The sequence below is a fragment of the Miniopterus natalensis genome, chromosome 2 (assembly GCF_054644295.1).
Source record: "Miniopterus natalensis isolate mMinNat1 chromosome 2, mMinNat1.hap1, whole genome shotgun sequence".
In the NCBI taxonomy this organism is placed as follows: domain Eukaryota; kingdom Metazoa; phylum Chordata; class Mammalia; order Chiroptera; family Miniopteridae; genus Miniopterus; species Miniopterus natalensis.
The window spans coordinates 109,850,759-110,139,116 of NC_142082.1; the positions used below are offsets into that span (position 1 = coordinate 109,850,759).

At 38.2% G+C, this 288,358-nt stretch overlaps 2 protein-coding genes and 2 pseudogenes across 3 annotated transcripts; 1 reads left to right on the plus strand and 3 right to left on the minus strand.

The window, feature by feature from the left end:
• Nucleotides 1-33,480: 33,480 nt before the first annotated feature.
• EEA1 (early endosome antigen 1) lies at nt 33,481-165,250 on the plus strand. 2 transcript variants are annotated; one of them, XM_087814497.1, is made up of 30 exons: nt 33,481-33,636; nt 62,106-62,198; nt 68,537-68,662; nt 73,480-73,607; nt 81,161-81,215; nt 81,312-81,377; nt 83,289-83,328; nt 84,211-84,324; nt 84,990-85,111; nt 86,150-86,305; nt 93,968-94,084; nt 106,215-106,553; nt 117,202-117,351; nt 117,804-117,923; nt 124,185-124,388; nt 126,859-127,059; nt 128,053-128,166; nt 134,039-134,194; nt 136,167-136,306; nt 142,273-142,603; nt 143,685-143,786; nt 145,728-145,922; nt 150,768-150,950; nt 156,237-156,422; nt 157,648-157,779; nt 158,939-159,124; nt 160,045-160,283; nt 160,740-160,860; nt 161,943-162,041; nt 162,714-165,250. In XM_087814497.1, the coding sequence occupies exons 1-30, from the start codon at nt 33,613-33,615 to the stop codon at nt 162,834-162,836; spliced, it is 4,362 nt and encodes a 1,453-aa protein (XP_087670623.1). In that variant the 5' UTR covers nt 33,481-33,612; the 3' UTR covers nt 162,837-165,250. The 2 variants fall into 2 exon arrangements, with proteins under 2 accessions (XP_087670623.1, XP_087670624.1); XM_087814498.1 differs by lacking the exon at nt 68,537-68,662.
• LOC107538910 (DNA topoisomerase 3-alpha pseudogene) lies at nt 111,608-113,474 on the minus strand (annotated as a pseudogene).
• Nucleotides 114,200-115,281, minus strand: LOC107538911 (glyceraldehyde-3-phosphate dehydrogenase pseudogene; annotated as a pseudogene).
• A 3,689-nt stretch (nt 165,251-168,939) lies between the features above and the next one.
• Nucleotides 168,940-218,970, minus strand: PLEKHG7 (pleckstrin homology and RhoGEF domain containing G7). The gene is made up of 16 exons (XM_087813865.1): nt 218,257-218,970; nt 217,700-217,722; nt 204,715-204,842; nt 201,894-201,934; nt 197,440-197,538; nt 196,593-196,736; nt 193,061-193,156; nt 192,391-192,492; nt 188,708-188,821; nt 183,586-183,760; nt 181,969-182,084; nt 181,537-181,630; nt 176,225-176,304; nt 173,985-174,138; nt 170,169-170,266; nt 168,940-169,142 (listed from the first exon to the last, which is right to left on the minus strand). Exons 1-16 carry the CDS (start codon nt 218,968-218,970, stop codon nt 169,035-169,037), a joined length of 2,286 nt encoding a protein of 761 aa, XP_087669991.1. The 3' UTR covers nt 168,940-169,034.
• Nucleotides 218,971-288,358: the final 69,388 nt, after the last annotated feature.

Genomic DNA, 288,358 nt, shown 5'->3' on the forward strand with positions numbered 1-288,358 from the left:
CCTTAGCCAGGGAAGGCTGTTTGTTTGTTTTAAGCCAGATCCAAGGCAGTCGCCCTGCACCTTGTGTGTGTGGCACAGTGTCATTTCGTGAATTTTCATGGTGTGTTACCAGATTTTGATCAATATATAAAATTGATTTCCCTGTCCAGCTGAGGATACACATTTGTGCGTGTGAGCTCTGCAGAGTGAGTTGGCAATGTCTCCCACTCTCCATACTTAAGAAATATGCCCTCTCAATGGGAACAGTGAACTGGAACACTTGCCAGGGCTATAACCACTCAAAGGCTACACAGCAATAAACAGTGACTCAGTGAATGGTAGAATAACTCTAGAAGGCTTTTCAATTTTCCAAAACTTTCTTTTTCACGACCATCATTCACGTTTTAATAAAGCTTTTGAGCACACTGTCCAAACTTCTAGAATTCAAAAATGTGCCTAATCTTCCCACTTTAGAATTAAAACCATCAGCCCTAAAGTGTGAAACAGTCATCATAATTCATAGGTTGGAGGCAGCAACCGAATCTCAGGATTCTTGCAGTAAGGGTTGTGCTTTTATGGGAACAAATGCCTCTTATTCATTCCCTCTCTCAAGCAATACAGCATGACTAGTGATTTGCACAGAGTTCTCTCTGAAATGCTCCCTCCTAACATGCAATGCTCTTTTCCCCCCCTCTCTCTAAGATATGTTATGAAACACTTTGTGTTTGTAAATGACAAAAAATAACATTTCCTACAGGAACAGTGCTTTCCTTTCTCAGAATTTTGGGATCTGCCTGATATAGTTCTAGACAAATGGCATCAAACAGTGCAGTCAGGCCATGGGAACGCGGGGGTGGGGAAAGAGGAGCACACGGCAGCAGTTGGGGGTACAGTGAGGAGCACACGGCAGCAGTTGGGGGTACAGTTTCATGCATAGAAACAGAAGAAGGTACAGGGTGAGAGAACTGTTATTACTTCTCCGCCAGTGCAGAACTGGGCCATGTTTGGGTGCCTGGAGAGAGCTTGGCAGAGAATCACTTGCTTCCTCGTGCTGTTTCATTTCACAGGACTTTCTGTCCACATCACTGTCTTAGCGAATGGCCTATTTTGTAAACTAAATGCCACAGTAGTTCTACATATCCAATTTAGAAGAAATCTGCTGACCTAAAATATGTAAATCCATGGAGAGGTCGAACTTCATTCTTTTCTCTTTTAAATTTCAAAAGAGATGCTTGCCTAGCATCCCCAAATGATTTTAAATAAGTATCTAACTTGGATTGAAATGTTTGAATTCCAGACAGGAAAAAAATAAAGGAAGTCATGAGAAGAGAATGGATGGCAGGAATCAAATACCACTTCCTCCCTTAAGAAAGATTTGTGACCACCCCTCACCATTCTCTTGTCTCTAAGAAGGAGCTTTCACAGAAACAAAATAAGTTCTATCTGCTTAAAAGTTCAAATCAATAACAATTATATTTAATTGGAATATTAATAATTGAGGAAAAGGACAGATTGTCATACTCTAGAAGGTCAGCCTCGGGGCATGCAAGACCTCAGTGATTGGTTGTCTCGGAGGAGGTGGAGGCTGGACCCAAGTTCAGGAACATAATATGGCTGTGGCTCTGACCCCAGAAACACTGGCTGATGGTCCAAGTTGATGTTCAGAGGGAGGGATAAATGATGCAGTTTCATCCAAGGCTGATATCTAAGGGGGTACATTTGACACATGGTCCATGTCAGCTAAAGTCTCCGTAGACAGGTGATGCTTGGAGTTAGCAGGGAAATAATACTATGCTTGCAAATGATTCAACTTTATAGTGTAACCCGAGCTAGCAACTTGAAGGTCCGTGGAGAGTCTTCAGTCCCCCAGGAAGAGAAATGGTGAAACTTGCCAGTGCTCCAGCAGAGCAGAGCTGGCTTTATTTCTCAGAGAAATTGATGCAGAAGTTCAGCCACATAAACCAGACCCCCACAGTGAGATATAGAGGAGTGTTTTAGCTCAGTGAACCCACCACAGACATTACAGATACTGGTCTAGAGAAAAACAACTACTTTCAGAACCCACCCACTTGCAAAAAGTGGGCCTCAGTGAAGCCAAATTAAAAGGTAGGAACAGACATGTGTTAGCAAACCAAGCAACTTTACCACGGCAAGTAGGATCAGCAATCCTCATTGAGGGTGTGCTCTGGTGGTAGCCTGTACTACATTTTGTGGAAAGGAAGTGCAAAAGAATTTACAGAATCCCAAATGGCCAAAAAATGAAAGCTGGCCAACCTCGTGGCAATCAGGGAAATGCATAAAGTTAAAATCACAATTGGCACCATTTCACACCCATCAGGTGTACATATGGATGTTACTGTAACATGCTAAAAAAAATTAAAATTATCTATACACTCATCAATAGGATGGATATTTGACTTAGTAACACATATTTATGGTAATTTAAATTTTGTATTATATGTTCATTAGAATGCTATACAGATACTATAAAACAATGAACATGAAATGAGCTAATAGAGACAAAGGCACATTCATGAAATACTTAAATAATGTATTTCTAGAGCAACACAAGCTTAAGTTATAGAGTATATCTAAATAGCTAAGTTAATGCAAAAAAGCATTTTATTCCTACTTCTAACATAACACTCTCTGGCTTATATTGCACATTTTTTAGGTGCCCAGAAACCCGATATAACAGTAAGTTCTTTGAAGGCAGGGACCAAGCAGAATGCCTTCACAGAGTAGGTGCTCAGTTACATTAGTTGAATGAATTACTAAGTGAATGAAGAGTTAAAGACACAATTGTGTCAGTTGCTTAAATGTCCTCATTTGGACCAAGGTCAAGGCCATCGTTGTTAATCCTGGCGCCTGTTTTTCCTCCTGTCTATCCTGGCTTTTTTCCAGAACCCCTTACCTTCCCTCCTTACAGGCTTGTTGGACCAGTCAGGGCAAGTTGGGAGAGAGATGATCTGTCTCCACAGCTCACTCCCTACCCTCGCTTTTCATCTCAGCTTAGACAGCTTGGGACTACCCCCAGGCACAATCAGATGTCTTTGAGGTGAACTTGAGAATACACGGTGTTTGCCTATGATATGTGTTCGTGTGTGTGCGTGTGTTTTCATATGCATGGACATAAAATACCAGCAGGGGCTGAATGTTGAGCTTTCCCTCTACCATATCACCCCTAATCTTAGGGACACTCCGAAGATTCGCACACAGAAAAGTAAATAAAACAAATGAAACATTAACACTGTGGTTGGTCTCAGCGCACTTTGATGGGCCTTCACTATAAGAGGAATTTCAGGGATACACCCAGAATAAATCCAAAGATTAGCATGTGCCAGGAGGAACTGAGACCTTTAAAAATTCTAAAGTAGGTAATAACTAAAATAATGTTCAAACAAGAAAAGAGACAAACCCATTTGCCAAGGGAACATGATGCAGTGTTAACAGATATCACAGAGAAAAAAGGAAAAACCTCAGTATCATTTTGCTTTGATTTTCAAAAACAGCATTTCCCAAAGTGGGTTAGTTCTTGAATAGGTTTTGCAAAAAGAGTTGCATGACCAGATAATTTTAGGAAACATCAGGAAAATACACAGAGTTCTTTACCGCAGGATTTTTCCTTTGCTTTAAGATGCTACAATGTTCTTCGAAACCCGTTCAGACTTATGATTTAATTGACTCTTTTTACCTGGAGGTATCTCATGGGACTGGTGTTCTGTGAAACACACTTCAGAAAACACTCTTTAAAATAAGCAAGGAGAATGGTCTTCTAAGGAATATGTAGAATAAATAGGGCAAAGACAAAACTTCATTAGGAAACTACAATTTGTCTTTGAGAAAAAGAGAGAGGAGAGATGAACTGTTTTCAAGGATCTCAAATGTTTCAGCCCAGAAAGTACATTCCAACTACTATAATCCATTTTAAGAAGTAAAAGAAAATGTTAAAAATTCCATCAGATTGGAAATAAGCAAGTAACATATCCAAAGAAAGGTTTTAAAAACTTGAGACCAAAACATAATAACCATTTAGAGCTAAAATAGATTTCCATTCCATTATGATTCTTCTATTGCAAGTGAGAGAAACCAACACTGACAATTTTAAGGGAAAAGTGGATGCACCGGTGGGACTTTTACTGGGAAGAAAAATGAGAGCCTAGGAACTCAGACTTGAAACCAGGGCAAGAACCAGGGGAGCTTTGGGCACTAGAGCTTGCAATACACGCTATTTTCTCAACTGCCATGGCAGAGGTGAAATCCTTGAAACATTTTTCTCTTCTTTCAATTATCCCGCTGGAGACTCTAAGTCCCAGGAAAGAAAGTCCAGTCAGAAGAGCTTGATTCTCATGCCTGCCTCTTGGCCAAGGGAGAGCTGAGTATCAAGAATGCACACAATGGGGAGATGTATCACCTAAAATAAAAGGGGCATGTTGTAGGCAGAGAAAAGGCACCAGGTATTAGACCCATGGGGTGAGACGGGACCTGGTTCAGTAACTTTGGTTCTTGGGTTCTGGCTAGGAAAGAATTCAGAGCCAAGACCCAAACTATAAGAGAACATTTATTTATAAAATTACAGAGCAGGAAGAAGTAATTCAACAAATGGGTTGAGGAAAGTAATTCAACAAATGAGTTTTAGAGGCAAAGGAAGGTCCCCTGAAGCTTGAGAGTGAGGAAGGTAATGGCAATGGCCTGGGGGCAGGAGGGGGTGGGGAGCAGGGAAAGGGAGAGGGACAGCGGAAGGCTAGGTGGGTCTCATCCTAAGGGTTTTAAGGTGGAGATTTTAGGGGAGGTCCCAGGAGAAATTCTCTATAGAATATTCAGCAGTTTTCCAGGTGTGTCCTTTCAGGATCTAGGTTTCTACCGACTGCTGGTGAGCTACAGGGCAGGGTGTCATTATCCAGTGCCCTCAGGATGAGGGCAGCCTTGGTATCGCTTGTCTGGTTTTGCTGCTTTTCTGGGCTGGAATACAACGGAGGCCTAGATGTTATCTCTAGGGAGGAAAGGTCAGGGAGTCCAAACCACAAGACCATCGATACGCTAGGGGAGGAAAGGTCACCTGGGGGCAAGTTTCCACCCTACAATTGTCCTTTGCTAGGCACCCTGGTCTTTCCGCCCTGGTGACCTTCTGTACCTGCCCCACAGTCCTTGCTCTGCTCCTATCTGTTTAACAGCTTACCACAGTGGGAGTAGGTAGAGAGGGAAAATGAATGGAAAGTGCCTAAATAGCAACAAACTCCCACTATATGTTTTCTAAGAACAAGCTATAAGAAATTAATATAATCGTGTGAATTTGGTAAAACTCTGAACTAGCATGAAAGAACTGTATCATTGATTCATTGTTTATGTTTAACTCATCCGTTTATTTGTAAATCTTCAATATGTAGCAAATAAACATAAGACACCGTGGTATACAAATCACATTAGTCTCTTGCTTAAGACTTTTAGAGGTTTACACTTAGGATGAAATATAAAATCCCTAACGTGGCCTCTAAGGCCCCATAGCATCTAGAGCCCCTGACCAGCCCCTGCTCCCTCTCCTTTGTCCCACCCATTCCAGCCCCAGGGGCCCTGGGCTTCCCACACACTGTGTCTTTGCTGGCACTCTGCTGACTCAAGCCTGAACAGCCTGAATAATTCTTAGTCATCATGGGTGGGCCACAAGTTAAATGTTGGTTCCTCAAAGAACTTATGCTAAATCCTCAGTCCGATTATTTCTGTCCTGTTGCTCTGGCCCTGGAACCCTGGTTTCTTTCTTCATAAAACAATTTACAGTCTCCATTTTTCCTGTTGATTTCTCTCTTCCTCAGAAGACGGCCCACCCCCAAATCCAAGGACCACATCTAGTTTGTTGAATTCTAAATGTAATGTCCGACACAGACCTTGACTAGTGTTGGCACACGAGAAACGCTGTGCAATGAGGATTCAGAAATGAATATGCACTCTCTTTATATGGAGGCTGTCTTCTAGGGACAAGAACTTAGGATGATCACTGTGGTAAGTGCAGTACTAGAGGGCTGGGGAAGGTATCAAAGAAACACCCTGAAAGGAAGGGCCATTTCACAAGGTCTTCCTTCATGTCCCTGTGGTTTTCTCCAAGAGGGCGAAATGAGGGGTGGATGACAACACCGAGGTGGCACATGCACAGAGGGAGGGAGAAGGGAGAGGGAAGTGTGAGGGATGCACCTTCAGGGGAGGGCCACAGGATCAAGGCTGCAACTCCTTCGGCAGCCTCTGTATTCCAGACTTGGATGACGACGTAATAATTATGAAATAGGCACATGACACAGATTTGTATTGTCTAAAATTCTGTTTCATCAGGTTTGCTTTGAACATGCATATTACATTGCATTCCTTAATGGGACATTTGTTTTCTATTAATTAGTAGTGTCTTTGTGTTCAAATATATTTGTAATTTAATTCAAATGACTTGGAAAATTGTTTTTTTAAGAGAACAAACCAATGACTTCATATTCTAGAATGTTAAATATGTTACAAAGTTAACTCAGGATGCCAGAGTTAAAAAACAAAAACATAAAAACCAACCGTTTAACATTCCTTTTTCAAATTCATGTGCTCTCAGCCTTCCAATTATTACCATAACATGATTTTTATTAAACTCTTACTTTTCTTTCATTTGCACAATTAGGCTTAAATTCAATGTTTTACAACACCATGAAAGGATCATTAGCCACTTTATGCTTACTCAGTTGTTGCAATAATAAAACCAATTTTCTTTTCCTCCCTTCCCCTTCCCTTCTTTCTTCCTTTCTCTTCCCTCAAACATTTATTAAGATTCTAGTGCTAGCCTAGAGCTCTGCTAGGCGCACATATTTTGAATATATATAATTCTTGGATTTAGGTTTTATTTAACTAGCAACAAGCAGAGTAAGTTTTACATGACTCAGTTGACCCAATTAGAGTACACATCCAGAAACATCTCATACATTTTTACACTTCTTATTTCAGCCCAATATGATGTAAGAGTTGTCTACCCCCCACACACATACACATTCATCCATAGATACTAATTGACTCATGCAGTTCTATTTATCATTAGTTCCTACTTTGAGAACAAAATAAAAATGTACTCGACTGACTCTTTAGTGAGTCAGTAAGCCTTCTTTTCATTTCATAATTCTAGTTCTAGTTAAGGCTGGAATAAGCAGTTCTCCACCCAGCAATTGTAATTAAATCCATTAATTTAAAAAATAGACATAGACTATAGCACATCAATTAAAAGTTATAGCTTGTATCAAATATAACATGAGGATCAAACAAATGCATAGTTCTATGTATGTCATTTTAAACAAAACTGGGTGCACTTAATTTAGCTGATCACTGTGGACCTGCTTGCTTGTCTTCTGCAATTTTTAGAAATGTTTTCATTTCCTTGTTTTGTTGTTGGGGGTATTTAGAAGACTGCCTAAGTCTTCGTAAGAACAGAGGCAAGAATTTGTTAGCACTATGCATGCTATTCACCAACATCCCACTGATGCATGGAAAAATGTCCTGGAGTGTACCATTTAAATTGAAGTTTCCTTAACTCGTTTATTTTAAAATAAACTAGGGAATTCTGTATGTTTAGCAGAATTACTTTATAAAGTGAAGTCAAGGCTAAATCTAAGAGACTTGTATGGATGTAGACTGGGATTTTCTTGTTGGTAAGAATGTAAGATGGAGCCTCAGCGGTGTAGACAAGGGGCGAGAAGCAGCCCCACATTTTTAAGAAGGGCCCTCAAAACGCGCACAGTCCCTGTCACAAGACAATCATGCAGATCCACCAACCATCACTCTCAACAGCCTCCAGCAGAGAAGCTAGAGATTCATTTGGGCAGGTGCATTTTTAGGGGGAATCCCCAAGAGGAGAGAGCACAGTGGCGTTTCCTCCCTGTTCTGCAGGAGCCCCTCCTTGTTTCCCCATGCAGCCGAGGGGAAGGCAGTGAGGGGCTCCCTTGGGACTGGCAGAGGAGCGGGAGAGGGATGCGGGCCTTGCACTCCCTGGCCAGGGGCTTGCGCAGCTGGAGGCCTGCGTACGTCTGCCCTGTGCTACCGTAGAAGTGGAAGACAATCCGGTTTGGGGGAGAACGTAACAGGAGTCCCTGATGTTTGGGGGGTATAGGGAAATCTGCAGACCAGAGGCTGCCTGGAGTGGCCCTAGAGGCTGGGCAAGGACAGAGGGTTGCGAGTTACACGTCCCCACCCCCACCCCCACCCCCACCCCCACCCCCACCCCCACCCCCACCCCCACCCCCACCCCCACCCCCACCCCCACCCCCACCCCCACCCCCACCCCCACCCCCACCCCCACCCCCACCCCCACCCCTGTCTAGGCATGAACGTGCAAAGCTTCCAGCTGAGCGGAGGGATGCCGCGGAGATCTCTACCCCTTGGAGCTCGGAGAGGCCATGCTTGCAGCTGTCATTAGGGGAGGGGGGCGAGGAGGGAGATTTGGAATGGCTGAGACATTACAATTTAATTTAGACTTTACTGAAAATTTCCACAGCTGAAAATGAGACTCTTTTCTCATCTGAGAGTAACCCCAAAGGTCTGAAATGTCTTGCTTGAAGGTAGTGGTGGGCCAAGCAAAAGCAGTTTTTAAAAAGTATAGTCCCTGCACATTAAATAAATCAGTTTCACAGTTTATTTAAAAAGTAAGCTATTTTACCACCTATGGAGTATTCCTGTCAAAAAATTATTTTTTTGAACCTATATTTGATCAAGTTTCTTGAACTAACCACCAGTTTACAGGAAAGACAGGACGATGGAGGAACTTGTTAATGGCACCAGGAAGATACTGTCAGCCTAACCCCTAATATTAGAAATTTCACAGGAAGAGGCCTCTTTTTTCTTCAACAAACACATGACATAGAGGAAAGAAGGGGGGAACTGTCATAAGTTAAAAGAAACTTAAGAGAATATCTGACATATGTAATGTATGAAGTGTGTTTGAATTTTTATTTGAACAAAAATAGATATTTTTGAGACAATCAGGGAAAGTTATAGATCGAGTATTAAACATATTATTAAAGAATTATTAATTTAGGGAGTATTATGTTATTGTTTTTTTTCTTTGAAGTTCTCATGCACTAAAGAAACACACCGAAGTATCTATAGGTAAGGAGATGAGCTTGAATGCTGAAATTAAACTTAGTTTTGAATGCCAGCTACAGCTGTTATAAGTCATGTGACCTTAGGCAAGACACTTAGCTTTATAAGCTCCATTTTCCCCATATGTAAAGGAGAATAATGCCTATTATTGTTGCTACAAGGATTTAATCAGATAATGTGTAGAATATTAACAAAGCACAGAGTTGCTGCAAGTATTAGAGTAATGAGCATTCTCTTCAAATAAGCACAGAGCAAGTGCAAGGGTTAGCCTAGCCACATTTTATTTTCACTTCTCTGTTTCTGTTTTAAGCTACTATCTTTGATGCTATAGTTGTCTCATTACTTTAAGTCTGAGGACTGTAATGCAAAAGTGAAAATGTGCTTAGGCAGAAATCCTCAGGGGTGGAGAACTGGTTTTGTACCTTCTCATCTTGAAATGCATCCAGACTTGACCTTTGATCAGTTAGAGTTCTATGATTGCAAGTCACACAAACCAATTCTGAGCAACTTAAGGAAAAAAAAAAGAATATATGATAAAGTCCAAGGAAAATCTGGATTTGAGGCAGCAGACTAAGAGCAAACTAAGGAACTAGAAAAATTCTAGACATCTAATGTAGTATGAAGCCATAATGTTTAGTTTTTTCAGGTCGCCACAATCAGGATGAATGAACTTCAACTATTTGAAGTCTCTGTATCACTTTGCGCAATATTTCAGTTTCAGAAAGAGAGCCTGAGAGGCCCAGTTTGGGTCACATGCCCATCCTTCGGTTGGAATGGAGAGGTGAATTGGATTCCTCTAATAATAGTCCTACCTAGACTGTCTCCAAAGTTGGAGAGATTGTTATCTCTGTCAGACTACTAGCTTCCCTTCTTACATAATAATAGGGTTTTAGCAGACCAACTATCTGCCCAGATAAAGACTATATTTCCCAGCCTTCCTATGTGGCCATGGGTTACAAGCAGAAGTAATATGTGACATGTCTAGGTTCTGTCCTTAATAGAATTGTATGTATGCTCCTCCAGTCTCCTTATTCCCTTCCCATGGCTGGGAGAAGGCTAATCTCTCTGTCTCTGTCTCTGTCTCTCTCTGTCTCTGTCTCTCTCTGTCTCTCTCTCTCTCTCACACACACACACACACTCACACAAAGCAGATGCTATTGTTTCTTTCATCTTACAAGGAAAGAAACTAACTCTTAGAAAGGTTAAGTAACTTGCTAACTTTTCTGAATTTGCATAGGTGGCGTATCTGAGATGTAAATGATTCAGAAACCCGTCATTCTTGACCATTGTGCTATACTTCATGCATGCATACAATATTAATTAAACATCAAGCATTAGGCACTAATTTAGAAACTTACTACGTACAGTAGTGAACAGGCTCCTCGTCTTTGGGTAGCTGATAGGCCAGAGGGAAATGGAGATAGTAGGCAATGATAATGTAAGGCCATGTGTTGTGCAAAAGAGACACACTTAAAACCAGCAGGGTACTGGAGCTGCCTTATACTGGTTCTTACCAGCTTGTAGAAGCTTACTGTCACAGCAGCATTATTCATAATAGCCCCAAAGTGGAACAATCCATCAACTGATAAATGGATTAATAAATGTAATCTATCCATATAATAGAATATTAGTCAGTAAGAGAAATAAATGAAAGTATTGATACATGCTACAATATATATGGACCTTGAGAACGTGCTAAGTGAAAGAAGACAGTCACAAAAAACACAAATTATATGATGCCATTTATATGACATGTCTAGAAGAGATAAACCTATACAGAGAAAATAAATTAGTGGTTGCTTATTAGGATTGGGGCAGGGGATGGTTAGAGATTAATGGCTGTTAAGGCGTCCTTTAAGGGTGGTGAAAATGTTTTAAAATTGGTTGTGATGGTGGTTGTACAAATCTTGAATATGTTAAAACTATTGAATTGTACATTTAAGTGAGTGAAAGAATTATTTCTCAATAAAGTTATTTTAAAACTAAAGTGGTGTGAACATCTTCTAACTTTGCATTCAATGACATAATGTTGGTGGGAGTAGGGTTGCCAGATTTAGCAAGTAAAAATACAAGACAACCAGTTTCATTTGAATTTTATATAAACATCAAAAATTTTTAAATGTGTGTGTTCTGTGAAATATTTGGGACATACTTATACTAGAAATTCTCCCTGTTTATATGCAATTTAGATTTAACTGTGGATCCTGTATTTTATCTGGCAATCCCAGGTAGAAGTATTTACACAACGGAAATCAGTAAGTTTTACAAATCAGACTCTGCCTCCTGGGAGCTCCCTAGAGAACTGGTTGTTAAACATTTGCCAGAACACCACTGTATAAGACATTTAAAAACGGGAAAGACTAAAAAGTCAAAGAGTGTAAGAAGATATACTACATAGCAAATACTAACCAAAATACAGGCTGCATGGCTATAGCCATATCAGACAAAATATACTTTAAAACAAAAAAATACAGTAATAAGGATAAAAACATTGATAGAAGATTTACTTCAGCAAGATTTAAAAATTCAAAGTTGGCCCGGCTGGGCGTGGCTCAGCGGTTGAGCGTCGACCTAGGATCCAGGTGATCGGGGTTCAATTCCCGGTCAGGGCACATGCCCGGGTTGTGGGCTCGATCAGTGACTACCTCATCATTGATGTTTCTGTCTCTCTCTCTCTGAAATCAATAAAGATATAAAAAATTATTTAAAAAAAATAATAATAAAAATTCAAAGTTGTATGGGCCTCATAGCACAACTTTAAAATATATAAAATGAAAGTTGCCAGAACTACAAGGACAATCCACAAATCCACCACCATAGTGGGATATTTTGCTGTATATCTATCAATGATTAATAGACCAATCATAAAAGATAACTGTAGGAATATTCATTTCAAAAATACAATTAATAAGCATGATCTAATAGACACATATAGTCCCATATCCCTGATAATTGGATTTCAAACATTCTTGTCAGGTGCCCGTAAAGCATTTATGTGAGAACTGTCCAAGGATATGGCCAAAGAGCAAGTTTGCATAACATGTTTAAGAACAGGCATATGCAAACCATACTCTCTAAATGCAATGCAATTGAATTAGGAATGCGCTTTAAAATATCATATGCTTGGAAAATTTAAAATATACTTACAGAAACACGTCTCAGAGAAGAAATTATAATAAAAAATTTAAAACACTTAAACTTGGATAAAAAAATACATATTAAAAATTCAGGAAAGGAATTCTTAGAGGAAAATGCATAGTTCTCAGTATTTATACTAGAAAAAAAAAAAGTACCTAACACTTAATGAGTCAAGCTTCAAAACTAAGAGATAAGAAGGGAGAAAAAAATAACAAAACCAAAGGTAGCTTAAAAAAAGGGGGGGATAGTGATGGGCAAATGAAAAGGAGAAAATACAGAAATGAACAAATTTAGGAAAAGTTATAAAAAATTGAATTGGTATTTTAAACTCTCCCCATGCATATAAGGAAAGCCCACCAGGTCCAGACAATTTTACAGGGAATTCTAACACACTTTCGAGGAATAGAAAATGGGGAGAATCGCTCCCTGACTCATTTCCTGAAGTTGGGTGTAATGGTGATGTCAAAACCAGACAGCTTCAGTGTAAGAAATGCAACTTACAGATGCCCTTAAAACAAAATATCGGCAAACAGAATACCACGAGGCATAAAAAAAGACCACTCAGCTTTGCAAAACTAAGTTGACTATAAGGATGCAGGATTAGTTCAGCATTAGAAAATCAATAGTGAGGTTCACTATATCAAGATATTAAAGGCAATATTATCACCTCAACAGATATTAAAAAATATAAAATTTTCCCCCCAAAAACTCAGCAGCGATTTATGGTTAAAAAGCATTCTTAACCTGATAATAAGTGCCTGGAGAAAAAAAGGCATAGAACAAAATAACATATTTTAATGATGACATGTTAAAGTCATGCTTTTAAAATCAGGAATAAAACCAGGATGCCTGTTATCACTTCTATAACATGTCTATAGAACATTGCAATAGAGGTCTTCCAAAGCAATCACAGGTAAAGAAATGCTGTCTGAAAATAAAATTTAATTTTAAACACTGTTATTATTTACAAGGGAACTTATTGCTTACAAAGAAAACACAAATGCATATATTGATTTATAATTGGAAATAAAATAGAGTATAACAGGATCATTAGATTTAAGATCAAATATAAAAGAGTAATTAAATATATCTAGGAATAAGTTTAACCAAAGATGTGTAAGATCCTTTTGTAGTAAAGTGTAAGACTTTACTGAATGGGATTAAAGAGGCTTGACATAAATGAAGAGAGAAATCATGTTTATGGATTGGAGGATTCAATAATTTGAAGATTTAGTTCAAATAAATTTCTATTAAAATCTCAACAGGATTTACTTTGAGGAATTTGTTAAAATATTTTAAAAATTTATATTAAGAGCAAAGGGCCAAACAAAGCTGGACTAAAACAACAGGCTGATATCAAGACTTATTACAAAGCTATAGTGATTAAGGCAATGTGTAACTGTCAAGAAATAGACAAATAGACCAATATAACAGAATAGAGAACCACCTACCCAAATGACATATATGTTTAGTTTATGTGAAAACCTGATATCTGATAGAGCTAGAAATACACAGCAGTGGGAGAGAATAGAATCTATTTAATAAATGGTACAGCTACAACTGGTTATCCCTTTGGAAAATAAAAGTGAAAATTGGATTTCTAGTTTATACCTAGAGATTGCATAAAATCAATTTCAGATGAATTAAAGAATTAAATGTGAAAGACAAAGCCTTACAACTTTTAGAAGATCGTATAATATCTTTATGACATCAGCATAGAAAAGGATTTCTCAAGCTCATAAAGGAAAATATTAATACATTTAAATGCATTAAAGTTAAGAAGTTTATTTATTAAAAAATAGAGTGAAATGGCAAGTCACAATCTGAGAGATGATATTTATGAAACACATGACAGACAAAATACCAATATCCAGATTATGGAAGTGGGCAAAAGACATAAATAGCAATTTCACAGAAGAAACTCAAATGTCAAATAAAATATGAAAGAGTGCTCAATCTCCCTAGAAACTGCAAACTAAAACCACTCTGATCCCCCTTTGGCCTGGCTCTGGACACATCATTCAGACTAGGAAGATTCAGACTCTCTGGGACCCCATGGGTCACTGTCACATTAGCAAGCACTGGGAGCACCAGGAGGGCATGGTGACACTGGTGTCATACTTTAACTCAATGAGCTTCGTAACTTATCAGTGAGCAGACAAAGGTAAAATGCTACCAAAATAAGATGGAATTTGCCCCTATCATTGATCTGATGCGATTGGAGAAGGCAAAGCACCTCATGTAGTCAGTCTTGGTGAAGACAAACCCAATTAGCAGAAGAGTTAAGGAGAGTAAGGTATCCTGTGTCCTGATGATGGTGCATGATCACATGGGAAGGTTCATCAATTATTACACATACGCAAAAATACAAACACACATTTAAATTCCACTTCAAAACATCTCATTGGCAAAAATTTAAAACATCTTACAGTATCGCCCGGCTGGGCGTGGCTCAGCGGTTGAGCATCGGCCTAGGATCCAGGCCATCAGGGTTCGATTCCCGGTCAGGGCACATGCCCGGGTTGCGGGCTCAATCCTCAGTCGGGGGAGTGCAGGAGGCAGCCGATCAATGACTCTCTCCTCATTAATGTTTCTCTCTCTCTCTCCCTCCCTCTCCTTTCCTCTCTCTGAAATCAATAAAGATATATTAAAAAATAAAAATAAAACATCTTACAGTATCAAGTGTTGGTAAAGATACAGAAGAGAATTTATTTACACTGCTAGTGGAAATATAAATAGAAACAACTAATAATAATTTGGCATTATTTCATAAAGTTATAGATGTGCATATCTTAAACCCCAGCAATTCCAAGTAGAAATGGAAATTATGAAGGCCATAGAATTATAGGGGGTGAAAGGTTATGAGGATATTTAAAAAATATATAGTGTTGAATGATAAACTGAGGCATATTAAAATTCTAAAGCAAAAATCCATTTGAATCTGTCAATGCCAGGCCAGAAGTGGTTAGCAGTACTCCACCAACAGAAGCTAGGAGAAAGAATTTTGCAGAGAAGGTGCAGAAGCAAAGCAAGGTAATTATTTGATTAACTTAAGCATTTGGCTTATTTGGAAAAGTCAAGTTGACTGTTTGTGATTGGTTTGTCCATCATTCTTAACCTTGAGGCATTTCAGGTTTAAGTTTTGGTTTGCTTAGGTAGACTGCAGAGGCGTTAAAGCTACTTCATAAATGGTCTCCTTGTTTAATTAATTTAACAATAGATAAATAAAACATTTAAACTCCTAGAATAATATTGCCTGCTTTACTGGTGTTTTACACCACTCCACTAGGTGTTCAGGTATTTGAAGTCATTAACAGTACAGGTTCTGGAGTCAGACTGTCTGTCTTCAAATCTTGGCTCAACCACTTTTTGGTTTGGACAAGTTATTTAATCTCTCTAAAACTCTGTACCCTCTATCTCAGGATTATTGTGAGGGGTAAATGAAATAATGTAAGTAAGAAGTTCCAAACAGTGCTAGTAAGTGCACAATACATGTTAACTACAAGGTTTCTGTTTGATTATTTTGTCCTTGCAATGAAAAGTTACAATATACAAGGTAATGTAGAGTGATTTCATATCACAATACTCTATATGTTTGCAATGTTTAATAAAATAACATAGCTCACTACTGAGGAGCTTCGTTCAAGTCAGATGGATTGTTATCCACCAAGACAGTCTTGTATCTTACCTTTATTTTATTGAATAAGAGAACATTTTATAACCACAAGTAAATTTTGCTTTCTAGTCAAACCTAGGTTTCAACAAATAGTAAGTCTTGTATGAAGAAGAAACTTCCTAAACTAACTATTTCTTGAGGAAGCAATTGACTATACAAAAAAAGATCTGGCAAATATTTACTTAGAGGATGTATCAAATTGTTTGTTTTTATAAGTAAATCCATTTCTCCAAAACTTTAGCAGTTAATAATTTTCCAAAGAACAGAAATAAGCCAAACAAACAAACAAACAAAAAACAAAAACAAAACAAACATTAAATGGAACAAAACAAAAATAGATATAATTTTAAAAAAATTGTTGGCCCAGTTATTCAAGCCAACGTCCTAATCAGGGTCAGCAAATACTACACATGCTTAAAAAAATGACTTGGTCTTTCTATATGGTGTAGAGGAGGAAGATTCTTTCTTCTACCCTCCTAGGTTAGGGTTCTTCCTACTGGTCTAATAATCAATTTGACGTGAGATAGATAAACAAGAAAAAAATAACCAAATAGAATTACATATGGATTTATGGGAAGCCCACATACATGAGAGAACCAGAGACCCACAAAAATGAGAGGGTCAGAGACAGAAAGTTAAATGAAGTATAAGGCATTCTGAACTAAGGCTGAAGTAAGGCACATTGGGGTTTCAGGGGGGAGGAAGTTCACACGCAGGATAAGAGCAGATGTGCAGTGATGAGATATTTGCCCTACCCTATAGATAGGTCATAAAATGTTATCTCTGGTAATTAACTCTTATTATGGGCAAAGCCCCAAATTTTAATTAGTGAGAAGTAAAAGTTCTCATGAGCCTGTAGGGTCTCAATTGCTTTCAGTTCAAAATAATTCACATGCCAAAGTGGTACATCTTGAGGAGGCTTGTTCTGAGGTCCTTTAATGGCTTGGTCTTTCCAAGTGTCTTCAACTATCCAAGTCAGAGCAGAAGGCACAACAGATTCCTTTACTCTATACTACCTCACAGTATTTAAAATTTACCAAGATTGTCAAAATTGAGAGACAGAAATATTAATTTACCTAACAATTCCTTTAACTTATCAACTTTATTCCACTAAGTTGGTTATATGATATATTAAAATTTTTTTCAGTGTATAAAAGGATTTAAAGATGATTTTTGTCACTCATTTCTCATCACAAGATTAAATTATTTATTATTAGGTTTAAATTTCATCTCACAATCATATAATTCAATTTTAATATATGTAGAATTTTTTATACTATATTGTTTAGGGAAAAATGACAATAAAAAAGCCTGTACCTCTTCATACACATGCAACCATCACAGGTCTAACCATATAGTACATGCCAGCAACAATGTAACATTTTTTTCTGCATATTTTTTCAGCACAGGTTTGCATGTTTGTTTGTTTTTTCCTTTTCACCCGTCATCCCCCAACCCACTCCCTTTTGGAAACCATGGGCTTGCTCTCAGTATCTATGAATCTATTTCTGTTTCATCTTGCTGTTCATCTGAGGTGTTTTTTTTTAGATTTCACATATGACTGAAATCATATGGTATTTGTCTTTCGCTGTCTGACTTATTTTGCTTAGCATAGTACCCTCTGGGTTCATCCAGGCTGTCGTTAATGGAAAGATTTCATTCTTTTTTTTTTTTTTCTTCTAAATATATTTTTATTGATTTCAGAGAGAGGAAAGGAGAAGGAGAGAGAGAGAGAAACATCAATGATGAGAGAGAGTCATTGATCAGCTGCCTCCTACATGCCCCCTGCTGGGGATGGAGCCTGCAACCCAGGCATATGCCCTGACTGGGAATTGAACCACGATCTCTTGGATCATTGGTCGATGCTCAACTGCTGAGCCACGCCGGCTGGGCAGATTTCATTCTTTTAAACAATTTTTTTAAATAATTTTTTAAAAAATTGATTTTAGAGAGAGAAAGGGAGAGCAAAAGGGAGAAAGAGAGAGAAACATTGATGTGAGAGAGCAACATCGATCCGTTGTCTCCCATACGAGCCCCGAACGGGGATCTAACCTGCAACCTGGGTATGTGCCCTGACCGGGAATTGAACCCACGACTGTTCAGGGCTTCAACCAACTGAGCCACATCTGTCAGGGTTTCATTCTTTTTTATTGCTGACTAATTTTATATTATATGTTTGTGCATGTGTGTATGCATCACATTTTTTAATCCACTCATCTATCGATGTAACACCTAGGTTGCTTTCATATCTTGGCTTTTGTAAATAATGCTGCAATGAACAAAGAGGTGCATATGTCTTTTTGAATTAGTGTTTTTGTTTTCTTCTGATAAATATCCAGAAGTGGTATTGCTGGGTTCTATAGCGGCTCTGTTTTTAATTTTTTAAGGAATTTTCATCTGTTTTCTATAGTGGCCGCATCAATTTACTATCCCTCCAACAGTGCCCAGGGGTCCCCTTTTCTTTACATCTTCACCAACACTTGTTATTAGTTTTTTTATGAAAGCCATTATGACAAGTGTGAGGTAGTATCTCATTGTGGTTTTGATTTGCATGTCCTTGATGTTTAGTGATGTTGAAGATCTTTTTATATGTCTTCCTCTTTGGAGAAATGTCTATTCAGGTCCTCTGCCCATTTTTTAATTAGATTGTTTGTTTTTTGTATATTAAGCTGTATGTATTCCTTATATATTTTGGATATTAACTCCTTATAAGATCTATCGTGAATATCTTCTCTGATTCAAGTAGGTTGCCTTTTCCTTTTGCTGATAGTTTCGTTTGATGTGCGGAAACTCTTTAGTTTGATGTAGTCCCATTTGTTAATTTTTCTAGAGGAAGGTGGGAAAGAGAGAGAGGAGAGAGAGGAGAGAGAGAGAGGACCTTCCTTGTCCATCCAGAATATTTTATACACAATAATAATTTAAGTATTAATAACAGTTATATTAAGTAAGGTACTCTATTATCTCTCATTGCTCAATCACACTACCATCTCTGTGGTGGTAGGACATTTTCAGATTAGTATTTCACAAAGCACTATTTACTTGAGCCTTGACTAAAGTACTCTAGGTTTTCAGACTATTATAAGCAATCTGTAGACTTAAACAATGCAGTTTTTGAATTAGATGTCCTCTGGAATCTTCTACCATTGAATTTCTACCAAATCACAGGGGGAAATGGAAGTGTGCTAGGTCTAAATTCAATACAACTCATCATTCTAATTATGCTGCTTAGGGAGGCCCCTGGGCTAGCTCTCAAGAGAGCTCAAGAAGTTCATTTTCATTGGTAAATCCACTGGGGTACAAGGTCTGAATCTTTTCTTTGCAGGCTCAAAATTTGAATTTTTGTCAGCACATTAAAAGTAGTCTTCTCTTGGCAAACTCATACTGTCCAAGCTTACAGAGACTCAAATGGAATTTTATTAATTTACAATGTGCAATAAAATATTCACGTAGATTGTTATGCTTGCATCAACAAGACCAGTACATTTACTCTTTAAAGGCAAATCTACCCAGGAAGCCAATTATAATTGAAAATGGGGGTGGGGGTAGGGCTGCATACAGAACAAAAGGAGGTAGTTGAATGATGTACCTTAGGGACAAACTTGTCTTGTAGCCCAGAATGTTTTGAGTCCATGAAAGTTTCTCTCCCACAATAGGGTTGAGTACAAATTGGAGGAACACATAGGTCATGTAGCTTACTGCGGGGGAGGGTATGAGAGTTGAGGATAAGTAAGAACTAGACTGACAAAGGGAAGATGAATGTAGGGAATATACATAGCATAGTTAATGGCCCAGAAGTAAGGGAGAGATTGTGATAAACCAGAAACTTGCAATTGTTCGGCATGCCCGAAGTGACAATACAAAGAAAATAATGTAAGGAGTTTAAGGGGGGGGGGGGGGTAGCTAGGCAGGAGCATATGAAAGCCTTGCTAGCCACAGTAATGAGTTTGGAATTTTATCCTCAAACTAATGGGTACTAGTGAGGAATTTTAAGTAGGGGGAGTAATGATGTATTTTAAAAAGATCATCCTGGCTGTGTTGTGGAGAATGAATTGGAGGGATGCAAGACTTAATTCAGATGGGTTGGCAACTCAGGTTAGAATCGAGTGACTTGAAAATGGGGTGATGTGAGCTAGAATTCACAAGACCGAGTGATTAATTGAATATAGACAGAAATAAAAGGGGAACAAAGATAATATTCAGATTCTAGCTTGGGCAAGGTGGTGTCAGCACTATGATACAGGAACCCAGGAGCATATAGGGAAGTGAATGAAGGGTGGGCAGAATAAAAGTAGGTTTAGACATTTTTAATTGAGCTTGAGGGTTTTGTGGGATATCAAAGTGGATTTATTCAATAGGCTGTTAAATATTTGGGTTTTATATTTCTAAGAGAGAGCCAGACTGCAAATTTGGGGATTCCTAGCAAATAAATAATATGCAATAGAAACCTTAAGAGTGTCTGGTAAGCCATTGAGAATGTATGGGAGGCAGGTAATAATGGTTCTGTACCTGAAAATCTAGGAGCAGCCTACCTTGTTTAACCAAATTATTAAAATCAATAAATAATAATACCAGTTACTGTGTACATTCTGGCACATACCTTTCAAAGTTAAGAGTTCTAGTACTGGAAGCCTGAAGTTCAAGTTCATGACATGAGTTTTTTAAACTAGGTAACTTCTTGGAAAGCATATTGAACTAACAATTACGTAATAAAATATCCCACTTGTATTTGCTAAACAGCTTTATGCTAGCCTTAGAAGTCACACAGTGACTATTCATTTGAAGCAAGTCACTGAGTCCAGCCTACCTTCAAGAGAAGGGAAATTTGATTCTAGCTTTTGGTGGAAGGGTGTTAAAGAATTTGCAGGTCAGATTAAAATCACCATAGTTAGGGAAAAAAAAGGCTACATGTTTTGGATGGTTTACCCAATAAGTTTATTATAAACAACTGGTCTGAAATTTATTTATTCCTTCCTTCCTTCCTTCCTTCCTTCCTTCCTTCCTTCCTTCCTTCCTTCCTTCCTTCCTTCCTTCCTTCCTTCCTTCCTTCCTTCCTCCTTCCAAAACTCATTTACAGATATTGGCTGCACACTGTGTCACAATCAATAAACTCCAAATTCAATGCATATATTGCTCATTGAAATTTTGTTTGTTTGTTTTGTTTTATTTTAAAAAGTAACACAAATTTATTATCTTACAGTTCTGGAGGCCAGAAGACTGCAATCAGTTTCACTAATCTTAAGTCAAGGTGTCTTCAGGGGTTGGTTCTTTCTGGAGATTCAGGGGAGAATGTTTTTTCACCTTTTCTAGCTTTTGCAGGCCACCTTCATTCCTTGGTTCATGGTTTCTTGCATCATTCCAATCTCTTGCTTTCTTTGTCACATCTTCCACTTTCTCTTCTGTGTCAAATCTCTATCTCTTTCTTTTAAAAAAATGTGGTAAAATATAATAACTTAAAATTTACCATATTAATCACTTTTAAGTGTACCCTTTAGTGGTATTAAGTACATTCACCTTGTTGTGCAACAATCCTCACCATCCATTTTCAGAACTTTTCAAGTGAAAAGAGTTTTTAAATGCTGGCCGTTATTTTCATGTATTTCCTTTCAGTGTGTTTTATGGAAAGAATCACAGATTTGTAGTCATGGATATGTATCAAACTTCTGATCCTCACTGAACTCATCTATGATGTTTAATATAGCTATAGACATCATATATTACATGTCTAGCATTGGACCACGCTCTTTGTTCTTAATAAATTAGATCTAGTATATATGAACATATAGAATCTAGTTTATTTCCCAGCATTTCTTTGACTCCTGTTTAATTCGAGGCTCAACTGTTGTGCCTCTGGAAGCTGAACTTGATCTACTCACTGCACCTACAGTCTCCCTTGCCCTTTGTCTCCTCTTTGGGTTGGGCCAGTGGATAGTACCATCGAGAAATCTAGAATGGGTTGAGTGGAAGCTACACTGACACTCTCCTGGGACCAAACTGGAATTACAACTAAAATATAGAAAAACCATCCTGAATAATCAACTGCAACTGAAGATAGGCTGGAGAGCATCCTCATAGCCATAGAGATTGGTAGGAAGTGGGGAAGCACAAGAGGGATGGCTTGTCTCCTACAGGCAGCAGCTGAAGATCGTGAGGGATACTTCAGCTGTGGGGGGTTCCCACTGAGGACTCTGGGGCCTAAACCCTGCTGGGCTTTCCAGCCAAGAGTATCAGAGCTGAAAAAGGTGCCCACATAACATCTGGCTGTGAAAAGCAGCTGGGTTTTTGTCTGCCAGGTAGAGACAGCTGGAAATGCAGGCACCCTTTAAAAGAGTCAACACGCAAAATTTTGTGTGCAGACACCTTGGGTTCCAGCAGAGGGAGGGCAGAGTGGACTGGACCTGTGTGAGGAGAATCTAGGTTGTGGAGACAGAGCTTAGAGGGCACCCCTCTGGATTCCTGTGCTGAATAATTCCCCCATACTGCAGAGGACATCTTTCACAGGCAGACATTTACCTTCCAAGCAGCTTTTGCCTGAGGGGGAAGTGATTGCCCCACCCTGCTGGAAAACCTCTCCCCCTAACTGGTGGAGTTTCTACAGCCTGAGGCTCATTAAGAGACTGATAACAATCAGCTGCCACATCCAGTGTTTTTACAGCCTGAGGCTCATTAAGAGAATCAGATTAATCAGCCTGCAGCCAGAGGCAGACCTCAGAGTGCTTTGAGTCTTTGCCTGATCTGCTTCTAGACCTGGGCCTTGGAAAAGCAGACTTTAGTGTTGTGCACCTTGGTCATGTCCAAATGCACCCAGCTCCAACAGAGGTGACCTCAACCTGTGGGTTGTTGATAGCTCCAAACAAGGTACTCAAAGCTAGTCACAAACAGTGTCTGACATTGGCCTGCACCAGAGACCTTCCAAAACGACTGAGAGTCCTTGCAGGTCTACCTAATACATAGAAACAAACCCAAATAGGCAGCCAAAAAGGGGAGGCAAAAAACAAGCCCCAAAGGAAAGAACAAGAGAAGTCTTCAGAAAAAGAGCTAAATGAAATGGGGATAAGCAATCTATCAGATGTCGAGTTCAGATTGCAAACATGCTCAACAGCATGAAAAAAGATACGGAAACTGAAAAATGACCAGTCAGAAATGAAGAATGACATAGCAGAAATAAAGAATACAGTGGAAGGAATAAAGAGCAGATTAGAGGAAACTAAGGATTGGATCAGCAAATTAGAAGACAGGGTAGAAAAAAAATCACTTAATCAGAGATCCAAAAAGAAAAAACAATTTAAAAACAGGACAGTTTAAGGGAGCTGTGGGACAACACAAAACATAACAATATTCACATCATGGGAGTACCAGAAGAGGTTGAAAGTAAGCAAGGGTTGAGAACTTGTTTGAAGAAATAATGGCAGAAAACTTCCCTAACCTGGTCAAGGAAGAAGTCACACAAATTCAGGAGGCACAGAGAGTCTCAAGCAAGAAGAATCCAAGGAGGCCCATGCCCAGGAATATCATAATCAAAATGCCAAGAATTCAAGACAAAGAGAGAATCTTAAAGGCAGGAAGAGAAAAGCAGACTGTTACCTACAAAGGAGCTCCCATAAGGCTGTCAACTCCCTTCTCATCAGAAACTCTATAGGCCAGAAGGGAATGGCATGAAGTATTCAACGTAATGCAAAACAAGGATCTGAAACCAAGAATACTCTATCCAGCAAGGCTATCATTGAAAATAGATGGTGAAATAAATAGCTCCCCAGACAAAAAAAGGCTAAAGGGGTTTATCATCACCAAACCAGCATCGAAGGAAATGTTAAAGGAACTGCTATAATTAGAAGTAGAAATAGAAGCATTGCAAGAAATGTTAAAGGAACTGCTGTAATAATAAGGAAAAATAGAGAGAGAAACATAGGCATAAAGAATTAAAATGGCAATAAATAAGGACCTATCCATAATAACCTTAAGGACTTTAAGGGAGAGATCAACAGCAATACAGTCATGGTTGTGGACTTTAAAACCCCATTGAATTCACTGGATAGATCTTCCAGACAAAAAGACAACACAGAAGCAGTGACTCTAAATGGCACACTAGATCAGATGGATTTAATAGATATTTACAGAATATTTCACCCCAAAGCTGCAGAATATACATTTCTCTCAAGTGCACATGGGTCATGCTCAAAGATAGACCACATGTTAGGACAAGAGCAAGTCTCTACAAGTTCAAGAAGATTAAAATCATATCAAGCATCTCAGATCACAATGGCAAGAATCTAGAAATCAACTACAATAAAAACACTCAAAAACATTCAAAACACATGGAGGTTAAATAGCATGTTATTAAACAATGAACGGGTTACCAAAGAGATCAAAAACTTCCTGGAAACAAATGAAAACAAACACATAACAACCCAAAATCTATGGGACACAATGAAAGCAGTCCTACGAGGGGAGTTCATAGCACTATAGGCCTAACTCAAAAAGCAAGAAAATTTTTTAGTAAACTATCTAACTCTACAACTTAAAGAATTGCAAAGCTCCCCTGTGAAGCAGTCTGGACCAGGGCTTTTGTTTGCTGGGAGTTTTTTAATTACTGCTTCAATTTCATCAGTTGTTATTAGTCTATTTAGGTTTTCTGATTTTTCCTGATTCAGTTTTACATGATCTAACTTATATGTGGACTCTAATAAACAAAATAGACTGAGGAACAAAATAGATCCAGAGACACAGAAGCATGGAACAAATAGATGAATCTCAGAGGGAAGGTGGGGGGAGAGATTAATCAAAGAAATTATATGCATATATGCATAACCCATGGACACAGACAATAGTGTGGTGAAGACCTGGGGAGGGGCAGTGTGCAGATGCAGGGTGGAGGGGATATCAATGGGGGAAAAAGGGGATATATCTATATCCCCTTTCAACAATAAAGATAAATTTAAAAATTTATCTTTCAACAATAAAGATAAATTTAAAAATTTAAAAGAAAGAAAGAAAGAAATCTAGAATGTAGAAAGGGAGTGAGGCCAGGGCATATATTTGCTTAGTACTCTCCCTTCCATGTTCTAAACATTCCTCTACTTAAGATCACAGCTCATGTCCTCCAGGTCTCTCTCATAGTTCTTTGCATTCTAGTTACTGCTCATTCTTCTCGCCCCTTCAGACTCTTGTCCAGATAGATATAGTGACTCCTGCCGTTGCTAACCTATGTGCACTTTACCATTTCTTACTGGTTTTCTTAACTTTTTTAAAAAAATTTTTATTTTTTTAAATATATCTTTATTGATTTCAGAGAGGAAAGGAGAGGGAGAGAGAGAGACAGAAACATCAATGATGATAAAGTCATTGATCGAGCCCGCAACCCGGGCATGTGCCCTGACCGGGAATCGAACCTGGGTCTCCTGGATCCCAGGTCGACGCTCAACCGCTGAGCCATGCCCGGCCGGGCTTAACTTTTGATCATACCTGCTTAATAGTCCCTTCCTTTACAATATCTTCAACTACACTTTCCTTATGGGCCCCTGACTGATACTTTCCTTTTTTACAAAACAAATGTTACTAGAATCCCATTATGTAAAACATAAAAGTGAAGCTACATCAGCTGACACAGCTTCTCCCCATCCACTAAGATGGCCTCTGAGAACTTAGGACTTGGAGGGACACACTTAGAAAAAACACTGGATTTAGGAAATCCAAGAAAATGCCATTCCTGACCAATGCTCATTAAATAACTTTACCTGACCTCATAGATACACTTCAGAAGCATGTGAGGACACAGCTTCAGATATTAATTCTGTAGGGGAAAACTTTTCCTTCTAGGTTTTTTGGCTGGTCTAATAATTACATTGACATAAAACAGATTAACAAGAGAAAAATAAACAAAAGTTTAGTTACGTGTATACCTCCTGTATACATGGGAAAGACTTAGGAAGACTGAGTCACTCTCCAAAATGGCAGAAGCCACCACCTTAAATACCATTTCAGCTAAAGACAAAAGATGTTGGGTATGCAGAGAGCTACCAGAAAAGGCACAGTAAACAAGGGTAAAGTTTTTCTGCAGATTTCAGTCATTGCCTTCTCTATTGATGCTTTCTAGAGATTGAGTCTTGCTTCTCTACTTGCTACGGGAGAGGGAGACACCCTTATCAATGGAGATTTTCCATTTACATGTAAATGCCTCTTACAAAAGGGTAACTTCTATTTAGTTTTCAGAGCTTCTCCAATACCTGCTCTTTCTTAAAAACAACCAGCCTAAAATTAGCTTTATGCCGAAAGGGCATATTTTGGGATGGCAAATTTTGATCCTCTCCACTTTCATTTCTCCATTTCACCCACACTGCCTTTGGTGACTTATTACATTTGGTTGGCTGTTCAGCTAGGGGTCCACAGGTTGGGCTCAGAAGACTGATAAGAATGATGATTTAGATTTGATTTAACATCAATTTCACTTTGATTTACTACTGATTTTTTTTTCCAAACAGGCAATGTAAAGATATTGCAAGTCAAAAGGATGAGTTATACTAGGTCCCCATTGCTTTCCTAGTTCCCAAAACATGTGGTTTTATAAAACCTACACAGAATGAGAAGTCAACCAGGTCAGAAAGTCCCAACCATGAACTTTCTGTATATGACGGGAGGAGCCACATGGGCTTTCAAAAGAGCTACCCAATTGATTCCATAATCTATTTTGCACTCCACCAACTTTTGGTTTAAATGCTATATGGCTTGTCATATATTTTTTATATATCTTAAAACGTAACTATTATTTTGGATTTTCCCTAAACCTGCCTCCAAAGAAATTTGATGGAGACCTGATACTTTTCTTGAAATTAATCACGTCACCTAGAGTATGAAGAAAACCAGTAGGGATTTCTGAAGAATTCCTTATCTCCCCATTCCTTTGAAGTCCTCTACTTTGCCTCCCTCATCCTGCCCTCAAGGACTGAAAGAAGCACAAATTGATACTAGGCTTCAAGTAGTTGGTTCAATAATGCTAATACAATTTCTTAAAAGTGAATAATTTTGTTAAGTTTTAAAAAAACCCACTTGATGCCAAATAGCTGGTTAGTGTATATGCCTTAGAATCTCTAAACTATTTTCGCCTTACCTATACAGACTCGCCATCTGTACTTTGATTCTGTTGCAATTTTTCATAGATTTGCTTCTAATTGCAAATGAATTATCTGGTTGCCACACAAGAAATAAACAAGAGGAAAAATGTTCTAATTTGTAGAAGGTTGGGAATAGGTTGTTTCCAATAAATACCGGGAAATTTTGACCTCAAGAATCATACATACATATTATACCAAAATAAAAAATATCAAGCTGGATCAAAAGACAGTTGGACTGCTCTCAAGATTGTTAGATTTGGACCACATCTTTATAAGTAGGAAGATACTTGTAAAGATAGTTTGAGGAACCCTGTAAGGTAACTCTTATTGGAATGATTATATACTTTCTGTTTTAGTCAGTTTGGGTGGCAATAACAAAATTCCACAGATTGGGTGGCAGAAATTTATTGCTCACAGTTCTGAAGCCAGCATGGCCAGTGAGAGCCTTATTCTGAGTTGCAGACTTCTTGTATTCTCACAGGGAGGAAGGGACTAGAGAGCTCTCTCTGGTCTCTTTTATAAGAACACTAATCCCATTCATGAAGGCCCCACCCTTATGACCTAATCACCTCCCAAAGGCCCCACATACTAATAGTATCACGTTTGGGATTAGGATTTCAACATATGCAATTTGAATAGACGCAAACATTCAAACCACAGCACCTTCCTTCCTTTTTTCTTTCTTTTCTTTATTCATTCCTCAATAAATATTTATTGCTAACTGTGGGTTGAATACTGTTCTAATGATTGGGAATACAGCAGTGAACAAGAGAAAAGGTCCTTGTATGCAGGGAATTTACATTCTTGTTGGGGAGACAGAAATAGACAAAAAAAGTCAGAAGTTATAGTTGTCTCTGCTATGCAGAAAATAAAAATGGGTAATGTGATAGATTGAAGGCCACTTTATTTTTTTATCATTATTTTTTTAAACTACAGTTTACATTCAATATTATTTTGTATTAGTTTCAGGTGTACAGCATAGTGGTTAGACAATCATATACTTTACGAAGTGTTCCCCTTGATATTTCAAGGACCCACCTGGCATTGTACGGAGTTATTACAATATTATTGACTATATTCCATATGCTATACTTTATATCCTCATGACTATTTTGTGACTACCAATTTTTACTTCTGAATTACTTCACCATTGTCACCCAGTCCCCAATCTCTTCCCCTCTGGCAACCATCAGTCTGATCTCTGTATCTATGAGTCTGTTTCTATTTTGTTTATTTTGTGATTGTAGGCCACTTTAGATGAAGTGACTCTTGAAGATATCTCTGAGGATGTGACTTTTCATTTTTTTTCTTTTTAAAATGTTTTTATTGATTTCAGAGAGTGGGAGAGAGAGAGAAACATCAATGATGAGAGTCATTGATCTGCTGCCTTCTGCACGCCCCCTACTGGGGGTTGAGCCCGCAACTGGGGCATGTGCCCTGACCAGGAATCAAACCATGATCTCCTCTTTCGTGGGTTGATGCTCAACCACTGAGCCATGCTGGCTGGGCAAGGAGGTGACTTTTAGATGCAGTATGGATGCCACAAAATGAAACACAAGATCTCAAGGGACAAACACTTCCTACATAGGAACTGGTTAATTCAGAGGCAGGAATGATTTGCGCAATTGTGAAATAAAAGTTCAAGGAGGTTGGGACGTAACTTAGCCAAGGGAAGAGTGTTAAATTGTAAGGCAGAGAAATGGGCAGGGTCAGATAGACAGGATGCATGAGCCAGGCAGGATAAGGTATTTGGATTTTATTGTGATTATGATGGGAAGCTACAATCAAGGAGGACAGTGACATTATTTGATTTGCATATTTGAAAGTTATTCCTAGATGCTATGTAGTGAATGGATTATAGGAAAGCCAAAGTAAAAGCAGAGAGATCAACCAGGAAACTATCATAATAGTCTAGACAGGAGATGAAGGTGCTATGGTTAGGGTGTTAATGAAAAGAAGTAGCAGATTTAGGGTATGTTTTGAGGTAGACCTATCAGGATTTTCTGATAGATTGGCTGGAGGGAGGGGGAGTGATGAGATAAAAAGAGAAATCAAAGATAACTCTAGGATTTTTGGTTTGATCCAACTAAGTACCTAATAGTGTTACATACTGAGACAGGAAAACTGGCAAAGAAGCAGTTTTGAAGACAAAAATGAAAGTTTTGTTTGAGCCATAAGTTTGAGATGCTCATTAGAGATTCAAGAAGAAATATGAAGTAGATGGTTTGTTTTGCAAGTCTGGAAATCTGGGGAGAGGTCAGCATTGAAGATACAGACTTGAAAATCTTGGGTAAACAGATGAAATATAAAGCCAGGAGCCTGGCTGAGATCACCTGTAGGCTGTTTGCAATAGATAAAATGAGGGGTCTTAGAATAGAGTGGGGGTAATTCTAACATTAAGCTACATAGTAGACAACATCAAGTGTATTCTGGGTCAAAGTATATAAAAAATTCATACAACTCAACAACAGACAAACTAATAATCTAATTAAAAAAGGGGCAGAGGACCTGAACAGACACTTCTCCCAAGACACACAAATGTCCCTGGCCAGAGTGGCTCAGTTGGTTGAGCATTGTCTCATGTACCAAAAGGTCACCAGTTCAATTACCAGTCAGGGTACATACCCAGGTTTTGAGTTAGACCCCCCAGTCAGGGTGTGTATGGAGGCAACTGATAGATGATTCTTTCTCACATAAATGTTTTCCCCCTTCCCTCTCCCTTCCTCTCTCTCTAAAATCAATAAAAACATTAAAAAAAGATGTACAAATGGCCAACAGATATATGAAAATATGTTCAACTTCACTAGCTGAGAAATGCAAATCTATAGTGAGATACCATCTTACACCTGTTAGAATGGCTATTATCAACCAGACAAATAAGTATTGGAGAGATCATGGAGGAAAAGGAATCCTCATTCACTGCTGGTGGGAATAAAAACTTGGTACGGCCACTATAGAAAACAATACAGAGGTTCCTCAAAAAATTAAGAATAGTGTTATCATATGACCCAGCAACCTGTCTTCTGGATATCTACCTGAAAAATTTGAAAACATTTATTCACAATATATATGCACCTGTATGTTCAGTGAGAAGGGGGCTTGACTGGAGTGGGTTAAGAAAATGCAAGATAAGAGTGAAACAACTGTAAGTGTGAAAGCCATTTTGGCGATCTAGAGAAAGAGGACAGGAGAGTATAACAGGACTGATGCTGGACTATGCCGAGTTCCTACCTGAAGTCTGTGGCTACAATGTAAAATGAGCCCAATAGCCCCAAATGTATATGTGTATCTCTAGTGATATTCAGCTGTTCCTCTGTAGCACAGAGTAGGTGGATAGTTGGGTTTGGCTTCTACTAGATGAAAACAACAGAGGAAGAGAGAGGGAGAAATTAAATATATATATTTGCAAGGGTGGGGGGATTATGAAGTTGGATCACATAAACAGCTCATTTTTGATGAAAATGAGGACTCTAGGGGAATGGCTCATAGTAAGCAAGTAAGAGGAGCCAGTGGACTAGAGGTCTTGGTAGAGTCAAAGAACTGATGGAGTATCGATATAAGAGAGCTGAATGAATAGGAATTTGTGGCCAGATAGGGTAAGCAGAACAGCTATGTGTGGGAAACTGCTAGATTAGTGAAGGGTATTTTTATACCCACTGCTTATTTTCTTTTGCAGTAATCAAGTTCTCTGTTGCATTGTTCCAGTGATGGAGTTAAACTGCAGGGGACCACACAGATTTCTGAATAACCCATCGAAGCAGCAGATGAGAGTCAGATTCCACAGGAGAATTCTAGTAAAGATGGTCTTAGCATGTGACATTATAAGCAGCTTTAAAATTAAATTTTGAAAAATAAACAAAAAAAAATCACTTTAAATGGAAAAAAAGTGTGTTCTTTTTCTATTTACAACACTTCTGACACCAAATGTAGGTTTTATTCCACACCAAACAACTCTCCAATTTTCTGTACACCAACTGGGTGTCCTACAATTCAGTTCACTTCTGGCACTAACTACCCCGACTTAGTGCAGACCCCACAGGTTAAGGGCTCAGTCCCACAAGAACACCTCCCACTTTAGACACCCATCAAAAGCCCAGGGGTTGTCACCTTTTTTCATACCAACTGGCTATAATTTGGGGGTTCCCACAACACCAACCTCAGGTTCAATAATTTGTTATAACAGCTCAGAGGGCTCACAGAAACACTCCACTTACTATTATCAGTTTATTACAAAGGATAGAACTCAGGGACAGCCCAATGGAAGAGGTGCATAGGGCTAGTTATGAGGGAAGGGGCTTGGGGCTCAGAGCTTCCCTGTTCTCTCCAGGAACATCATTCTTCCAGTACCTTGATGTGTTCACTAACTGGGAAGCTCTCCAAAGCTCACTGTTTTGGGTTCTTTTAAAAATGGAGGTCCCATTACATAGGCATGATTTATTGGCCATTTGGTGATGTGCTCTTTCAGCCCCTCTTCCCTCTTGTAAGTGGAGGGGGCGTGGGTCTGAAAATTCCCACCTTGTAATCATGCCTAGGTCTTTCTGGAGATCAACCCCAATCCTAAAGCTATCTAGGGAGCCCAGCCACCAGTCATCTCATTAGCATCAAAGAAGACACTCATCACTCTGGGAATTTCAAGGATCTTAGAAGCTCTGGTATCAGGGACCAGATCAAATATTAGAACAAAAGATGCTCCGCGGCGTGGTGTGGCGTGGCTCAGTGGCTGAGCATCGACCTCGGATCCAGGAGGTCGGGGTTTGATTCCCGGTCAGGGCACATGCCCGGGTTTCGGTCTCAACCCCAGTCGGGGGCATGCAGGAGGCAGCTGATGGATGACTCTCTCATCATTGATGTTTCTCTCTCTCTCTCCCTCTCCCTTCCTCTCTCTGAAATCAATAAAGATATATTAAAAAAAAAAAAAAAAAGATGCTCCTAGCACCCTAACACTGAGGAAATTTACAAGGGTTTTAGAAACCCTGTGTCAGGAACTTGGGGCAGAGACCAATTACATATTTACTATTTCACATAGTTTTATCACCTTAGTTGATGAAAATATTGCCCATAGTGTATGAAAATAATGCACCTGTGTCTGGAAAGATGGAAGAGTGTGCGCTTTGCTGTGTCTTCCTGGAAGTATTTAAGTGCTCTGTTGTCAATAGTGATGAATAATGTATTAGTTGTAGGCTTGACTCTTTTGTTTGCACTATAGGCACACACAGTAAAGATAGGACATGTTTGGGATAGAAACAACGTTTTCCATCATATAATGCTGTACACTTTACAAAATACTCATTTGAGAATATTTGCTGCATCTTTTCAAAAGAGCTGCAAGTACTTTCCAACAAGCACCCCATTGGCTGCTTTGTGCCTTCCACGGTAAGCTGCATTATTCCCTCCAGCTCCCTGCGAAGTCAAACCTCTTGGACTGTGAATACCAGCAGAACGCGGGGCTCTGGGGCTGTGATTTTTGACTTTAAATAATGACATCGTTCAGGTTCTAAGCCCACGTCCCTGCTCTGGCTCGCCGTTCCCCTGTGACCTCATTATTTTCTCTTAATCTATAAAACAGACACATTAGTGCCGATTCACTTCCTACGTCTATCATCAGAATAGGATTTAAAGTTTCTTAGAATGGACCAAACATGGGCTTTAGAAAGATCAAGTGCAACACGTTAGCGACATCAGCCTATTAAATAATTTGCTATGGCCCCCCAAAGACAACCCCAAACTTCTCTTTGCTGACTACAATTCCAGTTTCTTCCTACGCTTTCCTCTGACTCTGCTTTCTGTTTGGCTGAAACTGGAAGCAGGAAGGAAGTAGGGATACGAAGCCAGGAGTGGGACCAGGGCGCCGAAGCCCCGCAGACCGGTTAATGGAGCCTGCGCGTCTCTCCTCTGCTTCCACCGAGGGCTAAGGCTTCCAGCAGAAACGAGGATGGGGTCCGTTCCCGGTCCAGGCCGAGGTCACGCTGACAGGTTTTACAGAGCAGCCTGCGATGCCACAGCTGGGTACCCGTTCCGGAGCCCCCGCCTGCGGACACGGTCAGGGACCCCCACTCCGCCCCAGGCTTCCTCACCCGCCTCCCGAGCGGGCGCGCGGCGGACTCGCGGGCGCGGCCTCTGACGGGAGCGCAGCGCTGCGCTCCGCCGCCAACGTTTTTCCAGACCGCCGGAAGGAGCGGCGGCCCCACTACCCTGCCTCCTGTCCGTCACGCAGTCGTCCACGCCACGCCGCTCCTGATTGGTGCGGGGCCGGGCCAGGCCCTTTCCAGCCCCGCCCCCCGCGGATGGACAGGCCGGGGGGGCGGGGCGGCTCCGGGCGGGCCCGCCCAGCTGTCAGTGAACGGGGGCGGCCTGGCGGGCGGGCGGGCGTTCGCTCGCCGGCTACCTCGTCGCTCGCTCGCTCGCTCGCGCGCGCTCCCTCTCGCCGCCTGTGGGGAAGTCCGGGCGGCTCCAGCGCCCGCCGCCACCGCCACCGCCTCGTCCCGACCTCCTGCTTGGTCCCCTCCTGGCTAAGTTCCTTCCTCTCGCGCACCGCCGAATAGTCAGTGGCCCGGCGTAGGGGTCCGGAGAGTCACCGCGGCGGCGTCGGGTGGTGGTTAAACCATGTTAAGGAGGATTTTGCAGATGGTAAGAGAGTGAAACCGTCTTTCCGGCAGCACGTGAGCGGGAGCGCCCGAGCCGCGGGCTGCGGCTGCCGCGGCCGCGCTGAGCTGCCGGGCAGGCGCCGCGGGCGCCGCTCCCCGGCGCGGGCTCCTTCCTTCTCTAGGCCCTGCTGCCCGGGAGGCGGTTAGGCCGCGGTCGCCCGCCCCGGGGTCAGGGAGGGCGTCCGGGGCGGCGGCGGGGCGGCAGGCCGGAGCCCCGGCCTGGAGTCCAGTCCTGCGGCCCCGCGCGCCCAGGCCCAGCGCCCCGCTCCGGCGCGGGGCTGTCAGTGCGAGGGGGCGGCGGGGCGGAGGGTGTGGTACCCGCACGTCCCTCCCGGGTCCTAGAACGGCCGGGTAACCGCGAGTTAGCGCCTGCGGGACCGACGGGCCGGCCGCCTGCCCGGCTGCAGGTCGCCCCGGGGGTCGTCGCGGGACGCTCGCGTAGCGTCAGCCGCACTCCCCGCGCCCACGGCGACCCCCACCTTTACACCTCACGCACCTGCCACCAGGGCTCCGGGTTCGCTTGGGGACCGTGTTTAGGCTAATGTGGCGAAACCCGGCCTAGCACGGGCCCAGTCATGGTACCGACACTGGCAAAGTCAGCTGAGAAAGAAGATATTACTCACTGTTGGAAACTTCTGTTTCCCAATTAAAAATGCGTTTCCCCCCCCCAGCCAGGCCCCTTTTTGAGCTGTCCAAGAATAAATCCGCAGTCAGCTTATCCAGTGGTATACATTTACTCTATTTAAAATCTGGAAAAAAACTAAACATATAAGGTTAGAGCATTGGAAAGAGTAGGCGCATTGTTTAGCAGTCAGTCCCTATAATAACATCATAAAATCCATTTTCCTGTAAGAGTTACTGTACTAAATTTTTGTTTTGGATGACTGCTTTTTTTTTTCTTTTCTTTTTTCTTTTTGAGACTAACAGGGTGCAACAAAATGTAAATGATTGCATAGTAGGTGCCAGACGCATTTGTTGGTTATGGAGTGAGTGGGATAACTGATTCAGAGGACAGAAGAAATGAGTGAGTTTGTGGTATTCAGCCACTGTTGAGTCAACTGCTGCATAGAAAGGGAGTGTTCTTGCTTTGGCATAGCTTTTGCGAACTGTTCACGTCATGTGAAACTTGGTAATATATCAGGGGTAGAAGTAGTTCACTTCTGTATCTGCCACCCTTTATTGATATTTGGTTTTTTTTTTGCAGTGGTTTTGTCAGATTTTTTTTTTTTTAATCTTTATTAATAAGCTGGTGATTTTGGTGGTAGCAAGGGCGTGCCCTTTGCTCTTGCCATAGGTTCTTGCATTCAACAGTTAAGACATCTGTGCATGATTTACTTGTAGTACTTAGAGATTTTTCTTTTATCGGGCCTGGAGGAATGAATTACCTCATGCTTCAAATTTTTTTTGTCATAGTTCCATAACTGAAAATTAGTTTTCCTGTGGTTTCTTTTAAAGTTTAGTTTGCAGAAATATGGGATGCTTTCCAGTACTCTTAATGTTGTTAAGCATTACAGTTATATAAAGACAATTTTTAGTGTTGGTGCATACACATCAACTGTTGTATAAGTTTCAGTTGAAACTGCAAAATTGGAATTTGTTCTGGTTATTGCTGAGATGTGATATGGAATCACCACATATGAATAAGTCAATTGACATTTGAGTTTTTTTGACCGTGGCGCTATTGACATTTGTGACTGGATAATTCTTTCTTTTGGGGGCTGTCCTTTACATTGTAAGATATACTACCCAGTAGATGCCAGTAGCACCCCCCAAATCCCCTTCCCCTTATGTGACAACCAAAAATATCTCTAAGACTTTACCAAATCTCCTCTAGGGGCTATATTGCCCATGGTTGACAACCACTGGGTTAAACGTGCATACTCTTTTATAGGAAAGTTTGAATTGTTTCTTACATTGACTAAACTTTTTTTTTTTTCCAGTGTACTTGTATTGAGTGTCCATAAATGCCAGTGATATGCTAAGGGCTGGTAAACAATTGAATAAGATATGGGCCCTCCATTTAGAACTCACAGCCTGTTTATGGAAGTGGACATTTAAAAGTAGTAATTAAAGTGCTATGTAATAGAAGAATGGAGAGTGCCCTGGGAGCTACTTTGTAGGAGGGTATTGGGGCAGTCATGAAAACTTCAGGAAGGAGGACGTATTCGGAGCTCAAAAGAGGGAAGGACGTACCTAGCAGAGGGAACAGCAAATACCAAGACATGAAGTCATAAAAGGGTGGGTGATATTAGGGGAGAAACTGAAAAATTAAGAAGTTAAATGATACCCAGGGATTGGTGGGAGATGAGGCTACAGAGGTGGCTACAGACCAAGGTGAGCAGAGTCCTGGAGTGCCTTCCAAAGTACAGCTTTTATCTTATAGATGGGTCAGTGTTAATGCTCAACATTTAATAGGGGCATTTTGATAAAAGCCTTAAAGAAATCATGTGATTTTATTAATAGTTTAGAACCTAGACTATATATTTTAATTCCACAGGTGATATTTATTAACAAGTATAACTGGAATCTTTAAATTATGCAACATAGTAACAATTTTATTCCTCCCTGATAATCTGACTTCTCAGCAGAGATACTAAGATATAAGAATAAAACTAAAGTTACTGATTTAGAGATTTGTTTGAAATGGTATCCATGCTTTGAAATTATACTGCATTCCTTTAACATTATGTTTTTAGGTCACCTTTCTGTTTCAACTGTTGTAATTTTCTTTTGAATGATGTTTTTTAAATAGAATTTATGAAAGAAGAAACAGACAATGTACGTATAATTAATTATAACTCAGAGTGTTTGAATATCACCAATAAGGTCCTAAGTTACTTGACAGAAAATTTAGTGTCTCATTCCCTTCTTCCTGCTCTTCCTCCTCCACTTTCTAAAGGTCTCTCTCTGAGTCTTGAAAGAGTCTGAAAAAAAACTTGAAGTGGCTCCAGTATGTGTGTATTGATTATTTTGCTTAATAGTCCTTTGAAAAGAAATGTGAATTTAAAGTACTTGATAGCCAGAAAGATGATCAGCATTTAGTACTTTAGGCAGATTATAAACTTTCTTGCATTTTCTTTCTTAAGTAACTTACTGTGATTTAACATTAGTGTATTTGATTTACTTTTACTGCTACTTAACAATAATGTTGCTAAAGAAAAATGGTGTTTCGCTTTTATAATCCTCACCCGAGGATATTTTTTTCATTGCTTTTTTCAGAGAGAGTGGCATATGAGAGAGAGAGAAAGAGAAAGAGAAACACTGATGTGAGAGAGACAATTGATTGGTTGCCTCCTGCACAAGCCCCGACCACGGCCTGGGATGGAGCTTGCAACTGAGGTACGTGCTGTTGGCCGTAATCGAACCCAGGACCTTTCAGTCCGCAGGCCAACACTCCAACCACTGAGCCAAACTGGCTAGGGCAAAAATAGTTTTAATTATTCTAGAATTGTAGAAATAGGAGGCTTTTATGGTCAACAGGTCTATCTCTCTGATTTAAAATATGAGAAAGCAGAAACAGAGATTCAGTGATTTATCTAAGGCAACACAGATAGTAGATGTGAAAACAGACTACAGCCAAATTTTTCCAACTCCCAATCTATTTCTCTTTTCTTGGCATCTTGTCCCTGCACCCCCCCAACTTGGTATGGTTAGCACTATGCTTGTCATTATGGAAGATATAGAAAAAATATGAGGCATAACTTCTCCCGCAAGGAACTTACTAAGTACCAAAGTAAATGATATAGCAAATGAAGGCTATAGTAGTACAGAGGAGGAAAGATCAGAAATTAACCTGTGTGAGTGGGAAGTCTCCTTGGAGAAAATGGGCATGAGAAAATGGGTTTTGAAGAATGTGTGTGATTAGGAGAGAAGAGAAAAGTTTCCTTCTAGGAAGGAGTTACAGTATAAGCAAAGACTCAGAGATGAGAATGCATATATTCTTCCTGCCTACCCTCCTTCCTTTGCGTACTGCCTTTCAATAAACAAATATTTATGACACTTGCTATGTGCTAGATACTGGGATACAACAGTAAGTAAGATACAATCTCTACCCTTAGGTAGCTTAAAACCAAGTGACTTTTAGAGAGAGAGAGAGATGTTTAGAGTAGAAAGAAATCTAGAGAGAAATTTACAAAAATAGCGTGATACCTCATTTTAGAGATTTTTGTTTAGCCCTGTCCAGTGCAGGTGAGTCACATATGTAGTTTCAATTTTCTGGTAGCCACATTTAAAAAAAGCAAAAAAGCCCGGCCGGGCGTGGCTCAGCGGTTGAGCGTTGACCGAGGATCCAGGCGATCAGGGTTCGATTCCCGGTCAAGGCACATGCCCGGGTTGCGGGCTCAATCAATGACTCTCTCATCATTGATGTTTCTGTCTCTCTCTCTCCCTCTCCTTTCCTCTCTCTGAGATCAATAAAGATATATTAAAAAAAAAAAGGGGGGTGAAATTAATTTTAAAAATATGTTCTCTTTGACCTAATATATCTAAAATATTTTAACATGTAATCAGTATAAAAATTACTAATGATATACCTGACATTCTTTTTTGTGCTAAGTCTTTGAAATCTGGTGTATATTTTACACTAATAGCATATCTCAATTTGGACTAATCACATTGCACCTGCTCAACAGCCTCATGTAGCTAATAGCTACTGTATTGGATAGTGCAGGTCTAGTTGAATACAGTACATATATAATTTTAAACTTAAAAAAAAAATATTGATTTCAGAGAGAGGAAAGGAGGGAGAGAGAGAGAGGGAGAGAGAAACATCAATGATGAGAAAGTCATTGATCGGCTGCCTCCTGCACGCCCCCAACTGGGGATCAAGCCTGCAACAGGGGCATGCGCCCTGACCAGGAATTGAACCCCGATCTCCTGGATCCTAGGTCGACACTCAGCCGCTGAGTTTTATTTAGAACTAATTTCAAACTTATAAAGTTTCAAGAATACAGTAATACAAGGAACACTTGTGTACGTTTTATCCAGACTCACCTATTATTTAACATTTTGTCCTGTTTGTTTTAACATTTGCTCAGTTTCTTCTCTTTCTTCTTTGGTTCCATTTCTTTCCGTTTCCCCTTTCCCCCTCCTCTTCCTTTTGCTCCCCCTACTCTTCCTCTGTGGTGTTGACGTTCTTCTTCTTCCTTCTCCTCCTCTCTCTTTGTAATTATATTTTTTTCCTGAATCATTTCAGGATCAATTATGGTCCTTTCCCTCTGAATACTTAAGTGAATATTAGAGATGTTTTCTTACATAATCACAGTACAGTTATCAACTACCTAAATTTAGAGTGATTCACTTGATTATCCGTAATTTCAGTTTTGTCAATTGATCTGATACAGTCCTTTGTCGCATTTTCCCCTTCCAGTATAGGGTCCAGTTAGGGATAGATATTATATTTAGTTGTCATGCTTCAGCCTCTTTTAATATGGAGCACTTCCATAGCATTTCTTTGTAATTTATGACATTTGTGAAGAATACAAATTCCCCCTTGCTTTTTTTTTCTTCTTTTTCCTAGAACGTTCTTCATGTTGTATTTATCTGATGTTTTCTTGTGATTAGATTGTTATTATGCATTCTTGGCCAGAATGTTTCCTAGAAGATGTTGTGTCCTTCTTAGATTATTACATCAGGAGACCCATGATGTCTTTCTGTATTTCTTTCATAGGTGATGTTAATTTTAATTACCTTGTCAAAGGTCAAAGTGTAGCCTAATTTTTTGACTGGTTAATAATTATTTTTTCTTCCTTTGCATCTAATAGGCAGCTACTTATAAGACCATGCAAATGTCCTGCTCCTTATTAAAATTTTCCCTAGATTTAACATCCATTATTTACTCATACCTGATCTAGTTTTCACCACAGTGACAGCAAAATGATGATTTTCCCACTTTAGCATTCTCTCCACATTTACCATTTGATCCTTGGCATTCCCCCTATCCCTCTCTCCTTTGTAGTTCCCTTCCATCCTAGTCCTAGCTACCTTCCTTAGAAGTTCTCTTCCTTCTCAGCTCCATTCCCCTCCCTCCTTTCTTCCCTCCCTATTGGTATGAATTCATAATTTCAATTTTTTTTTATGGTTTATTCTCATCACTGTACTTAATTATTTTGGTGCTCAAATTAGCTCAGATTTACACAGTGGGAGTCCCTTCAGGATGATGCCTGTGTCCTTTGACATGCCCCTGTCATTGTTTTGAGCTCTTCCTTACTTTCTGGCATAACAAGGTATTCCAAGTTCATCCTCTATCTTCCCTTTCCCAGCCCTGAAATTAGCGATTTCTCTGAGGAGCCCTATTCCTTTTTGTGGGGAATTGTAATAGAGACCAAGGTCTGGGATGGCTTTCCTTCTTGTTTCTTTCAACAGACAAATCTAACTGAAAATTTGAACTTTATAGGCATTAGGAAATAGATAAGATTTTATTAAGCAGTGAAATGTATTTAGTACGGAGGGGAGGAAACATCTTTTTTACCTTCTTTGGGTCTTTCACTGGGCCTAAGAATTAAACTGACATAAGACAGATTAACAGGAGAAAAACATACACATTTTATTAAATTTGTGAGAGCCTTCACAAGAGAATGAAGACCCAAGTAAATGACCAGAGCAGAAAGTGTATACACCTTTTAGTCAAAGAAACAATACATTTGTGAAGAATTGACAAGACAAAGGGCTTTGGGCTGAGGTAGTGAATGGTGAAGAAATAACTAGGAAGATAAGGGTGAGTTTAACAAAGTTTGTTTGCACACATTTCTCAGCCCTAAACTCTGTCTCTGATGATAAGGATGCCTTCTACCCTGTTAGTACAGGAGGGTACCTTTCACATGGGAGTTTTACTTCCTGCTTTCAGGAAGAAAAAGGAGGGTCAGAGTGTCCTTTTTGCACATGCTATTTCTTAAGTGCTTTTAATGAAAAATAATCAATATGCCAAAGTGGCCTATTTTGGGGTAACATACTCTGGTTTCCTTCAGACACATAGTAGGAGTTAATAATATTTGTTGAAATGAGTATTAAAAGAAATGTTTTGGGAAGATTAATTTGCCACTGTTGCATGTGATGTATTAAAACCATAGGGTATAGGCAGAGATCAGATGGGAATGATTTTAATATTTTAGGGAATGATTTATATTAGGATGATGGCTATGTGAGCAGAAAAAAAGGTCATCAATAGGGAAGACCATTTGAACATATCTATTCCCCAAACATCTATTATGGGCCTACTATGTGCTATGGACATATTGTTGAGTAAAACAGACATGAACTGCTGAGGAACTTAGTGTCCAGAGGAGGAGAGAGGAACTGTTCAAATACTCACATAACTATGTGCTCACATCCTTGGGTGAGTGTTAGGAAGGAAAAACACAGGGAGCACAGCCCCAAAAGCACACAGCAAGAAGGCCTTGATCTAAACTAGGATGCTATGGGAGGCATCCCAGATTAGTTACACATTTGAGTTTCATTAAATTATTATTTATTGATGTGAATTTTTAAAAGTAGGATTAATTTTCTCTGTATAGATTTATTTTCAGTGTGTTAAGAATAAGGACAAGATTATCAAGGCTAGAATAAGTTTTCTAATCACAGTGGTCTTTTGCTTGAGCTAGAGACAATATTTAGTGGTTAAGAACGAACTGTGGAGCAATACTACCTTGGTGATATTCACACCCCATTTACTAGCTGAGTAGCTTTTTGGCAAGTTACTTGAATCTTCTGTGTCTCATTAAAATGATCAGAATACTAGTACCCTTCTCATAGGGTTGTTGTGAGGACTAAATGAATTAATACATGTGAAGGTCTTAACAGTATCTGGCACACAGTGAGCTCTCTATAAAAGTTAGCTGCTGCTAATATTGGTATTATTATTAGTATTATTATATAGTCTAAATTTCTTCAAGGAACACTTTTCTTATCATTCCCTTGCTTTATCTTTTTTTTAAAAAAATTGTGTGTGTGTAGACGTTTATTCATCATACTGTTGAACATTTATTCTGTGCTAATTGCTGTGCTGGGCTTAGGGATTAAAAAAAACCCTTGAGTTTTAATGGAAGAGACAGATATGGATACTTAAATAATTCCAAAGTAATGTGGTGTTAATAGATACACAGAGGAAATATTTGAATACAAAAGAAAAATTAACTAATTCTGTGGCAGAAGAGTGAGGGAGAATTGGGGCTGAGACAGGGAATGAAGATTGTTGAAGGCCTTGCAGAAGCTGGAAGAGTGACTAACGCAAGGAGGAGCAATGGAGAGAAGGAATTTTAGAAACAGGGACCAGCTAAATGGAAGAGTATTTCTGTATGGGGATAGGGATAATTGTGAAATGAGGCTGGAAAGGGTTTTGGACTTTATACTATAGACAAGAAAAAGCCATGGAGAGTTTTTAAGTCATCAAATTTGTAATGATATTTTCCCTAGGTAATCTTTATAAAAAGTAAATCAGGTCAATGAATCACTCTTCTGTCTAAAGTCTGTTGGTGACTACTCAGTGCCTATAGGAGATGTCCAGATTCTTTACCTTGGTACACATATGCATAATGCTCTGGTCCCATTAACACCATTTCAGGCTCATATCCATGCATCTCTGTACATATACTGACCTTGCTATCCCCACTAATTGCATTTCCCACAACTTACACTGTTCTCTCATCCCATCAAACCTTTGTAGAAGCTCTTTATTCTGCTCAGAATGTCCTACAGTCATTTGTCCACATTGCTCAGTTCAGTGACACTGGAAGTTATTTGCTTACATTTTTTTCTTCTCTCAAAACACCCCATGCTAATTAAGAAACTGGGCTTTTGGAATGAGACTATCATTTAGGGCTCCTCCATTAATGAGGATGAGATCTTATGCAAAATTTCAGGCTCTCTTGAAATTAATTTAGAAGTAAATTGAGGATAATACATACCTTACAGTGTTGTGGAAGGATTAAATGAAATAATGTTCATGAAGTACCACAGTATCTAGCATTCAATAAACATTTAATATATAGTAACTGTTATGTTACATATATCTAGAAAATTTATTACATTGCTTTTGTAATTTGTTTATTTGACTTCTCCCTTACTTGACTGAGCTTCCTTAGGGTGGGGATTTTGTTTTTTTCTTAGTGTGTAGGACCTAACTTAGTGTTTGATGCTTAGTGGTTTTCAGTAATAAGTATATGTTGATGACTTGATGGCTCTGTAGAGAGAATGGTTTCATTGGGGGGGGACCAGCTAGAAAGTAATAATTTTTAGTTCCTAAAATTATTGTACATTAGAATAATTTGGAATCCTTTAAAAAGAAAGAAAAGATTCCCAGCTCCCTCTATTGAATCAGAATTTTCTGGATCTCTGGTTGTCAGTCCAGGGGATGATAAAGGTTTGAATTTAGGCAGTGACTTTAGGGGTAGAGAATAGATTGATTTTTTAAGAAATAGAATTGATAGGAGGTAAATGCAGTACTCACATCCTCCCACAACTGCATCAAATCACAGCTAAACTACAGAACAACCATCATCAGAACTTCCTGAAATCTAGCTGAACAGAAATCCTACAACTAAAGATAAAAGAAGAAGTCACATTGAGTCTGGTAGGAAGGGTGGAGACATGGAATGAGCTGGTCCTCCATCCACGTGTGGCAGATGTAGGAGGAATATCTTGGCTACAGAGGTTCCCTTTGATGAACAGGGGGGTCCCAGCCCCACACCAGGCCCTTAGCCTAGGCTTCCAGTGCCAGGAAGATAGGTCCCCATAACTTCTGGCTGTAAAAACCAGTTGGGATTGTGGCTGAGTGAGATGGAGGGCTGCTGGAGTCTCAGGCAGCTCCTCTTAAAGGGCCCATGCAAGGACTTAACTCAGATTCACTCCCTCTGAGTTCCAGTTCTTGGGCAGCAGCTTGAAAGGCATCAGGAGCATTAGAAGAGGAACTGAATTGTCTGGCATCAGGGTGAGAGCTGGAGGGGCAGCTTTCTCCCAGACAGAAGTGTTGGCAGAGGCTGTTGTTCTTTTCTGAGCCCTTCCCCCACAGAGCCAGCAAGCAGGAGCCATGCCTGAGTCTCCATCTATCTGGCTGTCACTGTTTATCCCACCCTGTTGACTCCCTGAGACCTTGCTCCACCAACTTGTGGGCCCACCCAAGCTTTTTTCAGTGGCTTTCCATACAAATGGCCTGTCTTGGCTCATGCTTCAGACTTTCCTAAAATCTCTGAAGCAAATAGCACCTGGCTTTGGTGTGCCCCATATCCCTTGCTAAGTGGTCCCAGGCCTGACACTAGGGGCAGCTGGCCTTGGTTCGAAGCTTAACCTCTTCTGGGCACCTCCAAGCCTAGCACTAGCAGCAGTCATCCACAGATTACTTTGTAGCTCATTCTGGGTGGCCCTGGGCAGAACACAGGCAGCCGCTGACCTTGGCTTATACCTCCCTGGAGTTAGCATACCCAGTGGACAGCTTCAGACTATGTCCAAGCACTACCTAGCCACCTCCACAAGTGACACACGCAAGGGGTGGACTCCTCGGGTACCAGAGCCCCACTGAAGTAAGTCCTGCTCTGTGGGGTAGACCCTGGCACAGCTGATCCTGCAGTCCTTGCAGCCCATCGGCCTGGGGTAAATCCCTCCCATTGAGGTGCCAAGAGCAATCAAGGCTCAACTACAACAGGAGGGTGCACACAGCCCACAGCAAGACACATCATAATTAAAATGCCAAAGGTTAAAGACAAAGAGAGAATCTTAAAAGCAGCAAGAGAAAAGCAGTTAGTTACCTACAAGGGAGCTTCCATAAAACTGTCAGCTGATTTCTTAGCAGAAACTTTGCAGGCCAGAAGGGAGTGGCAAGAAATATTCAAAGTGATGAAAAGCAAGAACCTACAACCAAGATTATCCAGCAAAGCTATAATTTAGAATCAAAGGACATACAAAGAGCTTCCCAGACAAGAAAAAGCTAAAGGAATTTATTACCACAAACTAGTATCACATGAAATGTTAAAGGGAAGGGTCTTCTTTCAGCAGGAGAAGGAAAAAAAAGGTAAAAATATGAACAATAAAATGGCAATAAATACATATCTATGAATAATTGAATCTAAAAAACAAAATAAATTAACAACAGAACAGGAACAGATTCATAGATAACAGAACATTTTGATGGTTGCCAGATGGGAGGGGTGTTGGGGAGGTGGATGAAAAGGTCAAAGGATTAAGAAGTACAAATTGGTAGTTACAGAAGTCATGGGGATGTAAAGTACAGCGTAGAAAATATAGTCAATAATATTCCAATAACTACGTATGGTGTCAGATGAGTATGAGATTTATTGGAGTGATCACTTAGTAAGTTATGTAATATCTAATCACTGGGGTGTACATCAGAAACTAATACAATATTGTATGCCAAGCGTAACTGAAAAAACTGATTTAAATTGTAAAAAAATGAGAATTGGTAGGATTTGTTGGTTTGTGAGTAGTTTGGGTAGCTGAGAGGATGGTGGAATGAAGTAAGGTAAAGAATAGAGGAGGAAGAACAGGTTTAAGGAGAAAGGTGAGTATGGAGCTAGAGAGATAGACATTCCAAGAGATGTTCACTAGGCAAGTGGAAATATAGGTCCAGTACTCAGGTAACAAGTGGAGACAGGTATGTATGAATGTTGGAGAGAATTCAAATCAGATAAAGACTGAGAAGTGTCCACTGACTGGTACAATTAGAGCATACCTAGTTCAATTTCAGAAGAGTCATAGGGAGAAATGATTGGGAAGTAAGGAAATAAATTTAAAAATACTTAAAAAATATTAAAATAAGTAAAAAGTAGCACAGACTACTCAACTAAGCAATATGGAAGAGTGCCTGGCCGGGTGTGGCTCAACAGTTGAGATGGAGGTTTGATTCCTGGTCAGAGCATATGCCCAGGTTGCAGGCTTGATCCCCAGTTGGGGGAGTGTGGGAGGCAGCCGATCAATGATGACTCTCTCATCATTGATGTTTCTCTCTGTCTCTCTCTCCTTTCCCTTCCTTTCTCTGAAATCAATAAAGATATACTTAAAAAAATATATGGAGGGGAGGAAACAGAAAGTAATTAAATATTAAATGCATGAATGTAATCTGCCATCCTTGGACAACATTCTAATAAATGCTTTTCATTTTCAAGGATCACAAATTTTATCAAATCAGTTTAAGTAGAAAGGGGAATTTACTGTGAGTTTTCAAGATGACCAAAGAATAAGATTTGCTGTACTCTTGGGTCTCTAGAGAGTAGGACCTAGAATGGTGTTAGAGGCAGCTCTTCCCTCTATCTCACACTCTCTCATGGAACACTGGTATCTTGTGTCTGCATCTCTGCATCCATCCTCTTTGCTGCTGCTTACTCAGTATCTCAAGACCTCAAATTGCCACCTGTCCACATGGTTCTACTTGCTTGCCACCTACCTTTACATAACCAAATGGCCCAATGTCTCAATTCCTAAATTCTAAGAGAAGAATCTGAAATGTCCTCTTCATCTTTTCTTGTTGGGTCATGCATTGGTCTCCAGCTGGCCAACAGAGTTGCTTCCTCTGGGTCAGGTGTTCATTGCTGGTTTAGTTATCTGAGGTTAGGAGTGGAGTGGGATCATATGAATACTTAATATTCCTCTTTCTTGGAGTTGTGGCACCATGAAACCCATCTTTTACAGATCATTCTAGAAATAAGCTTTGTCATGGCTCTGAAATTATGAGTAGGTTTATTAGGTTCTAGGAATAAAAGGTTCATCAAGTTAGCTCAAAAATAGGATGATGCTGGATTAGAAATACGGAATTTCAAAACCAAAAATTTAATACGGAGCTGAGCCTCAGAGACATTTTTATTGAAAGGCTTCGAAGGATCCAAGGCATTGCTGTTCAGGACCTCCATGACAGGGCTTTATAGGTTTTTTGTTTGTTTGTTTGTTTGTTTGTTTTTTAAAGACAGATAAATTTCTATTTTGCATTATAGAACATTAATTTTAAACCTATTTTAAAATTTTAAACTTTTAACAAATATTGTGAACCATGTAAACAAATTATTCAAACTTTCCTGAAATCCATTGTACCATTTAACAACCCCAAAGACTGACATTCTGTGTAAAGACATGAAAACAAAGTGAATTTCAAATAAATCCCAACATAGAATAAATATTTTAAATATTATTTCTTTCATTCAAGAATTCATTATTAGATGCAGTGTACTATACTTACAAATTTATATAGGATTTTACCATAAAATACAGATTGCATTATTGTTCTACGGCAAAAACAATCAAGCAACCAACCAAACAAAATAGTATTAACATAATTCTAGTTTATCACACTGGCTTTCACTTGCTTTGTTTGGAAAAATTGCCTGGCTTTATTTAAAAGATTTATAATTTCTCTAAAATAAGGTTGAGGAATATGTATCTCGAACTTGGTGAAATATTTTTGAAACATGACCAAAAAATCAAATGTATAAATTTTAAAAAGAAATAACTATTTGTTTATGCATGTTATTTAGAAATATGGAGGTAAATACCAAAAGAAACACCATAAAGTGGAAGCATTCCAGGAGGATTAGGGTCTGCTATTATACTTTTAGAACACTTACCGTATGAATTTTACTTTTAAAACGATATATGTATTATTTTGATAAAAATAATACTTAAATTTTTAAAAAGTCCTTCAGAATTAAACCCATTATAGAAAAGATTGGCTTTGATAATCTTTTCAGACTTAATCTCTTTGGACTTCACATCTTACAGCAGTGTCCCAGCAAAACTAAATTATATAGTTTCCCAAAACCTGCCCTCTTGTGTCTCTCTGGCTTTTCCCAGGCCATTCCTCCCTCCCTCCCTCCCTCCCTCCCTCCCTCCCTCCCTCCCTCCCTCCCTCCCTCCCTTCCTTCCTTCCTTCCTTTTTGACTGTAGAGTTCTGCTGTTCAAGGTCTCAGTGATTCTTCACATATTTATTATGTCCCTTGTATACTTTTGTTTCTGCTATCAGCTAATTTTCTTACCATCTATTTTAGTTTTTTTCTTCATAACTTCTGCATACTCAGAGGCTGTGGTCTTTGAAACTCTGGCTGGTTGATTTGCTCAAAGTCCCTCGTGTACTCTTACTTTACCTCATGACTGCACTGTGTATCTGTTTAGTGCCAGTTTGTGCAGCTTAATCATTTCTCTTCATAGGGTGCAATTCAAAGGCCTAAGCATAAGACTTGGTGATAGTTGTTGGCATTTTTTGCCCCTATTGAATCCTTTTATTGGCTGCTAGCTAGTTTATGAATTGGCTGCTATTGGGCCAGGTGAACACATCTGGTCAATTGGCAGTAGACATGGGGTCATATAACCTGGCTGTTTTGAACTGTGTTCTCAACATGGCCTATGGTAGAGTAACTTACTTTAGGATGGATCCATGCCTATTACGTGCACTGTGATTGATTGACATATTTGTTACAATAACATGAATAATTTAGTTGCATAGCCATCTGTTTAAGTGTTGCGTGGGCTGTAGCAGTAGATGTAATGTAAGAAAACCACATTTTCCCCCTCATCTCAGTTTTTAATATCAGTTTTTAAGTTTTACATCAGTATGCTAATATAAAAGTTTTTCCAGAGTATCAGTGATACTTTTTTTTGGACTTTATTAAATAATCTTTGGAAAATGATTTAAGAATTCCTATTTTTGTATGGTGCTATGCCAAAATGCATTATTGTGTGAGATGGATTAAGTGGTAAATCATATTGAGTTAGATCCTTGATGAGGAAGTATGACTTTATGTTGTTCTTTAAGATATTTATTTTTCTGATATAACCTTATATCTGTTTTCAACTTCTAAATATTTTAGGCAGTGGTTTAGTTTTTAAAATAAAAATATTTAAATATAATAAAATAATATATTTCTGGTTCTAAAAATAAATCATATGCATCATGAAAATTTGAAAAGTTCAGAAAAGGAAAATTGAGAAGCATAGGGGTATAGTTTAGTGGATTGTTTAACATTAAGAGCACAGTTTTGAAGTCAGGTGGAATTCTAGCTCTATGCATTATTATATTTTTTATCTTAGCTAACAACTTGTTTAGCTTCTTTAACCTTATTATTTTTTCCTTTTGGCTAAATGGGAATAATCCCTTTGACTTTATTCAAAAGACTGTTGTGAGGATTAAATGACATATGTAAATAAAGTGCTTGGTGGTATGCCTGTCATAGAGGTTATATGTTACCTATTATTACTGTTAATAAAAAAATAGAGTATTTCATTTAGCAAGCTACCAATTGATGTTTCCTTAACTGAAGTTTCTTATGTGCATGATTTTGAAAATGTAAATGATGTAGGGGAAGTTTATATTCTGAGCTTTTCAATAAGATTTATGCCTCAGAGTTATTTTGGTTTTACGTGTTTGAGTATAAAGGTACCACAGCAAGTAGAGAAATTACTAAATTTGGAATCAAAATACCTGAGTTCAGGTTCTACCTCTGCTACTAGTGTGATCTTAGACAAATAATTGAGCTTCCTCTTGGCTTGACTTCCTTTCTGTCCAATGAGGGCATCACTTAGTGATTTCTAAAGCGCTCTTCAGGGTAGAAGCGTTAGTTGAAAACTAAGGAAGTACCAGAATTTTGACTCTGCAGATCAAAGTGCAACCCCTAAGTGGCATTTTAGATGTGTTATGTAACAAATCCTGATACCTTTTACCCTATTTTCTAGCACCTTTGCTGAGAAAAAAGTGTCTTCAGGAAGCAAGCATTTAGTGCTAAAATTTGATAACTCATGCCCAGTGACTAGGATAGCACCTGGCACATACAAGGCTTCAGAGGATAGTAGGTCTTCTTTTCTACTGAGATTTCTCCCCACCCAGTGTGTAGCCCTCTATAGGCAACTCAAATGCAAGTAAGGTACATTCATTGTAGCGGATGCTTTGGTGTGCACCTATATCCCCCTTTAGAGTGGAGAAACATTCCCTTAGCTGCCTGGAATCATGGCTGCCAAAGGCTCATAAGGGTATCCTTCTCTGGAAGTTGCCCTTACAGAAGGAAGCTGCCTCACCCAAGATTATGTCCCCATTCTAGAAGCAGTCCGTCCTTAATTACTGGTTGATGTGGGAGATACAAAGAATCATCATCCCCTTTCTTTGATTAGGGACTTCTGTGAAGGGCCATTCTAGCTTAGTAGGATTAGCTGAGGCTGCTGTTGCAACTGTATTACTGATCAATACTGTTCTGTTTCTCCCTGGGCCCAGTTATACTGCCCCTCTGTTCGCACAGGTGTTCTTGAGAGCACTTCTGCTTACAGATTTCAGAGTCTCAGAGTTTGTTTCCTTGGGAACCTGAATTACAAGTCATCTCCTATTTGAATAGTTTTTCTTAGGGATTTTTCATCATAAAAGAATTATATTCAAGATGGATTTTAATTTTATGAATGTTGTGTTCCGCTTCTTTGAAACTGGTATTCAACATATCTTTTATAGCAGGAATCAATGGCTAGTAGATAAGAATTTCTGTTAGATTCTAAAATGCTGAGTAAGATGTCTTCAAGCATATTTTGCTAGGATTTTGAACATGGTCCACAGATGCTCTGCTTAGGAAATTTTATTATCAGCACTTTTCCCAGTTCCCTCAAATGACTTTAAGACTTAAAAAAGTGAAAAATAGCTTCTCAAACCTAAACTGGGAACCCTTATTTTGGTATAGTGTCTATCCATACTTGTTGAATCAAAATATCCAGTACTCTAAACTTGTTTAAAATGTGTAAATCAATTTTAATTATATGTTAGATATTTTAAAATGTTGGATATTTAAAAACTTTCATTCTTTTACTTATTATTGAGTTAATTGTATGATGTCTATAAACCCAATGTAGTTACTGATAGCTTATCGATAATTAGTTTCCATAGCCTCGGTGTCTTAATGACTTGGTTGCCTTTTTTTTTTTTTACTTGGTTGCTTTTGAGAGGTAAATTACTTTAGTGTAACTATTAATTACCAAGTAAGTTTTAGAATTTTGAAAGTGCCGGTAAGAAAGCTAAGCATATATAGAGATTGGAAATATGTTTAGGGCCCAAAGGAATCACAGAATGAGCATTTTAGGGCTTCAAGGACCATGATCTTATCAATGAAGAAGTTGAGATTAGAGAAATTAAGTGTCTTGATGGGTATCAGAGAGATGACCTAGCAACATTTTTAGATAGTAGTATTCCCTCTAGATTATTGAATTGGGACTTGGGAGACCTAAGTTTTAATTGCAACTCTACCATTCTATAGCAGAGTGATGTTAGATAAGCCAATTATATTTTCTAGAGGTTAGTTTCTCCACCTCTGAAGTTATACAGTTGTAACATTATTTCTGAGATGCTTGATTTCTGATTTACTTTCTGAGATGCTTCCCAGCTTTAAATTTTTATTCTAGGTCTTTTGGGAGAGAAGTGCACTTAATAAATGTCTACTATTTATATCTACCAAATGTCAGGCACTGATTTAAACCTTTTATATATTATTTCATTTAATCTTCACAACAATTCTGTGAGGCTGACATTATTAGTTCTACTTTACAAAGTGGGGATTAGGGGCTTAGAGAGGTTAAGTAAATTTACAAAGCTTCTAAGTGGGTAAACTGAAAGTTGAATTCAGGTCTTTGTGACTCCAATTTCTAAATTCTGAATCACTGTTTCTAGATTTAGGTGTACTTTTGTTTTTGGAATACTCGACTGGTCCTGCTGAAAAGAAGAGCCAATTGCATTTAGATAGGTAAATGCTTCTAACCTCCCTGCTCTAGCATTAGTGTAGTATGGTGTATCAATAAGTTTGGCAGGAAAGACTTAGGATGCAGAAGTATATTGTGTGCAGGTGCTTGAGAAATTTTGTAGAGAGCTGGAATCAGATGCAACAGGGGGGGATACCTTTTTTAGCAGCTACTTTGAAAGACAAATTGAATAAGGATTACACTCAATTTAGCATTAATAATTTAACAACATAGGCAACTGTATTTTCTTGCTCATTGAAATTGTAAATGATTCTAGGTTAGGCAGAATTGCTCACATTTCAGAAAATAGGAATTGTTCTCAGCTGAAAGCTGATATAAATGAATTAGCGTTAAATGTATATTTGTGTGTTTTGTTTTTTTTTAATATATCTTTATTGATTTCAGAGAGAGGAAAGGAGAGGGAGAGAGAGAGATAGAAATATCAATGATGAGAGAGTCATTGATCGGCTGCCTCCTGCACGCCCCTGACTGGGGATCGAACCCACAATCGGGGCGTGTGCCCTGACCGGGAATCGAACCCCGATCGCTTGGATCCTAGGTCTCGATGCTCAACCGCTGAGCCACGCCCAGCCGGGCTAAATGTATATTTGTAACGAAGCTTACTATTGTACGTGGTTTTGTGATGGGTAAAAAAGCATCTGTGGAATTATATGGTTCTATAAGTTTTCTAGGTCAAGGTCATATTATTGTAAAAGTCTGAGTAAGCCTTCTGCTTTGGGATTTGATATTGATCAGAATATACTCAGTTTTAAGAAGAAAGTGGAGAAATGAGAAGGAACACTGAGGACAAAAAGTAATTAGCAAAAATGAATTATGAGACAAAATTAAAGGTGTTAGAGTTATAATGGAGATTGGGATGAAGAGTATTAGCGACTGTTTTCAAGGTTGAAGATTTAGAACAAGCAGGAAATGGTTTAAGAGACAAATTTTATGTGAAGTTTGAGGCTGACAGCTAGTTGTTAGGGTTAGGGGAACAGAAGGTATAAAATGAAAAGTGGAAGGTTCTTTCTCCAAATAATTATTTCTAATAGTTTCTTGTATACTTTTCCACATTTTTTGATGTATATATCCACTAACATTATACAAATATAATCATACTCTTCATTTAAGTTCAAAGTTTTTTACTTAATATAAATTGGAGGTATTTTAGAATCAGTACTTTCAGACCTACCTCTTATTGTTTATTTTTAATAACTACATTATATTCAGTTGTGTGGATTATCAAAATTTAATCTACTGAAGGATATTTAGTTTGTTGCCAGTTTTGCTGTTATAAACAAGACTGCAGTGAACATGCTTGTACATATATAGATGGTGCTGGGTAATCTCCTAGCAATGAGTCAGAGAGTATGTACATATTTTGTATTTAGTTACACTCCCACTAACAATGTTTGAGAGTGCTGGTTTTCCAACACTCTTTCCACCAATAACTATTGTCAAAGAATAAAAACATCTTGATTTTACTCAAATACCCTGAAAACCAGATTGGCAGTTTGTCATTTAGTCTTCCAGTTTCTTTTAACTTAAGAAGTTAAAAAAGAAAAGATGGAAAATAGAATGATGTAAATTTTGGAGTAGTTACATTGTCTTTTTAAAAGTATGAAAACTATTATGTGTTGGTTAAATGCAGGTTGACACTTGTATTATGTCCTTACTAGAAACTGTGGTGAATATCTCATTCTATACATGGCTCCCATTTTCAAAAAACGTTTGTTTTCTCTTTTGTAGAGAAGATATGACATTGCACCTACTGTACGTAATGGTATTGCTGTATAAAAAATCACCCTAAACTTTGGCTTTGGCTTAAAACAACCACCATTTTATTTGCTGTAAATTCTGTAGGTCAACAATTTGTGCTAAGCTTAGATGAGCCGTTCGTCTGCTATTCTCTTTTAGAGTTACTCATACAGCTGGAGTTATCTGTTAAAGTGGTACCTCGGTTTTCGAACATCTCCGTTGGCGCACATTTTGGGTTATGAATGCTGTAAACCTGGAAGTAAATGCTTTGATTTTCGAACACGCCTTGAAAGTTGAACATGCCACATGGCTTCTGCTGAGTGTAAAATCCTGAGACCTAGCTGTTGGCTCTTGATCCCTCGGTTTTCGAACATTTCAGAACTCGGTCTTCCGAAACGGATTACATTAGAAAACCGAGGTACCAGTGTAATTTGATTGGGATGTGTCATCTAAGGTGGCCTTACTCAGATTGCTGATTATATTCACTGGGCCACAGGTGTCCAAGGCTAGCCTGGGTTTATATAGTGGCAGAAGAGTTTCCAGCAACAAGATAGCAAATCCCATTGTGCAAGCACTTTTCAAGTCTCTGTATCTCATTTGCTACTCTACCATCAGCCAAGGCAAGCAAGTCTCAGGGCCAGTCCAGAGTCCATGTGGGGGCGGATTAAACAAGAGAATTATAAGGGCATTAAAATATAGTTGTGATTCATTGAGAGTAATTACTGTAACAATCTACAATAGACTCTAGTTTCTTTTTCCTTGTATCATAAGTAAATGTTACAAGAGAAGTATAAATAAACGACAATAGAATTTAAAGGACAGAAAGGTTTCTTATTTGAAGGGGGAGATTCAGGGAGCATTTTATGTTATTTAAGTTGGAAAGACTGATTTTATCAAAAGTTACAAAATGATGATTTTCTGAAATTTTTATTCCTTTTACTTACGTTGACATTTTCTGTAAAGAACTTTTCAATATCAACCAGGGCTGTTTGGTTACCATGAATTTCAGCGCATACTGGAAAGTCAGGATAAATGCTTAATTCTTTTAATTTAATTACTAATTTTCAGAATAAGAATTGTTACACTATTCTAGTAGTGATCGATGTGGCATATTTGTTTTTTGACTTTTTCCTTGAGAAAAGAGAACTTAAGGATTTTTTAATATACTGTTTTATGAACTCATGGATTTATAGATATTTAGTGGCTTTTAATCATTGGAGGCCAGTGTGAATTTTGATTTGCAAATTGTCCCAGCTTTAGCTAGTGGAAGTGCCTCCAAGGTGACTCATCATTTTGATAGGACCTGATTAATTTTTGATAGCTTCCTTGCTTTTTGTCACACCATGTCCTAGGTTTATCTTGTAAAATTTCTCCTCTAGGCCTGGAATCAGCTATTTCTTCAAAAAGTCCTGGTTCCTTTTAGTGGGGAATGCTATTTAGATATCACTGGCTGGGCACTTGAAGTGCTCGTTACTTTTGGGTTGTCATTGCTTTTAATCGATAACTAAGATCTACATTTATATCTATATATATCTTTAATCTTTAAACGACGGCATTTAAAAGACAGCATCGTACAAACTCCATATATTTTCCAGGATCAACTGTACAATAATGGTTTCTTTCCTTTTGCCTGTAAAAAAGAACGTATATGCTTAGGTTTCTGAGTATTTAACCTTTAAAAGACGGCATTTAAATTCCGTCAGCATTTAAATTCGGCCAGCAGGACCCACTCCTTGCCGGGAACTAAAGTTCCCTTTCATCGGATAAAGGTTAAATATTGTTTTTTAAGCTTTTAAGCAACAAGAATTAAGTAAATATATTTTAAATACATATTTAAAGATATATGAAAGCAAACAAAATGAGTTCAAATTTAAGATTATAAAATGGTTTTTACTTCTTTGATTTTGTATTTTTAACTTACACTGAATTTCTTGGTTTGTAACATTAACATATTTTCTTATAAGATACATAAAATAGCTTTAAAATAACAATATTAATATTACTAGTAATAAGATTACTGAATGTTTTTAACTTTTTTTAGCATTTTTTTTTTTCCTTATACTAGCTAAGGCTAAGTAGTCAAAATGCTATGTTCTTGGAATAATTATTTTCTGTGTGGCTATACTGCCAACTTGAGATTCATTTAGGTTTTTAAAATTAAAAATTTATTTTTAAATTGTGATAACATAAAATTTACAGTTTTACCTCCTTAAAGTGTATAATTCAGTGGCATTAAGTACATTTATATTGTGCCATCATGACAACTATCTGTCTCCAGAGAGAGAAAAAGAGAGAGAGGGAGGGAGGGGAAGGGAAACATTGATTTGTTGTTCCACTTATTTATGCATTCATTGATTGATTCTTGTATTTGCCCTAACTGGAAAGAAAACCCACAACCTTGGTTATTGGAAAGATGCTGTAGTCAATTGAGCTACTCTGCCAGGGTCTCCAGAGTTTTTTCATCATCCCAAACTGAAACTCTGTACCATTAAACAGCAACTCACAATTCCTCCTACCTCTGTAGCGTCTCGTAACCACTATTCTACTTTCTATCTCTATGAATTTGATTATTCTAGATATCTCTTATAGGTGGAGTTTTATACATATTGGTCCTTTTGTGTCTGGCTTACTTCACTTAGCATAATGCTTCCTAGGTTCATCCATGTTGTAGCATGTTTTAGAATTTCCTTTCTTTTAAAGACTGAATAATATTCCATTATATGTATATACCACATTTTGTTTATTCATTCACTCATCAGTGGACATTTGGCTGGTTTTCATCTTTTAGCAATTGTGAATAATGCTGCTACGAAAATTGGTGTACAAATATCTATTCATGTTAGATTTTAACCGACGTTTTTAATAAATGAGGATTATTATTAACTAAGTTAGAGAACATAGGAGAAAAAAAGAAAACTTTCCTGTGGGATGGTAAAAGGTTGTGATAAATGAAGGGTTTGATTTTGGGTAAGATTCATTTCAGGTGCTTTGGGAAATCAATTGGGGAGCAATTGGAAATGTGGGTGTAGAGGTATAGAGTGCTAAAGTTGGTCTCTCTTTTATAGCTGGGTGAGAGATGATGGCATCTTGAACTAAGATAGTGGCAAAGGAGATGAAGGAAGGATAGATGCAGAACTTATGTAGGTGATTGAATTAACTTGGTCTTTGGATGTGAAGGTTAAGGAAGAGAGGTGATACTTTGGATTTAGGCAAGATGAGTATGAGGTGTTTCTGTAATTTGAGGTAGAGAATGCAGATAGGTAAAAGGTTTGTGAGACAAGATAATAAATTTGGTTTTGAATAAGCTGACTTCGGGGTGCTTTCAAGGCATTCAGGTAGAGATATTTAGCAGGACAGGAAAATAGGAATTTGAAGTTCAGCAGGGATCTGGATTAGATTTAGAATTTTATTATTGTCAGCACTGGGGGGTAATTAAAATTAAGGGAGTAAGTGTGATCACCTAGAGAAGGTATATGATAAGCTAAGAGGTCAAGCATGAAAACTGCTTTCCATGAAATTAAAAAAAAATTCTCCATGAAATAGTACTTTCAAATTTCAAATAGTACTTTCATTTGCAAATATATATTCTCATTTTATCTGTTATGTGGTAAGTTCTTGTCTTTCAATAGTAGGAAAGGGGTAGTGAGGGCATTAAGAAATCTTTGGTTATCCATTTATAGTGTAAGGATCAGGTAATGTATTTAAAGCACCTTTCTCAACGTCTGTATATAGTATATATGGCTTTTCAGACTTTTTGAATTTGTGAAATTCTTTCTAATTGGGTTTTATAGTGAGCTGAGGAAGAAATAGAGTAACAAAATCAGTGCTGAAAGTTAACATTTTATGACATCCTTGTCATTCATCCTTATAAATGTCTTATAAATCCCCAAGTTTTGAGGTTGTATGCCATTTAATTTCTAATGCTTGTATTCTTTCCTGTTTCAGAAATAATTTTGCTAACTATGAAGTGTGTATAGTATTCAACAATGTTTTCTTCAAAGAATTTTCCAAAGCAAAAAATTTATTTTTAGTTAATTCATCTTTTTCTGGAAATTAACTCATTATTAACTCAATTTTAGCTGATGTGCCTTGTTCATTACCTAGTTTCAGCTAGAGCAGTATGTGTTGTGCATTTGCTTATTAAGCATTTATTATGGTTCTTGTGTGTGCAAAGACTGCTCTAGTTATCATTTTAGTGAACTTTAGTGCTTTGAAGGTAGATATGATTTAGAGATGAGGTTCTTTATCTTTAGTAGCAATTAGGTTGTGAACCTGATTTGAGTAATTTTCCCAGTGAAATGTTTGCTCTCTTCTTTCTTGATCTTCTCTACAGTGAAGTCATATGTAGAGTTGGGGACGAGGGGAGATGTTGAGAATTTGGAAGCTCTGACTCAGTATATCGCCAAATATTAGAAAAAACTTGTTATCGAAAAATATTTGTTTTTTATATGCTACTAGATGTTTGACTTGGTTTCTGTTTTTTCTCTGCTATTAGATACAGTGATTGAATTGCAAGACACAGCTATTGGTTACTTTGGATAACAGCAGTGCAATAGTAGATTATTTAGTTTTATTCATTATACAGCTAATCTGAATAGGTAAATTATGTATTTCAAAGAAACTTCATGTTGTTAAAATTTCTGTGATAGTGATACTTTCTTTCAAGGTACAATAAGAAGTGATAATGTTTTTGTTTGCTTGTTTTTTTGTCTAGAAAAGTGCAGTTCTTTCTTTAAAAGCTTGTATTTGATTTTAAAAAATATCTTTACCTGAGGATATTTTTTCCATTGATTTTCAGAGAGAGCGGAAGGGAGGGAGGGAAGGAGGGGGAAAAGAGAGAGAGAGAGAGAGAGAGAAAGACATCGATGTGAGAGAGACACATCAATTGGTTGCCTCTCACACACGCACTGACCAGGGCTGAGTGTCGAACCTGCAACCCAGTTATGTGTCCTTGACTGGGAATCGAACCCGAGACCCTTCAGTATTCAGACCAATGCTCTAACCACTTAGCAACACCAGCCAGGGTAATTTGATTTTTTTTTTTTAATTTATCTTTATTGTTGAAAGTATTATTGGTGTCCCTTTTTTCCCCCCCCATTGACCCCCTCCACCTTACTACCACCCATTCCCCAGGCCTTCACCCCATTATTGTCTGTGTCCATGGGTTATGCATATGTGCCTATAACTTCTTTGTTTAATCTCTCCCCCCTCCACCCCCTCCCTTTTTCCCTCTGAGATACAACTGTCTGTTGCATACTTCAATGTCTCTGGGTCTATTTTGTTTGTCAGATTATTTTGTTCATTAGCTTCTTCTTAAAGAAGACTCTTCAACATTTCATGTAGTACTGGTCTGGTGGTGATGAACTCCTTTAGCCTTTTTTTTTTTTTTAATCTGTGAAGCTCTTTACTGACCTTCAGTTCTAAATGATAGCTTTGCTGGGTAGAGTAATCTTGTTTGCAGGTTCTTGCTTTTCATCACTTTGAATATGTCTTGCCACTCCCTTCTTACCTGCAAATTTTTATTTTTTATTTTTAAATATATCTTTATTGATTTCAGAGAGAGGAAAGGAGGGGGAGAGAAAGAGATAGAAACATCAATGATGAGAGAGTCATTGATCGGCTGCAGCCCGCAACCCGGGCATGTGCCCTGACCGGGAATCGAACCCTGATCGCCTGGATCCTAGGTTGACGCTCAACCGCTGAGCCGCCCCGGCCGGGGCAAATTTTTGTTGAGAAATCAGTTGAAAGTCCTATGGTGCTCCCTTGTAGGTAACTAATTGCTTTTCTCTTGCTGCTTTTAAGATTCTCTCTTTGTCTTTAACCTTTGGCATTTTAATTATGATGTGTCCTGCTGTGGGCCTCTTTGGGTTCCTCTTGTTTGGGACCCTCTGTGCTTCCTGGACTTGTAAGTCTATTTCTATTACCATGTAGGGGAAGTTTTCTGTCATTTTTTCAAATAGGTTTTCAATTTCTTTCTCTCTTCTTCTGATACCCAATTATGCAAATGTTGGGCCGTTGAAGTTATCCCAGAGACTCCTTATATTATCTTCATGTTTCTGGGTTCTTTTTTTTTTTTGATCTTCTGGTTGGATGTTTTTTGTTTCCTCATGTTCCAAATTACTGATTTGATTCTCAGTGTCCTCTACTGTTGATTCCATGTAAATTATTCTTCATTTCAGTTTGTGTAGCCTTCATTTCTGATTGGTATTTTATTATGTCATTGAGGATCTCACTAGTTTCCTTAATAGTCTTACTAAGATCCTTGAGCATCCTTATAACCATAATTCTGAACTCTGTATCTAGTAGCTTCCTTGGCTCCATTTCATTTAGTTCTTTTCTAGAGATTTCTTTTGTTCTTTCCTTTGTGACATGTTTCTTTGCCTCTGCATTTTGGCTATTTCTTGGTGTTTCTTTCTATGTATTAGGCAGAGCTGCTATGTCTCCTGGAATTTGTAGAGTGGCTTTGTGTAGTAGGTATCCTATAGGGCCCAGTGGCTCAGCCTCCCCAGTCACCTGAGCTGAGCCTTCTAGGTGTTCCCTTGTGTGGGCTGTGTACACTGTCCTGTTGTAGTTGAGCCTTGGTTGCTGTTGGCATCACTGGGAGGAATTGACCCGCCTCTTGAGTGTGTCACTCATGGATGTGGTAGGGTTGTACTCCAGCGTGGTCAAAGCTGACCACCAGGTGGACTGTCTCTGGGCCTTCCAGGAGGTGCAAAGTCAGCCTCTGCCTGTGCCTTGCCCAGGGCCACCCAGCATGAGCTACACAGCAAGCTGTAGATGGCTGCTACTTGTACTGGGCTTGGAAATGAACAGAAGAGGCCAAGCTATGAACCAGTGCAGGCTGCTGCTACTTCCAGGCCTGGGGCCACTTATCAAGAAATATGGGGCACGCTGAGGCCAGCTGCTGCTTGTTTGAGAGATTTTAGGAAAGTCCTAAGCATGAGGTGAGAGAGGCCATTTGCATAGAAAAGCCACTGGAAATGTCTTAGATGAGCTTGCAAGTAGGGAGGGGAGGGGTCTCTGGAAATCACTAGGAAATCACTAGGGTGAAAGATATGTCAGATTGCTAGAGATTCAAATATGGCACCTCCCTGCTGGCTCTGTGGGGGTGGGCTTGTCAAAGGACCAATGACCTCTGCCAGCTTTCTGGGAGAAAGCTGCCTTTCCAGCTCTCGCCCTGATTCCAGACAGGTTAGTTCCTCCCCGAATGTCCCAGGTTCCTTTTAAGCTGCTCCCCAGTGCTGGAACTTAGAGGGAGCATGTCTGATTAAGTCCATGCTTGGGCCCTTTAAGAGGAACTGCCTGGAACTCCAGTAGCCTCCGAGTCCCTCAGCCACAATCCCTGCTGGTTTTTATAGCCCGAAGTTGTGGGGACTCCTCTTTCTAGCACTGAAACCCTGGCCTGGGGGGCCTGATGTGAGGCTGGGACCCCTCGCTTCTCGAGGAAACCTCTACCACTGAGACATCCCTCCCAGTTTTAAACCACAGCACCTGGGTGTAGGACTGTGTCCGAGTCTCTGTGATTCAGTCCCCTACCCTTCCCCACCGTACACCCCCACCCCACCCCCAACCCCGTTTTCGCCCCTCCTACCCGTCTAGTTGTGCTTCTTCAGTTCCCTCATTGTAGGATTTCTGTTCAGCTAGATTTCAGGAGGTTCTGAATGATGGTGGTTCTGCATTTTAGTTGTAATTTTGATGTGGTTGAGGGAGGCAGCGGGTACCGCTTTTACCTATGCCACTGCCTGGTTGTCTCTTCTAATTTGATTTTTTGGTAGCAGTGTTTATAGAGATTAATGCTGCTTTATATTCATCATATAGTTGTTGTTAATATGAATCTGATTTTATATTACCAGCAATCTAGGGTAGCCTATCTGTTGCAGGTATCTTCTTATTTGGTTTAAGTAAATACCTTGAATAACTCTTGGGCTTATTTAGGTCTGTTTAATAGGACTATTTTAGGCAAACTTGTGAAAGGGTCTTTTTGGTGATGATAATAGGATTATTACAGGATGTTTGTGTGTTGAGGCAAATGTGTAGTGAATTGTTCTACATCTTGGGTACTTAAAGTATATCTCAGTGAAGATGTCCAGTAGAGAAGCAATATAAGTTAGTGATTAAAAGCCAGACTGCTTGAGCTAAATTTTTCCCCTCCATTTATTAGCCATGTGATTTTGGGCAAGTTACTTAGACTCTGCCCTGGTTCTCTCTTGTGTGAAGTGGTAATGATAGTATGTACTATAACTGTTTTTTGATAATGACTATTGAATCAGTCCTTGTGCTCTGAATTTGTCTTTTTGCTCAGTGTTGTAATAGACTTACAATTACTTTACTATAACTCCTACGTATTAATGAATGATAAACTTAGATGATAAAAGTTGCGGGGGGAAAAAAACTTTAGCACTACAAACTACATCTTTGGTGATGGAATATCAAGTATTGGAGACAGATTGGTAATGGTTGGTATGGATGGTAGATTGCTGGGTGACTAGGTAATGTGAACTGTTTGTCTTTTTAGCACCTCTCAAATTTTGTAGTTTAGTTGGTGTAGGAGAGAGAGCAATGTAAGAGGAATCAGATCAGTATTTTAGTTGTTTCTTTCTGAATTTTGTTTAATACAATCTCAAGAAGTCCTTTAGCTGCTTTGAATCTGTTTTATCATCTATAGAGATAACATTTGTCCTGCCTCTCAAAGAGATATCATTGTGATTAAATAAGATGTTCTGTGAAAGTGAATTTAAATTATAAAATACTATATCCAAAAGTAAAATTTTTATTAATTTAAAAAGACTGAACATGAGGTAATTCATATAGAGATCTTGATAGAGTATTAGATAGTCAATTTTCAATTAAGAATAGCTGCTAGTACTGTTTGTTATTATTGAAAACATATCTACTTATGTGTAAACCTAGACCTGATTACTGTTTAGGTTATTAAGTAGTTTATGAATATATTGTTAATATCTGCTTTGATTTTTTTTTTCCCCTTTTCTGTTTATGTTTCAGACTCCTGGGAGAGTTGGCTCTCAAGGTTCTGATTTAGATTCATCAGCAACTCCTATTAACACAGTGGATGTCAATAATGAAAGCTCTTCAGAGGTATGGAAAATAATACTTTGGCAATAAAAGTCAATATTATTTAAGGGCAAATAGCAAATATTTGGAATAATGAGTGGTAATTTAAAGTTTCATAGGAAAAGTTATTATGTCCTTTTACTAAGGAATGCAACTTTTTAAAAATTATTATGTCTTTATTGATTTCAGAGAGAGGAAGGGAGAGGGAGAGAGAGATAGAAACATCAGTGATGAGAGAGTCATTGATCGGCTGCTTCCTGCAAGCCCCCACTGGGGATCGAGCCCACAACCCAGGCATGTGCCCTGACCAGGAATCAAACTGTGATCTCCTGGATCTTAGGTTGATGCTCAACCGCTGAGCCACGCCTGGCTGGGCAGGAACGCAACTTTTGAATCATACTTGTAGACATATACTGGTACTTAGTTGTGAGAATGAAAAGTAATATTGCCAATATCTCTTAAATGCTAATGCCATCTCAACTTAATGAAGATTTAAAAATCTGTTGGTAAAGAATTCTCAGTTGATAGGTATCTACTTATGTGTTTGTATGGTCATGAACTACTGAGCTAATGAAAAATTAGGTTATCTTTAAAATTTATACATTATTTGCTGTCTTCTTAATACCTTTTATTTTATCTTTGTTAGCTTATTAAAAATTAACAGAGAAACTAAATAAGTCTAAAGAAGAAATAACTTTTTGAGAAGTCAACCTTAGTAGTTGCTTTATTTTAATAATTAAAAAAAAAAAATTTGTACGTATTAGAGAAAGGAGATAAGGAAAGGGAAGAACATAAAACCACCCATAATACTGTTCCTAAGAGATCTACACACATTTTGCTCTGATAGTTTTTATTAGTTGACCCTTTCTAGGTCTAATGGTGCCACCTAGTCAATCCCCTTTTTTCTGTTTTCTTCTCACCTCTTGCTTAATGAGTCTCTCTCGTGTGTTTTTGGGTATATTTTTCTTTCTAACCATTCATCTCTGTGTTTTTTCTCTCTCTGACCATCTGTCCCTTCATCCATTTGTCTTCATGTATATGTATATTAACCATAATATTTTATAAGATTGTGAGAGGGAGAAGAAAAGTATTAGATGAACTTCATTACAAACAAGTTTAAGGAAATGTCTTAAAAAAAATATTCCATACTGTGTTCATGATATGATGAGTTTAAAGTGCCCAGCTGTACACCTGTAAAGAAATCTATTAATAATTGTTGATCTCAGTCAGACCAAAAAGAAAATCTCCAATGGGTAGTGAATAGTGAGTGCCTGGTTCTTCTTAGGGTCATTTTCCTACTCTCTGAGATAGTTTTCTCTTCTTTATCCTCAAATTTCCCATGTCTTATCCTTTTCCTACCTTCCTCAGTTACTTTCTATATCCTGAAAAAAAATAGGATCCATTAGATGAAGTGTTCCTGTTTTGTCACCAAAGCTATGCTTGCACCTGTGTTCTCTTTCTTAGTTTAGTACAGGAAAGACAGGTAATTTTCCTATCAAATTTCAGTCCTTTCTGTTGTGCACTGGATTCCATTCTCTCACATTCTCAGTTTATCTTCTTTTCCTCCCACCACTTTAGTTTTACCTATGTTATGAATTTTTCCCATCAGTGTATAAATACTACTCTAGAGGTACCACTAACCTGGGACTCCCTTAAATTAAGTTCTGTGCTTAAAATTCGTCAGTCTACACAATAATATAAATTCCGACTACTAACCTAATTGAGGATTATTGGTGATTATGAATACTCAGGGGAAATTGTTTTTTCTATGTGCCCAGTGCTAAGGTACAGACTTGTCAAGGTCTCAGTCAATGTCTCAGTTGATATCTCTCTCTTTCTCTCAGTCTCTCTCAATCTCTCTCAGTTTCTCTCACTTTTACCCCGAGGCTGGCTTCCCACTTTGAACAAACTCTAAGTTTTAACATTGTGCCCTTCACAACCATCTAAATGGAATATGAAATATCATGGTCTCCAGGACTTTAAAGAAATAGTAAAAAGTAAAGCAACAGCTTGCTTTGGTGCATATTTATATCATCTTTTATATTTTATTATATATAATATATATAATATTGTCTTAGTCATTATGGGCTATTACAAAAAAGGTTCCCTAGACTGAGTGGCTTAAACAACATTTATTTCTCACAGTTCTGGAGTCTTGGAAGTCAGGATCAAAGCTCCAGCAAATTTTATGTCTAGTAATGGCCTGCTTCCTGGTTCATAGATGGCTGTTTCACGTGGCAGAAGGGATGAGTAAGCTCTCAGGTCTCTTATAAGCACACTAATCCCATTCATGAGGTCTCCACCCTTATGGTCTAATCACCTCACAAAGGGCCCACCTCCAAACACCATCACATTGTGTGTTAGGATTTCAACATAACAAATATATAACATGTACAATTATATAATGTAATCAGTGATACTTTATATTATTTAGTTGTTATCAGGATAGTTGTTCAGACTATTTAGTAGCCAGAAGCAAATGTCTTTGTTTACTCTTTTGTCCTTCCCAATCTGGCTTCCATTCTTAGTACTCACTGAAACTACTCACTAATAACCTACATAATGCCAAATTTGATTTTCATTTTCCTGGTCCTTTGGCTAGAGAGAGCAGGTTTTTCTTAGGGCATTTTTGTAAGTGGCCACTGAAACTTCCAGCTTCTCTAGTACCTAGTCTGGATTATATGAGGCAAAAAGAAAACTCAGAGCACTGCCACGACTGTCAGTCTTTGTGTCTTGAAATCCTTAGCTGGTCTGCATTATTCTCTTTACCTTTCAGAGTCTTCTGATGTTGTTTTATATATAATTTCTAGGGATTTTAGTTTTACTTAGCAGGAGGAATAGGGAAAAGTACATCTATTCCATTTTGTCGGGAACTGGAAATCTGTCCATTTGAAAAGTTGGATTTATTAATCTTTTTACTATCAAATTGTGGGAATTCTTTATCTATTCTGGGTACAAGTCCTTTGTCAATGTTTAGACTGCCTTCTATTCACCCCATTGGTGAGAGTTATGGGATGGCTAAATGCATAATTTAACCTGACACTGGGCAGATGAGATCAAGAGCAGTTTATTAGTCACATAAACTCACAACCCAGGGGAGGAGGATATTGCATGCCATACAGGGCCACATGAGGACTGCACTTAGGAACAAAATGAACAACCAGGGGCTGTGAGAGGCAGGCTTTATAGTTTCAAGAGGGTGAGGTGCCCAGTGGTTCCTACAGAAGGATGTGATTGGCTTGTGTGAATAACTCCATGGGTGGTGTGGAACCGAAACCCACTACTCAGGGATAATAAGCCAGCCCTGCCCTATTTGCTGTGGAGAAGAGGATTGTTTGACTACAGGACCTTATTTGCAGGAGCAGAGTGGGGATGGGAACTTGCAATTAGGCCATTTGAAACCCCTCAGTTTCACCACTTGTTAAGGCAGCACATATTATTGGGACTTAATTTTAGGCCTTACACTTTAGTCAGATACATGTGATGGGGATATTTTCTCTCAGTCCGTGGCTTGCTTTTCATTTTGTTAATTTTTTCTTTTCAAGAAGTTTTTAATTTGGGGGAAGTCTAATTTGTCAGCCTTTTTTTTTATGGTTAATGCTTTTGGGGTCCTTCTATGAATTTTTTTTGCTACCACAAAATTGCAAAGACTGTCTCCTATGCTTTCCTCTGATTAAAAAAAGTCATTTTAGGGTGTACATGTAAGTCTGTGATTTATTTAAAATTCTTGTGTATGGTGTGATATAGTGGTTGAGGTTCATTTTTTTCCCACATGGATATGCAAACCACATTTTTCCATATGGTTGTTTCAGTATTGTTTGTTGAAACTGTTACCTTTTTTCATTGAATTACATTTTTAATTTTGTGAGAAATCAATTTACCTTATATGTGTGGCTGTATTTCTATATTCTTTATTCTTTTTCATTGACCTTTATGTACATTTGTATATTTATGTCAATACTGTCTTGATTACTGTAGTTTCATAGTAAGTCTTCAAATCAGATAGTTTAAGTCTCCCAATTTTATTGTTCTTTCAAATTTGTTTTCACTCTTATATAATAGGTTCTTTGCATTTTTATATAAATTTGAGAAAAGTTCTAGGATTTTGATTAGGATTATATATATATAATCTACAGATTAATTTGGGAGAGAGACGCCATCTTAATATTGAATCTTCTAATTCTTGCACATATAATTCTATTTCTTTAATTTCATTCAGCCATGTTTTGTAGTTTTCAATGTAGAAGTCTTATATGTCTTATTAAATTTATTAATTAGTAATTTTTATTTTTTCATGTTAGCATAAATAGTAGTGTTTCTAATTTTATTTTTCATTTGTTTGTTTCTGTGTTATAGAAGTACAATTGACATTTGTATGCCTAAGTTTTATTTTACAACCTGGCTAAATTAATTTATTCGTTCCAACAGGTTTTTGTTGTTTTTTTTTTGTTTTTTTTGAGATATATTAGGGTTCTCTAAAGAGAAGCAGAACCAATAGGTTCATATATGTGTTCTCATCACCTTAGCATAATGGGTGGAGCACAGTAATCATACTCAGTAAATACTTCTTGAATGAACAATTGATTTCATGTGGAAATTTACAGTAAAGAAACCAGAGTAAAGTGAAAGCTGTGATAGCAAAAAAAAAATGCAATGATGCCTTCTTTTAAAGAAGTATTATTTTGTAGTTCTAGTACTTGGAACTGTGGTTACCTGAACGAAATCCCTTTCATTATTTAAAAAACACACACCAAAAAACAAAAAAATTGAATTCATGTTCCTCGCTTTCACCTCCTGGCTAATCTCCTTTAAGGGTTATTAACAAAAGGAACAATGATATTAATGAGAGCCAACATTTAGTAATGTTTTCTTTGTTACGGGTGCTATGATTACCATTTTGTATGTATCATGCCATTTAATTCTCATGAGACCCATATGAAATAGTTTATTATTGTTATCTTATTTAGCAGATGGGGAAATTGAAGAGTAGTGTGAATCCACGATTCAAACCCAAGCCTAGGTCTTAACTACTATCCTGTCTTGCCTCCTACTTTGGAACCTTGTTTGCAGTCTTCCTTTCCATCCTTCCTTCTGTCCTAAGTGATATTAGTGACTCAAGGAAAATGCTAATTTCTCAGTTCTTAATGTTATCAATGCCAATGGTCTTTATTACCTCTTTTCTAGCTACTCAAGTCATGGCAGTACTTTCTCTAGCTTATTATCAGGCAGAATAATTTTACCCGAAATGATAAAATCTTATCCCCCATTTCTTACCATAAATGCCTATCCCCTCAAAAACTTCATCATATTTTCACTTCTTAACTTTGGGCTTGCTGAGTATTTCAGGTTTTAATTTCCTATCTCTTCTTCTAGTCTTTAACCTTTCCAGGCTTTATTTTGTTTTCTTTCTAACAATACATTTAACGGTGGTTGGTGTTAGGGAACACTTACAATGTCTCAGGCACTGTACTAAGCCTTTTGTGTACTACACAATAACTGTAGGAGAATAGTTGTTAATATCAGCCCCATTTTGTAAATTAGGAAACTGGCAGTAGGTAAAGTGACTTTCTTGAGTTCATATAGTCAGGATAGGTTGAGACTCAAATCTACATCTATTTTTGACACCTAAACTCATGACGTAACTTTTATAACCTATTGTCCTTCACCACTGTCTTCATTTTGTTTACTTTTCCCAATACTGTTAATTTTTCTATTCTCTTTTCCTTTTACTGTTCCTGTCTGACAAAACTCCAAACCATAGCTCAGTGTAGCAGTCCACAGTTTAAAATTCAAATATTGTTAGGTATAGGAAATTTGGAAGATTGTTTTAAAATGATATTATTTGGCTTAGGAAAGTAGAATGAAAGGTCACCTACTGGGAATTATGGGTGTGGGCAAAAGGATCTTAGGCTAGGGGAATATGATGAAGGCTAAAAATTGCTTTCATTATAAGAAATTTTGTTTAGTATATTGTATTACATAAAGGTATTTGTTATATCTAGTGGACATTTCCTGATCTAAAATAAAAGGTAACTTGCTAATAATAGCTCTCTCAGATAAGTAGGGATAAAGTGTTATAAACAAACAAACAAAAAAAAATTCAATTAATAATAAGCAACTGGCCATTATAACTTAAAAATGAACCAATGGGAATTTATAGCATAAGATGGTAACTAAATTTAGGAGTTCTACTTTGTATAGATCTTCCATCTTTTATGCCATTACTACCTGAAAATTTCCTTTACATGTTCTAAAAAGAGATAATACTAATTATTTTCCTATTATGTCTATTTTTTATTGTCTGTAGTTTGTTTTATAAATAACTTTTTATGTATATCCTCCTAAAAGTTGTTATTTCACAGGGTTTCATCTGTCCATTATGTATGAAAAGATGTATAACTGCTATTGATTTGTCGGAGCATTACCAGAAAGTGCACGCTGAAAATGAAGCAAGAGGACAGGAACTTCTTAATGACTCCAGTGTTACTGTGGGTCCTGTATATTTTGTTTTAGCAGCTTGGTTATGGGTTGCTCAGAATAGCTTTGTTTTTCCTTGCTTGGTGTTGCTTAACTTTTTATGCTACAAGGGAATATGGATTGCTTTAATTATGCATGCTTTAAAGAAAGTTCAGTAAGGAAAAGAGTCTCTTGGGAAGTTGGCTTGGTTTCTCTTACTGTTTGCAGCTGTCTAAACATAAAAGTTTAAGTTAATATCTTTGCATAAATATAAAAGTTTAAGTTAATATCTTTGCATAAATTTTGTCATGAAATTTGAAATATGTGAATGATATTTTATTTCAGCATTGTAAGCTATTACCTTTATTACATAGGTAATGCTCTACTAATGAATGCATTAAAATGCTTTAGGTTAAAGGACTTTACATGTGAGCTGTTACTGTCTTTTTTTTTTAATCCTCACCCGAGGATATTTTTTCCATTGCTTTTCAGAGAGAGTGGAAGGGAGGGAGAAAGAGAGAGAGAGAAAAACATTGATGTGAGACACATCGATTGGTTGCCTCCTGCGCACACCCTGATCCAGCGAGGGATTGAGCCTGCAACCAAGGTATGTGCCCTTGGCCAGAGTTGAACCTGGGACCCTTCAGTTCTCAGGCTGACTCTCTAACCACTGAGCTAAACTATCCAGGGTTGTCTTTTTAAAAAAATTAATTTTATTGATATTTTTAGAGAGAGGAGGGGGGAGTGGAGAGAAACATCGATGTGAGAGAGAAACATCGATTGGTTACTTTCCATATGTGCCCCGACCGGACTGGGGATTGAACCCACAACCTGGGTATGTACCCTGACTGGGAATCAAACCCACCACCTTTCGGTGTACAGGAGGATGCTCTAACCAACTGAGCCACACTGGCCAGGATGAGCTGTTACTGTCTTTATTTGGGAAAATATACAGTAGAATCTGGATTTTTCCAGACCTGAGGGAGATGCCAGAATGACACACACTCATTAGCAGTGGATCACCCAAATGTTTCTCAGTAGTGTGTGGGGCTGGTGCATACCTATGGCAGGGAGTAGGATTCAGTGAAGGGAAGGAAGTGTTGCCCATTTTCAGGGTGGAAAAAGTTTCACAGATGATCCTGATACATATATATATCTTTCTTTTGAAAATTACTACAGTGTTCTAAAAAAAGAGAAACATGACTTTTTTTTTGCTTCTTTTACAATTCTTACAAAAGAATGACATTTTTAATACTGTGAAAGACGAAAAAAATCAGACTTTTTTCTGTGAGGCAATTAATTATATATATATATAAGGAAGTGATTTTACCAAACATTCACTTATTTCACATATTAGTAGAGTACCTCTTAGTTGCTAGGTATTTTGGTAGGTAAAGGAGACAAAAAGGTAAGTAAGATATGATTTTTACCTCAGGAAGTTTCTATGATAGATTTTATTTGCAAAGAGAGTACAATGGCTATTTCAACTTGAGGGGAACTAGAAAAGCTTCACTGGAGAACAATTAAACAAGAAATTCTCTAGGGTGATGTGAAAAACAGTGCATATAGGAGGATATCAGTTAAACTAGCCGGAGCAGTGGGAGCAAAGATAGAGGCCTAACTGATTCTTGGAACTCTGCTTAGCATTTTACCTGTTGTCTTCCTTCCAGAACGAATGGGTTAACGGTTCTTCTTTATGGGTTGTCGAAATCATAAGTGTCAATCTCACCTACCTGTCACTTAGATAGGAACTTTCCTTTTAATTCAAAGAACATTTGGTATGACAGGGATACCCTAAGTATCAAGTTAAGTTTTTAGCTGTAGTGAATCTGAGAAAGGATTACAGATAACTGAAATATGAATAAGGAATTTATTGTTTTTAACCTTAAGTAAATTGTGTGTGTAGAGGTTGGTTAGGTTTTATGTTCCTTTGTTGTTTTTTTGAAGTTGGTGAGAAATTAGAATGATTAAGGGAAATAAATGTAGCTGGCTGTTTTTAGTGTTTTATAGTTTGCTAACAACACTTTTGTGGAAGTTATCTAACAACTTCAATCCCCTTGAAAATAGTTTAGGAAATGTAAAAAAGGCAGAGCCTCTTAATGTCCAGAATTAGTATCACAAAGCCCTTGAACTAAAAGATCATGTCTCTGTTTATGGGATATCACTCAGGCACTCCTTCTGAGCTTATTTTACTTTTATTTTAAATGAGTGATGTTGTTTTAATAAACTTTTCGTTAATCTTAACCATTCCTAACCATAGCAGGCTAGCATTGTTAGAAATAGCATGTAAACAATTTTCATAAATGATTGTTGAAAGACAAGACAGGGTGTAGGAAAAACTATAAAATGTGGATACAGGAATTAAAGAGTCTTGCCAGAATTAATAGAGTGGATGACACCCAAATCAGTGATTAATAATTTATGCCTCTGAGGCATCAAGCAAAGGTTTAATATCACCTGTTAAAGAAGGTAAGGAATTATATATATTTTCGAAAGATTTATATTTATCAGTAATGTCTCAAAATTGGAATTTTATTTAAACATACAAGCTCTAATCACATGGAAAATTCACATAGGCGGAATATTTTTATAAGTAAATATATGTTTTCTGAATTTCTAAAATTTCTCTTTAGGAATGAATTAGTTCTTTATTTTTATAAGTAAGTATATGCTCCTGAATTTCTAAAATTTCTCTTTAGTGATGAATTAGTTCTTTCTGAACTATTAAGGTGGTAATATTTATAAACTTTAAGAATGTATGACATATCTTAATGTGATCATTAGCTTTCTGGCATTCTTAGGTTCCTAGAGCCAAAAACTGAAAGTAGAGATAATAGTCAAAAAGCCCACATTGTGAAAACTAAAGTGTCATTGGGATGTGAGTTCTCAGAGGAATGCTCTATAATTTGTCTTCTATGTACTAGCAGAAGTTGAGACACGGGAGAGACATGACAGGCTGAATATTATAGGGGTTCGTGTGCTGTTGCAACCAATGACATGCCAACTAGTGTGGTATAACAGCCACTGAACAGAAGTTATAAGAATGCCAAATTAAGCATAATGTAGAGCCATTATGAAACATGGTGGTAATGAGATGGTTTTGAAGAAAGAGAGCATAACACCAGCTAGATTAACACACAAATGGAGCATGCATGCATGCATTCATTCATTCATTCATTCATTCATTCATTCATTCATTCATTCATTCAAAAGACAGTGCTGAGTACCAAATATCTCTGGGGCCTAATGGCATTATTCTGAAGTCCAAAGGCACATCCTCAGTACTACTGTCTTTGCTCATTTCAGTAATTTTGTAGGGAGCTCACTGCATTCATTCACCTGTTGTGTGCCCCTGCACTTCAGCCTGACTCTGTGACCAGAACACATCTCTGCTTCCCAAACACAGCACCACTATCTTTTTTTATACCTCTTTCTGCATCTTTGTTCATGCTCCTCCATTTGCTTAGAATGCCTTGTACTTTTCACAAGTAAATATTGCCCATTCTTTAGGACCTAATTCCAATGTCTCATATATATATATGTGTGTGTGTGTGTATATGTATGTGTATATGTATATATGTATGTATGTATATTTGTTTATTTTTTATAAAGCAAGAACTGTTGCCACAGGCAGAGTTGGATATTTTTTTCCTTTGTTTTCTGTAGTTCTTCATATATACTTGTGTTATAGCATTGTCTGGTAATGTATGTCTATGTTTACATATCAGTCTCCCCAATACTCAGTGAGTCTTGATTCTGCCACACAATTCGCATAAATGATAAGTGAGGATATGCTCTTTGCATAATAACCAACAAAGGAGCAGCATTTTTATTTATTTTTAGTTTTTATGTGTTCAGAGTATTTATTGCTTAGCTTAATCTAGAGGTGTTAATCGTGTCTGATTTTTTTTGTTGTTATTGTTTTTCACCAAATTCTGTACTCTTAGGTTTATTCATATTTCATTAAATAAATATACAATGTAGAAAATATATAGTATGTTAAAAATTCTACATTAGTCATTAGGGAAACATAGATGAAAAGCTTCAATGGTTGTCTGTTAAGTGAATGTAGAAACTTGACAAGCTAATGAGAATAGTGCTGGAGGAAGAAGCAGTATATGCAAAGGCACAGAAATGTAAAGTACCATGGTGTGTTCCAGGAAACATAGGTATGTTAGTATTGTTTAAGCATGTTGTATATAGAGTGAGAGGTGTCAGGAGATCATTGGGAGAATAGTCATGCAGGATTGTGTATGTCATAACCATATCATCTGGGATTATTTATAAGTTTTTTCTATTCTTTGAGACTATATATTAATTTTAGACTTTTGCAGTGTTAATCTTAGGTTAACAAGGAGATTTAGTTCTCAACCATTGTAGAAACTCTGGTAATTATGAGTTATATACTATAATACCCTTTTCCTCATTCAGTGATCAGAATGCTTCATGTTCTTAATTTCATTGTTTTCATTCCTCTAACGTAGATTGGAGCCGAGACTATTTTACTAATGGGGATAGCTACAGAGAGGAAGGATGTAATGACATATCTTTTCAATAGTTCTTCTAGATTAGAACTAATTTCTCGGATTAGAATTGTATACTCTAGTCATTAATTTATTCAACCTAAAAGATGGTTGTAGGGACTTTCTTTTTATTTTGTAAACTTCAATGAGAATAGACAGTGATATGCCTTTGTACAAAACCAGAATTTGGGATTAATACCATAAATTATAATTTACATAATAGCACTATTGTGTGAATGACACTTGACTATATTTTATAACATACAAATTATTATTTTGCAATATTAAATACTATATTGAAATCTTTTTCTGCCTTTTTTCCATAGGGTTTCATATGTCCCCAGTGTATGAAGTCCCTTGGATCTGCTGATGAACTTTTCAAACACTATCAGGCAGTTCATGATGCTGGTAATGACTCAGGTCATGGAGGAGAGGCTAATCTCGCCCTGAAGCGGTAGGTATAGTATAATAGTTTTGAAATGTAATGTTATGAATGTATGTAATATCATTGTTTAATCTTGAATAATTAGCTTGTGAAAATAGTATTTTCATATTATTTAATTTAAATCTGTCCATCATGGCCTTCCTCCTTTACTGTTATAACCTATTCAGCAATTATACCAGCATATACAGCATGATCCAGAAGTTATGTTTTTAATGAATATTGTGAGTTATCAAAAGAAGGATAAATTATATTTAGCATATTCTGTTTAATAAAGAATGATATGCTTTGTTTAGAAGATTTTATAGTAAGTGGTTAAAATAATAAATTTAGTCAAGAATTAAAATTTAATATTTTTGAAAATTTCTTTTTTAATCACCAACATAACAGTAAGCACACATACACATTCTGCTTCATCGCAATTTTGCCTGACCATGTTAAGAATTAAACTAAAATATAATTACTTAGAACAGCATGCGACAATATAACTTTTCTTTTGCTATTGGTGAGAACTCTTGTCTTATACCCCCACTAAGGAAGATAGCTTGATTTCATTGTACTTGTAAAAAAATTTTTAAGAGAGAGAGGAAGCGGGCGAGAGAGAGAGCACGAAACATCAATGTGAGAGAGAAATATTGACCCATTGCCTCCCACCCCAACTGGGGATTGAACCCGCAGTCTAGGTATGTGCCTTGATCAGGCATCGAACTCACAACTTTTTGGTGTATGGGTCGATGCTGAAACCAACTGAGCCACCTAGTTAGGGCCACATTATAAATATTTTTATATTTAATATCAATTTAACAGAGTTGCTTTTTCAACTATGACTTAGTGCCCAATATATGAACTTTCAATATAAAATTATCCACAGTTTATCCTCGTTTTTGTTTCTTAACTTTCATTCAGTGTTTAATTCATCAAGGCCTAGAATCTGCCCTACGGTTCTCCTGAAACTCCTTTGTCAAAGGCCAAGAGTAACCTTGATTATTTTCAGTTCTTATTGTGTGGGCAGAATAAATTTTTCCTTACTTTCCTAAATTCTTTTGGCTGGTCTAATAATTAAATCGACTTGAGACAGATTAACAAAAGAAAATAACCAAATTTAATTACATACATACTTATGGGAACCCTACATACATGAGAGAGTTAGACACCCCACATACATGAAAGGTTCATAGACAGAAAGGTAGAAATGAGGTATATATGACATTCTGATCTAAGAAATGACATAAGGTGCCTTAAGGTTTCAGAGGGGAAGAAGATCATTCCAGAATAAGAAGAGCAGATGTTGAGTAATTAGAAGTTTGCCCTGCCCTAGGTCCTAAAAAGTTACATTTGGTGATAACTCTTACTCTTATTGTGGGCAAGCCCTTAATTTAAATTCTTTAAGGGAGAACTAAAGTTTCTCTTGAGCCTGTAGGATCTCGATTGCCTTCAGCTCAAAATAATCCCCGTGCTGAAGTAGCACATCTTGACAAGGTCTGTTCTAAAGCCCTCCAGTAGGTTGACTTCTGTTTGGTTCTCTATAACCTTGTAACAATTCACCAAAAATTTAGTGGTTTAAAACTATAACAGTTTATTACTATGATTCCTTGGGTTGACTGGATGGTTGTTCTGCTTTAAGTGATATAGACTGGTGTGCTGAGAAGGCCAAAAGGTCCAAAACGGCCTTAAAGTCATTGCTGGGAGTTGGTGTTGGATGCTGGCTGCAAACTGAGCTGGGGCTATATGTCAGGAGCCTTAGTTCTTCTTATGGGTTTCTTCATGTGGCTGCTTAGACTTACAGACTAGCAGCTGTATTCTGAGAAAGAGTGTTCCAAGAGGAATTAACCAGAATCTGCCAATTTTCTTCAGGCTGGATTCAGAAGTGTCAAAGCCTCATTTATACCACATTCTGTTGGTCATTTCTGCCTTTAGTCTTGTACTTCTCCAGTGAATTCTCTATATTACTTCCAGGGTAATAATCTTAAAATGCAAATTTGATTACTGTTGCTCTAAGTAGTAACTTTCACTAGTTTCTCATTCCTTCTGGGATAGTTACTACATAATTTCCCAGGTTTATCTCTTACTGTGTCTGCTCTTCTCATTTTTCTACATCTCTCCAGTTTCTGATTATTACTAACTCGCTAACAGAGTGGATAACATGTGACTATGGACATGATATGTCTTTTAGATCAAAAGCCCACATGATTTAGGTGGGGCATGAAACCTTTCTGCTTTAAAGCTCTCTATCAGTTTACATGTGAATTCTATCAACATCGATCACATATTCAAAACCTGATGCATTAGTAGTTTTCTGGGGATCAGATTTTTAAAATGTATGTACAGGTAGCATATCCAGAGTGCAAAATTCAAATGATTCAAAAAGTTATATGGTAAAAATTGAATCCTTGCCACTTTTTTCTCTAAACTCTTGCTGTCTACCAGTTTCTTGCATATACTTTCAGAATAGCCTGTGCATATATATGCTTATATCTGTCTACATATAAAAATATATAAATATCTGTGAGCAGTTCTACAATGTTCTGCACCTTTTGTTTCTCTGTGTATCTTATGAATTGTTTTACAACAATGCAGAGTAAAAAGCTATTTCACTCTTTTTAATGATAGCATAGAATTTTATCATTCTATTGATGAGCATTTAGGGTATTTTCAGTGTTTTGCAATTACAAACAGTGTGATATATGTCCTTGTGGATGTATATTTGTATATGGTTGAATATATCTGTAAGGCAGTGATTTTCAGCCTTTTTTATCTCATGGCACACATAAACTAATTACTAAAATTCCGCGGCACACCAAAAAAAAAAATATTATTTCCAGTCTGACAAAAAACAGGTATAATTTTACTCATTCTCATCAGATGGCTATTATTGTGTTGGCTGTTGTTATTTTTTTATTTGACAGTCTTAAGGGAAAAGAGGTCAGGTATTGAATGTTTTAAAATTTTTTGCGGCACACCAGTTGAAAATCACTGCTTTAAGGTAAATTTCTAGAAGTAGAAATTTTGGATGTTTCCCTTTCAAATTTTAATAGATATTGCCAACTGTCTTTTGTAAATATCCTAAATTGTTTTATGTTATACATTTCAGAATATTTTCTATTGTAGGCAAATTACTTTCACAAATTTGTTGAAGTGGCACTTTAAAAAAGATTAATTTGAGCAACTGAGACCATCAAGTGAGAAGTTGAATTGGAATTATCTTTCTTGGGATTTCATTACATTTTACATGAGCCATTTATTTATTTATTTATTTATTTTTAAATATATCTTTATTGATTTCAGAGAGAGGAAGGGAGAGGGAGAGAGAGAGATAGAAACATCAATGATGAGAGAGTGATTGATCGAGCCCGCATCCCGGGCATGTACCCTGACCGGGAATCGAACCCTGATCACCTGGATTCTAGGTCAACGCCCAACTGCTGAGCCACGCCCGGCCGGGCTATTATTAAAAAAAAATTTTTCTTTTTAATTTATCTTTATTGTTGAGAGTATTACAGGTATCCCATTTTTCCCCCCAATTGATCCCCTCCACTTCGCTCCCACCCCCTTCCCAGGCCTTCACCTCATTATTGACTGTGTCCATGGATTATGCATATATGCATATCACTTCTTTGGTTAATCTCTTCCCACCCTCCACCTCCCTTCCCTCTTTCCTCTGAAATATGATCGTCTGTTGCATGCGTCAATGTCTCTGGATCTATTTAGTTCGTCAGATTCTTTTGTTCATTAGCTTCACTACAACTTTTCCTGTAGTGCTGGTATGGTGGCGATGAACTCCTTTAGCTTTTTCTTATCTGTGAAGCTCTTTATTTGACCTTCAACTCTAAATGATAGCTTTGCTGGGTAGAGCAATCTTGGTTGTAGTTCCATGTTTTTCACCTCTTTGAATATTTCTTGCCACTCCCTTCTGGCTTGCAAAGTTTCTGTTGAGAAATCAGCTGACTGTCGTATGGGTGCTCCCTTGTAGGTAACTAATTGCTTTTCTCTTGCTGCTTTTAAGATTCTCTCTTTGTCTTTAACCTTTGGCATTTTAATTATGATGTGTCTTGCTATGGGCCTCTTTGGGTTCCTCTTGTTTGGGATCCTCTGTGCTTCCTGGACTTGTAAGTCTATTTCTTTTCCCAGGTAGGGGAAGTTTTCTGTAATTATTTTTTCAAATAGGTTTTCAATTCCTTGGTCTCTTTCTGCCTCTTCTGGCATTCCAATAATACAAATGTTGGGCCTCTTAAAGTTGTCCCAGAGGCTCCTTATACTATTTTCATATTTCTGGATTCTTTTTTCTTTTTGCTCTTCTGGTTGGGTGTTTTTTGTTTCCTCATGTTACAAATTGCTGATTTGATTCTCAGAGTCCTCTACTCTACTGTTGATTCCCTGCAAATTATTCTTCATTTCAGTTCCTCTAGCCTTCATTTCAAATTGGTACTTTATTATGTTATCAATTTTCTCACTTATTTCCCTAATAGTCTACTTAAACATCCTTATAAACAAAATTCTGAACTCTCTATCTGTTAGCTTGCTTGGATCTATTTCATTTAGTTCCTCTTCTAGAGATTTCTTCTGTTCTTTCCTTTGTGACATGTTTTTTTGCCTCCACATTTTGGCCGCTTCCAGGTGTTTGTTTCTATGTATTAGGTAGAGCTGCTATGTCTCCTGGAATTTGTAGAGTGGCTTTGTGTAGTAGGTGTCCTGTAGGGTCCAGTGGCTCAGCCTCCCCAGTCACCTGAGCTGGGCCTTCTAGGTGCTCCCCTGTATGGGCTGTGTGCACTGTCCTGTTGTAGTTGAGCCTTGGTTACTGTTGGCGTCCCTTGGAGGAAGTGACCCCCAGGCCAATCAGCTGTGAGGACCAGCTGCAACTACAGCCAAAGAGCTGCTGTGCTGGAGACACCCTTATGGATCAGGATTTACTTCAGTGGAGCTTTGGTGTTCACCAAGTGCGCCCCTTGAGTGTGTCACTCGTGGATGAGGTAGGGTTGTAATCCAGCATGGTCGAGTCTAACCACCAGGTGCACTGTCTCTGGGGCCTCTGGGGAGGTACAAAGTCAGCCTGTGCCAGTGCCTTGCCCAGGTCCACCTAGCATGAGCTACACAGCAAACCATAGTTGGCTGCTACTTGTGTTGGGCTTTGCGTTGTCCAGGAGAAGCCAAGCTATGAGCCAGTGCAGGCTGCCGCTATTGCCAGGCCTGGGGCCACTTATCAAGCTGTATGGGGTCTGCTGCTGCTTGTTTGAGAGATTTTAGGAAAGTCCTAAGCATGAGGCTCGAGAGGCCACTTGCACAGAAAAGCCACTGGACATGGCCTGAATGAGCCTGCAGGTGGGGAGGGGCGGGGCCTCCGGGAATCACAGGGCGGGGCCAAAGGTGTGAGTCAGGTGCTGGGTATTCAAATATGGCGCCTGCTGGCTGTGTGCAGGGAGGACTCGCCAAAGGAGCCATGGCCTCTGCAGCCCTTCTGCCTGGGAGAAAGCTGCCCCTCCAGCTCTCTCCCTGATTTCAGACAGGCTAGTTCCTCCCCAAGTGTCCCAGGTCCTTTCAGGCTGCTGCCTGGCGCTGGGCTCAGAGGGAGCGCGTCTGAGTGAGTCCGTGTGCGGGCCCTTTAAGAGGAGCTGCTGGGGCTCCCACAGCCTCCGAGTCCCTCAGGGACAGTGCTCGCACGTTTCACAGCCCGAAGTTGTGGGGACGTCTCTTCCTGGCCCTGGAGCCCTGGGCTGGGGGCCTGCTGTGGGGTTGGGGCCCCTCCCTCCTCCTGGAAACCCCCACTGCTGAGATTCCCTCCCGGGTTTCAACCGTGGCACCAGGTGTGCGCCTGCAGCACATCTCCAATTCAGCCCCAATCTGCCCGAGTTAGCACCCCTCCTACCGGTTTTGGTGCTTCTTTAGTTCCCTGATTGTAGGGCTTCTGTTCAGCCAGATCTCAGGAGGCTCTGAGTGCTGGTGGTTCTGTATTTTAGTTGTAATTTTGATGTGGTTGTGGGAGGCGGCGGGTGCAGCTGTTACCTACGCCACCTCTTGTTTCTCTCCCTACATGAGCCATTTAAATATATTGTTATCATTTCCTTTCTTCATCATTTTAGTTTATACATAGAGTTGGAAGATACTAAATAGGAGAGAAAACTTAAAACTCATCCATACTTTTCCATACACATGGGAAGACTAAATGTCCTACTTTTGCATGTGGTTTCTACAGATCAGATTAGTTGATAGGGCCATATGTGGGAGGGATGGGGACACACCACACACAATACACACGCACACACACCCCAGAAATGAAAACTAATGAAAATTTTACAAGAAAACGGATTTTAAGAGTCTTGAACAAAGGTATCAGGAATCTATTTTTGAATTTTATGTTTATATTCAGAGGACTAAAGACTTTATCTCAGAGTATCTCCATCATGATGAAGCCCTTCTAGGTAGAAGTTGCCACTATTTTTATGCCTCTTTTTATTACAGTCATAGAGCTAATGATAGTCTATTACTCTTACTTATTTACATGTTCATTTCTCCCATTAGACTGAACAACTTGAGAGTTTGGAATAGACAGCAAATGTCTGTTGGATAATGAGTGAATTCCTTACACATGAGTGTCTATGAAAGGTAGAGGACTCATTTCTCCATCTTTTACATTTCTCTTAGTTGGTGATTTCCTTTCTTTTCTACTGTTAACCCTATTTCACAGATCAAGCTGATTCTGACTGTTTATTCTTTATCTCCATCCTCTTTCTAGAAGAGAATTTACCCACCAATATATTCCATTATCCTTGCTGATAATGCATGTGCTGTGTGAACTTGATCTTATTAGAAATGATCCTGTTCTCTATTCCCTTTATACTAGAGTCAGTTCATTTGAGGATTCTTAATGAACTAATTTGAGTTCTTGTGTCTTCTATCAGGGCAGCCATTAGTAGTGGCAAGGAGCAAGGAGAGTTCCTTTCTTTGCTCTTTACAATCCAAGAATGGAAGATATGTCCAAACATACAGAAGGATAATTCCAAAAGTATTTTATCATGGAATCTCTCTTGCATTAGGGCCTAGAGTCATCTTTAGCTTACTATTCTTTGTCATACTGACTCTTAGGTGAGGGAAACAATGTGAGAAGGTTCCACAGGGAAGAGCATGTCAGACTCAAGGAACAGAAAGAAGTCATTGCTGCTAGAGCTAAGTGAATGAGAGGGAGAGTGATAAGGCAGGGACTAGATGGTGCAGATTTTATAGTCCTTGTTAATGAGTTTAGATTTTATGTTAACTACAATAGGAAACTATTGATACTTATTGTTGGTAAGTTAGTGGGAGATATTTTGCTTCTGGCTTAGCTACTTGAAAGTCAGTTATATCATTATTTCTGTGATAAAGTATTTTTCCATTTATAAACAATGAGCTTTAGGAATAAAATTATTTTCTTAAGGGCTATATATATATATATATATATGCCACTATACATAAAATCTACAAGAGTTTTTTAATTTGTTTAAATCTAGAAAACTAGCCATGATTTGTTAAGAGAGGAGGTTCATTAAAGAATATTATTAATTCTCCCCCCCACCCCCATCCCCAAATATGTTTAGAGATGATGTTACACTACTTAGACAAGAGGTCCAAGACCTACAGGCTTCACTTAAGGTAAGAATAAAAATGATTATATTTGTTTATTTTCAGTGTTTCAAATAATAAATCTTTTAAAATTTGCTAATTAAAAATCTTTCTTTTCCCCTTTAGGAAGAAAAATGGTACTCAGAAGAATTAAAGAAAGAATTAGAAAAATTTCAAGGGCTACAGCAGCAAGTAATTGTTTTTAAATACTTGAAGTGTGTTTATGAGTTGATTATTGTCATTGTTGAAAATTAAGCATAACACCTTTTTTTTTTTTGTAAGCAGGTGGCCTGATATAAACAACTTACTAATTCATTTCCTGTATTTAATAGCCTACAGTGTATACTTTGTAATTCTAATGAATGCAGACAAGTATATAGGAATCTAAGATGTAACTTCTTAAAGGTGTTCCATTAAAAATCAGTTACCTGTGATTTTAAAAAAATAATCAGGCTACATTATTGTATTCTAGCAATGTACGTAAATGGTTAAAAAATACAGGCTCAAACAATAGTGAAACTTTTCAAAGCATTTGTGATTGTGACAAGTTGGAAATGACTAAAATGTCTATTGGTAGGGAAAGAACTACTATTAAGTGTTATAGTGAAAGTTGTTTGAAAACGTGGGAAAACTTGTATTAACAATGTTAGGTTTCAAAAATCAGAATAAAATATTTATATATATGTGTGCATATATATAAACACATGTATATATTACATGACTTTAACTATATAAAAATAATACATAGAAAAAACAAGAAAATCACTGTGCTATCAAAAGTGGTTATCTCTGAGGGAGATTCTTTTGCTATCTAGATTCTTTATAATTTAGTGTATTTTCTAAGTAAATATCTTAACCAATTATGATTTTATACTAAAATTATATTGACTTTTAAACTAAAATTACATAAATTGCATAAAGAATTGTAGAATAATGAATTTTACCAAATCCATATATAGTTTTCATTTGTTAGAATAAAATGAATACCCTTCAACAATAGTTCTAATATTTTTATAAAGTAACTAGTGATCCTTTTGCACATTATCTTAGCATACTGTGACTCTCAGTCAGTCTTTTTTGCCTTTTAGTCTTTTCACCAAAAATTGTCATTTGGACTAGAAAAGACAAAAACAAATAAGTGGACAGTAAAATATAAGTCTTGTTACTATTCAGCCTCTGTAACCGAGGTTGCATTAAAGAGGTTTTTAATAATCTAAAATACTTATAGATCAGTTACTCATCTTTTACATGGATGCCATTAACAACCAATCAAACATGGGCTGTATTATCTTCTGTATCTGAAAACAGAGAGGAAGTTGTTAACTACATTTGAGATGACTATTTTACATTTAATAAATAAATTCTCCACAGTGCAAGGTATAAATTGATTTGTTAGATTTCCCTTTGGGGCAAAGTGTATTTGAAATATTGATGATTCTTAGCAATCATAATGTCCGAATCCAATGTACAGGAAAAAGAGTCACCATGAGATGCTTTATTAAGCAAACTCTGTAATATGTGTATAATTCTTTAGAATATGACAATAAAGACAAGATAGAATATTATTTTTTTCCTAATGCATGTGATAAATTAAACCTTATGGAATATGTTCATTTCTGCCTCTTTTTAAAATGATTTATGATCCTGAATTAAAAGTGTATGATTTTAAAGCCAAATTTTTTAGAAGTGATAGTTTCATGGCATATTTATCTTACGTAAATTTTCAAGTATTATAGGATTGACTCTTGCCTGCATACTTAAATATTTGCTTTAGAATCTATATTTATAATTGTAATAATTTATATTTATTCCTGAATTTATGGAATTTAAGATGTGCTCTATTGCAAGACACATAGTAATTTCTTATATGTTAACTTAAAAACATTCTTAGAACCAGTGAGCTACAGTTAAATTTTTATGCCAGTGGTCCTAGTGTTATTTAGAGATGTGGAAGAATGTGAGCTGACCAAAATTTAATTTTCATCAAAATGTTCTTTACCTGACTGAATGTGGCTTTCAGAGATTTCTTTTTAACATTGGCAATTGTAAAAGTATTATTTTTTCTTTTTAATGCATTTGTTTATGTCTTTTGTTTTCACTGAGGAGTCTAAACCTGATGGATTGGTGGCCGATTCATCAGCAGGTAACTTTACTTAAAGCAGATATTTTGTTTTTCTTTTTCATCTTTCTCATCCTTCTTTTTTACTTTTTTCTTTTTCTCTTATGCCTGCTATATGAATTTTATTTTGTGGTTAAGTTTTATGGCTCTAAAATAGTGAAGATACCAATAATATTCTAGGTTTACAGTGCTTGTTACCTATGAACTTTATAATTTAATCAATTTGCTAAAATCCTAGTGTTTTCTTAGTTCATTATACTCTGAAGTTACAAACTTCTGGAATATTACATCAATCAATATGGTTGTTTAATGAAAATTTAAATCTATTATCAAAGAATGATGTACTCTTTTTCTCTCAAAATAAAATGATGAAATTAGCATCTTTATAACTGACTATCACAGGAGGAATGCTCAATGAATAATCAAAATTATTTTTGAGGTTAATTTCCCTCTGAAATCACTTTTCTTTATGAGAATGAAGTATTAGGAATTGACTGGATATTTTAGTTGATTATTTTACTTAAGACCTTGATTGTTTTCCTTAAGCCGTTTCTCATTGCATTTCACATTGTTACAAATTTTATCAGAGAAGCAGAATATATTCCTTTGTAGTCAGTTGACAGACATAGGAAAATAACTATGAAATGTGAAATCAAAATAATTTTTAAACAAATATTTATAGATTATTTGGGTGTGATGCTAAATAGTTCTTTCATTTGTTTTACATGTATGCGAATTATTACTTTTGCCTTAAATGAAACAAATATGCTTAATCCTTAAAATACGAAGATACTCGTAATTGGTGGTAGGCATGTTAATTGTTTTTACTGCAATGATTTTAAGTACTTAGAATTTAGCAAATGTAATTAACCTTATATTTGAATACATGCTATACCTTTTTTGTAGAACTTCACTCTTTGGAACAGCAGTTAGAAGAAGCCCAAACAGAAAATTTTAATATTAAGCAAATGAAAGACTTATTTGAACAGAAAGCAGCACAACTTGCCACTGAAATTGCAGGTAATAACAATTTTTTAGCTAATACATCAATTTCATTTCCTTTTCGTCATTATATATCCTAGAAATAAGCATTGTATTTTAGTGATAAAGTATTTGTTATAGACTATTGTGGGGATTACTGTAATTTAGTAACAGAATCACTATATAAATTATTTTGTTTGTTGTCCCACTACTTTCTTCAAAGAACCGATTTTCTCTACAGAATTCTTCTTGAATTTTAGAGAAGATGAATTTTCTTTTGGGGTATCTTAAAGGTTAACAAGTAACATTTTGAAAATGTTAAATAACGTAGTTTAGATTTAACCTTTTGTTATATTATCAGTTACATATATTATTTTTTTTTAAACTACATACTTTTAGGTAAAATATATGTGATTAAATATATACTAAAATTCTATTTAGAAGAATATTTATATATACCAAAACATTTGATTATTTTAAGTTCATTATTTAATGTAATCAGAAGTATACTTTTATTATATATTTATGGTTATCTAAGGAATGTGAATTGAATTAAGTGATATATAGACATGCACTACAATGTACAGGAATTTATAAAACTGTTCTTCCCTAGATTTAATGTCATGAAACTAATATATACATATATATATACACATATATGTATATATATATGTGTATATATATATGTAACTATCTTTAATTAGATATAAAGTCAAAATATGATGAAGAAAGGAGTCTTCGAGAAGCTGCTGAACAAAAAGCGTCACATCTGGCAGAAGAATTAAACAAAGAGGCAACTATAATTCAAGATCTGAAGACTGAACTGGTAATTTACACACCATTTATTAGAATGTACCTTTATAATCTAAATTCAAAATGAAGTACCTGCTCTGATGAAAATTTTTAAAAGTATAGCTTCACTAAAATGGAGAAAATAAAAAATTCCCTATAGTTCTTCTACCACCTTCATATATTCTATATATGATTTTATAAATCAAATTGGAATTTTATGATACATAATTTATTACTTTAACATTTTTACTGTTTCTGTCTTAATATCATCTGTCTTTTTGTAGTTTCCATATTTGCATCTCTGATGTTGACCTTCCCTTGCTCTTTAGTTTTATAAATCCACCTACTTTCAGGATACTTTCATTTCAAATTCAATAAGTATAGAGACCATGGACACAGACAGTAGTGTGGTGGCCTGGGGTGGGGCGGGAACAAGTTGGAGGGGGACAATAGAGGGAAATGGGGGACATCTGTAATACCCTCAATAATAACAAATAAATTTAAAAAATTTAATAAATATAATCAGGTCATCATATTTCCTCCATAACTATTTCTGCCATTGGTACTGTACATCTTCAACACTCTCCTGAGGCTTAACAACCTTGGATCTGTTCTTGACTCCTTTCTGTTCTTTATTTAGCACTCAGTAAATATATGAATGAATAAATGAGCTACATTCAACCTGCAACAAACCCTAATTATGCTTACATCTGCTCCTTCTTCATTTTTATTACCAGCTTTTTAGGATAGAAAAGGAAGTAATATTAAGCATTTATCAAGTGATTGTTTTGACCAATGGGTGTAGTTTGTGAAGGAAAGGAAAGCAAATAAAGTACTAAGGATAATCGTGAATTTGTTATTTTGCACCTTGAGTGGTAATTCTCTCAAGTATGAAATAGAGTGGGAAGAGAAGAGGCTTGTTGTGGGGAAGAAATCAGTGTTTGATATTTGGAGTTCAGTAATTGATGTTAAAGATTGTTTTCATTTTGATTTCTTTGTAGTGGAACCATTTAAAATGTTCATTTTAATTTTTCACTGTAATTTTTAATTAACATGTGTTGTTGCTTCATAGCTTCAGAGACCCGGTATAGAAGATGTTGCTGTGCTAAAGAAAGAACTGGTCCAGGTTCAAACACTAATGGATAACATGACCTTGGAACGTGAGAGAGAATCTGAAAAACTCAAAGATGAGTGCAAAAAGTTACAGGCAGATTATGCTAACAAAGAGGTAATGAAGTTCAGTGTATTTAAATGTGATTGACATTAACTTATTTATACTGTTGAGAGAAGCTAGGATTTGAGATTTTTCTGAATGATCTATCAAAACAGTATTTGCCTTTCTTTCATTTGCTGAGTAATATTTGTATATAGTCAATATGGTCTGAGAGTCACTCTTTTGTCTTTGCTTTATGTAGCTAGACACTTAGAGAAGAATGTTTGCATAAAAATGTATTGTGTTATTTAAGAAATGATGTATGTTGTGCAGAGATGATATTTAAAGTTAAATGTGCTCCTGGCTAGTCAGTAAGTGGTAATTTAATTTATTTCAATTAGGTAGGCGTAAAGGAAGCATCTCTGAGAAGTGATCTACAACTCTTGCTAGATGGTGTAGGGGTTCATATTTCTTCGTAAGTCAGCCACTCCATTGAGCTGACATTTGTTTCCCTGTAATTTACATGCACTGGTTCCAGTTCTCCGCAGGAATTACACAGAATACATCCTTTTTCTTTTCCTCATGAGATATTAGAAAGTTGTTCATATTAACTCTGAGTTTTTTCTCTTCCAGGATAAACATTCTTAGTCCCTTCTATCATTTCTCACATGACATGACCTTGGCCTATAAATCCCTTATATAAATTATATCAGCATATGATAAGCTCTAGGATGTGTAATAAATATATTTGTATAAAAATAGTAGCCTTTATCCTTTTTACCGTATTATAGAGATATTGTTATGACTACTATATTTGTAGTTCTTAAGCTCCCTTTTGTGATATGGACCTGTTTTTTATATTTCCAGTTTAAAAAGTAAAGTTATAGTGACCTTTCAATTTGTATCTCTTAGAGTTGTTAAGCTAATGATCTAAAAGCCACTCTATTCATATTTAGTAATATATTAATGAGCTATGAAGTATAAATATCGATAATCCATGCCATCTTTTACTTCTTCCTGTGTCTTATTGGTGGAGGAATGGCGAAAGTTTATGGGTACAACATGCATAGGCATATGAGGCTTTATAATGCTTAACACTTCAAATTTTAATTTTATGAATTTCAGGGCCAGATTTCCCAAAAGTGATCTTTGTAGCTCAGTAACATAGTCCCACAAATTTTCCATCAATTTCAGGGGATTCATGAACTTATCAAAGACGGTTAAAAGCTCCTAATGTGTAATCAAGGAGAGGCTGAATTGAAGACATCTCATGAGGAAAATCTCATTTAGATGACACTAAAGTAGAAATACTTGAACCTGGATGAATCCAGTTATTTACTTCTGTACTTCAATAAGAATTACTTTTGATTAAATCTGCCTGCCTACTAATATTTCTCAAATTAAAAAAAATTATACTCTGTTTGATTAAAAATTCCCTTAATGTTAATTGAAATTTCAAAACAAATGCAATTGGGTGACGAAAATTGAGTCACAGTAATGGCAGTTTTAGAATATGTCTATTTTAAAGTGTAGTCCTCCCTCAACTTTTCCAGCTGAGAGTTATGGTGTTGTAGTTGTTATACAAGTAGAATTTGAACAAAGAGAAGAAAAAAAAAAATATATATATATATATATATTATATATATATGTATCTTACTTGCATTTTGGGAAAAGTATACGTGGGAAAATATTTTTGATCAAATATTTGTAATATTTGATTTAAGAATTACTCTAAGATTTTAAAGAATTTATATTTTTTATTCATGTAGATTAAAATATCTTTATATGTAATGAGAAGAGGTTCTTTCAAGTTTTCATAAAAAATGCCTGTGTTTTCAATTAAATTTTAAAATAAAGGGATTTATTCTTGCTGAATAATGGTGATTTAATATTTCATTATATTACTAATATCTGGATAATATTTACTCCCTTCTTAGGTAATTAATAGATATACAGTGATTGAGGCCTCAGGGGGGTTTTGAAATATTCAAAACAACTTTAGGAAATGGTAGTATAAGAGAGAAATATTATTATTAGAAACAAACACTTACTTTTGAGCACTACTAGTTTTGAATACTATCCTAGGCATTTTAAATGTGTAGTCCCATTTGTTTCTTTTAACCCTGTGAGTTAAGTACTATTTTAAGTTTGTTTTATATGTAGGAATCTGAGGCTCAATGAAGTTACAAGACCTCTTCAAGGCACCTAATATTAAGAAGCTAGTATTAGAACTCAGGTCTTATCCAAATCCTGTGATCTTCCTGTATCATGTTATCTTCCATTTTAGGTGATCTGATGATTTACCTTAAAAGTAAATTTGTGCTGTTACTCTTGACCTAATACTTGTTATAACTTTTGTATTTTGTCATATTGTTTGTTGTAATATTTATATTGAGTATAGCTTAAAATTACTTTTGAGTTGTGTCTCATACCATTTTAATGTGAAAAAATTTACTGTCTAAATACTCCATCTCATTTATTTGTTTATAACTGCATTTGTTTTTAGCTTCTGCTTACTCTTTAAATAAATGACATGTATTTTATTAATTTACTGACATTCAATTCTATTTATTCTCAGTTAAGTGTGTTGGTAAATTATAGGACTTAAAGAACTTAATAGAAAAAAAAATTATTTTATGTATTAACTATTTTACTGAACCTAAAAATTAGTGTGAGAAACAAAACATATTTAAAGGAAATAAAGAAGCTAAAAAATGCAATGGTTTATTTGGTATTCCTGGTTGAGGCTAAAGATATATAATGTGATGTGCATCGTTAAGTATGTCCTTATGTTTCATTACTTTCATTAAATGTATACCTTATGAATTCATTGACAGTTTTAGGGGGGTCTAGATATTTTAGATGGCATTTTCATAGCTCATTCTAAAAAGTTTGAAAGTGCTTTATAAATACTAGTTAGCTGTTTTATAGATCAGAAATTGAGGATTTAAAGCTTTAAATTGTGTTATTTCTAAAGACCTACATTATTGAAAATGCTGAAGTTGTAATCAACTTACATTTAGTGTGGTTTTTAATGGAAATTATTTTTTAAGAATTGTATTCGTATTCCAAATAAACTCATTTCAATTTTAGTTTTAAAAGCTAAAATGTTGATAAAGATATGAAATAAGAGTGATTATATTCAGCATATTTATTTAAATATCTTTTAAAAGTATGCTAATATAAGAGATCAGATTTAGCAGTATGTTTTGACATTTTTATTGTGTTCAATGTGTACTTTTGTCAGTCTTGTTTTCCATCTTTCATCCATCATTTTATTATTATTTTTTCTGCTTTCTAATGGAGATGCTTAAACTTGAGGTAATGTGTTTTTGGAAGGCTTTTAATATTAGTAATACTTTTAATATAGTACCTTTATCGACATATGGCAATTTTGTGTTTTAAGGCAATTTCAGAACCTCAAAGATATGCTGATTTTTGTTTTTATTAACCATGCAAATTTTTAGCCGTATTCCATTGATTATTTACTAAGTAACTGTAGTAGACTACTAGGACAATAATTATAATTCTAAACTACTAGCAGGATGTTTGCTTGAAATATATTTGCTTAATTATTTTGTAATTTAAAGTTTGTTAGTAAAAGTTCAATGTTGAATTCAATAACATGGCTTCAAAGAATGCGAACTATTTCTAGAATCTGATATACTGTTTCTATGGGAACAAATATCTGTTAACTCATTGGATATAGAGTCAGTCATTCTTTTTTTTAAATGTGTTTTTATTGATTTTAGAAAGTGAGGGAGAGGGGAGAGAGACAGAAACATCAATAAGAGATAAATGTCAACATCCATCTGCTGCCTCCTGCACACCCCATGCTGGGATCGAGCCCGAAACTCAGGGATGTACCTTGACTGGGAATCGAACCAGTGGCCTCTTGGTGCGTGGGTTGATGCTCAACCATTGAGCAACACTGGCCGGGCAGAGTCATTCTTTTAGCCAGTATTTTTTTTTTTAAATATATCTTTATTGATTTCAGAGATAGTACAGGAGAGGGGGAGAGAGAGATAGAAATATCAATGATGAGAGAGTCATTGATGGAGCCCATAACCCGGGCATGTGCCCTGATCGGGAATCGAACCCCCAATTGCCTGGATCCTAGGTCGACGTTCAACCGCTGAGCCACGCCCGGCCGGGCTTAGTCAGTATTTTTTGAATGCCTAAGTGTTAGCAGTTAGGAGAAGGGATATAACAGTGAGTAAAACAGAGGGGCTGATCTCATAAAGCTTATATTTCTTTGTTGAAGCCAAACAATATAGCATAAGTAACAAATCATGATAGAAAGTCAGTTCATGCTAAGTTCTATAAAGACAAAGTGTGGAGCTGACGATAGTGTGGGGAAATTTTAGACAGAATGATCAGGAAGGTCTCCTCAAGGAGCATATGTGTGAGAAGAAGGAAGTAAGTAGGAATCAGGGTGAAGAATTGGGAGCACGAAGAGGCAGTGCAAGTACTAAGGCCTTCATGGCACAGGTGAACTTGGCATGTTAAATAGGGAGGAAAGGTCGTGGCCGGATGGCTTAGTTGGTTGGAGCATTGTCTCATACACCAAAAAGGTTGTGGGTTCGATTCCCAGTTTCAGGTTCAATTCAAGGTCAGGGCATGTACAGGAGACAACCGATCCATGATTCTCTCCCCCGCTCTCCCTTCCCTCTAAAATCAATAATTACATACTGGGGTGAGGATAAAAAAATAAAAATAGGGAGGAAAGGTAGTGAGGCTAGAGCAGAGAGCCTTCGTTGTTTGAATTTCATCATAGTGATATCTGAACAAGGAATTTATTTATTTTGAAATTTTGTCTTTTAATTTTTATTTTTCCCCCAAATATAAACATTATACTTGATCATTGTAAAAAATTTGTAAAAAGAGAAAGCAAAAGTTTCTGAAATTCACTGCCCTCTTCCGCCTTCCCCATTATTAAAGTGCACCTTTTGGTATATACTGTTCCCAGATCTTTCTTTTTTTCCCCTTGAGTAAATTAAAAAATTTAAATGCTTGCTTTTTTTATTTTTAAAAATTCTGGATCTAAAAAAGATACATATTTTGTGTACAAATGGTAAGTGATACACCTAATGTTCAGTTCTTTAGGTGTTAACATTATAAAGTCATTTATAAGAACATGTCTAAAAACTATGATATTTTTGGATATATTTTCTTTACATTTTTTTTGTTTAGTTTTTTCTACATTTTGGAATTTATCAGCAAGATAGTTACTTGAGAGATGTTACACTTGGCTTACATCTTATAAACTTTAATGTGGGATCATGGTGTTTTAATGAAATATACTCATAATTTGCATTTTAATATATACTATTATTTATTTCTGTTACGTACCAGACCCTCTGCTAAATCTTTTGATAAGATATTAAGAAGTGGGGATTTAAACATGATAATTTATTTTCTTTTATGATAAGTTGGCATTTGTCCAATATGATTAAAAAATAGTAATTTAGCCCTGGCCAGGTTGCTAGTTGGTTGGAGCATCATCCTGTTTCAGATTCATCATCCTGTTTCAATTCTGGGTCAGGGCACATACCTAGGTTTCACGTTTGATGGGCGGCAACCCATCCATCTCTCTTACTCACATCGATGTTTCTCTCTTTCTCTTCCTCCCTCTTTAAAAATCAATAAAAACATATCCTTGGGTTAGGATTAAAAAAAAATACAACTTAGTAATTAATGTAGCTGAATTTTTCCTAATATTTCTATTAACATCCTTAATGTTTCTAACAGAAAATGAATCTGAGATTCCAACTTATTAGAAATAGCAATTTGAAATAAACTCCCAATACCTATAGCCATGTCAAGGCTACATGACCTATTTATGATAGAAGTTATTGGGATATATGACTAACTTGAACACAGTTACAAATACATGAATAATTAAACATGTCCTTCTTTGAAATATATATATATATGTGTGTGTGTATAATATATATACATATGTATACATATACATATATATACATAATTAGTTATATATTATGTTGAAACACCCTGTATAAGGTGTAACTATAAAGTAACGTGGCAAATTGCCTTTCAGTGTGTCACAATTGGTTTGTTTACAGTGAACTTTACATGAATGTTTTCCTTAAAAGGTCAGGCCATAAACATATCTCAGACATGCTGCCATTTCTAAAAAACATTTTTGAAACTTCTTTGAATTGATTTTAAATCAGTTTGGAAAAACACTCAAAAAACTAGTTTCGCCCTAGCCAGTTTGCTCAGTGGTTAGAGCATTGGCCCGTGGACTGAAGGGTCCCGGGTTTGATTCCGTCCAAGGGCACATACCTCGGTTGCAGGTTCAATCCCCGGCTGCTGGTTGGTGTGTGAGCGGGAGGCAACGAATTGATGTGTCTCTCTCACATCCATGTTTCTCTCTCTCTCTCCCCCTTCTACTCTTTCTGAAAAGCAATGGGAAAAATAACCTTGGGTGAGGATTAAAAAAAAAAAAAAAAAAGTTTAAAAAACAAAAAAACTGGTTTCATTAATTTATGGTTATTAAAGTAAACTAAAATAAAAGAAGCCTATGTTTGATCATTGAGTTCAATCACTTACCTCATTTACTAGGTGGTTTCTAAAACTTAAAACCAAAGCCACTGTAAATGGCTGAAGATATACCACCAATGAGAATCCTTAAAAAAAAAACAAAGTGCCATACATTCTGGAAGGGTTTCCAGAAGAGGAGTAGTAAAAGATGTCTTGGCAATTTTGTCACAATAAAGTAGTAGCCTTCTAACTTTTCTTCCTTGAAGATGAAAGTACTTATTTATAATCTATGATGTAGGCAACTGCTGATGTATTTAGTATGAAAAAAATTTATTTATTTATTTATTTTAATTTTTATTTTTTTGAAAAAAAAGTTAAAGTTTATCTTATTTGTGTTATAAAGTTTATATATGAATAAAGAATATAGACAGTGAAAATTGTAATTTTAGGAATGTAAAAAGTAAAAAGGAAATCCAATAAGCAATATTAGAAACACAAAGTTCTTTTGTTAAAGTCACTTACAGCAAACCATACTTAAAAAACAGTTCTTAGTCTTTCTCTCTAAAGGGAAAGCTTTAATGGTTAAAATATTCATGTATAAGAAGTTTATATTATTTTTAAATAATCAAACCATTGTTTTAAAAATAGAAATTAATTTTCATGAATAAATGCAAAATGTATTAAAGCATATTCATGTTCAGCTCTTTACATGATCATAGAGTGATCTGGCTTAATGAAACTATATATAACTTCCATTTGATAACTTCTTTGGACAGTTACTTTCCATTACAGTCAAAAAAAGTGATTCACCACCTTTCAAGGTGATTCTTTGTTGTATGTTTGCATTTAACATGCTTTTAAAAGAAAAGGCTATGTTATAGAAATTGGGAGAAAATGTAGGCTTAACTTGCATAACTTCTTTAAATTCAGGAGTATTAATATACAGTTTCAAAGTCATTAAGTTCAAGTTTGTAGTTTGATGCTTACTTCAGATGCATAAAGTAGGATGTCAACTTTTCATTTCATGTATTATTAAATAAATGAAGTGCGTTCTGGATAAATTTTTAAAATTATTTTTAGGGAAATTAGATGTGGGCTAGCAGTAGGATGGTAGGATAAAGAACCAATTGAAACTTCTAAGGATTATTTCACTTTTACATCAACAACGACAAAAATCTATGTAATCTTAAAACCTTTGTTCCATTTCAGTTTGATCTATTTCTTTTTTAGGCCACAATAAGCCAGCTAAGGAGTGAACTTGCCAAAGGCCCCCAGGAAGTTGCTGTGTATGTGCAAGAACTACAAAAACTTAAAAGTTCTATTAATGAATTAACACAAAAAAATCAGGTGAGAATTTTAAAACTACATATAGTTGTGAATTGATTTTATATATCTTAAATATTAATCTTGTGTATGTTATATGTGGGCACAGTACAATGTGACATATTCTGTTTTTTCTTTTCTTTAGTGTTAGATATATTCATTGTTATGCAGCCAATCTCCAGCACTCATCATCTTGCAAAACTGAAACTCTATTCTAATTAAACAACTCCTCATTCATTGCCATTCCCTGCATCACCATTCTTTTTATATCTATGAATTTACAATTTTAAGTAACTGATAAGTGCAATCATACAGTATTTGTGCTTTTGTGTCTGACTTATTTCACATAGCATAATGTCCTCAAGGTTCATCTATGTTGTAACATGTGTCAGAATTTCCTTCTTTTTCAAAGACTAAATAATATTCTATTACATGTATATGTCATATTATCTTTTCATCTGTTGATGGATACTTGGATTGCTACAATCTTTTGGTATTGTGAATAGTACTGCTATGAACATGGGTATACAAATATCTGTTTAAGACTCTGCTTCTAATTATTTTGGTTATATACACAGAAGCAGAATTGCTGGATTATATGGTAATTCTGTTTTCAGTATTTAGAGGAAGTCACCATAAACAGTGCATAACAATTCTCGTAAGTAGTGCGCAAGGATTCCAGAATTTCTCCACAGTTTTGCCACCTTATTTCTCCCTCTCTCTCTCTGTTTATAGTCATCATCCTAATGAGTGTAAGGTGGTAATTCATCATGGTTAATTAGCATTTCCGTAATGGTTAGGATGTTGAGCATCTTTTGATGTGCATTTTGGCCATATAGTAATGTTAATTGGGGTGTTGTTGTTGTTGTTGTAGTAGAGTTGTAGAAGTTCTTTATATGTTTTGGATATTAACCCCTTATCAGATACATGATTTGCAAATATTTTCTCTCATTTCTTAGGTTGCCTTTTCACTCTGTTGTATCTTTTTGTTAAAGAAAAACATTCCTCCTGTATATCTCCTTTATTCTTAATAAACACTTTGACATCAGATGTGTGGGTGCTCCACACATCAGCAGGTCTGCGACACAGGCTGGGTGTCCTACGGTTTACCTCAATTCTGAAACTCCTTACATGGAGATAGTATCAGATCCAACACATTAAGGGTGGAGTCCCACAGGACTGTGACACCCCCCTTCAGATGTCAATTGGAAGTTTAGCTTGTTGTCTATAATTCTGACCAACTGGCTATAAATGGAGGGTTTCCACAGCTCCCTCCTGGGGTTCAACTAATTTTTCAGAGTGACTTACAGAAGTTAGGACACATTGTACTTACTACGTTTCTGGTTTATTATAAAGGACTATAACTCTAGAACAGCCAGATGGAAGAGATGCACAGGGCAAGGTTTGTAGGAAAGGATACAGAGCTTTTAATGTCTCTCTTTTCTCTCCACATGTTCACTAACCCAGAATCTCTCCAAACCCTGTCCTTTTAGGTTTTTATGAAGGCTTTATTACATAGGCATGATTGATTAAATCATTGGCCTTTTGTGATTAATTTAGCCTCCAGCCCTTCTACTCAACCTGGAATTGGAGGGTGGCTGGAAATTTTAACCCTTTAATTATAGTTGGTTTCCCTGCCAACCCCTCCCCTATCCTTAGGGGCTTTCTAAAAAAAATCACTTCGTTACCATAAACTTACAGGTGGTGGAAAGGCGTTTGTTGTGAATAACAAAAGATCTTTATAGTTTTATTGTTCTTGTCACAAAGAAAATTCCATGGGTTTCAGGAGTCTGTTCCTGAAATGGGGATGAAAACGAAATATATATTTCTTATTATAAACCAAAATATCATACCTTTGATGCAGTTCTTCTATTTTTACTTTTGTTGCCGGTGCTTTTGGTTTCATATCCAAGAAATCATTGCCAAATCTAGTGTTACCAAGCTTTGTTGTGACTACCACAGCTTTTAATAAGTTTTGAAATCAGGAAGTGTGTGAGACCTCCAATTTTGTTCTTTATTTTGTATTTTGTAATGTTAATGTTTTCTGCCTTGTTTCTTTATAGATGAACAACAGATAACATTTAGTTTAGGGGCAGGGCAGGTAATAATATTCATTCCTTTTCCCCATTTCTTTACTGTTTTAGTGATGGTGGAGTAGTGTTATTAAACCCTTCTATTCAAAGGTATGGTGAATTTATTGGCTTTACTGTTAACTTAGAGCTAATGTTTTGGTGAAATATAACAAGAGGAAAATCAAGAATGAAAAGAACGTGGTAGAAAGGAAAAAAAGAGAATTGACTCTATTAAAGAAGCTATAGGCCTGAGTCTACAGGACCCAAGCAGGGCTGTTGAGGTCAGCACACTGTGGACATCATTCATTTATAGGATCTCCAGGAGTAGGAGCTGACTCAGTTGCATGTAGCACACATAATTGGCTGTAAATATTAAGTCTGTTGCCAACAGCCGGGGGAACTAATTTCGAAGTGGATCCTCCAACTCATGTCTAGGCTTCAGAGACTGCAGCTTTGACCTGCAGTTTACTATAACCTCATGAGAGACCCTGAAGTGGAACCACTCAGCTAAGGTTCTTCTCCTGACTCTCAAAAGCTGTGTGGATTTCTGACTCTCAGAAGCTGTGGGAAATAATAGATATAATTTTAAGTTGCTAAGTTTTGTGGTAATTTGTTGCTTGTGCCTTGGCCAACAGTTCTCAGGTTTCTTGATCTGAGTGTTATGCATAGAAGTGAAGTTTTTGGGTGCTGCTAGGAAAAGAATTTCCTCAGGTGCCCCACAGGAGAATGGGGTTTTGTGGAAAGCTTTATTGATGATAAAAAATTAAGGGGGTTCCCCTCTAAGGTCCCGTCTCTGTTTTGCAATGGAAGAAGTCCAATTTTGTCTTCAGCAGGGCCAGAATTAAGGCCATTGCCCAGAATTTCTGTTCTTTATTAAAGTCCAGTCCAGCATCCTGTGTGTGGAGTCTGCATGGCCACTGGCCATGAAGCTGCTTAAGGCCACATGGCTATGGAGAGAGAACAGGTGAGCGCACTAGTGAGTGTGGGTCATGGAACAGGGAGAACAAAGGCGAGGAAGAGCAAGGTTGTGGGAACTCTTTAGGGATTTTAACCAGGAGCTTCGTTGAACTAACCAACCAACCTTTTAAGATTTCATGTGCTTCTGATGGGGTTCGCCCCCCACAGCCAATGCATTGTTCCCCAGGCTAGACTGACAGGCAAGAACCTTCCCTACCTTACCCCAACTTCACTGTACATGCGCCTATCTCCCCCTTTGTTTGATCCCTTCCCCCATTGATCTGGAGGAATGACCAGTGGTTCCCTGGGGAGTGTGCAGCTGTATCTTCCTGTTGAAGCTGCCCAGATGACCATGCTTATAATGTCTGCCCTGCCCTTTGCTCTCTTCCTATTATTAATATTAATAAACTAGCTAATTATGATGATAACATCAGCACTGCTTTACATTCTCAAAGTTGTTATGAACCTCAAAGAACTTTTATTTTTCTAGTTTATATATATGGATACTTATTAGAAATTAAAATATAAACTTTAAAAACATTAGCAATTAAATAATTAACATAAATACTATTTCTTATGAAAAATGACTGTTTTTTCCCAAAACGAAGAATATTGGTGGTGGTTTATATTTTTGCAAACCTCTTAAATGTTTAGCTTACTACAGGACAGGTGGACTCTCTGTTGGCTTTTACATTTTATATGTTATAATATGGTTGAAGTATATGAACAAAAATTCAGTCTCACACAGATATGTAGTTGGAAAAAGTAGGGATAACTTAATAACCTTTTAAGATAATTGTAGCTATTTTAATTTGATACTATACTGTAACTAGAGAAGTTATAGTTTCTCAAAAATTACAGTGTAGAATCTGAAACCATATCAATGCAGTTTTTGTACTTTGTACCATTAAAATTCATTCCTCTATCTTGCCTTTTGAGTCTTATCTTTCCTGTGCATGATTTTGTAATATTGTGTTACAAATGTGGAAAATATTGGTTCACTGACATATGAAAATCTCTCAAGTACTGACACAGTTCATTGTACCGTATAAAAATAATCACATTTGTCAGTATCACCATCAATCTCAGAATAGGCTTTAAGTATGAAAAAGTGTCAAGCTCATGGTGGTGGATACAAGTTTTCCAAAATTCTAAGCTTCATTTGCAAGCTTTAATTTTATCATTGGCAGCAAATACTATCAGTTCTATTCTTTGAAGTGACAGGTCCTCTTTTCTCTTTTTCCTCAAGTCTGAATAATCACAGTTTGTCTCTCATTCTTTCCAGTAAAAATGGTGTTTCATTAAAAAAAAACACACAAAAAAGCCAACTAGCTCAGTGTATAATTTAAACACAAAAAATGCTTTTTCATGTGATAATTATATTTTTCTTTGGAACACAGCAGAAGTAATCCATATGTACTTCCATTTTAACACAGTTTTATTTCCTTTCCTATTACAAATATTACAACTATAGATATTCACATATAAATCTCATGCATTTTTGCAAGAATTTCTCCGTTATATATTCCCAAGTGAATTTTTCCTGGAGAGTGTCAGTGTAGCTTCCATTCAATCTGCTGCCATCTTGAAATCCACTACCAAGAAATGCAAATTTAAAACATAGTGAAATACTGCCATACTCTATTAGAATGGCTAAAATTTAAAAGACTGACATAATAAGTATTGGCAGGTATATTAGCTTCCTAGTGTTCCCACAACAAAGTACTACAAATTAGGTGGCTTAAACAACAGAAGTTTCTTGGTTCATAGTTTTGGAGGTTAGAAGTCCAAAATCAGTGTTAGAAGGGTTTGCTCCTTGTAAGGGCTGTGAATGAGAACTCTGTTCCATGCCTGTCTCTTAGCATCTGGTGGTTTACTGGATGTCTTTGTCATTCCTTGGCTTGTAGATGCATCACCCCAATCTCTGCCTTCACCTGCACATGGTGTTGTCCACTTTGTCATGTCTCCCAACTGAATTTTTTTGTAGGCTGTACACATGCTCAAATTTACTAGGTGACCCCAAACTATTTTCCAAAGTAATTATACCAGTTCACCAGGGTTGGCAGTCTGCCTCTTAGAAAATGACCAGGATGTGTACATGCAGTGGATGCTTATGCTCAGCGTAATTTCTTACGTATTTTTGAAACAAGCTATTAATAAAGGACATGTTTGATATTGATAGCCTGAGGTATATGGTCAAATAATGCAGCACAGATTGTGTGTGTATGTGTGTGTGTGTGTGTATGTGTGTGTGTGTATTCACACACATTGTTAAAGTACTATGGCTATTTTATAAATACGTGGAATCAAGATGGTTTAGTATAGTAAAATTAGAATATTTTTGATTAGGGAATAGGATATTATACTAATCTTAATAATACTTGTGCAAGACTTCACAATTTTTTCCCCCCTCAAGGTATTTTCCTCTTTAGGATTTTCCCTACAGTTAGAGCAAGCTCAGAGGTGCATTTTCCTTTACTTATGGTCCTTGCTATCTGCCTATCCCACTCCTCCTCACTCCATGTCCTTGGGAAACCATAATTGTTGACAGCAGTGATATCCCATTGTTTTGAATTTGGAAATCTCTATTCAGTATATGGTCTCTTGAAGGCTATTACATAAAATGCCTTGGGAAGTTTTTATGGATCATAAGCAACATCCAGGTGGGTAGGTTACACTATAATGTATAATGAATAGGAAATTGCTTTTGTGCTAATGTCAAGATTTTCAGCATTAAACCAGTGTTTTGTAATTACTGGTTTTGAAAACTTAAAAACAAAAGGGGAATATTGAAGAAACTTCTTTTTTAGTTTTTAATAAGAATTATATTTTGACATTTAAACAAAATTCTGCAGCTCAATTTTAATTAACTATTTCCATTTAAATTTTGAGCAAATCCTATGCTTATTTAAAGCTATCAATATAATATAGGTCATTGAAAGAGACTGAGTTATTTTTTGAGTCTCATCTCTCATCCCTTTACCATCCTTCATTGCTCTCCTCTTTCTAACAGTCCCAGTATTAAGGGGCTTATAGGCCAAGCGGGAGCCAGATGTGGCAAGTAGTTATATTGCTTGTATTACCACTTTGTTGCAAAGTGGCATATTGATATGAACAGTATAGTACAGTGGTCAAAGGCATGTTTAAATCTCACCTTTGCTACTGACTGGCTGTGACACTCAACCTCTCAAAGTTTTTCCTCTTCTGCTAAGTACTGTTATACCCATTTACCTCTTAGGGTTGATAGGAGTATTAAAAAAAAATTAATAGTGCTTAGACCAGTTTCTGACATTTACTAAACACCTCAGTGAGTGTTCATTTTTGTTTTTACTTGGTAAGTGTTGTGTACAGGATTGGGTCAGGACCAAGGCGGGAGTTTTCCTAACTTACTGCCTAGTAACTCAGGAAAGGCTTTTGTAGAAGACATAATGGTTTAGATTAGTCTTTAAGGGTTCTAAAGAGCATTTTACATGGCAGAGGGGTTAATGACATTATTTTGAGAACTAGATACACAGGAGGCATGGGTATATGCAAGAGCACAAAATACGAGATGTTGGACAGCTACAAGCAGGTCATTTAGTTCTTTCTCTTCAAGCTATTTTGAGGAACAAATAAGATGAGACCCCTGAAACCACTCTGTAAGCTATCAAGCATTAAAAAATGCTTTTTTTTTTTTCCATTCATTCTTATTCCCGGGCAAGTAACAAGTGAATAATGGAGCCCAATACAGGGAAAGTGACTCTGTAAAAAAATATGTTGAGAGAACAGTTGGTGAAAAAAATCAAGAGAGGACTGAACATTTGGAAGAATTTTGCTTAACCAAATGATAATTATGTTATGAGCTAGGCTAAACATTCATTCTATAATTTAAACTTAAATAGGATATATTTTGGGGAGCACAATTTGACTCATTGAGTGTGTAAATTGTATTGTGAAAAATTTATTGGACTTAGAATCATAATATGTGACTCTGCCACTTGGCCAAGTCATGTTGGGTTCTTTCCACTGTAGCCTCCTTGTCTGTAGAATGGGGATAATTATGTCTATCTCATATTTTGTTCTAAGGACTAATATGGATAAATGCAAGGGCAATTACTATTCCCTTTAATGGATTCTACTGTACTTAAAAAAGCAATCTTCAAACACCATGTATGTATTCACTGTACTCTTTTGCTTCAGATTCTATGGGAAGACCATAATAAACAGTCAGTGGTGGTTATGTATTTTTCTTCTTAAAGAATGAAGATGCCTGAGGGGTCATTTATTTATCAAACTGTTGGGATTACTTGGTCACTTTATAAGTAGGCCTGTGGGGAAGGAGACTGATTTATTACCAGCCTTAATTTCTGTATCATGTTTTAAAATTATATCTGCCCAAGTTCTCAGTATTTGTGAGCATGGTTGCATTCATGAATTCAGTAACTTAGAATTTTCTTTAAAAAGATACAACACATTCATAGATCAATAAATAGATTTAACTTAGACTATAAATTCTAAAATAAATGTTATTTTCTTAAAAGAGAAAATCTAAAATTATGTCAAGAAAGATTTGCAGTTACTAACTATAAGACAAAGAAATTTTTATAAAAAGAGAATTTTTCTAATATATAGTTTAACCTGAAAGCATTATTTTTTTCTCTAGTCTTTTGGTTCTTCTACCTCTTATTTCTATTTCTGTTCATTGGTCAAAGAATACATTTCTTGGCTAATTTTGTTGTGAACTTCTAGTTGCTCTACTTACCCCTAAGGTTTCTCCCATCTTGTCTCTCATATATGCTTCTGTCATCTTTCTGGACACTGCTTTTTTCTATAATATATATAATATATTCCTATTTCTATAATATATATAATATATTCCTATTTCACAATTTACATTAATGCACTTTTTCTCAGATAAGTTACTGCTGCCTTTCCCTCTTTGGTGCCTAGATTTATTACTCCCCTTGAGGTAATAGTGTTTCCCCACATGCAACTTGTTTGTCTGTTCCATTCTGTCTTTTTATATGTTTGTATAGAGCAGATGGCATGAGTCATGTACACCTATTACTTAACTCCTCTCACCACTTTACTAAGCTCAAACTTTATTTTTAGGTGATCTGAACTTACTAGTTAGCTCCACCTAACTTTCCTCATTTTATTTTAAAAAAAACTATGCGCTTAAGAAATTTGACACAGCTTTTGTTAATCCATTTTTGCTTGCACATTATGTTTTAACTTTCTAAGAAAATTATTTTTTTAATGTATGTGTTTCATTTAGATTAGGCCAGAGGCTTTGATTGTCCCCTTCCATTTCTTTCTGTATTATTCCCTTCTAGCACACTGAATATAAAAACTGAGTAAAATAAATGTCCATGGATCGACTATCCAAGTGCTTATAGTGGCCTCTTAATGTGTTGATTTAAATTGATGTAAATTGATTTAAATTGATGTAAATTGTTGACTGACATTTGATTAGTCTTGATTCATATCTTTGATTAGTGGTATAATTTTTACATTTTGTATTTGATAGCATAAAATAAAATAACAATATAAAGCAGGGGATATTTTTAAATCACTATTTTTATATACTTAGAGAGATATTTGAATTAGTCTTAAACTTGTGACTCTCAAAAATGGTCCTTATCGAGAACAAAAATAAGGAATGAGTAGGATCAGGCATACTAGAGAAGTGAATGGTATTGTTATGCTAAAACACTTATCAACTATGAAATTGCAAAGCCAGAAATCAGAATTGCCATAGCATATTGTTATTCAAGATAATTTTTGATGCTAGAAAGGTAGTTTTAATTTTTAACTCAAATGGGAGAATATAAATATTCTTATCCTAAATAATCTAGTAGATTTTAGGGTTTTCATTTCATGTCAAAGTTTGTTTGGTAATTCTTTTTTTTTTTTTTTTTTTTTAACGACAAGAGTTTAATTTAAGCAAGAATCTTTTGTAAGTTTTTTTATTTTTTTATTATTGTTTAAAATATTACAGATGTCCCCTTTTCTCCCCAATGACCCGTTCCACCCCGTTCCTTCCCCCTCCCCAGTCCCTCTCCCCACCATTGTCCATGTCCTTGGGTTGTGTATATATGCACATAAATTCTTTGGTTACTCTCTCCCCCTCCACCCACCCAACCTCCTCCATCCCTCTGATATTCATTAGTCTCATCTATGCTTCCATGTCATTGAATCTATTCTGTTCATCAGTTTATTAAGTTCTTTAGATTCCACATATAAGCGAGATCATGTGATATTTGTCTTTCGCTGCCTGGCTTATTTCACTAGCTTAATATTCTCCAGGTCCATCCATACTGTCCCAAAGGGTACGAGATTCTTCTTCTTTATAGCTGCGTAGTATTCCATGGTATAAATGTCCCACAGCTTTTTTATCCACTCATCTACTGATGGGCACTTGGGCTGTTTCCAGATCTTAGCTATTGTAAACTGTGCTGCTATGAACATTGGGGTACATATATCCTTTCTGATGAATGTTTCAGGATTCTTAGGATACATTCCTAGGAGCGGAATCACTGGGTCGAACGGCAGCTCCATTTTTAAATTTTTTTTTTTTTTAAATGTCTTTTTATTTTATTTTATTATATATCTTTATTGATTTCAGAGAGAGGAAAGGAGAGGGAGAGAGAGAGAGATAGATAGAAACATCAATGATGAGAGAGTCACTGATCAAGCCCGCAACCCGGGCGTGTGCCCTGACCGGGAATTGAACCCCAATCGCCTGGATCCTAGGTCGATGCTCAACCGCTGAGCCACGCCCGGCCGGGCCATTTTTAATTTTTTGAGGAACCTCCATACTGTTTTCCATAGTGGTTGCACCAGTCCGCATTCCCACCAGCAGTGTACTAGGGTTCCCCTTTCTCCACACCCTCGCCAGCACATGCCGTTTGTTGATTTGTTGATGGCAGCCATTCTGGCAGGTGTGAAGTGATACCTCATTGTAGTTTTAATTTGCATCACCCTGATGATTAGCGACGTCGAGCATTTTCTCATGTGTCTCTTGGCCATCCGTATGTCCTCTTTGCAGAAGTGTCTATTTAAGTCCTTTTTTCCATTTCTTAATTGGGTTGTTTGTCTTTCTCTTGCTGAGTGCTATGAGTTCTTTGTACACTTTGGAAATTAGCCCCTTATCAGCTTCATCCTTGGCAAATATGTTTTCCCATACATGGGGTTCCTTTGTATTTTGAGGCTGTTTTCTTTTGCTGTGCAGAAGCTTTTTAGTTTGATGTAGTCCCATATGTTTATTTTTTCCTTTGTTTCTCTTGCCCTAGGAGATGTATCAGTGAAAAGTCCACTACGTGGGATGTCTGTGACTTTACTGCCTATGTTTTCTTCCAGGATTTTTATGGTTTCGTGACTTACATTTAAGTCTTTTATCCATTTTGAGTTTATTTTTGTGTATGGTGAAAGTTGGTGGTCTAGTTTCATTTTTTTGCATGTATCTGTCCAATTTTCCCAGCCCCGCTTATTGAAGAGACTGTCCTTACTCCATTGGATACTCTTGCCTCCTTTGTCAAATATTAACTGACCATAGTGGCATGGGTCTATTTCTGGGGTCTCTGTTCTGTTCCATTGATCTATAAGCCTGTTGTTGTACCAATACCAGGCTGTTTTGATTACAGTGGCTTTGTAATATAGTTTGAAGTCTGGTAATGTGACCCCTCCCATTCCATTCTTTTTTATCAAGATGGCTGCAGCTATTTGGGGTCTTTTTTGGTTCCATATAAATTTTCGAAATGTTTGTTCTAGGTCTGTGAAATATGCTGTTGGTATTTTCATAGGAATTGCATTGAATTTCTAAATTGCTTTGGGTAGTATAGACATTTTAATGATATTAATTCTTCCAATCCATGAGCATGGTATCTTCTTCCACCTGTTTAAATCTTCCTCTATTTCTTTTTTCAGTGTCAAGTAGTTTTCTGAGTCTTTTACATCCTTGGTATCTTATTTTTTTAGTTGCAATGGTAAATGGTATTGCTTTTTTAGTTTCTCTCTTTGAAAGTTCATTGTTGGTGTATAAGAATGCCATTGATTTCCAGATGTTGATTTTGTATCCAGCTACCTTGCCAAATTCGTTTATCAAATCTAGTAGTACTTTGATGGAGCCTTTAGGCTTTTCTATGTATAGTATCATGTCATCTGCAAATAATGACAGTTTTACTTCCTCCTTTCCAATTTGGATACCTTTTATGTTTTCCTCCTGTCTGATGGCTATGGGGAGGACTTCCAGTACTATGTTGAATAAGAGTGGTGAAAGTGGACATCCCTGTCTTGTTCCAGTTTTTAATGGAAATGGTTTTAGTTTTTGCCCATTGTGTATGATGTTGGCTGTAGGTCTGTCATATATGGCCTTTATTATGTTGAGGTATGATCCCTCTATTCCCACTTTGCTGAGAGTTTTTATCAGAAATGGGTGCTGGATTTTGTCAAATGCTTTTTCTGCGTCTATTGATATGATCATATGGTTTTTGTCCTTCACTTTGTTTATGTGATGTATCACATTTATTGATTTGTGGATGTTGTACCAGCCTTGCATCCCCGGAATAAATCCCACTTGGTCATGATGTATGATCTTTTTAATGTATTGCTGGATCCGGTTTGCTAGTATTTTAGTGAGGATTTTAGCATCTATGTTCATTAGGCATACTGGCCTGTAATTTTCTTTCTTTGTAGTGTCTTTATCTGGTTTTGGGATTAGGGTGATGCTGGCCTCATAAAAAAAGAGTTTGGGAGTTTTCCCTCCTCTTGAATTTTCTGGAATAGTTTGAATAGAATAGGTGTTAAGTCTTCTTTGAATGTTTGGTAAAACTCGCCTGTAAATCCATCTGGTTCAGGACTTTTGTTTGCTGGGAGTTTTTTTATTACTGCTTCAATTTCATTAGTTGTTGTTTGGTAATTCTTAAATTATATTAAAGGGTTTAGTCACATGGGCCAATAATAAAATCATAAGTTAGTATGTAATAATTTAATTCTTCTTGACTAGAATATTTTAACTGTTTTTATGTTGTAATATTGACTAAAACATTTAGTAGGAGATGGAACTGCTGTATAAATTATTTCAATAATTAGAATAATTAAAAATATTAGAAAAGGAAGTAAGTTGTTAAATTGATATTTTTTAGAACTTGACTGAAAAGTTGCTGAAGAAAGAACTGAACTATACTCAATTAGAAGAGAAACATAATGAGGAATGTGTGAGTAAAAAGAATATACAAGCAAGTCTTCATCAAAAAGACCTAGATTGTCAACAGCTTCAGTCAAAATTATCTGCATCTGAAAGCACATTGCAGAGAATACAGGCAGAATTAGGTGAAAAAGGAGAAGCTACTCAAAAACTCAAAGAAGAACTATTAGAAGTAGAGACCAAGTACCAGCATCTTAAGGCAGAGTTTAAACAGCTACAACAGCAGAGAGAAGAAAAGGAGCAGCATGGGTTACAACTCCAAAGTGAAATTAATCAGGTAAGAGATTTTACTTTTATTTATTGTAATTCCTCCTATGGTTTCTTCTTAGTGTGCTTGATGGTTATTTGATCATACTATAGTTCATTATCAAAAAAATTCTCATTTAAAAAAATTAACTTTTAATTTTTGAACTGTAGTATTGAGTCAGATCTTATTTCCTTTCATTTCAGTTTCCCTTAAGAGGAGAAAAAAATGATATTATCTATCATATAGTAATGTTGTGAAGTGTTTATGACTTAATACATATAATTGCTTAGGACAGTACCTGGCTCATGGTAGGTACTCTCAGCAGGTATTAGCTTTTGTAACTAATTCAAATTGTTGACTGTTCTTTAATTAAAAATTTTTTTCTTACTAAAATTTTAAAATATTATTTTTAAACCAATAGTATAAAAATTAGATATTTTAAAGGAAGAAAATGTATTAGTCCTAACAGCTATTTCTTATAAATAAATAAAGTCTATCAGATGACATTTAATGCAAATTTTGACTTTGCTATTAACTTAAGTTTTAAATTATGTATTCTAGTTATTTCTTATAGATAACATTAAAAGTTGATTGAAAATGGAAATTTGGGGAAGAACTAAGTCCTCAGCCAGTTTTTTGGTAATGTTCAGCTATTTTCACTTAAATGGTAGTGATACTTGCTTTTGGGGCATCAATTTTTTTGTCTTCCTGTCCTGAGATATTCTTCCTATTCCTCTTCTACTTGATAAATAATACTTATTTCACTTGGTGTTTTTTCTAGAAATGTGTTTCTGAACAGTGCCACTTCTAACCTCCCCCAAAAGATGGATTAAGCATGTACATACCTTGATTGTTTTACTTACCACAGTATAGTTATATTGCCATATGTCTTTCTTCACTAAACTCTGAACTCTTTGGGTACAAAGACCATGTCTTATTCATTTTTTATCCTCACTACCTGGCACATTGCTTGTTTATCAGCAAATGTTTTAGTGAGTAAGTAAGTGAATAAATAAATACAGACATTCATAATGGAAGGAAACAGAGGCTTAGCGATATTGGTGAATAACTTAAAAATAACTTAGATATTTGACTTTCAGTTCAGATAAACAAATTGGGCATTTATGGTTTCTAAAGGACACTGTCCCTGTTGCTAGGAGATACAGAAATGAAAGAGGACACAGTACCGACCTTAAGTGATTATGAAAATGTCACTGAGGATAAGGCAAGTACTGTCCTCTACTAAGGAATGTGAGAATTATAATAAAATGATCCCATGTACTATGAGAATTTGGGAGAGTTCCTCTCCTGTTTTCTTCCCCCATAGTACTTCATATTATGTAATTATTTTGTCCAGTTATGTGATCAGGAAAAGCTTTGTGTAAAAGAGAAGTGGTATTTGAAATTGTGAACATTGGATAGGTTTAGGCAAGTAGTAGTTTGAAGGCAGCACGGGCTTTCAGGCAGAAGGGCTAGTGAGAGTAAACTAGTGGCAGGAAAATATTATAAAACCCAGGAAGGGACATTGATTTGCTCTTAGAATAAGATATGTGTAATAAGAATGGACCATTGTGGAAGAGCATTTGGGACTTTTCTGCAGGGTCTTGAATACAGACTGAGAAATTTGGGCTTTATTTGGTTGTCAGTGGATAGAAGGGCATTGGGAATTTTTGAGAACCTACTCAAACATATTTTTATACAAAGATTTGAATGTGTGAATATTGGGCTTAGTCACAGTTCTGTACAAAATAAAGAGGTCATACTGAAGACCTTGAAGTGATACCATTTATCTTCTTTCTTTCAGCATGCTGTCTGGATTCTACCATCAAAGTATGTTTCAAATCTGTCCACTTCTTTTCCTCTACACTGCTACCACCCTTAACCTAAGCCTCCATCATTGCTGACCTAGGTTACTGTATTAGCCTTCTTACAAGCTTCCCTTCTTCTAGTGACCTCCTTGATCTATTCTCCATGCAAAAGGCAGAGACATCTTTTTAAAACATGAAGGATATCACTTGATTCCTCTCCTTAACACTGCTTAAAGTGGCTTTGCATTACATTTTCAATTGAAACCAAATGTCTTTATTTGGTATGTAAGCCTCTGTATGTGGTATGGCCCTACACTATGTCTTCAAACGCATCTCCTATCACTGTGAAGCCATGCTGTTCTTCTTTCAGTTCCTCAAACATACCAACACTTCAAGTGCTTTCCTGCCTTAGGTCCTCTGCCTGTGTTTTCTTCTCAGTGTGCTCTTGACTGCAGTTCTTCACAAGGCTGGCTCAAGTGTCATTTTTACAATAAAGCCTTATGGGACCATCCAATATAGCTTGTTTTCCATATAGTCTGACCCCTTCTTTATTTCAGCAAGCTTCTTCTTTCTTGTTCTTTATAACACTTTATATTGTATATTAGTTTTTTGCTTACTTCCATATTGTCTACAATTCCCATTGGACTGTGAGCGTCTTAATGTGAGGAATTTGTTTTATTTTGTACTCTATCCACGTCTATACTTAAAGCTTTCAGTAAAGCTTTAAGTAAAACTCACCTTAAATATTTTTTTCAATATCCTTAAAGTGTATAGGTATGAACTGGGTTTGTTTTGCTCTCCACTGTATCATAATCAACATTCATTTCAGTGCTGACAAACTTAGATAGTTGGCAATTGTCAACAAAGTAGCAAAGTAACAAAGGAACCTATATTCTTCATATTTGTGTTTATGAGCACTTCTAAAATAGTCACAGATGTGCAGATAATGATTTCTTAATTAAAAGATTAGATGTCATCAATTTTACTTTAAAAAATTATCTAACATGCCATCTTGAATAGCATAGTGGTTTATTTGTGGATTTAGGAACCAATTGCCTAAGTTCTAGTTCTGTGGCCTACAAACCATGCGATCTCAGGCAAGTTATTTAATTTGTGTCTCAGTTTGCTAATCTATAATATGAGGATAATAATAGAACTGTCTTTATGGGGTTATTAGAAAGATTAAATTAGTTGCTACTTGTGAAGCATGTAGAATAGGGCCTGGCACATAGTTAACATTATTAGGAATATAATAAATAAAGAATTATGTGTATAAGTTTACAAAACTGAATTTATTAAAGAACATATATGTATAAGTATATATCTCAAAATGTGACTTTAAGGTGGGCCATTCTGTTGATAATTCCAGTGTATATTATTTTTACTTTTCTTTCTGTTTTTAAAAATAATTTTTTATTTTTCAGTTACAGTTGGCATTCAGTATAATATTAGTTTCAGGTATACAACCAAGTGATAAAACATTTCTATAACTTATGAAATGATCACCCCAATAAATAAATCTACTTTTTAACTCCTAAGCAACTATGCAAAATGTTTTGACAAAAATCTAAGAATGTGGCCACACATGGCTAATAGCAAGGTGGGAAACTGAGACTCCAAAGGGCCTGGCATGTAATGAGTAGGTGAGAGAAGCCTACTGTGAGCAATGGAGAATGACATCTAGCGGAGATGGCTTCTGCTCAAATCTAAACAACTGGCTATGTGGGAGCGAAGGCTCAGGCTGTCATCTTTTTGATACTTCAGAAGATGAAGAGACAAATTTTTATGCAGAATTTCTCAAGTTTTACATGTTTGTATCTTATTTTAAAAAAAACAAAAACAACAAATCCCACTGTGGGCAAAAATACTGAGTCTGTGGGCAGCCCCTGCTCCCACCAGTTGAAACTGGTAGGAAATGTCTGTCTTTACAGACACACCTCATTTTATTGCACTTCACAGACATTTACATCAACATCAAGGCAAGACCCTCCAGCAGTAAAAACCTAACTCTGGAGCCTCAGATGATGGTTAGTATTTTTTAGCTATCAAGTATTTTTAATTAAAGTACAGTGGTACCTCAGTTTTCGAACGTTTCAGAACTTGAACCGACTTCTGGAACAGATTACATTTGAAAACTGAGGTACCGCTGAATATACATTGTTTTTTTAGACATAATGCTATTGCACACTTAATAGACTACAGTGTAGTGTAAACCTAACTTTTTTATGTGCTGGAAAACCAAAAAATTCCTGTGACTCACTTTATTGCAGTAGTCTAGAACCAAACCAGCAGTGACTCTGAGGTACCTATATATGGATGTTGCAGAGCAATGGTTAAAAGCAATGACTAGAGTTATTTGGACCTTCGTTTTAATAACTCACACACTTTATGACCTCAGGTTAAGTTCTTAACTGCTCTAAGCTTCACTTCAGCTATAAAGTAGGGTTCAGAATATAACATTCACATTAGAGTTGTGCTTAAGAGCCATTAGTTGCCATGGTGATGAGCTACTAACCAACACCATACTTTTCCATGAGGGCAATGAGGTTGGATCCAGTGAGCAGTTGAGGTGGACTTGTCTCCCTGTCTACCCTCTCCACAGTGCTGGGCTGAAAGCAGGAGCCTCTCTCATGGAGATGGAGGGTCTACAGAGAGCAGAAGTGTCAGTCAAATCATTCTGCCATGGCATTCAGGCAAAAAACAATTCCAGTTCAAAAAACATGCCCCTGTCCATACAATGGCCTTAGGTTTGGGAACATGACTGTCTTCCCCTTCTTCCTGAGGCCCATGGGGTGAGACATGGACTCTGACTTCTGACTTCACCTATGATTTACCACCTTGTCACTCCAGCGATCATATGGGTACATATCCAGATAGTTTGGGCCAAAATCATGAGACCATGGACCACAAAGCATTCCTGAGAGATGTTAATCTTCAAGGTAGTCTTCTGGCCCTGAGCATCCTGAGACAGTAAGCTAGGAAATGGCAAATGATAAACCCATACAGTCGCTGTTCATCTTCCATAGGGTCTTTCATGGAAGCCAGGCAGAAGATTGAAATAGGAGAGTTTAGACATTTACATCTCTTTTCTGCAAGCTGCTGGTGCATTTGGTGGGGTGGATGGGAGGGTGAACTTGGTCAGACTTGTTTCCATTGCGTGGGTGGCACTGCCCTGCTCTAGAATGTAAAGGACCCCCAGTGTGGATCTGGGGTCTGCTACTCCACCAGTGCTTTGAGGTTTAAGTCTCTGGGGAAAATGTTTCAGTTCTGGGATAGTTAGCTGATGTACCCTTTAGTGTAGAGCTTTATGGCAATTCTCATGGTTTCTTCAGCATTTATTCTTGACTTTCTCGAAGCCAGCTTCTCAAGCTCTACAGTGTCCAAGGCTTGAGGCCTCCACTTGCTCTTTGCCTTAGAACTGAACTCCATCACGGTTGTCCCGAGGTCCTTCATGCACAGCTGATAGAGGACATAACAAGCCATGCTGTTAGATGATGCATTTTCCAACTGAATTCTACGATGCCATCTCTGTGATCATGAGTTACTTTCATTTTGTGGAAGATTCTGGCACAAAATCCTGAATAGTTTTAAACCTCTCCACCACAAACCCCAGTGTTGGGAACTGGCAGCTGCCATAACTGATCAGATGCTCTGCCAATACCTCGGGAAAAATCTTCTGAAGACTCAGGGTCTGGAACCTGGTGAAGGCAGCTCCTATTCTAAGGTCCAGCTCCTGCCTCAAGTCCACAGCATCACTCACTCTCTAAACAGGCTTTGTTAGGTTTTCACAGGCCATCCTGATGGCTCAGGAGTAATCTCAGAAATGGGCTGTCAACACCTGCAGACTGGGTGTCACAGCTTTGCATAGGTGGATAATCTGAAACCCAGTATTGTGTTTTTTTTTTAATATATCTTTTTATTGATTTCAGAGAGAGGAAAGGAGAGGGAGAGAGAGATAGAAACATCAATGATGAAAGAGTCATTGATCAAGCCTGCAGCCTAGGCATGTGCCCTGACCGGGAATCGAACCCCGATCGCCTGGATCCTAGGTCGATGTTCAACCGCTGAGCCATGCCCGGCCGGGCTGAAACCCAGTATTTTCACCTCCATCACAGTTGGTCCAGATAACTAGGGCCTGATACTGCTCAGTCTCTTGTTCCAGAGTTTTCTTTATATATATATGTTATATATATATATATATGTGTATATATATGTATATATGTGTATATATATATATGTATATATCTTTATTGATATCTTAATTGATTTCAGAGAGAGGAGGGGAGAGGGAGAGATAGAAATATTAATGATGAGAGAGTCGTCATTGATCTGCTGCCTCCTGCACGCGCAATCTGGACATGTGCCCTGACCCAGAATCTAGCCACGGATCTCCTGGATCCTAGGTCGATGCTCAACAGCTGAGCCACCCTGGCTGGGTGAATTTTCTTGATGTGCACAAAGTTTTCTGGGTAGTACATTTTAATTTCTGCTTCAAGAGGACAAGGGGATTGCAGCTCTGCCATTTATGAAACAGCATCTGGATATCATGAGCCAGCAAATATCCAGAAACAGAAATCATTATCATGGTAACTTCTGGCCAGATAATAATCAAATTCATAGATCTTGTTGAATTTAGAAAGTCCTTCCCTCAGCTTCATTCAACCCTTGGACAGTAGGTCAGTGATCCCTGTGGCTGCGTCGTTTTTCTAGGCCACACAAAGGACTTTCTGCATGCCTCAGAAGGCCACCTCCATGGAAGAGGTGGGAAAGATCCGGCATCTGAGCTGACACAGCCTTTGGAGTGCGTAGCGAGCTACGGAAACAACCATCCTGGGTACCGGCACATGCTGGGGAACTCAGAGGTGAGGGCCACCCCTTGCCCACCGTAAGGGAACTAGAGCCTCCAGGAGCTGCCAGTGCGACGGCCCACGTTCAGGTCTCCTCCCACAAGCCCACCGGACTTCAGAGCTGCTCGAGGTCGCTGCCTATTTTCACTTTTAATTTACCCTCTTTTCCTTTAACATATTTACTCTAAAATGGTATACCATCACTATGTAAGTGATTTGGGCCTACTGCCACTCTTGGCCAGCTTCGATTCGAGATTTATTTCTTTATTAAAGTTCAGGAATTTATCAGGAGTCATGCAATAATGAATGATAAAGTTATTAAAAATACATATCTTTTTTTCTCACCCCCTTTAGTTACTTTAGAGCAATAGTTATTTTTAATTCACTGGTTCTCAACTCTGTCTGCACATCAGAATCACATAGGGAAGTTTTAAAATGACCAATATCAAAGCCTCACCCTTGATCCAATTAAATCACTATCTCTGTAGTAATTTTGCTGACATAAATAAATATTACATATCCACAACTATAGTCTACATACCTAAATCCAAGAGTCACCGCTTGTAAGCAATGTTTGTTGAGTGATTAGCATGTGATCACACCCTATCTCGCTTGGTAATTGGTTCTGTTCTCACATGGGTTGACTTTCTGCAACAGTTTTAATGTGTGCCGGGTTGATGTTCTTATATGAGCTAAGCCACACCTTAGCTGTGTGCATTTGTTGTTTACTTGAGGTGACTGGTGAATGCCTGCATTTGCTAGACCTATTCAGTATAAATTTATTTATTTATTTATTTATTTATTTATTTATTTATTTATTTATTTATTTATTTATTTTTTGGCTGGGTACAGTGAACTTTATTGATGGTGCAGGGCAAGGTAGGGCTCCCTAAGCCCCCTCCCCTTCTTTAGGGGGTCTGGGATGGAAACTGTGGAGGTCAGGAGATTGTGTGTTGGGGGATCGATTTGGGGAAAGAACTCCCCAGCAGCTGAGGGTCTCTCTTCCTCTTGCTGGGGCTGGTGGTCCAGGGGGCTCTTACTCCTTGGAGGCCATGTGGACCATAAGGTCCACCACCCTATTGCTGTAGCCAAATTCATTGTTACACCAGGAAACGAGCTTGACAAAGTGGTCATTGAGGGCAATGCCAGCCCCAGCATCAAAGGTGGAGGAGTGGGTGTTACTGTTAAAGTCGCAGGAGACAACCTGGTCCTCAGTATAGCCCAGGATGCCCTTGAGGGGGCCCTCTGATGCCTGCTTCACTACCTTCTTGATGTCATTGTATTTGGCAGCTTTCTCCAGGTGGCAGGTCAGATCCACAACTGACACGTTGGGGGTGGGGACACGGAAGGCCATGCCAGTGAACTTCCCATTCAGCTCAGGGATGACCTTGCCCACAGCCTTGGCAGCTCCAGTAGAAGCAGGGATAATGTTCTGGGTAGCCCCTCTGCTATCACGCCACAGCTTCCCAGAGGGACCATCCACAGTCTTCTAGGTGGCAGTGATGGCATGGACTGTGGTCACGAGTCCCTCCACGATGCCAAAGTTGTCATGGATGACCTTAGCCAGAGGGGCCAAGCAATTGGTGGTGCAGGAGGCATTGCTGACAATCTTCAAGGAGTTGTCATACTTGTCATGGTTCACTCCCATCACAAACATAGGGGCATCCGCAGAAGGGGCAGAAATGATGACCCTCTTGGCTCCACCCTTCAAATGAGCCCCAGCCTTCTCCATGGTAGTGAAGACACCGGTGGACTCCACAACATACTCTGCACCAGCATCACCCCATTTGATGTTGGCGGGATCTCGCTCCTGGAAGATGGAGATGGACTTTCCATTGATGACAAGCTTCCCGTTCTCAGCCTTGACTGTGCCTTTGAACTTGCCCTGAGTGGAGTCATACTGGAACATGTAGACCATGTAGTTGAGGTCAATGAAGGGGTCACTGATGGCAACAGTATCCACTTTGCCAGAGTTAAAAGCAGCCCTGGTGACCAGGCGCCAAATACGGCCAAATCTGTTCACTCCGACCTTCACCATCGTGTCACTGGGGTGCAGCTGGTACTGCGCGGGAAGACGCGGCTGTCTGATGAACAGGAGGAGCAGAGAGCCCTATTCAGTATAAATTTAAAATTACAGTGATACATATAGAAAACTTTTCTGTGAAATTAAACTTTTCATACATGCTCAATTTTAAATACACAAATGTGTCTACATAAGTATAAACAGGCAAACTAATTTGTCAGTTTTTTAACATAGGCATTCGGAAACCTTACTTTATTACATTATGGACTTTAGGCTTTAATGGACACCCCATCACCCAAATTAGTCTGTTACATCAATGTTTTACGGTAGTGCTAACTCACTGCATTTTAAGAAGAAGAATAAGCCCGGCCGGGCGTGGCTCAGCAGTTGAGCATAGACCTAGGATCCAGGCGACCGGGGTTTGACTCCCGGTAAAGGCACATGCCCGGGTTGTGGGCTTGATCAATGACTCTGTCATCATTGATGTTTCTGTCTCTCTCTCTCCCTCTCCTTTCCTCTCTCTGAAATCAATAAAGATATATTAAAAAAAAAAAAGAAAAAAAAAAAAGAATAAGAAGGAGACAGATGTTAAGGTGCTGGCTAAGGACAAAGATAACATAAGTGCATTGTCTTTAACTGTTACTGATTCCTGTTTTAGTTAGATGGAAAGCATGTTTTACTTTAGAAATTAACTTTAAAAAAAATTAAGGGTAACATATATTTTGATAGCCACAGATTGTTTCATAGCATGAGAAAATAGTGGGTTTCTACTTTGCTGATAGAACTTAATTTTTTCCTTACCAATTGTAAATTTTTATAGAGAAATATGCAATTGTAGAGCATATGAGTATAAATATGATGCAAAGGCTGTAGAGTCTTAATATTTTAAGACCTAATATAGTTTTGATTGAAAGCCATTGTATAGAGTGTTTAATTTTTTTAACTTTGCTGAGGCATATGCATTTATTTTGAGTTTTGAGGCTGGTTTGTCAGAGCATTCTTAGTGTATAAGCCTTTCCAAATGTCTTACATTCTTATCTCCATGCAACTATTTTTTTGTTCTATACTCCCAACACTTGTGCAGTAATTCTTCTGAAAGTAATACAAACTTTTATCTTTTTTTAATAGAATGTCTCTCCCTGCCCCGGCATCCCAAGAGAAAGTATCTGTTATTTCTGGTGGTATTAGAAAAAATAATGAATTTGAGAAAGTACTAGTTCTTACTTAGCTCCAGGTTAAATTTCTCTTTTACTTTTAACTGGCTGGCAACTTTAGAGTTAGTGAATGAGGGTCCCCTAATATTTAAAAAAAATTCTTTGCTTTATTTTATTTAGAAATTATGTGCCATTTTAAGGACTTTGGAATGCTTTTAAAAAGTCAATTATGGTGGTTCATAAATGCGGAAAAACAGCAGTAATGTTTAAAAATACTGTGGAGCCCAGATGGTGTGGTTGTGCATTGTCCTGTGCACCAGGAAGTCACTGGTTCTATCCCCGTCAGGGCACATGCCAAGGTTGTGGACTTGATCCCCAGTATGGGGCATGCAGGAGGCAGCAGATCAATGTTTCTCTCTTATCTATGTTTCTATCTTTCTCTCCCTCTCCCTTCCTCTCTCTGAAATCAATAAAAACATATTTTTAAAAAAATACTGTTGAATATGTCTGAGTATGCCGAGTATCTTAATTTTTAACTTTCACTTTGTTATTTTAAGTTCTTCAAATTATTCCAATACTTATGTCCAAATAAGACCCTTTAGGTCACTGTATTTTTTAAAAGAGTAAGAAAACAAGAAACTGTGATGTTTAATCACAGTTTTATGTGATCATGATTTATGTGATTAAATTTGAATTGGATCAGGAAAATTATGATATTGTACTATATTGGTGAAAAATAAAACATTGTTTGGAAGCTAAGTGGTGGTAATGATGGTGCTGCATGTGTTTATACACACACACACACACATGCACACACACACATATACCTTTTTTTGTTTTTCAAAGTTACATGGCAAACTTCTGGAGACAGAGCGCCAACTAGGGGAAGCTCATGGAAGGCTGAAGGAACAGAGACAGCTTTCAAGTGAGAAGTTGATGGATAAAGAACAGCAAGTGGCTGATTTACAACTCAAACTTTCTCGTTTAGAAGAACAGGTAAGCTAGCATTTCATATGAGTTTATGTTAGCAAATTTGTTGATAGATTTGAGGCATCTTGAATATTGTTGATTCATTCTTTCAGTAAGTGATAATTATGATTGTTATAGAAAAAATAAAACAAATATTGATACTGTGGTTTAGATTATTGTTAGAAGAAATTTGTATGTAATTCCTTGATCACATTAGTATATAAGACACAATGATAAAATAAATGTGAACCTGGAGAAATAATTGAATTCTTCTCAGGATAAGAGTCTATTCCTAGGAAGTAATTTCTTAATCGTGATATTAAGTAATGAGGTATTGCTGTTAAGGTTGATTTTATATATTGTCTGAATTTAGTTTTTTCTTCAGACTTGAAAATTGTGAGATGTGAAGTAATGCCTGATATTTATGACTGATAGCTTTATGCCTTTAAGTTGTCATCTGACAGTCTACATTTTCTAAGTTGAAGGAAAAGGTAACAAATTCCACAGAACTGCAGCATCAATTAGAGAAAACAAAGCAACAGCATCAAGAACAACAAGTTCTTCAGCAAAGCACTACAGCAAAACTTCGAGAAGCTCAGGTAAATATTATTTGAGTTATTACCCTTTTAAGCAAAAATAGCCAAATAATTATTATTTTGCTTTGGTAAAACTAGATAATGCAAAATACTCAAGTATGAAAGATTTTGATAATTTTCATTATCTGGATAATCAGAAAATCTTTTTGTTTTGATTGCTATGTTGAAATTTTCTCTAAAATATTTTAAAATTATTTATCATAAGTAAACTTATTTAGTTATTAAATTTCTTTATTAACTAAATGTATATTAAATGTATTTAAATAAAAAATATATTGTTTGTTATTTTTATACCTAATATATTATTATTTAGTATTGTTTATTATTGTTATTTATTATTTATCTTCCAATTACTCTTGACATACAATATTATATGTTGTTTAAATAACTTATTTGAATTTAAAAAAATAAAATAAAATTCCCTGGTTTAGTTAGCCCAGTAAAAAAGAACATTTTGTATTTCCTACATTAGAACATAGTGTTTGTTGGTCATGTCTTTTCCTGCTTCAGAATTATCATATGAACGTTGGAATTATTGGTATAGAAAATATAAGTAATTGGTTAAATTTATACAGATTCTATAGAATAGCTTAGAAGATTAAGAGAAGTTAAATTTTTGTTTTGTTATGGTGAAGGAAAGAGGGTGCCCAGATATTTGAAATGAATTCAACTTTGACATTCATTTATTCCTTCAATCTTTCATTAATTCACTGAATATTATTGAGCACTGTATGTCAGGTTCTGTGGTATGCACTGAGAATAAAGAGATGAGTAAGACACAGTGCTGCCTCCTGGGAAATGGTAATCTAATGCTATGCACACGGAAACAATGTTGGAATTTAAAGGAGGCAGTAATTAATGTTCTTCTCTTTCCCTTTTGAATTTGGAGAGTGGCTTGGGAGTCACATGGACAGGAATCAAAATACTGTATTCATTTATTTGTTCTTTCATTCATTTAGTCAACAAATATGTGTTAATGTCCGCTCTTAGCCAAGGAATTGATTTTGTGGATATAACAGTGAAGAAAACAGATAAAAATGTCTGCTCTCATGGACCTTAGTGAGGGACAAACAGTAGCCAAGGTAAATAGGCAAAATATATAGTGTGTTAAATGATGATAAGTGCTGGAGATGAAAAAATGGGTGGGGAGCTGGTAGTCAATGACTGCAATGTTAGCATGCTGAGGAAGGCCCCTCTGAGAAGATGAAAGTCCTGATGGAAAGGAGGTTGTGAGCCATGTGGCTATCAGAGAGAAGAGCATCAGTATATTAAAAAGCCTTGAGACAGGAGCATATCTAAGGAACATTAGGAAGCCAGTGGTTGGAGTGGTGTGAATGATGAGAAGTATTAAAATGGACACAGAGAAATCATAGAGGGTCAGAACATGTCCAGCCTTTTAGGTAATTTTAAGGATTTTACTCTGAGTGAGATGAGAAATCATTGGAGGGTTCTGAGCAAAGGAGTAACATGATTTGACATAATTTCACAGGATTACTCTGGCTGCTGTGTTGAGAGTAGACAGTAGGGGCACATGAGTAGAAGCAAAGAAATTAGTTACGAGACTACTACAATAATCCAGAAAAGGAATGATATAAGTTGTACATTATGTCATTAACCAGTGTCACCCCAATAAGTTAAATAAAAATTTTAAAAAACAAGTGATATATAATTTTTCCAATGGGGAAAAGTACAGGTAGTGAGAAGTAGTCAGATTCTAGATATATTTCAAAGATAAAGCTGACAGATTTACTGATAGATTGATGCGGGGCATTGAGAGAGAAGTCAAGGGTGATTCCAAGGATTTTGACCTGGATAGTAAGAAGAATAGAGGTCACACAAAATGAAGACTGTGAATCTTGTTGGATTTGGGGACATGTAGGTCATCGATGACTTGATAAGAGCAATTTGGATAGAGAAGGACTAAAAGCCAGATGGAGAGAGTTCAAGAGAAAATAGGAAGAGAGAAGTTTGATAAAATGAATATGGATAACTCTTGGAGTTTTTCTGTATAGAGTAGAAAGAAATAGGGTGGTAAATCTGAGGCAGAGAATTTGTCACAGGTCTGCACCCAAGTGGGTTTTTGTGTACTATACCCCACAATTAAATGTATTCATCCAGTCACAGGCAAAGCTGGAAATGACAGCCTTTCACCTTCTTGTAGACAGATTGTCTCTTAGACTGAGGGGAGAGCAAGGGGCTGAGTGTAACAGGCTTAGTCTTTTATCCAGATTTTCAAATTAGTTAAATTCTCATCCCTGGGGAGGACAAAGAAAAGAATGGCAAAGAGGCCAGGCAAAGTCTCTCAGTATGGAAACAGAAAAAGTCCTAAGAACTAATTAAAGAGATGTAATGAGTGTAATTCTAGGTGTATGTATGTATATAAGATTATTATGGTAGCATAAAGGCCAGGTCTAACTTAGATAGAGTCTGGAAAAAGTATTCATTAAAAACTTCTTAGAAGTGGCAGTCTGAGCTGCAAAGGATGCATAAATGTCTCTCCAGGTTGCAAAGATGGTGATAGTGAGGAGAATCCTCCAAGGAGATGTTACAAGCACAAGAATACTGAGGCTGGTGTGAGCTAAACTATTAGGTTTTGCTGGAACTTTGAATGTAACTGAGAGATTAGTTAGAGAAGAAGCCAACACATTGGACATGTGTAAGTTTACGAAAGGCCTTGTGTGACATTTATTTTTGAAGATGGAAAAGTGGTGAAGGTCTTAAAATAGAAGTGCCATAGCCAGATTTGGTTTTTAAATAGGATATTCTTGTGGTTGTGTAAAAGATGGATTTTGAAGGGAATAATCTTAAACAAGAGATCAGTTGAAAGATTAATAAATACGTATTTTAGATGAAAAATAACCATCTTAGTTCAAGCAATTGTTAAAAAAAATGTCATAGGGACAAATATAAATAATACTTGAGAGGTAAAATAAGTAGGACTTGTTGCCTTAGTATTTGTAGAGAATGAGAGAAAAGAGGAATGATTTCCTTATTGATAACATCAAGTGCATGGTAAATGGAGGTGTCATCAATTGTGTTAGTGAATGTGAGAAAAATCGCCATCACATTTTATAGGGGAATGTAATGAGTGCAGTTTTGGACATGTCTTGAAGCACCTATGGGCTACATTATGGGTATTAGCTGTGTGAGACATCAGTAAAAAAGGGTAAATGGAATTATTAGAAGAGAAGTGGTCAGTCAGAGAGAAGAGTATAATGAGAAAAACAACTAGTAACACAAGATACCGGGAAACACCAGTGCTTAAGGGATGGATGAGTGGAGGAGGAGCAGCCCAAAGAAAGAATGATCAGAGTAATTAGGAAGACCTACGAATGGAAGAGAAAGGACTTCAAAGGTGGGTGTATGGTGGGGATGCCCAGTATGTTGAATGAAAAATGTCCATTGGATTAAGCAATTAAGTAAATTTGTGACTTTGTCAAACATAATTTAAATAAAGTGATGTAAATGAAAGTCTGATTTTTGATTGTTGAGTAAATGAGAGACGAGGAAATTAGGAAAGTAAATATGTATTACTTTTGAAATTTAAATGTGAACTGTATAAAGACTGGGCAGAAACTGGAGTAGGGCTTTGTTCAGGAAGTGTTTGGGAGAAGGAGAGATATCTGAACAAGTTTAAAGTCTAGGACAAAGGAACTGATGGGAAGGGAGTAATTAAGGATGTTGGAGAAGTGATTAAAGGAATAAGGTATTGAGAAAAAGCTATGATGTCCTGATAAAATGGGTGGTGGTAAATTAGAATTTATCCTCTGAAGGATGTCTTTTGAAGCTTGAGGAAAGGAGGTAAATTTGATATATATAATTTTATGGGTAAGGAGATGGATAAGTAAGGTAGATATTCCTGAAGATCCACCCCCTCACCCTCCTGTTTTTGGATAAAGTTGGAGATAATAATGGCAGAATGTCAAGCAGGCAGAGACTAAAAATTTAAGAGAATATTGAAGCTTAGATGTAGTTATTGGGGGAAATGTTTGAGGGTTAGAACCTCACTAAGTGAAAGGATTGACAGGATGATTCTGAGTATGTAATGGAGATTGGAGGCTAGAAATCTGTAGTGGAACCAGTCTTTTTGGAATTTTGTAATTTTGCTCTAACAGTGCTTAAAAAGGTAGGGATGAAGGAAGCAGATTGTAATATTGATCTAGGCTTGGGCTTTTCTTGGGATGACTGTATTGGAAATTTGGGAGTAAAAGGAAGTGGAGAATGTCGTTGAAATAAGAGTTAAGGTTAGTTCATATCCGTATGCGAGGTTCAGGAAGAGAAGCTAGGCTTATGCTACATAAGCCAAAAGAAAGTAGAGGTAAATGTCTCTTTAACATTGAAGAGCAGAAATGAGGTAATGAAGCCTGGCCGGGCATGGCTCAGCGGTTAAGCATCGACCTAGGATCCAGGCAATCAGGGTTCGATTCCCGGTCAGGGCACATGCCCGGGTTGCGGGCTGCAGCCGATCAATGACTCTCTCATCATTGATGTTTCTAGCTCTCTCGCTCCCTCTCCTTTCCTCTCTCTGAAATCAATAAAGATATATTTTTAAAAAAAGAAATGAGGTAATGAAATTAGAAGACCATCAGGAAGTTGTGGTCACAGAGTAAGATAGATGGAATTTTTTATCTGGAACAATTTCAGGTGATTACAAGTTTCTACATATGAGTGATTGTGTAGAGTGAGTAAAAGTATAGGAATTAAGATGATATGAATGTTGAAGCTGTGCTTTTAATTCTCTATGTATTTTGTATTTCCCAGGAAATTGGCAGAAATTGGGAATGAGAGAAAGACTATATCAGGTCTCAAGTCTTCAGTGAATGAGGTAGGGATTTATAGATGATAGCAACACAGGATAGAGGGTAGAATAAATTAATTACCTACTCTCCAAAGCAGCATGAAACTTTTACATATGGGAGAAAGTACTGGTGGTGAAAAACCAGGAAAGGATCAACGCTCCTTTGCTTTCCCAGAGGAATAGGCCTTAGTATCAGAGAGGGCTGAGGGGGGATCACAATCTGTGAAGGGAGTACCACATATCAGTTACGCCTGAGAAACTGAGTGACTGGAAAAGCTTAGGTCTTTGGTTCTAGAAGATTAGTGCAATGTGGAGAGAAGGATTATTAGTGGCAGGAAAGGATGATAGCAGAGGTTAGGTTGTATTTTATCATTTAGTGATTGAAGCTTAGAGGGATGAGAAGCATGTTTAAAAGTGACTGATCTCAAGTATTTCAATATTGGCACAAATTGTTGAGGATACCAGGTGGTTGCTGGCTTTGTCTCATGGTGGTGGGGGCTATGATAAGATTTGCAGAGATACTTGTTAGGGCCTTGTTCTGGGTAGAAGCTCTCTGGCTCTTAAAATGATTGAGGCAGATGTGAAGGCTGTGGGTCAGACAGCTTAAAACATTAGTGGTCATTGTTCTGGATGTGGGCTCTTGCATTGTGCTCTGTGTAACATTACTTTGGTAACGTGGAAGAGGGATCCCTTGATATATTGATAGGAGAGTCCTTTTGTGGTATTGAAGTGAATCTTCTTGAGTGTCTGTGTGTTAGAATGCAGTCATTTATTTTTCTGTTCATTCAACAAGTATCTTAGAGCATATGTGTCTTAGATATATCAATGAATAAAACCAAAATCTTCATCTTTGTGGACCGTATATTCTAGTGAGGGGGCATAGGGAGGGAGGTAAACATGAAAAATAAATAAGTTATTTAGTATTAGAAGGTAAATGTTATGGAAAGAAAAAATACTTAGGAGAAGGAATATTGGGAAAGGCTGCAATTTTAAATGAATTGGTCAGGGTAGGACTATTGAGAAGGTGATACTTGAACAAACATTTGAAGAAAAGGGAATGAGCCGGGACTGTGAGAAAAGTGTTCCAAGTGTAAGAAAAATTAGTGCAAAGGCTCTGAGGTGGGAGTGTGCCTGACATGATTAAGGAATAATGAGGAGTCCCATGTGTCTCAAGTGAATTGAACAAGAAGAGTAATAGGCAGTGAGGTCAGAGTGTTAAAGTAAGAATGTGGTTAATCGAAGTTGTTTTTTTGTTGTTGTTCAATTCTAGTTTATGAACAATAATATAGATTTATATTAAATATATAGTACTAATTATTTAATTAAATTAGCCACGTTAAAATATAATGATTAAAGAAATTAAGACTAAGCATTTGAATTATTAAATTTATTATCAATTATTTTATGTTTAAGGAATAACTTTTTAAGTTCTCTTGTTGTTAAGGCTAGTTTTCTATTCTTTACAGAATGATTTGGAACAAGTACTACGTCAAATTGGCGATAAGGACCAAAAGATCCAGAACCTCGAAGCCTTATTACAGAAGAGTAAAGAAAATATTTCCTTACTAGAAAAGGAAAGAGAAGATCTTTATGCAAAAATTCAGGCTGGTGAAGGGGAGACTGCTGTTCTTAACCAGTTACAAGAAAAAAACCATACATTACAGGAACAAGTAAGCTTGTCAGATTTATTCTATTTCTAAATTTGCTGTTCTTTCTAAATCTTATTTCTTATTTAAATGACTTTTTATTGTGGTTATTTTTAGTACTTTTTATATTATATATTTTTGACAAATACCATCTCATTTATCTTAAAGGTGGGTTGCAATTGTAGTGAAATTAAGTTAAGATGATTTGAGAAAGGAAACTTCAGTTCATGTCCCAGAATGCAACTTATTACCTATGTGAACACGAGCAAATCATTTCACCTTGTTAGCTCATTTGAAAAGCAGAAATGTTATTAATAATTATATTTGTTTTATGACATTTTGTTATATTTTGAAAAAAGAATGAATAACAAGATATATTCATAAACTCAAAGTACTAATCAAGTGTTAGTTGTTACTCTATTGTTTGGCATACAGACTTAGTGGTTACTTATATTTTGATAATGTCGTTGGAATATATAACTAATAATTTGCTGTTACCTTATTCTAACATTTGTATGTAGTTTAAGAGAAACATAAAATTCAGCTTAATACATTTTCAAAATGAAAAGAATTTATATTTGCTTTTTAGGGGGAAGAATTTTCCAATGAGAGAATTATAATTATCTAAATGAGAAAGTATTAAAGTATCAGTAGGTCGTATCACTTTTCTAATTTGGATATTAGAATAGAACATAATTTTTTTCTCAAATTTCAAATTTAGCCTTGGTCACCAGTTTTTATGAAAAATTCTTTAGACTAGTTATAGTTGTAACTAGCATACAGCTTGACATTGTGTATTGTATATGACCAGAAAAGCCTATGCATGTTAGAGGAACTGGTACTTCTTTAGTCCTGTCACCATAAACAACTATAAAATTGGGGGAGTATAAAATTACTGTTTTCAGACATTGTACAACAAGCAGTACAGGGGCTTTGATCCCTGAGAAAAGAGAAACAAATCAAGTGACTCTTTCAGCCACTCCAACTTTGGACATGGAAACATTTCTATGACTTTGGACATTGCACCAGACTGTGGTGCAAGCTAGGGAAATCTAAGGAAAACACAGTGGTCTCACTGTATTGAGGAGTGAGAGATTGAAGTTCAGGGAGGTTGAGGCAGCTCAGATTTTCAGGGCAGAATATCAGAGAGGAGAGAGCGTGGGGAGAAATCTGCATAGGGATCCACTTGAGCCTTTGGCTGAATATTAAGCTTTGTGCTCACAAGATGGGATTCCATGAGGCTAGGCAGTGAATAATTATTAGGAGCTGAAGTCTGAAAAATTATCAGATTCACAGGCTGGAAGATGTTCAAGTTCTAGCCAGTCAGAGAAGAAAGACATGGGCAAATGCTTGGGGGCATTCAGTAGAAGCCCTAGAGATGTCACACCTTTGAAGTATCATTAAACTAGCCCTAGAGTAACAAAGCATAAAAACAAGCCTCAAGAGGATCCAGCTGAACCATAAGCACATTAACTGCCAGCTTGAACAAAATTCAACATTTTTTGAAAGAAAATGGCAAAATCCAGAGCTGTCACAATAAATACCAAAAAATTGCTAGACATATGAAGAAGCAAAAAGCATGTGAGCTATAAGCAGGAGAGCCATCATTCAATGGAAAGAGACCCTGAATTGAGAGATGACGGAGTTATTAGACAAGTACTTTAAAAAGTTATTAAAATATACTTATGGATATAAAAGAAAAACTATAGATTGAGAAAAGGCCAGAAAAAATGGATAGTGCCTTATTAATAACCTGCGGGACAGTATCATATAATATAGCATACATATAATTAGTGTCACAGAAGGGTGGGGAGGAGGAAAATATTAGTAGAAATAATGGCTGACAAAATTTTAATTTGATTAAAAATAGGAATCCACATTCATGAAACTCAGTGAACTCGAAGCAAGGTATACCTAAAAAAATCAGATGAATTGGATTTCATCTAAATTAAAAGTGTATATACTCTTCAAAAGACACCATTATGAAAATAAAAGCCAAGACATAGGATAGGAGAAAGTATTTACAATACATTTGTATGACAATTTAGAACTATCCAGAATATATGGGGAACTCTTATTAGAGCAGTGATTGGGGATAGAGATGAGTGGAGGGTACTGACTGCACAGGGGCATGAGGAAACTTTTTGGGGTAATCAAAATGTTCTCTATCTTGATTGTGGTACTGATTAAATGAGTCTATATTTATCAAATCTCACACTATACAATTTAGTTCAGTTAGTTTTATTTCATGTAAGTTAAAGCTAAGTAGAGATAGATTTAAAATAGTAGGAATCTCTGAATTTCATGTTATTTCTTATGATTTTGAGATATGTTTACTTAATTTTGGGAAGATGTGAACAATTCTTCTTGAAAAAAATTTGAGATAACCTATCATAGAGCACTTTAATATTCTCATGGTACTTAAATTTGGGTTTCTTAGTTCTTGTTATATCATTTATGACCTTCATAATTAAGAGTCTTGCTAATGTGATAGGTAACTCAACTAACAGAGAAGCTGAAGAATCAGTCAGAAAGCCATAAACAAGCCCAGGAAAATTTGCATGACCAGGTGCAAGAGCAGAAGGCACATCTTAGAGCTGCACAAGATCGTGTCCTTTCCCTAGAAACCAGTGTCAATGAATTAAGTAGTCAATTAAATGAAAGCAAGGAGAAGGTCTCTCAGCTTGACATACAGGTAATATTCAATTTAATATGAGTTTGTATGAATAAAACACATATTTTAGGCCATCAAATGTTTTAAATTTTGTTTCCCTCCCTCTCTGTCCCTCAATCCCCCACTCATCCCACCATTCCCAGACCCATCTCCCTCTCTCTCTCATTAATAGAAACAATTTGGGAATAGGAATTAATTAATGGTTGTATTTAGACAATTTGATGCACTTTCCTGTTTGCCTTTTTTCCTCATTCTTCTGACAAACTATACTTCCTGAAACTACCGATCTTTTCGCTTTGTTTTCATGAAGTTATTATTATTGTTTTAGAAGTTCAAAGTAGTTTGATATTATACCATTAGATTTCTAGGTTAAAATTTTTTTGACTTTGTTTTTATTTTTATTTTACTTTAAAGGCATGATTTAAAAAAATACCTTCATATAGTACCATTATATTTTTAAATATACGTTCTTTCAGAGGCCAATATAGTTTTGCTCAATGAGTCAATTATGGGGTGGGAATTAAGACATATTTATTTCTCCATTCTCATCATTGGTTTCTTATTGTATACTACAGTAGAGAAAGTTATAGAAACATTTCTAAGCCTCTGTTTTCTTTATTTCAGGAGATTAATTCCATTGAAAATAAGAAATAATATAACAACTTGGAATATAAGAATACCCATTTCTTTCTTTTTAAAATATAATTATTTGTCAGATGAGTTATATGATAACCTAATAAGTGCATATAGAATTTAAGAAAGGGAGAAATGTTTTGGTGGCATATAGGAATATATTTTTATCATTTATCCAAACATTATTAGGAATCTTCTCCCCTACTCTTTTCTGTTTGGGGGATTTTCACATACTAATTTTTCACTATTTAAATCCTTATGGGTTTTTTTTGCCAAAGGACTTAAAATTTTAAATTATTTAGTGACTAAAGCAATGTATATTCAAGCAAGAGGAACTCAAGAATAAAATATGGATTAAATGACTTGTAAATTTTGTTACAGATTAAAGCCAAAACTGAATTATTGCTATCAGCAGAAGCAGCAAAAACTGCTCAAAGAGCAGATCTTCAAAACCATTTGGACACAGCCCAAAATGCATTACAAGACAAACAACAGGTAGGGGAACCTGGTGCAGTTCAAACCATAACCTAATGTTCTGATAGATAAATTAATTGCAAACATATATAAAGATAATAGTTTTATATAATGTTGTGATTGACTTGCTTATTCCCCTTAATTTCTTCCGGAGTTCAGAACCAGTTGGAGTGGCAGATGCAGGAGTCAGATAGATGAAGATAAAAACATCATTGTTGTTTCTGATAAGCTCACCTGGAGTACAACTGTGGTTGGGCTTCTTAATATTGTATTTCTCCCCTAGTCTAGAACTTAGTATGGAGCTGAAATATTCATTCCTAATTGTTGAGTTGTTGCTTCATTCGATCAAGTGACAATGACTGGGAAAGAGAGGGAGGCTTGCCCACACGTTTTTAGTAGACAATCTGGTCCATAAATCAGATATACTTATCACTTGGAGTCAGAAAAGAGCAACGTGTATTCCATCTCAATAATAAAAGCTACTCTCCTTTCTTGGGAGTAGGAGTCAGTGGACCTGGAGGGAATATAGAAGTTACCTTTTTAATACTTCTGATAAAGTAAAAGCTTCCTTCTTAGGGTCACGATAAAAATGCTGGTAGGTCATTCTTTCTTTTTACCAGGTAGACATTTTTAAAATTTATATTTTATTTGAGAAGTAATACTAGTTGTTGATTCAGTTTTTAAAAACAATGTAGTAGTATATCAAATTGACAAAACAAAACTGTTTTCTATATTTACTCTAAACTGCAATCCTTAAAAGGAATGTTTACTATTAAATTTGGTATGTAAGTTTCTACAAATACAAGAAGATTGAAATCATATCAAGCATCTTCTTGGATCACAATACCATGAAACTAGAAATCAACCACTATAAAAAACCCCCAAAATATTCAGTCACATGGAAGCTAAATAGCATGCTATTAAACAATGAATGGGTTACCAATGAGAGCAAGGAAGAAATCAAACACTGCACGGAAAAAAACGAAAATGACCAGACAACAACCTAAAATCTATGGTACACAGTGGAAGCAGTCCTGAAACGAAAACTCATAGCATTACAGGCCTATCTCAAAAAACAAGAAAAAGATTAATGAACCATCTAACACAACAACTAAAAGAACTAGAACGAGAACAGCAAGAAAAGCCCTGAGGAAGTAAAAGGAAGAAAATAATAAAGATCAGAGCAGAAATTAATGACATAGAAACTAAAAAAACAATACAAAAAATCAATGAAACCAAGAGCTGGTTCTTTGAAAAGATAAAATCTGATTGATGCACCTTTAGCCAGACTTATCAAGAAACAAAGAGAGAGGACCCAAATAAATAAAACCAGAAATGAAAGAGGTGATATAACAACTGACCCAACAGAAATATAAAGGATCATAAGAAAATACTATGAGCAACTATATGCCAATAAACTGGACAACATGGGTGAAATGGACAAATTCCTAGAAGCATACAACCTTCCAAAGCTAAATCAAGAAGAGGCAGAAAACCTGAATAGGCTGATAACAACTAATGAAATTGAAGCAGTAATAAAAAAAACCTTCCAGCAAACAAAAGTCCTGGACCAGATGGATTTACAGGCAAGTTTTACCAAACATTCAAAGGAGAATTAACACCCATTCAAACTATTCCAGAAAATTCAAGAGGAGGGAAAACTCCCAAACTCTTTTTATGAGGTCAGCATCATCCTAATCCCAAAACCAAATAAAGACACTACAAAGAAAGAAAATTACAGGCCAATATCCCTAATGGACATAGATGCTAAAATCCTCAACAAAATACTAGCAAACCAGATCCAGCAATACATTAAAAAGATCATACACCATGACCAAGTGGGATTTATTCCAGGGATGCAAGGCTGGTACAACATCCACAAATCAATAAGTGTGATGCATCACATTAACAAAACAAAGGACAAAAATCATATGATCATGTCAATAGATGCAGAAAAAGCATTCGCCAAATACAGCATCCATTTCTGATAAAAACTCTCAGCAAAGTGGGAATAGAGGGATCATAACTCAACATAATAAAGGCCATATATGACAGACCTACAGCCAACATCATACACAATGGGCAAAAACTAAAACCATTTCCATTACAAACAGGAACAAGACAGGGATGTCCACTTTCACCACTCTTATTCAACATAGTACTGGAAGTCCTCGACACAGCCATCAGACAGGAAGAAGACATAAAAGGTATCCAAATTGGAAAGGAGGAAGTAAAACTGTCATTATTTGCAGATGACATGATACTGTACATAGAAAAACCTAAAGACTCCATCAAAGTACTACTAGATTTGATAAACGAATTTGGCAAGGTAGCTGGATACAAAACATCTGGAAATCAATGGCATTCTTATACACCAACAATGAACTTTCAGAGAGAGAAACTAAAAAAAAAATACCATTTACCGTTGCAACTAAAAGAATAAGATACCTAGGTATAAACTTAACCAAGAATGTAAAAGACCTGTACTCAGAAAACTATGGGACACTGAAAAAATAAATAGAGGAAGATATAAACAAGTGGAAGAATATACTATGCCCATGGATTGGAAGAATTAATATTATTAAAATGTCCATACTACCCAAAGCAATTTATAAATTCAATGCAATTCCTATTAAAATACCAACGGCATATTTCACAGACCTAGAACAAACATTTCAAAAATTTATATGGAACCAAAAAAGACCCCGAATGGCTGCAGCCATCTTGAGAAAAAAGAACAGAGTGGGAGGGATCACGTTGCCGGACATCAAACTGTACTACAAAGCCATTGTAATCAAAACAGCCTGGTATTGGTACAACAACAGACATATAGATCGATGGAACAGAACAGAGTCCCCAGAAATAGACCCACACCATTATGGTCAGTTAATATTTGACAAAGGAGGCAAGAGCATACATTGGAGTAAAGACAGTCTCTTTAATAAGTGGTGCTGGGAAGATTGGACAGCTACATGCAAAAAAATGAAACTAGAGCACCAACTTTCACCATACACAAAAATAAACTCAAAATGGATAAAAGACTTAAACGTAAGTCATCGAACCATAAAAATCCTGGAAGAAAACATAGTAAAGTCACAGACATCCCACGTAGTGGACTTTTCACTGATACATCTCCTAGGGCAAGAAAAACAAAAGAAAAAGTAAACATATGGGACTACATCAAACTAAAAAGCTTTTGCATAGCAAAAAAAAACAGCCTCAAAATACAAAGGAACCCCACGGTCTGGGAAAACATATTTGCCAAGGATGTATCTGATAAGGGGCTAATTTCCAAAGTGTACAAAGAACTCATACTACTCAGCAAGAGGAAGACAAACAATCCAATTAAGAAATGGGCAAAAGACCTGAATAGACACTTCTGCAAAGAGGACATACAGATGGTTAAGAGACATATGAGAAAATGCTCAACGTCACTAATCATCAGAGAGATGCAAATTAAAACCACAATGAAGTATCACTTCACACCTGTCAGAATGACCACCATCAACAAATCAACAAAGGACTCCTGCTGGTGAGGATGTGGAGAAAGGGGAACCCTAGTACGCTGCTGGTGGGAATGCAGCCACTATGGAAAACAGTATGGAGGTCCCTCAAAAAATTAAAAATGGAGCTGCCTTTTGACCCAGTGATCCCACTTCTAGGAATACATCCTAAGAATCCTGAAACACTAATCAGAAAGAATATATGCACCCCTATGTTCATAGCAGCACAATTTACAATAGCTAAGATCTGGAAACAGCCCAAGTGCCCATCAGTAGATGAGTGGATAAAAAAGCTGTGGGACATTTACACCATGGAATACTATGCAGCTATAAAGAAGAAGGATCTCGTACCATTTGGGACAGTATGGATGGACCTGTAGAATATTATGCTAAGTGAAATAAGCCAGGCAGAGAAAGACAAACATCACATGATCTCGCTTATATGTGGAATCTAAAGAACTTAATAAACTGATGAACAGAATAGATTCACTGACATGGAAGCATAGATGAGACTGGTGAATGTCAGAGGGAGGGAGGAGGGCGGGTGGGTGGAAGGGGAGAGAGTAACCAAAGAATTTATATGCATATATGCACAACCCAAGGACATGGACAATGGTGGGGAGAGGGACTGGGGAGGGAGGTGGGACGGGGTGGAATGGGTTATTGGGGAGATAAAGGGACCTTTGTAATATTTTAAATAAAAATATTCAGATATAGATAAAAAAAAATTGGTATGTATCCTTCCAAACTTCTATAAGCATCAAATACACACATAAACACACACACAGACAGATATTTTTCTTTTATGAACATAGAATCACTATATGTGTTATTCTGCAACTTGCTTTTTATTTACATTTTGCTAAACACATCTGGAAAGTAATTTCTAAGCACAAAATCAGTGTCTGGAAAAAGTAGTTACTAGAATATCCACATAAAAGTTTAAAATTTATCCCCCAAAAATATTAGTAACAGAATTCTGAAGCCAGTAGCAAAAGAATAGCAAATATTCAAGTTATTTTATTTTATTTTATTTTATTTTAATTTTATTTTTTTAGATATATCTTTATTGATTTCAGAGAGAGGAAAGGAGAGGGAGAGAGAGAGACAGAAACATCAATGACAAGAGGGTCATTGATCGGCTGTCTCCTGCATGCCCCTGATTGGGGATCGAGCCCGCAACACGGGCATGTGCCCTGACCCGGAATCGAACCCTGATCGCCTGGATCCTAGGTCGATGCTCAACCGCTGAGCCACACCTGGCCGGGCAATATTCAAGTTTATTAAGAATTAGTTGCAAATTAAGACAACAATGGAATATGCCCTTAATGAGGTAAAATATGTGTGTCTGTTTAATTAACACTCGAAGGATTGGAAATGGTGAAGTAGAACAAGCCACTTTCATACATTGCTAGTGTGTTATATATATTAGCTTAATCTTTTGATGGTGGTAGGAGAGGCTGTTTGGCAGTCTAGTTCAAGAACTTTCAAGGATTCTATTTCCTTGAAATAGAATCTATTTTCTGACTCCAAATGATGAGTATATCACTTCTAAGAATATATTTCAAGAATTTTTTGTTTATTTTAGTTCACTTTTAGTCCTTTATTTTAAGGGAATAATCATAGCTTTAAAGGATGCTGTTTGTATCTCTGTTAATAAATGCAGAGAGTTTAGTGGCAATCTGGAAATCTAAAATAGGATATTTGGATAAAAAATGGCCTATATCATTAAAATGGAAATTTATGCAGTCAAGTATAATGATATTTTAGAAAATGTCATTTTCATGATGCATTGTTATGTAACAACAAAGGCTGTTACAGTAAAACTATGTAAAGTGAGATCCTGTTTTTATTTTAAAAGTACAAATCAAAAAATAGAAGCTAATGTACAGAAAAGACTGAAAGAGAAGTTTTCAAAACATTTATTGTGATTATCTGTGGGTGGTGGATTTACTAGTAATTTTTATTTTGTTCTTTCTGTGTAACTAGATATCCCAAATGAATTGAACAAGTATCACAGATGTAATCATTTATTTTTTAAATGTTATTTTGGAAAATGGTTTCTTGAACATTGAAAACATTTACTTATAAAAGCATTATTTTATTATTAGGTTGTTTATTATTCTTTTGTATTTTTTTGGCTTCCTAGAAAAAGTTATTGAACTGTTACACATATAAACTTAATATCTCAGAATATGCACAAGTTCATTTCATGTCCTTTATACTGTGGATAAATTTTAACCACTGAATTATCTTTAGACTTACCTGTGATCTTACTCCAAATAGTTTCTTAAATGAAATTAGAGTTTTAATTTTACTCTGACCAAACATTTGGTCACTACAATAAAGTAAACCTTACCAAAGTTATCTTTACTTGTATTTCTCTATAGGAGTTAAATAAGATCACTGCTCAGTTGGATCAGGTCACTACAAAGTTTCAGGAGAAGCAAGAACATTGCAGTCAGCTGGAAAGTCATCTGAGAGAATATAAAGAGAAACACCTGTCTTTAGAACAGAAAACTGAAGAATTAGAAGGTCAAATTAAGGTTTGTATTTAGAGAAATTGAATTTAGCCATATTTTTCACAGCTGTAGCAATGGAAACTGATGACCTGGATGGAATAAAAGACACTACGTTTGCAAAAAAAGAGGAAGTTGTGATATAAAAATTTTAAAAAGTACTTGTAATTATTTTTGTATTAATTTAGAATTCTGCCTTTACTTCTGATTTCTTCATTAGTGGGTGGCTTTTACAAATAACAGTTAATGTTTATACTGGTTTCATTGTAATGTGTAACTAGTATTTCAATGAGACAGTCAACCAGGGATCTACTTTATAATTAGAAGGAACTTATTATTTTGTTGTTGTGAAGTCTCTTTTGTTCTATCGTTTCCATTTCCTTACCTCCTTATTCTAATATAATATTGAAGATATAGTAGACTTCTTCCTTTTTTAAACTTTACATTTATACCCTTTGGATTTTATTTCTAATTTGATAATACATTTATTCTATGGTACTCTGCTTCTTACTTTAACACAACTCCCAGCAAAAGTGTTGATTTACTAAAAAGATTAAATTAAAAGACACATTAGAGAAGGAATTGACCTGAGTCCTTTGTTTTTTAATTGGAACTATCAGTGAAACAAAAATTTCTCAAGTATATAAATATATATATCTCTGTGTGTGTGTGTGTGTGTGTATATATATATATATATATATATATATATATATATATATAGCCACAGCAATATAACACGGAAAAAGAATTACATTTACAATTGTGTTTATGGGTTCCTTTTTCTTTTCTTTATGGCCAGTGGTAATAGTAATGACAAATTTATGTAATGGGTGAAAAGAACAGAAAAAACTACTTTACTGTAAAGTGGCTAATGAGAATTCTATTTGGGTATCTTTTAAAAATAGTTTTTAAGACCCAATAGTGTCTTTTGTATTTATCAGGTCTTTAACATTTTGTACTTATTATTTTATAAAGTATTCCACATGTTTTATATCAATATATTATAGAATTGATGTTAATTACATCAAATATCCAATAAAAGTGTCGAATAAGAGCCACAGGTACCTAGATTAATTTATAAAATAGAGTGCAAAATTATTACAACTATATAAGAAAATGCACTGCTTATAGATATTCAACCAATATACTTAGCTCAATTTTGAAAATTTGTAAAAATATTCTCAATTATATGTATATGTATGAGACAGAAACTACACTATGAAGAACAATTTCTAGACCAAGAGATTAAAGAAGCAAAATCATGAATTTAATTGGCTCTATATTTAGGGTCAGTATATGTTAATGAGAAGGATGACATGACAGCTTCATTTTAGTTTTGAATATAATTACATCAGTGTTAACTATGAATAAAGAGGATAATATATATATATTTATTTAAAATTTTTTATTGATTTTAAAGAGGGAGGGAGGGAGGGGGAGAGAGAGAGAGAGAGAGAGAGAAAGAGAGAGAGAGAGAAAGATCCATGTGAGAGAGTAACATTAATCCGCTGCCTCCTGAAAGCCCCCTACTGGGGATGGAGCCTGTAACCCGGGCATGTTCCTTCATCTGGAATCAAACCAGTCACCTTTTGGTGCATGGAATAATGTTCCAGCCAACTGAGCCACACCAACCAGGGCAAGGATAATATATTTTAAGTGGGCCCCTTTGTGAACTTTTAACTTATTTTTTCATATTTGAATGAATAATTTTTACTCATTATAATTATTCTAAGTTTATTTTTTATTCAGATCATTTTAAAAAGTAAAAACTTAGTGACTGTTGTGTTTTAAGCCTGCTGCTAGCTCCTCTGGAAGATTTCAAGATAAATGGCTCCTTTACACAGTAATGGCTTTAGAATGTATTTTTTATTTAAATAAGTATTTTATGGCTGTTTTTGTGTGTTATGTCAACACCAATTTGAGTATAAAACAAAAATGTTATAATATTTAAAATAATTTTTGACATTAAAATGGTTACTGTGTTATATTTTTTCCATAGAAACTAGAAGCTGATACTCTTGAAGTTAAAGCAAGCAAGGAGCAAGCTTTGCAGGATCTACAACAGCAAAGACAGTTGAACACAGATTTAGAGCTTAGAGTTACAGAATTGACTAAGCAACTAGAAATGGAGAAAGAAATGTAAGCTTAACTACTTATAATTTAAGGATTAAAATTTAATTTTGTTATCACTGTGCTTAAAGATTTAGTAAATGTTTCTTTGTGTTGATTCTATAAACAGCTAATATTAATGTGAATAAAAAAATAAAGCCATCATAATATGGTTAAATTTACCTTCACTAGAAAGGACTGAAAATTTGAGTTATCTAGTCTTTTTTCAACAGTAATGTGGTACTCATTTCTGTGGGTTAAAGCAATTATTTTGAGTTGTTTGTCAATTTGCAAAAATTAATGTAAATGAACAAACAGGCGTGTTTAGATATAATCACCCAAAAACAGTCAGGCTTCTGCTTTGAGGTACTGTACCAAGTAGGGAATAGAGATACTTTATATATAAGAAATGGTCTGTTTTAGCCTTATGATGCATTTTGGCAGATTATGTTTATGAGCACATTTTTAAGCCTTTTTTTCTAGTAGCTTTGCTTGATATTTTTTGGTGTTATCTTTAAATGAACAGAAGTTTTAATTTTTGTTTAAATTTAATTTGTCATTTTTTTTCTTTTATGTTTAGTGTTTTGTGTTCTTTTAAAGAAATCTTTGCCTATTCCCAGAGTTTATGAAGAATTCTCTTATGTTTTCTTCTAGAAGGATTTATAGTTTTAGTTTTTACATTTAGGTCTAGGATTTACCTTGAATTTATTTTCGTGTGAGGTCTAAGGGGTCCAGGATCACCTTTTCCTCCCTACATTAAGTTGTTATAGTAACAGTTATTGATAAAACATTTTCTCTCCCATTGAATGGCCTTGGTACCTTTGTCAAAAATGATTTACTGGATATATGTAGGTCTCTTTGTGGACTCTATACTATGTCATTGGTCTGCAGTCTATATATGGCATCCTGACACCAGTACAATCGTATGTTGATTTTTTTGTAGCTTTGTGGTAGATTTTAATATCAGGTTGTATTAGTCCTCCAACTTAAATTTTTAAGATTTTCTTGACTCCTCTAAATTTATTGCTTTTCCATATAAATTTTAGTATTAACTTATCCATTTCTACAAATAAAATTATTGGGTTTTTATTAGAATTTGCAATGAATCTGTAGATCAGTTTGGGAAGAATTAACATTTTAACTTTATTGAATCTTCTAATCCATGAACCTGGTATATCTTTATCTATCTATTTAGGCCTTCTTTAATTTCTCTGGGCAACATTTTGTTTTTTTTTAAACAGGGATTTTACATATCTTTTGTTAAATTTATTTCTAATATTTTATGTTTTCCAATGCTATTTTAAATGGAATTGTTTTTTAAATTTAATTTTCTGATTACTTGTGAATAGTATAAAAATATAATTGAGCTTTATATAATGACTTTGTACCCTTTAACCTTGTTAAATTCAGTTTCTTGTTTTAATACTTGTTTTTTAGATTCCTTAGAATTTTCTAAGTGGACAATCATGTTATCAGCTTTACTTCTTTTTTTCAATCTGCAGACCTTTTATGCCTTTTTCTTGACTTATTGCTGGATGACACCTCCAGTAAAATTTTGAATGTAAATAGTAATAGTGGGCATCCTTGCATTATTCCCAGTCTTAGGCAGGAAAATTAAATAAATTATCATCAACTTAGAGGTTAGCTATAGGTTTTTCCTAGATTCCTTTATCAAATTAAAATCATTCTCTTTTATACTAGTTTTGAGAAAATTTTCATTGCCCTGGCTTGTTTTGCTCAGTGGTTAGAGCATCAGCCCATGGACTGAAGGGTTCCAGGTTCAGGTCTGGCCAAGGGCACGTACCTCCGTTGCAGGCTTGATCTCCAGCCTCAGGGATCAATATATTTTAAAATGTATCCTTATTGACTTCAGAGAAAGGAAGGAAGAAGGAGAGAGAGAGATAGAAACATCAATGATGAGAGAGTCATTGATTGGCTGCGTCATGCACAACCCCCAATGGGGATCCAGTCCATAACCTGGGCACGTGCCCTGACTGGGAATCTAATGGAAATCTCCTGGATCATAGGTAATGCTCAACTGCTGAGCCATACCTGCCGGGCTTTTTCTGCATTTTTGATACGGTTATTCTTCTTTATTCTGTTAATATGGTGAATTAAATTGATTGATTTAAAAATTTTAAACCAACCTTGCTTTCCTGGGATAATTGTCACTTGATTATCCTGTTATTTATATATATTTATATATATATAAATTTATATATATTTATATTTATATATTTATATATATATATGTATTTAACTTGATAATACTTTATTTAGAATTTTCCATGCATTCATGATGGTTATTGATCTGTAATTTTTTTTAATGTCATCGTCAAGGTTTTGAAATCATGGTTATATTAGTCTTAAAAAAGAAATTGATAGTATTTCTTCCTCTGCTTTCTGAAAGAGTTTGTATGAGATGGATATTATTTATTTATTAAATGTTTGAGTGAATTCACCAATGAACCAAATCGCCTGAAGTTTTCTTTCTAGGTTGCTTCTTAATTTGGGATTCAGTTTATTTTATAGATACAGGAATATTTTTAATTTTTAATGTATTTCTTGAATCAGTTTTGGTAATTAATGTTTTTCAAGGAATTTGTACATTTCATATAAACATCAAATTTTTTGATACACTACTGTTCTTAATACAACATGGGTCAAAAGTAGGTGTACAGTTGTGAGTCCTCGAAACATAGTTTATTCTTGTATTATTTATTATGCTATTTTTCATACAAACAAATGTAAACCTACTTTTGCCCCACCCTGTATTATACTTTTTTAAGGTCTTATAGGATCTGTAGTGATATCTCATTATTTTTAATAGTGGTAATTTGTGTTCTCTTTTTCTCTTGGTCAATCTAATTAGAGATTTATCAGTTTTATTAAAAAAAACTTTTGATTTGGTTTTGTCAATTTTCTGTTTCATTTATTTCTCCTCCTGTGTTTAGTATTTTCGTCCATAGACTTTGGGTTTGGTTTGCTCTTCTTTTTATAGCTTCTTAACGTGAAAGCTTTCCTGTGGCTGTCTACATTTTTTAGTCTTTTTTCAGCTCCTCAGCCCCTTTGCATTTTGTCAATGATAGTTGTCAGATGTCTGTAGATAGTAGTTATGTGTCTTATTCTAATAAAATCAGTATAGTATGAGCTTTTCAACACGTGGAATAAATTATCTTGATAAAGATTATCCTTTTTCTCATTTGCATTAAGTGTTCAATGGGTTCATGACAGACCTAAGTGTAAGGGTGGTTAGTTTAGAAGATACTGAAATCCTGAAAGATTAATTGGTAAATGAAATTTCAAATGTCTTTGGTGGAAGAGGGAGTATATGTCTCTGGCCACATGCCATATAGCCATAAAAGTACTGAACTGAGACATCTTTCTTAGTCCTAAGGTAGAATTAGTCTCTTGCTTGGCTCATCCTTGATGTTGATGGTTTGATTGGGTTTTACTGTGAGATCTTCAGTAGACACATAACTCATCAGACTTTTGATGGATAAAAATTGGTTTCACCCCATTCATTTGAATGCCTTCATAGGATGGCTATGACTAGTCACACTTCAGTAGTCTTTGTCTCTAAATGCTAAATAGGCCACTCCCACTGAGTCAACAGACTTCATCTGAGTCAAGGGGATTAGGGTACTTGACTCTCAGTAAAAAAGTTGGAGGCTGAAAGCCTGGGAAAAGGACCCATCAGAGAAATTAAATAAACACATCAGAGTTAATGATAATTAAGTTATTTCACACCTTCATGGTTTCATTCTTGTTTTGGAAGTGATGATGAAAAATTTCTTGTTCTCACATCTAGTAAATTTGGTCCTGATACTTTGAGGATGTAGAGCTAAATTTTGTGTCTCAAATGGCATTTCTTCTCACTGTTAGCATCATAGTTTCTAAGGCCTATGTATTTGGGGAGCACATCTGATCCTTTATATTATCAACTGAGTGGATGGTTCATTACCTCTGGAACTCAGTCATCGGTTCATGAAGATCACTTCTGTGCTGGTTCTTGTTCTCTTTCCCAAGGCCCCTTTTGGCTTTTGGTTCTTTTTATTTCTAATGAACTCAGTGGAAATGGGCCCGTTTCCACTCTGTGTTCTATTCTCATGGTTCAGAACTCACTCAGAGGCTTCCATATCATATTGGAATAGGAAAACCTTTTAGTACTAAGGTCTTTTTTGCCTATATACTTTATGCAAACATTTCTTATGTGTAGAGTACTAGAAATGGAGGGCTGGGTAAACATATTGGGGGTTTCACTAAACCTCACCCCTGATCTGAGGGCTCATCCCCAAAACAGGGTACAGGGCTCCCCTTTCTCAAGGCCCATTAGCATCTATGCATTCAACTCTTTCTCTTCAACTCACATTGTATAGTGCATTTTCATTACTGTAGAGTTTAATGTATTTTCTAATATCCTTTGTGATTTCTTCTTTGATGTGTGGGTGACTTAGAAATACGTATGTTGTTTATTTTCCAGCTATTTGGGGCTCTTATAGATATCTTATGTTATTGATTTCTAATATTCTATAAAATTAGACTTTTCAGACTGTCTTATTTATGGCTTGGTGTATGTTTTATCTTGATTAATTTTTCATGTGCACATATGTGTGCTCTTTGTTTTGGGGTAAAGTGTTCTATAAGTATTGATTAGGTCAAGGTGATTGATAATGTTCTAATCTTCTATAATCTTGCCAGTTTTTTCCTTTGGCTATTCTATCATTTTCTGAGAAAAGAGTGTTAAAGTTTCCACCTATGATTGTGGATTTATTTATTGCTTCCTTTAGGAACTTTTTAAAAAATAAACAGTTTTACAGTGATTATGCAACTTTTTATTTCTGTTTACCTTCTTTGTTTAACATAATCTTATGATTTTATAATAATTATTTACGGAAAAGTTAAGTAGCATAGTAAATAAATATCTCAACTCCTAATTTTACAGTTGCTTGACCAAGATTTTAACTATATTTAAATGGTAAAATAATATTAGTATAATGACTTTTCTACTTAGACCTTTAAAAATCAGTGAGGTACAATATCCTATGAGTATACTTAACTTCATCTTTTCTAGCTATTTTTTAAAAAGTAAAAGTAAGTTTCTGGGTCTGAAAGTAAAAATTCAAGGTTCTGATATTGTATTAATATCCAACTTCAAATATGTGGCTGGTACATCTTTTAACAACCTCTCTTTAACATATTATTGAATTTATAATGATTACAAAATACATTGGAAATAGTATGCATTCAAGAAATATTATTGCTTTGCATTTGGTTTTATTTTCACTTTTAAAAATGGTTGATATTATGTGTTTTTGGTGCATAATATATATAATTTCATTTCTTTTAAGAAAATAGTAAAAGTCTTTAATTTTCCTAAAGCTGTGCCTATATTTCCTCATGATTTTGTAGTTTATTCATTCAGGGGTAGAAAGCTTATGTTAAGGGACAAATGATAACAAATCTCCTGTATAATCTGATAAACTCTAGGATTAAAGTAAATTATTTGTTTTTCCTCTTTGTTTGAAAGGAAATATTTCTTTTGTTTTTAAATTTTTTTTTTCTGGATTAATGCATTTTATGTTTTCAAGGAAAGAGGCAAAGTTCTCTATGTGCTTTGGGGATAACACAATAAATAGGTTCTTTAAGGTACATGGGAAAACTTTCCTGGCTATTGTAGACTAGAGGGTCTGTTACATGCAATTTGGGGAGGGATCCATTGTGGTGAATAAGACTGAAGTAAGTTAGTAGGCTTAGATGGTCTTGGCTTTACCACTAACTTATTTGACTTGAGGAAAATCGTCATCTGTTAAATGATCACATTATATGTTTTTAGGCATTTTTTGGTTGTATGGTTTTATGACATTTGTTTTCTTTACTTCTTAACTACACAAGGAAAATTTTAAACTCAATAATAATTTATTAATTTTGAATGGTACATTAGGGATGGTAAAATATGCATTTTTTTAAAAAAAAATTGTTTCTTGACTCTTTAGAGTATCCCATACAAAGTTGGACCTACAGAAAAAATCTGAAGCCCTTGAAAATATTAAGCAAATGCTTACCAAGCAAGAGGAAGAAAAAATAATTCTTAAAAAAGAAATTGAAAATTTAAGTCAAGATGCAAAGGTGCAGCACAAGGAATTGAATAACAAAATTCAAACAGCAGTAACAGAACTACAAAAAGTGAAGATGGAAAAAGAAACTCTAATGGCAGAGCTTTCTGCATCGAGAGAGAAATTATCAAAAGTTTCTGATTCTTTGAAGAACTCCAAAAGTGAATATGAAAAGGAAAACCAGAAAGGAAAGGCTGCTATATTAGATTTGGTTAGTTGTTTACATTTACTTTCTTAGGTAGAAGTGATTTTTAATTAAAATGTACTGATTTTTCTACTTAATGCACTGTTGGCTTTTATCCTACATTTAAATGATTTAAATAATTCTTATGAAGAAAGGAATTGGGACTGCTTAACCTGAGAAAAGATATTGGCATGTACGTGTGTAATTTTTCAAAGACCCAGGGAATTTTCCGTTGAATATACAATCTTACTCTATTGCTAGTGTGATGCGAGATTTGGGAGAGATTATAGCAGGTTTGTCCTCAGGGACGTTTCCACAGAGAATATAGCTACTAATTGAAACATTATTCACATATCAGCAAAAGAAAAAAGACAAGAAAGATCTTGACTCTCTAATTCTGGTACTATAAACTTTCTAATATTTATTGAATATTCTAAAACTCTGGATAATACCATGTCTTAGAGATACCATAAGACCTATTTAAAATACAGAGAAAAAAGTATCACAGTCTTAGGAAATACTTAAAGCGGAATGTATCCTCAGAAATATTTTAACACAGAATAACAGAGTAACAGTGAAAGTAAAATCCTTTTGTTCTCAATATAAAGGTCAGTGAAAGTGTTTAGTAGTATAAAAACATATGATATTAATATGTTACCTTTATGTTTCTTTCTCTTTAGTAAAAACATCTTTTATTTGTACATCTTCCCTCTTAAGTTGTGATTATTTTTTATTTATTGTTTTAATACTTTCTGTTCAATTTCTTGCTTCCACTTTTTTGAAGCCCATTCTACTTTTAAAATTGCATGACAAGCTAATTAATTATAATTAATTTTGAGATATAAAGCATTCTAAAATATTGTCTAAGTAATATGTAAAATATTTATTGTGATGGTTGATGATAGAAACTCTTAGACTTTTCCTGTCTCTCTCCCTTTACTGCTATAATATTTGCTTGTTTTTATCATTGAAATGGAAGATTCTATTCCATCTTAAGCCATGAATGATTCTAGTTTATTTCCTTTTGTGGACCTTACTTAGCTTATAAACCAAACTTCTTAAACTTACTACAAATATTTTCTGCATAATGTAGTTTCCACTTTTTTAGGAAAAAACTTGCAAAGAATTGAAGCATCAATTTCAAGTACAGATGGAAAGCACACTTAAGGAACAGAATGAACTGAAAAAGTCACTTGAAAAAGAGAAGGAGGTAAGAGTTTCCTTTTTTATAACACAAAATATGTAAAGCATAAAAGGCCTTTATATTTTAAAAATATTTTCACACTGATGTTTAAATCAAAGGAAGGTTTATTTCTCTGAAATATAATGAATTCATATATACATAGTTTAAAACTATAATTTATGTTCTACCTATTACTAAAAATATTTAAACTAGTTTATAAGGCCCAAAATTAAAGATTATAATTAATAAAGATGGAAAATTGAGTCAACTAGCTATTTGATAATCTAAATTAAGGAAGATTATTATGGTTGGAAAAAATCTTGACATAGAAATGACATTTAAAAATGTATATATATATTTTATTGCCTTTTAGAGGGAGAGGAAGGGAGAGGGATAGAGAGAGAGAAACATCAATGAGAGAGAAACATCATGGATCAGCTGCCTCCTGCATGCCCCCTAGAGGGGATCCAGCCTGTGGATCCTACTGGGGATGCAACCCAAGCCTGTGCCCTGACTAGAATCAAACCAGTGACCTCTTGGTTCATGGGTCAATGCTCATCCACTGACCCACACCAGTGGGGCCATAGAAATGACTTTTTAAGGGCTCTTTATTTCATGGACATTTATATTGGTATATTTGGTAATAGTTGAATAACAATTGAGGGTTTTTTTCTGTGGTTAATGTTTCTATTGCTCTCTATCAAAAACAAACAAGCAAATGAATAAATAAATGATTATAATGTATAATTGTAATTATCTGAAGACATACCTCTAGCAACTAGAGTTCAGGCATGTAGCTTTCTAGAGATCTGACTTGATAAAGCAGCAAAACCTACTCCTGACAAGTCTTTAATATGAAATTATGGTGACTTAGTGCCCATCCAGATTGTCCAGAAGTGTTTACTGGCTATGCCATTTATTAGCTATGCTGTCTTGCTTTGTTTTAGATTACTTAATCTCTCTGTGTTCTGGTTTCCTCAGCAGTACAATGTGGCTAACAATAGAATCTATGCCGTAGGATTATTGTGAAAAATAAATGGGTTAATATATTTTAACATGCTTAGAACACTGACTATAACAAAATAAATGTTCAGTGTTAGCTATTCTTTTATAACTGGTTATCATAGCATAATCATCATTATTGTTATATTACCTGACTCCTATTTTACACAAAAATATTTCCTTTTGTGTTAGAAATAGTTCAAGCATCTGTATGTAGTACTGAACCTTTTAAAAAAGTAACCTTAAATATGGTCAAATGCTCAAATTAGGTTTTTATTGAAATAATCATAAAACATGAAAACATGATTTAGGCTGGAAGGGTAGGAGATAGTGGTAGTTCACTTTGGCCACAGAGGAACCTCAGTATGACTTCTGTATATCTGTCTTTGAACAGAAATATATGCTTTTAGACTGTAAAAACAAGGTAGTAGCAAAATATGTCCTATTTCTCTAAATGAGTAAACTATTGTGTAGTGTAGTTTAGTGTCATCAGACAGATACTAGACATATTTCCCAAAAGCAATTTTAGTTTTTGTCATAGTTAGTATGGAGTTATTCTTTCTGATTAACCATGGGCAGCAGGCTCAGTTAGCATTTTGAGAATATTCTAGAAAAACAGTCGATGTTCTAGCAATCTAAAGATTGATGTTGCTATTCTTATTTTCTATGACACAAGGGAAGACTAGTCTAGTTCATTTACAAGCTCTATCCAAATACATGATCAAAATTTAAAAGGTACTTAGGATTAAACAAATATGAAAGATTAATGCGGTGTGTCATCTAATAGTGAATAGTGTCAGCTATGAAAGCTGCAGAGGGCAGGGATTTTTTTGTTCTACTACTGATTACCTGTGGCCAACAGGCTCAGTAGTTTTGACCTAGAATAGTGGTTGGCATGTAGTAGATACTCAGTAAATGTGTGTTTGATGAATAAATGAATGCTAAACAGATTTTCTTTTCTTTTAGACTTCTCATCAGTTGAAGTTGGAACTCAATTCAATGCAGGGACAAGTCACACAGGCCCAGAATAATTTAAAACAAAAGGAAAAAGAAGAACAGCAACTTCAGGGGAACATAAATGAGCTAAAGCAATTGACTGAACAGAAGAAAAAGCAAATTGAAGCACTCCAAGGAGAAGTTAAAATTGCTATATCACAGAAGGTAGTGATACATTTGCTTACTTTTTATGGGAAGAAAAACTTTATAATTAAGATAATTTGATCATTAACACAGATGAATTGCAACAAAGAAAATTTATGTATGCTCAAACTATTTCTAAGTTAAATGTATAAAAGTACTTAATTATATGATTAAATATCTAAGTCCAAATTCCCATTTACTATAACCATTGCCAGGTAATTCTTATTTAAAATTCTAGAACTAATCATTTGTCTGATAGACATAAAATGATCTTTTTGTAAAATAACATATAACTAACACTTATTAAGGGAATGATTAATACAACATTTCTAGTGTATTAAAAATTTTAACAGAATTAAAAAATATATTATTCTTATTAAGGGAAAATAATCAAGAACAAAATCACAAAATGGTTTATATGAAAAAAATTCAGTAGTGTAAATTTTATATAGTTATAATTGTTTGATATTTTAAGCTATCATAATGATTTCCATTTCTAAACCTATTTTAATTTATTATTGAGCATATATTTTCACTAATACTTGTCCAGATCAAGAGTTCATAAAAATGAACCATACCTGATATTTGAACAAAAGGAATTGTTCCCCACTTTTGGTATGTGCATATTAAGTGTTCCATGGAGAAGAGAGAAGTAAAATTCCTACTATGTAGAACAAACAAAATATGTCATATCACTAAGTATTAGCTGTCATATTACTAGAGAAAAAATATTAATTCTACAAATATACATTTGACATTGACCACTGTTTTTATAATTATCATATGCTACTTTATAAAAAGAGTAATTTTCTAATAATACGAACAAGAGTAGACAAATTTTTCTATTCATTTTTGTGTGTTGTTATATATAATCATAGGTCAGTATGTAATTATCACAATACATATTTTGTTGTATGCTTTGATACCTTGAGGTCGTTTTTTTTCCAACTCTATTAACTTTGTATCCAAGTATTCCCCAGATCTTCATTTTTATAGCATCATAACTTAGTTAATTAAAAAACAACAATGATTTTTATTTTTTATTATTTTATTTTATTTTTATTTTATTATTTTATATTTTTTATTTTATTACTTTATTTTTTTAATCCTCACCCAAGGATATTTTTTCCATTGCTTTTCAGGGAGAGTGGAAGGGAGAGAGAGAAAAAAAACATCGATTGGTTGCCTCCTGCTTACTCCCCGACCATGGCCGGGGGTCAAGCCTGCAACTGCGGTATGTGCCCTTGGCTGGAATCAAACCCAGGACCCCTCAGTCTGCGGGCTGATGCTCTAACTACTGAGCCTAACTAGCTAAGGCCAACACTGATTTTTAGCACACTTTCTTTTTCATTAAATTATTGGTTATAATAAAATTTCATATTTATGATTCATGTGTATTACCTATATTTTGCAGGGCTTTACTAGATGACACCTTACGGATTATGAAATTTATAGGAAATGTTCTTATTGGTAGTTGCCTTAATTCAGACTGCTATAACAAAAATACCGTAGACTGGGTTGTTGAAAAATAAACATTTATTTCTCACAGTTCTGGAGGCTGGGGAGTCCAAGATAAAGGCACCTGACATATCCAGTGTCTGGTGAGAGCCCATATCTTGGTTTGTAGCAGCAGCCTTCTCACTGTAACCTCATGGCAGAGAGAGAGATTATCTCTCTTATGTTTCTTCTTATAAGGGCACTTACTAATTCCATTCATGAAGGCTCCACCCTCAGCACCTAGTGAACTCCCAAAGGCACCACCTCCAAATACCATCACATTGAGGATTAGGATTTCAACATATGAATTTCGGGGGAGGGGGGCATAAACATTCAGCTATAGTTGTAGTTCACTAATGTTAGTGTATGGATGCTAGAATAAGGAACACACTTTTTAACCTTAGGGAGGACAGCATTTTGGGGAGTATTGGGTGAATAGCTAGTCTCTATAAATTAGATTTGGAATTTCGAGTAACTGGAGAATCATTGAAAGGCAAGAATAGTTAGGTTTTGTTGAGGAGCAGTGTAGCATCATGGAAAAAAAGATAAATTTTAGAGCCAGGCAAATCTGAATTTAAATTTTATGCAACATATATTAGATTTATGGTCGCAGGGAAAGGATTCATCTTTCTAAGCTAAGTAAAATGGGTCATAGAGTTGTTGTAATGATTGAGATAATGTATTTAAAGCACCTAGTACTGTGTCCAGTGCAATATAGGAGCAAAATAGTTTTTGGATATTATATGAAGGTATAACAAATTATGATCTAAGAGTGTCAGTGTGCATGGTGGGCCATGCAGTGATGGTCTGTGACAAAGTTATCGGTGGTCCACAGTGAAATAGGAAAACCAAGGATAATGTTTAAATGGGTATAGATGTATACTGCATATATGCACATACATATATATAAAACACACATATTTTCTATGTATATATTTACATTTAATCATATTTTTATTTACATGTAATTATTACATAATCACATACATATGTACACACACAAACTTATGTATAATCATATATACGATGGTTTAGGAGCCATTGATCAAGGATCCAGCAAGCAGGCTGTAAGTCAACAGTTCCTGCACCTACTTTAGTCAAAAACTAATGTGGGAATACAGAATGAATAGGATATGGCCCCCTACTCTCAAGTAGCTTATAATTTAATGGGGAAGCAGGTATGTAAAGAAAAAGAAAACTGTAATAAAAAAAAGAGAATGAAACAACCTAAATAGACATATAAGAAAAATTAGAATTTAGTGAAAATTTTGACTGCCTTTCTAATGGAGCTAGCATTTGAACTGGGCCTTTGAAGACAGGAAATAATATTAGCAAAGTTTGCAAAACTTTAAAAATGTCATTTAGAACTTTAGCTATTGGAGTGCATGGTAAGTGGAGAAGTGAGGGGAGATAAGTCCACAAAATTAGATGAAGCCAGATCACAGGAGATGTTGTGTAGTTGTTTTCACTTTAAATTTTTAATATCAGAGTACTAAAAGTTTTTAATAAGGGAGAACTGTGTTCAGACCTGAGTGTTAGAAATATAGCCATGGACAGATAAGGAACCTGTTCTCATAGAGCTTACATTTTCTTGAGGGAAGAAACAAAACAGGATGATGTGAAAGGCAGTGATGGGACGGAGTCCTTCTAAAGGTTGGGTGATCAAAGAAGCCTCTCTGAAGAGATTTGAGCTGCTACATGAAATATAAGAGCTATACATACAAAGGTCAGGGAGACAACTAGTGCAGAGACTTTAAGTCTAGAACAAGCTTGGTACTTTTTAAAAAGAGAATACTAATATAGGTTAAGTATAGTGGGAGAGAAGAAGAGTAATATGAGAGGAACTCAGAGAAGTAGGCAGAGACCAAAGCATATACATGCAAATGTGTTGATTATAAGATAACAGAAATATATTTTGTTCTAAGGACAATTAGAATTATTTGGAGAATTTTGAGCAGAGAATACTACAGTCTGGCTAAAAGGAGATACAGGAGCAAGCAAGGAGGGCAATGAAAAACTATTGCAGTAGTTCCAATAGTACATGATCATGGCATGAACTAAAGTGTTAGAAGTGGATGATTTGGGAATATATTTTGGAAGTTGAGTCATCAGGACTTGCTGATAGATTAGATGTAAGAGATGATGGAAAGAGAAATCAAGAATAACTTCAGGTTTATGACTTATGCAAGTGGATAGATGCCCATATTTATTGGGGGAAGTAGTAGCTTTTTGATGAGCAAGGTTGCTCTTATTAATCAAGAGTTCTGCTTGAGATAGATATCTATCAATCATTCAAGTGGAGATGCCAGGGAAGTAATTGGGTAATGAGCCCAGGGTTAAGGCGGATAGGTTGAAGCTAGAGACATAAATTCAGGAGTCAGTTGTAAGTAGATGATATTTAAAGCCTTGAGTCTAGTTGAGATCTTCGAGAGAGAGACTATATAGAATAGAAGAGGGCCAGGGACAGAAACCTGGGGCTCTATAATATTGACAAGCCAAACAGAAGAAGAGGAGCTAGTAAAAGATTTTAAGAAGGAATGACCAGTGAGGTAGGAGAACCTAATACATAAGGTGCCTGGAAACCAGGCTGAAGAATGTTTTCTAGGAAGGGGGACACTGTCAGCTATTTCAAATGCTGCTGGGAGGTCAAGTAAGATGTGGACAAAGACATAACTATTGGATTTTGGAACAAGATGGTTGCTGGTTACCTCAGTAACAGTTTCATTGAAGGTAGTATATATAAAAGCCAAGTGCTTATGTCCATACTATGCATACATGTATTTTAATTATGTCCTAATTTGTGCATAGCTCCTGAATCTTCTTAAAGACTAAAGACAGCTTTAGAATTTAAAGGAATTGGACCTTTGGAAGATTCTCTTTTTCTGCCATCATGTTAATAAAGATGACCTGTAGAAATTTCCTAAGTTATTTTTGAATTTCAGGGAGAAAAAACAATAACTTCAACATAGCAATGGTTTTTAAATTTCTCTCATGTAGAAATTTCCTGTAGTTTAACTTTGAGCTATATCATCTTCTACAGCCTCTAGCACTGGGTCTTCCATCAGAATGTGGTTGTTACCCTCAGTCTCCTGAGGCCTTGATACTTAGGACTTCCCAGTGAAATGCTTTTTTTTCTTTATTTAATTGCTTTTTCATTTTTGTTTTGAAGTTAGGGCTTGTTGGATTTTGTAATTTTTTTAACTTTGTAACTATAAGGTAAGTATGTTCCTCTTTACCAAAGTAGAAGAATTGTAGGGCATGGATGCAGTTCAGTTTGTTCTCAGTAATCGTAGTTGTGTGGATTTCATTTTATATTTGTAACTGATTTTTGGTATGCATACTGTTTTAAATAACTATTGTATGTTTCAGACAGAGCTTGAGAATACACTACAGCAGCAGTTAACCCAAGCAGCGCAGGAACTTGCAGCAGAGAAGGAGAAAATGTCATTGTTACAAAACACCTATGAAAAAAGTCAGGAAAATCTAAAACAGCTTCAGTCTGATTTCTATGGGAAGGAATCTGAACTTCTTGCCACAAGGCAAGATCTTAAGGTATAGTAAACTATATTTTTTCATAAAAATCAGTAAGTTGTTTATAGACATCCATTAAATGGTTGATTTCAACCCAAATGGGCAAGGAAATAATAATATTTATGGAATATCGCACTTGTTTTCTATTAAATTATTTTTGGAGTAGCATGCATTTTAAAAATGAAATTGTTTTATAACAAAATATATACAAGTATATGCATTTAAAAATAACATATCTGTAATAGTAAAAAAATGTGGAAATTTGTTAATTGCTATATTAGCTTATCTAAGGACTTTGCTGTCTTTATGTAAAAAAACCCCAAAGCTTTAAAATGTGCTGTTAGAAAATCTAAGGAGTTTTAAATGTAAACCACTTGTGAAAATGAAAACAGTTTTATTGTTTCTTGTCAGGCAATATTGACTTTAGTTTTATACATTTGTTACCTTCCCAAGACTACAGGAATGACTGATGATTAAAATTAGGAGATCATAGCTCAAAGTAAATTTACCATTAATTATGTAAACATATGGAATACCATTTGATTAGATGAAGTATCTTGTTTATTAAAATGAAGGATATGGAAAAAGGGTAAATAACTTTTATGTAGCATTAAGGTATCAGTTTTCTAAGGAAAATGGAACATTTGTGTTCTCTCATAGAAGTTTAAGCCAGCTCTGTCTGTCTGTCTGTCTGTCTGCCTGTCAGTCTCTGGTGAAATATAACATTTGTTTTTTATGTTTGAAGTTTTGTTTGTTTAATTTAAAGTGCATTATTAAAAATTCTGAAAGTCATAGGATATATATGTAATATATATAAATATACTAAGTCAGTATTTTATTCATAGGCTGCTGCTATAGGGAAGGCTTTATAAAGGAGGTAGGACTGGACCAGGTCCTGAAGGATACATGGAATTTGAATACACAGAATGTCTTGAGAAAGATCATTTCACTTGGGCACGTTTGAGAGAAGGTGCTGCAGTGGGAATGAGTAAAGCCAGGAGACAGTTAACATAATTGTCTTTTGCTAGAGTGCTGGTTTTTGTTTGGAAGTTAAGGTTAAAAAGGTTGGGATAAAATTGTGAAGTATCTTAGATGCCTAGCAAGGATAATTGGACTTTATATTTGGGGGGAAAATGAAGAGTCTAAACAGAGGAGTAAAATGAAGAAAATAGTTCTTTAGGCAACTTAAGAACTTGGAAGCGGTTTATAAACAACTTGGACTAGACAACTTGGATTGAGTAAACTAGTGTCAGAGAGATTAGTTAGCAGGCTCTCTTCCCTTCCTTCCTCCATACCTTCCAGTAATCAAGGTGCAAGTTGACTAGAACTGGGATTGAGGTTAAAGAGGATGGAACAGAAGAGGTTTATGAGAAAGACAAGATGAAACAGAAGGGCTGAATACATACAGGGTACAAGGAATCAGAGGTGACTAATGATTTGACACAGAAATAGGAAATTGGGTAAAATAATTTTGTAGTGCCAACAGGTAGATTATATATAAATATATAAATATATAAATATATGTTATATATATCATATCTATATAGAATATATATAGGTATTAGTTAAGTTAATGAGTTGTTATAAGAAAAAAGAATGCCACCTGAAACTTAGAAAATGTCTTATTTGCTATCCTCTTAGGTAGCTTTAAATTATTATTTTGAATTTTTTATTTATTGATTTTAGAGAGAGAGGAAGGGGGAGAGAGAAAGAGAGGGAGAGGGGTCAATTTGTTGTTCCATCTATTTATGCATTCATTGGCTGCTTCTTGTCTGTGCCTTGACCGGAGACCAAACCCACAACCTTGGCTATCGGGACAACCCTCTAACCAACTGAGCTACTTGGCCAAGGCCTGTTTTTTCTTTTTCTTTGCAACATGACTGAAAGTCAGGGAAGGTTTGTGGAAGAGTTTGGACTTTACTTTAAAGGCAGTAGAGAACCACTGAAAGGATTTGTTCAGATTTGTATTTTAGGCCAATGACTGGCTATAGGATAAGGGATGGATTATAGGAGAAGATGGCTGAATATAGAGACTAGAGAGGAGACTTTGTAGTAGTCCAGTTGCAGATGATGGTGGCTTGGGCTGGTAATAGTAGAGATGGAGAATGTAGATGAATTTAAAGGGTATTTAGTTGATAGAGGAGATGAAACTTGACTGCTCTTAGAAGTCCTATAGAAATCACACTCTTTTTTCATATGAATATATTTTACCCAAGAACATAATATAGTAACAGGATTTAGATCTCTTAAATCAATATTCTTTCATTAAGCCATCCACTATTTTTATTATGTCTGAAAGCTGTATCACATACTAATATATTTATACATAAAAGAATCATTCAAATGTAAATGTGGGCAAAAAGTGAAAGGCAGAGGGCTAAGTCTGTTGTGGAGCTTTACAACTATTAAGAGACCAGAGATTGATTCTCAATTCCAAAGCTTCCTTTGTAGATTAAGGCCTTCCATATGTAGACTGAGGGCCGGCTTGGTTTGTGACAGGCCTCGTGTTGCACAGTAACAGAACCATGATTAGATCTCAGGTTTTCTGATTCATAGCCTTTTAGTCTATAATAATTTCATTAGAATTTTTTTTATAAAATAGAATACTGATGAATTCTGTATTAATGCTTCCAAAATGAGAAGGAACTGAACTACTTAGGAAGTTAATTTTTTTAAAAAGAAGTAAATTCCTAGGGAAATTCAAATGATATTACAGGCCAGAATAAGAGAGTTATCAGCCATTATTTTGTTGTTGCTTCAGTGGTATTATATGATCTTGTGCAGCGGAGAGAAAGGGAGAGGTTTAGAACCTTATAACACCTGCCTAAGGCAAGGTTGCCATCTGTGGGCTGAGGGTGTACACCAAGACACCAGAGAATGGGAGATGATCATTTGGCCTAATCTATGCCTTTAGCCCCATCTGCTGGATTACTTATGAAATATTTAAGTTTGTTGACAATATTTCAAATTGGCTGTGCTGTGTGCTGCTATTTGTTGTTGAGGAAAGGTTGAAGTGGATTTTAACTATAAATTTCTCACCCTGAGTGAAGTGAAATTCTTGATTAAGTTCATAATTAATACAAATCTTCTTAGCCTAGTACTCTTCTTTATGTCATTTCATCAGTCATCAAACTAAAAATTTTAAAGTTTTTTTGAAAGAAGGGAAAAGTTGTTGAATAGACAGAATAGCAATAGCTATCACAGAACACTGCAGAAATTCTTCTTTAGCTGTAGTACTGTAATGTGTTTGGGGTATCATTCAGGGTTGAGGTGGAGAGTTGATGTACTCAGGGATTTGCCTGTTCCAGTGGGAGCGGACCGGTTAAAGATAGCCCCAACTAAACCATTGAATTCGAGAGAGAAGTTCCCTAAGGAAGAGATGCTCAGCTGATGAAAATAACATGATTTGCCTTAAGAAACAAAAGGAATATTTAAAATGTATGGCAATATACCACTGACTGACATAGATGATTATTCAGAGGCAAGGTAGAGCAGTATGTCTTGGAGACTTCAGAAAAAGAGTAGTCTAAGATTTTGAGCTTGACTTTAAAGATTTATTCACTGGGTTTTTGTGAGTTTAAAATTGTGTAGGCTTATTTAAGCCATGAGCATTTTGGGATTCTTGTGGTCAGAGATTAGGGGTACTGTTACTTACAGGCTGTAGCAAGCCTTGGTATTCTTTAGCCTCTGTTACCTAATTACAGTTGCTATGGACTGTATGGACTAGGCATTGTCAAATTTTATTCTTTTTATCTGAAATCACTCTCACTTCTCGTGATACTTAGGTTAGTTCCCACATACACCATGGAGCCTTCTGTAATCACATTCTTCAGAAAGCTCTCACACTGGTCATTTTTCTGTGCATTTGGCTCAAATGCTTTACTAACCTTGTTCAGCTTCTGTTTTCCATTCTGGTTCTGTTTTTCAGGCTACATAGCCATGTCCTTTAGTCAGGGACTATCTTATACCCTCTGTCTACTCTAGTAGTGTACTTAATTAATGGTTAGCTGCTTGATTAATAAAGGACTAGATGACTTTAGGTCTTTCCTGTAAAAGAAGCCTCAGGGTTGGTTTTATGTATTCTACTGGAACCCATTGAAAATGGAAATTTAATTTACATCAGAAAGACTTCTGAACCAAGTTATTGTAAGGAATAAACTTTCTCTTTCAGGGAGCTTAAGAAGTCCCTTAAGTAAGGCCTTTATTTATTTTCATCTATTTTTTATTGAATGCTTGCAATAACCAAGTCTAATCAGCAGGATCCTACCTGAATTATCTTATGTTTTCTTTTCAAGGGAACTACATCTCTAGAATAAGAAAGATGAACTTCTTCTAGAGGGTGGAAGAGCATCTTCGAGTTAGTTCCGTTCCCTGAGGATTCTTAGCAATAGCAGCTGAGAGTGGCAAGGTTCCTGCCATTTCTGTTACCCACCAGTTAACATATCTGCCCCCAAATGAAACCTAATAGGTCAAAAACTTGCCCTTTCCCCTGTCGACTTCTCAAAATATTGGGACCTTATAACTGTCAGTAACTATGGACTATGTTAACTGGCAAAATTACTTCTGCTATACAAGTGAGAAGTTAAGAGGAGGGGGTGATGGCCTTGTCAGAAATAGGGCCTCAGATGTCCGGCTGACTTTCCTCTTTTAGTTCACTTGATCAGTTAGCAGATGTGAAATACAGTTTTGTTTTTCCAAGACAGAAAACACTTTTTACTTATTAAAGGTTTAAGCACGTCAAGGGACATCACAGATCCTACAAAACATATGCAGGGTGGGACAAAAGTAGGTTTGCAGTTTGTATGGAATATAATACAATAATTAATAAATAATAATACAAGAATAAACTCTGTGTTTCGCATCCTCACAGCTGTAAAAGTACTTTTTTCCCACCCTGTATGTACACATGATGTAGCATTTAACTATATCTCTTTTTTAGTTTTTTTTATGTCTCTCCATGGCTTTTCTAACCACATATATATATATATTCTCTGACGATGTTTGATATGGTCCCTAGTTATTTGATATTCCTTCATATCACTTAGCCAGTAAATACTTATATATTATTTCTAGAGGTTTTGGAATTCTTCAACTTTATTAAGTATTTTATGCTATAAATATTTTCCATAGGCAAGATAATTAATTATATGACATTTTTTCTCTTTCATATGATCTTACTGAAGGGTATAACATACTATATTTTTATAGTTTATTGCTTTTCTCTATGCTTATGTTAACTATTAAGTTTCTGTTGAAAATTGCAAAATAAATGGCATATAATAATTTGGGGAAATTGTTTTTTGTAAGTCTGTAGAAGAGAAGCTTTCTCTGGCACAGGAGGACTTGATTTCAAACAGAAATCAAATTGGAAACCAAAATAAATTGATTCAAGAACTGAAGAGTGCCAAGGCTGCTTTGGAGCAGGATGCAACAAAGAAAGAACAGCAGTTAAAGGAGCAGTGTGCAGCACTACAAGATATTCAGAAAGAAAAGGTATTTCATTTTCTGACCATTGAGATCATCCAGTCAAACCTCTTACTCTCAATACAGGCATCACCTTATTTTCAACAGCTCTCTCAGATGGACTTTAGTTTCTGATATAACAGTTTTGGTAATTGGAATTTTAATTCTAGGAAGTACTTCTTAATAGCCTCCTTTCATTTCTATCCATTTTTATCACTGCTATTTTTAGTTTTAGAAACTAATCTGTTTTTCTAACCATAGACCCTTGGTTATTCAAAAACATGTAGTATAGGCCCTCAACTATTTCTCATATGACATTCTGTCCTCTAAATGTGTGAATGAGATAATAAAAGGTCTGGAAATAATTCTTAAGCTTTTTAAGAATTCCTAAAATTAAGAACCAGATTTTTCTAGGGGGACGTATGAGTATATATAAGTGGTGCTAAAGTATAAAGTTTAAAGCATTGTATTAATTGACCAGTATATTTAAAAATCAGTCACAGTTCTACATGAAAGAGAAATTCAGATCTGGGAGAACATTTTTTTTTGGTTTCATAATCGAAATCATATATTTTCATCAGCTGATAGGATATTATTCTGAAGTGTACAATTCCTGAAGTGGTTGGTATGTGTAAATTCTGCAATTCCTGAAATTGTCTTTAATTAAAAAAATTGGAGGATTTTTGTGGGGGTGAGGTTGGTAAAGCTGGAATGAATTCTTGACTTATGCTTCAGGTTTAGAAAATTTGACAGAACTATGGTTTATAGGCCTGTTGTTGCAAGGGTTGTAGATTAGTCAGACCTTGTATTCGTTTACCTCTAACTCTGATAATTTAACTTCGCTAAACCTTTGTTTGTTTACCTATAAAATGAGGATTAAAAAAGCTACCTAGTATAGAGATGAAATTAGATAATATATAATACTTTTAGCTTAGGTGTCGTATATAAAGGAAGTAATAATAATAATTATAGTAGTAGTATTAATGAGAGTAATAATGGAAGTTTTGGCTAAATTTTATGATATTCTTACCTGGCCAGTCTCTATTCATTTTAAAGTATTAACTCTTACTACTTAATCTTTATAATGATCTTATTGTTCACGTTGTATAAATAAGGACACAGAGGCCAGAGAAAGGTAATTTACTCATGTTAACTTAGGTCAAAGGGGACAGTGTTATAAATAGTAGCAGTCACTTTGATTATATTATCAGTTAAGTATTTACTTTAAAATTATTTTTTAATAATTTTTCAACAGTCACTGAAAGAAAAAGAACTAGAAAATGAGAAATCTAAGTTGGCAGAGATAGAAGAAACTAAGTGTAGACAAGAAAAAGAAATTGCTAAACTGAACGAAGAACTCAAGTCCCACAAGCAAGAAAGCATAAAGGTATACTAACTAATCACTGCTCTTCCTTCAACGTTGTATTATCATTGTTTAAATTTAAATATATATGTGAATTTATTGAGAACCTAGTATGTACCAGGCACATTGTTTTGCTGTTTTTGGCAAATTCTCTTGCTCTCAAGAGTACTCTTGTGTTACGTAATATCTGTATACATATTGAAACTATGTTACGTTTGTTTTCAGGTTACTGAATAAAGTGAAGTGACCCTAAAAGTTTTGATTTTGTTGAGATAATAATCAAGAGAGCCATCTACTTAGAAAATTATGCTTGTAGATAGTGAACTTCAAAATATGTAAGAATTTAGAATTTTAAGGAATTCTGTTTCTTCAATTGTTTTCCTCCTAAAATCCTTTAATAATCTCTTGAATATTTTTCCTAGGGTGCTATTTAAAGAAGCTAATTGTTTATAATTTGCTCTGGAAAATATTATTCATTTTCTTAGAGAAAGGTTAGATTCTCTCTTGTGTGCTCTCATAATACCTGTTATGTCTATCAGTATACTTACAATTTTGCTTTATAATTATCTCTGTTATGTCATTAGGTTCTTCCAGACTGTGACTTCCTTAAAGTAGTGAATGTATATTTTTGTGTAAATCCTCAGAACCTAACACAGTGTGTGATGCCTAAATGGTGACCAATAAATACTTGCTAAGTGAATAAAGGGAAATAGAGGGTAGAAATTTTTCACATAATTCTATCAAAACATATGTATGCAAAGTATCACTTGAATTTAAATGATTGTTGAGCAGGAAGTATATAATTTTGTATCCTTTTTTAAAATATATATATTTTTTTATTGATTTCAGAGAGAGGAAAGGAGAGGGAGAAAGAGAGATAGAAACATCAATGATGAGAGAGTCATTGATCGGCTGCCTAGCCCGCAACCTGGGCGTGTGCCCTGACCGGGAATCCAACCCTGATCACCTGGATCCTAGGTCAATGCTCAACTGCTGAACCACACCCTGCTAGGCTAATTTTGTATCTTTTTAAACAATTGTTTGAAACACTGAACTTTAAGAATCTCATTAGAGAAGAGGCTAAAACTCATGTTTGTATATATTGTGATAAGTTGCATAAATTTCAGCTATATTTTAAAATATTTTCTATAAAGAATGATTTATTTTTGGCCTTTTAAAATAGGAGCTAACAAACCTCAAGGATGCCAAACAACTTTTGATTCAGCAGAAATTAGAGCTTCAAGGGAAAGTAGATTCCCTGAAGGCAACCCTTGAACAGGAGAAGAGGAATCAGCAAATGCTGAGAGAGCAGGTGAAAAAGGAAGAAGATGAGCTAAAGAAAGGATTTATTGAGAAGGAAGCTAAACTGGTCAGTAAGTTAATGGTGGGAAGTGTTTTTGTAATTGATTGTGTAAATCCAGTAAGAGAGGATTTTCTACCTAGAAGTTATGAACAGTCTACCTAGAATGTTCACCTAACATTTCCTTGTTTAGGAAAAGAGATCTGATTTGTTTAAGTGGCTGAGGTATGATTAGAAATATTTTATTTTGTAATTGTATTTTGGTTTATATAGATGAAAATCCAATAAAACATGATTCAAAAAAATAAAAACACTTTTAGTGCTAGAAAAACCCACAACTGTGTAGATTGAGGTAAATGCCATGAATGCTAATCATGTTCAAATCAATTGTTTGGTCAAAATGAATGTTGATAAAAGGGAACGTTAAACTTCCGTTTAAAATTATGATGACCAAAGTCTACTTTTCCTTCCCTAAGTTGTGCATGCCAGATGGGAAGCATCTGGCTTTCCTTTGTTGAATTAAGTCTAAATATCCTCCGATAACTTGAATGCTTTAGTTGAAGAACTGCAATTTCAAATTCAGTGAATCAACGGGTTGGTATTGGTTCTTGTCAGGTTGATAGAGACAAAAGGAATTATGTGGAATTTGAGACATAATAAAATGCTAGCTTTGTTTCCAGGGCACTTTGCCATCCCTAACTATGTGTTTTTCCCCTGCTCTTCTGGAAAAAAAGAAAATCTCAAATTGTTCTACTTTAGCTTGTTCTTATAAGAGGTTTGCTGACCATCATTTCAGCATTACGGTCTTTAAGCCAATTCAAATTAAACAGATGTTTGCGGAATCAATTTTATTAGCGCATAATGAAATATATTCTCCTGCCTGCTTTCCCGAAGAAGTAATATTATTTATGTTGCCAATGTTTTAAATTCAATAACTAACAAATTTATTTTGTAATAGGTTTTTTCCTCATTGCTTTTCCTTTTCTCAGCATACTGAAATAAAAGAAAAAGATGTAGGAATGAAGAAGCATGAAGAAAATGAAGCTAAACTTACCATGCAGATTACAGCATTAAATGAAAATTTAGGCACTGTGAAGAAGGAGTGGCAGTCCAGCCAACGGAGAGTTAGTGAGCTCGAGAAGCAGACGGATGACTTACGGGGCGAAATTGCAGTATTAGAAGCAACGGTTCAGAATAATCAAGATGAAAGGAGAGCACTACTAGAAAGGTACTTGATAAAATTAGTTTATTTTCATTCTAAGTGATAAAAAGATTGTCACATTCTACATTTTTTTAAAGTCCTCACCTGAGGATATATTTTTCATTTATTTTAGAGAGAGGAACCAGGGGGCAGGGGGAGAGAAACATCAGTCGGTTGTCTCCCATATGTGCCCTGACCAGGAATTGAACCCGAAACCTTTCATTGTATGGGACAACGCTCCAACCAAATAAGCCACCCAGCCAGGGCACAGTCCACATTTATTAAAATAGAAGAAGGGTCTTGAGCAAAGTGCATAGCTTCTACAGAAATTTAAGTAGCCATTTAAAACTAATTCTGAAAACAGTCAGATTGCTGAATTAATATATTCTATTTAAAGTTACTAAAGTAATTCTTTATCTGTGTTCTGGAAGGGACTTTAATGACTTTTTAAAAAATTAACTACCTTTTTGCAATCTATTCTAGATGTCTTAAAGGAGAAGCTGAAATAGAAAAGCTTCAAACCAAAGTATTGGAAGTGCAAAGAAAGCTGGATAATACAACTGCGGCAGTACAGGAGCTGGGCAGAGAAAATCAGTCCCTTCAAGTAAGTCACATGGCAGTGGGAGGCAGTTTTTTAGTCTAGCTTTTACCTCTTAGTGAAAAGTATATTTTTAGCCTTTAAAAAAAATCCCATATTTTATAAACACTTTCGAGTGGCTGCTATGTAGCAGTTATGTATAGACTGTGTTATGAGTAATTAAATATGAAAGAAAGAACTTGAGAGACCCCAGGGATAGAGAACCATGTCATTCGTGAATTGTCAGGAGTGGGAAAATTCAAGAGCACCAAATAATAGAGATGAGTTGCTATGTGTTGAAGAAGTGATCTGAATATGTGCAAGGAAGGATTGATCATTAGGGTTAGAATGGATGGGAAATCACCAAAGGTTAGAGAATAAAATTTGATTTACTCTATCATCTTATCTATCCTTTATCTATCTATCTATCTATCTATCTATCTATCTATCTATCTATCTATCTATCTATCATCTATCTATCTATCATCTATCTATCTATATCTATCTATCTACTATCTATCTATCTATCTATCTATCTATCTATCTATCTATCTATCTATCTATCTATCTATCATCTATCATCTATCTATCTATCTATCTATCATCTATCTATCTATCTATCTATCTATCTATCTATCTATCTATCTATCTATCTATCATCTATCTATCTATCTATCTATCTATCTATCTATCTATCATCTATCTATCTATCATCTATCATCTATCTATCATCTATCTATCTCTATCATCTATCTATCTATCTATCTATCTATCTATCTATCTATCTATCTATCTATCATCTATCTATCTATCTATCTATCTATCTATCTATCTATCTATCTATCATCTATCATCTATCATCATCTATCTATCATCTGTCTACCTACCTACCTACCTACCTACCTGCCTACCTATCATCTGTTATTCAGACTTAAGAATATAGCAACTTTTGACAATGGAAGTTGACCAAAGTATTTCTGATTTTTAAAATTTTATCCCATGGTTGCCTATAGTCAAAATATTATGAAACTCAGGCACCAAATGACAAAGTATCCACCATTCTTTAAAATGTTGAATATTATAATGTGTTGAAACTTTGTTTTTAATAGATCAAACATACGCAAGCATTGAATAGAAAGTGGGCTGAAGATAATGAAGTACAAAACTGTATGGCCTGTGGGAAAGGCTTTTCAGTAACAGTGAGACGGGTAAATGATTTCGTTCATATTGCTACCATTCTGGATATTATTCCTTAGTGACAATGTTTTAATCATTAAAATACATTTTGACAGATTAAAACATATTTACATTTTTTGGTTAATTTACAACTACATAGAATAAATTTCATGCAATTTAGTTTCTGGTTAGCATATGTGTTTCAATTTAAGTTTTAAATTCAGTTGTTGCCTTCTCTCTGTTACTCTTTGGAATAATCATTTTCTGAGTCAGTGCACCAATATTAAACTCATGTTTTAGTCATCATTGGGTTCTTTTAAAGGAAGAAAAAGCAGAGATAAAAAAAATTTATTCTGAATAATACCATCATATGATGTTGCAAGTTTATATTCCTGTTGAAGAAATGTCTGAAACATCTGGCAAACAGTAATAATTTTTCACCTGTTGGAGGTGCTTCATTAACATATTGAAAGGCTTTCTGTTTTTTCCAGAATTCCATGATAAAGTCCATATAAAATGTTTAATCTGATAAATAGGAAGCATTTAACTAAGGGATTAAAATGGCATATTAAAATATTATATTAAATACACTAATCATTCAAAAGTTTATACCTTCATAGTGCACTTTGCAGTATTCTTGTTGTCTCATAATGCTTTTGGTGTCATTTCTATGCTTAAGATTGTTTAATTTTTGTCATCTACAGCATCACTGCAGACATTGTGGAAATATCTTCTGTGCCGAGTGTTCAGCCAAAAATGCCTTAACTCCTTCTTCCAAGAAGCCTGTTCGTGTCTGTGATGCATGTTTCAATGACTTGCAAGGATAATGGGTTATTGCAGCTTCGGAGTAATATTACACTAACATTAGATTTTTAATAAGTATACTTAATAGAGATCTTGGATTACTATTTGATTTGAACAGTGGTTGCAGTACTAAACCAAATTAGAGTTCGTATATTTTGGAATGCTGTCAATATCGAGTAAAACTCTTCTATTTTTGTGAGACTTGGGCTCATCTTTCATTACTTTTTTCCATTTAACTCCTGGAACAGCTTTCATGCCAAGTTTAGAATTAGCTAATGAAATGTAAATAAACTTTGGACAGAAAATAGCAATGTATTTTTTTAAATATAATTTCATTGTTCACAAATGACATGAATATACTTCCATAACTTCTTTCTCCCAAATTTAGTGTACAGAAATGTACATGGATGATATCACATTATATATGTTGCACAATAACACATTAAATATATTAAATATCCTCTTTCTAAAGTCATGCACAGAGCTATAAAACTTTATGATTGTGTTTATATATATATACATACATATATCCATACCTTAGTTATGTTGTTATAAATTTACTACTCATATGATAGAAATACATTTTATGTTGAAATATGTATTAACCATGAATTCAAAATTGTTTTTGCTTTAACAATACTGATTAAATTCTCTTGGGTGGATTTTAGGAAAACCTCTGTAAAATCAATTTGCTTATTTTATGATTATCCTGGGGTTATAGTTTAAAGATTAGGGTTAATTTATCTTTTTCTTTTTCATTCTCAATTTTAAACTCCAAATTATTCTCCATTAAGAATCCTACAAAGCTTCCTACCCTCACCCCCGGCCAGAAGATGAATAATAGAAATTGTCTAACAGTCCTATTCTCGGTTTCTTGTAAGCGAGAAGTCTTCTGAGATTAGCCTTCATATTATCCCCTCATTTTGTCTCTCCAGCATCTTCAGGAATAAGTTTACTTTTTCAGTAGATCTGCTTTTTACTTTTATTTGGTTTAACCTTCCCAAGGAAAGCTCAGCTTCATGGTAATTGTTTTATAATTTTTGTGTCTTAAAGCCAGTAGCTGATGTTGCTATAGTCTCGTCTGTAAAAACAAAATGCAAAATGGATGGGGACATTAAATAGTCTGCTTTGTATTTTCTTCTTACCTAATAATAGGGAAGAATTTTTTAAAATTGTGGCTTAAATTTAAAATGGTTCTGAACTTGGTTTCCATATTAACTGGTAAATCTTTTTACTTTGCAAAAATAATGCTGTGAAATTACCCTGAAGTAATAGCTGGAGAGTAGAGTTTCACTAGAAACAAATGTATTTAGGATTCCCAGAAATGAAAAGTTGCAATCAAAACTGAAACAAAATGACTAATTAAGGATAATTAAAAATTAGCTCATTTGTATGTTGAACAATGCAATTGAACTTTAAATTATCATAGTCTTATTAATTTGGAAAATTGGAAACCATCTGAAGAGGGAAGTCATTAATATTAGTTTATTACTCTTTCTAGAGAAGAAATGTAAAGTTAAACATTTGTTCAGTGCAATTATTTGGTAGTAATAGCAGGAAAGGATGGGAGTTAATATTTTATTTATAATAAGTAGTTTATAATATACACTTGCTTTCAAATATCATGCTGAAATGAAATGAAATGATGTTTATGCTATACCTACAATATATATAAACTGAAAGGGATTGCCACATATTCATTTATTCATTAAAAAAAAAACCATTTAAATAAACCCTATTGTAAGTAGCTGTTAAGGACCCTGATTGAAGCCCTGAACTTGAATAAACATATAATCTTTAGCATATAAATGAAGAAATATGTTGCTCTTTATTAAAAATAATACTTGGATAATATAAATTGAGTTAAAATTATATATTTTCGTACACTTATAAATCCTTTCAAATAGTCTTAATTCTATACTTTTACATATAAGGGACTTAATAAATGTGTTGGAAAAAATAGATATTCACAGCACCACTGTTTATTCTTTTAAGATGATAAAACTTCATGATAATTCTTCTGGATTAGAATATTTGTTCACTTCATCTCCTAATTGGGTGCACTGAAGGCCTTTTTCCTTATTGCCCTACCCACATATTCACCAAAAAAAACCCAAAAAACATTGTGGGGACAACAAAACCATCTATGTCTGGGTAATTTTCTAGCTTTCATCTAGCTAATCTCATTTCATAGGTCCTGAATAATTTACCGTAGGCTATTGTACTAATGATGTTAGAAATGAAACCTAATAATTTTGTTGTTAACTGTCACCAATTTAAGGTGTTTAAAAGCAAAAATTAAAGGGTTGTTTTTTTTTTAATTAAAAAGTCATCTTCTGAGTCCTTATCAGCTCTACATTTTAGATGTTTGCTGGTACTATTTGTCAGTGAGTCAGAGTATGTATGAAGTCCCAGCTCTCAGCTCTAATAATGCAAAGCATATTAACATCATACGTTAGTAAATTCCAAACCCCAGCACAGAAATGTGAGCTAAAATCAAGTCTTGCTGGGTTAGTGTATAGTAAACTATACCTATGGAATTTTTTTTAATAGAAAGAAGACAAAGCTGCTCATATGGGATTTGTTTATTTTGAGGGGAAAAAAGAGGGAAACAAACACAAAAACCTCAAAGCAGTGTACAAATAACATTTTGTTCAACTACCTCTTAATGTGGAATTATCTAGTTTAAAGTTTCCTCACAGTAATGTTAAATAGTAACTGCCAAATTTGTTAGTTTCCCATCTCTCTTAAAAAGGCTTTATGATTATTTTATAATTTTGAGAACTTTAAATCCACTTTTTTAAACCTTTTATTTGCATAAAAATGGTTAGCTTTTAAGTGGAGAGCAAATTATGACCATATATTTTGATATTCATGACCTATTTGACTACAGCAGTTGTTTTTTTTTAATGCACTTTGGCTATAAAACCATGGATGACTTGATCTATAAGACTTAAATGTGCCATCAGTTTAGTATTCCTAGACATGAGCGTGATAAATGGTATTCTGTAATTATAATGTGCCACACATTAGCGTGTCTTAATTGCCCTTTGCCTGAATTTTAATGATCAATTTGTTATTGTTGCAGATGTGAATATTGTGCATAAACTTACTAAATTTATGTAAAATTGTGTAAAATAGAATTGGAAATAGCGAAGTTCTTTCAGTGTAGGGTAATGAATTTATTGTAACATGATGCAGTTATGTATATGACATTCTGTACTTCTTTGAACTGGATCATATATTCATATCCTCTGTAGATACTTTTGCATGAATATTTTCTTGTTTAGTTTTTGATTCATTATTTGTATTGTGTTTACTACTTGTGATCATGTTGTTGTGCCTTATTTTGTGAGAGAGTTTAGCTCAGTAAATACTGTAATTTCTAAACTCAGTGATTGGAAGGTTATTGATTGTAAATGTAACTGATAAATTACATGGCAGCATTTAAATCTGTACACAGGTCAGTGGAAGGATCCTTATTGAATTGTTGCTTTTGTTTTTTTTAATATGTTAAAGATATTAAAAAACATTTCTTTCTAGTAGATGTATTCTGTGACTACAAATTATTTTGTCTATTTAAAAAAGAGAGCAAGATATTAACCATTTTGCATTAATTTATTTACAGAATGGTAGAACTTTGCACTTGCATATGGACAGTGGTTATGCTTTAATGTTCAACTTAGAATAGTAATTAAGTTTATAATCTCAAGAAAAATTACTGATGCCATTTTGCTTGAGACATTCCCTTTTCGTTCCATTCATTATTGTGGAGAATTAGCAAAACTAAAGAAAATACTAAACAATATTAAATTTCTTCTTTTATTCTATATCTAAGTTTAATACCCAGGTGACCTTTTAAAAATACTCTGGAGAAGGCTTGATATACCATTGTTACTGTTTTTGCTTCCCCCTGGGAACCAGAGTTCCAGAAGTATTTTTTCATTTTATTCTAATATGCTTCCCTTTGAAGAGTTTACTGCATATATCCTCAAGCACTTAACATATTACGTATTAGACATGTTCTTTTGTGAGCTTTATAGAATTCCAATTTAAATATATGCATATTCTTTTTTTAAATTTTATTTTACTGTGATAAGAACACTTAACCTGAGATCTATCCTCATGAGCTTTTTTTAAGTGTACAGAAGGTCTCTAGAGCTTACTCACCTTGCTTAACTGAAACTTTATGCCCGTTGATTAGTAACAACACATTTCCTTCTCTAGTTCACTGGCAATCACTATTTTATGCATTGATTCTATTAATTTGACTATTATTAGGCACCTCGTATAAGTAGAATCATACAGTATTTGTCTTTCTGTGACTGGCTTATTTCACTTAGCATCATGTCCTCAAGGTTCATCCGTGCTGTTGCATATTGCAGGACTTCCTTCTTTTTAAAAGCTGACCAGTACTGCATTCTGTACATATACAGCACATTTTCTTTATCCATTCATCTGTCAATGGACATCAAGGCTCTTCCATATCTTGGCTGTTGTGAATAGTGCCACAGTGAACATAGGGGAGCTAATATTTCTTTGTAGGTAGCATATTCTTAAGCTGTTTTACACTCTTGATGTGAATTTACTCAGTCTCTCCTTTAATTATATTTTAAGGAGAAACTAGTCCTTTGTACATATAAATATATGGTTACTGGACTCGTGGGACTAAAGGAATCTTGAGAGATTGCCTAGTCCTAGTCCATTGCCCTCCTAAGTCAGTTTATATCTAAAAATCTCTGCAAGATGATTGTTAATTTCTTTTTCTGAAAACTATATGTGTATGCTTTTTGGCCATAAATTTTTTCCCCTAAATCTTTTCTTGTATAAGTCTATATTATCTTGTCCTGAACATAAATTGCTTTCAATATCATCCAGGCCTCACCTCTAGGAATTCACTTGAAGTCTGTTCTCCCCTTTGTCTTTTTCCCCTCATTTATTTTACCCTTTAACAGTCGTTATTGCTTTCCAGATTTTCCTTTATTTTCACTAACTCCTACAAATGTCTGACACAAAGGCGATGACCCTCCATTGCAACAGTGTTTGGTCTTTGCACAAGAGCCTTTGTGCCACACTTGTCTGTACTGCCTGGTTTGTGTGGTGAAATTTGCCTTTTCCTCAAAGCATTAACTGTACACACAACTTTCCTAAGCATTATCCTCTCTTTCCCATTCTTCAGCTTAAAGAGATCAATTAAGGTATCATTTGTCTTGCAGCCCAAATTGATAAATTTACTACTTCCATTTTGGAAAGTGCACAAGACACCATGACTGAAATTGAAATTTGTGGATTTCATTTGATATAATCTGACCAAAAGAAATAGTTCCTTAAATACAATTAATAGTATTTTCTACCATGATAATGTAATAATTCAAGCTTCCTTAATAAAAATTCTAATGAAATTTCAAGTTCTGCCAAGTAAAATTAAGAGGCTGTACTGTGGTAAAACACACACAACCCCATCCTGCTCAAAACCAGAAAATAGTTTTATGACAAACTCCATCATTCTTCAAAAAATGAGGTTTAGAGAAAGATATTTTACTATTCCTAAGAAAATTTCCCATGTAAAAATGTTAACTTGTGAAACTGGAACAGAGATGTTTGCATTTTCTTTTTAAAAATAAATGGAATTTTGTCTTTGGGATTTTCTCTATTCAAGTTAGAGTATTATCAGGTATACCTGAGATAAGTGAAGGGTTGGAGAACAGGAATTTAAAAATGGCTGTTAAAATGTAGACCTTATTTATCGCTTCATAGAAGAGCAATCAAACTTTGCATCAAAAGAACTGTGTGTGTGTGAGGCAGGACTGTAAAGCAGTAAGACTGATTTACAAGCCATGTAGGAAAGTTGGTTTCGTTATAGATACTCACAGGGTAAGATGCTGGAATTCACATGGGACACAAACGCCGTTTTCCTCCTGCCACTCTATTCACCTGACCACTCACCTTTCCAAATTGTACCAGCACCATGCTTCACTCCCACCCCTTATAAGCCTGAATGAAACATTTTAAGGGAGTCTGTTTATAAGTATATACTTGACAAGAAAGTCCTCAGCGTTCAAATTTGTCGTAGTCATTCTTCTGTACTGAGGATTTTCTTCGCTCAGATCCTCAAATTATGGAACTCCTTCAAAAGGCACATTTCCTTCTAGCTCCTAACTGTTACAAAAATTTGAAAGAATACCTTAATCCCTCATTTCTAAACAGGTGGCTTTAGGTTCCTAAATTTCGGATGATTCTGCAGGTGATGTGAATAAGGATATTTTCTTGGTTTCCTGACTCTTGGTGAAGCAAGAGATTGCTGCTGTTATTTGTGCCATCCATGTTTTCTGTAAAACAACAGCAAAAAACAACACACACACAGGCACACACAGGGTCGGAATGGGGAGAGAGAAGAGGGAGACAGGAAAGAATGCAGAAGAACATTAACCTGACAATTTTTCACAACTGGATTAATATTTTCCTTCATATTTATTGACTTGCTCTTTAAAACTGAGGACTAATGAAATATTTGCATGTTTCCCATTTTCTCTCTTAACATCTATCACCAATATCTCTAATTATATATGAAAATGAAAATGGATTACATGAGTATAGTATGCAAGTGGGATAAACAGTCATGAGTAATCTAAGAACCATAATCAGTGAGGACTAATTAGAATATAAGTAGTTTGAAGATTGAATTTCTGTTCTGTCTGGAAATAGAAGTTCTTAACCAATGGTATAATTTGAAAAACAGACTGAGGGAGATGCCCCAGGAAACTGAGTGTTTAAGAAGAATGCAATATTGCATTTATTGTCTGGCCACCCTGTTGCTGGGATGAAAGCCTACCAGAAAAAAGACAAAAAATGGAAACTTCTAAGCTAGAGAAACCAGAGTCAGGCAGCTGGTTTTCAACTTCATTGCCGTAAAGACAGTGACATCATTTCCCAAGGTCGACGAGCAGACTTGATGTGGTTCATTCCTGCAGCAGCCCCTCGCTTAAGTGGACATCACATTATTTGCTTACTGGGACTTTGAGAATCAATTGGAGCATTTAAAAAGCCAATCATGCAATCCAAAGCAGCCCCTGCCCCATTTCATACAGAAACCGTAGAGCTCAGAAGTCATTCCGGAGCTTCTGCCCCCAGAGAAATGAGGGAGGCTGTGTCGCCTCTGCGAGTGTGGGGCGACAGTTTCTGAGCATGACACAGACTAGGTGTCCACATCCCTCCGCCTCGCAGCGTCTGCCCTTCCCAAAGTGGGCGAGGCAGATACGCAGAACTGTCCGTTCACCTTTACTGAAGTGACTTCGGGTGAGATTCCCCTTATGTCAAGTTTGAAGAATCAAAACCTACAAAACCGAAATACATACCTTGATGTCTTCCGTTTGGGCTTGTAGTAAGAATGCCGCTATGCACTGTCGATACCGGTTTTCGTGTTGGAGAAGGAAGGCATTTCTCAGCCCAAAGACTAGAAAAAGATCACAGAGACAAAAAGCCAGTCACTTAATAGGAAATCCAAACAGGGTCTCAGTCCTCCAAGAACCTAGAGTTGTGCGTGTGTGTGTGTGTGTGTGTGTGTGTGTGTGTGTGTCTGTGTGTTTAATGAAGGTGGGAGGTTTTCGTAGATTGCAAACAAAGTCTGATTCCAAGATCAAGGCTTCACCACTATGTCCAAACAGAGCCCCCCTAAAGCTGCAAATCCTTTCTTCCTAACAGCCTCGGGGCTTGATGAGACCAGCCACGGCTCACGATGGAAAGTGGGCTCCTCCGCAAGGAAGCAGCTTAGCTCGTCGGGTGGATGTTGTGTGCGTAAAGTATAGGTAACAAAAGCATGGAAAACCATGGGATTATTTTTAGACCCCACCACTCCTTTTAAAATGTTTATTTATTTTTGTTTATTAGTATCAAAAAGGAAGCCACATCAAAACAAGAGTTATACGAAAATTAAGATGTAGCAAAAATATAAACCCCCCGAACGCTTCACAATAGGGTAAGAAAAGACAAAAAATAAAAAGTAAACTCAAATAAAATCGCGCATCCACCAAAGTATGTGAGCTGTAAAATAAAACAAAGAGAAACAAATGGATGTTTTCTGTGTTTGCGAAAGAAACAGTCTGTTCCGTCATTTTTTCACTGGCCCCTTAAAGAAATAACAGGGGAGAGTGGGAGAGCAGACACCTTTTAAAAAATTTTTTTTTAATCTTCACTCCAGAGTATACTTTTTTACTGACTTTAGAGAGAGAGGAAGGGACAGGGGGAGAGAGAAAAAACAGCACATCAATGTGAGAGAGAAACCAATCAGTTGCCTCCTGTACGTGCCCTGACCAGGAATCGAACCCGCAACCTTTTGGTGCCCGAGACAATGCTCCAACCCACTGAGCTGCCCGGCCAGAGCAGACATACTTTTATATAGCAGGAGCTCTTAAAAGAAAGGCCTCTTCCTTGAATTAATAATACAACACCGAGAATAAAGTCTGCAGTCTATACATCCTTTCTATAGTTGATTAACGTTTAGAAACAAACCAGAAAATCAAAGCAGGGTGTGTCCTGGTCACGTGGACCACGCGAGAAAGGCTCTCGAAGGGCGCTTTTTCCCAGGCTGATCCTTAAGCTGCTGCTTGTCCACCATCATTATTTCTATCCCTTGGAGTTTGTGGTTTTAACTCTGGCTCACCGAGGCAAGGTGACCTCACTTCAGAATCAAAGCAAATGCAAGACTTTTGCTTTCTTAACTGCAAGAGCTATTCCAGTATCACAAATTATACTCCGAACAGCCTAAACCTCATAATTCCTCAACCCTGCCGTCACTAAGTCTGTTGAGGTCATGAAATTCCGTCCGCTGCTTTGAGGTGGAGGACTTACCCCTATTAAAATGGCTTTCTGGAAAAAAAAGATTCGGCTGTGTTTGTTTTACTCCCTGATTTTTCTTCTTATAAATTCCTTGTAATAAATGAGGCTTTAAAGATCAGGTGGCGTTTCTTGGAGCTTTTAGAATCCGTTTTCCTCAAAAATTGTACCTGTAGTTGGCAGGTACTGAAGGCGTCCCTCATTTGTTTGCTTTGCAATCTGGGTGAGTACAAGGGACTTTAGAAGCAAAAGGACCTGGTGCGGTTAGGCTCATAAAATAAAAGGAGGAGATCGTATGTGGTCAGGATTGGCGCTCTTTCCCCCTGACATTCTAAAGTAATAATTAAAATAATGAATATAACTCGCACTTTTATATAAGCACTTACTTTGCACTGGGCACTGTTTCTCCCTCTCCCTGTCTCTCTCTCTCTCCCTCCCTCTCTCTTTCTGGTACTGTTTTACTTATTTTTTTCCTTTTTATGTCATTTAAACCACACAGGAAGAGTATAAGAGAGGTCAGCTAATTCCCACTTACAAGTGAGGAACCAGATTTCAATGGATTCTTCCAGGGCCACACAGCAAATGGCAGAGCCGGGGTTTGAACGCAGGTCTCTGTCACTGCCAAACTCAAGCCCTCCTCCTTCCACCCTTGCCTCTCTCTCTCCCTCTACAGCTTTCCTGCCTCGAGCACTGCATCTGAACAGTCAAAATACTAGACCAGAGGAATGAGGGAAATACAAAAAAACAGAAACGAGATGGGAGTGACAAATACGAAAAAACAAAACACGGTGGAAGTAGCTTTTAAAAGGTATTGTTCGTATTTCAAAAAAGAAAGATAACCCAGCCACGTCAGATTCCGCCAAGTCCCCATTCCTAAAGCCCGCGGGGCTGGCCAGGCTGAGCCCGGCTTCCTCCCCTCAGGCCACAGCCTTCCAACGATGGCCACTGTGGTGAGGGAATAATTCAGGGCCTAGGATGCCCTCTGACGGGCCATTTTCCCCCGTGAAAGAGTAACTGAACAAAAGGAAGTGATCTCTGTGCTCACACACTGAGCCCCCGCCATGGACACTGCTCTGGGCCTGCAGGAGGCTCTCGCTGGGCGGGGGTGAGGCTGCAGTTGCGGGCAAAGGGTTTGTTCCCTTGAGATGCCCCCTTTTTAGGCGGGCTCTCTGGCTGATGCAGACTTTGGCCTCTAGGTGACGCGGTTGGTCCCAGCAGAATTCAATATAAGAGGCCTCAGGGCCTGCCGGGTCCCAGTTCCACAAATGTTAATGGAGGTGGAAAGAACAGACAAAGGAGACAGAGGCTCTGGTCTGGATACAGGAGACCCCTTAATGGGGAAGAGTTGTATCTATGTAAAACATTTAAATACAAAGCTTAGTTATTACCATAACAATGTAAATGTTTGCTATTGTTATTAATTTGTGTATTCATTCATTCATTTATTCATTCACTGTGTAACATTGCTCTGTATGCATAAGTCCTCCTATGCTAGTCATTGACACTTTGGGCTGGGCTGCTGGGCTGGGCATTGAGGGGAATGGGTAGTGGTCCCTTTTTTCCTGATCCTTCCTTGAGCCAGAAAGACAGCCCCCTCCTGCCTGGCTTCAGCTGGTCTCCTAGGAACCTATACCCACCGCAGAATGACACCTGTGTCCTGCTGAACACTACCCAGCACTGAAGAGACTGAAGTGGCCTGTGAGCCCCTGGAGCGCCAGGGCTTTCACGACTGGGCTTCCTAATCTCCCGTTGTTCTGAGAGCCCTCCCCAAAAAAGGGCTGCTTGTAACTACAGGGCAACCACACGGTGCCTGGTTCTCAGTAGACACTCAGGAAATGCTTGAAAAATGAATAAAAATTATATAGATATATTTCTGACCTATACACATAACATATATGTATGTATGTATACATGTATACATATTATTTCTGGTATATGTCTTTCTATACAGTTATTGTAATAGAATATCTGAGGCTTGCATAGCATGTTGTTGTACCGGTGATTTATCAACAGCAGTAGTGCTAATAATGATAACACAATAACAATGCTAAAAATAGCTATCATTCATTGAGTGCTTTACCTGCATTACCCCTATTTTACCAAGAAGAACCTGTGGCATAGAAAATTTAAGTGCCTTGCCTATGGTCATATATCTAGCAAGTGGCAGAGCTGGGTCATGTATAACCAGCTTGTAGAGTGAGTGATATATAGCTGCATAGGAAGTCAGTATTTTCTTTGATGAAGACTTAAATTGGATTTATGTGCTGTTACCAAAAAGAGCCAATATGAAACTCCGAGATGGCAAACAGGTAAACTGAATGATGAAAATCGACACATACCTGACACGTGGAGTGGATCGATACTTCTGACAACCAATCTGTCGAGTGGAATGGGCTGATCGAGCACAGTACACGAACCACCCTCTTTTATTACTGTTTGCAGCTCAGGAGTAAGTGAAGGACACATTACACCTGTGTCTGAGCCTCCAACTTTCTGAAATTAAAGAGGAAAATAATGCACTAAAGAAGAAATAAGGATGGATGCACTTTCCTAAGCTGATTTTTAGAAACAATTGCTTGAAATCCAGCAATTTCCCCAAAGCGTTTCCCCAAAGTACATAGTGATTTAAGGCATAGTGTTTCTGATTCCCAAGTTTAATTACCTGAATAAATCGTGTGTGATGTCTATAACTGGAAAACATTTTAATCACCATCACATCAGTGGGAAGCATTTCAATTGCCAGTATCTCTTTATAGTACTGAGTGAGATGAATGAGAAAGGGGAGCCTCATTTTGGCCAACTCTGTCCATGGGATCTAAACTCTAAATAGATTCCATACTTGCCCGGCAGTGGCTCAGTGGTTGAGCGTCGACCTAGGATCCAGGCAATCAGGGCACATGCCGGGGTTGCGGGCTCAATCAATGACTCTCTCATCATTGATGTTTCTATCTCTCTCTCTCTCCCTCTCCTTTCCTCTCTCTGAAATCAATAAAGATATATTTAAAAATAAATAAATAAATAGATTCCATACTTTAAAACTTGTAAGTAATTGAAACTGTTTTGAATACATAAGATGTTGAATTTTTTAAAAAGGATGTCAAAGGTTGTAATTTGCATCACACATATTGCTCATTAAATTGCAAAGAGGAATTTAAAACATAACATTTTTTTTTCTTCAAAGGAAAAAAGTGAAATCTGATATCTTCTCTGGGTGGTTATTTTTGTGCCTATGAAGTCAATAAAACTCTCCAGATTTATTAGACAGAGGACTTCAAAGAGGAATTTAAAGCAGATAACATTCCTTATTTGGGAGTCAAGTTGTGAAGCATGAAATCAGAATATTACCTTATAATAAATCAGTATGGGCTGCCATTAATTCATGTACTCAGACTTGGGCCATTATTTGATATGAAGGTAGACGATGCTTAGCGTTGAGGTTTTTGAAGGGGATAGAGATTTTTCAGACTTGTTCAGACATGCCTGTCTGGGTAGCTTAGGAGAGAAGGGCATCTAAGTTTCGAAACTGCAATTCTTCATATTCTCAAATATCCACTCCCTCCTCAAGGACCATTCAACTATTTACAGATTGATCAATGGGCGTCTATTTTATTGCTTAACGATCCTTAAGTTATTTAGCTCAAATTAACCAACATGCCATCTTGAAGCATAGGTTTTAAAAGATTTGCGATATCTAGTCTCATGACCTTGTATCTGCATAAGGCTAGCCATCTGTAAAGAAGCGGGTGAACAAAACAACATTAGCTCTCTGATGGCCTGCAGCACTGCAGCTCCTCCCCTTCTGAGTGCCTTAGAGGGGGTCCCCTCCGTGCTCTCACTCACATTCAGGGGACAGACTGTGAAATGGGAGATCAGACAGAAAGCCCTTCGAGGACCATAATACCCATGGCTTAATTAGCAACAGCAATAATAGTGGCCATTGATGCTTAAGTAATGGGGAAAATCCCTGTTCTTGGAAGAGATTTTGTGGTTTTAACTCAAGTTGACTCGTGTTGTCTGTGATGTCAACAATACATCTGTTGGGCTTCTGCAGTTCTTACATACAGATATTATAAATAGGTAGATACTGAGAGAGCAGGGGTCCTTCCCACTTGCAGCCCCCAAACCACTATTTTCCAGAAAGGATGTGAGCTTTCAAGTCAGAATGAGCGATGGATATCACCTGGGCACAGGGCAGCAGACAGTTTAGAGAGGTCCCACCGCAGCACCTGTCGCTGTGGCGCAAGGGCCAACACAGACAAAAACATTTGGTTTCATTTGCTTAGGCAGGTCGGGAATGCAGCCCTGTGGTTTCCAGGACTTACCTCGAAAGTATACAGACTAAGTTATTCTAAATATGTGCACATCCTTTGTCATCCTTAAGAAATGAAACTTGCTTTTGTTATTGTTATTTCTTAATTCCAAACTGCGGGACTGGAGGCGCCAATATTTTGTAATGTTTCCGCTTTCAGAGGATGAACCCCAATTTGATGTACGGAAATATTTTATACTTTAACACAACTTATTTGGAAATATTTCTAAACTTATTTAGCAGACTTATTTAGAAATAGCAGCATTTTACCTTTTTGTTGCGCTTAGTTTTGGTAACTAAGAGGAAATCATCAAAGAGAAACAGATAAACATCTAGGAATCTTGTACTATCTGGGGAGAGAAAGAAGGTGAAATTGGGGCTGGAAATGGTAAGTAGATTTTTTGTTATTTAAATCAAAGAACCCCTTAGGAAACAAATTGAGCCGGCATCCTGGCCGAACAGGATGGCAGCTCAGGGTGTTTGATCCTTGGCTCAGAAAACTGCCTGACTGTTGGATGGATTTCTTCCTAAAGCAGAGGCTGGATGTGAACAGAAGCTCACAGCTTTAAAGACACTGAAACTGTGAAGCATTTCACATGGATCTAAGATAACTTGGATGATGTTCATAATGGTTTCAACAAAGCCTAAGACGCATCTATCAACTAATTGAACTTATAGCATTTTTGCCTTGAGTCACATGGGTGGGTCCCTGGCAAAGACGTGCATTACCCCCCCAAAAAAGGCGTTTTGTCATTGCTGTGAACTAAATTGTGCCCCTGCCAATTCTTATGTTGAAGTCTTGTTTTTGGAATAAGGGAGAAATTCAGAATAAATGAGGGCATGAGGGTGGAGGCCCGATCCAGTAGGATTAGTGTCATAAGAGGGGACTCCAGAGAAAGAGAACCACGTGTGGGCACGGAGGAAGGGGACACCTCTAACTGGTCAGAGAGCTCTCATCAGAAAATGAATTAGGCTGGCAACCTGATCTTGGACTTCCAGCCTCCAGAACTGTACGAAGTAAATTCCTGCTGTTTAAGCCACCCAGCCTATGGTATTTGTCACGGTGGCCCTTGCTGATAAGAGTCTTTACAGTTCCTTGTTTCTCAAGTTTTACAATGTGTCCACAGGTAGCTTTATATTTATAAACTTTTTTGATATAACTTTTGGTAGTAACTTAGTCAATTAGGCTTTTCTACTTTTCTTTAGGAAGGGGCCAGTGGTAGAAGAGAAATCAAATGTTAGAATACAGTATCTTCTCTCTAACTTTATCACTTAGAAGTTAGAAGAAGAAATAGTTAAATTTAAGTGATTTCAGAGGAAAAGGCAGTCTGTCCAGAGGGGAATGTGACAGATACTTAAAGTAAGTATTTTTCAAAATCAATAAATATTTTTTATTATTCTATTTATTTTATTTATTTATATTATTTTAGTTCTTTCTCATACACTTTTATCTCTGAAAGCTAGATGGCTAAGGTTAAATTAGTAGATACAATATTTAGGATTCATTTCTATTTCCTCCCTTTCTTTAGGTTTAAAAGAAAGATTCTTTTCATATTTGCATAAAAGAGAAATTAGATATTTTATTAAGTCTTGAATTGTCCTTGAATATTTTAAAAACATTGTATTCCATCACTATTAGAGACATTTTTTCCCCTACAAATCAGCCTATGGCAGACAGCTGATTGTCCCTCAAAAAAAATATTCCCCTTCTTTTGTAGTAATGAAATTTCTGAGTTTTAGTGGGTATATGCTCACTGCAAATAAATACTACATCTCCCAGCTTCCCTTATAGCTAAATATGACCATGTGACTAAACTCTGACCAATGGAATATGAGCAAAAGTGTGCAACTTGTGAGTCATATCCTTAAACAGCAGGGCTTTGCTTGCCGGTGACTTTCCCACTTGTGTGGACTTCTCTGGGACCACACAGAAGAAAGCAGTACCCCGGGCATGGCAGAGCAAAAACACAGAAGAAACTTGGGTCCCTAATCACACCATGGAGGACGCTCGTCACACAGCTTCGAATTTTACATGGGAGAAATAAACTTGTCTTTTTAAGCGATTGTTATCTCTCTCTGTCTCCAATGGCCAAATCAATATCTTAACTAATAGAGACATGGTGCTGGGAATGTGACACTGGACAACATTGGACCTTCAGACCTGTGCTAAATGCTTTCCCCACCCTGTGCCATTCATATATAAATTAGGTTGATGAACTATTGTAAAAATGAAATCTCTTTATTCTCTTATTAATTTTAGTATTTTATTTTAACCGGCAGTGAGCATCTGCTATGTCCTACAACTTATTCCAGGAAATGATGATTATTTCAGCTATTTATTGAGGCCCTTGTGTGCCATGAAGCAGTCAACAAATATTGACTACCTACTCTGCATCAATGATTAAGACAGACTCTGCCCCGAGGAGATTTCATTCTACTTTGAGCAGACACATAGTAAGCATGTAAACAAGACTTAAAATAAGATAAATTCAGAAACTGATAGTGCTAAAAAGTAGATATGGTAATATAAAAGAAGAAGGCTAAGGAGGAAGATCGTAAGCATAAGATCATGCCGCCCACATTTATTATCCAAGGAGCTATTGGGACAGCACTGTTGGAGCTATTACAGCCCAGGGAAACACGTTAACCAGGTGATTTCATGAGACTTAACTAATGAGCATTGCGAGTCTGAAATTCTGCTTCGCTAAGTGCTACACAACCAGATCTGAGACTTAAAAATGTTTTCAGTTCTATGTTGACTAAGTCTTTACTTTTTCTCAGAGCCTGGACTGTGGGTTTTCATTGCTCCGCTAGGGAATGGAGCAGCATTACTGACTTACTCCCCTTCTGCAGCAGCTTGAGCAAGTGTTGCAGCTGTCACCCCTTAATACTTGTCTGCACCCGACTCAGTTTTCTATTTGGAAATGTCAGTCTGTGGAGAGCAACACATTTGTGAAGGGTATGCTGGCATGACTTCCAATGGGAAGTTGGTCATGCTCCAACAGTTACAAAAACTTGTACTTCCTGGGGATGATAAAGTTCACTTATTGGTTACAAAAGTACAGATTTTAAAGCTGAAAGCAATTTGGAAACAACATGTATACGTTAGGTATAATCATCATCATCACCACCATCACCACCATCATCACCATTATCACCATCAGCATCTACAGAAGAGATGAAGGAAATTTAGACAATTTTACCCCAAATTATTTAGATCCCCTGATTCTTGGTCCAGTGTTTTTCCCATTAAAAATGATGTCCTGTTTCTTCAAAAACTAGCACCCCCACTCCCGCAACATCTCCATGCCATCTCTGAGCCAAAGTCCCAGTGACTTTAAACTTGGCCTGTTACCACTACTACATGGTACCTCCTCTCTGAAGAAACTGATGAACACAGCATATACCATTAAATAAGTACCTGGTGTTAGTGACGTTTATGTAGTTCATCTTTATTTGACTCTACAAGAAACTTTTTTGGAAAAGGTGGGTCTATTTATAAGGACTCCTTTTTAGGCCAGTCTCCCACCCACACTTCTGTGACAAGCACCCCAATGCCAAGTGTTGTGTGGATGCACAACTAACATAGCTTTTCACCAAGAGATGGTCATTGTCATGTTCATGTTCTTGTCCTGCCCACACATGAACCCTAAAATTGCCTCCCTGGCCCACTCCCTCTGCCACCCTCAGTGTGATCAACCGACCTTTCAGGCATGTAGATTAAAAAACTTGAAGGCATCGACTCATTTCCTCTGTAACCATTTTGCCAATCATAAACTCCTCCTATCCTATTTTTGCCTTTGAAATATCTCTCACATTTATCCTTTCCTGCCCATGTCCATTTCTAATATTTTAGGATAAGCCAGCACACCTCACAGTGTTGGGAAGTTGGTAGATACAGGGAAGGGGTGAACCTAAATCTCTGATAACTCCAGGCGGAGGCCAGTTTAGGAGGGAAGGGCATATGTTTGAACATTGAGCTGTGTTTTGCTTCATTACTTTGATTTGATTTCGTCATGATATATAATTATTTTTGAAATTTATGCAAATAACATTAAAGAAAATTTAAAATTGTTATCTCTCCAAATGAAAGGGAGAGGGGGGTGGTCTAGAGGTTAAGAACGGCTGAGAAACAGGCTCGGGGGCTTCTCGCCTCACCCTGCCTCACTGCGGGCTTCGGGGCTGGTCTCTGCTTTGGTCTCCTCCTCGACTCCATTTTGTGCGTTGCTTCTGATGACTCTTCAGCACCCTTTAAGCCTGTCACTTGTTGCTGGCAATTCCCTAGCTGGGTCCCTCCGCTTGGCTTCCAGGGCAGGTGCAGCCATTCTGAAAGCCCACTAGGCCGAGGCGGCCTGGACTCTGCCCTTAACCACCAGCTGGCCTTGAGTATGATACAGAACTCCCTGAGCCTCCTATAACTTAGGATTAAATGTAACTTCTTTGCATAACTCACTGGAAGGAGAAATGTGTGAAAAAGCCCTTTGATAGAAAACGCTGGGCACGTCTACCTTTCCTACCTGGCAGTTGCCAGGTCAGGGTTATGTCCCAACCTGACATCTAGAGCTAAAATGTAGCAGATTCTCAACAAATGTGTGTCAAATACGGAGTTAGTGCCTGGCACTCCCACCACCTCTCACGCTGCCATAAAAAGGCAACATCACATTACTCAGGGCTTCTCACATGGTAGGCGCCCAATCAAGGTTTTGTGCAGAAATGAATAAATGAATGAATGCAAATCCTACTTTGGTCAGGCAGCCCTTTCTGATCAGAATATTTATTGAGCACTGGTTCTGTGTCTACCATTCTTTCAAGTGGTTGTATATCCATTAGCTCATTTAATCCTCACAACAAATGGGGGTGGGGGGGTCGCTGTAAATGGGCCAAGGTTACACAGGCAGAAAAGGCTGAGCCGGGGAGGAAGGGCCTGGCCGTCAGCCTCCAGGGCTCGCCCTCCTGACCTCTCCACCAGAGCGTAGTCTCCCAGGTGGCTCCTGTCCCCATGCCTTTTCTCCGGCTGTGCTGTTCACCTGGGACGTCCTCCCCCGTCCTTCCATCTCTCTACCCTCCCAAGCCCACCTCTAGTCCCCAGACCACATAAAGCCCTCCCTGGAACTCCAGCTTCACAGCCCCTCTTCTATTCTGCGCTTATCCTGCAGGCCTGCTCGTTACGGCAGAGCTTCCCGACCAGAGCAGAAGGGTTACAGAGAATAATGACTTTATATCTTCCAGGGACACCTCCCTAGCACAACATGCGCTAATAACAGGCCCTCAGCCAACCCTGACATGGAGCATTTATCATGTTCCCAACCTTGACCTAAGCTCTTCACGTATGTTTTTCTTTTTAACAACAATCTTATGAGATAGATCTGGTTATCCCACTTTACTGAGAGAAAGTGGAGGGCACATAGCTGGTGACACTGTGAAGTCCTTGATCAAGCCCGCACAGGCGTGAGTCCATAACATGTTCTCTGACTCACGTCTTCCATGGCCTTGGCCATTGGCAAACACAGCTCTTCACACCCTTCAATGAGCAGCAATTGGACAAGTTACATGGTGGATTTTTAAAGGAAAAAGTTATTTACCTGCAAGAGTTAATTTTCCCTCATAGAGAAGGTGTCTGTTGGTTGGTGACAGGATGTTTTCGGCCACGTGCTCTTTAAAAATGTGTTTCAGGCACTTGCAAAACAAGGGAGAAAATCACAGAGGGGTTGCTAGCGGTTGGAAGGGAGCAGATTCTGGGAGCTGGGGCAGTGCACTCTGTCTACAAGTTCAAGACATTTAGAAATGTCCGTAGATGGACCCGGGAATGGGAGAGGAGAGGCAGACCTCTCAGGACCACCCCAGGAATGACGTGATGACGTCAGCCTCCCCACATACAACACCGAGTGGATAAAGGCTGTACTTCTTGCTCATAAAACTAGATTTAATATTCAAGTGGACAGCTGGGGACTTTGTAAGACTAGTGTATTTCCAACTGAATGCCAAACTTAAGTCCTAATGGATCTTTTTTGTACCTCTGGAATGAAAAACCTTTTATCTCTATCCCAAAGTGGAGGCCACACTATAATCTCCTGGAGATGTCTAACTTTTTGAAAATTGTCCAGCCACTTCACTTTTCCTTCAAGATCCCCTGAAAGACAAGACACATTCAATATATTTTTAAGTTCATGTGACATTTCAGCATAAATTTTAACCAAGACATATAGCAATCATTTAGAGACACTGCCCCTGGAGCCCAACCATACCTTAGGTTCATTTAGCATACTGTTTGCAGTTTAAATGTCTTAGAAAAATTCACTAATTCGAAATCAGCCTCTTGCAGAGAAAAATGAAGCTTAAGTAATTTAATTCAGTAAGTTGAAATACATTGTGCATTTTTATTTAAATAATACAAATAAAGTCCTTGGTAGCTTTCTCTTATGCCCTATACCATATAGCCTGTAATTAGGGGAGGGGGGGGAGTCAGGCTAACAAGGACAAACATATATTTTTGTCCTGATTATGAAACATACATTTGCTTCATAATAAGGTAATTCTTTTTTGTGAAAACTTACTTTTTTCTTTTAAAGGTTTGTATTAGTTTTCCAACATTTTCTGATAACATTGTATTGAGGTTTTGTAACCACCTGGGGGGAACATGGAAGGCAAATCATAGACCCACAGAGTCACATGGTTAGGGGGATCCTTGAGAATTCACCAGCTTTAAGCTCATGGGCTAAAGGAAGGCCACAGACATCTCTTCCCCCAACAATGAAAATCCATATGTTATTGAGAAATCTCCAGAAAAGACCCTATTACCTTCTTCACAAAGCTAGCAAAGTGAGTAATGATCTGCAAATTACTTTAAAACTTCCTTCTTAAGTCTATTTTTAATTGAATTTTTGTCTTACTCCCTTGATAATAAGTTTAGTTCCTTGGGTCATTTTAGAATTTGAACAACAACAAAAAAATTAAAAAGAAGAAAGGACTCCCACTGCACGGTCACTTTACATTTAAACTTGCAAAGGGAAAAATACGTCATTTCTGTGCAGTTGATCATCATAAATTTCAGTCGTTCCCTTTTGACACTCCCAGGAAATCTCGGTTTATGAGCGCATAGCATGAACGTCTTTATTTGAATTTAATTATACAGAGCTACCCAAATAAACTGAAGTCATCAAAGGGCTTGCTCTGTTCCCACCCCCAAATTTCAGTTCTAAAGGTTGCAGTTGGCATTATTTTTAGATCGGTCCTGGAGTTCAGCGACCTGAAAAATAATGGATGGTAATGTATCCTCCGGAAAGCCTCCCACGGTGTTTATTCCCATTTGCTTTGTGTTTGGGCTCAGCATGGATGTTAAGAACAAAGCCTTCCATCGTCTCGGAAGTGGACCTTTTCCTGCCTGAGCTCGCACGTGAAAGCCTTGGAGACAGCCACGTCCTGCGTAACTGCTGCGAGGGTTCTCATCGGGGTGGCCAGGATGTGACTGGAGCCCATTGTTTTGTGTGTGTTTGATTTCCCAGAGCCATGACCTCAAGTCGATGGAACTGCCTTCTAGGATGAAGCCCAGGCCATTCCCCGGAGCCAGAGGGCCCCCCAACTCTTCCATTAAGCCTCCACTGGAGCTCTGGGTCACGTATCTCGGGACTTACGGATTGACTTTTCCACCTTTTCCTTGATGGAGTAGATCACGATCTTCTCAGTGGGGTCTGCACTCCTTTTCCAGATATTCTTCAGCAGCAAGGGGTATCGGGTCAGCCTGTGCAGTGGGGCCACCAGCAGCTCAGCCAGGCGAAGCCGCCTGCACTGTTCGTTCTGCTCACACCACTGGGGAAGGCAAAGCAGACACAGTCAGAATGTCACTTCTCCTATCGCGGCCCCGAGGAGCCCAAGCGTCAGACACCCTCAGAGATTTTACTTGGTAGCAACATGACGCAGCTGTGAGCTTGCTGGGGAAGTTTATCAGCCACAGACTAGACTTTGCTTTTGAAAATTCTTATTATAGTTTCTTCAGCAAATTCAGGGCCTGAGATGGGGTTCTTAGATGGGGGTAAGAGGTATTATTGACTATGACTGACTAACATTGTTACTTTCTAATGAAAGAAACCGGAGAACCCTTTTTCAGCTGTCTCGCCTTCCCAGCAATGGTAAAAAGGCAGCATTCATTATCCCCATAGCATCACCTCTCAATTCTCCTAAATGGAGAAATTTGTCAAGATCCAAAGGCACAGGAAAAGTTTAAAATGTCTCAAATCCCCTAGAGAACATGTTCCCTCTGTGGCAGTGGTAAGATGTATTATTATCTGTTCCAGCCTCGTTGACCCTTCCCGCTTAAGAGCTTGGTGGGCCCTTTGGCTTCTCCGTGGCCGGTGCAGATGTCTGCTTGTGCCAGTTCCATTCCCGCCCTCATTGTGAGGCACAGCTGGAGAACTGAGAATGGGCACACGGAGGGAAGAGGAAGGAATTTTGCTTGTGGGATCAGTTTCTTGACTCTCCTTTCTTGGAGGGAATCAAGGTAATATGAGAAAATGAAAATAGAAGTTGAAGAGGCTAAATTGAGCTACATGCTATAGAGGAGAGAGGAAGAGGGAACAGATAAAGAGACAATTTTCAGTAGAGAGTCTGACCAAGAGGCAGCTGCAGGGTGTGCAAAGCACTGGGGAACAGGGAAAGGAACTCTAATCAGTACTGCTGTGGGTTACACATTAGATTTCCATAAATGGTATTTGAGAAATACAAGTAATCATGAGACTAGCTCATAGCTCATACATTCGTGTCACCTGCTAGGCTGTTTCTTTAAATGCGATGCCCTCTCGAACCCACGGGGCCCTGGCTTTTGTGCAGGTGACACATGACACAGGGAGTCAGGTCTCATAGATACATCAAAAGTATTACTACGGGATGTGTTTTCTCCCTCCTCTCCCACCTATTCACTCATGCCTGAGTTCAGCTCTGAGGTGTCCTGCTCTTACACTAAATACCTTTCTTGCTGCAGGCTACCACCTTTTTCAGTCTTTCATGCTGAAGCTAGGCCCAGGTTGCCGCCTCTGCCTTGTGACCTAGACCCTTCAAGGCCAGCTTCGGTGTACACTGTGGACTGCTCCCTCTGCTTCCCCAAAGGCCGCTTCATACATCTTCACGCCCGGGTGTCAGCCCTTGCATTTCAGAGATCTAGGTACAGTCGACTCAAACCCCCACCAAGTCCAAAGCCTTCCCTTAGATATTTACAAACTCACTGAGCGGTGAGGGGCTGAGGTTTGAATCGCTTCCTCTGGCCCCTGGACTCCTGCTCACACCAGTGCTTTCCTCCCTGAGCGGCATGGGCCACCTGATGCCAAACTTAACCCCTTTGTTGGTTTCCTGTGCTGGTTTCCACTGCAGTCCCACTCATGCCAAACATTTTGTGAGTGTACATATTTATTTTACCTAAGGTTTTGGGCTGTGGGGAGGGGTAAATACACAGCCCGCAGCAACCCCCACCCCATTTTGATGCCACTCTTTTCTTCTTTGGAAAGAGAGAGCTTTTCCTTTCTCTTTCTCTCTCCAACTCCTAGCATCTTTCTTAGCAATTTGCACTGGCCTTTCATCCTTGGCTATGTTCTTGGGGGTTTCACCCTCCCCCACTAGGAATTTGATCAAAGTATTTCTTCTGAAAACACCCAGAGCTGGACACAATCTCTTCCACTTTCCTACATACAGAAGGCAGGTCAGGGAGGTGAGCATGGGGTGCAGGCGGCTCGCGGGGCCAGGCTTCAAGGCTTCCTGAGGGACCCCTTCCCTTCTCTGGACTTCAGAGTCCTCTCGGTGGAAGGCACTAGATCACCCCCCTGTTCTCATAGGACTTGAAACGGTCCCTCAGTTAGAAGGGATGGAGAAGGAAGCAGGGGCTGCCGACGTGGAAGGGCCAGGGGTGGGAATGAACGGAAAGAAGGGTCTGTGGTCCCAGGCCTGGCCTCCCTGCTGACTCGCGGGCGGCGGCATCCCAGCTCGGGTGTCGGGAGCTCCGGCAACTGATTTCTCAGAAGCAGTTCGGTATTTCCTCAAAACACAGCACTGGGCCACTGCCCCAAATTTCCACACCATAGAAAACAGCTCTGGCTGCCAGCACCCAGAGTAGTTGTGAAAACACCCGATTTCCCCCAGACATCGATCAGGCAAGAAGCACCAGTGGTAAATAATTGAAACAAAGATCCAGGCAGGGATATTGAAAGCTTTTAGTGTTTCGGAAGGCCTCAGAAGAGAGAAAAAAGATATTTGATGAGTCTAAAAGTACATATAAGTTTTTCTTTCATATCTCTATTGGTTTTAATTTTCAGATCCATTAGGGGGAAAAAGAACATCTCTGTCAAGAGAGATTGGACATAAAAGGCTCTTTTATGGATAGGCTTAGATCAATGGAGGATGGCTTTGTTTTATAATAAATATCCAATATATTTAGGGCAACAGTGAAAGGAATTGAGGGGCCCATATAAAAACATTCTCCTCATAACTCTGTCCTGGTGCGATGCAGCATTGGGCTGGGGCAGCCAGCATTCTTGGACTTTGGGGAAATTTAAGCTCTTTAAACCTCATCTGTGAAATGTGAGTGACAAGAATAACTACCTTGGCAGCTTGGTGAGAGGTTCCAATGAGAAAATCCATACAAAGGGCCAGAATAGTGCCTGGAACGTGTCGAACAGTCAGTCCAAGGTTGATAGAGTTCTTAGTGATTGTTAATAGAACCTCATGGAGAGACCTGGTACAAAGTTCCAGTCTCTTTCTTTGCATCAGTTTAACTGCCTCTGAAAGAGCAGGGAGAATTCTACTCCCATCAATGTGCACCAGTATAACGCACAGGCATTCATAAAACCCAGCCCACCTGACGTGGAGGGTAAATTCATTCCAGTGCACTCCTAGCCCCATTCCAGGCAGCCCATGACACAACTCAGATTTAAGTTCTCCAACGCCATTGCTTATATCAGCTCCAAACAGGTCTGAATTGAATCCTGCCTCTGCCCCAAACAACCATATGTTTCAGCCAGTTGCCTGATTTGCCTAAGCTCTTGAAAAATGGGGATAATATCACATTCCACAGGGATACAGTGTAGACAAAGAGATCATAGCAAGGCCTTGAGAACCAGTCGCCTTTACTATTATTATTATTTATTGTGTATTATAATTATAATCATCACTTTTATTATATATTATAATTAGATTATTATTAATTATCTCAAGGATGCTTTTGTCTTGTACTATGGGGCTGTGGGAGGCAGATTCATCTTTAATTCCCCCAGTCTCTCCTTGGCTCTCACCTTTGTTTCATGCTGCTTATAGTTCCCAGGAGATGGGAAATAGACCTGAGGAGCTGTAAACAGTTTAATGGAAAGAGCATTTGGGTGGGTTTTTTTTTTTTCCTGAAGACCTTTACCCAGGTTCTTTTTTGCCACCTATTGGCCATGTGCCCTTGCAAAAATCATATAACCTCTCTGAGCCTCAAGGACACATGGGGACCATGTAATCAATTCCATAGTCTTGTACTAAGGATTAAAAGAGATGCTTGGGAAAGTGCCTGGTAAAACATTATGCATTATAAAAGCATTTTATGTTATCATTACAATAGTGTATCCCTAAGTATCTTTGGGTGCTATGTATATTTCATATAAAAATGTAAACCACCCTTCTATGTCACAATTGACATGGGATTTTCCACAGTTATTTGAAAATGGCTGAGCCTTGTTAAATTAATCTCTGCCCGAGGTTGGAAGAAAGAGACATGGAACTGGATTTTCCCCACTTTGAGGGCCAGAATTGGAGTCTAATCCATCAGCTTCCGGAGAAAACTTTTGTAACAGGATTATTCGTCCATCTGGAAAACTAATGAGCTTTCGGTTTTTAGTTTGAGAAGCAAAGAAAACACTGAATAATTGAAGCTACAAAAATAGGGCCAACTCTCTCCCCCAAGCTTATTCCTCCTTTCTCAGCCGCCACACCCAGGCTTCCTGGCATATCCAGGCCACAGGTAAGCCTTGGGAGCCCCGGCTACCTTTACTCTATGCCTCTGAGGTGATCCTCTCTGCAAGGGGCTTTTTGCAACTGCCCGGAAGAGCTAGTTTCATGAAAAGGCTTGGACTATTTTCTCTGGATCATAAAAAGGATCTGGTATTATACTGAAAAGGTACAGTTCATACTAAAAAAATGTCAAGAGAGGGGTCAAAGTGACTGATGAACTCAGGGAAAATTCTTTCCATGTTGGCTGGAAAGAATTAGCAAATGCTCACTGTCCTTAGAAATTCCTCGCTCTAATGCTTTGGAACCCATAGCTACAATTTCAGGGGCAACATTTTCATTGTGCCCTATGATGTGCTCCAGGGGATGCCATTCACATAGAATATAATGTAAACTGTTCTCTAAGCTCCTGTGCAATAGAATCTTGCTTGGGACCAAACCCTACAAGAGCCAAACTTCGAGTCACAAACAAAGCCTGGCTTCTTATTCTAGCTTTCTCCTTATAGTATACCAATTTTGTTCGCAAACACAGCAATGAACAAATAACACAATTTTATCTCCAGCTAAAATCTTAGGAGGGATGTTAGATGATATAACGTTTCCAGATGTGCACAATTTAAAATTCCTCGGCATGCAGGGGAAGATGGATTTATGAGGAAAGCAGGTTTGTAGTTAAAATGTATTGTTCATCATTTTTTTTTCTTTCCCGCTTAACTTGGGTATAATGATTCCTATTATACCCCAAAGAATCTCAGGAAAAATATAAAAGAAAAGAAAATGGTACTTTACTTTTAAATAAATTCCAAAGTCATCTCTCTGCCTCAGGCTCTCAAGATAAAAGACAGCGGCTGAGTAGTTCAGGCAGTAGGTCTGGTGGCTCCGACAGAGGCTCCCCTGGAAATACTGTAAGAGAGGAGCGGAGGGGGGCACAGGCTGACTTTCTCTTCCTCTGCACGTTCATCACCAACCGGAACGGGGGAAAGTGGAGGAGTCCGCGTTATCAAGCAGGGGTTGTGGCTGTGTGGGTAGGTTATCTGAAGGCAAACATTCTTTAAAAAATCATATCCCCATAATAAACAGTTAACTCCTCCGTAAGTCACCTTCCCCCCTTCCTACTCTGCCTCTAACCGTGCTGTGTTGAGGTCTACACTCCCTGCATGGCACCTGGTAACCAGCACTGCCTTTGATGTCAGGGCTCATGTTTGATGTGAAGCTGGTATAGGCAGTAATAATATTTAACTTTTCATCAACTCTTCCTCAAAAATATCCATGAACTCAACTCCCTTGCTGGCTTCTAAAACGGTAGAGTCAAATTTGAGGACCTCTTCCAAATGTATGTATATGTTTCTCTAATGATCAAACTGAGCACACCGCACATGGTGCCAGCGTCTCAGTTAAGTGTCTTTCTTGGGTATGAGTCATTCTTGTCTCTTCACAAGCTCTGTCTCCTTACTGGCAGACATTCTCTTCAGGGTCTCACAGTGTCTACCACATTGCAAAGCCTATGTACTCCTTGATAGATTGAATAACGTAATCACTAATGGGTCCCATTAATGAATATCTAATAGTGTCATCCTGTGATGGAATGAGAGAAGGAAGACAGACTTGTTGGTAATGTTATAATTGCATTTAGTAGCAAAAACTGACCCAGCCTAAAAAGTCATGCCTAGCTGGGCGTGGCTCAGCAGTTGAGTGTCGACTTACGATCCAGGCTATCGGGGTTCGGGTTCCGGTCAGGGCACATGCCCGGGTTGGGGGCTTGATCCCCGGTCAGGGGCGTGCAGGAGGCAGCCGATCAATGACTCTCTCATCATTGATGTTTCTCTCTCTCTCTCCCTCTCCCTTTCTTTCTCTGAAATCAATAAAGATATATTAAAAAAAAAGTCACTAAAAGAAGTGACAACAATAAAGGCAGAGATAACGAAAATCTAGAGAAGTATTTTATTATAAGACAGAGGAGAAAACACTGTGGGGGGAAATGTCAAGTTTTTGCTCCAGCAAGGAGTAATTTGAAAGACAGTGTGAATTTATTTTGGGGGGTGGAGGGGACATGTGTTGGCAGCTTGGAGAGCAAAGGGACTGAGATGCTTGAGAAACTTCATTGCTAGGAGGCAACTGTTAAGACCATATATGGTCAGGCTTAAAAATCTGATTCCACAATTTATCAGCTATATGACCTTGGCCAAATGATCTAACCTCTCAAGCCTCAGTTTCCTTTTCAGAGACTAGCTCACATGGCTCATGAGTGAATATAAAATATTCCAATCTCCCCTCTGGTGAACTTCTGGTGAGGCTGTTACTGTTCACTTATCTCCCCTTCCTGGGGAGGACTATGTGTACCCACTCTGCTGAAGGCCAGCGTGGCCATGTGACTTCCCTTGGCTGACAGCGTGTGAACAGACCTGCCCTGTGTTGCTTCAGGCAGAACTTGAAGAGTCAGTGAGTGCTCTGCCCCGCTCTCCTATGTCTTTGCCATGGCAACTGGTAGCATTCCAGGTTGTGCCTGCTCCCGCAGCATGGGTCCCAGACAGAGGACAGTGACAAAGTAGAAGTAGAGCACAAGGGAGAGAAGAACCAAGCTGTTGAGAGTTGGGGAGTGCTACAACTCTGGTGCAACTGAATAGAACCTGACTGATAAAGGACCTTTCAAATCTAGGAAGAATTTGTGTAACCCATCTTTGCACACCTGTAGTATGAAACATTCATATGAGGGCTGTATTATAGACCTTTAATAAAGAGTCCAGCCCAGCCAGGAGTGGCTCAGAGGTTGAGCATCCACCTAGGATCCAGGAGATCAAGGTTTGATTCCCGGACAGGGCACATGCCCAGGTTTCAGGCTTGATCCCCACCAGAGGGCATGCAGGAGGCAGCTGATCAATGACTCTCTCATCATTGATGTTCCCATCTCTTTCCCTCTCCTTTCCTCTCTCTATAATCAATAGACATAAATAAATAAATAAATAAATAAATAAATAAATAAATAAATAAATAAATAAAAATAAAATAGTCTATTAATATCCCATGCTTTAGTAGGCTATAGGCGCACTTACACTATAGTGTGAATGTCTGTGTCCCCCTCAAATTCAAATGTTGAATCCCAACCCCCAAAGTGATGGTATTAAGAAGTGGGGCCTTCAGGAGAGGATTAATTCATGAAGGTGGAGCCCTCATGAATGAGATTAATGTTCTTATAAGGATACAAAGAGAAGTCTGACAAGAAGAGAGCCCTCATCTAATCTCAGACTTTCACCCTCCAGAACTGTGAAAAATAAATTTGTTGTTTATAAACCAGCCAGTCTGCAATATTTTGTCTTTGCCTGAACAAACTAAGGCAGCTTATGTGTTTTAATGAGAAGCTGGTATTTCTCCAGGCTATTTGCTTAAAACCAAATTAAAAATTTTTCTGACTCTAAATAAATTGAGGGAGCCTAAGAATTTAGCTCCTTCCCAACATTTGACATTCTTTTTCTTGTTTCTCTTATTCAAATCTGTTTTAAAGTTCACATAAGGATCTCCCTACTTTATACCTAGTTTTCTGCTTGTTTTTTTTTTTTTTTTTTGCCTGTTAAACAGCTCCTCCTTCTTCCTGTCTCACCTCAAACATCTCTGCCCCCAGGAAGAATTCCCTGCCTGTTACTACCCCACCCTCTGCCACAGCCTGGAAGCTTTCCTTCTTAATATGTATGTTCCTTTTTTCCTCAGCATTGACCTCAGTTAGATGTTTTAATTGCTATTATTATTGAATTAATTTCTCCTCCCCTAGACTGAAAACGAGTAGGAGTGTGCCTGGTTTTGCACATGATTCTGTACAAGGTATCGGCCCCACACATAACCACTTAGTAAGTGCTCAATAAATCTCAGTCTATGCTTTTTAAAGTGGATTGTAAAAAGTCAAATCTTGCTAAACGAGGATAGAAACTGTATTAAAAAGCTCAAAGTAAAAAAAGTAGGGAAGAGGCTCCGATATTTACTCAAGAAATAAATAGCATCTAACAAACCAGGGCTACAGGTTTTCCTCTTTTCTTTGTCTTGCAGATGCAGAGGTCCTACTAAGGGTGCTGATGGATTTGAAGGTTTATTTTGTGTGTGGTTGGGTTTTTTTTTGGTTTGAAAGACTGGCACTTTTGTTAGAAAAACAACTGAACCATGTAATTAGCCTACACAAACTATTGCCATGAATATTGCTTTAAATTGAAATCTTTAAAAGACCGACTTGGAAATGGCTTTCCCACGTGTGCACATTTCTGTGTTAATAAAACCCACACAGCAGAGGTGACAATGGGAAAACAGAATCCGCAAGTTATTTTTGAAAACATTGATTGGCAGAGAAAAGGATGGTTCCTTTGTGGGAGAGGGTGCTGGTGGAACTTTCCCAGGAACAACAAAAACAAAAAGTCAAGTAGATATTAACAGCTATTCTGGGAGGGGGTGGATTTATTGCATGAAGCTCAGGTCTCCCAGAAGGATTTTACCTTCTTGAGCACGGGAATGAAATCCACCGATGGTGAGGCCTCGGAAGCGTCGAAGTAGTCCTTGATGATGGCAGAAAGACTGCTCACAAAACCGAAGCTCGTCTAGGGCCAGAGAGAGAGAAAACAAGAGGAGGCGCACATCCAGGGGAAGGAATAAATATTTGATGCACTTCAAATATCATTCTACAGCTCTTTCTCATTTCAAATTTACCTCCTGGCAAAATTCAGATTTATTTCTTTTTCAATATATATTTACTTAAAAGTTTTTTTATAAATAAATTCTTTTTGTAATCTCTCTTCTCTTCCTTTTTGGAGGAAAGGTATTATTTATTTATAATATGTGAGTAAAGGATATTCATTTAAGAATAAACATTTATGAAGGTTAAGGAGATCTTGGGGATATGTTTACTTTCTTAAACAGCCAAGCTAAAATGAAAAGTGCTACTGAAGGCTGACATCTGCGATCTATTGGCAAGATGTCAATGACTGTTTAGGTTTCCTTCCTTCTTATTAACCTGACCTCCTGACCATAAGATCATATGGGGACAACAAACCATATTTTATATCTCAGTGTGGAATAAAGCCACAAGAATAGGAAAAACATGCATTTTCATGATCCCTCCGGTGAATTTTAAAACATGTCTCCTGGTGTCTTTCTACTTTGGCTCACCTGACTTAACTCCTCCAGGTTTGCAAAAAGCCTCCATAAATCCACATCCAGAAGATATTCATAAGTTTGAAGGTATTTTAGTGTATTCATGAAGATCTTTAAAAAAAAAAAAAATGCACATTACTTTGTTTTTCAGTTTTGAAACTTGCTCTTTTCAAGAATGTTAAACATAAACCTCCTTTACAAAACAGTTTAGAAATCAGTATTTTCAAGGTTTAAGAATTTTCTTAAATACAAATGACATTTAAGCCCCATAGAACATATGGGAGACGTGCTCTTCTGCAGGACTTTGTTGTTGCTAATGGGGTCCCTAACAACATTCCTGCTGAACATAATCTGTTCAAATGGGCTTTCTCTGCCTCCCGGCGTCAAGAAATCTCTCAGGTCCTCTTCTTGCCAACAGCACTAGTGTGAGACCAGAACAACATTCATGCTGAGTTCTCATTTATACCCTGCTCTGCAAAAGATCCAAATGTCTTTTACTTTTAGGAAATTAAAAATAGAGAATTCATGAGTTAATATCTGGTAACTGGTAAGATGTCTGGATTTGGATAAAGGCATTAAATATTAATGAAAACATTAGGAAGCCTTTATGCTCTTGTTTCTTGGTTTGACACTTTCAAACAGTAGGAGACTACTCTACAGCAAGTCAAGAAAGAACTACAATCCTCACAGATAATCTTTCCTGAGCCTATATACAAAAGAAAGATCAATTTCTTGAAATAAGAATGCTTTGCTTAAACATGATAAAGCATTTGAGGGAAACAATTATCTCAAGAATTTTAGGTGTAAAAAGACTGGACTTTAGATGCCAAGCTTCTCCAAGTCCATTGCCATATTACCTAATTCATGCAGTGAATGGTTCTTGAACTTGCTTCAGAATCATCTAGAGGCCTCGTTAAACCAGAGATTGGGCTCTACCCCCAGAGCTTCTGATTCAGTAGGTCTCTGATGGGGTCTGAGAACAGGCCTTTCTCACAAATCCCCAAGTGATTCTGATGCTGTTGGTCCGGGGAGCACACTTTGAGAACCACTGACTAAGCACTTCCCCAAATCCATACAGTTAGTATTGGTAGTCTGGAAATCTGTCATTATCCAAGCATTTGAAACATATAATTAAGAAACAGATGTCACTACTACAGATAAATTTGGAAATTTTAGAAAAAATGTCTTTTTGCTACAAGATTATTTTCTGCTTTACTGAAAATTTTGCCAACTTAAAAAAACATTGAGTACTTCAGTATATTCATTTTACTATTTGAATTTACTAATTGTCAATTCTAATTTACAAGAAACTTTGGGCAACTCATATTGATTGTGTAAAAGGAAACACATGTACACTCTAAATGTACTAGGACACTGGAAAACAAATAAACTCAAATTGTTTTGTTTTTTTAAACAGAAAATGCCAGCTCGAAAAGCTTGTGCAGGTAACAGTGGGATAGAAAGTTCTGTGCTGTTTTTTAGGGCAATGGAGTTAGGGCTCAGGGGTTCGTGCTCCGCAGGGAAGAGCTGTTGGTTACCGCCCAGTTCAATGCTCCTTTTCCTGACATCATCTCAGTATCATCTCTTCCCCAGGCCTTGATGTGCCATGTGGCAAGCAGACCTTACTCCCAGGGGTGGGCCTTGATTGCCTTAAACCAAATAAGCATTCCCTCCTTACCGGAGTAGTTGCTTCAGAAGTGGGCACGTGACTTAGGCAGTCCAATCAGAAAGAAATTCAAGACTTATGCTATGAATGTTGAAAATAGATCCCGTCTCTTTCTCTTTTTTCCCCTCTCCTTCCATGGGCTTAGGGAAAACAGCCATTCTCTGACTACAGCAGAGGCCAGCCGTGAGATGAGGCTGATGCCATGGAAGGCAGGAATGACAATGGAGAAAAATTTTGTCCTGGGTTTTAAGCTCCTTGATCAAACCAATCTTGAAATCTCTCCCAACTCTGGACTTGACATGGGCTGTAAATTCCTGCATTATTTAAGCTAGTTTTCTGTATCCTAAGGATATACTCCCTAGTTTCCATTTTCTCAGAGTCTCTTAGTGGTTTAAATTTTGTTGTTATTCAATGCTGTGATGACAATAAACATTACTTAAAAAAAAATAATAACTGACATTAGTATGTCACTTGATAGGTTTCAAAGGAAACTGATCAGATGCTCACCATGCTCAGATGCTATGAGGCAGCCAGAAATGGTAGTGTCATCCCTCTTTTATAGCTCAGGACAGCCTGTGGGATAAACTAGGCCTGCTGTTTTCATAACTAATGCTTGGTTGTAACACAGCTATGTACATTCCTTTATAAATTACCCATGGCATCTTTTGCACTGCAACAGAGAGCTGAGTAACTGTAACGAAGGCCACATAGTCTGCAAAGCCTAAAATACAGGGGTGGGCAAAAGTAAGTTTACAGTTGTGAGTATGCCAGACACAGAATTTATTCTTGTATTATTATTTATTAATTATTGTATTATTTTCCACATGAACAACTGTAAACCTACTTTTGCCCCACCTTGTATTTACTATCTGGACCTTTATAGAGAATGTTTCCCAACCCATGGTTTAGGAAATGGAAGACTAGACTTTTTTAAGGTCACATGACAAGTCAGAAGCAGATCCAGGATTTGAACTTGGGTCTCCGTAAGTGCTTTTTTACGCAGTGCTTTTTCCTGTGTAAGAGAGAAGGTAGGATTCAAAAGTGCTCATGGGCAGAGGCAAGCTTGGGAGCAATACGGCTCTCCCTCCCCTGTGGTCTTGGAAGGCAATGGCTCCCTTGTCATCCTTGCCCTGTGGTTCTTCTTTAGGATAATCTGCTCAGAGCCTCACCAGATCAGGGATGTGGCACTGCACAACCTCAGGACACCATTTACCTGGCAGATGTCACAAATATAATCTGTCTTCCGCCCCCACTGTGTTACATGTGGATGGCTGCCCAGGAATTCATGACTGTGGCCCTACAGCTGATAAAAGGCATGCTCCTGGCTCTGCTCACGAGGGAGCAAGAGCTGGGGAAGTGGGTGCCTGGAGGGTGACTGTGAGCCCTCTGACTCCAGGAGTGTGTAAACACAGGGTAAGAATGGGCAGAGGAGATTCAGACATCAGACAGAGATCTGGACTAGTTTACTCAGAACTCCCCAATCCTGAGAGGTTATGTTTAAGAACGAAGAGACAAACAAGTAGTAGATAAAAAGTAGGTAAAATCTTCTTAAGATTGCCTGGCCGGCATGGCTCAGCAGTTGAGCATGGACCAGGAGATCTTGGTTCAGTTCCCAGTCAGGGCACATCCCGGGTTGGGGGCGTGCAGAAGGCAGCCGATCAATGCCTTCCTCTCATCATTGATATTTCTATCTCTCTCTCCCTCTCTTTTCCTCTCTCTGAAATCAATAAAGATATATTTTAAAAAGTTTTTTCTTAAGATTGCCTAAAAGAGGGGCATCTCCACCTCCCAACTTTTTTTTTTTCTGTGTGAAAGGGGATAACAAATCTCCCTAAATCCAACCAAGTTTCCATCTCCTACAAAAATGAGGCCCAGCATTACCATCTTAAGAACTAATAAATGGTCCAAGAAATAAGTGCATTCGCTTGTGAACAGTTCCCACACGGCCTCTTGCTGCTTTCTCAAGTCTAATTGATCAGTAGGAAGCTTTCGATGTGTTTCCACGACTTCATTCCAGGTCTTACCCTGCAAATGGGAGGAAAAAAGGAATGAAACATTTCCACCTCGATGGGTCGACCTGTTCACCATTTGCTTTGACTTGCACTAAGTATGTCAAGAGCACACGCGCATCCACGGAACCATGCTTTCCTGCTCAGGCCCCGGCATCCTTCTCGGCAGTGGCTCCTCAAGCTGCCCAAACCACGGTTCTCTCTGTATGGTTTTGGGATGCATGACATACATTATTTTATTTTAAGTAAAAAGGAAATCAACTTGATGTCGTTTTGCATTATGCTTGGGAATTTCATGAGCCTTTTTCAGTCTATTGCAAAAAACCTCAAAGAACCCTAAACCCAGAGCTGGGAAGTCTGTTCCAGGCTTCCCTGCTACAGCTTGTTGAAATGAATTACATAAAATGAGAGTTTTAAAGTTTATAGAGACATTTAAATGGTCTTATCAAAAGCAAGTTATTTTTCAAAAGAGGAAATTGAGGCCCTGAGGTGAGTAAGAGTAACACCACTGTTAACTTTTGCACAGGCCTCTGGCATCCATTGTTCTAGTTGAGATGAAACGCCTTCCTGAGGTTTCCGTGTGCATTAGCGAGCAGACCTGATTCCGCCCAGCTCTGTGCTCCTCTCCTGTACTTTGCTGTTATAGGAACAAAGGCAACAAAGTAATAACTAAACGAAGGAAAAAAGCCATATCACTCAGTAAGCAACTGGTGCGATACCTTAAGGCTGTGGAACTCATAGCCCCTGAAGTCTGCAATCTTCACAGAGGAGAGGCACTTCTCCAGATCAGACGCGTGCTTGTGTTTGTCTTTGCCCTGCTTAAAAAATGGGTAGAAACAGAATTTGCAAACACGAATTCTTCAAGGACATGACTTCAGAAGCCTCAGCATCTTCCCTACTTTCATTCTCTAACATGCATGAGAACAGGCTGCACATGTTGTCTAGAAGCCACTATCAGTTGCAAAGTCATTTCCCAACCATAGTCTGACCCATGGGTCCACAGAATGTGAGGTCTGGAGGACAGAGGCTGCTGAGGGTGTCTGATCCAAACCTCTCATTTTATTAATGGAAAAAAAAAATAATCCAAGGCTTGCAACAGTTATATAGGAAATAGATGAGCTCCAGGCCTCACACCCACCCTGTGGGATGATACAATGTCTTTCACAGTTCTAACCTTTCCAAACACAGGATTATAGGACTTTAGCATCAGAAGGTACCTGGATGTTTTAGTTCCACCCCTCGGTTAGCAGATGACTGGGTAAAGCCCAGAGTGTTCAAGGAACTGCCCAACGTGATAATTCACTGCTAAAGAATATTAGGATATGCTGGAAACCAGTTTCCTTCGGATGAAACCACCCATTTATTTTTGTTATCATTTTTATTTTTAATAATACTAGTTAAAAAAATCTGCTTACAAGGTAATATGTGGTTATTGCAGGAAATTTGAGAAACAAAGAAAAACACAAAGAAAATCAAAGTTACCTGTAATCTTTACCCCCAGATAAGCACTGAAAACCTTCTTCTGATTGTATTTATAATTAATCTTTAATGGTGTCATATTTGCACATCCTTTGGTAGCTTGCTTTCTAAACTTAGTGTATTGTGAGTTTTTTTTGACTCATTAAATACTCTGCTGCAACATCATAAATTATCTACTTAAAAACATTCATTTTACCACCTGTCCCAGGAAGAAACTGTCAAATGAAGTGTAAGGCTTCCTAAGGGACACTTGGCTGCATTTCAAATGAGTGTTTATCACAAATAAGTTTTCAACTTGTTCTGTTGCCTCAGGGTCACGATGTTGGCACAGATCTAAGGCAGTTTGGTGGAAGTTATTCAACTTTCTGTTAATGAGCAGGAGAGACCCAGTCACAGTTTCAGAATGTGCTGAAGGCTGTGGCTGGCTTCTCTTTAGGGTTATGGCACTGACAGAGAAAACCTATTAGAGACTCATTAACTTCCCCAGAAGCAAAGAAATCTTGGAGAGGGTTGGGGACTGCCTACAGCAATTGGGACATATGCCTTTTGTTGATGTCTGAAACCATAGTAACTGCATGTTGTGGAAATAAAAAGTCAGCAGCCTGTTGGAAAAGAAAGGAGCCGAGACAATGGGAGCAGCTTTGGAGCTGTGGGAAAGTGGGCACCAGCCCCTGCCTTGCAGGGCACTCGCTGTGGCTTTCCATGGGTCTGACTCACCTCCTGACCAGTGGATATACCAGTGAGAAAGGAGGGGACAGTCTTTTCAGAGATCACATGAACTCTTTAGAGTAATGGACCCACTGTTGGAAGCCTTGTTGCTTCCAATCTGGTGGCATTAGCAAGGAGAGGCCAGGAGAAGAGTTTGAAGGGTATTTCAGAGGATACAGAGCATAAAGAGTAAGAACTGAACTTAATTCTGGAGTCTCAAAGTTAATAACAAAGAGGTGGGTGGAATGGACATTTTCAGTAGGGACCGATGGCGTGGAACTGGAGCAAAATGAATATATGCGATGTGTGAATGTGAATATATACTTTTTAGGGTGGCTGACAAAGAGATGGCCTTGAATCTGTGAGAACAGACAAGGCCCATGAGAGCTCTGATGAGAGGGAGGAGGCGGGAGTGTCCAGATCTGGTTGTGGAGCCACACATTTGCAGCAACAATTCAATGTCGGGGCTAAAACAGACTCAGAGCCAAAGGGCCTGGGACTCCTGGGGACCAATCAACGCTCTGCCGCTTATAAGCTGTGTGACCTCAGGCAAGCTATTCAACCTCTCTGAACCTCAGTTTCTCCATTTGTAAAATGGGCGTAATAATGTCACCTGCCTTGCTGGGCTGTTGCGAGGATTAGTGAGTTGCCGCGTGTAAACTATGACATGCATGAAGAGGAACACGCATAAACAGAAACAGAGCCCAATGACGTGCTAAACAGTATATCTGTTTGCTTTTATTACTAATATTCATTAGAAAGGAAGAAGAGAAGAAAGGTAAGAAAAGGGAAAATGCGTAATAGGTCAGAAAAATACATTATAATTTAGGAGCATGTTTGCTACATTTATGTGGATTAGCCCTTATATGGAGATGAATTACGTGATAAATACGGCTGAAAGGATGAAGGGCCAAGTAGATACATTGATTGGAAGGAGCCCAGATCCTGCGTCCTTATGAGAGCGAGCCTTCGAGGTGTGAATTTCCCTTGGTGACTGAGAGCATTTGCCGAGTCACTGTGCCATCCCACCGATGAATCCGCCTTTGTGTATCTCCACCGCCGCCTACCCCGGGCCAACGCTGTGCAAGTCGTTTATCACTCCCTCCCCACCAATTCACACGTCAGTCTGACCCTCTCAGTTATGAGCTGATAATGGGCACCTCCACATTTGAGAAGCCTAGCCCAGCGTTGGGCACAAACAGTCACCCAACATGTGGAACGAATTGTTTCTTCGTGGAGAAAAATACATTTATGACAGCGTGTAAGAGCATCCCTTCCTTAGGTAGGTCATCCCTATGGGAAGCACATTCTGTGTCCCAGGCAGCCCTGAGAGCTTTCCTGCTCTGGATGAGCCCCCAGGAGAGCTGGTGGGACAGTCCCCTTCTCTTGAGAGCCCGGACCTGGCTGGTAACCGGCCCTGCCTCCATCTGAATGAGAAGGAGCCCAGGGAAGCTTGTACCACAGGCCCTGCCTCAGGCCTGCCAGGAAAAGCCAAACCAGGTCCCTAAGGAGGGGCAAAATGAGACTGAATGGTGAGAAACAGGCTTCCTCACGATGGTGTTAAAATTTTACTACCTTGTAATGTTTAGACTGTCTCTATGGTTGATTGTTTTTGCCCATTCCCCCAAATTCATATGTTAAAGCCCTAACCCCCCAAAGGGATGGTATTTGGAGATAGAATCTTTGGGAAGTAAGTAGGTTTAGATGATGTCAGGAGGGCTTATAAGGACACTACCCCATTCATGAGGTTAGTGAGGAGGAGGAGACCCTGGAGCTCTGTCTCCATTATGGAGGACAGAGCGAGAAGGTGACCATCTAGAAGTTAGGAAGAGAGTTCTCGCCAAAACTCCTACCACGCTGGCCCCCTGATCCTGGGCTTCTCGGCCTCCAGAACTGTGAGAAGTAATTATTGGTTGTTTAAACCGCCTAGTCTGTGGTATTTTGTTATAGCAGCTGGAGCTGACTGAGACATTCATACAAATTTTTTATGCTTGTAAAAATAATGTGTAAGTCACTCAGGTACTTGATTATGAGAATAAGTAGTTTTCCAAACCTTAATTACAAATAAAACTACCAATAATATGGTCAATATTGATTGAGTGTTTAAAATGTGCCCAGCTCTGGAGTAAGCCCCACATGTATTATTTGATCACAGCCACCCCAGGGGCTGGCACTGTGACCTCAGCTTTCACAGGGAAGGACCTGAAGCTGAGGGAGGTTGATTTGTTTGGCCAAGGTCACAGAATAGTAAGTGGAGCAGCTGGATTGGAACGTCAGAGAGCTTTTAATTTAGTTACGGTACTTAAAAATGGTATTGCAACTGGTATTGCTGGGAGAACAGAGTCAGTCCCTCCCCTTCCTACAAAAACAGGAGCCAGGTTGTAGTCAGGAAGGCTCCTTCTCTCTACCCCCAGCATGCCTGAAGGAAGGACTGCACTGTGGCCAGCCCTTGTCATAGGCAGTGAAGAATCAGGGACCACTGATATTAATTTATGACTCTTTCATAATTGATGCTAGCAAGAATGAATTAAAAAAACACACGCGAGGAATAATCCAACTGGTTTTCCCAGAAATAGAAGTGTATTTGTGGAATCTGTTTCTGTAATAGCTCTTTAATTTTTCAACGTTCCCAATAAGTACAGCACTGACTGCAAAGTGGGGCGAACCCTGTTCAAGCTGACTTTATCGAGTGAGCTGTTTCAGAAGCTGCATCAAGTTATAGATTTAGAGTTGTAAAGCATCACAGTATTCTGATTGCTTTGTTTTTTTGCAGAACTCATGCACCACTGGCAATTAGCACTGTTTTGCTGCACAAAATGGCCTTATTTGGCATGTTCTGTAGTTGCTACTATGAATGTGATGATATAATTTAAACTTCACATGCCATCTGCCATCATGAGAAGATAAAGGGGCTCTTCAGCCACTTCTTGCTTCCTTAGCTACAGGAGACTTAATTGAAACAAAAATGACAATGCACAGAACTCACCGCTCCTCTCCTGGAGAAAGGCCATCGTGGCTTTTTGGACTCTGGTGGGTGAAATGAAAGAAAGTATATTAGGACTTTGAGTAACTAGTGACTACAGTGCTTTACAAAACCTGCTTTTTCAAATGAGCCAAAAGGAGTTCATCCTGCTCTAACTCCCCTTCTCCTGAGAATGCACAGAATGAATATTTATATTTATGCAGATGAGTGAAGGAAGTGATGTTGCAACCTAAAAGTTGGTATTCCTTTGCTACCTGAAGGTAATATTGGCCTATTTCTTGACTAGAGTATTTTTCCGCCTCCTTTTCTTTATCACTCAGGGGGGAAAAAAAATCTATGAAATGTAATAAAGATGTCGAATAATTTATTTAAGACAGAGAGTCACAGAACTTTGGGACTGAAAGGACTTCGTTTTTACACTGTTCCACCAGAAACTCTTCCAGACCAAACTTGAGACTCGGCGACTGTGTGCACCTGATAATCCCCAGGTGTGGTTAAATGCAGACTTCCGAAATAGGAACATCAACACATCACCAACCTTCACATTGGGGTTTATTGTTGCTATTAGCCACCATCCAAGTAGTCCTTAGGAGTTGCTCTGAGTTGAGAAAAAAGTCATTGTTCAATAACACATTCCTGTTTTTGATCATCAGGAAGTTAGGAGATGAGATTTGGACTCCTGATTTTTATGTCATTTGCATAAATTGGTAATGTTACCCAGAAAAAGTTGGGAACCCTCTCTTAGGTTTAGGTGAGGTGCTTGGATGACTCAGTATACAAAATAGATGTCGTATAGGTTTGTCTCTCTTTCTGTTCAGTTCATCAGGGGACTCTGCATAATACTTCAGATGGAGGCAATTACCAGCGGGCCTTTACTACAAAGGGTGTGCTCAAGGGACTTTTCCTATTGGAACCCCGGAAGGCACCTGTCCAACTGACAACCTTATTAATCTTTTAAAAGGAGAGCTTGGGTGGAATCTCCTTTAAGGATAAATCTGCTTTACTACTCGTAGCCCTCAAATGCCTGGTGGTAAACTGTGTCCAATTTGAACAGCAATTGGGGTCTCTGGTCTTAACAAATTTTCCTCCTCTGCTCTTCTAACTTTGGGGGTCTTGGGAAAGGGTCACAAATATTAAGAAGATTTAAATGGGTCTTTATTGCCTCCTCAATCTTTTATTATTTGTATTAATTAAGATTTGCTGGCTCAGAATCTCTGTTTCAACAATAAGTCAGGGTAACTCAATGTGCACCCCAAAGCTTAAGCAACACTGCACTGGATCATGACTTGGGGACTCAAGATCCCTGTTCTGAACTCCTGAGAAGAGGGCATGGAGGCGTATGCTGGAGAATGTTGCCTAACCTTTACTATGTGATGGCACACAACAAAGAACAACTAGGTCATTTAGAAGCATGATGCAGAAGTTACAACCTGATTCTTAGCATAGCAGTTTTCAAATTTTAGGTGGCATCAGAATCACCGGAGGGCTTGTTAAAAAACAGATTACTCAGCTCTGTCCCCAGAATTTCTAATTCAGGAGGTCTGGAGCAGGGCCCCAGAATCTGCATTTTTACAATTTCCCAGGCAATGCTGAAGCTGCTGGTCTGGCCAGCCTTGGGGAGACACTGCTTTAGTTGCTAACCAGTTTAGAGCATTTGCAAAGTCTCATGGAACAAGTACTAGCTTCTATTAAGGTTATGCTGTGTTTAGAGCTAGCTCTAGTTTCTAGGGGCCTGTCCTTGAGTAAGTCACTTTATCCCTCTTGTTTGTTCATTTGGGTGACTGTATCACAGGAGATGGTAGACGTTTATTTGGATGGCTGTGTTATATAAGACATTAGATGAGAAAGGAACCTATAAAGAGTGAAGGACTATGATGTATTTACTGGTGGCTTCTGGGTTCCAAATAATGGGTGGCTGATGCAGGCTGCCGGGGAGCACGCAGGACTAGCAGTCAGGAGCCTAGACTCCATTCCTCTGACACAAACCCGCTGGTACCATGCTGCGTCGCTACTACTTTCTGGGTCTCGCTTTGCACATATGTGAGTGAGGAATGAGCTGGATGGTTTTCCAGCTGAGTTGCTGGTTATCCTTGGATCCTGGGGGTGCCTTGGAGGTGAGGCTTTGGGACCCACCCCACTTATAGGTATTGCAACTCTGCCTGGATCTGTTTTACAGGCTAGATTTCCAAGTGAGAATTCTTATGTAAAAGGGACTCTGTTAAGAACAAAACCAGTCTAACAACTACCAGGATGGGTAATCCTTAAATCTCCTTTTAGATCACAAAAGCTCCCCTCAGAATCATGGGAACTGTCTTTTCTTTCCCAGCTGAGTTCAAAATGCAGATTACCCTTAAGGCTGCCTCCCTCTAATCTCCCCTAACAGTAATCTGCTGTTACCAGGACTCTGTCTCCACATGGTACCACCCTGTTTGGAAGCCCAGGAGCAGGGTGGGGGCTGTGATTTTGGTTGTGTGCCCAGCCAGCAACACAGCAATGATAGAGAAGCTGCCCACCAACCCAGAGAGAGCATTCAGCCCCCAGATGGTGACCATCACTGGACCTGGGGCGAATTATTTCACAAGAGGACCTTTTGAGAGAAGGCCCATACCCGATCCATCTGTAAGTGGAATGGCTGATACCAGAATGATATTCAGCTGGTTCCAGTAATTCATGGCTGACGCCTGTCCTAATTTGGTGAGAGATCTATTTTCACTTGTCAGTGCACATGTTGTACTGATCATTAAATATTTTGAAAATCCCCCTTGCTCATTACAATATCTTTCTCATAGCAGGTATGGGATATAAGTATGCTGAAGGACAGGACCTGAATTCAGCAGCAGAAGTGGGTGGCACAGGTAATCAGCAGCTCCATCTGACACCAGAAGGTCCCCAGGGAACACCTCAAGTCCAGGTAAGTTGAGCACCACAGAACTCCTTCTGTGCTCGTAGAACCTGTGTTCAAGAGACAAAAGGAGAGAGCTTAGAGCCACATGCAGGCTGGTCACCATTCAGACCATTCTGGGCATTCGAGAGTCACGGCTACAAGCCTGATTAATGCCTGCTTTTTAAGGAAGGATTTGGAGGCTACCCTGCGCTCCAGGCATAGGAGGGCTATGATGACACGCACTCTCCACACCTTTTTGAGCTTTATTGACCATTTATGATTCTGACTAATCCAAAGCAACAGCTTTCTCAAAAATGTCAGCACAAACATACCCAACATGTTCTGATTCAGAAGGACACTGGGAGAAGCCCTCGCATGCACGAGTCTTTGGGAATTATTCACAGGGCCTCAGAGAGAGCAGGATGCATGGTGTGTCCACCAGCACCCCTAAAGGTCCAAAACTGATTGTTTAAAATCAGTACTTCTATTTTCCCCAGAGAGAAATGAGAACTATGATTGGTAAAGCTTAGCAAACAGGCCTATCCTCTTCTCTAGCTTTATCTTCTTGATTCCATCCTACATGCAGTCACTAGACAGGAGTTATCCAAAATGCAGGTCTGCCTCAGTCCCTCCTGGCCTCATACATTTCAGTGACTCTTCATTCTGTACCAGATAAATACTTTTTTAAAGCATTTATACAAGCCTTCTATAACCTGGCTCCTGATATTCCTTACTTTGCAATTTATTTTCTGGAAACAGGGAATGGATAGTAATCCCCCCACAAAATGTTTCAACCTTTGAGGCCTTAGCTGGGAATGCTTTGCCCTCTCCAAAACTTTCTAACCCCTGTTCATTCCTTAAGATTTAGAACCATGGATTATCTAAGTAACTTGAAAGGGAAATACTTAGATAAACTTGGCTTGGCTTTATTCAAATGGGTGTATTTCTTGGGGTTTTAAAATCTGTTTTGACTACTCTTCCTCTGCTCATGTCTCTTTTCCTCTCTCTTTTTAATTGGAAAACGTCAAGTTAATTTTGCAGCCATCACTACCTGCCAAACCAAAGTGCATGCTCTCCATTTTTCCTACTATCAAAACCCTGCTTTGCTTGGGGTGACATGTGCTGAGGTAATACAGTGATTTGCTCTGACTCCCTTGCAGCTAGTGGAGGTCATGTGACCCACATCTGGCCAATGAGATTTAAACAGAAGTTGCAGGGTCTGGATTCTGGGAAACTTTTTCAAAGTGGTCAGAGCTCCCTAACTTACCCCTTTTACCTTCTGCCCTTTACCCTTCTTATTGTCTTGAATATGGCTTGATGCCTGAAAGTATACCGGTAATCTTGCAAAGATAACAGCAGAACAGGAAAAATGAAAGAGCCCCAAAGGTTGCTGGCATCTGCCCTGGCCTGGGTTCTGGTTATACAATAAGAGAAATGCCCTTTGTTTGCCTAGGTTGCTCTAGTTGGATTCTGGTACATACAGATAAATGCTATCCCAACTGACACAAATCTCCCCATCTTGGACTTCCTTCTTTAAGAATAAGGTCACCTTCGACATTCTGCACTCCTGTAGCTCTTTTGCCACCTATCTATGATGAGGTTTTATAAGATCATTAGAGTTATGACTTAACGTCTTACAACTCTCCCCTTTTTGTTATTTGCCAATCCAATGTCCATAGTGGTTATGAAGATGGAGGGGGCTGAATTAGGTGACAGTTGGAAAGGTTACAGTCATTTGGGTGCGAAATATAATCATAGTTTCATTGTCCTGTAAATAGGACATTGGCATTGATACATTATGAATTAGTAGTATACAAATCCAACCAGGAATTTTCACAGTGCTATTCAAAAGGTATTAGATAAACATAAAATGCTGGGAGCCCACAAGAAAAATCCCCTGAAAATAAATATTAGAAGCTTTCCTGTAAACTTTATACTTTTCTTGAAAAGACCCTAGAAACATTCAATGAGATTTGGTATTTACGGGCATAGAAGGGATTGGAAAATTACAAAAATTTGAATGAGAAATGTAACCTAGGTGAACTTTGGGGGAAAAGTTTACTCTTTTGAGCTTTAACTCTAGAAATTACACAATCTGGTAAGTACAATGAGTTTGGTAGCTTTCTACAACTCTATAAGTGATCTCTATATTTCCTGGAGACCTCAGAGAGAACATAACTACCAGTGGAGAGGGAGGATTAGTCTTTTCCCCCTGCCTTCAGGCTGGCTTATATTTCTTTTCAATTCTTCTACAGTTCTCTGGAGCGATGGTTAAGAATGAGGAGTCAATTGCCTGGATTTTAACCTTAGCTGAAGGACCTTGATTAAGCAAGTTAATAACTTCTCTGGCCCTGACTTTGCCATTTGTGAAATGTAGACAATAATCATACCTACTTATTGTGTGAAGATGGATAAAGATAATTAATATAAAGCACTTAGACCAGTGTCTGGAATTTAGTAAGCTGTTAATAAATGCTATTATGTTGATTACTGAATATATTATGATATAATGTTCTATGTACATGTCTGTTTACTCCACTAAACTGCCAGCTCCTTCAGTGCAAGGCACACGTCTTGTTATCATTCATGTTGGTGGTGTTCATTTAGTACTCAATCCATTGTTTTTGATAACCACCAATGAACGAAGTACTCCTCTACTGTCTTCCTCCCTCTGGAAAGTATCTTACTTTATGATGCAGTTCTGCAGAATCATGTCTTATCTCCTCTCTTACCCTAAGCTCCTGGCTTCTGGTCTAAATCCCCATGTTCAGTAAGAACTCAATAAACATTTGTTGTATAAATGGAACCATAACCAAACCTGCATATGCCCAGCATCATCGTTGTCATTTCCTGACCAAACTCCTGCAGAATGTGTACCCCAGGAATGGCTAGCTGCTCACTATTCTTTAAACTTACCCTGCACTTTGTGCCTCCATGCCTTGGCTCAGGTAGTTCCCACCTGCCCGCCTACCTCCACTCTGTCTGCCTGGCAACCTCACACTCATTTCTAAATTCCAGCTTAGACGCTCTTCCTCCAGGAGTTTTTTCTGATCTGCTCAGGGAGAGCCAACCCTCTTTCCTTCCTTCCCCTCCCCCAGCTTGTGTTCTTATGATTTCATTGAAGGCTCATGCTGTGTCTTAACACAGAATCTAGCCACTAACATATAACTTAACCTAGAGCTTGTTGAATAAATAGGTATGTTGACCTAAAGAATGATATACACACAGTCCTCAAATGAATTTGCTTTTCCATTTTGGAATATGAATGAATAATCATATACAGTAGTAAAAGGCAATTTGAGCTCCCTCTCCCCCATTGAAGGTGGTTAAATCACCCCTATCCATTTCTCCCTTGTCTAGGGTAACTTCTGACATAAGGCATCCATCTGGGAGCACACAGGCCACGTTTTGGAGCTCAATTGGAGCAGGGCTAAGACAACTGGCTCACACAGGGCTGGGGCTGTGACCTTGGCTTTGTTGCCTTGGTGTTCAAGACCCAGGATGCTCATTCTGGAAAGGTGGGCATGTCCCTGGAAGAGCATAACAGAATCTCTGTGGATATGATATTTTTATGTTCATCAGAAGAGGGCATGGGTTAATAAAAATATCAAAATTACAGTAGCAACCATATGGAGACCTAGGAAAACAATAGGAGAGAATATCTGGACATAGTAACATAAACAGACATGAATTGGTGCAGAAAACCTGCCTCTGCATCATCCAGGCCTGGCAGTGGACTAGATTTCTGGGACCTCTGAAAAGGGACCCCATGTATGTGTCAGGTAGGGCTGCTCAGATCATTGCATTAATGATATTAATGTGAATAGTTGCAATGAATTCAGAAGGACTTTGAACAGAGGTGTTGGTGATTACAAATTGATATCTTATTTTTGCAATTTCAAATATTAAAATTGCTTCTTATAAAAAATGGCATGCACACAGGACCATCGTGTCCAGTTCTAGATTGAATATTCACTGGAAGCAATCACTGCATAATAAATTCAGGATTTTTATCTATCTCTCCCAAACAAAGTGGTGTGTGCGTGGGGTAGGGTAGGAAAGGACTTTTTTGATACCTAACTTCCTCAGAGGGATATTAAGCTAGGAAATGAACTAATAATAAATATAAAATGCTTGGGGTGTGGCTGGCAACCCATTGTCTCTGTGTAAGTGCGGTATAACTTCACGCCGTCCTTTTTGGGGAAACACAACTAAACAAACAGCCTTGAGATTTTTTTTTTTTTGGTTTGATGCTGCTCGGCTATTCTGGTTCTTTGCTTCAGTAGAAAACTCTGGACCCAGAAGGTTATATAACTGGGTGCCTGACCCAGACTTCACAGCCCTTGGGCTTGCCCACCACCTCCCCCTAAGCCCCAAATTCAGAAACCCCAACGCGGCCACACTTGCACTAACCCTGAGTTGCGTTGCCCCAGGCTGGTCAGGTCCGAAGGGACTAGTCCCATGGTTGCTGGAATAATCTTGTCTCCTTTCTGGTAGGTCTCCTTATTCTGTTCTCTGCTGAAGATCTGAAGGTCCATGGTGTGGGCTGGGATGGCAGCAATTTAGAGAATCCAGAGAATTCTCTCCCACTGCTGAGCTGGCCGCACAGCCATGAGTCAACACTCAACAATGAGCCTGCTCTCAAAGGTCGGTGCCAGAAAAGTTTCCTGCTGGTGGAAATGTGTCCCCAGTGGACCTCAAACGCACGCACTTTGCATAGGTTAGTCTTGGTGAATACTACTCTAATTTAAAATCAACGGTACTTACTGAACACCTACTTTTACTAGACACCCTGGTAAGTGCTTTACATACATTATAATGATGTTCACAAGCACCCTGTGAAGTGGAAATTACTGGCCTTATTATGGAGGGGAGGAAACTGAGGCTTAAAGAGATAGTTAAGAAATCCACCTAAGGTCACATTGTTAATGAAAGAGCCAAAATTCAAATACACAAGTCTGACTCCTAAAAGTCTTGTAAACAGGAGAAAGAGAAAAAGATACTACAAATCATTTTAAAGCACAAAGTGTTTTTAAAAACTGACATAATGCTGGGTGCTACTCTAGGTAAAAGGGGTACAGAGGATTGGATAGAGGCCCTCCACAAGATATGTTCACATCCTGACCCCTGGAATTTGTGAATGTGATCTTATTTGTAAAAAGGGTCTTCGTAGATATAATTAAATGAAATATCTTGAGATGAGATTATTCTGGATCATCTGGGTGGTCTCTAAATCCAACGACAAGGGTATTTCTCAGACACCCAGAGAAGAGACACAGAGAAGAGAGAAAGCCATGTGACGGTGGCGGCAGAGATGAAGGGATGCAGCCCCAGCCAGTGAACTCCTGGACATAGAAGCAAGGACAGGTCCTCCCCGGGAGCCTTCAGAGGGACCTGGCTCTGCCGACACCTTAATTGTGAACTCCTGGCTTCTAGAACAGTGAGAACATAAATTTCTGTTGTTTTAAGCCACTCGGTGGTAATGTATTATAGCAGCCACGGGAAACTAATGCAGGGGTGACACAACTGAGTGGCAAGGGCATTCAATTTATGACCCCTGATTCCCAACTTTGACCTTCATGTGTGACCTTGGCATGTTGCGCCCCTGGGCCTGTTTCCTCATGTGGAAAACAGCTGTGAGTGAGACCCTTTTCATTCCTCACAATCTGTGAAGCCAGGATTTAGGAGCATTGCTCTCATTTTCCTGCCAGTGGCCAGTGGGTGGGGGCAATAATTATGTGGTGACCTTCATCTTGGCAGAAATGTTTGAAAACAAATAATTAAAGTTTCTCCTTTAGAAACATGATTAATGCATTATTTGCATTTTAAAAAAGATTCCTTCTGTACAGTGGGCTTCAACCAAAGACTACTGGCCTTTGATTCCTAGGTGCAAATTTTAAGGCAAACAAACAAAAAATGCTAGAGAATATAGGGGGTAGCAACTGCCCCATAGTGATGTGTATACTAATGGAATAAAAATCTTACTGAAGGTGCTACAATTTCCACTGCTATGAATGTTGCCCAATGTTTTTTTCTTTTTCTTTTTCTTTTTTTCTATCAGAAGGCTTACCAGGGCTTATCCTTCAGATGCTATAGTCCCTGTCTGATAGTAAAATTAATGGTAAATGGCCTTGGGTGGGGGGCTCAGTTGGTTAGAACATTTTCCAGCTACCCCAAGGATGTGGGTTCGATCCTTAGTCAGGGCACATACAAGAATCAACCAATGAATGTATAAGTAAGTGGAACAACAAATCAGTGTTTCTCTTTCTCTCTCCCTACCTCTCTCTCTCTAAAAACCAATCAATAAATTAAAAAAAATAAAATTAATGGTAAATGTACCTTTTTTAGCAGGTGGCATTCCAGCAATAGTGTGACTAGGTAAGATGGGCGTTCTATTTTAAGAATCATAGTGTTTTGCCATATGCAAGAAATATATCTTAACTTGAAACTATATCTTATCTTGCTTTTAACTATGGGTTGATTACACAGGAAGAACACACTGAAAATCAGCAACAATCTTTTTAAAAAAATCTCTTTTAAAAATAATCAACAGAGAAATGACAAATAGACTGCCAGTTATGAAGCTGTAGCTCTCATGGTTAAATCCAGAATATATATTTTTTCATTATGAGATTCAGAAAATTGTTGGAAACTTTCCTTTGCATCTTTGACCTTAGTTTCCAGTTCAACTTTCTACCAAAATATTCCATTTTTCTGGAAATCCAGCTGAGAAGGCAGAAAGGATGGGGAGCCTCTAGCTCACTGCCCAGGACTTGGCACATAGTGGCCACTTCTGGGATGTGTAATGAACAAATGGATGAAGCTCCCTGGCATATTGGTTTTGTTATATCATATCAAAAGCCTTATTAGATGAGTATTTATTAAGTGGGAAGACACATGAGTTTGAACACAGAACAGAGACAGTCTTTGGAGTCTGTCAGTGTAGGAAACACCCCCTGTTGTGACTTCTTGGGCTCCATAAGTAGTACTTATCAAACACACGTTCAGAGCAGGGAGTTGCTGGTACCTGCCTAGAACTCTCAACATCTTTCTAGGTTAACTCTCTTTTCTGGACAAGAGTCAAAATCCTGCCCAGTGGGATCAAACAATACTTGTACAAATACCTACCAACCCAAGGTACATTCAAGAGATAAACACAAAACAGATTAGGAAGGTGGGGGAGGTTGAAAGGAGCTGGGTGGAGACAAATAAGTAGCCAGAGGAGAAAGTATGCAAAACAAAAGGGAACATACAATTTCCCTACCAGGCTTGTCCTAGCCTAACCAACCGACTTCCTTTCTTCTTCCTTAAACATTTATTGAACACCTACTACGTGCCAGGCAGTGTTCTAGGCACTAGGGTTACAACAATAAACAGAACAGACATGACCCCTGACTTCATGGAGCTTGCATCTAGAGAAGCTGATGCCAGTGAAAGAACAGCACAGGCTCCTGATGGGAAAGGCACTGCCAGTTCACTCTACTCTCCAGCCAGGCCCAGATCAGAAAGGTTTTCCTGACTCCTTCAGGCTGCAATCTCCTCTGACTAATTAGTCAGATTAGTCTAAGATTAGCCTCCTAATCTTCCATCTATCTGATCACAAGGGGAAAAATGTGTAACTATGTGAGGTGATGATGTTAACTAAACTTATTGTGGTGACCATTTTAAAAATATATATATATACATATATATAATCATTATGTTGTATACCTTGAACTTATGCAATGTTATCTCAATAAAAGTGTGGGGGGAGAAAGTAATACAACAAACTATGATTTCATAGAGTGCAGAAATTAAACAACAAACAAACAAAGCAACAGTATGCTATTAGGCTCTAGTTAACAACACTTTTCTAATGGGCTTTTTAGTTCCAGGACAGCTGGGATAGGGCCTCCTCTCTCTCTGATATGTCCAGAGTTTACAGACATTGCTAGGCATGTAACAGGTTTTAAATAAAGGCCTGCTGAAGATATAATATTGTATTCAATCTCAAGTTCAGGCACATTGAATTAATTTCCTGTAATCAATCTGCAGTCAGAATATTTTAGAAAGAATAAATGAATGACTTGAGTGTAGGAAGTGCTTAATGAATAAATGAGTGTTTTTTGCTTTTTTAAAAAAATAACACCTAATATTTTAGTAATGCTATTTAGTCACATCAAAAGCCATAGTAGATGGGCACTATTTGTATCCCCACTTCATTGATAAAGATTTTGAGGTTTCAGGTTGTTCAGGAACTTGTCCAAGGTCACGTTGCCAGAGAGAAGTAGAGATAGGACTCACACCCAGAGTTTGATTCCGATAGATCTTAACACCCCATTATGCTGGCCGCTGAGGATAGCTCCAGATGGCTTTGAGGATGTTTCACTGGAATTCAATGTTTTTTTTTCTGGTTTCTTCCTGGAGATAGACTTCCAAATACCTTGGCATTTGATTTTCATGCTAATGTTTCCGTAGTTGCTAATTTAGATATATTTATCATTTTTTCTTATTTCCTTTTGAACACTGGAAGGTTAGTCTTTGTTCTCATGGACATAGTATGTAGGTTTCCCCTCTCAGCTTCAGGGCTGACCAGAAAATTAGGTATGGCAGGCAACTTTCTGTGAATATAGATTTTAAGGGATGCTGGGAAGGCCTTCCTGCCCCACAAACCTCCCCCGCTTGCTTCCTGATGTTTAAAGTCCCACCAACACAGCTTTATTGTTTGGCTTCAAGTCATGTGCTCTCAAAATGCAAATACATCTGGGAGAGATAAGTAACACTGTAAAGCAAGAAGTCTGCCGGCTAGCCTGTCTTCCTTCTTCCAGTTATCCCTCCCCTCAGTAAATATTTGTGGAGATAGGTGAGTACTGGGTGCTAGAGGTTTAAGGATAAATAAGTGGTCTCTGCCCTCAGGAGGTCTTGATTCTGGAAGTAGGTGAATATAAAAGAAATGCAGTAGTGTGTTAGATACTATGACGAGGTGTTTATAAGGTGTAGGGAAACCCAAAAGGAAGAAATACACTGCTCTACTTGGAAAAGTAGGTGTAGATATCTTTTAAGCTTAAAGTCCTTCACATTTTAGTAAGAATGAATTGTAAAGATTCTTTTCCAAGAAGTATATTTTGGTGATAAGAGAAAGTTTAGAATGAACATGAGTTCACTGAAATGTTATGGAGGGAGAGAGGGAATGACAGCAAGTAAAAAGTTCACAAAGAGAAACCTGGAATCAAAGTTATAATACTGAGCTGATTTCAGAACTGAGAGTAGATTGGGCCCTTCTCATTTACATGAGTCTGCCCAATAGTCAGGCCCTGTGTTAAAACACTAGCAAAAAAAAAAATCAAAAAAAAAAATCAGTATTTTGGTTGTTCTGATTGGCTAACAGCAACAGAGGCAAGCATTTCTTAAAATACCAGGGGTCAGCAAACTTTTCCTATAAAGGACAAGATAGTAAATGTTTTAGGCTTTCTGGGCCATATAGTCTCTTTCATTGCATGGCCAGAAAAAGAGCCATAGACAGTGTTTATTTGTTTATTTATTTATTTATTTATTTATTTAAAATATGTCTTTATTGATTTCAGAGAGAGGAAGGGAGAGGGAGAGAGAGAGACAGAAACATCAATGATGAGAGAGTCATTGATCAAGCCCACAACCCGGGCATGTGCCCTGACCGGGAACTGAACCCTGATGGCCTGGATCCCAGGTCTTTGCTCAACTGCTGAGCCACACCCGGCCAGGCCATAGACAGTATTTAAGTGATAGGCCATAGTTTGCTAGCCTTTGGTTTATAACATTTAACAAATTATTAAAGTCCTAAGTTAACCAAGTTAAATAAGGTTTTCAAGGTAAGGCCTCTGGCTCCTGAATGGACATCAGGGCCTCAGGCGGAGCTCTTTTCCTAACATAATATGACTAAGCCTTGTAAACTATCTGAAGGAAGCTTGGGACAAATGGTGGCTGTGGAAAAGACTAGCAACATTACAAAGAAGAGAAGGAGGGAGCAAAAGACAGACAGACAGAGAATCTTTGTGTTATAGATGGTTAGCCATTTACCAAAGATTCATGCTTAAGGTGAACTTTTTGATTAAAAAAGTATAGATTAAGTGGTCTATGGCTGATGAAAAAAATTACTTCTTTATTAGTGGTAATATATGAATGTTTAACATATTAATTTCTAGATTATAGTTCTTAGTCTTTTATTTATTCACTCAACAAACCTTGCTTTCTACATGCCAAGTATTGTACTAAGCCCTGGAGAAACAATATTTAGTAATTCAAAGCCATCACTACATACCAAGATATCCAAGTTACCTCCTTTCTAATTTCCTGTTTTGATTTTCTATGATATTTTATAGTATGTGATTGTGACATATTAAACTCTGCAGAGCTTTTTAACACCTCAAGTCCTTTGACCAAGCTGTTCCTTTGAATTTGCTAAGACTATTTCTGTTATTGCCTCACAAAGATTCTGCATGTCAATAAAAACTACCTGCATGTCAGCTTTTGCGAAAGGCTTAATATGTCCCATCACTTAGCCTTTATGTCTGCTAACTCCATCTTATAATCAAAGCTGGACACAGACTTCACCTGCTCTGGGAAGTATTCCTAGTTTAAAGACTTCAGATGTATATCTCCATTCCTGATACTTTCTCTAATCAAGTATCTATTCAAAATCCCCACTCAGATATTCCATAGGTCTTCAAACCCAACATTTCCAGACTTGTAGTCAAGACCTATACCCACCAACCCTTATTTCCTTCCCCCATTTGCCTCAGTGTTACCTAAATCAGCACATGGAACCATTTGCCACCCAGGAGTACAAGCCAGAAGCCTGGAGGTCATTCTTGATAACTTCCTTCCCCTCACCCCTTATGGCCTACAAATCACAAAGTCTAGGTGATTGTAGCTCTTAAATAGCTCAGCATGGCCTCTTTGTACCTCTATTGCCTTCATCGGAGCCTAACAACCTACCAACTCCCCAAACCTGAACATTCTAATTTTCTGCCGGAGTCCGCTCTCATCTAAATCTCTTGTCTACACAATATCCACCTGATCGCATCAATCCATTCAATGGTTTTACACTGCTTTTTGTGAAACAAATCCCTAAATATTCTATTAGACTCTGCATGATTGACTGTAATCAACATCATCTTTCTCTCAGATTACTCTCTTTTTCTTTTTCTCTGACACTTCTGAATCAGGTGTCATTTTACAGTTCTATTCTTGTTTGCACCCTAGGAAGATTTGCATGAATGGCCCCATTCTTCACCAACCCTTGTATCCATACTATTTGCCATGTAACATTTCAATGCTCTCCTGCTGTTGTTGACACATAATTTCCTGCCTCTGAGTTCAGCCATATGACTTGCTTGGGCCAATAGAATTAGACCATATAGGGCCTGGGCTCCGAGAGGCCATGCATGTTTCTACCTGTCCCCTCTTGAACCTTTCCCTTCACCATAGGAAAAGCAAACATGCCTGGGGTAGGCCTTTGGTCCTGATAGGGGCACTTATAATGTCCAAAGACTGAGCACCTGAATTAATCTGAAATATAATTCTATTACTTATAAAACTGTAGAACACATACACTTATGTGAGCAGGGATTTAAGTTTTTTCTTAAGCTTCTTTCTCCTAGGCCTTTGCACCCTTACACTGCCTTAGATATCGCCTTATGGAGACATCCCCAGGGGACCAAGATCAAAAGAATGACTTCTAGAGCTGCATAGCTGCATTTCATTCCCAGCCTCAGTTTGCCCATATACCTGGATCCCTCATGCCACTCCTGAAGACAGGTTTTGGATGCCCATATGCGCCCTGTCTTCTTGGTTGTCCTGCTTTCTCAATAAATGCCTTATATGATTCAACCCTGCCTCGGTTGAATTGGCTACAGTGACAAGCAGTCCCGAGCCCCGCCTGGGTTTCCCAGTAACAGTCCCAGGGAAAGGATGAGGGACATGTGGAGTGGAACTACCCAGCTGAGTACGGCCTAGCTCAGCTGACTCTCAGAAGACACATAGATTTATAAGAAACAATAACTGGTTGTTGTTTTAAGCCATGAGATTTAGGATGGTCTGATAGGTAGCAGTGGCTAACCCATACACTAACACAATATTGTGTATTTTCCTGTGGCTTTGTAAATATCCTCTACCTTTGCTCCTATATTTAGGCCAACGGGAGTTAAAATCAACAAAGGTTGCAGAGATGGACCTCATCTTTCCTATTTTGAACACAAACTCTTGCCTGGGGATTGAGGGCCAGTAATAATACAATGGCTAATTCCTGGAAGATCCCTTCCTGACTTTCCAAATGAAATGAGGGCTTTCTAGCCAATCCCACAAATTGGGTGGGTGGGTGAAATTGGGCATGGAGCTTCTCCTTGCAGCCAGAGCTCTTCCTCCGCGGGAGGATGGCAAATCACCACCACAACCCCAGGACCACGCTGGAAGTTCAGAGCTGGCTTCCATGTGCCGCGGTCCACCTGCGCCCTAGACCGAGGCGCAGCCTGTCATAGCAGGCATTTTAAAGGATGCCCTAGATTTAAACAGCACATCTTTTCCTTTCGTCTTTGTCCTCTGAATTTCTCCTTGAAAAGCTCTTGAAGGCTTTATGTCCTTCCCATTTTCTCTACCTGACAAAACCTATTAGTAAGTGGGTGTTAATTAAGCCACAGGGCCAGTTCGTTGACAATTCAGAATTAAAGCCCTGCAGCATGTGGCTGTCATACCCTGCCCACAAAGCCACAGCAAAACGCTGTGTTTTAAAGGAGACCTGAAATTAAGACTCTTTTACCTGTACCTGTGAAGAGTGACATGGGGGCTGTCCAACAAAGTGCCCTGACTAATAACCCATCGGGTTTGCTTTGTCAGAGCAGAAAAGTAGGTGTAAAACTAAACAGTGAACAGATTTCATAACACTGGAGAAAAAGAATAAATACATACACACCTGGACTGAGGTAATTCTTCTCCCTGAAACAGATTTTAAAAATATATGTTTTAGTTTTGCTTAAATCCACCCCAAATCCCAAAGCAGACACCTTGAAAAGAGAGACAACTAACTCAACTAGCTAAAATGTTTTAGGTTTTTCTTTTTGCGGAGGGGAGGAGGAAAGGATTAGAAATTTAAATAATTTGCTCTTTCATTCCTTTTAAGCCGGTCACACAATGCTGTCTTCCAACTGTGTGTACCTGCGAGGGCCACCCTTACCACCCACTGCCCCGCACACCGCCTCTCCCAGCCTGGCCTGGGCGGACCCTGCCTGAAAGTGCCTTCAGGGTGTAGAAGATGAAAGCGAGCTAGACCTCCATCTCCTCTTCCCCAAACTGCTGCACTCCATTTACTTGAGAGTCAGCATGTCTAAAAGAGTGGGGGTCTCCTAGGCTGTGATTCCTGTGCCGTCTCCCACCACAGGACCCCCTGACCTTTGGGGTAATGTGGAAACTCCAAGGCCTATTTTGCTTTGTGGTCCACTGAACGGGAGGCAGGAGGCTTAGAGCTGTTACCTGAGGCCCAGGGGGCCAGGCGGCAGGGCTGGGAGGTGGCGGTGAGTGGCCTCCTGCTCCTGGAGGAGAGGCCTGGGGAAGGGACCCGACGTCCACAGGCACGTCCACAGGCAGAGGCACTGGGAGGGCAGCCTCGTCTGTGGGCGCTGCTTGGGGCTCAGATGAGTCAGCTGTATTGAGGGCCCTTTGGGGGTCCAGAGGCAATCTGGAGTGAAGTCTTAAGGGTGATAGGGAGGGGGAAGAATTTTGGGGGCTCCCAGGTAGACTCTTGGGAAGATAACCTGGGGAGCCTGCAGGCTCCTTCCAGCCTCCCGAGGTGGGCCCTTCCGAGGTCCCTTGCTGAGGCAGGGAGTGCCCGGTCCCACAGCCACTGCCCCTTAATCTCCTCAAAGTGGGCGAGGTGGAGATTCTGCCTGGGGCTTGCCGGTCAAAGTGGAGAAGACTCCCCAGGCTCTCACAGCGCTTCCTCGGCAGGCTCCTCCTGGGGTGCAGAGGGGAGGCCCCGGGGCTTTGGGGCTGCTCCTCTGGGCAGGATGACTCTGTCTTCCCCACGTAGCTATGAGGCCTTGGGGCTAGAAGCTTCCTGGGGACACTGTCAGAGTTGCTGTGCTCTGGACCACACAGGGGTTGCTCAGTTTCCCCATCCAAGGGCCACTGTCCCTCTGGTATGTTTCTGTCCTTTACCAGGCGATAATCACAGGCAGGTTGTTGCATCTTTATGAGGAAGAGCAGAGTGTGGAATCTGTTGCAAATGAGGGACACCGAGGTGAGAAAAAAGGTGTCTGAAATTTCACAAGACAATTCTACTTCATCATAGGAGACAGGTATAGCCCAGTTCACATTAGTAGCCTTTATGTTTGAAAGGTAATTAGCATAAGTGAGGCCAGCCTTCTCTTCTGAATAGCCTGTATATCAAAATTGGCCTGCTGGTTACTTGATATCCCTTCTAGGTTCAAACAAAAAAGCTTTAAAAATCTTTAGCGAGCTAAGAGACTTCTTGGAAGATAGCTCATCATCTTTTGATTATTTCCTTTTAAAAGAATCAAATATTCATTAAATTTTAATTACTTTATTATTGATGTATGTGTGTATATATGTACGTGCGCACGTATACATGCTTTGGTGTATTTCAGGAATGTAAGCATGTAAGAAGTAAAGTAAGTTTCCTTCCCTCAGGTTTAAATTACAGAATGAGACATAGTTGCAAAGACGAATGTAAAGTATTTGGCAAAAGACATTCTAGATTTTGTCTTTCCCCAACTTTTGGAAAAACAACTTGTAAGTCTGAATAGAAAAATCTGGATGTCACCCAGATGCCCTACTTCTCGTGACAAGGGGCATTTTCCAGGATTCACTAATGCAAACTTACCTCCAAGTTAAGCTCTTCTCGTGTTCAAGTAAAGCTGATTCTACCATATGACAGCTTGATTCACGTTGACATGAAAATGACTTATTGCTGTTCCATTATTTTGTAGTTTCTCATATGAAGAAAGTAGTTATATTTGGGAAGACATTGATCTTTACCCACCCTGCCAACTATCGCGTAAGAGTCAACAGGTGTGAGACTGTGGAACAGATAGTACAATCATGGGCAATGTGGAAGGTGGCTTCAGACTGTGCATGGCTGGCTTATGGATGGAACATCGGTACTGACCACATATTCTGAGATCTCCAATAATATAATTTTAGCAAGTCTATGATTCAACAGCAAAACTCAGCAAGCTGGAACCCTTTGAGAATGAATACATTTGGATAGGCAAATTTTAAGGAGACCTAATAATTTACTTCTTTAGTGCTATAAAATTTTAATTGCACCGACAACATTTTTTAGTAGAACTTTATCTACAGGGTTTTATTTACCTCCTCAAACTGGTAATAGAACACTGAACACCAATAAATCTTTTCATGATGGCCTGGCCTTCTTATGTTATCACTCACAGTACTACCTGAAATACAATGATTATAATCAATATTTAATGTAGTTCTATGAGAAATGGAATGCTTGTTACAGGTTTTTATAGCATATGATTACTTACCCCAAACTAAATGACCTCAATTGATGTACTCCCTAATTTTCGCTCATTGTTTCTCATTACAGTTTGTGTACTTGACTATGACAGCCGCTCTCCCCTTTGTTTCTTCTAATCTGTTTTAAGCATAGAAGTTCAAAAAACCTGTGTTGAGAGAATTAATAGGCTCTTAGATTTACTCTTATCAGAAAAGAGGAGGAGCCCAATGTTATGACATTGTCATGACAATATTGTGACACCGATCTTGAGGACTTTGTGTTCTCTTATATTTACTCCCTGGTTCTTATCTGGTTTAAGGCCAAAGGAAAATAACAGGCACTGAATTTTAGATTGAGAGTCGTTTAAGGAACTACTTAGATCCCAACTAAAGTCAATTCAGCTTTTATCTGCAAAAGAAATCTGCAATTCTTAATGCTGGGTTTACTTTAACATTTTGAGCTGAGGACTCAAGTGTACAGAACTTTACATGTAGAACAAAAATGCATGAGGTACCCATAGTTAGGGAGCCCGGGGAGGGTGATGCCAGTTAGGAAACGTACATTTTAGTGAACTGGTTTTGTTTATAGATTGATAATTTCTGGCTGCTGCTTTAAAGGCTGAGGCCAGCTTCACTGGAGAAGAATGAAAAAGCCCATCTTGACCACTAAGATGAAAACAGATACATTAGGTCTCTTTTCAGGCTCTAGCTGGAGGGGCCAGTTTCTCATTCTCCCAACAAACAGGTGGCTGAGCTGAAGACTGGAGTTACAGGTACTTTCACACATGCACACACCCAGGGGATTTTTTTTTTTTAATCCTCACCAGAGAATATTTTTTCCATTGCTTTTCTGAGAGAGTGAAAGGGGGTCGGCCCTGGTGCTCCGACCAGGGCCGGGGATCAAGCCTGCAACTGAGGTATGTGCCCTTGGCTGGAATTGAACCCGGGATCCTTCAGTCCACAGGCCGCTGCTCTAAGCACTGAGCCAAACTGGCTAAGGCCAGGGGATTTTAAAATTTCTTTTTTATAGCACTGGCCAAGTCCTAGGCAGCCACGCCCTAACAGGCATTCAGTACTTTCACAGTTCACATGGGCACTTGCAAAACAACTCTATCAGAATTCTTAGTCCTTGGGTTTCCCCTCTGGCCTTGATCTTTTCTCCTGCTTTGAGGGGTAAAGATGTTGCTTGGATTTCCTTTCCTTCTTGACACAAGGGTGTGGTGGCCAGTAGGAGGTTAATATGCCCGATAGAACTTAAGGGTCATTAAGTATTATTTAGTGACCAGTGTCTCAAAAATTGGAAGCAAGGCAATAGTAACTGTGGACATAACTCACTGCAGAACCAGAGAAACTTTAAACACAGCAGGGCTTTGGGAGGGGGTTTGCAGAGAGAGGAGCGCCCAGGCTCTGGGCCATCTGCTTGCTCTCCCCACTTTCCCTCCCCTCACCACCAGCCAGCCTGTGACCCAGGACAAGCTGCCCCCCCTCTGTTAGCCCCCAGGCTGCATTTATGAAGAGGCATCTAAGAACCTCCCTCACAGCTTGTCGCAGGAGTTAAAGGAGATAATGGCTGAGAGTCTTGGGAGGCCCTCCCTAAATGATATGACCTCTGTGAATACGACATGGAGGCAAAAGTTACCAGAATTCAGGCTAATTCAGCTCCATTCCATCCTCTAAAAGACTGAAATCAATAAATGATCAGTATAAAGAAAATTCACCAGCTTCCACCTCCCAGTCTCTAGGAACCCAGCAAACACTACCCACGCTGTTGGGAAGCAAGCTCAGCGTGCTGGGAATTAAACCAGATTGAATGATTCACCCATTCCTTTAGACCTGGAGTCGCCAGCAAGGCGACAAGAGAAGCTGGTAGCAACAGGGTCTGAACAAACGGAAAGCGCAAGAGGGAAACCCAGACAGCAGCTGAAGGTTGCCTCTAATACCTGTGGGTGGTCTGCCTCTGAAGGTGACATTGTCCAGGTGGGTCTTGACACGGGGGGTCAGCAGCGTCACAAAGCCAGCTGCCAGGAGAGGGCTCAGGAGAACAGGTTCCACACCTGCAACAGTGGGAGCTCCTCAGCCAAGTGCAGGCAGACTTGATGCAAGTTGAAAGGAGGAACTGGTCTCTCCCCTCCTTAGAGGCCTTTCTAGTTATTTGTTTATGAAAAAGCCTACAGGGAAGCAAGTTCAGAATCTAAGGTAGCCTCAGAAAAAGCCCGGTGATTAATTTTTGCTGAACAATGGCTGATCCAGTACAGAGGTGATATAAATGTGGCTTCTTTACTTCCCCTTCAGGTGCTTAATGATGGGTACTGATAATTTCAGGGAGGCACTTCCAGGTTCCTGTTCTGTTTCTTTTCTTTTTTTAAATATGCTTTATTGATTTCAGAGAGAGGAAGGGAGAGAGAGAATCATTGGTGGGAAAGAAACATCAATCGGCTGCTTCCTGCACACCCCCTACTGGGGATCAAGCCTGCAACCCGAGCACGTGTCCCCACCAGGAGTTGACCTGGCGACCTCTCAGTGCATGGGCTGACGCTCAACCAGCTGGGCCATGGCAGCTGGGCTCTGTTTATTTTCTTAAAGTTTATGAGAATCATTCCTTTTGACCTTTCTTTGCTCATATCTTAAAACATTTTGCGTGGATCTATGCAATTAGTAGTCTGTTTGATCAGCATTGAATGATGGAGAACTAATCATTGTTCTTGGGAACAAATTTGTGCATTAATATTCATATAATTAAAATGAAATGGGAGGCATTTGTATTTATCGGTACTCTCGTTAAAGCAGAACCCTGAAGAAACTTTATTTGGTGTCTAGGTGGAGATACTGCATTCATTCCCAAGAATGCATGCATTATTAAAATAATATTTCTACAGGCTTTTTATAAAAACAAATTCAAACGAATACTAATTGTCTACTTTACTGAAGTTTTCATTGCTTAGAATCATTACATACTTGTTGTGAAAGTTCCTTTAGGTCAGTTTCTCAAAGTGGGGTCCCTGGACCTGCAGCACCAGCATCGCCAGCATCACTTGGCAACTTATATGAAGGCCAATTCTGGCCCCTCCCCACGTCCTGAATCTGAAATTCTGTGAGTGGGGCCAGAAGTCTGTGTTTTAACAAGCCCTCCAGGTGATTCTTACACATTTTAAAAATTTGAGAACTGCTGCTTTAGGGGGAAAAAACAGATCTCAGTCTAGTGACAACCTTTGTATTAGTCTTTAACTCTGTTATATTAGCTTTATTAGAACATTGAAAAATGACTTGACCTACTCCCCCCACCACTGTGGCTGCCATCACTGCCACCAAACCAAAAACAGTGTCAAGGGCATTTCTCTATTTTGCCAGCATGGAGCCAGCATAAAAATAGCCTAAGTTCTTGCCAAGGTTGCCTAAAAATGAAATATTTCACTTTAGAAAGAAATAAAAATAAAGTATTTTAGCTTTTGGCTTGTGGAGCGAAGGTCATACCTTATCTTCTAGTTCCCTTAAGCACTCGTGGCTGTAAAACTGTCTCTCTCGGGGGATAGTGATAACAAGACATTTGATCTCCATCCAAAAATCCCCAACTTCTGGTCGTAACTTAAATAAGAGAATCAAGAGTCTACAAAAAGGTCACAATGGATTAAGGGAAAAATAGTGCCACCTGTAAGGAAAGGGGACAGAAAGGCATTTTGCACAGGAAAGGGACACCCTGGAGAAAAAGCAATTCCTTCCATCAGCTCCTCCTTCAAGAGCCTGGGGCAAACTCATTGAAAGCCAAGCAGTCCTTTCTCCCTCAGCACGACACACAAAGTTTCTCTCCCGTGCTGCAGAAGGGGCAGCTCTCCTCAAGCTTTTCACCCCCTGCCCAGGTTACTCAGCTGGGAAGCTTTGGCTGGGGAGAATGTCCTCTGAGATATGCCCCATGCAAAGCTGAAAGCCTGACAAACTGTTTTTGTCCCATGAATATGCAGATCTCTGGCTGCAAACCGTTGAGTTTCAACTGGCCCTCCAGCTTAAACAGAAGTAATCTAATATTAAAAGTTGGGAGATTTTACAGAAAGATTTAGATTGCAAGCTTTAAAAATAAAATTTAACCTATCTGGCAACACTACATTCCTATTCCCACACTTCTATATCTACACAAAATGACCAGAGCTGAAGACAGTCTCCCCGTTTAGACAGGAAAAGCCATGTCCAGTTCACCACACTTTCTGCCACTCCCTTTAGTTGCCCTGATATAAGCTAATGTTGGATGCTATTTGTCATTGTGCTTGTAAAATTTTATTTATCTAGGTTCTGGAATCATGTTGAAAAATGAATTTTTTAGTGTGCTGTGACCTGAGATATGTGATAAACTGAACTGTACACTTGTGGTCTAAAAATTAAAGTCAAAAATTCATGAATCAGATAATTTTTAATTTTTTGACTTCTTGAAATAACTATTTCAAAAAAAGATAGTTCTACTGAGCCATCTTAGATCTTTTCACTTTATTCTTATAACCTCTAGACTATTTTGTTGGGCTCTGTAGTTATTCTATTTGCTATTCCTGGAGAGGGATATATTTATGCCCTTGGTGTTGATTTATGGCCAGGAAAGCACTGGACAAGTTCTGAGAGTGTGTGGGCTTATGACAAAGTATCTCAAATAGAATTTGTTTTAAAAGAAGAAAGGAAAAAAATACAATTAAATCATCGGATTGCTTGCTCAGTGATTTGGAAGACTAAGGGGCGTGGAGAAGGACCCAGAGCCACAGCTTTGTGCCATTGAACAAATGCAGGGTGGTACAGCTCCCCATCAGGGCCAGGCCTCTGCTTGCTGAGGCTGCTTATCAGGAACAAAGTCTGAGGCTTTCCCACACAGCTACTGCTGAAGCCCTAGTGCTATTTATTGGCTGACATGAGAAGGTCCTATGGATTGGGATTCCCAATGAGTTCCCAATGCCCTCTTCTCTTCTAGGTCTCAGGACAGCGATAACCTTACTCCTTTGAATTGGGGTTTTAGTAGACATCTGTTAGCAGCTTCCCTGGATCCATGACCCACCCCTTTTTCCAAAGAATTGTGATTTCCATTTAGGTTTTATGTGTTTCCATCATGCCCAGCTTGTTGGATGGAACACATGACCTTGGCTAAGCCAAATATGCATTCCAACCCCCTGGCTGCTTACAAGGATTGGCTTAGAAAATGGGCTTGTGAGCTAAGCCAGTCCAGTCATTGTGACTCTCAGGAATTTTGCTGAGAATACTGGGACAAAAGCTTTCTTTCCTGATGGATGCGAAAGAGAAGGCATGCAGCCCTGGGAACTGCTGGCAGTCATCTTGGGATGATAGGGGTGGAGGAACCAGTCTTCGGATATATCTGACACCATGGCAGGGAGAGTGGAGTTAAAAACAAGACAAAACTGAATAGCTGGATTAGTCCTTGTCAGGCTCCAGAAAGACGTTTTTCTACATTTATGTTTTCCCATCATTAAATTTTCTCTATTGTTAAGCTACTTTGAGTCATGCTTTCTTTGCTTGCATCCAAATGAACCCTCACTGATAAGGAGGTGTTAGAGGGGGGCCTACTGGTTCCTCTTCCTATCTTCTAGAAACATTGCTCTCAGGAAGAGGGCAGCTTTCACCATCTTCCTTTGATCTGAACCACTTAGACTGTATCTGTAGTATAAATTCCTGTAGATTTCCAGCCTGTAGATGGCACCAATCCTTGATTTCTAGTGGCCATGCAGCTGTCTTCCAATGTGAATATTTTGTTGGTCACTATATTAGTTTTCTATTACTGCATTAAAAACTAGCATAAATGTAACAGCTCAAAAACACACACTCCTTATCTCTGAGTCACTGTGGGCTGGGAGTTTGGGCACAATGTATCTGATGCTTTTGTTCACTATCTCACAAGTCTGCAATCATGGTGTTGGCCGGGCTGCATTTCTTTCTGGAGTTCAGGGGCTTCTTCTGATCTCTCATAGTTGTTGGAAGAATTCAGTTCCTTGTGGTTGCAGGTCTGAGCCTGTCAGGTCCTAGAGACCAGCTGCGGTTCTCAGCCACATGCTCCTCTCCATGGGCAGTTAACACCATACTTGCTTTCTCAAGGCCAACAGGACAGGCTTTCCCTGCAGTCTGGTAAAGTGGAGTCTAATAGATATACTGTAGCTTAATCCCAGGAGGAGCGTTTCATCCCTTTGCCATATTCTATAGGTTAGAAGCAACAGGTCCCACCCACACTTGAATGGAAGGGGTTACACAGAGTGTGACTTGGGGGTCACATTAGGCTGTGTCACAGGCGTTTCAGTAGTAATTTAGTTTTCTTAAAATTGGTATGTGGCTTGGCTAAGATATGTCCCCAACCTCTCGCACCATATCTTTCTTTTACTTTTTAACATCAGATTGGCCTGAAGAATGGTTTTAGTGTTTCTGGGGAGCAGAAGCCAGTGTGGAGAAGTGGCAGTAAACCAAGCAACCTCACACCGTTGAAACCCACGAAGCAGGCGTCGCTAAGGTTTCACAACTCCTCAGGCTGCCCCTGGTCTATACCAGCCCACTCGTGTTTGCCAACACCCAACAGACACATTGTGGGGTTTATTTCTCCTGTTTAATATGAGTGCGGGCTGCTTTGAACTTGATGTTCAACAGGAGCTCACTGCAATGCTTAGACTTATGTGAATGAATGTGTTCTGATGTTGACTGAACCAGCAACAAATTGCCCACCTTGGAAAGTGTGGAGATGAGATTTAGGCGTGAAATTTATTTCTGAATTGTGCTGCAGTCTTAAGCTGCTGCTGATTTGTCCAGCATGTTTCATCCAGCGGGACTCATCCAATGTTCAGTGGTGACATTTTCGAAGTGATTGTGCTTGCCTCCTTGACAGAATTCTCACTGGAAAGAAGTTAATGGCTGCAATAACAGCCCTGGAAATGAGTTTTCAAAGCCCGATAGGAGGTAGAACAAGCCTGTGAATTATATTTTTAAATGTAGCAAAGCTAGAACAGATCATGTGGCTGAAAATTGTCCTGTTTCTGGTTCTTCTTTGTGAGTTAGGACCCATTGTTAGATCTCATTCACTTCCCTGTGATCTCTGTCCTCCAGTAATAATTCCCGCATGATTATGTCAAAATTATCTCCACGGTAGCCAGTTGTGGGGTTACAAACAGAGAATTAGGACTTTAGGGGGTGAGTAAGCAGAAGCAGCAGGAGCCCTAGGATCAGAGAGGCATAAACCCGCCCTTGGGAAAATGTTCCTGAAGACAGCAAAGGAGGTGGGGAGGGCGGAGAGGACCTGGTTTGTTACGTAAGCAGGAACCACTTCTAAATGGAAGAAAGGTGGATCCAGTTTTCTCCAATGACACTCATAAATCTTTCTCAAGCAAAAGGACACTGTGAGAAGGGTCATATTACTGTTGCATTATATGTGGCTGTAAAATTTTTTTCAAAATGCAATACACATTATTTCCTATACAACCTACTGTCATTACATAAAGACAGAGTCATCTTTAAACTTTTATGAGCAAAAAGCACTTTGCCTGATCTTATTTTTTATTTTCTTTGCACACAGGAATATTTCTCAGGTCATTGTTTAAGGGATTATATAATCAGAAACTGATCTGCACATGAAATAGCCCGCTGAGTGCATTTACAAGGAGACAATGAGTGTGCAAGGCTGATTATAGTACATTAGAAACTTAGATGGCCACTTGCAATTAATTGACTTTATTTTTATTTTTGGCAGAGGTTGCCATATTTGATGACTGTACATTTTGTTTAACCCCAGGAGTGCCCTATGTGCTTGTTAGAGACTCAACATCTCACAGGATTGATCAAATTAGCTCAGAAGAGAGCCCATGGGCCCACATGGCCCTGTCTGAAAAAGAATGCTTTATATTCTTACTTTCCACTTTTTGTAGACAAGGAGAATTTTTTGTATGTAGTATACACTACTTTTAACATTATATGTAATAAAGATTCTCCTGCTATCTTTCTGGTTGAGATGGAGAAGTGTAGGCTAAACGAGAGTTCAGGTAGGTTAATGGGGACCAACTGTAGCCCAAAAGAGCTCTTGGTGGTAACTGTGGAGAGCAGGCTGTAGAGAAGAACCATGAGTGGCTGCCTGTGGTCTGTGCTGATCAACATTTTAATCAGTGTTTGTACGATGGAATAGAAGTCCTGTTTATCAGATTTCTGGATGTCACAGTGATAGGCTGTGTGGTCAATGAAACAGACAAAGGAATCAAAATTACACAGGACAACCTCCATAACTGATTGGAATAATGAGAGAAATCCAGGAAGGTGGCATATGACTGATATACACATTGAAAGAGATTTAAGTTTTTATTTATTTTATTGGAATTTTATGTTGTAGAAACATTTAAAAACCATAAAAAGAAAATAAATATGTGTCATGTACTTACCTTCTAACTGCTAACATTGCGATATGTTTTCTTATAGATTTTTAAAAACTGCATGTCTGTGTCTGGTCATATGAATATTTATATTCATATATTTTGGATGCATATAATTAATATAAACTATGTTGTCTTGTGAAAAAAAATGTAAGTATTAAGTCCTACCATGATCTGGGCATGTACCCCCCAAATTCATATGTTGAATTCTAACCCCCAAAGGTGATGGTATTAAGAGGTGAGGACTTGGGAGGTAATTGCGTCATGACCCTCATGGATGGGATTAGTGCCCCTATAAAAGAAGCTCCGGAGAGATGCCTTGTCCCTTTTCCCGTGTGAGGGCACAGTGAGAAGGTGCCAGCTATGAACTAGGAAGTGGGCCCTCGCCAGACATCAGGTCTGCTACTGTCTTGATCTTGGATTTCTCAGCCTCCAGAACTGCTGTTCATAAGCCACCCCATCTGTGGTTTTCTGTTATTGCAGCTGAAATGGACTAAGAGAAATCCCCCTTGACTTCCCTCCTGATTCTTCACTTCCCACCCAATTCTCAGAGTCTACTTTGTACTTAAGATCTTTTGGGTGGAATTATTTTGCATGTTCAAAAATTTATAGGAATGGTATTATGCTGTATAATCATTATTTTGCAACTGTGCTTTTCACTCAACAGTACTGTTGAGATATAAGCATGTTGATTCATTCCTTCCAGCTGAAAGTAAGAGCTCACGTAGCCTATGAGCCCCTTGGTTTACTTCCTGTCCTCATCTTCTGCTAGTTTGCACCTCCTGCCACAGTGGCCTTCTTGTTGCTCCTGGAACACATTAAATGTGTTTTCACCCCAGGGCCTTTGCACTTGCTGTTTCCTCTGTTTGGGCTGCTTTTCTGTTAATACACATATGCTTGCCTAAGCCACACTTTTCAAGACTTTGCTCCAATGTCACTTCTCAGTGAGGCTTCCACAACACTCAGACTACACCATTTAACATTGCAAACCTTCCACTCTACTGTTTTCCCCGTAACAGTTATCATTTTTCTAACATACTACATAGTATTAATTATACTTATTGTCTTTATTTTTGTCTCAATTCATTAAGATATAGGCTTTACAAGGGCAGGAATCTGTGAGCATATAAGGCTGTTTTAACATTAAAAAATTAATGTATTTAATGCCCTAGCCAGTTTTGCTCAGTGGTTAGAGTGTCAGCCCTCGGAATGAAGGGTTTCGGGTTCAGTTCCCAGTCAGGGGCATGTACTTTTGTTGCATGCTTGATCCCCAGCACCAGTCAGAGCTCATGCAGGAGGCAATCAATCTCTGTGTCTTTCTCACATAGATATTTTTCTCTCTCTGTCTCTCCTCCTCCCTTCTACTTTCTCTAAAAAATCAATGGAAAAAAATATCTTCAGTTGAGGATTAACCAAAAAAAAAAATTAATGTATTTAGCGTAATTAACATTAACAACAAAAATGAATCATATGATATTGTGCAATTGTTTGTTGCCAGTGTTGTTGCTGTTCCATTCTTTCTCTCTCTCTCTGATTCTTCTCTGGTGCCATTTATATATGTTTTGACTATGTCCCACATGTCTGTTATATTCTGTTATTTCCATCTTTCTCTCTCCTGCTCTCCCTTTTTTAACTTCAGGGTTTCAGTTTGGAAATTTTCATTGACCTATTTTAGATTTACTAATTCTGTCTTCAACTTCTGGTCTACTGTCAAACTCATCCATGAGTTCTTAATTTCAGATATTTTATTTGTTCAGTTTTAGAAATTCCATTTTAGTTTTTTTATAGGCTGTAATTCTGTGTTATCTTTTTTATTTATTTTCCCCATCTTTCTCCCATATCCATGAAAAAAATAAATGTAATAATAAAAATTTATTATACTTATCATAGTTGATTTGAAGTTTTTTGTCTGCTAACTCCAATATATGAATTATATGTAGTGGGATTAATTCTTTTGTCTTTTTTTTCTCTTGATTATGAGCCACTTTTTTTATACCTGATCTTGAAATGCTTTGTAGTTTTGATTGGGTGTCACATACACATTACATATAAAGGAAGCAATATTATTGCCTGGAGTTCTTGCCCTTCTCTTTGTTTGGCAGCTGGACTGAAATGTTACCTGACTCTAGTTAGATTTCTCTGTAGGGGCTGGGTAGCAGCTTTGGCTAAATTCAGCCCACTTCTGGTAGATGTCTCAAGATCTATGGTATGCTTGTTACAGAGAACTCCCTCTAGTGGAATTTTGTTGCCTAAGCATTGTGAGACTGGGAGGTTTTATTGTCTTTCCAGCCCACCCCAGCCTCCTGCTGCTTCAGCACTTAGTAAGTGCCTTATGAGAAAAATGATCATGCATTTGGGGCTTCCCTGCATTTCATCTGTCAAGGCAATGCCTGTAAATATCAAGAGTTCTGGCTTTTCTTGCCCCTTAGCAGCATTCCTTTGTCTATGTCAAGCCAGTCCTCAGCTCATACCAGATTTAGTAGATGTCCTCAGGGAAGAAAATAGCTAGCAATCTCAGTTCACATGGGAAGGTCTTTTTATTTTTTTCTAGTATGGCAGCTGGAATGATGGCTTGCTGTTATTATCATCTCCTACCTGGATGAAAGTGATGTCTTGGCTCCAGTAGATCACAGCAGTTTTGCCCAACTACTTCTCCTCTGAATTCATATAGGGCCAACGTTTAAACTTCTCTAAGTCACTTGGAACTCACAGACAAATGGATATACAAACAACTTTTTGACACTTACTTTTAATATCCCTGGACCATGTACATGTAGGTTATAAAAACAATAACCATCACCACCACAAGATAAAAATAATTTATTGAGCATGTATTATACTTTTGGTGTTCTAAGTATTTTCTCAAAACCTCTACAAGGAGGACATTATTATATCCTGCTTAACAAATACAGAAATTGAAATTCCAAGAGTTAAAGTATGTTGTCCAAAATCACTCAGTTCTCAGCTAATAAGCTGTAATTCAAACCAGGTCTGTCTGAGCTCTGTTACTCTTAATCAGTATACTTTCAACATTTGCCAAAAGGACACTAGGAATTAGTCAGATGGCGTAATCATGGTGCCTTTGTTATACATAACAATCCTGTTCACACCAAAAAGTAGATGCACTGCAGTGACCATTTACTACCATATGTAACTCTATTTAAAGCTATACTGTGAAGAAAATATGAATAATGTCTTGATATTTATCAGGACAGATCTTCATATTATTAATTTCCAGTATTATTTCAAAAGAACTCTTGCTATTCCCTCAAATGATTAAATTTAAAAATGTTTAAGGACCAATATTTAAGCACCAGTTTGATTTTTATCACATTTTCTTATCTGCAGAACCACATATTTTGGAATTTGTGGAAAGACATAAAGGCAATTTAATTCACAGTATCCATAGAGTATGGCTAGCTTTGCTAAATGTTGCTAAGCTTTTTTTCTTACTATTCTTTCCTGATATTAGCATTACCCAGAGATGAGGGAAATAGAAGCATTCTCCACTCATTGTTCCTACACGTTTTCCTCGATTCTAAATGTGGTTTTACTCCACTGTTTTTCAGATACAATTATTTCATTAGAAGGTCCAGGGCAGTGTTATCTTGGACTCATTTTATATATATTTGTGTCTCACCTTTTTATTTTTAAGCTTTTAGATGTCCTTGTTTAAAATTCCCATGAGTGCTTCCTTTCTCCTTGTTTCTGCAGCAGCAAAATCAGTCTCAGAAATATTCAAGTAGCAGAGAACAAAGGGAAAGTCACAGAAAATAAGGATGGTTACACTACCTGCTCCCCCTGGCACAGGCTTCTCAGGGGAGCTGCCTTGCTGGGCTTCCCAGGCCGCAGAGAGGCAGAAACTGGGAGAAAGGTAGAGAGTCACCAGCCTGAATCCCTTCATTTTTCAGTAACAGAAACAAAGTCCCAAGAGAGTAAACGATTTGCCCCAGGTAATTTAGTGCGATGCTGGATCCTGAGTTCTGGCTCAGTGTCCTCTCCAGAGCCAGCCACGGGCCACGCCCTGGCTATAAAGTCACCCGAGCGAGGCTGAGGAGGCCGACACCGCCGTTTACGCTCTGCGACTTACTCCTTGGTGGATGAACATTTCAGGAATCCTCCTTTTTACCTGTTTTAGGTCAAGGCAAGACAGTCAAAAGCCTTTTCACCATTATCTGTGATACCAAGAACTTAATGACAAAATCCGTTCTGGCAGCTTGGTCTTTGACCATTTTAAAGAATTTTATATCGTGTGGAGGTCTGAGCAGGAAAGAAGGGTCAATCTAATCAGAACCAGAGAACCCTCCAAGTGACCAGGCTTGTGCAAGTCCACAGCGCCTGTTGAGCTAAAGAACAGTGAGGAATGGAGGTTTCTGGTGTGTGAGAAGCAACATGAGTGCACAGTCATAAATATCTGTACTTCATGGATTTATTTATTAAATGCTTATATTTACTATTTGTTATTTATTTTTTATGGATCTATTTGATCATTTAAAGTTTGGTCTTGCTCCCCCATTTCTTCCATTATCCCTAAGATTGGCTCCAGTAAACTTACCAGAGTTTGTTCTGATTACAACATTGGGCTCATTAGCCACAGTACTTCCTAATCAAATCATGCCCCTAACATGTACCAGCAAAACCCATTTAAAAGCGTCCTTAGTTTAACCTTTGCCTGTCTGCCTTGCCCTTCTCGTTATGCTCCAGTGTTAGAAAAGAGTTCCATATTGGAGGTAAAGTCGTTCTAACGTTAACATATTCATTTACTAGGTAAGCGTAATAAGCATTGAAATAATGTAAACAATAGCAACAATCAGAGTTCTTCTTTTGTGCCAGGCTTGCGGGGCAAAAATATAAATGACACCGTCATTGTCAATTTGCAGACTCCCTTGGTCAGGCCTGGGTCCCATTTATCTTCCTCATTGACTCAGCATCTGGCCCATTTTCTGTTTATAGCAGAACTGGGATTTGGCTGAGCAAAGCGGAGGTCGAAGGGCTTTCCAGTGAAACCAGGAGTTGACTATGAATGCAGGGTATTGGGGAAGGAGGTGGGCATGAGGCGGTGGCTGGACAGCAGGGTGCTGCCCGGGAAAGTGTCCCAGAGGGGATGGGGCCAAGCATCTCTCTTCACTGACCAGGTCAGGGAGAGGCAGTGCCTGAGGTGATTAGAGTAGGGATCCCGATGCCCAGGAGGTGCAGGAGGAGAGGCAGACATGGCGTTTCAGCGACACTCCCCGCTATCCGGGAGCAAGAAGAAGATGATGATGAAGATGGTGATGATGATGATAATGACAGTTTTTACTTATTGACCATTTACTATACCCTGACACTTTTCATGTGTCATCTTTTAGAACCTGTTTGGCAGAGGCTCACACACTTAATCTGGGCTGCAATCTATTTTGTTTGGTCCTCACAATGAGGTTAATTGATTTGTTCAAGGTCACATGGCCAGGAAATGGCAGAAGTAGGTTTAGCCTCAAATCTGTCCAACTCCAAAGTCTATGTAGAAATAGTATGTGTACAAATAGCCAGACTCCACTCCCTCCCTGTGTATTCTCCCTTGGGAAATGTCTCAAAAAAACCTCATGTAAGCTGCAGGAAATATTTACTTGTGCACCTGGCTTATTTTATTTCCTAAATGACATACACTTGAAAGGCAGAGATAATACATAGTTAGGAGGAGATCTCCTTCTCTATTCCAAGTTGGAAGAAAACTATCAATGGTGAAATCATAACTAATAAATTAATCAGAATTGTTGGCTCTTTAATTCCCCTGGCTGTGCTCAGGTCTAAGGGTATCTGACCAGTTTGTCAGTTCCCTTTCTTTCTATCAACATCCATGAGAGTGTGCTCTTCCTTCCCCCTGCTTTCTACCTTCTGCTTTATCACAGTAAAGGGGCTTCCTAAAGAGTCAAGGATTGGACAGTAGAAACCTTGAACCTGAACTCTACGGTCTCTCTTCATTCTGCATGCACATCTTTTTGCTATTGAGAAAGTTGTTTCTGTGATAATTGATCTTCTGTGTCTCATCTCTACAGCAGGACTGTAAAATAATTTCCTGCTCAGAAATAGCTTCCTACTTTCTGCAGAATGAAATTGAGATCTTGTCAAACCCCTTCACACTTGGTTTCAGAGTGCTTTTCCAGTCTTTCCCCCCATTTCTATTCTTTTAATCCTCCGTCCAGGAACAGGCATCTTTCCCGGATACACGTATAGCTCTTCTTTGCTTATGTTTCCCCCTTTGTCTGGAATGTCCTTCTTAAATCTAACCTCCTTACTTAAGGTTTTATCAATACCTATAACTGGAAGTAATTCTTTTTTTTTTTCTATCTAAAAATTTTATTTTATCTTCTTCGGCATATCAGATCAACCTTTTAATAATACAGTTGTAGCCTGTCATTTAGTGGATTATTTTAACAGCTGGCACTGGAATAACTCTTAGGGAGGAAAACACACTGATATATTGATAAGGTACTTGTAGGAAAAGATGGCCCTGGCTTCCACAGGAGCCAAGAGAACAAAGGTGATGGTTAGACTCCTCTGATGAAGACAATGAGATGAATGTTTTTGTGCTTTTGAGAAGAAAAATCTAAGGAGAGGATAGAGAGGAGTATGCATGTGTGCAGGCAGAAAGAAGCCAGCCAGATGTGTACTGTGTCTGGGTTAACTCAGGGGTGAAGTGGTTATTCAAAAAGCTTGGGTGCTTGGTTGGCTAAAAGATGTCTCAAGAACAGAGAAATCTGATGTCTAACCTGAACCTGAAGTCTCCCTCTTCAGTTCAGTTAGAAGTGGAATGCACCACTAGCTGCTAACCTCGCCCTTGTAAACCTTCAGTAAATTATACTACAACCAGAAAACCTTTTGGTGTGTGGTCATATGCACATTTGGGGGTGTGTATATGTTCATGTGAAGATATAAGGAGGGGCTGAGTTTCATGTTTCTGCTGCAGTGGTACCAAACTGAGTGAGCACTGGCAGCCAAGCAGGAGCCCGGAGCCAGACATGATCACACCCGTGACCCATTAGAATTGGCAGAAATCTTGGGATAGGCATTGAAGCTTGAAAGGTGGCTCAAGCCAGCCTCATTTGGGTTGCAGTAGAGAGTTATTTGTGTATTTGTCTTATCTTATTTGCTAAATGGCATGTTCCTAGGAGGCAGAGCTCAAACATATTTTGTTTATCTAAAAGATCTTGTGCCCTGGTCAGTGGGGCTCAGTTGGTTGGAGCATTAGGGCATGTATGGGAGGCAACTGAGTAATGTCTCTCTGTCTCTGTCTCTGTCTCTGTCTCTCCCTTCCCCTCTCTCTAAAATCAATAAAAAAGATCTTATGACATAACGTTAGTCATAACAAAAGTCATGAAAACAATGATACCATGTGTCATCATAGATATCATATAGAGCCCATTGCTTACAAATGACAGAAAGAGGCATGAACTCAAAAGTGAAAAAATCTAGACTGATTTTCAAAATTTTTATATTCTAGTTGTGTAACATTAGTCATTTTTCTCTATGAACCTCTGATTTCACATATGCAACATGGAACAATACCAACTCTAACTCATAAGCTTGCTATGAAAATCAAATTAAGTTGTCCACTCAACAAGTGCTTATTGAGAGTCTCTCTCTTCAGTTTTTCTTGTCTCACAATGGCGGCAGGAGTTGTAATAGTCTTTTTTTTTAAAAAAAAAAATCTTTATTGATTTCAGAGAGGGAAAGGAGAGGGAGAGATAGAAACATCAATGAGAGAGTCACTGATCAGCTGCCTCCTGTGCGCCCCCGACCGGGAATAGAGCCCGCAACCCGGGCATGTGCCCTGACCGGGAATCGAACCACCATCTCCTGGATCCTAGGTCGATGCTCAACTACTGAGCCACGCCTGGCCAGGCTGTAATAGTTTTTATTTAAAAAGTATTGAAATGATGTTTTCTTAAGTTTCTAAACTTGATCAGCACGCTCTTACTTTCTTGCTGTGTTCTTAGAGTCGTGATCCTTGTATTTTATCAACTATGCATACTTGATACAATGTCTGGCTAAGTTGGGTGGTGAGAGAAGTTCAGTGACACTGTGGTGTTGAACTCAAAGTTCCACCACCATCTGGTGTCCCTGGAACTGCTTTGGTGCTCCTTTCTCGCCGGGTGAGTGCCTTCCTTACCTAGTACAGGGCCCCAGAGGTTACATGTTCAGTACTTTTCCTTTTTTTTTGGAGTCAGTCTTGGAGGCCGAATGTTAACTATAACCTGCCATTGTTTTTGCATCTATGACAGCGTGTGACATGCATGATTCTGGAACTGACACTGAGAATAAGCTTCTTTCTAGGATCCTTGTCACACCTGGGTATTTATTTTTCCTTCAGAGTAATTATTGTCAGAACACAGAGCTAATGACCAGGTGGGTCTCTGTTTTCCATAGAATACATTTGTTGAACACTTATTTTGTCCTGGATACTTTGCTAAGCATTTTATAATATTATCTCAGTTAATTCTATAAGAATCGTATGAAATAAGTACTCTTATTGTCCTCATTTTACTGGGTATAAATGACACCTAGAGAAGTTAAGCTACTTGCCCAAGGTCACACAGCAAAGAGTGGATTTAGGATTTGAACCCAGGTCCTCTGACTCCAGAGCCCCTTAGTCATTTTGCTGTTCTGCATGTGGCTCTGCGCTCTGGACCTTTATCCGCAACTTTCCAATGAGGGCTGGACAGAATGTCAGGACTAAAGCACAACACTGTGGTGATAGTCCTACCCTAGATGCCTGGAACTCCATTAAGTTTCAAGGAGTGCTCAGAGGAGCACGATAAAACCAGGAACTTCTCTGGGGACTATGGGACAATCAGGGTAGGCCCTTATCATAGGCAGAGTTGCCTGGCATGGACCTTTTTTTATGACAGTCTCTCCTCAGGGGGTTGTTGACTCCCCAGTTCCTGTGCCTTGAATGTTGGGGCTGAGTCCAAGGTTTTGGGAGGCCCTTTGCTCCCAAAGTGGACAAGGCCAAGCTAACAGTGAGGGGTTCCTGTTCTGTGTGGCTACAAAGTCCTCTAGGGCTTGGCCAGGCTTTGCCACCTCGCTGTTCTTGGTGTGCAGCAGCGGAACTGCAGTGCTGGCAACCTCGCGGGTCACCCGCTCCCAGCTGCTCGTTTGGCAGCTGTGCCTAAGCAAGCGGGGCGCGGGCCTGCGCTGCAGCGCCTCCTTGTTACCCGTGACCCGGCCGCCTGTTTTCCATCTCATTTCCACGGATGGCCCAATGAGGCTGAAATTGCACCAAGTGGAAGAATTGTGAGGAAAGGGTCAATCTGGCAACATTTTTGTACACAATGTTTGTTTCTGAAATGTGCCAATGTGATCTGCAAAGCATGAAAGCAGTGATCTGCAAAGCGTGAAAGCAGTGATCTGCAAAGCATGAAAGCAGTGCCCCATTTGCCTCTGAACCTGCATATTATACCCGCTTCTTCCTCTGGGGAAGCTGATGCTGTGCTGCCCTGGGCATTACAGTCTGTCCAGCTTTGGAAAATCATTTATATTTCAAGATGTCTTAAGCATCACCATAGTAATCAATTATACCCTGAGATCCAAATCTTTATTGTTTAAATATTAACTGGGAAAAAATATAGCTATTTGAGGGGAAGGGATGTGTGTGTGTGTGTGTGTGTGTGTGAACAGGAACATACTGTTCTTCATTCATAGAGCTGGCCATCACTGACCCACCATGGGAGGCTGGTTAGTTGCCTTTTTATAGTAGGGTTAATTAGAATCCTTACTTTCTCTTTTCCAGTGCCAAATGCAGTCATGCGCTTTTCAGGGTTTGAGTCTAATTTGAACAAATGGGAGAGAGGGAGTATTTTTCTGCAAAGAATATTTCTTTATATGAAGAAAATAAATTCATGGAGAAGTGACAGATGCTGAAAATAACCTTTAATGAGTAATTAATGATGAAATGACTCAATGATTCCTGTTTTCATATTCTGCTAGGAGAGAAATGTTATATGTGCTGTAAATCTGCTCCACCGCTATTTGATAGAGCAAAGCCAGTTTCATTCCTTTTCTGCTGTAGCATTTAACACAATGACTCTGAAGTCCCTCTGAATAAAGACACATCTTTGTTAAGCACATTTTAATGCAATCCTTTTTGTTCATATCACTGAGCTGACAAGCGTGTCAATATGTCACCATGGCTGTAGGCCCCCTGCTGTTGAAACCTTGAGTACTTATCTTTTCATTTCAGTTACAGGAAAAAGACAAAAGAAGGGAGAGGGCGAGAATAACAGAAACTGACCGGAGCTGGCCTGAACCAAGGTGGGCTCAATCTTACCTCCAGGAGACCCTGAACCTCATTATACCCTGATTATAATACATTAGCATGCTAACCCACACTCCCACCTGTGCCTATGATATAAGGGAAGAAAGGGGTGGCACCCCAATTCTGGGAAAAGACAGGCCCATTTCTCAAAAACTAATGCATATGCCTCCCCCTCATGATGTTGCCCCCATATAATCTTCCCCTAGACAAGAAGTTGATCAGTGAGTTTGGCTCCGCTCTCCATTCTCTGGCCATTGAATAAAGCTTGTGCTGCTGAATGCTCTGCTTCAGTTTAGTTTTTGGCTAGAGACACCGATGGAGAAAGAACCCTTGAAAAGACAGAGGGTTTTTCCCTGGGACCAGGTCCCACAGTTAGGGCCTGGATGATCAAAATTGGTAACAAATATTTAAGGAGAATATAGGTGTTTATATGTAGATACACAGGTTTAAAGAACAGAAACACACACAGAAGATATTTAATAATTTAGTAGAGGTCCTCAGATATGAAGATGATGATATATGGCATTGATTTGCTCTTTTTGAAGAGGCAGGAGTTGGGCTAGCCAGAGCATATAAGGGCAGTGCAAGCAGAACTCCTTATACTTAAAAATCTCAAGTGCTCAGCTCACCAAGCCCTGCTCACCGTCACGTCAGGGACCCACAAAAGTCCTACAACTCTCCCGCAGAGAGAGGAGCATTGAAGGTGAATCTGCTGGAAGGGTCTGAGGTACTATTTGGTGCTCAGCCATGGATTTGTCTCCTATTGTTTTAATTATCTGTTGCTACAGAACAAATTATCCCACAACTTAGTGATGTAAAGCAACAAATGTTTATTTCATGGTTCTTATGGGTCAGAAACCCAGGGGCAGCCTGTCTGGGAGGCTCGGACTCAGGCCTCTCAAGAGGCTGCAATCAAGGTTGCCTGTGGTTGCCTTATAGCTCTGTCAGGAGAGGATCTGCTCCCAGCTCACTCGTGTGGCTGTTGGTGGCCTCAACTCCTTACTGGCTGTTGGCTGGAGACATCAATCTGTTCCTTGTTAAGTGGGCCTTTCCACAGGGCTGCTCACAACACAGCAGCTGGCTGGCTTCACTTAGACTGGGTGAACCAGAAGAGGGTAAGAGTCCAAAAGAGAAGTCACAGACTTGCTGTCACCTGTGCTTGGATGTGGCATCCCATCCATTTTGCTGTATTGTGGTCTCAGAAGTGAGTTACTAGGTCCAGCTCACAATCAAGAGGAAGGGATGACACTGGGGCATGAATAAAGTGTCAGGAGGTGAGGATGGTTGGGGGCTGTCTCAGAGGCTACTTGTGAATGCACCTCTTCTTAATGTGCTGAAGTAGGGTATTGGTCCCCAAAATCAGATAGTAGGGGAGCTCAAGGAGGGAACAGACACCCAGAAACACCTTTGGGCTCCTCACTACATTGGCCCCTGAGACATTTCAAGTGTAGCAAACATGGAACTTAATATCGAGCTACTTCTAACGTCTGCAGCCCTTGGCTCTCACTCCAACTCCGAAGGTCGTGTCAGCGGTGGTTGGGCGGCTGGCACAGCGGGGCGTCAGGCAACAGTGCACTGTGCTCTCAGAGGCAGAGTCCAGAAAACCAGCCACACAGCTTTGAAATGAACATCTCCTAACTTAGGGCCAAGATGCTGCAAAGCTTTCCTGGCCACTGGAACTCAGATGCACTAACCTGTAGATAACTTTATCTTATCGCCTATAATGGCAGACAAAAAGAATTTCTTTAAAAATGAACGAATTCTTATAGAGATCAGACCTTTGGATTTACTTACTGGCACCATTTTAAGGCAGTGTAGCTAAGTGGTTGAAAATGGTCTTCAGGCTCAGAGCTGAATTTGAGTGCTGGCTGATTCACTAGGTAAATGTAAACAAGTCAACTAACCTCATGAAGTCCCACTTTTCTCACCTGTGAAATGGGGACCTTGTTAACACTGCCCTCCCAGGATTGGTGTGAGCGTGGCATCATCTGTGATCATCTGTGGACAGGATTAGCCCACGCTGCTGTGGTTATATTGACAATGACTGTGTCTGTGGGAAATGTAGTCTCCACTCCTTATGTTTTGATAGAAGGACTAGGAGTTTTACTCCAACCCCTAGAAATAAAAAGACCAGGAAAAGACTTCTCCCTTCTCCCTCTCTCCTAGAAGAGAAGCATGCTCAGAGAGCAGACTTTTGTCTGCTCTCTGAAAGCTTCTAGGCATATTCTGTGCTGTCAGGGGACAGCCACACAGTTTGGAGGGTAAGTTCTTTTTTCTAGGGAATATTCCTGAAACCTAATGTGGCCACATTCTCCTCCCCAGCCATTATCAGCAGCTATAAAACTGCTAGTTTGATCTTCAACTATCTGTATTTTTTTCAATGAACTTCACGCAGATGGGAGGGTATCACTTCTCAGCTCCCCAACAGCCCCACAATTATCGTTATTATTATTTAGTCAGCTGTGAACCTGCCCCAGATATTTGTGAAGGTAAAAATCAAGGTGAAAACATTCATTAACTTGGAACAATCTCAGTCTCCCTCTGCTTCTCATGAGATCTCGTGAACCTTCGTGGGTGATTTGGGCCAGAATTTGGGGTTAAATTATCCATGAGGTGCTTTTCTCCGTTTCTGTTTGGAGTATGAGTGGGTCTGGCTCCTGAAGGCAGAGGGTGTTACTGCACACCCATCTCCCAGGGCTGTGTGAGGACAGAGGGTGCCCAGCGTAGGAAGGTGACTGGGCTTCAGCCTCTGCTGAGGACAGCCTCCTGCCCAGCCTCCGCGGGGCAGGCGGCCAGAGGGACTGAGTACCAGATCATGAAATCTTCTACTTGCTGCTTCTCAAATCTAGTCCTTTGCACACTGAATCATTGTGAACTAGTTGTCATCCCGCTCCTGCTCTGTAGAATAAAACATTTTCTAAAATTAGCCATTGAAGTTTGTATAATTATAATTACAACATTACCGAAAAGCCACACCTGACAGGGGCAGAACATGCTGCACAGAGCTTTACTGGCAGCTTTTACAGCTCCCTGCCCCCTCTTGCTCTTTTTTTAAGTAAAAGAGAAAAGAAAATGAAAACCAGTAAAATTAATTGCTAAGATTTAAGGTTAATGTTGGATGGCTTCAGTGTGCCTTTATTTTCACCTGCTAAAAAGCCACTAAATTCAGAGGGACTGTATATGGAGAAAAGTGAGATAAAATATGTGAAGCATTTAGTATCAAGCACCTATAACAAGTTATCAATAAATAGTAACTACTACTACTACTAAAGAACAATAATTATATGTCAGTAGGGTGATCATTTATAAATGCTACCAGGACGGCAGCTTGCTAAGGACTGTAGGAAAATTCAGTGACTAAGGCAGACCTGTATATACAGAGAGTTAAGACGGGGGTCCTGCCACCCACCCCCCAAATCAGAGAGTTTTATGGTCAAACAAATTTGTGAAAATCTCCATCCTAACTGCTCCCTTTCCCGTGAGACACCATGCAACGTTCGGTTTTAATAGCCTTTGAGAAGTCCCCTGAGAAAACAAGCTGAACTCTCTTTCCTAAACTAGCACAAACCCTCCATTCTCTACACTGTTACCAGGGGGATCCTTTCAAAAGACAAATATCATCTCCCTGCTCACAGCCCTTCAGTGACAACCCATTGCTCTCAGGGTATGTTCAACATGGCCCTTGAGGCTTGGCCTGTGTGCCTGGTCCCTGTTCTCCAGTTTCGCCTGACTCCACGCTGTCCTTTGCTCTGGGCACTCACTGGCCACCTTTCAGATTCTCGAACATGACGTAGTTCTTCTGGGTCCAGGGTTTTTAGACAACACTTTCCTTGTGTGGAGAGTTTCCCTGGTTCCGCCCACACTCAGCCCTTACCCCTCCCCACCTTCATTCTGCTCTGTTGTCACCTTCTCAGGCTTCCAGTGTCAACAGTGCTGGTCCTTCCGGTCACTCGGTGTGGATTCACTGAGGGCCTGTTACTCACTGACCTTTTCCACCCAGTTCTGTAAGATTGATGAGGGGATCCTGCCACCAAAATTGTACTATTTCAGGCTCATGTGGACCGCCCATCAGGTGGGGTGGACCAGTGCAGTACCGCTTCTGCTGGTTTTGTTTTGTGTACTGTTATTAGACCCATCATTTCAAAGCTGGGAGACATTGGAGCACAGAGTAGGATGTGATGAGGTTCCTCTCGGAGCTGTATAGGAAAGCAGGGTGTGGACATGTATGGGAAAGAGAGATCTCCAAGTAATGATAACCCGCATTTATCATTTATCTCTGGGAGCTGAGCACTTCTCAGTATTTACTTAATTTTCAGAGCAGCACCATGAGCTTTTACAAATGAGGAAACCAAGAGAGAGGTAAGGTGTCTAATGCACCTTCTGGTAAAAGGCCGAGCTGCGACCCTAGCCCAGGCAGCTTGATTCTAGAGCCTGCCATGCTGACAGTAGAAATGGCTTCCCAGAAGAGGTGGCCCTCCAGGTGGACCTTGAAAATTAGACAAGATTTGGATATTGGGAGACTGGTGCAAGGTGGAAGGGAAGGATATTAAAGGTGGAAGCAAAGCCAGACGTTGGGGAAAAGTAGAACATAGGTTCCTGAGTGTGGTGGGAGGGGTGGGGAAGGAAGAAGAGCAGAGAAAAATGTTGGGATGATGGCTGGGGCCAGAGCCTCAAATGCTATGTTAAGAAGTGTCGAGTCTATTTCATAAACAGCAATGAATTAGTGAGGGTTTTCTTTCCAGGCTGCACAATCTCAGAGTTCAGCTTTAGGAAGGTCAGTCTGTCAAAAGGGCGTAGGGTCAGTGTGATCAGAGACCTGGATTATACCAATGTCTGAGGTAGTTATGAACAGAGCCTTGTTTCACTCCTAAATGTGTCCTGCTTTGGATGATAAATTAAATAGGCTGGGAAGGGAGGTTGTTGCAATACTCAAGGGAGTTCTGGGATTAGGGGAGGGTTTATAGAAAGAAAGAGAAAGAGATGGATTCAAAAACTTTGGCAGCAATAAGGTTATCTATTTCACAAATATGTGTGTATTTAGGGGCAAGAGGGACTGAGGAATTGTAGGCGGTTTGGAGTTTTGGGTGGCTGAGTGAGTGGAGAGTAATCATAGTATCTAAGTCAGGAACATAGGGGCAGGAGCAGATGTGGGATGAATGGGTGGAGAATGGCTCTGGGGTCCCAGCATGGTTTACTCACAGGGGAATCTGATAGAGGTATTGAACACGGTCTGATGGTGGGCCAAAGGTGTAATGGCCACTGTAACGAGAAGGGTATCTTCAGACTGAGAAATGCTGCGGGGTACTCCAGAGACTATAACAGAATTTATTATAGGCTAACTTACCTATAAGGATGTACTAGCAGTTTTGTGCAGATTATTTTCTGTTAACAGACCCCTGTTACAGTACTTTTTTAATAGTATAACTCAGGTACTAACGATCGACAAGACAAAAGGACAAAGAATGTATGTAGCATGTGCTAGGGGCCATACCTCCTGGTGGTCTTGTGATGAATGATTGCTTAGAATCTATATTCTCACCAGCTTGCTATTTATCTTGGTGATCATGTCATCCACGTTACTAACAAACATATTTATAGCTACATTTTATGAAACACAGATAATCATCAACCAGAAGGCCTTGATATGCTTGCTGGGGACAGTGAGGTTGTCAAAGGTCATACAGCATGAAAGAAATCCAGAACACAGAGATGAAATTAGTTTTGTTCACAGCTGCATCTATACAACCAGTGAGCTGGGCCAGTGAGCCAGGCTGTGGCGCAGAGGTCTCAGGACTGCAGGCCCAGGGGTGGGGTTCTCTTCACAGAGATAGTTAAAACCAGAAGAGTAGTTGAGGTTAAGACTGGCTTCGTTTATTTACTATGTGTGTATTTCTTTATTTACTCCTACTGCTTAGAAAAATGGACTTAGAGTGGCTTAAAACAATGTAGCAAAACTCCAACCACTCAAACTAGAAAGAAGAGAGAAATAATAAAAGAAAAGGGAAAAAAAGAGTTTGCTGAGGTTGCTGAAAGTATAGTAGAAAAAAAGGGGCCAAGAATAGAACATGGAGAAGCCTTTAAAGGGGGTCCCAAGGAGGTGTAAGGTGGAGAAGGAGCTAAGCTCCTTGAATGCTCCTGTTTACCACCTGTCTCACTGCCATTTTTTCTCTCTAATTCTGGAACTGCTCTCAGTTTCTCTCTTACATTTCCCAAACTCTCTCTGGAATCTAGGCTCCAAGATACGTTTGCTGAAGGCCCCCTTTTCCTACCTAGGACTCCTCTCCAATCAGTGATTCTTACCGCAGTGTTTCAGGGAGAGCTATGGAGAGTGGGGACAATGACCCCCCAATTCCAATAGGGGTCAAAGCACTTGGGGCAGCAGCACTTGAAGGGCATCGCTTTTCATCTTTAATTCTTATTTTGTGCCTGGCTTACTGCACTGCTTTCTCCTTTAATGACTGGCAACCACCCCTACCACTCCATAAGAAGCCATGTCACTGAACTGCCTGATGATTTTCTTGCAGTGTTGCCAACAGGTGACGCCGCTAACTTGAAAATTTTCTTGCTTTTCTGCTCCCCTGCCTCCTCCCTCCTCACCTCCTCTTCTCCTCCCCGTCTCCCGCTATCCTCCCAACCCTGTGGAGGAAAGATGCTTTGATGAATTAGACCTTACACGCCTGCCCACCTTCACCCCTTCACAGTTTTCAGAGTCTCCCCAAAGAAGAAAACATGTGACCTACTGGAAGGTCATCACCTTCATGATTATATACATGGTTGAGGTCTTCTGCCTAACTGCCTGCAGGCTGTGTTTGTGAACTGGCCAGTGCTTATAGCATCACAGTCCCCTTATGAGACTGATGTTGTAAGTTCTGAAGTCCCTCTGGAATTTTTGGCTTTGCAAAAGAGTTTAGACCCAGCTAAGATCCGCCAACACGCATGGCAATGGAGTGCCAGTCAAGTGCCAAGAGCTGGAGACTAGTGTTCCTGGTTTCTCTCCAAGGACTCTGGGGCTCAGGATCACCCAAGCGTGGTAGAGGTTCCATTTAAAAGAGCCCCCAGAGGGAATATGCTGCTCAAGCCAAAGGTCAAAGCTAATTTTGATACAGACACCCCTCCCCATTCTTCCAGGAATTGTTTGTCTTCGTGACTTAAAAAAATCCTTATGTGTTAAAGGACATCTTTTTCCTGACCTATATTTTCCTTTCCAAATTTTTATTTTATTAGTTGGACTACTATGTTTCTAACCTATATTCAGATCATACTGACAAAACCAGAAGATAGCAGAGACTTCTGAAGCTCCAACTGACTCTAAAATCTCGTCCTAGGTCAAAGGATTGATATTTACTTAACACAGGAATCCACAAATCAATATCTTCCAGCTCAATAGTAGTTTAAAGAAAAAAGAGAAGGCCTTCACTTTCCTCTACTACCAGAATCCACAGTGATAGTGGAAAAAACACAGATGCTAATCTGAGCCAAGTTAACTTGATTTGGGAGATTCAGGGAGCAGGGACTTATGATTTCCTTTGCAACCACCTCTTTTCTGAACTCACTGTCATCCATCAGTTGCTGTCAAGTGCCTGTACTGGCTGGGAGTTCATTTCAGCCTTGCTGTTACTTTCTAAAAGCTATCAATCCTTCTGACACTTAATAATTGCATAATGGTGTGGCATCCAAGGTCAAGGCTCATCAATATCCTAAAATATACCACTAGGGGGTCATTAATAATAATGAAAATAATAATAGAAAAGTACTAAAATATTCACTTGCCTGTAGTCTGGTTTCTTTCAGACTCTTTTAATATCTTTCATAATTTAAGACCTATTAACTTATGTTAATCCCAACATAAGTTGGGATCCAACTTACTGTATTTGCAAAAGGCCTGGAATCGAAATCCAGGGATTGGATTCTAATGATGGTGTGACCTTAGAAAAGTTCATTCACCACCATGTTCCTCAGCTTCCTCATCAATATAAGGGAATATATTATCTCCCAGATCTACTGCACAGGGTATTGAACATAAGAAGGACTCCCACAGGTATAAAAACCACGTGTAATTGCACTGCATTATTGTTGTCTTTTCTTGCCTTATGCTGAGAATTTAAAAATTAATTTAAAAAATTCATTCCAATATCAAATGTCAGGTTCTTACAGCAGGGATGGAGGCCTGCAGAAAATACAAGTCTCTTGGGCTTGAAGATGGGGCCTATGAGGGGAGATGATGGGTCTGTGGGAGGGACCTCTGCTGATGGTTGATGATTGACAGAAAAGCAGGCATGAAAGGAGGCCCCCTTTTAACGGAGGATTAACTACCATCTATCTGCTGCTCATCCTTTATGTTCTTTTCTATGGTGATAGTTAGTACATCTTAAGAATAATTACATCAACATATTTGGTTTAAAAATTTTGGAAAGGCATCCATTTGAAGAATGTGCTCAAGTTGAGGCAACCTTTTTGTTCCAAACCAACCCTTCCCTCTGGCTTTGTCACTGCAGTCACATCCTTGCTTCTGGATCATATGTAAACAGAGGGCCAGCCTGGGAATGGATAGCAATGAAGAGACAGTGACCTTCCTCCAACTAGGAGGGCCCATGACACAAGTCACATGTAGCCAAGGATAGCAAAATGTACCAGTCTAGGAGTTTCTGGCAAGCAGATGGTTACATGGTTCAAGCCTACCTCGGGGGGAGAGAAAACAGAGAACTAGAGATGGAAGGTGGATGGCAAAGGATTGTAGATATGGCTTTGATAGGAAAGAAGGAAGCACAGAGCTTAGAGCTGCATGTGGAGCACCCTTCATGAGAAGGGAGGGACTAGAAGGTGGAGAGAGAGGGAGGCAATGATCTGAGAGGCTCATAGGCCAGGCCGAATGAAAAGTTATGTGTTATTTTTTTAAAGTAATCATTATCCTGTGATTGTTATTTTGGCCAGGTTTGATGAGTTGTTATAGGGCATTAAAGGTTTTCAGAATCAGATTTGATCATTGAAATTGCAAGCAAGCAGCATATTCAAGACCCACGGATCCAGGTGCTCTGCTGGTACATGCTGTGGTCTGTTAGCACCATTGCAAATGCCTCATTCAACAGAAACTAAAGAGATTTTGCAAGTGCTTGTATTGTCCCAACAATTTTGTCTCCTAGCTAAAATTGAGAGAAAGCTTGTTGTTTGGTATAACAATCTATGTTGAATCCATTTTCCATTTTTCCTTTTCATGATCTTTAATGAAAAGCAAGTAACACACATTTGTTTTTTGCAACGGCAAAGGTAACAAAAAAAATTGAAATCCCTTATTTTATGTAAGGGCATAATAAATGCAAATGTAGGTGGAGGTGGAAGGAATTGAATGTTATGTTATAGACATTATGCTTCTATTCATAAAAATATAGTGCTTACTGGTGTTCTGTGAGTTGTCAAATACAGGGGTGGGCAAAAGTAGGTTTATACTTGTTCGTATGGAAAAAGACATACAAGTTATGATTATTACAGTAGCTTTATTAAGTTTCATATACTCACAAGTATATTACCTCCTAGATCATTCTCAAAGAAGTTTCATGAGTTCTTTTGTTGATTTTTTACTTCTAAGAGCTAGATGGTCAACACTTACACAGTACACTAATTTCCAGGGCTCAATAATATAAATTTTGTTTACTCTCACTCCATTCTTATGTGTCGTATGAATAAAATGTATACAAAATGTAGTCAAGATACCAAGAAAAGCATTATGAATTTCCCACGTTGGAAGGGGAGAGGGACACTACGGCTCCAACTAGAAATCTCTGCAGACTCAGGAGCAAGGTGGCTGCTTCTGGGCAATGTGAGGAGCACTGGTTACTGTTCAAGGAGCATGTGCCTCTGGCCAAGCCCTCTGCTAGGTACAATTTACACCTTGCTTGGAGTACTCATAACAGTTTTGCAAGGCAGGCATATTTCTATCTCTCATTTTACAGATGGGGAAACTGAGGCCTAGAGAGGGTCCAAAGTCATTGTTGCAAGGGCACAGAGGAAGTGGCCACTGTGAACTTAAATCTGGTCTGAATCCAAACACCTTGTTTTCACCACATGCCATTGCCTCTCAATAGAGGAGATACTGAGAACATTGACTGTCTTCACAATTTCCTTCATACTGTGGGTTAGAGCCATAGGCCTGCACATTTTGTGTGATAGTGATCTTGAGCCTGTATTACTTAAAAGAAAAGCCACCCATTTTTGAAAGAAAAAAAATGAAACCCTAAAATAATCGTCTGGTGATATTTACCTTGTAAATTGAATCAGCGCACCACATGGACAGGTTTAACCTGTGTAGTTCTGGGACTTACAAAAGATTCAGGTGCTAGACATTAAGTTGTTCAACATCACCATACTCCCAACTTCTCCCCAAGCTTTATAACATTAAAAATAGCACTAGAACAACATCAACAGAAGAGCTCATACTGCTTTTATATTGTACTTCCCATTTCACAAAAAACACTTTTCTATCAACCATCTCATTTCATCCTCAACATGCACACAGACCAAAGATCTACTAAAGGCAAGCTTGCATGACTCCATTTCAGAGGGGCAAGGGTTTCAGTGACTTGCTCTGAGTCCCGTAGACAGTAGATGGTGGACACACGACCGTCCATCTGTGACTTGGGAGGGTAGATCCAGGGCTTTCTTGGGACTCCCCTTCCCCCCACCACTGCCCTACAGCTCCCAGGGCAACTCTGTCCTTGGCCTTTGCCTATGGGTAAAGTCATTCTTCGAAGCCAGCAGAAAAAGTGTTTGCTTCCCCATCCCCACCCCCCTTCGTCTTCTGTGCAGGATGCAGAGCAGGCCACACCCGGGAATAGGGAGCTGCTCGTGATGGGGACTCTGTTACCACATTTTCAACATTTAACATTTGGAGTTAGTAACTAAGTGAAACTGGTTAATGATGCTAAGTATTCTGTTCTTAGTAAAAGTATATAAAATGCTATCTATTCAGAACAAATGAAGACATAACTACTTTTCTGAATAATTTTAATGAAGTATTCTATTTCCTCTTGGTTCAGTTCTGCCACATTAGGTTGGCTCTGGGGGAATGAGGCGTCTTACATCTTTTTTCAGCTTTAAGGATGAAGGTGTTTTTGGACACTTTTCTCAATTCTAGTTCCCAATATTTGTGGTATATATTTAATCTCTGCCCTTATTTTTCTAAAACCTTTGCTTATGAGACTTTGAAAACATCACTTGCCAGTTCTTGTGGGTTGTTCCATGTAAAGTCATTTAGAAATTCTCCATTGAAATGTTTCATCTCGTGATTTGTTTCCTGTTAAACATTTATAAACTGAAACTACTGCAGGTAGTAGATAGCATAATTTTATGGAGTCCCTTAATTTTTATTAGGATTTTAAATGCAACATGGAGTGAACTTTTTTTTTACAGCACAATATTTTGGTGTGTCTGTGTGTTCAGTTCTCCAAACTGAGCAGATGTAGCAAGATCAAAGTTGTTGACTTTGGTTTCTGACCTTGGTTTTCATTTGGAAACATCGTATGTACTATTTAACAATCAAACTTTATATGGCGTAACTTCTGCTTTGTTCTATAATTGCTTTGAAAACCTTTGATACTCAAATCTCTTCCCAGTGAACTTTTGTTGGTAATTTTCTTCCTATAGCTTAAACATGTGAAAATAAGATCCAAATTAATTTTTATATATATAACAAATCAATGGGGTATTCAGTCCCTAACTCGATCTGGAAACTTCAGGTGCTTTTCCACCTCCCCGTGTCTCTCATGGCCCTCCTGCAGTCAGTAGCTAAATCTTGCAAATTCTAATTCAGAAATTTCTCCCATTTTCTTCCTCACTGACAAAGGCTTAGCTCAGGTCTCACCTTCCCTTGCCTGCACTGTTTCCATCAGATTCCTCTCCGGACTTCAGGTGTGTGGTGTCATCTGGCTCTCACTCATCTCCACACCCATCACATCACTTCATCATAGACATAAGCCACCAACGACCCAAACAGACAGACAACTCACAGGTGGTGATGTTCTGATTCAAATCCTCCATTACCTATATGGAAACTCAAAGATAAAGCTGGAGGCTAGTGAACGCGGGAAGGGCAGATTTTAATCAGTAATCTACTGTTGCCATAGAGAAAAGAGTGCAGTGTGAATTGAACTCAGTTTTGGTTTGTACAGAGGTGTCTGGGTGTTCTACTGGCAGAATGAAGGGATGAGGCCAGGGGAGCGAGCAGGGGCTCAGCAGAGTCAGGGAAGTGAAAAATCACAGAAAATGGGAAGGGAGCTTGGTATCATGGAACCTGCCTGGTTTTGCTAACGGGCCCTCATCAAAATTAGCCATCTACCATCCCACAGAGGCTGAGAGAGGAGCTCTATCTTTAGGTGTTGGCTGAAGCAAACAGTAAATTCTCTTGGCAGCCTTGGGTTTCCTAAGGCAGCCACTATAAAGGGAACTAGGATCATCCTAGGGATGCAGCTTTGAGCTGTCAGAAATTACATCAGTGTTTGCTCAAGTTTTCACAGGCCAAAGTTGAGGCCTGTTTGAGAAGAGGTCTCAGAGGAGCCTGCCTAGAGTGTGGTCAAGGGGATAATCTTTGTGAAAACAAATTCAAAGCCTTGAGCTTGGTAGGTAAGACCTTGGGTATTTAGGCTTCCTTATAGCTTGTTGTTGCCCACTTACCCCATGGCCTTTGTGCTCCAACCACACTGATTTTCTCCTTCGAATGCATGTACTGACTGCTCTTCTTAAATATCTCTCCTCTGGAGAGAAAGCGAAACCACCCTTCTGAGAAGTTTCTCCAACTGGGGCCAGGCATTCACCTTCCTCTGGCTTCTCGGAGCACTTTGCACCATGCTTCTGGCATAGAACTCTTTACCTTGTCTTGTTTTCTGTTTTCTTCTATGTCCTTCCTGTGCATAAAACTGAGCATAAAGAGGGAGGGACCACATTATTCTAGCTTTTCCTAAATGTCAGTATTTAGCATAACATCGTGGCAATTTCTGCCATATGTAACTCCACTGGAAACCACCATGGTTCAATGAATGGCTGCACTGAATATTGTGAGATGCAGCAGTCAGTATCTATGTCCTGCACACTAGTTACATTTCTAAGCAGTATGATGCCTGAGCATCCCAGAGCAGACAAACAAGAAGCCAGCAGACAGAAAAAGGCAGAGCTGAGATGGAATATAATAGAGCCACAAAAGGAAGAGAGAGTGTGGAACCCCGGGCCCTGTCGTGTCTGATACACCACTCTGTTTTCCCAGGCCTAAAATCCAGTTGTGCAGAAATGGCAATATGTTCACCAAAACCCAGGTGATTTTCCTTCTGTGCACACAGCTAAGCGACAGTTCCCAGCCTTCTTTGCAGGTGGGTATGGCCTTGAGTTCTCACTAAATGTAGTTGAAACACACATAACTTACTTCCAGGCTTAGTCCATAAACACGTCCCACGAGGGATCTTTCATTTCCTTTCCTTATCCATTGGGTAGGAGGCTGAAGACTTGGAGGAGGGTGGATCCTGCAGCCACCTGACCAGGACACCAGCAATAAAGAGTGGCATGAATGAAAAATAAACATTCACTATGTTAAGACAGTGAGATTTGGGGGTTTAACTTTTTAAGCAACTAGCAATTAATACCTTAACTAATCTGTCTAATAGTTAACCTTTTATTGCTGAAGCTAATTTAGGATGCATTTCTGTCACTTGCAACCAGAAGAGCCCTGCTTACACCATTTGGCCACTTGAATAAAATTAAAGTGAAGGAGTAGTAGGTTTGCCATGAAAAAAATATTGGACTTAAAGTCAGAATATCCAAGTTTACTGTCCTTGCCTTATTAACTTTGTAATTTTCACTGCATGCAATTTGGGTTTACATTGCTAAACTGATTTACTTGGGTTTGACTTTGACCATGGCTTTCTAGCTAATCTAATCTCCACTTCCATTACTTGATTCCTTCTGCTTCCACAGTGGCAGTGTGAAATTTATTGGTTATTTGAGCTGACAGCCCAGTGATTGTATTTTATGGCCTTTCTATTTAGTGATTGCTTTTTTTCCAGGTACTTGGAAAAATCCCAGAAATGGCTTTAAGAATCTCTTCCTAGGTGAAGTATTTTTAAAAATTGTTTTGGAAATTTCCAAGTACAACAAAAGTAGAGACAATAGCAGAACAAATTACCATGTAGCTATTATCAACCTTCAAACGTTATCACCACAACATTTTGCCTATTTTATTTCTTCTATTCCCTGCCTTCCCTTTTTTTTCATTGCTGGAGTACGTTAAAGCAAATTTCAAACATAATGTTTTTGACTCCTAAATATTTCTGTGTGTATGTGGGTGTATACATATCTTATATATGTATGTAAATATCTATTATATATGGATATTTATATTTACATATTTATGTCCTTAACTGATAAGGGCTTTTTATAACTTAAGCACAATGCCATTACCACATCTCACAAAATTAGCAATAATTCTTCAATAACATCTAATATTCATTCTATTTTAAAATTTCCCAACTACTTTAGTAATGTCCTTTTACAGTTGGTTTGATTTCAATCAGCAGCAAAAAAAAAAGAAAAAAAAAAAAAAAGATTCACATGTTGCATTGGGTTGGTGTGTTTTTCAGCTTAATCTAACCTATAAGTAACTGGAACAGTTAGTTTTAGCTATAAAACTACTGCAAAACTTAGCCACTTAAACAAACACCTCTTTGCTCTGTGTGGCTTCTCATCCTCTAGTCCAACCTGGGTTTGTTCACATGGTGCCATATTTCCCTAAGCCACAAGTGGGAACTCCTGCAAAGCCACCCGAAGCCTAGGCTCACACTGCACATGCTGCTGAACTCTAGTTGGACAAATAAGTCACAGGGCCAGCTCACAATCAAGAGGCAGGGAAGTAAACCTTACCTTTTGATGGGAAAAGTTGCAAAGTCAAACTGCAAAAAAGTAGCTATACAAGAAGGGGAATAATTTGTAGTGATTTTAGCAATCTACTTATAGTCACTTTCCATTTATTCCCAGGTAAAAATGTTTGAACTTCCATAACCCCTAAAAGCTGTCAAATATACAGTTCCTAAGGTTTATAATTTAAGTTCAACCTCACTATTCTGAAACTAGTAGAAACTGATCACTTACAAAGATTTGAGAAGCACTGGGTCAGAAGGCATAAGGTCTTTTTGTACCTATATAAAAATATTATCTCAAGTTTCCCTCAAATAGCAAGTTCAATTCATGAGCACATTTTTTTCAAACACGTCTTTACAATGATTGAAAAACAATTCTTAAGATATATAACTGAAGCATAATAAAATGTTTTTAATAATTTTAATTTTAGCATGAATAGCAGATTTTTTTCTCTTCCAGAAGGTTACCAAATGCATGGAAACTATCAGGAAGGGAATTCTATTTCTCTGGTCCAAGGCAATAATTCAGTAATAAATAAAGAAACCTATTTATCAAGGCTATCTGTAGATCAAGGGCCTAATTTATGTGATGGGAACATTTCTGCCAAATACTTTCTAATGAAAAAAAAAATTATCACCTATTAAAGACCTTGCCAGGTCAGCTTAAGTTGGTAGTAAAGGGAGGTGACGAGAGGTTGATAAAACAACCGCAAATTTTTACTGAATGTACAGCTCTAATGATCTGACTTTAAACTTAGAGGTTTTACTTGTAATGTGCTGAAGCCAGCTTGTTCCACCTTGTACTCATTTCTTTCTAATTCTATGTTCAGTGAAATCACATTGGTAGCTTGAAATTGGCCCAAGTGGGAGTATTTACACCATGGCAACTGGCAAATGCTATAAATCAGACCCTCTTTTTTTCTAACAGTCAATTGTTAAAACACTCACAGCGTACCACTTGCATTTACTCACATGAAAAATGACAGGCACCACTTCCTAGGAATATTCGAAGAAAGTTCTTTTGTGATGGAGGACAGCCATTGGAGAGGAGAGGAGAGAGCTTCCTTGGGTAACTTCCATCAGCTCGTGTCAACTGGTAGCTTAGTTGGGTAGGAGCAAAGAAAGAGCCCTTTTGAGAACTGAAAAGAAGTAGAGATAAGAAAAAGGAATAGGAGGTGTGCTCAGTCCTTTGCTTATCCTACTGACTTGGACTCTCATCAGACTCAGCTAGACATGCTCTTTAGCTTGTTTCTAAGTGTTTAAACATAATTGGAGTCTGTTAGCAAGAAAGGCAGAAATTGAAGTCACTCCTTCTATATTAGAGAATTCTGCCATTCTGCCTTGTGTGAGTTCCTTACCTGCAACAGCTTTTCCTATCTGCAAGAAAGAGATAGAGCACCTGTTCCTCCCTGCTGGGCACGTACTTATGGTTAATGCCGTGTTGCCTTTCCCTGTAGAGCAATAAATGGAATAGAATGAGATTATTGAGAAGAGTCAGGGCTCTCTATGGAGAAGAATAGTTGGAAGTCATCAGAAGAGATCTTGCTATAAACTGTAGTTTATGGGCCAGCAGAATCGACATCACCAGAGAGCTTGTCAAAAATGCAAAAAGCTCAGCTCCCACCCAGACCTACTGCAATAGAATCTGCATTTTAACATGGTCCCAGGTGGTTTTTATGCACGTTATAAGTTTGAGAGTGATCTAAGTGGTGGTTTATTCACTGGAGCAGAGAAATACCCATATGTTTTCTGTGAAGTTTGTATTTTAATCCTATTTCTAACTCCCTTTTATTTCTTAGCCTTGTTTTTCCACATTTAGGTTCCCATTTAAGCTTCATGGTTAGAAAACTATGTGGCCTTTCCAGGAAGAATATTTACATAATCATCATCATAGGAAAATGTATCTTGATTAACCTAAAATAGTGGTACCTTGGGTGGCTGGGGAAGGTGAGCATTAACTCATCCACAGGAGAAGAAAATGGACAGGGTTAAAACGTAATAATGAAGAAATAGTAATATCAATATATTATTAAGAGATATAAAAACAATGACCAGGACTAAAAGGAATAGCTGAGTGACTCAAAGTAGTTGGTTCTGAGAAGTGGGACTATTTTTAAAAAATTCTGTTTGGACTATTTCTTTTTTAAAATGTGTGCTTGTATTACTTGAGTATCATTTAAAAATGTCACAAATTCTTGTGTTTTATGCATTCCTGAAACCCACCTTAGATCCTTTCTGAGAACAAGGTGGAATATAGAGCAGCCAACAAACAGACCCCCAAATCTTCCCCAGGGAGAGCAAGCAGCCGGCAATGACAGCTTAAAACAGGACACACAGTGCTTTGCGCAAAGGAAGGAGGTCAAGTGTGGTAGCTCAGAGAGGAAATGAGCTGTTCATACCAGCGACGACCTTATATCTGAAGGCTGAGAAGAGGCAATCTGGCATAAAAGGAGAGATGGAGAAGCCATACAAGGATGTGGTAGGGTAACGTTCATGAGAGAAGTCCATGTTCCCAAGAGAGGAACTTGCATCAGAGAGAATTACTCAGTGGTTTATCTGCCAGAGATGAAAGACTGATATACTCTCCTAGAAATAGAAATTATGAAATCTGGGAAAACAAACCACAGAAAAAGAATGGACTTTAAAATCATTTAGGACAGTAGTTTTCAAACTTTATTTTAGCTGTTGACTTTTCCCCCCTAAATGAGATTTTGCTCCAAATTCTGATGTATTAGAACGGAAGCAAGCAGAACCGCTGAGGCTGAAGTGGAGGGTGGAAAGCCCAGGGCCAGCTGGACCCATGAACTTCGTATTGCTCTCACGAAGGTCTGAGCTCTGAGAAACACAAGCAGAAAGTAAACTATGCGGCAGCTCACTAACATCCCTGATTTTACTAAGGCTTGGGGAGACCCTGTGATTCCCTCATGATCATACATAAGGTCAATGGCAGAGCCAAGTCTTGACCTTAATTTTCTTGTCTTTCAGTCCAGTGTTCTTTTCAATTTGCCTTATTGCCGCATGACATGTTTGGAGGGGCCGTCAGCTCCAACAGACTATACACTCTCTGAAGACCGAGATTGGGTTTGTCTTCTTCACTACTGTTGAATGCTTGGAGTGAAGGAGGCCCTCAAGAAATATTTGTTGTGTAAATATACGATGTCACATTGGCTTAATTCTTTGATACTTTTAGGGAGTTAAATGAGTTAAAAGATGTGAAAAGTACAGTTAACTCACCTTGTAAGATTCTTTTCTCCAGGAAGCTAGGTTAGTTCCTTGAAGATAAATGATTTACTATTTTTACCTCCTTGAGTCTTACATGAGCCTTTCTTTATCCCTCCCCAGTCTGGCACTCTTTTGTAGAGAGTTTTCATTTGTTTGGGATGAAGATCTTTTTGGTCTTCCTGTCTTTGAATCACCCAGAATGCGGGCCATTTTTTAGACCGGCTCTTTTATAAGCTTTGTTTCTTTGAAGATTGACTTTGGCTATGGAGATACATAGGTTGGATCTCCTCTCACAGACCCACAGGTTGAGTCAAAGGCATTCCAGCAGAGGCATCACTCAGAAAAATCTTTATTCAGCTGAAACCAAGCCTTCTTCAGCTTTGGCTCGCTATAGACAGATAGCAGAGGCGGCACCTGCACATAATCACAGCTGTGATCACTCACCATAATTGCCTTTTAATAGCTTGTCTTGAGAAGGGGGCTTGTGCAGAAAATGTGTATGTTGGTGTCAGAGTTTCCATTTAGCTCAGGTAAACAGGGCAGCTAAAGGCAATCTGTTTGAAGACTTTCATCTGTGTCTTAACAGGTGCCTCTCCCGCTCAGGTGTCCTGGGCAATTGACAATGAAAATGAACATCAGAAGAGGTGCACTGAGAGGTTGAAAACAAACAAATAAAGGGTAAGCCATCAGCTCTTTTAATATCAGAGTTACAGGTAATAGCTCAGCTTGACTGCCAGCATGTTCCCTAGGGCCCTGAGGTATCCAAGTTCACTGTGTTTTTCTTTGGAAGAATTAGCAAAAGGTATTGGTTGGCTGACCTACCGGCTGTACCCTGTGGCTGAAACAGCCTGTTTCGGCCAGAGTGAAATGGTTAGTTATTCCTCCATCCTTATTACTTATTCCACTGCGCTGAAGTTACCTTTCCAAAGAAGCAGCTACAAAGATCATTTTATCCTCAGTGCCAAGGGGTGGGCTGGAGAAAGGGCTGCCAAGACTTGGAGTGGCTGGGGATGACGGCTAGTTTTTATGCAGGCAAATTGACCAGAGGGACTTTTCAAAAGTTGGCATCAGTACTTTTTCTCCTTTTTTAAAAATTCTGACAATAATGAATGATGTTAGACTTGTTTTCAATTATGCAACAAGTCCCCATTCATTAGAAACCCAGGCAGCAATGCCAGCTGTATTTCAGTGACTTTGAAAGCGCAGTTCCCCACTTGGCTCAAGGTTGAGCCATTTCAGCGTTCAGCATCTGCGCTGCCAGCTCAGGTGTCATGGGAGTGATTAAATGTTTGTATATTCAGGAAAGAGCCGAATCTTTTCCACTTGAGTTTAGAGGGCTCTGGGCTTATCATTTGTTTCTGGGATATGGAGAAGTGAGAAATACAAGAGTTCCAACCTCATTCTGTGTTACATGAGAAGGGAATTGTCATATAGCCAGGTGGGTGGGACCCTTGGATGACCCAGCTCACTATCTCCTCACCGTGATTACTCCACATACTAAAAACATGGGTTTGAGCCATATGCTTATGGCTAGGAACATTCAAGATATCACCATAAATGTAGATTTTTAGATATTGTGGTAGATAAAAGTAGAATCCATTTATATTCCTTAGTCCTAAATTGTCATCAAGTATAAGATATACCCTGATTTAATAACATGTCTTTTGAGGGGGAATTGGGGGCTGGGAAGAAGAGTCAGAAAGGTACAAATACATATGTTTATTATAAAATACACTTTGATATAAAAAACATTGAATGTGAGCCCTTGTTGGTGAGGCTCAGTGGTTAGTCATCCCCACCCCCCCCAACCATGGAAGGGTCGCAGGTTGGATTCCTGGTGAAGGGCACATAACTGGGTTGCAGGTTCGATCCCTGGCCCCAGTTGGGTGTGTGCAGGAGGCAACCAATGGATGCGTCTCTCTCGCATCAATGTTTCTCTCCCTCTCCCCACTTCTCTCTCTCCCACTGTCTCTCTAAAAATCAATGGAAAAAATTATCCTGTGGTAAGGATTAACAAAAACAATAAGAAAAAAACTGAATGTAAAAAAATTTGCATGTTAGCCATGAAAAAAATATATTACAAAATCATAGAAAAATGTTTTATTAAAGAACTTCATAGACATCACAAGGACTGGTTCTTCTCTTCCAATTACTCAACAGATTTTTTTTTTTTTTTTTGAGAGAGAAAGAAACATTGAAACATGCCTTGACTGGAGATCAAACCTGAAACCTGGGTATGTGCCCTGACCTGGAATCAAACCCATGACCTTTTGGTGTATGGGACAATGCTCCAACCAACTGAGCTATGTGAGCCAGGGCTCAGTAGATCTTCGGAGGTTAAGGTGAGCTTAAAAATTTTGTTGCTTCTTGAAGGATGCCGGAAGGATTGAAGAACTGTAATGAACAAGTATAATAACTACAACAATAATAATGATAACCCTATAGAACAATGACTGTGTGTAAGACACTGAGCCAGGTGCTTTGTACATGTTATTTACAGTACTTTTTATAATCTGGAGACATGGGTATTATTAACCCATTTTACAAATTAGGAAACCAGGGCTCAGGAATTTTGCATGACTTGGCAAAAAGATCACAAAATTACTAGAGGGTAAAGATGAGATTTGAAATGTGCCCTGTTTAACTCCCCCAAAGCCATGCTTCAAGAACAGGAGAAGAGATGTTTCAGTTTTGAATCAAAGAGCAGCAAAATGGAATGGGAGAGTCCTAGGAAGTGACAGGGAAGAGAGGGTCTCTCTGGGACTTTGAGGAGGAGAACATGTTTTTTTTTCTCAGCTCCATAACAGTAGCAAAGCTTATCCTGTGGCAGGCTCAAGGCCAAGTACTTTGCCTGCGTTGTCTTGTTTAATTCCTACAACAGCCCTGAGAAGTCATTCCCATTCCCACTCTACAGATAAGGAACCTGAGGCCCAGAGAGGGAATTATTTAGTTGGTAACTTTCTTAAAAAATATGTTTTTATTGATTTTAGAGAGAAGAAAGAAGAGAGAGGTAGAAACATTAATGATGAGAGAGAATCATTAATTGTCTGCCTCCTGCATTCCCTGTACTGGGGATTGAGCCCTCAACCTGGGCATGTGCCCTGACTGGGAATCAAACTGTGACCTCCAGGTTCATGGGTCTACGCTCAACCACTAAGCCACACCAGCCAGGCTAGTTGGTAATTTTAAACTGTGGTCTATCTGACTCCAAGTCCTGTGCTCGTAACCAGTAAATTATCTTGTGACAAAGATGAATTACTCTTTCCCTAACAAGTTATGACATCTCTTCCATGTTCTCTCCCAAACCTCCATTTCCCCTTCAGCCCCTGCTCCAAAACGCCCTGTCGGGGCCTTGACTGGCTGTCCGGCCAGGGATTTGTTTCTGAGCTCAAGATGAAGGATCCACAAGGTGGCAGTATAACATTACACAGTTCAAACCTGGGGGAAAAGAGATGAAGCTTCCCTACTGTATTAACCAGGTCAGACTCAAATCTCAGACAGACAAACCATTGACAGTAAGGCTGGCCGCAGCGGTTTATTCTGTTGTGTGTGCAAACACATGAAATTCATCCCCCGCTAGCTAATCCGAGAAGAAGGGAGCCAAGAGACCTCAGCGAATGATAATGGTGGTCCCAGTGCTACAGGAGAGTGGGTGTAAGTGCTCCCTCAAGACCAGCAGAATAGGAAAAGCTATTTTTATTTTTCCAGTAGTTTACATCCTGACCCTCCAACTCCCCCTCCCTATTTAGGTTCCATGAAATCTATGAAAAGTACAGAGTGTAGAAAGAGCTAGGAGGATAGGCAAAAGGAAGAGAGCAAGGCTTTGTTGTCAAAGACATGGGCCCAGAGAGCACCTGGGCTCCTTTCCGGGTGTGTGATGTTAACCACCACACCCAATTCCCCTGGGCTCATTTGCTCATGCTGAAATGGGGGGACTGTGTCTGCATGCAAGTTGTTGGGAATATTAGGCAAGGCAAAGTCATGAAGTATTTTTAGGTGCTTAATCATGGAAATGGTTTTCTTCAGATGCCTATTTCCTTAGCTTAGAGGTACAGCAACTAAGAGAAAGACCAAGATTCCTGTCAAAGAAAGAGACAGCATGGCTGGGGTAGGAACGAAGGTACAATCTATGAACAAAGAGAACTCCTGTTGATCTAATAACGTAAAAATGCTTATGAGGCAGGCAGAACAAAGGGACTTTTGTTTACATTTCTCAGCGTCATTTTGTAATTTGTGTTGTGTAGTGACAAGAAATAATCACGTTTTTGAAAAGGAGTGGGGAGAGGTGCATGTAGAAATCTCTTTGGTTTCTAAAGGCTCTTAGGCACAGTTAAGTTTTACAGATGTGTATCTCACAGGTCATTCTTCACATGTGCCAGCATTGTCTGAATATAATCCAGGGTCAGGAGCCTGTGAGCTCAGGTTCCAAACCCAGCTCGTTATTTACTGGCTTTATGATTTACTTGCTTAACCTTGCTTTCCTCATTTGAAATAAGTGGAAAATTACAGTAGCTTCTTCATAGGCTGACATAAGGATTATATAGGATAATACATGTAAAGCACCCAACACATAATGTTATCTACAGTTATGTTATCATAATTGTAATTAGCTAGTTAATATTAACAAAGGAAAGGAAGCAAAGGGAAGTCAGGCATTGTAAGCATGGCTACAGCTTCACACAGCATTGTCCCTCCAAGCGGGTTAACACCCCTCCTTTCCCCCAAGGGGTACTACATTGTTGGGGGAGAGGGAGAGGTAGGCACATGCCCAGTAGGAGTCAGGGTGGTACAGGGGAGGTGCTTGCCTGTCACTCTAGCCTGGGGAACATAGATTGGCTAGAGGGTGGACCCCGTCAGAAGAGCACAAAATCTTGGAAAGTTAATAGGTTGGTTGGAAGATGCTCCTGGTTAAAATCCCCAGACAGAGTTCCTTCTCTCGTTTTCTCTCTTGCTCCGTGACCCGCACTCACCTATGCATTCGCTCACTCTCTCCATGCCCACGTGGCCTGTGGCACGGCCCATGACTGTGCAGAGTCCACACGCAGGATGAGGGACTGGACTGGACTTTACTACGGAACAGAAACTATGGGCAGTGGCCTTTATTCTGGCCCTGCTGAAGATAAGGTTGGATTTTTTCCATGGAAGGAGAGAGGGAAATGGGAATTGGAAACCCAGAGGTTTCTCACCCCAATAAATATTACTCATCCTTCTGTGCGAGTCCCAGGAAATTCTTTTTGCAACATCACAAGAACTGCACTTCCACCAATAACAACAGTACGCCCTACAAAAGTGCTGGTCATTGTTATTGATAGCTTTGCCCAGTTACAATAATAATAGTGCTTTTCATGGGCCAGGAATTCAGTTGCAGCTGGCAATCTGGCAATACCTGAAATTGCTCAATGAACGATAAACAGAAAGAACAAAAAGCTGGGCTCCTCCTTGCAGCCCTCTGCTGAAAGACTTGCTCCAATCTTTTTATATCCTTCCAGGTCACCTACAGCAGTGCCCATGAGTGTGGTGTCTACATCAGACCAAACTGACTCCCTTTCGCACTTAAATTGAATTTTAGGTACCTGTTGGGAACTTACCAATTCTTTGAACTAGAGACTCCAGACAGGGGAACCGAACCCATGACCCTTCGCTGCACAAGATGATGCTCCGACCAACTAAACCACACTGGCCAGGGCTGCATGATGAGAAAATTAGACCTTACTGAAACGGAATACATAAAACAGAGTGACGTCAGAGGAATGGTGGCATGAGAGAGTCCCTTGGCCTATCTCCTAGAAGTTACAACAATCTGTACAGCCGTATCTCGGCAAAGGATTCCCTGCTTAACACACAAATATGCCTGAGAGATGCATCTAAAAGTGGGCAAGTGGATCACTGGGTGAGGTGAACAGGGAGTGGGGCTGATACAAGCCAGAAGCCCAGCCCAGCAGCCAGGAGCTCATGTGGGCTCAGCCCAGGGAGGGGAGGAGCCTGGTTGTCACTGACACCCCGTCAGCCAGGGGGAGCAGAGAGACTTGGTGGGCACTCCCGCAGGAGCTGCAGCAATAGCTGCGGCTGAGCCCAGACCTGCGCAAGAACACAGCCTAGGACAGCGGCCGCAGTTGTCGGGCGGTGGGCAACTCAGACAGTGAAACAAACCACAGAGCGTGGCCGCCTCCCCTTAAGCTCCCCATATTGCCTGATGCCCAGGAGGTGCTCAACAAATACTGGCAGGTTGTGTAGAGAAGTGTGGTAAATAACAGGAGGGTAGCTGGGTCCTGCTGATGGCAGCACCCCTGAGGGCAATTCAAGAACCCTTGCTACTGAGGAGCTGGTGAAATAATTCAGCCCCTGGAGCCAAATGACTTTCAGGGCACACTGCTCTTTCTTCTATGGCTCCTTTTTTTTTTCCCCTCATGAGACTTTTTTCTCCTTTATTATCAAGAGCACCCCTATGTTCATAGCAGCATTATTTACAAGAACAAAGATCTAGAAATAGCCTAAGTGCCCATCAGTAGATGAGTGGATAAAAAAGCTGTGGTACGTTTACACCATGGAATATTATGCAGCTGTGAAAAAGAAGCATCTCTTACCCTTTGGGACAGCATGGTGGGACCTGGAGAGTATTATGCTAAGCGAAATAAGCCAGTCAGTATCACATGATCTCACTCATATGTGAAATCTAATGAACAAAATAAACTGATAACAAAATAGATCCAGAGACATAAAAGCATGGAACAGACTGAGGGATCTCAGAGGAAGGAAGGGGGGGTGGGGGAATGAGTGGGGAGAGATTAACCAAATAGATTTATATGCATATATGCATAACCCGTGGACAGACAATAGTGTGGTGAAGGCCTTTGGGGGGGGGGCAGGGTGAAGGGGGTCAGTGGGGAAAAAGGAGGACATCTGTAATACTTTCGACAATAATGATAAATTTTAAGAAAAGAATATCATTTTCATAAAACCTCATTTCCATTTGATGTTGCTTAAAGTTACTCTTTTTTTGGCAAGAACAACTCTACAGCAAAGAACAATTCCTTAACATCCCCTTCAAATTTTCCCTTTCCTCTCATTAGGGGTAGAATGAACAACATTCAATTCCACCTGAGAGTGATAGCTTTTTAAAATCAAAGCACGTAAAGCTAAGGTTTGCCTAGATTTTTTAACAACGTTAAGTGTAACAAATTGCCTTTCAACAGTGAAGGATGTTTTGTTTTCTTTCCTTTGTAAAAATTCAAGATTGATCAGGCATTTGCATGAATAGAATAATTTATTAGAATAATTTACAAAATCTGTCTCATATATTCTCTTCCACTGTCAATTATATGCCTCAAGAAAAAAGCCTGAGGCCAATTTTACGGAAATGGATCCGTCCTCTGATTATTTTCTTGCTACCCAGTCTTGAATGTGAATGTAAAGGATCAGCTAAGCACCGTGTAGGGTGTGCTTCATGGAAGGAGCGCAAGATTTTGATTCAATAGTCCTGATTTCTAATCCCAGTTTTTGCCACTTTTCTGACTATAATTGCAAGCAAATTATTTTACTTCTCTGAACATCAGTTTTCCATCTGTAACTGGGGCATGTGATCGTAAATTTAGTAGTAACTATTTAACAGGATTTCTGTGAGTTTTGATAGTGCCCTATATGTTAAACTATTAATGTAATAATTATAATAATTATTTCAGATTTCTCCCTTAGCATTCATTATAGGCTGCAAGCTGTTCCCATTTTGCTTTATTAATATTTGTTATACACGTCTTTATTTACTGTCCGGAGGACTCTGAGCAAGTCATTCAATATCCTCATCGCTGTTCTTAGGACAAAGACCAAAATCTGTCACGTGATTTGTCTCTGTACTTCAAGACCACTTCCTCCCCTTGCCGTCACACTCCAGGCACAGTCACCTTCTTCTGGGTGTATAAGTAGCCACCTACCTTCCTTTCTACCCTAGAGCCTTGCATGTGTTGTTTTCTCTGCTTGAAGTGCTCACAAACATCAATCTCGCTCCACTGCCCACTTCTCAGAGTTAATGCCTGTGGATCTCAGTTCAAAGGCCACATGACTGGGGCCATCCTGGCCACCCTTGGGCTTAACTCAAGCCCAGCTATAAAGGGCACCTGTACAACCCTCTGTGTCTCCTGTCTTGTACTTCCCATTTCATTTTATTTGTGTGACAATTACATTTTCTCCCTGAAAGCAGAGACTGTGTGAGTGTTGCTTCCACTGGGAGCCTAACACATAGCCCAGAGCCTGACATATATGCAACACTTGATAAATATTTGTTGACTGAAAAAAGGAAAAATGACTTGAATATAATCAATAAAATATATACAATTTGTAAGCTAATATAAAATAGTGAAAAATTGGAACTTGAGAATATATGTGTAAATATAAAAAGGCAAGGCCAGGTAAAAAGCTAGAATAAATATTTAGACTAGAGAATTCAACAGGCTTAACACATTTAAGTTGTGTGATCCTAAGCTTTCTGAGGGCCAGGAAAAAAATGAAAATATGACTGGCTACGTGATGGTCACTGACTTGAGGAAAACAACATGCAAGTATTCTGGGGAAAGAAAGCTGTTGGTGGCACTTTTCCTACTGGAAGAAGTTACTTTGAAGGGCTAGAACTTGTTTTCTCCATGGCTTCTTGAGCAACTTGGTAGCCTTCCAGAATCCCAGATTAGAATGGCAGAGGTTCTGTTCCCAGATTTTCTTCCCCCAACTCTCCCCTCCTCTCCTCTTCCCCCCTCTTTTCTTCCCCCCTTCCCCTCACCTTCCACATTTCCTCCTTTTCTCTCCTGAAATTTCTATCTCCTTGCAATTGAAAAAGAAGCTTAAAGTGTGGTCTTTCCTAGAGCCGGGCGGTGGTGGAGGAATGTCTAAACCTGGCAGGGCCCGCAGACCCTGCCCAGGGCTCACTCCGCACTCGCCCCGACTGGGTTCACTCCATCTCCCTTAGGTTAGGTTTCTGTGTCTCCTGGGGCAGCTGGTGCCTCCTGCAAAGGGCAGCCCAGAAGATGAATGAGAGAGCACCTGGAGCAGTGCCCGCAGAGCCCATGTCCCATAAACGTTTCTTTCTTATGCATTTCTTCCTCCCTCTCAGAATTGGCATACGAATCAACGGAGATATTATGTGTTGTGTGGGTGAGGGTGTGTTTATATTCCAGAGGTCCAAGGAGAGGGAGGAGGCCCACTCTAGCAGTTTACCAAAAAAAAAGTTGGGGGAAGGAAAAAATTAAATGTATTTCTGTTTACGAATGATTTCCTCCCCTGATTTTTTTTTAATGTATTTTTTTTTTTTTTACTCAAGGCAAGGAAACAAGGAATGAATTCATAGCCTCTAATCATACATATATGTGTGTGTGTGTGTGTGTGTATCTCCCACTATCTTTTCATATATATATAAAATTTTAAAGTGTATGTGTAATTTAAAAAAAAAATCCCTATTTTTGCAAATTAATAAGACATTGCATCAGGGATATGTTCAAGTTAAAAGAAAACAGCTGCCAACTATAATTAAAAAATAAATTAAAAACAAACGACAAAAGTCCCAGGAAGTTGTGGGACCAGATGTACGTATGGCCAAAAGTCAGGAATGACTTAACAATTGAGCTTAAGTTGGAGTTCCCCACCTTCGCTGCCTTTATGCTGAAAGACTGGGCTCTGGCTTAGCTGAACTTAATCACTACCGGGCATTTCTCTCCTTATAAAATTTTCAGAATGTTTATTTGATCCCTTGTGTCAAATTTCCGCATTAGAAACTCACACAACTCAACATAGATTATAAAGCCTATGATCCCTGAACAAATTCTTCTGGCCATTCTATCTCATCCAAATCAGGTTTTTCCATCTGGGAAGGTCATGAGAAATTCGTAATTACTTTAGGAGCCACCTCAGGTATGGTGGTTTCTATGAGGAAGTCTCAAGAGAGACAAAGTATATTGCCCAGTGGTTACCAGCTCTGTCAAGAGAGGGACATGATTATTTGTACAGTAACTTCCTCTAGTTTTTTCTCCCTGAAAAATAATATCCTGGTAGCACACCAAATCTAAAATTGGATACTCTGTATGTGTCTTATTATGATTTTGTGGACAAAGGAACTAAAAACAATGGTAGTTTAAAAATAAAATTGCTTTGTTTTCTCTGGCAGTGTCAGAAATGAAGACTCTTTCACTGGAAGAAAAGGGTACATATTGTGCTATTGTAACATACTAGCAAAAATGTACCTGGCACTAAGCATTGGAATTGGTAAAAGTTATATGCAGGAATTCAAGGTATTTATCTGTTTATCTTTGTTAAGAATATTTAAATTTAGTAATCTATGGGTATTATTGAGAAAGGTTTTAATGACCAATATCCACCCAGAAGTGATTTTGACTTCTTTTAAACATCTGGCATTTCACTGGGTTCAGCAATTTTTCATGTTTAAATTTACCAAACGTGGAATAGTAACCCTATTGCAGCCACTGAAAGCAGTCCTTTGTGGCCTTTGAAACTCTATGGCACAATCCTGCATTGGGACCGGCAAACCAACACTCCCAGCACTGTGGAACTAACATAATATTAACTATAGTATCTACATAGTATCTATATAACCTATTAAAGATGAACATGTCATATTCCTCTCATTGATGTACTTACTGTGTTAAGTACAACTCAAGGTTCTTCACCAGTATTATCTAATTTAATTATGATTTGGTACTGTTATTATTCCCATCTTACAGAAGAGAAACTGAGGTTCTAAAAGTTTACGTGACAGCTGGTGTGTACTATGGAGTACGCAGTCCAGTCCAAGAGTCTCTGTCTGTGGATTTGTCCCTCTAAACTGCCAATGTATTGCTCTTCAAATAACTAGTTGATAGTTACTAAGTTATTAGCAGGACAGAAGGCTGAAAACCGGTTTGTGGTCCTTAGCTCTCCAGCTATTTCCTATGTGACCTTGGACATGTTATTCATTCTTCGGCCTTGGTTTCCTTATCAGTCAAATGTTGAGAGAGCTGAACTAGGTGGCTTTTAGGATTCCTCTTATCATTATATTGAATGAGTCCAAGATGAATGGGAATTGTTTGGATAATTTGAGAAAGTGGTTACTGTTGTCACTGTCATTATAGCCCCACATTTTTTAAAGGAGAGTTGCTTCACAATAATGAAGGTCATGATGTTATAGTAGAAAAGTACCTTGGACTAGACATCTGGTGACCTTTGGGAAGGAAGTCAGATCTGGATAGTAACCTGTGCTATTGACTGGATATTTGTAACCCCCAAATCCATATGTTCAAACCTAATCCCTTAGGTGGTGGTATTAGGAGCCTGCTTATTGTGTCTTCACTTGGTCTTCCCTCTGTGTGCACTCACATGTCTGTGTCATGATCTCTCCTTCTTATAAAGACACCGGTTTCATTGGATTAGGGCTCACTCACATTACCTCATTTTACCTTAATTATCACTATCTCCAAATACAGTCACATTCTTCTGAGGTACTGGGGATTAGGACTTTTCCACATGAATTTTGGGGTAACATAATTCAGCCCATAACACTATACCATGATCCAAAGTTTGTGACTCTAAACTAATTTTTTTTAAAGAAAGGAAGAACTTATGTTGAGAAAATAGGACAAAGTGAAAATATTCATCACTGGGGGATCAGTGTGGGAAAGTGTGGCTCAGAACACCAGCAACAGAACATACCCTGGGAGGGTACAATGTTCTTTCTCTGGAGGAAGACCCAAGATGGCAATGGAGTAGGAGGAAGCTACACTCATCTGCTCCCAGGACCAAATTGGAATTACCAATAAAGTATAGAATAATCAACCTGAATAAGCAACTTAAAACTAGCTAAACAGAAGTCTTATAACCTAGATTTACAGAAGAAGTCACACTGAAGCTGGTAGGAAGGGCAGAGACACAAAAAGGGCTGGCCCTGCTCCCATAGAGCGGTGTCTGAGAATCTGAAGGGATAGCTCAGCTGCAAAGTTCCCCTAAGGAGTGTGGGGTCTCAACCCCACCATGGGCTCCTCAGCCCAGAGTACCAGAGCTGGGAAAAAGTGCCCACATAACATCTGGCTGTGAAAATCAGCAGGGATTCTATCCATCAGGGAGAGACTCAGGCACCCAGTTAAAGGGTCAGTGCACAAAATCTCATTAGCACCCTAGGCTTCAGGGGAGGGAAAGCAGAGCAGGCTAGAGTTGTGTGAGGAGAGACTGGGGTTTGTGGCTCAGAGAGAGAGCTGAAGGAACAGCTGCCAGGATTGCTGAGCTGAGCCCTTCTCCCACACCACAAACACCAACCATCTTTCTTGGATGGAGCACTCTCCTCCATATGACATCAGCCTGGACGAATGTATTAGCCCCACCTTCTGAACTCCCTCTGACCCCACCCTGAGAAGCTCATGTACTGCCGAGGGCTCAGCTGCCTAGGCCTGGGGTATAGAGGTCCAGGCAGACTCAGTGTGTGTCAGTGACTGAGTTGTGTGGTTCTGGTGCGGAGGACATTCCCCCACCTTTCCATGGGCCTGACCAGTGCCTCCGCCTCCCAGGAGATTCACTAGCCCCACCTTCCAAAATCCTAGTAGCCCAATCTGGGGAACTTGAACTCTCCAGAAGGTCCAGGCAGAATCTGGGACAGACTGAGTTGTGTGGCTCTAAGGCAGGGGCCATTTTTCCTTCATACACCCCACTGATGCAGATATCTCCCCTCACATGCCAAATCTTGTTCTGTTCAGGCCTAATAAACTCTGCCTCACCTTGATGACTCCCTGTAACCCTATACCACCACAAAGGTCTGCAGGCACCTGTTGGGTGACAGCTAGCCTTGATATACCTTGGGACTTTTGCTGAGTAGTCTCTGACTCAGCACGGCACTGAATTTGAACATGAATCAATCTGGTGAACATTACTCACCCTTACCTGGTGACTCACTGAGAACCCCTCTTTCAATTGGAGTACCACCAGAGGCTCTTTCAATGAGGCAGGCAGAGGCAGAGCTTGGGGTGCCTTGGGCTTGGTGCTAGTGAAATCTGGCCTTGGTATGCAGCTTGGCCCTTCCCAAGCACAACCACCCAGCAGAGGCAGCCACAAACAGTGGATCACTTTGTAGCTCCAAACAGGTTGCTTAGGAGCAGGTCACAGGCATTGCCTGACATTGACTTGCACCACAGTCCTTCCCAAGAGGCCCCAGAACCAATAAATGCAGTGGTGCGATTTAGACAACAGAGCAGAATCCAATTAGCGTCACAAAGCAGGCATCCGAAGGGAGATCTTGGCAGGCACCAGGCCCTATGGAACCTATTGGGATGAATTCTGATTTGTGCGGTCAGCATCTGCCCAGCAACTCATAAAATATGGTTAGGGTCAGTCCTCACAGTTAGCCAGCCTAAATGTTGACCCTATGTATGAACAAGTGAGTAGCAATCAAGACTCAACTACAACAGGGGGCTGGCATAACCCATATAAGACACATTCCTGAAATACCCAGATCAAGTGATCAAGGAGACTGCACCACCGGGTCCTACAGAACACTTACGACATAAGGCCACACTACCAAGACTGGGAGACATACAGATTTACCTAACACACAGGAACAACACACAAGGAGGCAGTTAAAATGGGGAGACAAAGAAACATGCCCTAAATTAAATAATAAGAGGAATCTTTAAAAAATGAGCTACATGAAATGGAAGCAAGTAATCTACCAGATATAGAGTTCAAAACAATGGTTATAAGGATGCTCAAGGGACTTAGAACTTGAACAGTTTGAAAAAGGACATAGAAACAATAAAAAATGAACTAGTCAGAAATAAAGGATATAATACCTGAAATGAAAAATACACTAACAAGAATAAATAGTAGGTTAGATAAAGCAGAGGTTTTAATTAGTGATTTGGAAGACAAGGCAGCAGAAAACACCCAAGCAGAGCAGCAAAAAGAAAAAGGAATTTAAAAAATGAGGATAGTTTATGGAACCTTTGGGACAACATGAAGCATAGCAACACCTGTGTCAGAGGGGTACCAGAAGGAGAAGAGAGAGTAAGGGATTGAGAACCTGTTAGATTCAATGACATGGAAGCATAGATGAGATTGATGAATGTCAGAGGGATGGAGGAGGTCGGGTGGGTGGAGGGGGAGAGAGTAACCGAAGAATTTATATGCATATATGCACAACCCAAGCCCACGGACAATGGTGGGGAGAGGGATTGGGGAGGGGGAAGGGACGGGGTGGAACAGGTCATTGGGGAAAAAAAGAGACATCTGTAATATTTTAAACAAAAATAAAATTTAAAAAAGAAAAAGAAAAAGAAATGACTGAAAACTTCCTTAACCTTGTAAAGAAAAAAGACACACAAGTCCAGGAAGTGCAGAGAGTCCCAAACAATATGAATCCAAAGAGGCCCACACCAAAACACATCATAATTAAAATGGCAAAGGTTAAAGACAAAGAGAGAATCTTAAAACCAGCAAGAGAAAGTTACCTACAAAAGAACTCCCATAAGACTGTCAACTGATTTCACAATAGAAACATTTTAGGCCAGAAGGGATTGGCAGGAAATACTCAAAGTGAAGAAAAGCAAGGACCTACAACCAAGACTAGTCTACCCAGTATGGTTATCATTTAAATTGAAGGAGAAATAAAGAGCTTCCCAGACAAGAAAAAGCTAAAGGAGTTGATTACCACCAAAGCAGTAGTATAAGAAATGTTAAAGGGTCTTCTTTAAGAAGAAGAAAGAAAAACAGAAACAAAAAGGAACATAGTTATAAAGAATAAAATGGCAATACATTTATAGTATAAATAATCACTTTAAATGTAAATGGCTTAAATATTCCAATTAAAAGGGCATAGCGTAGGTGAATGGATGAAAAAAAAAAAAAAAAAAAGACCCATATATATGCTGTGTATAAAAGACCTACCTCAGAATGAAAGACACACACAGACTAAAAGTTAAGGAATGGAAAAATATATTTCATGCAAATGGAAAAAAAAAAAAAAGCTGGGGCAGCAATATTCATATCAGAAAAAAAATTAAAACAAAGGCTACGATGGAAGACAAAGATGAATATTACATAATGACAAGGGGATCAATCCAACAAGAGGATATAGTTCTTGTAAACATTTATGCACCAAACATAGGTTCACCTAAATATATAAAGCAAATCTTGATGGACATAAAGGGAAAGATTGACAGCAATACAGTTATATCAGGGCATTTTAACACCCTATTGGCATCAATGAATAAATCTTTCAGATGGAAAATCAACAAGGAAAGAATGACCTTAAATGACACAGTAGATTAGATGGGTTTAATTGATATCTTCAAAGTATTTCACCCCAAGGCAGGAGAATATATATTCTTTTCAAGTGCACATGGGACATTTTATAGTATAGACCACATGTTAGGACACATAATAAGTCTCAATAAATTTAAGAAGATTGAAATCATATCAAGCATCTACTCTGACCATAATGGTATGAAACTAGAAATCAATCAGAAGAAAAAAACTGAAAACCACACAAACACAGGGAGGCTAAATAACATGTTACTAGACAATAAATGAGTTAACAACAAAATCAATGAAAAAGTCAAAAGATACCTTGAAACAAATGAAAATGAGCACACAACAACCAAAAATCTATGGGAAACAGCAAAAGCAGTCCTAAGACAGAAATTCATAGAATTGCAGGTCTACCTCAAGAAACAAGGAAAATATCAAATAAAAATTTTAACTTTACACTTAAAGGAACTAGAAAAGAACAACAAACAAAGCCCAAATGAAAAGAAAGGAAATAATAAAGAGCAAAGCAGAAGTAAACAAAAAAGAGTTTAAAAAACAACAATAAAAACCATCAATGAAACAAAGAACTGGTTCTTTGAAAAGATAAACAGGATCGATAAATCTTTAACCAGATTCATTATGATAAAGAGAGAGCACCCAAATAAATAAAATCGGTAATGAAAGAGGAGAAATAACAACTGACACCACAGAAATACAAAGGATTATAAGAAAATATTATGAACAAATATACATCAACAAATTGGACAACCTAGAAGAAATGGAGAAATTTCTAGAATCACACAACCTCCCAGAACTGAATCAAGAAGAAATATAAAATATGAACAGACTGATTACAACTAATGAAATTGAAGCAATAATAAAAAACATCCTGTATTGGATGGCTTCACAGGAGAATTTTACCAAACATTCAAAGAAGAAATATTCTCAAACTATTCCAAAAAAATTCAAGATGAGGGAAGACTTCCAAGCTCATTTTATCAGACAAGCATTATTCTAATTCCAAAACTAGATAAAGACACTACAAAGAAAGAAAATTATAGGCCAATATCCCTGATAAATGTAGATGCTAAAATCCTCAACAAAACATTAGCAAACTAGATCCAGCAATATACTAAAAATATCATACACAATGATCAAGTGGTATTTATTTCTGAGATGCATGGTTGGTACAATATACATGAATCAGCAAATGTGATACACCACATAGACAAAATGAAGGATAAACATCATATGATCATATCAGTGAATGCAGAAAAAGCTTCTGACAAAATCTAGCACCCATTTATAATAAAAACTCAGCAAAATGGCACTAGAAGGAACATATCTCAACATAATAAAGGCTATACATGACAAACCCACAGCTAACACCATATTCAGTGGGGGAAAACTAACAGCATTTCTCTTAAGATCAAGAACAAAGCAGGCATGTCAACTTTCACCACTCTTATTCAACATAGTACTGGAAGTCCTAGCTACAGCAATCAGAAAAGAAGAAGAAATAAAAGGCATTTAAGTTGGAAAGGAAGAAGTACAACTGTCATTATTTGCAGATGACATGATACAGTATATAAAGAACCCTAAAGACTTAAACAAAAATTTACTAGAACTGATAAAAATTCAGCGAAATAGCAGGATACAAAATAAATATCCAGAAATCAGTTGCATTTTATATACCAATAATGAACTATTAGAAAGAGAAACTGAGAAAACAATCCCACTTGCAATTGCATCAAAAAACCCCATCTAGGCATAAATTTAACCAAGGAGCTAAAATACCTGTACTCAGAAAATTATAAGACAATAAAGAAAGAAATTGAAGAATATACAAATAAATAGAAGCATATACCATGCTCATGGATAGGAAGAATTAACATTTTTTAAATGTCTGTACTACCCAAAGCAATCTATAGATTCAATGCAATTCCTATCAAAATACCAATGGTATATTTCACAGAACTAGAACAAATAACCAAAAATTTATATGGAATCGCAAAAGACCCTGAATAGCCACAGCAATCTTGAGAGAACAAGTTGGAGGAATCATGCTACCTATTATTAAACTATATTTCAAGGCCATAGTCATCAGAACAGCATGGTACTGGCATAAAAGCAGACATATAGATCAATGGAACTGAATAGAAAGCCCAGAAATAAACCCACGCCTATATGGCCAATTAATATTTGACAAAAGAGGCAAGAACATACAATGGGGTAAAGAGTGCTTATTTAATAAATGATGTTAGGAAAATTGGACAGATACATGTAAAGAAAATGAAACCATTCCACCTTTATATACGGTATACAAGAATAAATTCAAAATGGATCAAAGATTTAAATGTAAGACTCAATACCACAAAAATCCTAGAAGAAAACATATGCAGTAATATCTTGAACATTTCTCTTAGTAATATTTTTTCTGATATATCTTCTTGGGAAAGGGAAACAAAAGAAAAAATAAACAAATGGAACTACATCAAACTAAAAAGGTTTTGCACAGCAAAGAAAACCAGACCAGCATTATCTTAATTCCAAAACTTTTCAACAGAATGAAAAGACAACCCATTGAATGGGAGAACATATCCACCAATGATACAACTGATAAGTAGTTAATATCCAAAATTTATAAAGAATTCATATAACTCAACACCAAAAAACCAACCTATCCAATTAAAAAATGGGCAATGAACCTAAATAGACTCTTCTTTAAAGAGGACATATAGACTGCCAATAGACATATGAAAAGATGCTCAATGTCACTAATCAGAGAAATGCAAATTAAAACTGCAATGAGATAACTCTTCGCACCTTTCTGAATAGCTATGATGAGTATATCAAGAAACAGCAAGTTTTGCCCGGCCAGGCGTGGCTCAGCGGTTGAGCGTCTACCTAGGATCCAGGCGATTGGGGTTTGATTCCCGGTCAGGGCACATGCCCGGTTGTGGGCTTGATCAATGACTCTCTCATCATTGATGTTTCTGCCTCTCTCTCTCCCCCTCTTTTCCTCTCTCTGAAATCAATAAAGATATATTAAAAAAAAAAAAAAAAGAAACAGCAAGTTTTGGCAAGAATGTGGAGAAAAGGGTACCCTCATGCACTGTTGGTGGGAATGCAGATTGATGAAGCCACTGTGGAAAACAGTATGGAGGTTCATCAAAAATGAAAACTGGAACTGCCTCAGAAGCGATTCTACTTCTGAATATACTCAAAGAAACCCAAAACACTAATTTGAAAGAATATATGCACCCCTATGTTCACTGCCGCATTATTTAAAATAGCCAAGCAAACCCCATCAATAGAAGAGTGAATAAAAAAAGTGGTGATATATATATATATATATATATACATATATATATATATATATGTATATATATATATATATATGATAGAATATTACTCAGCCATAAAAAAAAATGCAATCTTACTATCTGCAACAGCATGGATGGACCTGGAGGGTATTATGTTAGTGAAATAAGTTAGTCAGAGAAAGATAAATACCATATGATTTCACTTATATGTGGAATCTAAAGAATAATACAAATGAACAAACAAAACAGAGACAGACTCATAGATACAGAAAACAGACTGACGGTTGCCAGAGGAGAGGAAGGTGGAGTAACTGGGTGAAAAAGGTGAAGGGATTGAGAGGTATAGATTGGTAGTTACAAAATAATCATGGGAGGTAAACCAAAGCATAGGCAATATAGTCAATAATGCTGTAATAACTGTGTATGGTGCCAGTTTGGTACTGGAAATATCAGGGAGAGCACTTTGTAAAGTATATTATTGTCTAACCACTATGCTGTACACCAGAAACTAATACAAAATAATATTGAATGTAAACTGTAATTGATAAAATTAAAAAAACAAACGAACATTCCAGACAAGAAAATGTTAACAGTATAATAAATTTAAAACAAAATAATATAAGACAATAAAAAAAGTTAAATTTCTCTGAAGCAATGTTTTATTTTCAATGTTGACACTGTAAAACAAAACAAAAGAAAAATAATCTTGTATCTTTAAGGGACTTGACCTTAGTACAAAGTTTATAGAACTAGGCCAGGGCCATGTTCCTGCTCTGGATCATCAGACAATGGCTGCTTCACTGCAGAATGGTGAAGGTGTTCAAAGAGCTTTCATCAGCCTAATGAGGTCATCCTGGGACTTAAAGGGGTTCTGGTTATATATATTCAAAAGCTCTGAACTACTTTTGCATCCACAGGCTAAAAGGGATATTAAATTCATTGCACAAAGAGCTGAAAGTTATGTTACTTGATTGAGCTAAGATTATCATATTCTAAAAAGCAATTAAAATAGTTTGACCTTTAAAAAGTAAATCACTAAATTTTAATGTTAAGTTTAAATCTGAGAAAAGGCAAACAGTGAATTTAATAAGTATGAATGAGTTATGTAACTGAAGAATTTTTGCAAGCCTTTAGTACATAATTTTCTTTAAAAAGTAATTTAGCAATAATAAAATCCAGATTCTTACATTCTGTTTTATGTTGAAGAAGACTAATACTTCATATGTGAGATATATATCACAAGACATATTTTTGTATATATACATATCAAGTAATATATATTTTTATATGCATGAATATATATAGATTCATATATATATATATATATATATATATATATATATATATATATATTACCCAATATTTCATTAGTAGTCCATTTTCCCAAGTGTTCAGAGTCATATGTCTTGTCATTTTAATTGCCTGCACAGTAAAACTGAGAAGTAAGCAGATCAACTTCTGAAAAGCAAAAATGGATGCTGAGTGAGTTTTGCTTGAGTACTGAAGTATTAGAATTTAACTTACAGGAGAACCTCTTAGTTGTCACTCAGAGCCAACAGACTCATTTCTAACAAGCCTAATAAGCCCAATTCTGAACATGAAAATTAGAAAAGGGCTCCACCAAAATAACCACAAAAGAACAGCGAGGGGAGGTAGAGAGAAATGATAATAGATATAAAACTTACTGAAGGCAAAGTCAACTTTATAAGCTTTGATAAGCTCTGAAGCTATCACTGTGCAGGGACTTAGGTTTATATCAATGACCCAGGGTCATAAAGACAGAGCTAATGCTTCAACTGACTGGATGAGGCCCACCCACACCAGAGAGAGCAATCTGCTTTACTCAGTCTGCCAAGTCAAATGATAACTTCATTCAGAACACCCTCAGAAATTTCCAGAACAGTGTGTGAGTAGATGTGTAGGCACCTTGTGGCCAAGTGAAGATGACAGATAAAATTAACCATCACAACTATATTACAGTTAGAAAGCTTATTTTTCATCATAGAATTAATACATGCTGTTATGAGAATTTGGAGAACTAAAAAGTAAGTCTCACAACTTAATGCCTGGGAGTTGGTAAATTCTCCAAGCGTACAGTCAGTGAACGAATAAATGAATGAGTGAATGAATAAGTGAATAAAATTAGAAAAAAAATGTTTGTTAATATCTTAGTGTTAGGGCTTTTTTTCCCTGTGCATTTTTTTTGGTTTGTTTTACATACAGTAGTTTTGTTTTACATGTTGTGTTTGGGCTTTTTGACTTTCAAAGTGTCAAGCCACTTCTTTCTACTAAACAAGTACTATGAAGATTTATCACCTGGCATAGTCTCATCCTCCAAATAACATGAGTGAAGACAAAGCACGTGCTTTATCAGTGCCCCTTGCCTCAAAATCGCTTTATGGTAAATATAAAATAGTCCTGGATGCACGTATATTTTTGTCTAATGGAAACTAGCTGAGGCATGTGATAAAAGAATTTTTTGAAATTTCTTTAATTATTGGGAAAACTCAGAAATTGTCTTTTTAGCTAGAAACTAGAACAGTGTGAATGTGGGCATAAGAAACATCTATTTTGACTTATTTGACTTTGGCTCCAGTTCTATAGGATTTGGGCTTCCTATGATTGGGTTAAATAAAGAAAATCATAGAAAAAAACTGAGAGATCAGAATGCAAGACTCAGTGCCTTGTTGGACCAGAGGCTGAAGCCAAAAAAGGCCACAGGCAGAAGAGCAATTCATTAATCATCTGCAGAAAAAAAAGTTGAATCCGGGACACAATTTTATTCTTGGCAGTTGCAGCAGCTGAACAGAAAACAAAGATGTGCATTAAGATATTAGCTTTGCTACCAATACACTGGGTTAATAAGGAATTTCACCTTACTTTACCATAGTTTGCCTGCTGTAAAACAAAGACATTAATGGAATTTAATTTTGACAGTTTAATTGTGAAATCATAATTTTAAAATATAAATGTTATGGAAATAAATTCACTCAAAATGTGCATTGGGCAGCTATGATATGCACAGTACCATTTGTTTTGGCCAGAGGAATATGACCTTCCTCCTATGGTCTGAATGTTTGTGTCCCCCCAAATTCATATGTTGAAATCCTAACCCCTCAAGGTGATGGTATTTGGAGGTGCAGGTTTTGGGAGGTGATCATGTCATGAGAGTGGAGTCCTCATGAATGTGATTAGAACTCTTATAAAATAGGCTCCTGAGCTTCTTCCCCTATGAGAGACACAGTGAGAAGCCTATAGTCTGGACCCGAAAGAGGGCTCTACAGAACCTGAGGGTGCTGGCACTCTGGTTTTGGACTTCCAGCCTCCAGAACTGTGAGAAGAAAAAAATTTCTGTTGTTTATAAACCACCAAGTCTGTGGTTGTTTGTTATAGTAGCCCAAAGGGACAAAAATGCCTCCCTATCTTTGTGGCATCTCAAGTAGGCTTTGCACATAGAAAGTCATTAATAAATGTTACTTGAAGGTTCCTACCCTCATGAGCTTGCATCTGTTTGGGGAAAATAATAGAAACAGGTACAGATGCAACACTGACTGGCGGTCCTGCAACCACGTGATGCACCGTTGAACCTGAACAAGCACCGAGTGTCCCGGCGGGGACAACCTGTGGGGAAGGTGGCTTGGGAGGCTTTCGGGGCCTAGCAGGGAACTATGATTCAGGTAGGTGGACAGAGCAGGAAGGTGTTGCAGGCAGGGCAAGTAGCAACTGTGCATCTTGCAGTCCACCTGCAGCCAAGGGCTTGTTTTCAGATGTAGTGGAAGGTGCAGCTGCAAAGAGTCCTGGCCCTGGGCTAAGAAATGGGGACTTTGTTCTTTATCCTGTAAATAGTGGCTGCCTTTGTTTTTGAGCAGAGGAGTGACAAGATGAAAGTAGCATTTTTAGAAAGACCTACCAGGTGCCAACAAAAAGAATGAATTGGAGAGGAACCAACTGGAAACAGAGCTATGAAGAGATTTTGCCTAGCCTGGGTATAAGATGAGGGTCTGGTTTTGAAAGCAGGAGTAGAGAAAGGACAGATGGTTTAAAGGCCATGTTAGTGAAAGAACTAGTAGAGAGTGCACAGAGTTTGCTTCCTGGGAAGGGAGAGGTGAGGAATAGGGAGAATGAAAGGCAATTGCTTTTGAAGCTCAAGTGGCTGGAGGGATGAAATTAGCATTTGATAGAAATGAAAGAGAAGAACAAAGACAGAAGCCAGATAAAAGGAAAGCTAGATGATTTCAGTTGCACACTAATGTATTATTGCTGGTAGAGCACCTACTCCAGGGTACTGCATATAATGCCTTATTGTTCACCAGATACTTTTCCACGTGTGGTATGGACGGCTTTTGCGATGAAGCTGAAACAGCCCAGAGACCTGCGCAGGTGCTTAGAGAGGAGCAGGTAGGGCTGGAGTGAGAGAAAAAGGCTGTAGGAAGAGCTTAGAAAGCCTCCCCCATGGTACTGTGCAGAGCAAATGGCACAGAATGACTCATTTGAACCTGTTTAATTCTCATTTGTGTTACTCAGTTCGAAGTCATATATCTGTGACTGAATCACCGATCTTTAATGTTCATTTATTTTCCACAATAGCTAGTGAGCTGCATTTAGAAATGTCATCAAGCAGGGTTTTGAGATAATTCCTCAAATAATGTTTGTATCCCTTCTTAGCATACCTTTTCTCTTAAGGAAATGTCTACGTATATAATTTCCATTTGTGCATTCAACAGTATACTGGAGCAAAACCAAAACGAGATGTGCTGTTGCGTGTTCCTATCAGCCAGTGTGGGGAGGGTGACTGGCAAACTGAACTGCAGTGGTATTATTAAAATCCATGAGCCGGAGCATTACCAGTGTGTAATTTTAAAGAAGGCAATGGGTGCTAAGTATCTTTGACACGTTCCCTAAAGCTTTAACCATCTTGGGGGAAAATGTTAGAAGTCTGTCAGGAACATATTGGATTTTCCTACAGCATATGGTGATGAGATGGAATATCATTTTATGAGAAAATATTGTCATACTGGCTTCCTAGCCCAACATGTCACAGTCGTTTTCTATTTCTATTGTGTAGCTGTTTTCTTTTGTGCCCTTTATTTCTAGACTGGATTAAGGTCTGGGTCTTGGAAGAATAGAATTGCTTCATCCCGTTCTCCTTCCTTTGGCCGTTTGTTTTCATTCTTTCTTCTAGTCATTTGTCCTCCACAACAAAGCCTTTACGCTGCGTTTCAAGATTGGGAGATACGTGCTTTGATCAAGGTTTTGTTCTGACTATCCTAAGAGAGCTGTCCTCTCCCAACCCTTCTCGCCTACATTATTGTGCGGTGCTGTTTCATTCGTTTCTGAAGTAGTTTCTTGCATCCCAGGCCTGGCTGGAATGGAAGTAGTTCTCTAGCTTGCATTTAAAAAAAAAAATAGAAAAATCCATTTTTATTTCAACAGAATGATGGCTAGAAAAAAAGGTCACATTCCCTGCTTGGTCCCCTGGGCTCTTTTAAGCACTGAATGTGTTCCCAGAGTTGGTCTATTCCCACATCACCCAGTAGGTTGCAAGTGGGGTTGCGGGTTGGCATCCTCTAGGGGTGGCTGGGTGGATGCCTTAATTTCCAGATTCTTGAAAGTGTCACATTAATCTGTTTTCTAAGGCAACTAGGGAGCAGTCCAGTCTTCCCCAAGGGCTTTTATTGTTTTGGATTTTTAGAGGCCAAGTAGGCATTTCCAGTTGGCTATGAATTTCAAATTCTTTGCTGTACGCCTCAATAATTAAGACCTGGTGAGCTCAGATAAATTGTTTTACAATACAGCTCCCTACTTGAGGCAGCTGTGATGCAACTTATGATCCCGTCCCTCTCCCCCAGTGAGGGCAATGGAAGTCTCTCCCCAAAGGCATTTCAGACACTATGAGTTTCAATTTCATCCTGGAAAATGGGCTGGGAAGACATGGGTGAAGGCTGGAGTCAGGCAGCTACGTATGTGTAGCCCACACTTCACTGGGCTACCCCCCAGTTGTAGAAATTCATCCCCAAGCTGGTTGGATCAGCTGTCCTGCTGGGGAGAGATGTCTTTGACTGGCAGCAGGATGGAGGCCTGAAGTCCCAGCCTGTTCAGGAAAGTTAGGAACAGCGTAGTAGGCAAGCAGTCTCTGCAAGTAATACATTTCCAGAGGAATGACTTGGATATAAACCATTCAACAAACACTATTTAAAAAGCTATAAACATTATTATTATTATTATTATTATTATTTTAAATCATCATTAGGCTAACACATTGTAGAGCAGACATTGGAAATGGAGAGACAAAGTGAAATGTTTGGTTTTCATCAAACTAGATGACTCACACTGGAGATGATATTGGATATTCCTTGATTTAAAAAATATTTCCAAAATGATAGAAACTTGCTATATAATGTCAAAGCTGTCTTTGTAAGAGAGAAGTTAGCCAAAACTAAAATGTCTCCCCCAAGTCTCCCATCTGCCTCCTCCAATGCAATACTGTCACAAGTATGAAAATCCAGTATGACAGTCTACCCCAGACGGGGGCATTACAGTAGGGTAAGCAAGACTAGAAACACGGGTTTCTTAAAAATAAATATGTAAAGAATCACAGAAGTACACTTAGAACCACTACAAGCACCCTGGCTGCATTCTTTCTGCCCACCTTCTTCATTCCTTCCCTTCCCCAGCTTCCGTACTTTCTGGATTCAACTTAATTTCCATGATATTAACAAATATAATTTTACTTAGTGTATTCTGGATCACCCTAAAAGTACTTAGACAGGCCTATAAATGTCATTGAAATATCTAAAATATAATATTGCTGACTAAAAAATTATTTCTTCCATGAAATTAATTTTAAAATAGTTCAATTCCAGCATATCCTTTCATTTCTCCATCTTAGAGCCACTGTATTACCTCTGCTGTATGTGACTGTACTGCTAGAGTAAATTCCTCCTTCCAGAGTATTCTTTCCCTCATTTCTCAAGTACTAAAATCCTTCTTATTGCTTAAAACTCAACAAAAATACCACTTTTTTTTCTGGAAGACCTGCTTGTAACAAATATTGACTGAGGGCCTTCTCTGTGCCAGGTTGTATTTTAAGGGCTGGGGATCCAGCAGTGAACAAGACAAAGTCTTTGCTCACGTGGAATTTACAGTTTGGGAGTTGGAGATAGCCATTGATAAATAACCAAAAATTAGATGTGTAACATGTCAGATAAATAGAAGAGGTAAGGCAATCAGATAAAATAAAAGCAATTGGGCTAGAAGGTGATGGGGGAAAGACCAGTGAGGAGAATACAACTACTCTTCCTTTTGTACTTCTGTAGAATAAAATAAAACTTAAAAAATTAAATACCCTTTTATACATGAAAAAAATGACAGAAATGCCATAGGTGTTGTAAGCTGCTTGTAAACAGGAAGTTATTAAGCTTTGCATTCAGCAGTGCCTTGTATACAATAGGCATCTAATTAATGGGCAGTGCACATATATCAGTAGCACACAAGGAGCTGACAGTTTATCCGTAACACCATCAATACATGTTAGTGTCGTATGATCTAAGGCATGTCAAGAAATGGAGAGTGTCCTGTCAGTTGACTGGGGAGTAAAAAGTGACAATGGAGTCAAGAATCAGTCTTCTAAGGCTGGAGGTTGTCAGTGGCAGATGTCAGAGAAATCCAAAGAGTGAAGCTGAGGACACACTAGGATGCATACAGGTGGAGCAAGGGGAGAGACAGGTTGCTGCATCAGAAGGACCACAACAGAAATTGTTGGTGATGCTGAACTAGCAAAGGTCCCTCAAAGTCCCGAGTAGTGAGCCTGAAGACCCCCAGTGGCTGGATTTTGAATAACACACTGAATTTCAGCTTCCATATGGGGCCCCTTTAATTAGCTTAGATACCATTGAATATCAAATGTTATTTTCCATTAATTAAGCATCTTTTTTGGATAACCTTTTGATAAGAGTGCTAGCAAGACCAAACCTGTTCTGCATTTCAGCCATTTCCAGAAGTGGTTGGGTGGCACAGGAAGTGAGTGGGCAGTAGGCCAACAAGGAAAACATTCTGTGCAGCTGATCACTAAGAAATTCATAATAGAGTGCAGTACTCTGGCTATTAGGAACACTTTTTAAACCAACAGGACATATGTAAAATTTACAACATACCAGGTACTATTGTGAGCATTTTCCTTATCAAATGATGCCTTCCTTCTGTAGTGCACTTCTCAGTGTTCAGATACTTCCACTGACAATCTTTATACATGATTTTTGCAGGTGGACCTGGCCTTCAGATAAGGCGAGGAGTGTGACCACATGGTCAGAGGGCTGTGGACACTAAGCTCCCCTGCTCATGCCTCATATTGAGCAAATCCATGCTTCCATAGTTTTGAAATGGGGTCAGATATTGGCCCCTAGGAATTAGGTTACTTCCTAACTTCAAAGTGAGCCAGAGTCTTCCAGCACATTGGCTGTCCAGTTAAACAGTGGGGTCATGGTGTGTTCATTTGGAGCTGTGTTTAGGGAAGTTCTTTAACCTGCAGTGATCCTGTCTTCCTCTCGATGCCTCTCTGTTCATCAGATTGTCAAACAGTTATGCTGGAGAATGGTCATTTACTTATACAACTTTTTAAAAAGTGAGAATATATTTTTTGTATTTTAAAGAAGGCAATTAGTGCCTTTTTTTCTCTTGGTATGAATATAATTTTGCAGTTTTGACTACCTTTAAACATGGAAGGGAAAAAAAAATCTAAAATAAAGTATATCTTAAGTGAGGAAATAGGGCCTTAGTTTAAAAATATGTTAATTATTAGTAATCTGAAAATGCTTTCAAAATGACTCAAAACTATTTTTTTAAATTTCTCTCTCAGAAGGTGTAAATGAGGCACAAGAAACTGAAGATTTTTGCTGAATTATCCAGGTTTTACTGAGTTGGTAATAAAATTCTGGACGCAGAGAGCTTACGTTGGAAAAACACACTCTTTTCTCTGGTTTCTTTACTTTATGTGAATTCTCTACTGCTTCCTTAGTTACTAGCACAGCCTTTAGAAATGTCTTACTCATGAAGTAGGGTATTGATTCCTTGGTTTACCCTCTTTCTCCGTCTTCCTCAGATTTCCTTTCACTTCCTCAGTAGGGGAGGGAAAAACAAACTGCTAAAACTGAGTGCTGAAATAATGAATAAAAACAAAGAGGGTAAACCAAGAAACCTATAATGTACTAGCTTTAAATTTGCCTTGCTTATTATAGCAAGATTTATTTTCATAGAAAAAATAGTTGCTTTGTACTCTGAAAACCATCCTGTATAGTAGTTATATATCATTAATAAAAAATAATATATATTTTCCAAATCAAAATGACTCCCAAGCTTTAGGTAGATAGAATCACAAGCTCAAAGGCCTATGTAGCTCTTTTATAGAAGAGAGTGAAGCGGATCACATATGAGAGGTAATGAGATTTGCCTGAGTGTGGAGAGTTTGAGGGCACAGGTCCCGCCCACGGCGGTCTGGCTATGTTACTCCAGCTGATTGCTTCCAAATGGGAACTTGGGTCCTGGCTAGCTGATTTCCCAATTTTTCAAGCTGGGCATTGAGATTTTTTTCAATTAAAATTTGGTATCCAATTAAACAGCTGGTATTCAGCCACCAGAACACACATATGGACTGGCTTCAGCTTGGAAGGGGCGGAGGTTTCACCTGCAGGAGCGAGGATGCCTTTGTACTTCCTTACTGTTTAATTACATTGCAAAACAGGAAACGACATTTAATCCCTGAGAACAAGGGAACAACCTTTGAGACATAATTCTTTCCAAGACGTCTGTTCTCAAAGGCTCAAAGGAATGCTGTTTAGAGAGGAGGCACAGAGGCACTTTATATTCAAAATGAACAGCAACCATAGTATTTGGAAAGGATAGAGGGAGTATCCTACACAAGCAGTAGCAATAAGTAAAATCCTTCTAAGCTTTCAAGACCATTCTTAAAGGCCACTTGCTCTATGACCCATTTGTTCTAAAACCAAATGTAACATCTATGCTGTCCACCGGAGCACTGTAATATTTATATCCAGAATGAAACTCAATAATAGGCTTTTTTATTGACTTTATTGGGGTGATCTTGGTTAATAAAATTATATAGATTTCAGGTGTACAATTCTATAATACATCATCTGTATATTGTATTGTGTGTTCACCACCCCAAGTCAAGTCTCCTTCCATCACTACTTACCCCCTTTACCCTCTTCTGCCTCCCCCACCCCCTTTCTCTCTGGTAACCACCATACTCTTGTCTGTGTCTATGAGGGTTTTTTTTTTGCTATTCCTGTCACCTTTTTCACCCAGTCATGCAACCTCCCTCCCCTTTGACAGCTGTCAGCCTGTTCTCTATCTATGAGTCTGTTTCTATTTTTCAACAGTAGGTTTAATAATTGGTCTATCATGGCTAATGGCCGATCAGAACACAGACTGCCTTTAAGAAACCAGATATGATGATTTACAAAGCTAAATGCAAGCCCTGCTCATATCATACTGTGATATAGAATTTTGCTGTTTAAAGGGCACGCCTCTGACCAGCAGCATCAGCATCACCCCGGTGCTTATTAGAAATGCAAACCTCAGTTCCCGCCCCTGACTTACAGAATCGAAATTCGCCCTCTCACAGGATCCCCAAGTAACCGTTATGGCCTCACCGCCTGAGAAGCACTGTCTTGGACACTTGGCAGCTCTTGTTCAACCCTACCACATCTTACCTTGTATTAAAGTTATTTACATTCTTCCTTGTCACTACCAGTAAACTATTAATTCGTTGAAGGCCAAGGCTACATTAAAAAAAAAAATTCTACCACTCTGCTTAGCATCTTAAAACGTTTGCATTGAATACAATTGAAATGTAAAAGGAATGTCATAGCAATAATTATAATCAGAGCGGCTCACATTTGTTGGGTGCTTTCTATGTGCTTGATGTGAGGTTAAGTATTTTACAAATCTTATCTAGTCCTCACAGTTATGTAGATGGTATAAATCATTAAATTTATGTTAAAATTAGGGGCTGAGGATTGGAAAGGTTAAGTAACTTGTGCCATGACGCGAAGGGGCAGGTTGGGGCCAAGCTGAAGCCTGCGCCGTTAGCTGACGTGGGTGGGCAGGAGTGGCTAGAGTAGGAGGACTGGAAGGAAGCGGTTTCAAGTTAGTGAGGGTAGGGGAAGGGTGTGTTACTCCTGCGGGTGCTGGACAGTTCATCACTGGTCACCTTTGGACCTTGTCTCGGAGAGGAAATGCTTCCTTCTACAGCAGGGACTCTCTCTGCTGCACACTGGTCCTTGGCCAGAAGATGGAGCACTTTTGTCTTTATGTTTTATTGATTCATCTGCCTGGAGATGAAAGGGGAAGAAAGAACTTTTTTTTTTTTGGCCTGTGACAGTCATTTTTTCTCTTCTCCTAAAAGAGTGAAAGGGATTAAGAACTCAGCTAAATGCAAGGAAAATGATTGAGTGTGGGGAGAGGGGAAAGAGAGGAAAATGCCACTTGGCTTTGCAGACCCTTCCAGCAGGAAGCAAAGAGCCGCATAGATTCTGTGGCACAGAAAAACCTAGTAACAGTTTAATGGGACCACCAGACAGTACTGTTATGGGAGAGAGGCAGTATGTAATTATTTTTAACATATGTGTGTGGTTAGGGCTTGAAATGTATCATAATGCTGTCCAATACTAAAGAAGCATAGGCGAAAGGAATAATTCTCCCCACGACTGGCAAAGAAACCAGCCTAAGTAACCCACTGGGGGAGAAAAGCATAAAAAAAAGAGCTTAATGAAATTAAGGCTCTGCAAGAGAAAGTGGGATTCTCCCTTAAATAAACAAGCTTTGAAATATTTCAAAATGCTCTTAGGAGGAAATGCATTAGATTATTCATAAAACACTCACTTGGAAGGAATTGTCTCAAGCTACACTTCCGTTCTGTTTTAAGAACTAGCTGAACACTGCTGTTATTTTTGCCACTTTCTAACAATTAGCTTCAGGAAATATTTATTTAGTTAAACATCACTGCAAGCAAAACAAACAAAACGTTTTGATGCTCCTTTCAAAACCATGCATACCACTGTCCCTACAACTTAAGGAGCCCTTCCAGCAGCATCCTGGAAGAATATTATCTATGGAATCTGAGAATCTGTTAGCATCAGGTTAATTGAAAAACATCAAAGCTCTTATATATATATTGTCAAAAGTAGATGAATAGGTCTCATGAGCAATTTCTTAGATTTCAAGATTAATTAACGCCTTAAAATTATTTAAAAATCCACATGAAATCACATACATAAACTTCCATAATTTTCTCTTCTGGGATAATAAGAATATTTTCTCCCCTTAAACTCTTCCCTTTGTTTGATTAGAATCTTACATCTCCTTATTGGATGTTTAGATACTTAAATGACTGCTTCAAATGTAAGATCTTAGCCTAAACATATATTAAATTATACTTCAGGATGAAATGCAAAGATTTGTAATTTAGTATATAGAATAATTTAAATCATAGAACTACTTTTTAAAACTTGGGCTCTGTATTTTATTATATCAAAATTAAACAAAATTTATTATAACATACTGACAAGCACTTTAATTATCCAAGTGTTTCATGCATATGACATGCTAAAGGTTGGTAAGAATGTTCCTCCTACATAAAGAGATGGCTTTACATTTATGAAGCTCTAAAATGGCTTCACATTTTCCTACTTAGGACAGGAGCTCAAA

What these genes read in the sequence shown, in the direction of transcription:
- PLEKHG7 (XM_087813865.1), bottom strand. Translation starts at nt 218,970, where the DNA reads ATGCAACAACCTGCCTGTGATTATCGCCTGGTAAAGGACAGAAACATA. An exon ending in AAACTAAGCGCAACAAAAAG is followed by an intron (nt 174,139 to 176,224) that starts GTAAAATGCTGC and finishes CTTTAATTTCAG; the next exon opens with AAAGTTGGAGGCTCAGACAC. An exon ending in CCCAAACGGAAGACATCAAG is followed by an intron (nt 169,143 to 170,168) that starts GTATGTATTTCG and finishes GTTGTTTTACAG; the next exon opens with AAAACATGGATGGCACAAAT.
- EEA1 (XM_087814497.1), top strand. Translation starts at nt 33,613, where the DNA reads ATGTTAAGGAGGATTTTGCAGATG. An exon ending in ATAATGAAAGCTCTTCAGAG is followed by an intron (nt 62,199 to 68,536) that starts GTATGGAAAATA and finishes GTTATTTCACAG; the next exon opens with GGTTTCATCTGTCCATTATG. An exon ending in CATTACAAGACAAACAACAG is followed by an intron (nt 128,167 to 134,038) that starts GTAGGGGAACCT and finishes ATTTCTCTATAG; the next exon opens with GAGTTAAATAAGATCACTGC.